General features: G+C 43.4%; 5 protein-coding genes across 19 annotated transcripts; 1 reads left to right on the top strand and 4 right to left on the bottom strand.

The window, feature by feature from the left end:
• Positions 1 to 678: 678 nt before the first annotated feature.
• Positions 679 to 74757, bottom strand: ATP7B (ATPase copper transporting beta). Of its 4 annotated transcripts, none has more exons than XM_070380356.1 (22): positions 74572 to 74757; positions 73867 to 73971; positions 36125 to 37295; positions 32002 to 32259; positions 29883 to 30046; positions 27780 to 27941; positions 25219 to 25295; positions 24322 to 24493; positions 23018 to 23251; positions 22217 to 22308; positions 18910 to 19037; positions 18654 to 18808; positions 18300 to 18434; positions 14770 to 14964; positions 12751 to 12933; positions 9429 to 9597; positions 7671 to 7814; positions 6789 to 6931; positions 5230 to 5433; positions 5017 to 5134; positions 3607 to 3709; positions 679 to 2859 (listed from the first exon to the last, which is right to left on the bottom strand). In XM_070380356.1, the coding sequence occupies exons 2-22, from the start codon at positions 73918 to 73920 to the stop codon at positions 2586 to 2588; spliced, it is 4335 nt and encodes a 1444-aa protein (XP_070236457.1). In that variant the 5' UTR covers positions 73921 to 73971; positions 74572 to 74757; the 3' UTR covers positions 679 to 2585. The 4 variants fall into 4 exon arrangements, with proteins under 4 accessions (XP_070236457.1, XP_070236455.1, XP_070236456.1 ...); XM_070380354.1 differs by having other exon boundaries at positions 74298 to 74757; XM_070380355.1 differs by having other exon boundaries at positions 74285 to 74757.
• A 120-nt stretch (positions 74758 to 74877) lies between these two features.
• ALG11 (ALG11 alpha-1,2-mannosyltransferase) lies at positions 74878 to 88601 on the top strand. Its single transcript, XM_005908954.3, has 4 exons — positions 74878 to 75012; positions 77953 to 78183; positions 80870 to 81801; positions 84253 to 88601. Exons 1-4 carry the CDS (start codon positions 74969 to 74971, stop codon positions 84543 to 84545), a joined length of 1500 nt encoding a protein of 499 aa, XP_005909016.2. The 5' UTR covers positions 74878 to 74968; the 3' UTR covers positions 84546 to 88601.
• A 132-nt stretch (positions 88602 to 88733) lies between these two features.
• Positions 88734 to 159214, bottom strand: NEK5 (NIMA related kinase 5). Of its 10 annotated transcripts, none has more exons than XM_070380359.1 (23): positions 159131 to 159214; positions 154962 to 155100; positions 148295 to 148391; positions 142543 to 142640; positions 136499 to 136582; positions 136340 to 136410; positions 135168 to 135254; positions 133004 to 133058; positions 131519 to 131719; positions 131359 to 131440; positions 120471 to 120604; positions 117879 to 118063; positions 117277 to 117343; positions 116337 to 116453; positions 114972 to 115058; positions 112333 to 112425; positions 109292 to 109372; positions 108997 to 109065; positions 105769 to 105895; positions 101232 to 101357; positions 99175 to 99312; positions 90781 to 90877; positions 88734 to 90086 (listed from the first exon to the last, which is right to left on the bottom strand). In XM_070380359.1, exons 2-23 carry the CDS (start codon positions 155076 to 155078, stop codon positions 89816 to 89818), a joined length of 2484 nt encoding a protein of 827 aa, XP_070236460.1. In that variant the 5' UTR covers positions 155079 to 155100; positions 159131 to 159214; the 3' UTR covers positions 88734 to 89815. The 10 variants fall into 10 exon arrangements, with proteins under 10 accessions (XP_070236460.1, XP_070236458.1, XP_070236459.1 ...); XM_070380357.1 differs by having other exon boundaries at positions 109292 to 109378; XM_070380358.1 differs by lacking the exon at positions 159131 to 159214 and adding an exon at positions 156148 to 156241 and having other exon boundaries at positions 109292 to 109378.
• A 3999-nt stretch (positions 159215 to 163213) lies between these two features.
• NEK3 (NIMA related kinase 3) lies at positions 163214 to 187492 on the bottom strand. 3 transcript variants are annotated; one of them, XM_070380368.1, is made up of 16 exons: positions 185262 to 185376; positions 183805 to 183975; positions 182831 to 182924; positions 182639 to 182736; positions 181038 to 181121; positions 180290 to 180357; positions 180109 to 180195; positions 177667 to 177721; positions 176044 to 176244; positions 175579 to 175651; positions 172233 to 172279; positions 168263 to 168365; positions 167454 to 167570; positions 167042 to 167176; positions 164714 to 164779; positions 163214 to 164218 (listed from the first exon to the last, which is right to left on the bottom strand). In XM_070380368.1, the coding sequence occupies exons 2-16, from the start codon at positions 183919 to 183921 to the stop codon at positions 164175 to 164177; spliced, it is 1389 nt and encodes a 462-aa protein (XP_070236469.1). In that variant the 5' UTR covers positions 183922 to 183975; positions 185262 to 185376; the 3' UTR covers positions 163214 to 164174. The 3 variants fall into 3 exon arrangements, with proteins under 3 accessions (XP_070236469.1, XP_070236470.1, XP_070236468.1); XM_070380369.1 differs by lacking the exon at positions 185262 to 185376 and adding an exon at positions 186884 to 187492 and having other exon boundaries at positions 163226 to 164218; positions 164653 to 164779; XM_070380367.1 differs by having other exon boundaries at positions 163226 to 164218; positions 164653 to 164779; positions 185262 to 185283.
• Positions 187493 to 193005: 5513 nt separating this feature from the next.
• Positions 193006 to 218925, bottom strand: CKAP2 (cytoskeleton associated protein 2). Its single transcript, XM_014479599.2, has 9 exons — positions 218769 to 218925; positions 217758 to 217842; positions 205225 to 205303; positions 204243 to 205102; positions 203359 to 203563; positions 201762 to 201932; positions 199756 to 199825; positions 194754 to 195006; positions 193006 to 194308 (listed from the first exon to the last, which is right to left on the bottom strand). The coding sequence occupies exons 1-9, from the start codon at positions 218836 to 218838 to the stop codon at positions 194053 to 194055; spliced, it is 2049 nt and encodes a 682-aa protein (XP_014335085.2). The 5' UTR covers positions 218839 to 218925; the 3' UTR covers positions 193006 to 194052.
• Between the last annotated feature and the right edge of the window lie 5268 nt (positions 218926 to 224193).

The raw sequence follows: 224193 nt of genomic DNA on the forward strand, positions 1-224193 counted from the left end.
AACCCACAACCGGTGTGTGTGAAGCTACTACTGTGTCAGTGACAACTGCACAACGTCTACTTCCCTCTTAAGGTGACCACACACCCGTTAGCCTGGGTAGTCCCAGTTTAGGCCAGTTTCCCTGGTGTAATTATTAGTAGCACCTCCTTTCACTCTTGAAAGTGTCCTGGTTTGGATGATGAATGACACCGTGGCTTCACCTCTAGGTATGGCTCACTCAGGACACCCCCACCCACCCCAGGATCTCTCCAGAGCCTTCCCAGCAGAGCGCTTTGTTCCAGACTTTTCTACCCCCCCCCACCTCACTCCTTCAGGCCCAAGGATCCCAAAACATCACCCTCCTGACGAAGATGTGTGCATCAGAGAACAGCCTTTTGTAGATAATCACCCTCAACCAGCATCTGATGGGGTAACGTAGTCCGTGTCTGAACCTGCGGCACTGACACTCTGAGGGAGTGCTTCCCTGAGCTCTCCCCACAGACCACAGAGGCAGGCACTGAGGGAGGGGCTTACACAGTGCTGGGATGGCCCAACATGGGGCTCTGGCCACCCCCCGCCCATCTCTGCCCCCAAAAAGGCACCAAGCAAAACCAGCACCTCAGTTCTCCCCAAAGATGGCGCCACACCAGCCCATACACACTTCCCTCTCACACAGAGCCGGGCACAGGCAGGTTTTTAAATGAATAAAAAAAATGAAATTTTATTCTAAATATAGCATGGAATGTTTTTGAAATAGGAATTCTTCTTTCCTGACCAAAAAAACGAACAACAACAAAACATTCCTGACACTTTTTGAACATCTAAAAGGTTATCTTCTGTACAATTATATAAATATCTCCATGTCCCTATACACATAACATTCAGGGTCCTAAAAGCTTTTTGAAAAATTGATTACAATTGGATTCTTTAGATGATTAGCCTCTTGGAGGGAAACAGGAAACATTCCCTGAGCAGCAGCTGGGAACAGAGAAAGGACACAACTGAGAACATAAGCAGGACAGGGCTGGGGAAGGAAGACTGGAAGCAAAACCACACCTCTACCCTGCACACGGATTTTAAAGGATAAGATGCTGCACAGACTCAATTATATGCAAATGGGAAGGAGCTATCTGAAGGCAATGTGACATGACCTAGCAGTCACATTTCAAGCCAGTTCAGTGAATACGTCACCTGGCAGCTTTGTTCTTCCAGGAACAAGGGACTTTTCCTTGTTGCTTCTTATCAAACAAAATATTGACGGTAGAGCCAAATTAAAGAAAAGACTTCAGGGCCCGTGGATGTGAATTCAGATTCCTGCTCTGGCATGCACACTGGCTGTGTGATCCTTGGTGGGATTTCTAGCCTCTCTGAGCCTGTTTCCCGCCTGTGAAATGTGGACAATATTCTATCTACTTCGCTAGTTCATTGTGAATATTAGAGGTAAGCGATAAAAAGTGCTTATATCCCCCTAAAAAATAACTGACAATAACTAACTAAAGTGTGTGTGATAAGGGCTTCCCCCTTGAAACTGAGAACAGACTCTACTCAGTCTAAGATTTGGCTAGTATTTGCAGACTCCCACAGGCTCTGCCAATCACCACCAAGCTCGGAGTCTACCATGGGCCCACTGCTGTTGCTCTGATTATCCTGCAACCATAAAGGTCACTGATGTTAGAAACAGTTCCCTTGGGAGTGGTGGGCACCCCCTTCCTAAGGCACCAGCTCCATGCGCAGGAGTTGAAGCTTGTGGAGGGCTGGGGTGTCCTCTTACTTGGGCTGCATGGCTCTGGGGAGCACAGACCTGAACCCCAGTCGCTGTGAGGCGACTGTCACACCACAGGCCATGCAACTGAAACCCTTGAAACCAGGCAAGCAGAATCTTGAGCCACGTGCCTCCCCCAGGACCCCACAGGAAGCCAAATTTCTCAAGCCTCAGGCTCTCAGACCCTCAGCCCAGCTAGGCAGCGACAGTCAGCAACCACACTGGATTGAGCGTGAGAAGCCGGGACTCTAGCGCGAAGCAGCTCGCGGGCAACCAAGACCTCTGGTCTCCGAGGAGAAGGGTGGCTCTCTGGTGGTCGTGTGGGCAGGGGTTCAGGCAGAAGCACAGGAGCCCCTTGGAGAGCAGCAGAGGGGAAGTGACGATATCAGCCCTGCCCTCAGATGACCGGGTGTCACACCCCCACCATCAAGGGCAGAGGAGGAAGAGAGGGCCCCAGCAGAAAACAAGGGGGCGCTTGAGGTACACGGTGGTCTCGGGTTCGCGATGCACGGGGGTGCTGTCAGAAACAGCCAGACCCCTAAGTTTTTATGAGCTCTGTGGAGGTGCGCAGCGAAGATGTTGGACCCGATAAGACTCGTCGTGTCACAAGTGCTAAGGCAGGGGATGCGAGGAGGGCTTGTCCCTCCTCTTCTTGAGGCCACAGCAAGGTGTCCGATGAGCCGAGCGTGAGCAAGCACGCCTTCTCCCGAGCCCATGGGACCCGGGGAATCGAGCCCCCCGGGTGCAGGGAAAGGGTGATCCAGAATATTCGCCCAGGCCTGGAGGGGCTCGGCCGCCTGCTGCTGCCGCTGCTGGCTGGGAGCCTCAGCCACGGGGGCGGCTTTCAGATGCCCTGCTCCTCGTCCCGGTCATTCAGGAGCAGAGACCACTTGTCGCCCCTGTCATCGGCCGCGCCACTGTGCCGGGACAGCTTGTCGGACTTGAGGGGGGACAGGGACACCTGGCTGACGTAGCTGACCTGGTCCCAGGCCGAGGCCCGCGGGGAGTCACGCCGGCGGTCGTCCATGCCGACGCGCACGCTGACCTGGGACGCGCTCAGAGGCTTCATGCTGCCGTGCGCCTGCGCCTCGTACCGCGCCAGGTCCGGCTTCCTGTAGCTGCAGGGCGGGGATCCAAGAGCGCCTGAGCCTGGACGCACAGCACCCCGCCCCCCCTTTTAATAAGCCCGATGAAGCCCCTTCATCGAGTCTTCTACTGACACGCAGTATCGAAGCCTCATGGGTTTTAAAGGAAAGGCCACTGAACTCCCAAGGCTCAGCTTTGCCTGATTTAGAAACTTCAATCCAGATGCCTGGTACATAGTATGGAGCATGCGTGCCAAGTTGCTTTAGTTGTGTCTGACTCTGCGACCCCAAGGACTGTAGCCCACCAGGCTCCCCAGTCCATGGGATTCTCCAGGCAAGAACACTGGAGAGGGTTGCCATGCCCTACTCCTGGGGATCTTCTCAACCCAGGGATCATACCCAGATCTCCTATGTCTCCTGCATTGGCAGGCGGTTCTTGACCATCAGAGCCACCTGGGAAGCCCCCTGGTACATAGTAGGCTGTTATTAACTCTTGTTAAATGAAAACATAAATAAGCATCTCTTGTATAAAAGAGAAAATGATAACAAACAGGATCCTATGACCAAATATTTACATAAACAGCCCTTGAGCAGGATAATTGGAACAAGCCACGCATGGTGACTGCTAAGCGGCAAACCACTGGCTCAAGGTGGAGGAATCATTTACATAAACACATGCTTGGCCACGCTCGGGGCCTCTGGCTGTGCCTGTGGCAGGTGTCTCCGGTGAGGGAGCGAGCCACACACCCGCCCCGGCCCAGGCCCGCCACGGGGACTCACCACTTGAGCTGCAGTGACGAGAGGACCACGGACACAGAGGAGGCCGCCATGGCCGCCGAGCCCATCCACGGCTGCAGCACAACGCCAATGGGTATGAAGACACCTGGCCGAGGGGAGGACGACACTCACGGCGTGGCCCAGGGCAGACAGCCAGGAGGGCCCAGCCTCACTGCCCACCTGATGCTGTCCTCCTCTGGGCAGCTCAGAAGCCTCCTGCTGGGTGCTGGCCACGGGCCCGTGGAGCTGAGACAGGCTGACTCAGAGCTGGGCGGTGGGGGCACCGTCGAAGGGACTGAGTCCCCAACCTGTCCAGACCTTCCTGGGACCATCCAGAGGTGGCATCACTGGTCTGGGGGAAGCTCCAGGGGACAGGGCACCTCAGGGACCCTTTGGGACAGCCATCCCGGGGCCCCTCGGAGGTGTGAGCATAGGGATAAGATGCCAATGACCACGGTCCCCATCTACATGGAAGGTCCTTCCTCGAGGATGTCAAAGCACTTGATAAGGGGTGATGAGACCAGGTTCTGAGATAGAGCCACAAGCATGGGAGGGGATGGGCTCCTGAGCCAGCTCTGGGGCAGGAAGTGCATCTACCAGAGCCAGGCTGTGGTGGAGACGCCGATCCACCGTGTGAGGCAGTGCTGACCACTCAGGCGCGACAGGGGCAGGTGCGGTGGGAAAGTCATGTTTCAGTATAGGTCTCGGGGCTTCCCTGGTGGCTCAGTGGTAAAGAACCTGCCAGCCAATGCAGGAGACATGGGCTTGATCCCTGATCTGGGAAGATCCCAATTGAAAAAAAAAAGAAAGAAAAGAAAAAAAAAGGTCTTGGCCCACATAGATGTTTTCCTTGCAGGAGGGTCTGGAACTTTTCCCTGTCTGGTGACACAAGATTCAGTGGGGGAGGGAGAGGTTAGGAAGCAGAAAACATCCATCACTTTCCATAACTATTCCTGAGTCAGGGTAAAACCTGGGCGGAATTAATTCTTAAGATAAAGTTCTAAAGCATTGGTCCCTGAGCCTAGCATGCAGCAGGTGCCCCATAACTGTTAAGAATGATGACTCTTCAGACTGTGTGTCTTAATAATGTTCTGGAAAACAAGGCCATGGTAAATAAGATCAAGCACCTTGGCCAGCTTTTCAGAGCGGCCTGAAGTGAATGGGGGCCTGGTTCCTCCCTGCAGTTTCTCATTCATCTTTCAAGCTCAGTTGTGTCCGACTCTTTGCGACTCCATGGACCATAGCATGCCAGGCCCCTCTGTCCATGGGGATTCTCCCAGCAAGAATACCGGAGTATTGACTGCCATGCCCTCTACCTTTAGATACTTACAAAGCAGAACATAAGCAAATTAACTCTTTCCAGAGGCTTCTGGCCGCAGCTGGGGTGGAGGGAACAGGGTGGTGAGGGCCTACCTGCCGCGACGGGGATCCCGATCAGGTTGTAGATCAGCGCCAGCACCAGGTTGAGCCGTATTCTCCAGACGGTCCTCCTGGAGAGGTGAATGCTGGCCACCACATCGAGCAGGTCATTCTGTGGGAGAGGACCACAGATGAGTGGTGGGTGGGGTGGGTGGGAGACCCATGACCCATGGGACAACAGGGACGGGGAGCCGCAGCCAAGCTCACCCTGATGAGGACGACGTCGGCCGCCTCGATGGCCACGTCAGTGCCCGTGCCGATGGCAATGCCCACGTCAGCCTGTGCCAGGGCTGGGGAGTCGTTCACGCCGTCACCCACCATGGCCACTCTCTTCCCCTGGTTCTGTAGCTCCTGGACCTTGGCCACCTTGTGAGAAGGCAGCACCTCCGCAAAGACTTTGTTGATGCCGACCTGGAAGGAAAGGGAAACAGCACTCGATAAAGAAGTAAGTACGCAATAACATCCGGTGTTGCCAGGGGGCAGCAGCAGGAGCAGAAACCCAGGAGCCACCCCACCCTACCCCACAGCAAGCCCTGCAGATTCCGGGGCACACAGCAAACAAGCACCCCCCACTCCCATCCCAGTGCCACCCCCACACCCCACCTTCCCAGTGCTCCTCTCCACATGCTGACCCGGTGACCTCTCCAAAGCAGCCGTCATTGGCACCTGCGGGTGGTGCCATGCTTCCTGCTTGGTCCTGCAAAGGGCTCTTCTCTTTCCCCAGCCTTGACCACCCCTGACTCAGGCCTCCCCTCCCCTGGAAGGTGTCCCTGTCTGCCAGGCTGAGGGTTAGGCTGGCAGCCCCCTGTACACAGTTTACACTCGCCTCTGGGTCACCCTCCCGACAGAACTGTGAGCTCCCGGGGGGCCATGCTCTCAATGCAGCTTAGTGAGTGCTTGCTGAATGCCCGAATGAGCTTTAACCAGGGAAAGTGGGTACTCTTAGAAGGACGGCTAAGACAGGTGCCACTGCTCCCCTCTAAGAACCAAGTCATTTTCAAAAGCAGACAGCTTTACCCACATTTCCCAAAGGGCTGGTATATAACTGCCAGGAGTCTGCACTGGAGCTGTCCCCACACAGCGGGCCAGGCAGGCAGGCAGTCATGCTGCCCTTGTGGTGCAAACTCAGAGCCAAGCACAGAGGGAGACCTGCTGGGACCCAGGAGCCAGCTGGTGTGGTGTGAGAAGAGCTGGGCGGCAAAACACTCCCTTAACATAAAGGCTGCAAGAGTGTTTATCGCAGCCCTAAAGCCGTGGTCTTTCTTCCTCACTGCAGAGTCTGGGAAGTAGAGAACACCATAACTGCTTCTCTGGGACTGCAGCGGGCCGTGCAGAAATGATAGCACCCAGGCTCCAGCGGATGTGGCCTTTGGGGCAGCAGCAAGGTGGTCCCCTGTGGGCTCGGAGCAGATCAGAGCACGTGGAGAGGAAAGCCCCGACGGAGAGAAAAGACCAGAGCAAAGCTGAGTGCTCCATGCACTGCTGCTGTTGTTGCTGAGTCGCTTAGTCGTGTGACCGACTCTTATGGCTCTATGGACTGTATCTCGCCAGGCTCCTCTGTCCATGGGATTCTCCAGGCAAGAATACTGGAGTGGGTTGCCATTTCCTTCTCCAGGGGACCTTCCCAACCCAAGGATCGAAGCTGCATCTTCTGCACTGGCAGGCCGACTCTCTACCACTGAGTCACCTTTCCTCCAACTGTTTCTGCCAGCTTAAAATCGCCTGTAATTTCCGAGCTGGGAGACACGCCAGCCCCTGGGCCGCACCTGGGTGGCGATGGCCCTGGCTGTCTTGCGGTTGTCCCCGGTGATGAGCACCACGTCCACGCCCATGCTCTTCAGCGTGTGCACGGCCAGGGCGGCCTCCTGCTTGACTGAGTCCGCAATGGCGATCATACCGCACAGCACACCTGCCAGAGACACCGTGGGTGAGCACGTGCCAGAGCCTGGGCAGCTGAGGAGCAAGGAAGACTCGGCAGCCAGGAACAGTGTCCCTAACACCATGTCACAGGCCAAAACAAAACGCCAGATCATACAACAGGATGCACAGTTTTGAATTTGCTTTTTAAACTTATATACATGTCCAGATGCACACAAAAGTCTGGAAGGACTATCAGAGAGTTGACAGAGGCTCCCTGAGGGGTGGGATAATGAGGGATATTCCATTTTTTCCCAAGTTCTTAGAATTTTCCACATTGTCTGTAAGGAACATCTATTGCTTTGTGGAGTGCCTGACTCATAATAACTCAGTAACTGTTAGCTGTTAAAACATGAGATATACAACAAATGCTCCTTAAAAAGTGACAAATGTCCAAACAGCTAGGAAATCCATCCCTCCTTTCTGTCTCTTCCTACAGAAAACACTTGTGTAGAGTTTTGTTTTTAATGACTCTAGAGACTGACACAGGAAGGTGTGCGAGAGCTGAGGCGTGATGGAGAAACGAGAGTGAATGTGTATAAGAGGCATTTTTAATTGAGTCAATTCCAGCTCTTGAGCTGAGGGGGCAGTGGGTTTAAAGGACTCGGGAGAAGGAGAAAATAGAACTAAAAATAACAGAGAGGAACTTTTTTTTTTTAAAGGAAGCCTCGATTTCTGCCTGACGTCTCCAGCTTCCCTCAAGAGCAGAGGGCAGGGGAGGGGGGCGGTACCATCGATGGCCACCAGGATGGCCGTCTGGCCCTTCGTCTCGTGGTCGGTCATGGCGTCTCGGACGTCGCTGGTAACGGTCAGGCCGTTGCGCCTCATCCATTCCCGGTTTCCGATCAGCACAGAGAAGGTCTGCGTGGCAGCATCTGCTCGAAAGAGGGTGCAGTTATTCCCACAGAGCCCAAGGTCACCGCGCTATGCTATGCTCTGCTAAGTCGCTTCAGTCATGTCTGATTCTGTGCGACCCCATAGACGGCAGCCCACCAGGCTCCCCCGTCCCTGGGATTCTCCAGGCAAGAACACTGGAGTGGGTTGCCATTTCCTTCTCCAATGGGTGAAAGAGAAAAGTGAAAGTGAAGTTGCTCAGTCATGTCCGACTCTTAGCGACCCCATGGACTGCAGCCTACCAGGCTCCTCTGTCCATAGATTTTCCAGGCAAGAGTACTGGAGTGGGGTGCCATTGCCACGGGATCCTTCTCGTAGCAAAATGTCCACTTGGTGGTTCTGGAAAAACCACAACCTGGAAAGCGCCTCTCGACACCAGCATTGAAGGACAGGGGGGAAACCAATTAGCATGCAGAACCGTGGTGTGAATTAAGGTGTGTGAAGGTGTTACAAACACATTAAATACCACGCAGTGTACCTACTGGCCTTTAGAGGTATCTGCTGCCGTTTCTACAGGGATTAGAGCAGTTAATTATGTGTTCGGCACCAAAAGCAAGAATTGACTAGACTCCTCTCTGGCTCAGTACAGATGATGCAAGGTGAACCAGCCAACCAGCAGCCCATGTGTGTGAAACACTGTGAGGCTCACCTCCTAAAAGGCCAGGCGAGCCCTGCACCTGTCACTTCAACTCAGACGACACTGACAGGCAGGTCCCTGGAAGGCAGAGGAAAGGTCATCAGGGGCTCTAAATGGCTAGAAGGTGGTTAACAATAAAATCTAAATCAAGATTTAACTACTAATATACTTAAAAGCAAAAACTCAACCTGGGTTTTTTTGGTTGGAGGCTTTGGTTCCACTCTTATGTTGATGGCTAGCAAGCCACTCTTTAAATAACCAAGGCCATTATTCAAAAAGCAGCTGCCCCTCCAGTGTCCGCTCTTCCTTAGGCAGACCATTTCCACCCTCTGTCCCTGACTGCTGCTACCTTTGTAAATATATCACATCCCATCAGAGCCAACCACGTGGCAGTTTCCTGGTTAGCAAGAACAAAAGGACTCCCATTGGTCTACCCTGTAGCTGATGAGAAGCAAGACTGGCCTGGGATAAGAAAGAGGAGACTTGAGATTAGGGGGCAGGTAAGCAAACTCCAACTCCTTGGAAAAGACCCTGATGCTGGGAAAGATTGAAGGCAGGAGGAGAAGGGGATGACAGAGGATGAGATGGTTGGATGGTATCACTGACTCAAAGGACATGAGTTTGAGCAAGCTCAGGGAGAGATGGTGAAGGACAGGGAGGCTGGCGTGCTGCGGTCCATGGGGTCGCAGAGTTGGACATGACTGAGCGACTGAACAACAACAAAAAGCAAACTCTGTGAATTTTAAGTCATACGCCACTTTTGTCTGCCATTAGCATCAAGCCACATCAGAGGACATGAGAGAAGCTGCAGGCTGCCCTGGGAGGCAGATGGGCAGCACACTGGGCCCTAGCCAACCCTCTCACAGGCAGGAACCTCGGGGTGAGCCTGGCGTGGCGCCCTCTGTGGTTGGACCCAACCCCCGGCAGACGGAGCGGTGGAGACCGAAACCAAGGATACCTGTTTCTGTGGGGTCGCTGCCGACTCTATTCAGGTGAGTGGTCAGTGGGCCTTGCAGGCGCTCGCCTTGGGCGAGGATGCTCTCCACGCTGCTGACTTTGCAGCTGATTCCACAGCCGGGCACTGCCTGGAAGTCCGTGCAGCACCCCAGGGTCTCCGTGCCGAGTTCCTGGGGGGCGCGGGGAGAGGAAGCAGAGAACAGGGGTGAGTTGAGAGGGAGTCAGGTCAGGGGTGGGATGAGGGCAGCGGGGAGAGCAGCAGCTGCTGGAAATTAAGGGAGGGACGGTGGGAGAACTTCCCAGAAAGGCAGAGAGAGAGACTCGAGCCAGCAGCTCTTTTTCTCTCATCTGACACAGATGCTTAAAACAGCCTTCACTCTGGCCACCTGATGTGAAGAGCCGACTCACTGGAAGAGAGCCTGATGCTGGGAAGACTGAAGGCAGGATAAGAAGGGGATGACAGAGGATGAGATGGTTGGATGGCATCACTGACCCAATGGACATGACTTGAGCAAGCTCCAGGAGTTGGTGATGGACAGGGGAGCCTGGCATGCTGCAGTCCATGGGGTTGCAAAGAGTTAGACACAACTGAGTGACTGAACAACAAATTCTCTCCTAGAGTCTGGATGCCTGGCATCCTGGACAAGATGTGGTCCAGAAAGGAGAAAGGCCGTGCACATCAAACACTTTCAATTAAAGGCTGGGGGTGGTGCGGGGAGCGAGCTCCGTCCCTGGCAAAGGTCATGAAGAAGGAGGCTTGGCATACGCAAAGGCGGGATCAAGCCTCAGGAGTCTCCCTGGAAATTCTCGAGCAATCTACCCCCAAAACCAGAGTCTGCCTACTTTCTGCTTTGTGCTTTCAGCTACACCTCTGACTTTACGGGGGGCTGTCCCCCACTACCTCTCTCTGAAAAAAGAGTTAGCTTACAGCTCCAGTTAATAATTCTTGGGTGTGACAGTGTTTCAGCCTACAAACTCCTTTGGAAGTCCTCTAGCCTGCCTGAATAGGTTTTTTCCGGCAACATGTGATTGTTCAGAGCCTCCCAACTTTGAGAGGCAGGAGATGTTCTAAACTGTCTAAACACAGATTCCTTTGAGTAGTTAAAAGATTGATTAGAAATTGTATTGGTGAAGGGTTTTTCACTTGTTGGGCCAATGTTTGCTGCTAAGTCTCCATATCCCTTACCTACTGTGTCCTTGGCGGTGTATTGATTGATATAATGGGTGTATAGAAATGTAAGCAGTTGCCTCAATGTTTGTAATCTTGGACCCTTGAGTTAATCTTTTTCTTGATTGAGCCCACCTCACCTTTGCCCTATAGGAATGCAACTTTCTCCAATGCTTTTTGGAGGCTGGCGCCTGACTTTAGAATAATCACCTTTAGAGAAAAATAAGTTTCTTAAAATGTTAACAGGCTTCCTGGCCAGAAGATGATGTAAATCACCTAAACTTTTGCATATGATAAGTTTGAAAGCCTGACTTCGATAAGGATCAGGAACTGCTGTCTTCGCATGCCTCTACCCCTTCCCCCATTATCCTCTATGCACAACTTAAGGTATAAAACTGCTTTGGAAAATAAAGTATGTCCTTTTGTTCACCGGAATTTGGTCTCCCCATGTCATTCTTTCTTTCACCTTCTGGCTGAATTTTTCCTCTGAGGCGGGGAAGCTTGTCAAGCCTACTAATTTTGCCTGGGCTTCTAAGATCCGACTGGGGAGGCCTTAGTGTCTCCTCTCCTTCGGGAGAACGGGAGGACGCCTGCGGCCTTCGTAGGTGACATTAATTCCCTGCTTTGGAATTTTATTCAGCCTCTTTTCTCCACTAAATTTCCTCACTGAGCTATCCTCATTCTATTACTCTTTATATCCTTAATTAACATTTAATTAAGCAATTGTCTCCTGATCTTCGCCTATGCCGTCTCTCCTTCGAATACCCTGGATCAGCCAGGGCTGGTCCCCGGCAGGGTGGCAAGGCTGAAGGTGCCAAAGTGGGGGAAGATTTTATTTTTGTGCTGAAAATAATTTCATAAAAACTACAGAATAGGTAAGTGGTAACTAACTCTTCTGAGGTAACTGCCCATGTACAGACCCTGGGGGGAAGGGGCAATGTGGCAGGAGAAAGGACCTGGGCTTATTCGGCTAACAGAACAGAAGGGATGCCTGGGGCGAGCTGAATCTTTCCTGAAACATCAGGAGATTGAGAGGGGAAACAGCCGAGCCCCACACAAAGGATGCAGCACGAGAGTTCTGGAAGACTCCCTGTCCAGCAAGAGTTGTCAGCTTTTCCTCAAAGCATCATGTCACCCTTCGACATTTACTGGTGATTGTACTGTCCAGACAGTTTACACGTTGTTCAGGGCGATATTCCAGCACATCCCTGGGGCCTCCGTGTTCAGATTGAAAACAGAGAACGCTCACCTGGCCCTTTCGTCTGGAGAGATCAGGGTGATGGCTTGCCACTGACTGTGCCAAAAACCCACAGGCCTCTGGTCACTTCTGCTGCTTCACCTCCATCCCAGGCGTCCCCTGTGGAGTGGACTTCTCCTGCTCTCGCCCCAACACCCCATCCATTTTTGTATCCCTTTGCACGAAATGCTCATAAAGGACTGAATCCGTATATCTGTCTTCCTCACTCGACCCTCAGCTCCCAGCAGGCAGAGTTTGCATCTTATTAATTAATTCTTACTGTCCTGAGCTCAGATGGTCAGGGAATGCCTAATGAATGGCCCCGCACACTGAACTGCTTTGTGATCATCTGGAAACATGACAGGGGACCTGCCGCTGTGAGCTGCGTGTACCTCCCCGTCACTAGCCTCACTCCTCTTGTCTTTACTCTTTAAAATTAAGTAACTCTCGCCAGGTGGGTGGAAAGTTGATCTGTGAACTTAGTTCCCGCTTCTCCGTTCCTTGGCCACTTCAGTTTGTGCTGTGTTGAGCTTGGCTTTGGTTTCGGTTTCAGTTTCGTTTGTTCGTCCCTGCTCAGTCACTGACTCTGCGACCCCATGGACTGTAGCCCACCAGGCTCCTCTGTCCATGGGATTCTCCAGGCAAGACTAGTGCAGTGGGTTGCCATTCCCTTCTTCAGGGGATCTTCCCAAGGATTGAACCTGCGTCTCTTGGATGGCAGGCAGATTCTTTACCATCTGAGCCAATCTCTTTAAGCACACATGCCAAGGCCCCCTGCCAGAAGCAGCTGGCTTGGGGGGCCAAGGGCAGCGAGGAAGAAAGGCGTGTGTGGAGGAAGGAGCTTCGAGTCTTTCGGGGCAGCTGGTGGGAGCGGGGAGCCGGGGGGAGCGAGGGCCCAGCTACGCCCAGTCCACCTACCTCTTTACAGTATCTGGTGACTGCCACGCCCAGGGGGTGCTCGCTGCTGGCCTCTGCAGTCCCCACCACAGCGAGCACCTTCCGCAGGGGCAGCGTGGCCATGTCCACGAGCAGGAGGACCCGTGAGACTTTGGGGACCCCGTGGGTAATGGTGCCGGTTTTGTCGAACATCACGGTCTTTATCTGCCAGAAACAACCCCATTTCAGTGACCAAACACAAATGGGGCTCTCAGAGCCCTCACAAGCTCAAGGCAGAACTTCTTCTGACCCACCCCAAGCAGGTAACAACACTCCTTCACGCCCCATGTAACAGAATCCTCTATGCCCATCCCAAGGGTTAACCTCTCCTGCTGCAAAAACTTAGCTCCCTCTCTGCCCAGTTCTCAAAAAACTCCACAGGAGCTTTCACTCTGATTAACGGGAAGCGGTATGGTCCACCCCAGACAGTAACATTGTGCAGACCTCTCCTGGTGTCATGTCAGGAGGGCAACCCTGGGGGCCTGCCCTTTTCCCTGTCCACCCTGTCTGCCAGGCCAAGCACAGTTTTCTCTGGCCTGCGTCAGTGCAAAAGCCTCCAGCTCCACGTTCAAGAAAGGAAGGGCATGTTCCCTGGCCATAATTACAAGTAACCACAGAGCCAGCCTGAGGGCCCGTCCCCCTCGGTCAGCAGCAGCCTTGCACTGGTCTCTACGGGTCTGGGCTTGGCCACACTCGGCTACTGTGCTTAGATGGCCCGAGTCCCCCAGTCCTCGGACCCTGGACAAGGTCGGCCCTTGCTGTGCTCAGACTGCATCCTGTAGGCTCGGTTGTCCCTCATTTAGCAAACAACAGACTCCCCTTCTTGTTTCTGACTTCAACACCATTAACGGGTCTTCCCTCAACCATTCTGGCCGGCTTTTATTCCAGCCCCCACTAGGCCACCAGGAGGATCTTCCCAGCCTGTGATCATGCAGGTGCTTGACCTCGCTTCACCCTGTTTTTTGGTTAAAACTGTGGATCCTGTTGCAGGACTAAATAAACCTGCAAGGCTCTTCAAGGCCCCTCTCTCCACCTCCTTCCTCCCTTCATCTCCTGTCAGTCTCTCACTCCATGACTGTCCTCATTTATTTATTCAGAAAATATCTGTGGGGTGATCTCCACGTGTCAGGCTCTGGGCAAGACACTGGGGACACAATGATGGGGAAACAGCCATGGTCTCCCATCCTATGGAGTCTGGGACCGGGCACCCCGACCTCCCGAGTCCCTTCCTTGTGCTGGTCCCATGGCCAGACACCCTTCCAGCGCCGTCAACGGCAGGTCCCAGACCTTCCCTGTCCACCTGTGTCAGCCCCGTCCCATCCAACACTCACACGTCTACGCTCAGGCCTCTCACACTGTCCTCACGCAGCTCACACTCTACACGGCACCTGCAGTTCACCTGCCCCAGGTCTGTCTGTCTCGCTAGACTGTAAAGTCCCTCAGAGCTGGGGCTCAGCCCGGGACCCACACACAGTAAACACTCAATAGATAGCGAAGAAATAAAGGGAGGACGGAAGGCTGGGGTTGCTGGCTGAAGGGAGATTCCTTATAGATACTGCCGCCCGCTTCTCCACCCCAAGGTCCCGGGACCCTCCCCGGAGCCCGACCACCTGGCCGTGAGCCTGGCTCTGCATGTCTGAGCTGCAGGCCCCCTGGCAAGGCCCCCGGGCCCCCGCTGCACTTCCTTCACCTGTAAAATGGACACAACCAGCCCCCGCCTCCGTGCTGTCACAGAGATTATTTATACAGCATTCAGTGCTTTAAGTGTGAACTGCTGCGGTTCCTACGTCATCCCCAGTGAGTCGTGGCTTCTGTTTTACTTAGTCAGCAGGGCTTAACGAGCCCTCTTTCAGGTTTTTCTCATTTTCAAACTCAAATTTGAATATGAAATTTAAACAAGTACTGTCTTCACTAGGACTAATTAAAAAAAAAAAAGTGCGCAGTTGTACAGCTACAAAATCACCCCACCCGAGACCTCGAAGGGAGCACGGGGGAACCGACCTTGTGGGCCATCTCCAGGGGCTTGCCTCCCTTGATGAGGATGCCGTTCTGGGCGGCTACCCCGGTGCCCACCATGACGGCCGTGGGCGTGGCCAGACCCAGCGAGCAGGGGCAGGCGATGCAGAGCACCGTGATGGACGTCTGGAACGCGAACCGCAGGACCACCTCTGCCTGGGAGATACCCTTGCTGGGGACCTGACGAGAGGGAAGAGATGGAGGCAGGGTGGGAGTCAGATGAGACATCACACAGAACTCTGATCACAAAAGAACGTCTCACTCTGTGATGACCTCTATGGGAACAGCATCTAAAGAAGAGTGGATATATGTATGTGTAACCGATTCACTTTGCTGTACAGTAGAACCTAGCACAACATTGTAAATCAACCATCTTCCAATAAAAATTCATTAAAAAAATAAAAAAGAACATCCCAGTGCAGTCGGGGCTCTGAGATGGCTGGATGGTGCTGGGCTCAGGACGCATGCTATTGCATGGTTCACGTTACTGCTCCACATCCCACCTTCCCAACCTGATCTTCAGGGAAAGGCATTATGAGAGGAGAGAATTACACAAAAATCCCCAACAGGGGAAGAACACAGACTCTGGGATTGGACCATGTAGGTCCATGTCACGGCCCTGACGGTGTGTCTAGGCTTCCTCAAAACGGAGATGATAATGCCCATCTCCCAGGTTTTTGTAAGGATTAAATGAGATAATACACAGCCCATGGGGCCACAAGAGTCGGACACGACTTAGCGACTAAACCACCACCACGTATAAATACATATAAATATAAATGTACATAAGGCCACACCTGTCATAGAAAGAGAAGCTTCTGAGAAATCATAACTATTATATTATCATTATTATTATAAAGCTTTAAAACATTATAAATTTCCAGGGAATTGACTCTAAGGTAATAGACACATGGGAACAGATACGAGGGTATTTCTCATAGTGTTTTTTCATAAAGGCAAAAAACTGGGAACAATCAATAGCGGATTGGTTAAATTGTACGTACGGCATGCATAATGGAATATTATGTGGATGTTAAAATGACGATGTACACATATACTTATTCACATGGAAAGATATCGGTAACATTGCTGATAAAAAAACAAGCACAAAATGGCATGTGTTAATTAGTGCAAAATTATCTGCCCATATCTCTACACAGCCCTTCAACAATCCTGCAAAGATGTTCACCAAAGTATAGGGGTTTGGAGCCATCTTTATTTTCTTCTATTTTTCACCACTGTTTCCTTTATAAATCCCAAACCCCCCCCCCCAAAAAAAAATACAGGTCTCCTTCCCAGTTACCTGGCGACACACATTGGTATGATTATCTGCAATCTAACATCTTGAGTGATCTCAGTTTATCTTTCAAAACAGCTAGTGGCTCTGGTGAACACCTGAGAGATGCTGGAGTCACTTAATTACAGTGAAAGGTGTGTTTTCTAAATGGAGGATACAGACCACCATCTCTTCAGCTTCGATCTAGTCTTTGAAAGGCGGGATTCTAAAATAAGATACATTAGTAAGGGTCGTTCAATTTCCACAGAAACAGTTTGATTTAGGTAGAAGGGCATGGTGTTTAACCCATTGTGTGATGCTTTAGAGGTAAAGATGGGTGCTTTTTTAAAGCCAGGGATTCTTGTCAAAATCACACCTCGCATTTTGAGGGAGGTGGGGTGCACTTCTGGAGGGGAACGTGAACCCTGTCCCTACAAACGATGTTCACAGAGCAGAGTAACAACAACGTCTTAAAGGAACATATAGTACCTCCGGTGCCAGCATCCTCCCTGATATCGCAGACAAAAACAAAAGAAGCGAAAGTAAGACAGAAAGGCAGGGATCAGCAGGAAGCCACCCATTCCAACTTGTTCAGGACTGAGTTTCCCACAGCCATGTGCCAACGAGATGCTTTCCCACAAAAGCCAGAATTTCTGGCGGTCACGTACCATAATAACCACTGGTAAGAAGTTCTAGGAATATAGTCTCAGGCTTCTCTTATAAGCACAGAAATCTTCTTAGATGTCAGAAAGTATCTAACTTGGACATCTTTCATTTTAAGCAAGGAAATGTGAGGGACGAAATAACAGCTAAGTGAATGACGTGCACCCAAGAATATATGATATGCCTCTATAGATAAAAATTTTTTAATATTCATTCTGTATTTACAGTTTCTTATTTTATGGCTCTAAGGCAAAATATATATTAGACTGGGCTAAGTCTGAGATATTTTAAAAAATAAGGGAAAGTGTTGTTTCACTCACTGGGCAGTTATCAAATGCTACTCCCAGTGGGCCATCAGCTTTTTCTATCAAGATTTCTCAAACTCAGCACTACTGACATCTGGGGCCAAATAATTCTTCATTGTGGGGGCCTGTCCTGTGCACTGTTGGCTGTTCAGCTGCATTCCTGGCCTCTATTTATTAAATGCCAGTAGCCCCCCTACCTTAGTCATGACAACCAAAAACATCTTCAGACACTGTCAACCAAAATCACCCCTAGTTGGGAATCACACATGTAAATAGTAATTTCCAAAGCAGAAAAAGTTTTTTTTTTTTTTTTTTTTGGCAGCGCCATGCAGCATACGAGACCTCAGTTCCCTGACCAGGGGGCGAACCCATGCCCCCTGCAGTGGAAGCGCTGAGTCTTAACCACTGAACCGCCAGGGAAGTCCTTGAAGCAGAAACTTTTAGTAATTGTTTGAAATTTGATAAAATTGTATTTCCGAAGACAGTATTCTTCTTCCACTTTTTAAACTCAAAAACATATATTCCATTGTTTCATATATAAGGCCTAATAATTATCAAAAAGCTATTAGCATTACTCGGGAAGCTGCAAGGTTAGATTTATATGGACACAGCCAGCCAAAAAGATATTTTTCTGAAAAATGGTTAAAGAATGCTGCTGCTAAGTCACTTCAGTCGTGTCCGACTCTGTGCAGCCCCATGGACTGCAGCCTTCCAGGCTCCTCGATCCATGGGATTTTCCAGGCAAGAGTACTGGAGTGGGGTGCCATTGCCTTCTCTGATGGTTAAAGAATATTATCATGCTATTGAAACTGCACGAAAACTCCGGGAGATGGTAAAGGACAGGGAAGCCTGGCGTGCCGTAGTCCATGGGGTTGCAAAGAGTCAGACACGATTGAGTGACTGAACAACAAAAACAGTAATTGAAATCGTGACTGATGTGACCTATCTTCTACGATGAGTGCTTCATAACCTCAAAAATGGCCAGCAGTGCAAAAATGCAAATGCTTTAAGCATTACAACCGAGAGCCAACGGTGTTTGAAATTATCAGAAGGTAAAAGGTGCCTTTAGTGAATAAAAAAAAACCTGCAGGAGTCGAGTGATTGATTGATTGTCCCACCCTGGCTGAGGTTGCACTGCCAATAAGTGAAGCAAACAAATAAGTTGTAATGGAGAATTAAAGCCCAATGAATCTAAGACATGAAAAAACAGTATTAATGGCAATTGATTATTTAAAACACAACAACCACACTACCCACAGCATTCAACTTACAGGAAAGTATTTCTGAACAACACCAAAATCGATAAAACCGATACCAATCCATACCACCAACGTCACAGTTGAAATGATGATGATAAATGGGACAAAATATCCACTAAACCGGTCAGCCAGTTGCTGAATGGGTGCCTAGGGAAATAAAACACCAAGATCGTGGGAAGTTACAATTTCTGAAGAAATATACCGGCCATGGGTGGACAAGGGCTGGGATTCCTAGCTCCCTCATTAACTATAGTTATTAGTCAATCTCTCTAACTCAATAAAATCTGTCTGATTCTGCGGGACTCTTGGAATAATTTCTAAAAGCAGGGAGCTGAAGTTATACTGCTTTTAAAATTCCTTCAGTACCTTGGACATCTGGGCCTCTTCCACTAGCTTCACAATCTGGGCCAAGGTCGTATCATTGCCCACGTGGGTGGCAGTGACGAGCACAGAGCCATGGGCGTTCATGGACCCGGCAATTACCATGCTTCCGGGCTTCTTGGTGACGGGCATGGCCTCTCCTAGAGGTGGGGAGGAGACCAACGTCACATGAGGAGCCCGATCAGTGTCCCCAGGGCCCAGGCAGGGCACTGACACCCACCCAAAGGGACCAAGTCCACACCTGTGATGAGGGACTCGTCGGCCATGGTGTTGCCTTCTAGGACTTTCCCGTCCACGGGAAACTTGCCCCCGGGGACCACCTTGATGATGTCACCTCGTTGCACCAGCTCCATGGGCACCTGCTCCTCCCTGCAACAGAACCCGCTCAGGTTACACTCGGGGTCGCGCGGGAAGCCTGCCCCCCTGGCATGTCACCCAGGTTGGGTTCTTGACACTCCGCCAGCTTTACTCCAAGCAGTGGTCATCACTTTATCTATTGTGTCCAGACTGAGTCAATACTGTGCAGCTGCTGAGTGCCAGGCACTGTCCTAGAGCTGGGGAGACAGCTGTGAGAAGGACAGCCAAGTCCCAACCCTTATGAAGTCAATTCTGTGGAGCAAACAGACTAGCAAGATAGTTGCAAGACTTCAACAAGTGCTATGCTGACAGCGAGCTGACTGCAGGGCTGTTTTCTGTGGTGGAGGAGGAGGAGGGAAGGGGACAGGCCTCATCTGAAGATGACATTCCAGCTGGATGACAAGAGGACCCAACTTACAAGGAAAGAAAAGTCAAGGGGGAGGGACTTCCCTGGTGGTCCAGTGGCTAAGACTCCACCCTCCCAATGCAGGGGGGCTGGGTTCGATCCCCGGTCAGGGAACTAGATCCCACATACTGCAACTAAGAGTTCACATGCTGCAACTTTAGATCCTGTGTGCAGCAACTAAGGCCTGGTAAAGAAAACAAAATTTAGGAGAAAAAGAACAGCTAACGCAAAGCCCTATGGAGGGATGGAAGGGGCCTTGGAGAAACAGGAAGGCTGCAGGCAGCACTAGACGGGTTTAAGTGAAACAGACAGAACCTGGACCACGTTGGGTCTTGCAGACCAAAGTGTGGGCTTTGGATGTAAGGTTTTTAGTGGGAAAGTGACACTGATTCACATTTTCAAGTCACGTCTCTGGCTGCTGCATGAGAACGGGCTGTAGGGGCAACAACAGAAGCTGAGAGAGGAGTCAGGCTGTGGCAGCCTCTCAAGTGAAAGATGCCTGGGCTGAAGGTGGGGGGGAGAGAGACCCAGGAGCTTTGGGGGCACAAGGTGTTAGAAGGACGTGCGGATGCGCTGGACGCCTAAGAAAAGCAAGCATGAGCTCTTAGTTTCAGGTTGAGCAGCTGGGTGGATGAGAAGGCGTTTAATGAGACGGAGATGCCTATGAGAAAGCAGCTACAGGAGGAGGGGAACAGGAAAGGAGAGGAGATGAGGTCTCTGGTCTCACACGGTAAGCCAGAGATGCTTGCCTGACTTCCACACAGATGTGGCCAGTCCGAAGAGTTGAGTTCAGTCCAGTCGCTCATTCGTGTCTGACTCTTTGCGACCCCATGGACTGCAGCATGCCAGGCCTCCCTGTCCATCACCAACTCTGGGAGCTTACTCAAACTCATGTCCGCTGAGTCAGAGAATAGGGGTGAGGAACTGGATTTGAGCTGAGATTAGAGGTCAAACCCGGAAGCTGTCAAAATACAGACAGAATCCAAAGTCTGAAATGGTAAGAGCTTCCCCAGGAGCATGGCTGGAAGAGAGACCTCAGCCCTGGGACACCCCATCTTAAGAGGCTGAGCAGGCGGAAGCGCGCACAGGAGGGGGCACCCACCCCACGGCATTGAATATGCGGATGTTGTGGCTGTTGACGCAACTATGTATAAAATTCATCACGCCCTACACTTGGGATTGGTGTTCTTCAGTGAAGGTAAGCGACAGCTTAATAGAAAAAGAAAAAGACAAAGTTTTAAAGGGACAGAAAGAAGGGGAAATGCTGACGAGAGGCTGACATGAGCATTAAATGAGACCAACGGTGGGATTTGGTTCATGGACATGATTTGATGTCTCTGGCAAAAGCGATTTCAGAAACCGGTGGAGGAACAAGGCAGGCTGGAGGGGGCTGAGAGACTGCAAGATGAGGAAACCAGACAGGAGCTGGAGGCGGCCTGCACAAGAAGTGCTGCGCCTCCCTGAAGCCAGAAGCGAGGCCACAGGCTAAAGGGGACGGTGGCGGGACCAGAGCGGTTTCTGGGATGCCAAGAAGGTCAAGAAATAACCATTAAAATGAGGCTGACCGCAGATATACAGAAGCCTTATTCTGTAAAAATGCCCAAGTTATGAAATATGATTTAAGAGTCAGTTTGTGTGTGTGTGTGCTTAGCTGCTCAGTCATGTCTGACTCTTGGTAACCCCATGGACTGTAGCCCGCCAGGCTCCTCCATCCAAGGAATTCTGGAAGAATACTGGAGCTGCTTACCATTTCCTCCTCCAGGGGATCTTGCAGGCCCAGGGATCGAACCCGCATCTCCTGCACTGGCAAACAGATTCTTTACCACTGTGCCACCAGGGGAGCCTGAGAGTCAGTATATGTAACTGTAAAGAACATGGGCTCTGGAACTAACAGTGTAGGTTCTGTCCTAATTCCTCTACTTAACACCTGTGTGACCCTGGGCCAGTTGCTTAGCCTCCCTGAACCTCAGTGTCCACATCTGTACAATAAAAGTACTAGGAGTTCCTTCCTCATAAGGCCTTTTTTTTTCCTCTTTTGGTTAAACACCAACATGTTAGTATAGCATCTGGCAAATAGTAAATGCTATTTAAGTCCCAGCAATAATGACAATAATCATTACTGTTTTTAATATCTGCCAACCTTATACATAGGGCTCCCCAGGTGGTGCTACTGATAAAGAACCTGTCTACCAATGCAGGAGATGTAAGAGACACAGGTTCGATCCCTGGTTTGATCCCTGGGTTGGAAAGATCCCCTGGAGGAGGGCATGGCAACCCACTCCAGTATTCTTGCCTGGAGAACCCCATGGACAGAGGGGCTTGGTGGGCTATAGTCCATAGGGTCACAAAGAGTCAGACACGACTGAAGTGACTTAGCAGTTAACCTTCTAAAGAAGAAAGACACTTCTCCCATTTTTATTCTTGGGCTAGTTGAACTCCTACCTCAGTATCAAGTCAAACTCATATCTCTCAGCCTGTCTAAATCCTCCAAATCTTGCGAGGCAGACCCAGCTCATGCACCACGCTCTGGGAAGCTCTGTTTGACCACCACTAGCCTTCTCCTAAGTTCCAGACAGACTGCCTGTACCTCTCACTTGGCGTCTAGCACGCATACACCCCCTTGAACCCTCGCTTATCTTAGTATGTAAACGCTCTGCCTGAAGTGGACTTACAGGAGGGATCTTTCTGTCGTGGCTGTGCGGCCCTCACAAGGTCCTGTACACCATGGGTGTACAGCACACACGCTGATATAAATTGATGAGGGACTTCTGACAGTGATGATTACCTGATGATCACGTTGTCTTCACCAAGGGTCACGACGGTGGCTTCCGTGGCTTGCAGAGACATGAGTTTGGCAAGCGCTTCTGAGGTTTTGCTCTAAGAAACAACCAGAATGTGAAGTATGAGCGAGAGTAAGCCGACCTGTGCAAACCCAGGCCATCACTCACAAGGCTGGTGTTAGAGAAGACCCTGCAAGGAAAGGCGCTCCCTTGACACAGCCCCTCCGCACATCTGCAGGCTTTCAGGATGGGTGTCACCCACTGCCCAGGGACAGAGAGCTGTGCTGCCACCACCCTGAGCGTACAGGGCCACCAAGTCCTGCGAATTACATTTCAGGTGGAAGAAACAATACCCATCTGCCCACCGACCATTTACTTTTAGGTTCACTCCGATTTTTTTAGGGCCCGAGTTCCATTCTTTTATAGGACACACTGACATCTGGAACAATGGTGGTAAGAACGGCATGACCCTGAGGTGGGAATGTGGATATCTAATCCAGGAAGCCACACGCTCGGTTATTTACCAAGAGACGATGCGACCTCTGACCCGAAAGCCAGGGTTCTTTCCACTGCATGCGGCGCCTGAACAAAGGCTTTTAATAATTAACCAGATTAGCTGGGATTTTAGAAGTAGCGACTGGTTTGGAGATTAGCGGCTGGGGTACCTAATTATATGTAGGTTTCATGTTTCTTCGAGTCGTGGCCTTGACGGCGTATCATGAGTAATTCTAACCACGGTGTTCAGATGAACTGAGGTTTGTGCTGCTGAGGAAAGAGCTCTGCCTTTAATCTGAGGCTGCAGTTACCTTCACCACGTGTTCCAGCCACCGCCCCAGGGCAATGAAGACGAAGAGCATGGGGGGCGTGTCAAAGAAGGTCACGGGGCTCCTCTCGGCCTTCTCGGCCACGGCCACCACCAGGATGACGAGGGAGTAGACATAGGCGACGCTCGTGGCCAGCACGATGAGCACGTCCATGTTGGCCATCCCGTGTCTCAGAGATTTGTAGGCCTGGACATAGAAGTACCAGCCGCCGAGGAACTGGAAGGTGGTGGGGGAGAGCGACAGTCATGTGGGGCCCCTCGGGACTGCAAATACTCTGGGCTCACCCACGACGCGGACATCCCTTTGCCCTCTGTAACTGACATGTATGAAATGTACTTCCTCACGCAGAGGACTTCTGGCCACAGGAGTGGATGCTCATGGGAGACCTTTAAGACCCAGAGGACTCGACCACGTAAATGTCCATGGATGGTGAAGACGGTGAAAGAGATCACAGTGCGTGCATACTGGGCACAGTGCTATGCGGTCCCTTCTGAAGAGACTGCTGATGGGAGAGACGTACACAGTGCGTGGCTGAGTGACAAAGCCAGTTATAGATCAGTGGGTCTAGTATAAGTCTATTTCAGCTGGAAAAAAAGGCCTATGTCTGTAGTAGTGAATACATACACACATGGACATATATGCATGTAAATATGTATTTTTCCTATACAGACGAGGATCTGGGGAAAAAAACAAATCCAGCTTACAAATACTTGCCTCCAGACAGTCCTAATTCATACGAATTAATTCTAATATTCTAGTACTAAGCCTAATATTAAGTCAGGAGTTTTATTTTATATTCCAAATGGAAGGCACGTCTCCACCAGAAACACAGCTAGTTCCTGGATGTGGTCCCCAAGGAAGACAAAACACAAGGGCTGTGCCTTTTAAATTATGATTCCCCGGGACTGCATCTCGGTCATTCAAGACAAGATATAGAAGAGCAGCAAGAGCTCCAGGGCGGTCCAGCTGCCACTTCTGACGGCGAATTCAGTGGGAAAAAAGCAAATGCGCTACCCTGGATCACCAAGCCTTGCCTCGAAAGGGCTGCTGTCCCGGGGGAGTTTGGTCACCTGTGAACTGCCCATGAAGCCAGGTCCTTTCTCGTTCCCCATGTCAGGCCCTTAGTGTCAGCCATAAGATAGAAACAGTCAGCAACGGGCTGGGTGGTGGGGAAACAGGCAATGAAGAGGCCCTTGGCTCAACCGACAGCATGCTAAGCGGACAGCACCTGCCAGCCACACGCAGGCATGCCGGGCGGGTGTGCCTCCCGCCAGCCCGATACGCACCTGGACAAAGGTGCACAAGATAAAGAAGATGAGATTCAGGATGGATAGTCCTGGGATGACGTTATGGTCCAGGACCGTCAACTGGGGCTCATGGCTGGGTATCAACATATAGATCATTAAACCCATGACGGGGATGCCAAACACCAGGCTGCACAGGAAAGAGTTCTTCCACCTGGAAAGCAACGCAGCAACACGGACACGTCAGGCTCCGCCTGCCCCCTGGCTTCCAGGCTGGTCCCCCCCCGAGGACTCGGTTTGAGACTTGCCTCTGCCCCATGTCTGGGACAGGCCACCAAGGGCTACAATGAGAGCAGCGCTCGCTCCCTACATTCGCCATCTGAGGGGACATCAAAGGTCTAAACCTCCCTGCACGGATGCTCCAGGGATGTTTAGATGTAGCCGTGGCCTGCTCGTGGCAGAAGTGGTACCTCCAATCTACAGGCGAGGCAACCAAGGCCCAGAAAAAGCTGAGCGTTCAGCCCCAAAGAGGCTGACCATCCTCAGACTATGGCCGCTACTGTTCTTTCTTTAAAACTCACACATTAAGTGCTATCCAATCTGTTAGCCATCAGCCATAGGTAGCTATTTAAATTAAAATTAAAGTGAAGTGGAATTAAAAATGTATTTGCTGAGTCACAGTGGCTGCATTTCATACTGGGCAATGCAGACATACAGCGTTTCTGTCATAGCAGAAGGTACTGTGGGACAGTATTGTTGTAAAGGGTTAACGTTATGAGGTAAAGGCGATTAATTCAGCAGAAGGTGCTGTAGGAGGTGGCGGTGGGATGAGGGGGCAGCTTGAGGGGGCCACAGGGACCCCGATTAGCACAGAATCAGGCAGGGGAGGTACAGGGAGAACTGGCCCCATAGGCAGAGCTACAGTTCTGGTCTACCTACTGCTTTATTTCCACCTTGTGGTCCAAGTGATGAGCATTGGGGATCCTCTGGGCCAGGGACGCACGAAAGCCAATTTCCTTGTTATCAAAAGGAGGAAACAAGAAAGAAGGCACTTGGTTAAAACAGGCACCAGGAGAAAGCACTTTACATCTTTGGAAATGAGGTTAACCTACAACTGCCTCTGAGGACTCATGACTTCTGTCCCCACATCGCCCTACAGATGCTGCCCACAGGGATGCCTGCTCCTTCTGTCGGCAAAGGCAACGGATGCTGGGAGGTGACTGAGCCTACCCAGAGCTGACGGATGCCGAGTTACAAGCTTGGGATTCGTGAGTGAAAGACTCCCCAGTATCAGTTGGGGAGTTGGTCCGTGGCCACTGCTCTCTGCAGGATGAAACTGAAGGTCAGAGGTCAAACCCCCGACCAAAGCCACAGCATCATCGGAAGTGCTGGATCCAGTCACAGGTCCCCCACCCCTCAGCACAGGCTCTCCCGCTGAGCAGACTGACGCCAACAGCATCTGTGGTTTTCTCAGGGATTATCTCTCCCAGTTCTTTGGCTGCCTCACTTCTCTCCTCCACCCTTCTCTGCCTTATTTGATCTGATCACTAGATTTCTGATTCCCTTTAAGAAATTACACAGAAAAAGCTGTCAGGAAATGTTCTGTCAGTCAGCGCAATAGAAAGAGGGGCCCCGGGGACTCTGATATTGAGATTGTACGCAAAAATGTGTTACAGTAGGAGAAACAGCACGTAAGGCCATCTAAAGACAAATCCTTCGCAACTAATGCCGGCCTAGTTACATCAGGAAATGATGCCCCAGAGATGCAGGAATGGGGGCCAGACACTGGCACTATTCCCCGAGTAAGAACAAGGAGGGAGCTACAGTGAGCTGGGTAGAGGCCAGTAGGGTGTTCTAAACAGGAAGTGGGGGAGACCTTCCCTGGTGGTCCAGTGGCTAAAACTCCAAGCTCCCAAAGCAGAGGGCCTGGGTTCAATCCCTGCTCAGGGAACTAGATCCCACATGCTACAACTAAGATTACACATGCTGCAGCTAAAAAAGGATCCCACATGCCACCACTAACACTCAGCGCTGCCAAATAAATTATCTTTTAAAATAAATAAAAAGAAACAGGAAGGGTACTGGAGATATGCTCCAAGCTCCACCTGGACACTGCCCATCATTACTGCATCCGTCAACTTCTCTCCCTCACCAGTGCCTTATCATCACTGTTCCATAAGACCTGCGGCATGGCAGAAACTGGATGCCCACTGAGCTTGGAGCTGGGAGACCTGGGTTTGAGTACCAGGTCTTGCAACCTTTAGCTGGGTGTGGGGGATCTAAGTCCCTGAACCTCTCTGGGGGGTCACTCTTCCTCATCTGATAAAGAAGCTGAGTTATCTACCTCTAAGATTAAGGCACTATATCAATAGCAGTAACAGTATTTGCATATCAAAGAGCTCTGCTAGGCCAGACAACAGACAATACCTCTCTTTCACACACACACACACACACACACACAAAGGAAAATTTAACACAACTCAAAGCCTGCTCTGAAATGTTTCATTTCATAAGCCACAGTCCCTGCTAAACTTCACCGTTAGTCGTTATGAGTTCATCTGGTTCAGTTTTGACTGTCTCGGCCCAGCCAGATCACCACTGACACTCTGATACAACACAGACCTAGGAGAGGATATGGAATGTCTATGGCAACGTGAGGAAGGAATGGAGTGGAGGTATATGAAACTGCGTTGACCAATTTTCCAAAGGAGAAATGACTGCAAAGAAGGCCCAAATGCAGGGAAACTCTTCCCAACACCAACAGTCCTTTCATCTGCAGATACTTGGCACAGATGTAAATAATATTAAAAATTACTATTAGTCCTTTTTTTTTTTTTTTTTGGCTGTGTTGCATGGCTTGTGGGATCTTAGTTCCTAGCCAGGGATCGAACCCAGCCAGGCCCTCCTCAGTGAAAGCGCAGCGTCCTACCCCTGGACTACCAGGGGATTCTCACAATTAGTCGACTTAACACCATGTACCAGGAATCCTGGTGATGCTGTTGTTTCTCGGGGACTACTTGAAATCAAAACAATAATGTCTTTTTCTTTTTCCTGTTGTTTAGTTGTTAAGTCGTGTCTGACTCTTGAGATCCCATGGACTGTTGCCTGTCAGGCTCCTCTGTCCATGGGATTTCCCAGGCAAGAATACTGGAGTGGGTTGCCTTTTCCTTCTCCAGGGGATCTTCCCCACCCAGGGATCAAACACACACCTCTTGCAACCCTGCATTAGCAGGTGGATTCTTGGCCAATGAGCCACCTGGGAAGCCCCCTTCACTGATTTTCAATCTCAGATTATCTGAGACTTACTAAACCCTTATAGTTTATTTTAAAATAAGTCACCTTATTTCCACGGGAAAATCTGAAGGATTTTATCAATATATTATACTAGCTGATTTTCTCCCTTTTTTTAAATTAGCTACATTTTGCTCATTTTCCTATGATGATTATAAATCACTGTTTTTAAAAACATGGGTGCAAAATTTTTTGGATGAATGACTCACCTCGATGAGTTTGACAATATCCCGCGGACCAATAATTTCAGGATCAAACTTCACGTGGGCTTTGCTGGTGGCGAGAGCCACAGAGGCGTAGGTGATGCCTTCTGTCCTCCTGAGTTTGGATTCTATGTTGTGAACACAGGAGGCGCAGGTCATCCCCGTGATCTGCAGCAAAGGATGACAAAGATCCCACTGACCTAGGGTCCAGAGGACTCCATCAATGGCATACAGGGAGCTGGTTAACAGGCAGCCACAAGAACTCTGTCCTCCTTCCCAACGTGCAAGCCCCCGAACCTCCAGTGCAAGATTTTAACCCCAGACATTCCCCAGAGGCTTCAGGATATATAACCAGTGCTCCTCCCCACCTCAGGTACAGGAGACCAATCACTAAGCAGATGGCAAGGACTGAGGCCTGGCTCCCAGCTCTGGTAACAATAGACTTTCACAGCCCTGTCCTGGTTATCCATTTCCACCACCCCAGGCTGCGTGCACCAGTGTGAGAAAGGAATTCCAAGTGAGTCAGCCATCTGTCATCTGCATCAAGTGAGCCAGACGACTAACTCTTCTGAGTATCACTTCCCTGGTGGCTCAGATGGTAAAAGTGTCTGCCTACAATGCAGGAAACCTGGGTTCCATCCCTGGGTCAGGAAGATCCCCTGGAGAAGGAAATGGCAACCCACTTCAGCACTCTTGCCTGGAAAATCCCATGGACAGAGGAGCCTGGTAGGCTACAGTCCATGGGGTCGCAAAGAGTCGGACAGGACTGAGTGATTTCACTTCTTCACTTCTGAGTGTCAGTGGTCAGCACTTCCCAAAAAACAAATTAAATACAGACATAAAATACCTGAGCATGTGATGACAATACAAGTATCGATACCGCTTAGTGTCTTAAAAAATAACACTGCAATTTAAAAAAACAAAACATTGTTCAAAAAAATGTTTTCATCTTCCCCACTGTCTTTTTTTTTTTTTTTGGCCACACCACACAGCACGTGGGATCTTAGTTCCCCGCTCAGGGATGGAACCCACACCGGCTGCATTGGACGCTTGGAGTCTTAACCATTGGACCACCAGGGAAGTCCCCTCAAATGACAGTCTTGTTCTAGACTTCCCATGCCGTAGTCTGTGCAGAGACGAGCACCTCTGGACCTGGAGATTTTCAGAGGAGCCCTGCTCCTATTGCCAGCCCTGATTCCGGCTGTAACCCAGCGAGTGCTACCGTGGGCCCCTCCGCACACACCGAGGCCCGGCCAGAGCGGAGGGCTTGCTCTACAATGAACACCACTTATCAGGGCCTCAAAGTGCCACTCATGTCCTCAGCACTTACTCTTCAAACATTTACTCACCACTAACAGCAGGGACTAAACACAGCAAAGAAGAAAGATGCAGTCACTTTGGTAAACAGCATTACTCAATGCTTGTGGATTCCTTCTAAGTCTCCCTTTATTTGTACAAAAGAAGCTTTGCACAGAAGTGCTTGTGAGCACACTACATGTGAAATAGGAGACCCATCTGTTGTCTTCCATGATTTGTTGACAAGTACAGCTGGCGACAGAGGGCAGACGGGAAAGCATGCCCCCACCTCGTCCCGCCCCCTCCAACAGCGCTGGGAGCAGCAACCACCACGGACAGCCTTCACCCCGGACCAAGTGCCCGGCCACACTCTAGTCACCAGACACCTTCCAGATATGTTCTGTGCCTCTGACCAAGCCCTCTTCCCCTGCGATGGCTGCTGGCTTCCTCGCCGACTCACATCCCATGGCCTGGACACCCCTCTGGCCTTTCAGCTTCCCTCCCGGCCTCACGGAACGTGTTCAGATTTGACTCCCTTGAACCACCAAGCTCAGGATAGTCGCTGGCTCTAATTCCTCTTCCTCTCCCACCACTGCCTCCTCCTCCTAAAACCCTGGATGCATCCCTATGACTCTGACACAGAGGGCATTCCTTCACAAAACAAACAGATCCTAGTTACTGGCTTCAAAGGAGAACCAGCGACGACAGGATATAAGCAAGATGGGCGAGCGTCCTGCTCACAGCCCCGGCTGCAGAGGCTGTCTTGGGCCTGCACCGCCCAGCCCCCTGCTCCAGCCCAGCCGCCGTGCTTACCATCAGCTCGAGGTCACCATCCGAGCCCGTGTAGTCTTCCATCACTGCTGCCTCAAAGCCCAGGTCCTGGATGAGCTTTGCTATCTCCAGGGGCTGGATGGCTTCCGGGTTGTACTTCACCTCTGCCTTTCCTGCCATCAGGGCAACCAGCACAGACAGGATCCCTGCAACCAGCGGGGCACAGCTGGAACCCTCCAGGCCAGGGCTCTGGGAGATGATGAGCTCAACACAAGCTAGCAGAGGAAGACCTCTGCCCCCAGAAGTTTCTAGAACAGTGGTGCTCACACTTGGCTGGGCGTGAGGATCACCTGGGGAGGAGCGCTAACAGTCACCATACCTGGCCCTTTGTATTAGGCACTCAGTCGTGTCTGACTCTTTGTGACCCCATGGCCCGTAGCCCTCCAGGCTCCTCTGTCCATGGGATTCTCCAGGCAAGAATACTAGAGTGTGTTGCCAGACCCTCCTCCAGGGAATCTTTCCCACCCAGGGATCAAACCATAGTCTCATTATGCCTCCTGCATTGCAGGCAAGTTAAAGCTCTCCTGGGGGTTCTAATGGACAGCCAAGCGTGAGAGCCACCATTCTAGAGCCACGCTCCTCACACATTAGTGGACATACAAATCACCCAAGGACCTGGTGAAAGCACAGACTCTGGCTCAGTGGGTCTGGGGTTCGCTCTGGGGGTCACCCCACTCCCAGGCTGAGCCATGCTGCCACCCCGGCAGGGGCAGCTTGAGTCAGGCCCTAGGAGACACTGGTGAGGACGTAAGCAGGGGACGGCGTCTGCAGCTGGCAACTACTGTTACACCAAGGAGGTACTTTTCCCCTCCACTTTCACACACAGGAGAAAAAAATAATTTTCAAAAGTGGTTTTCCTTACTCTTTTTCCATTTTCAATTGCTTTCAGGAATGTAAAAGAAATCCCATGGACTATCTTGCTACTGCTATTGTTCATTAATAGTTTAAGGGAGGGAGGTCCTGCCTTCCACTGAGTGAAAAAAATAAATAAAAAATAAAATACTATGTAATTTCATTTAAAAAAATTGTTTAAGGGGGGAAAAGAAAGCTCATTCACGTAAATGAAAGGAATGATGTGCTTTAAAAAACAATGTCATAAGGGATAAAATGAGGGATTCAGGTGAGGAAGAGAAACATGGGCCTGTGAACCACAGGGTAACTTCCAAGTGACCCACCCAAGGGTGACAGGGGAGCTCCAGGAACACCTCAGTTTGAGAACCATCCTCTAGAGCCTCAGGGAGCCGTAGGCTTGGTGAGCAGGAGTTCACAAGGAGCCGCAGGAAGACAGAAAGTGACCCCGGAGGCCAGCAGAGTCATGGTTCAGACATTCTCCAAACACAAAATTGGGACGGGATTTTTGTTCCACTTTCAGGCTTAAGAAACCAGATGGCCGATGTTGTTTAGAGGACAAAACTTCGGCGTTTTTACAACTGTTTATGATTTACAGGGACAACAGGGCAGAATATTTGAAACTGGAACTTCTCCACAAAATACAGGCTATTGATGATGTATTTGACAGTAAGAGGCTTTGGAAGGGAAAACCACAGACTGCTACCAAGACAAGCTAGGTGGGGAGGCCACTCATGACTGTACCTTGACCTCTAAACCGGGTTCCCCATGGCTAACTCACTCAGAGATCCATTTTATCTCAAACTAAATACTCCTTAAAGGGCAGAATGCCAACTGCTCCAGATGTTTCCAGAGAAACATCTATCCTCTAACATACAATGAACACGCCACCAGATTATCAGCGCGTACTAAGTCATGTCCAACTCTTTGTGACCCCATGGACTGTAGCCCGCCAGGCTCCTCTGTCTGTGGGATTCTCCAGGCAAGAATCCTGGAGTGGGTAGCCATTCCCTTTCTCCAGGGGAATCTTCCCAACCCAGGGATCGAACCCGCATATCCTGCATTGGCAAGTGGGTTCTTTACCACTGAGCCACCAGGGAAGCCCCACCAGATTATCAGGGCTCCTGATAAACGTGGTCAGTAGAGATGCCAAAGGGCGCACACACCACCCCACATTGCTAACCATGACGCCCAACAGTCTACTCGACCGCCTTGCAGCAGCATTCCAGGCTCTGCAGTGTGGACCTCTTACCAGGTTCTTTCTGCAGGTTCCTCTCTATGTTGGACACACAGGATGCACAGGTCATGCCTGAGATCTGTAGGAAGCACTTCTTTGGGGCCACCGTGGTGGAGGCCGGCAGGGACTTGGGCGACTGGCGGGGGATGTGGTTAGTATGGAGCTCCCCTGGCTGGGGAGTCCCTCCCTGCACAGGCACAGGTGCGCCAGCCGCCACGTGCCCCACGGCACTCCCAGAGCTGTGGTTGCCAATGTGGTTGCTGGAACAGTTTTCTAGGACAGAAGGTCAGAAAGCATTCAAATTAGAAATCATTCAAACTAGAAGAATGAATTAATTTTTTTCTGGAACAGGAGGGTCAAGCCTAACAATATTCAGGTCAAAGTTCATGGAGAAGATATGGGTAGGGTAGGGAACCAGAGATTTCATCACTGAATCTCTCTCTCCACAGTCAGATGGAGACACGATTCCACATGTAGGAAAACACACCACCAATACTGCAAGGATGGAATGTTCTGGGTAGACGAATGCTCTAATGGATGATGACAACGACAGCAGTGATAAGAACTCACCAGGCACCACCCCCCCCCCACCCCGCCCCGCCGTTAAGCACACATATGGCCTCCTTTAACTGTCAACGTAGCCTTGTGGCAAATACTGCTACTGATTCTATTTTACAGATGAAGAAATGAATTATAAGAAATTAAATACTTTGTCCCAAACCCCTCAGATATCAGGGAATCGAGCTTACACATCTGGACTGTCTTTTAACCACTATAGCATCCTGGTAAACAGAGGCCCACTCCCTCCCCTCTGAGAATCAAACTGCCCCAAACACCTTAATTGAGTTGCTGGCCCTTTCCTCATTTGTCTAAGTCCTCTATACATTCTGGGCAGGAGCCCTTTGTCAGCTGTACCCACTGTGAACATGGCCTGACAGTCTGTGGCTTGCTTTGTCACCCTCATCTAATGCTATCTCTTTTGATAAGAGAAGCCCTTGATGTGAATGAAGTCCAATGTACAGTCAACTAAACCAACTTCAGTGGTGATGCACTCTTTCCTCTGTTAATGGACATGTCTACCTCAACAATGAAAATATTCACGATGTTTTCTTCTAGCTCTGGCTTCTTCACTGAGCTCTGTTATCTTACATGAAGGTCTACATTCAGGTCACTGATATGCCTCACATTAACTTCTGTGTAGGTCTGAGGTGATGGTCAAGGGTAGTTTCTTTCTGCTTGGATTTCCAGTCATCCGGCTCCAATACTGAAAAGGCCATCCTTTCTCCGCCGAGTTCCACGGATCAGGGAGCAGACATTTGCCCACCACACATGTATAGATGGATGTAACTAAGCATCAACCAGATCAAGATACAGAACGATTTCATCGTTCTGAAAAGTTACACTTTTGCGATGACACGAAATACTCTTGAAGAGTGTGTAGAAAGGAATGCCATCATTTGACGATGAACTCTCATTATTTCAAAGTCCAGAGCTGCTATGATAGAAGCTCATTTTCTGGAAAGTCACACTTTCGTGATGACACAAAATACTCTTGAAGAGTACGTAGAAGAGAATGCCATCATTTGATGATTAACTCTCATTACTTCAAAGTCCACAGCCGCTACAATAGAAGCTCATTTTCTGGAAAGTGCTAAAACTACTTCCACTCACTTGGAGTGCAGGTGATGGACACTTTCAGCCCCTTCAGTGAAGACCCTCCAGTGCTCCAGCCTTAGAGCCCTCCAACCTTCTGGATGCAGACTATCACCTCACCTAGCACAGTTCTGCTCTCCTGGACCTTGTCCTTCAAAATGACTCCACCTCTGGATCTCAGGCTCTTAACATTCAACCTCCTACTCCTAATCCACCAATCCCTCCTGCTGCTCTCCATCATCACTGTCTGGATTCACTCGCCTTTCTATTCAAATACTGTGGTCAACAGTTTCACTAACATTCGTGCTATTCTCCAACACAGAGGTCTAACTCAACTAAATTCTAAGCTTCTGAAGACTGCTAAAGTTTAAATAAATGAACAGGAACTCAAGCCAGCCTATGCTACTGGGTCCTTTATGCCAACCCTGAGAGGGCATATACATTGATTTGGCTTTCTGGAAACCTACGTAACAGTATCATCAAAAATGGTACCCCTAACAGTTTGGTACTTAGTAGTGGCACAATAAATATTTGCGATGGAATGAAATAAGGCTGATATCCTATGACCCAGCAACTATGCTTTCAGATATTTATCACAAGGAAATGAGTCTGTGCAAGGAGAAGCAAATCATGTGGTTGGACGACTGTCCTCAAAGAACCCCTGGTCAATTCAGAACGACCGAAAAAAACACAAATAATGTATTTGTATAAAAATACAATTACAAATACAAAAAAAATACAAACCATTTACATGGTTCTAAAAGATAGTCATCATCACACTTACACACACACACACACACACAGAAGTTGCTCAGTCGTGTCCGACTCTTTGCAACCCCATGGATTGTAGCCCACCAGGCTCCTCGGTCCATGGGATTTTCCAGGCATGAATACTGGAGTTGGTTGCCGTTTCCTTCTCCAGCAGCACACTTACAGTTTATCCTAAATTAAGTCTGACAGGTAAAATACAGGACGCCTGGATAAAACTGGATTTCAGATAAACAAGGTTTGTTTTTTTTTTTTAGTATGTCTCAAATACTGCATGGGACATACTAATTCTAAAACATTCTTTATTGTTTATCTGAAATTCAAATGCAAACTAGGTGTCCCGGATTTTTATTTGCTAAATCTGGCACCCTAAGTACCTCTTGGGCTAAACGTAATTCTCATAATTGTGGCCAATCAAAACCCCTGTTTTCCCCCAGGTTTACTTTTTGTTGAGTTCAATTATTTTGGATTATGTAGTTCAAGGCAAATTTCTTTTTACTGCCATGAACTTGATTCCACTGTTGAAAGACTTTAAGCCTCACACAAACAGAGCAGATGGCCACTCCACACTGCATGTCTTACCTTCTGAGTACAGGATTTACTGTCCTGCTGTTTGCTTTACTGATTTTTGTTTAAAAACAAAACTCCTTCCTGAAACTTGGTACAAAGACAAAGCACAGGGTGGGGCACAGTTCCTCCTCATGACTCACACGCTCCCATCAGGGGTGTGTGTATAGGGATCTGAGCCCCCCTGAGCCCCCTGTCTAGGAAGGGCTCCTCCGGGGGGAGGTGAGTGGGAATGAGACATGAGGGGTGGTGGGGGAGGCGGTGGAAGGGTTTCTGCCATCTCCCATGGCTCAATCCCACCCTCTCCCTGCAGAGAAGCCTTCCTACCACCACCGAGCCCCCTACCTCACCAGCCTACCCCTGCGGCCCGGCATGGTTTCCCCTTCTCGCTACCACACGAGCTCTCCGGAGGGGCTACACCTCACTTCCCAGTGGCCCACAGCTCACACAGGCCTGGCGAGGGGCAGAAACACGATAGGTGCCAGGACACCGTGCAGGGCTCCGTGCAAGGGAAGTAGAGGGAAAAGCAGCAAGTGAGTGGCTGGTGGGTCAATGCGAGAGGGCTTGGGGACGGCCACCACCCAGGAAACGTTCTACTGACTGACGTGGGGTCAAGCCTGTGGGCACCTCACTTTGTGAAGGCTGTCTTGTCCCCCTCTTCTCACAGCCGTGGCTGGTGGTGGGGGAAAGGAACCATCGTCCCGCCCTTTCCTTCATTCCCACTTTCAACAGAGTGGGCTCCAGGGGCTAGGACCAAGGTCCTGTTGTCTTTATTATTCTGTTTTGTTCAGCAGAGAAATCTCCGAGCAAATGAGGATGGCTCCTTTGGAGAGAGAAGGGCCAGGTGTTCCCACAGTATGTTATTTACAAACAATACAGGATCAGCGTTCTCTTCAGAAAAGAAGCCAAAAGTGCAAGGAACTTAGCACTGAGTCCCAGCTACCTGAGAGGCAACACAGAAACACCTGGGAATTCTAGCTCCTCGATCCTGACAACTGGCCCACTGGCTTAAGTTGCAGAATTGTCAGCTCGGAGGACCTGGGAGGCAGGGAGTGTGGCTCCCCTGTCCAACTGTGCAGGGATCACGTCGTCATAAGACGAGAGAGAAAGGAGACGCCCCCAGGGAGCCCTGACACGCATCACCACATACCAGCCAGGATGGAGGCCTCGAATCCCATGTCCTCCACCGCAGCTCGCAGTTCTTCTGGGTGAGTTCGAGATGGATCGTAGAGAACCACTGCAGTCCCTTTGGCCAAAAAGACTGAGATCTGGTGCACACCCGCCCTCTGGGAGATCAGGCCTTCGATGGACTGGACGCAAGACTTGCAGGTCATGCCGGCGATGGCCAGCATCACGGTACAGGGCGCACTGGACGCCGGGGGGCTCCTGGAGTCTGGCCCACTCCCTTCCACCCCATTGGGAAGAGAGACTTTAAAGTTCCCAGGAGGCAGGGCCTCAATGGCTCTCTGCAGGGCCCCTGGGGAGACGAGAGAAGGGTCGTACTGGACTTGGGCAGTCCTGCTCTCCAGGGACACGTGAATACTCTGAACCCCGGGGAGCCGGCCGATATTGTCTTCAATGTTCAGGACACAAGACTTACAGTGCATTCCATCCACTCTCAGGTGCAGGGGGATCCCCTGGCCCCCCGGGGTCTCAGAGTTATTGTCATTCTGATTAACGGGAGCCGGAGGGGCTGCTGAGAGGGTGCTCTGGAGCCGCCTGACGTCTATGGGTCCTAGGCTCACGGGGGCCACCTTGTTCTTGATGACGGCTTCAAATCCCATGTCAGTTATGTGGTCCCTGAGGTCTTGGGGTTGGATAAGGTAAGGCTGGTAAGTGATGACTGCCTCCTGGTTGCTGAGCGAGACGCGGACCCTCAGGACGCCCTGCAGTTTCCCGATCTTGCCTTCTATGGAGCTGACACAGGACTGGCAGGTCATGCCCTCCACCCGAAGTTTGACCATGGCCTCTGAGGCAGGTGAGACCCTGGAGGGCCAGGAGGTGGCCTTTCCCTCAGCCACACTGGCCTGGAAGCCCATGTCTTCAATCTGATGGCAAATCTGCACCAGGCTTACCACTGAGGGCACGTACCTCACCTCAGCGCTGCCCTGCTCCAGGGAAACCTTAATGCTCACAATGCCTTTCAAACTGGAGACCCTGCCCTCGATGGACTTGACACACGACTGGCAGGTCATGCCCATGATGTTGATGGTGCCAGTGGCCGTGTGGGAGGGGCGCACGCCATCCAGGTCATCCTCGTAGCCATTGTTGTCAAAGGCAAAGCTCTGCTTCATCGCTGGCTGGGAGAGCTTAGACAGGATCTAAAAGAAAGAGAAGGAACATTTTTTATCCTTCAAGTGAAACGTTCTCTAAAATCTCCCAGCTTGTCTGGGCCCTGAGAAAATGGAAAACAATACTGCTGGTATCCAAACATCTCAAGAGGATAAGAACATCAAAAGATACTACTCATCAAATGAATGGGCTTCCCTGGTGGCTCAGTGATAGAGAGTCCACCCGCAATGCAGGAGATGCAGGTTCAATCCCTGGGTCGGGAAGATGCCCTGGAGAAGGAAATGGCAACCCACTCCAGTATTCTTGCCTGGAGAATCCCATGGACAGAGGAGCCTGGTGGGCTACAGTCCATGGGGCCGCAGAAGAGTCGGACACAACTAAGCTTCTAAACAACGACAACAACAAACGTCAAATGAAAGGATTCAGAGGGGTTCCTTCCAGCTATTTCTGTGATTCTGAACACAGAAGTCAAAAGCCCACCTTGGTGAAATGTTTTTCTACCATGGATGGAGTAAAGGTTTCCGCAGGAAAGGAGACCATGATGGGACTGACAGACACGGGACAGGCATGGCGAGTCTGAACACAGGCAGAGAGCCCTGAAGCGCACAAGTCCCTCAAGACCTTCCTGACTCCAGTCGACACCTGAAACCGCCCCACTAGGCTCAGTCCTTTTAGCTCCAATTTTGGAGGTCCTGCTAGAATGCAAATACACAGGATAGCCAACACCCTAATTCTGCCTCGCTTTCTAGGTGTGTCCGTCTCATTCTCTTAGCAGGGGTTAGATTTAACGACCACCAGGCACGGTTCCGGAGAAGGCAATGGCACCCCACTCCAGTACTCTTGCCTGGAAAATCCCACGGACGGAGGAGCCTGGTAAGCTGCAGTCCATGGGGTCGCTAAGAGTCGGGCACGACTGATCGACTTCACTTTCACTTTTCACTTTCCTGCATTGGAGAAGGAAATGGCAACCCACTCCAGTGTTCTTGCCTGGAGAATCCCAGGGACAGGGGAGCCTGGTGGGCTGCCGTCTATGGGGTCCCACAGAGTCGGACACGACTGAAGCAACTTAGCAGCAGCAGTAGCAGCAGCAGCAGCAGGCACATGTTCCGAGTACAGACCTCCCAGCCCATGGGGTCAGACCACGGTGCCTATGACCAAGGGTCATGAAGGATGCTCCTTGAGCTCAGCGGTGCCCAGGGCACCAAGAGGAGTGGGAGGGGGACAGCTGGAAGAACAGGAAGTCAGGCTGAACAAGTCAAGTCTCAGAGCTGCCTCCACAGAGGCCCTGCCCCACATGGACCACTGTGGTTATTACTCAAAATGACACGTGCTCCACCAAACTAAAAGGATTCATTTTTTTATTTGATCATGGCTCAAGTGTAATTTCCTGAACTCTTCTCATGATGTTGTGGCTTCAGCCATTCTATTCAGCAAAATTTCCTCTTCCTAAGATCCAAGCCTCACCACTCTCACAATTAGATATAGTTTTTCAGTTCAATTCAGTCACTCAGTCGTGTCTCTTTTCGACCCCATGAACCGCAGCACTCCAGGCCTCCCTGTCCATCACCAACTCCCAGAGTCTACCCAAACCCATGTCCATTGAGTTGGTGATGGCATCCAACCATCTCATACTCTGTCATCCCCTTCTCCTCCTGCCCTCAATCTTTCCCAGCATCAGGGTCTTTTCAAATGAGTCAGTTCTTCACATCAGTTGGCCAAAGTATTGGAGTTTCAGCTTCAACATCAGTCCTTCCAATGAACATCCAGGACTGATCTCCTTTAGGATGGACTGGTTGAATCTCCTTGCAGTCCAAGGAACTCTGAAGAGTCTTCTCCAACACCACACTTCAAAAGTATCTATTCTTAGGTGCTCAGCTTTCTTTATAGTCCAACTCTCACATCCATACATGACAACTGGAAAAACCATAGCCTTGACTAGACGAACCTTTGTTGGCAAAGTAATGTCTCTGCTTTTGAATATGCCGTCTAGATTGGTCATAGCTTTCCTTCCAAGGAGTAAGCGTCTTTTAATTTCATGGCTGCAATCACCATCTGCAGTGATTTTGGAGCCTAAAAAATGAAGTCTGACACTATTTCTACTGTTTCCCCATCTATTTCCCATGAAGTGATGGGACCGGACGCCATGATCTTAGTTTTCTGAATGTTGAGCTTTAAGCCAACTTTTTCACTCTCCTCTTTCACTTTCATCAAGAGACTCTTTAGTTCTTCTTCACTTTCTGCCATAAAGGTGGTGTCATCTGCATATCTGAAGTTATTGATAGTTCTCTCAGCAATCTTGATTCCAGCCTGTGCTTCTTCCAGCCCAGCGATTCTCATGATGTACTCTGCATAGAAGTTAAATAAGCAGGGTGACAATATACAGCCTTGACATACTCCTTTCCTATTTGGAACCAGTCTGTTGTTCCATGTCCAGTTCTAACTGTTGCTTCCTACCTGCATACAGATTTCTCAGGAGGCAGGTCAGGTGGTCTGGTATGCCCATTTCTTTTAGAATTGTCCACAGTTTATTGTGATCCACACAGTCAAAGGCTTTCGCACAGTCAATAAAGCAGAAATAGATGTTTTTCTGGAACTTTCTTGCTTGTTCAATGATCCAGCGGATGTTGGCAATTTGATCTCTGGTTCCTCTGCCTTTTCTAAAACCAGCTTGAACATCTGGAAGTTCACGGTTCACGTATTGCTGAAGCCTGGCTTGGAGAATTTTGAGCATCACTTTACTAGCGTTTGAGATGAGTGCAATTGTGTGGTAGTCTGAGCATTCTTTGGCATTGCCTTTCTTTGGGACTGGAATGAAAATTGACCTTTTCCAGTCCTGAGGCCACTGATGAGTACATACTGAGTGCAGCACTTTCACAGCATCATCTTTCAGGATTTGAAATAGCTCAACTGGAATTCCATCACCTCCACTAGCTTTGTTTGTAGTGATGCTTCCTAAGGCCCACTTGACTTCATATTCCAGGATGTCTGGCTCTAGGTGAGTGTGAGTGGTCACACCATTGTGATTATCTGCATCGTGAACATCTTTTTTGTACAGTTCTTCTGTGTATTCTTGCCACGTCTTCTTAATATCTTCTGCTTCTGTTAGGTCCATAGCATTTCTGTCCTTTATTGAGCCCATCTTTTCATGAAATGTTCCCTTGGTATCTCTAATATTCTTGAAGCAATCTCTAGTCTTTCCCATTCCATTGTTTTCCTCTATTTCTTTGCATTGATCACTGAGGAAGGCTTTCTTATCTCTTCTTGCTATTCTTTGGAACTCTGCATTCAAATGGGTATATCTTTCCTTTTCTCCTTTGCTTTTTGCTTCTCTTCTTTTCACTGCTATTTGTAAGGCCTCCTCAGACAGCCTTTTTTTTTTTTTTTTGCATTTCTTTATCAGTACTGCTTCAGACATTTGGGCATAGGATTTTATATATGGTACCTGATTATAAAAAAAAAAAGTATATGTCACTAGGCACCTATACAACCCTGCTCATCTTCAGTTGAATCTCCATTATGTGGACTGATCTTCTATGTCCCCGTGTATAAAATGCAGATCTTTTCAACTTCAGCTTTTGAGCAGCTTAACAAGATGAAAATTTAAATAACTTTTGAAACAGATTATGAATGTTTATTTGTATATCCACAGAGGAAATCATAAGCTAATTTGGGATTAATAATTACAAGGAATTGTTTTTTTTAAAAATATTTTTAAATAGAGAAAAGGGAATGATTAATTTATGAGTGTGCGCTAAGTTGCTTCAGTGTTGGATCCTCTTGATGCCATGGACTATAGCCTGACAGGCTCTTCTGTCCGTGGGATTCTCCAGGCAAGAATACTGGAGTGGGTTGCCATGCCCTCCTCCAGGGGATTTTCCCAACCCAGGGATCGAACCTGAGTCTCTTATGTCTCCTGGGTTGGCAGGAGGGTTCTTCACTGTTAGAATCTAGTGTTTCAGATATCCGTTACTACATGACAAACTGAACCTAGTGGCTTATGATGACCGCTCACAGTTTTAGAATCTAGTGTTTTGGATATCCGTTACTACATGACAAACTGAACCTAGTGGCTTATGATAACCGCTCACAGTTTTTTAGTTCAGACAGGTTTGGCAAGAAATGCTCATCTCTGCTCCATAGAGCATCATCTCAGGTGACCTGGATGGGGCTCGGAACTATCTTCCAAGAAGACAGTGCATTCATGACATAGCTGGCAAGTTGATGCTGGCTGCTGTTGGTAGGGACCTTGGTTCTCTTTCACGTAGCCTCTCTCCATGGCTAGGCTGGGCACCTCACAATTGAGGTTTTCTGGGTTCTGAGAGGGAGTGTCACAATAGTAAGCATTCCTAGAGAACAAGCACTTACCAAGCCTCTGCCTGCATCACACTTGTTAATCCACCATTGGCCAAAGCCAGTCACAAGGCCAAGCTCAGTCAATATAGGAGAGAATTACATAAGGGTTTACATACAAGTTTACATACGTGAGTCTGAGTGAACTCCAGGAGTTGGTGATGGACAGGGAGGCCTAGAGTGCTGTGATTCATGGGGTCGCAGAGTCGGACACGACTGAGCGACTGAACTGAACTGACTGAACTTACATACAAGGAGGTGGAGTTCACTGGGAAGGCCACCAAAATAAGTCCATCACAGCATGCTAGTGCGACTGAGAGGGAAAAAGAATACTACACACAGAGATGTTTATATATGTATGGAGTTATCTCTACAAGAATGTGCTGGCACTGAGTTTGTGGACTGGGCAGCTGAAGGGGTCAGGTAGCTGGGGTCAGGCGTAGGAAGAAAGAGTTACTTTACCCTGTGCAACTTACTGTACAATGTATAACATTACTGGATTCTAAAAAAATTGATTTAACAATTAAAATAATGTGAGCATAAAGGAGATCCAGAGCAGTGGCTTGATTGTAACTGCTGCTGCTGCTAAGTCGCTAAACTGGTATGAATCAAATCCTCATTTAACTGAATCAAAACCTCATTTAACTGAAAAAAGATGCAGCAAAAACTACAAAGATATTCACTTTAAAACAGTATTTTAGTAAAGCAGAAATCACCTCCTTATAATAAGACACAACTCTCAACCAGTCCGTTGGAAAAACAAATCCCTAATGGTTTACTACCCAATTTCTTTGTCTTGGTCCTAGGTCGATCTACAACTCACCAAACCCAAGCCACAAAGCTGGCTCTTAATCCCTGGATTATTGATCCTATTAATATGTTCCTCCTAAAGGAGTTTGCAGAAGTGTTGGAAGCCATTTGTTTGTAGCAAACAATTCTCAGAGGTCTCCCTTTTAAACACGCAGTCTTCTAAAGACAAGCAGTTATGGAAGACAAGATTTTGCAAATAACACAACTTTGTGAAACACCAGTGTACCTGTTGGTTTAGGGGCAACCTCACAACAGCTGTCAGGTGTTTGGATCATTTCTAAGTGAACACACAGACTGTATGTACTTTTAATTCCGTTCTTCGATGAAGACAATCTCTAGGGTGGGGGAAAACTCATCTACAGAGTTCAAACAAACACGTCTAGGTTGAAGGGTTCATCAGAAGCAACAGACATTGGAAAGTGGACACAGGGAACAGGTTGTGTCCAGGAAGAACCAGGTGGAACTTCCAATGTTTGCATCCCACTCAATCACAGACTCCTTGAGAATAAACACTGGGGACTTCTTCTGCAGGTCCAACACCAGGTTACCAGCTTTTGAATTTTCAATAAACTATCAGTACAATAGGCATCAGGATGAGAAGGGCCTGGAAATACCGGGAAGAGGGTAATTACACAGAGAAGAATCCAAAAGTGAATTTCCATTCTTTGCTACCTGTCTAGGCGCCTAGGTCCCATGGAATTTGCTGAGAGTACCAGGACTTTTCAAAGAAAGGCAGGGAAAGGAATATAAACAGTTTAGTCACTAAGATGGAGACAGGAAAGGAAAATAAGATCTTTGGATATACCATTCTAATATGAAGAAATTGGAAATGGGTGTGGCATGTTTTAAGCAAAGTGTTCAAAGCCAGACTGAAACTGCAGAGCCCAGAAATGACACACCCTGTTAAAAACGGCTGTGATCACAAATCAAAGGGCAAATACTATTACATGCACAAGGAAAGGACCACTAACCACTTCTGAGATCTCTTAATTACACCTGGTTCTCCAGCATCCTTAAGTAGGATACCACTTGCCAACATATCTTGAGACTTCTTTCACTCCGAAAGCTGTAGAACACCCTTAACAACTTATGAGGCAAAAATATTATTACATGCCTGCAACTTATCCAGTATATAACCTCCACCCATACAACTCTATACACCTGAACTTTCATGGAACTGAAAATACAGAAAGGTCCTGATTTTTTCCATACATACACAGACCCAATAGGTAGCAAATAGTTAATGAGTCTCAGTGTTACTTTATGAGGATGGCATTTTATATTCCTAACGCGCAAGATAATTCTGTAAGGAGATACTCTTATCAACATTTTACTGCTGAAACAGACTCAGAGGTTTATCCAACATCACAAATAACAGAGCTGGGATTTAAATCCAGCTCAAAGTCCAACAGGCTTTCTATTTTTTAAAGAAATCTTAAGGTTACTTTTTTCTTTTTCGCCATGTTAATTACAGGAAAAGATTACAATGCTGAAGAGCAAAATGAAAACAAAAGCAGCCATACTACTACAGGGGAGGAGAATTTGCCACCCTAAAACACATCTCTTCGGCATATTGTTTCAAGCTAGTTATTTTCGGGGTAATAGCCGACACTGAAAGAGCTCTGAAAACCAAATAAGAATTCCCTTTTTGTAAGAAACACTTATATTTGTACGGGAAATCTCCCTCTGTCCCCAGAAGAGAAGGCTGATCAAATCTCTAGAAACTCAATTGATCAGTGGAGAAGGAAGTGGTATAAATGTGTACCGTGATCACCCTTGTTTCCTTGTTTTTCCTGGTAACTTGCCCTGGCTCTCCCACTCTCAACACCTCTGCCTTTGTTTGAGGATGGTATTTGAGGTGAGGGCTTCGTTCATTTCAGTGAGTTACTTTTTCCTGGTCTCTCCCATGTATTCATGTTATTAAAATTTTGTTTGACTTCCTCCCATCAATCTGTCTCAGATCAATTTCATTCTTGGATGAGCCAGAAGAACGAGGAGGCTAGAGGAAAATTTCTTCCTCCCTGACACTACCTGTCAGGTAACAGTAGACTCCGTCGAGGTGAATGAACACAGTATGGAGGTGAGGCTGTGGCTGAGATCACTGGATGGCCTGGGCCTAAGCCTAAGCAGATATACACTAAGGCCTGCAACCCTTAGTATCTGCTTTATTCTTATCTGAGAATTCTTTAGGCATCACAGATTCACAGTGGAAGGAGGGTCAGGAGAGACTGACTCAAGAAAAGATCCCACCATAACCACTCCAGCTCTGGGGGATGGTGATAGACAGAGAAGACTGGCAGGCTCCAGTCCATGGGGTCGCAAAGGGTTGGACACGACTGAGTGACTCAACAACAACAAACCACTCCAGGCAAATAGGTGTCAAGTCTCTAAAACCCCCACTGAGAAAGAATCAATGTCCCCAGTGAAACCAGTATGTAAAAAAAAAAAAAAGTGGGTGGTGGGGTGGGGTAGGGGAATTCCCTGGTGGTCCATTGGTTAAGAATCCAGGCTTCCAACATGGGGGCCATGGGTTCGATCCCTGGTTGGGGAAACTAGGATTTCGCATATAACATGGTAGAGCCAAAAAAAAAAACTGTATGTACATAAATTTAGACAAATACATACTTAGGTATTAACACATAAAATTGAGGTTACCTATGGGTGAGTTATGACACTCTGATCTTTTTACTGTCTGTACATATTTCTAATTTTTAAAACTTAAATTAAAAAAAAAAGGTCCTACTTTTATACTAGAAAACAAATGTGGTTTTTCAGTTTCTTTAAGGCAAAGAAGAAAATGTCTTGCTAAACCATACTAATATAAGCAATGATAATATTATCATTGTGATAAAGATGACAGCAATGATGAACAGATGACATGTTTCAACATGGCTTTATCCTCTAAGCTTGCTTCCCTGGTGGCTCAGACTGTAAAGACTCTGCTTACAGAACAGGAGACCCGGGTTCAGTCCCTGGATTGGGAAGATCCCCTGGAGAACGGAATGGCAACCCACTCCAGTATTCTTGCCTGGAGAATCCATGGTCAGAGGAGGGTTACAGTCAGGTGGGGTCGCAAAGAGTCAGACACAACTAATCCTTTATCCTCTAAGGAACATGTTCACTCCATATGTTTAAATATCAGCCCTTCCCACGTGTTGTGAATTTTTTGAAGGGCTTGAACTCTGGGAGTTGGTGATGGACAGGAAGGCCTGGGGTGCTGCGATTCATGGGGTCGAAAAGAGTCGGACACGACTGAGTGACTGAACTGAACTGAACTGACAGCCTCAGGTAGGAGATTCGTCCTCATCTGAGCAAATCCAAGCCTCAGTTTTCTTAGCTGTGAAAGGAGGTAACAATAATATCCACTCCGGTTCTGCAAGGAGGTCTGAAAGCTAAGGACTGAAAGCTAAGGGAATGTAAAAGGCTAACATCATAATTGATTGAAAATGACTATGAAGACAAACAAGGCCTCATTGGATCTTCAAAAGCAGTCCAGGGAAGTAGGCAGGGAACTCATTATTTTCCACCATTTTACTGATAAGAACTAATCATTAAAACTCATGTACACATTCCCCCATCCCCACTCCAATCCCTTCAAACTGTCCTTTAACGCTATTTCACAAAGGTTCAGAAAGAGCTCCCAGTGAGAATTATTTACATTTTATCTACTGATAAAACAAACTCTGGGCATTTTACTTCAAACACCGCAGAGGTCAGTGTGCCTGGGCTGTGTGAGCTCCAGCTTGACCTCTGGCCTTAGGGCCACGGCCAGCCCTGGGGCTAACAGTGCACTTTCTGGGAAAATCCACACCAATGACCGTTTACTGTCAGTTTCTTTCTCTTGATCACAATGAGGAAAAAACTTTAACCCTTACCGAGAAACTGGGTGCACTATATATCTCACGGTGGTTTTGATTTGCATTTCTCGGAGGACCAGTGATGTTGATCACCTTTACATGCATCTGCTGCTATGTGTATGCCTTTGCAACAGTGTCTGTTAGAATGGTTATCATCAAAAAGGCAAGCGATAACACATGCTAGTGAAGATGTGGAGAAATAGGGAGCCCTTGTACACTGTTGGTAGGAATGCAAATTGTTAGCAATTATGATGGAAAACAGTATGGAAGTTCCTTCACGAATGGATCTTGAAAGCATTATTCTAAATCAGAGAGAGACAAATACTGTATGACCTCACTCATATGCAGAACCTACAGCAAAAAGAAAAAAAAAATCAGAAAAGAGGTCAAGTTTGTGGTTACTAGAGGCAGAGAGCTGGGGGGAGGAGGAATTGGATGAAGGTGGTCAAAAGATACAAACTATTAGTTATAAGATAAGTCCCAGGAATGCAATGTACAGCAGAATAGCTGTAGTTAACAGGGCTTCCCTGGTGGCTCAGACGGAAAAGAAAGGCTAACACTTCTGTATAGTACCTACAAAAGTTACTATGAGGGTAAATCCTGAGTTCTCATCACACAAAAAAAATTTTTTTCCCTTTTTTAAAAAAAAAAAAAAAATAGAGATGATGGATGTCACTAAACTTACTGTGGGTGTTTTTGTCACAATACAAGTCAAATCATTATGCTGTACACCTTAAACTTATACACAGCACTGTACATCAATTATGTCTCAATAAAACCGAAAGAAAAAAGAATGAGGAGGGAAAATAATAATAAAACACAAAAGTAAATAAGCTGTCACTTTTCACCCAACAGGCTGGCAAAAAATTTTTAAGTTTGACGATACAGTAAGAAAGAGAATAGGTAAAAAGAATTCTCAACTACTGGTGGTAGAAAAATAAATGTATGCAACCTTTTTGAGAGGAATTAAGCACTATTTGTCCAAATATTAAGTGCCCCTGTCCCAGTACTTCTGGGAATTTCATCATATAGACCCATAGGGCCATGAAAATGTCCATTTCTATACTCCATACTGAAAGGTGGCAACCATCTAAATATTCTTCTGTAGAGAACAGTTTATAAAGTGTCAATCCAAAAGAATTTTATGCAGTTTTTTTTTTAAAGGTGAATTTACATGTATTGCCATGGAAATCTATCCATGATAGATTAAAGGGGAGAAAAGTTGTAAAACTGTATAAGAGCATATACTATATCCTATTTTTCTAGAGAGGAAAAAAACCACACTCTTATACTTTGTTATTGATGTTTATATCCTTTAGATACTAATTTTAGGAAAAAAATTAAGAAAATACAACGACAAGTTCCCTAGAAAAGTGCATACCACTGTAGCACTGCTAACGATGATTCCATGACAATTTGTTAGTGACTTCTTTAAGTGACTGGATCACCCACTTCATCTATTTTTTTTCCCTTTATTTAGCTGGGATACACCTGTGCCAGCTGGGTCGTCTTGGTTTCCTGTAAGCAAGAAAAACAAAACAAAAAACCAGCCTGACCACCTCTCACCCAGCACAGAATCCTGTATGTTGGGACGTCCCTGGTAGTCCTGTGGTTAAGGCTTCACCTTCCAGTAAGGGGAGTGCAGATTCAATCCCTAATCGGGGAGCTAAAATCTCACATGACTTGTGACCAAAAAACCCAAAATATAAAACTGAAGCAATATTGTAACAAATTCAACACTTTAAAAAAAAATCCACAGGAAAAAAAAATCCTTAAAAACAAAAAGAATTCTGTAGGTTGCTTTCTAAAATGGTCAAGCCCACAACCCAACACCCTCATCACAGTCGTCAACCAGTTCAGTGTTTCCAACATCACTACTTCCTCCTGCCACAGAAATCCACTTCCGGTTCGTATATTCATTCACTCAAGAGTTCACTCCCCGTAAACTAATACACTGTCAGATATGGAAGAGAAAGACGAGCAACACAGCGGACAAGCTTGGCTACCGGCAAGGAGTAAGGAGGCTGGGCGGGCAGTTCTGAGTGCAAAGGGAAATTCCCACCACCCTCCAACTGGAATGAAGGCCAGAAGCCTGTACTTTCCACAGCTCCTCAATGGGGTTCTCAGGGCCAGGAGCCTGTTTCTTTGCAGGCCACTGTCCCGGGCCTGAGAAGAAACAAAGACCCGGGGAGGCCTGCGGACACAGGGCTAGCACAGCCAGGCCAGGGCGCCGAGACCGCCTTCTCCTTCTTGGTGCGCATGCTCCTGGAGGGGTGGGTGTGTGTGTAGTGGGGTAGGCACTCGAGAACCTCACCTCACACAGTCTGCTCACCCCAGCAAGAGGAGGCGCTAACATCTGTGAGGGCAGGGGTGGCCCCTCCAGGCTGAGTTCTGACCAGTTATGCCTTTGCAAAACACAGAAGAAACCGAGGGCTTGCTCAACAACATGCTTTCGTTTTACACTGTACAGAACGTACTCTATCTACATTTTACAAGAGACGTAAAAAGTACACAAATCCACTAACTACAAACACAATTTTGAAATGTTTTCTTCAGAGCAGCTACCTGCATCTTTTGTGAACCATGCACTGCCCGAATGGTTAACTTTTTGTTCACTCTATTAGCACTCTTCAATACTCAGAAGAAGATAGGGTTTTCAAACTCTATCTCATCCAGGACGTTAATACTTCCCTGTCCCAACAAAAAGCAAGGGGCCTGTCCTCAGACAGACCTGGGATTCAACCCTTCAGGCGGATTATCTAACCTCTTGATCTCAGCTTTCTGTCTGTTAAAAGAGGACGACGAAGACATAAGGTGACAAGTCCCTTCCAGTACACCAGGTACTGAATAAGTTATCTCAAGTAGATCCAGAGCTTGATTTATGACAGACTTTGAGTCAATACACTGTTAACAGCGAACGAGTACTCAACTGTAATTGACGTTTACTTTGGTTTTTAATCATCATAAACCACCTACTACAAATTTCCCCCATTTGGGGATAGTTAATTCAAATTATATTATGTATAAATATGTCCCATGGATAGAGGATCCTGGCGGGCTAGAGTCCAAGGGGTCACAAAAGAGTCAGGCATGACTTAGCGACTAAACAACAACAAATATACATGTTTATATATATATATCTGTATTTCCACAAAATATTAAGTATAAAAAATACAAGGTATGTCATGCTTTTGTACACATACACAAACTCACATATGTTCATATGTGTAGCGGCAAAATGGCTGAAGCATACAGCTGCTTTCAAGTCTTTATGGTTTTCTACATTCCACTGCTTCATGTTAAATTTGCTGTGCATAATAAACAGGTGTTAACTTTTATAATTAGAGCTTCAGGAAAAAAAAAAAAAAAAGCTGCAACTGTGCTCAGACACATTAACTGGCCAACACAGTTCCACCGGACGTTCAAAGTGCACCAAACACATCTCCAGAGTTAGGAATCCCACTGAAGATCATTTTGGTAGACACAATACCATTGTGAGTGTATACAGTCCTCGACAAGGTGCTTTCACAACCCAGGGAGGCAAGACTTCTCATCCCAGGAATCTGGAGCTGGAGAAGTCCAAGCTCACCTGCCAGATCCCACAGCCCAGTAAGGGTGCAGACCCACACCTGACTCTCGCAGCCACAGCCTCCAGCCTGGCCCTCCTGAAGGGCTCCCTGGTCAGGTTCTGGTTGTTTTCCCAGTCATATGAGGTTAGAAGTGGCCATCAAAAATCATTAGACTATTTCCCATTCAAATACCTCAGACATAGGTTGAATTTTATCAAGTAGTAGTCTGAACACTTTAAAGAAAAGCTCTTAAGCATTTTACAAAAAAAATTATATTTTCCTGTCTTACAACATTCAACTAGAAATATGAAAGTTGACTGTGTACTGCATAAATGGACGTTCATAAATCTTCAATGTACACAAATCTCTTTCATTTCAAAAATCTCAACTTACAATATCTCCTTTAGTTTTACAGACTTTTTAAACAACACCAGAAGAAACAAAGATAACTCCTAAAGGGGCAAAAGACATATGAAACCTTCCCTTTATGTCTACGTAGTAGTATTTTTTTCCCATCTACTCATAGCAATGAAAAGAACCCCACACAGACCACCTGTACCACCTGGAAATACCACTGAAGCACCATTTTTACAAAACATTAGTTACACTGCCCTGATTTTGAATGTGACCTGACGTTTGGGTTAACAAACCTTTCATTTAAGAGCAGGTTCACTTGGCAGCAACATTTTCAAAATGCTTATTTGGTTGAAACGTGAAGATTAACACAAGAACGTACACGTGTTAAAAATAAATAAAAAGAGAAAGATTCATTTTTGTCTGATTTGCATTTTGAGAAACCTGTTCACCACAGAGGCTTAAAAAATATCCTGAAAGTAAGAAGCAACAAAACCCAAGATTTATCCACCGTGGACTTAATCTCTGGAAAGTTCCCCTGGGCTCCTGGCTCACTCCATACCCCAGAGCCACTCCACTGGCCCCTCTGATGCAAGACAAGCAGGAAACCTCCATCTGTAACCTGGAACTTTTATAAGAAGCCCTCCTGGCTTGTCAGCCCTTCTGCAACACCACTCACCTGCTTGGAACTGATCTCTTCCGATCCATTCAAAACCTTCTGTGAAAATTCTCCTTCCTCTGATGGGGGAGGGCATTCCTCCTCTGAAATCACCGGCCTGCTGGAGCCCCCGGTCCCAGGGCTCCTCTTGAAGGACCACCGTTTGTGGACAGACAGCAGGGTCACCTGTGGGTCACCCAGAGTCGCCAGGGAGGATGGCTCGGGGTTCCCGGGCGTCTCGTCCCCAGCTCTCTCCATCGTCGCGTTCACGCCTTTACCTCGCAGTTCACCTTCTCTGGGCTATTTGATCGTGTCACGAGAAAATGCTCCAAAAGCATCCTCCTAACCAGCAGAGGGGAGGCACCTGCTGTGTCAAGATGGGCAGGTTCCCCTCTGCCCCTGGGCCAGCCCAGGAGCGGCTGCCAGCCACGCCTCGGGGAACTCGGGCAGGCTGCACACCACTGTATGTATATGTGCTCTTGTTTAAATACCGCACTCAACACAATTGGCATCCTCTTACTCATCACATTGCATTCGGCACCGGGGATCTTTGCACACGGCCCCATGCGCGCCCAGGGCTGCGTGTAGGGAGGCCCAGTGCCGGGAGTGATCTCCCTACACCCAGCCGTTTCCTCTTGGCCCCTTGAGCTCCCAGGAGTCCGGCCCGGAGGCAGGGGCGAAATATCACTTCCTTTTATTACCAAACTCAGAGCGCTTTCTTGGAATAACTTCAGCTGCCTCTTCCACCACTCAAGGGTGCAGCTCGCTAGGGAAGAAAAGTATTTTCCAGGCCACATGACTTGCATTTTCAAGAAGGTGTAAGAGAATTCCGTGCTTCCTGCAGCTTTGTTCTCCCTGGGACCAACAGCTTGGTTTCTGGACTAACTGACTGTAGGAACTCACCGGGAACAGGGCTCATCTGTATTTTATATGGGGCAGAACAGTCAGGAACTAAGACACAATTCAGACGTCTCAGGCTACCCGCCGTTCCTCAGGAGGATTAAGAGAAAGAAAGACATACGGGACAGTGGGGTAATCTGGGTGGCCTCCCGCTCTGTTGGGCGGCCCTGCTTCCCTTCCCACCCCTCACCCCCCACTCCCCCCGCCCAGAGACAGGAAGGAGGCAACCTCATTCCCCATGGGAGGAACAGCTCCACCAGCCACTAATCCTGGCAACACCTCCTGCAGCAAGTACGTGTGGAGTGTCCACGCTGAGGATGGATTCAAGTCAGTTTGGTAAAATTCTGGGTCCTGGCTTAATCCACTCCTTCTGCTGTATGTGCCCTCGGGAGGAAGAGGGGGTCACAGGGGCCGGCATCCCATGAGGGCATTTGGAAACACAACCCCATCGGCTCAAGGTCACTGAGGACTCTGCCTCTTTATGGGTTGCCTACAATCACCCCTCCTCCCCCGTTAAAACCGCCATCGCTGCCCCAGGAACTCCAGACCGAGATTCTTCCTCTGCTTCTGCTCTCGTTTAGTCCTCTGAGAAACTACTTGTTTGCTTCCATTTCTGAAACATTCTCAAGGCGGTCGATTCCCAGCTGTGTCTGGGTTGGCTTCTTATCTCCCATGTGCTCGAAAAAGCATCCAACTTGACCTCCAAGAAATGCCATTTAAATCAGAGCGCCAACGAGGAAGGCAAACAAGGGCCTCGGGCCCCAAAGCCACGCAGGAGTCTGTGCAGATGAGCCTGGTGGGTCTGTGATCGCTCAAATCCTGCTTCTTTACCTGTGGCTTCTGTGTTTCCGGATAGGATCTGTCAGGAGCCATATATGCCTGCCCACCCCTTCACATTTCTTCTACTGAGCACTGTAAATGGATTTCCATCTATCTCTTTGAGCACCAGATTTTAAAAGGTTTTTTTTTTTTTTTTACCATTTTGGGTGGAAATTCTCCCCAAAGGTCATTTATCTTTCTGTTATTTTTTTTTCAAATATGAGTTATTACTCATAGTTTAACTTGAACTTTTCCTTGGTGATATGGGACCATGATCTGCTTCTGTGCTGTAGCTATGAATGGTTGTCAGCCTTGTATGTCCCAAGTGCTTCTGAATAGTCCATCCTGTTAGCACCATGAGCTATGGGAAATCTGAAATACTTTACTGTAAAATCATTTTCCTTCTCCTAAATGGTCACTCAGACCTAGAACACAGCCAGAAAAAGAGGCTCGGCCAGATTGGGCTGCAAAGGTAGCAAGTTTAGACTTTGTCCTGTGGACGGTGGAGAACACCAGCTTTGAAGCAAAGGACTAACACGGTTACATTTTGAGATTTAGAAACAGTCTGGGCAGGCCTGAGAACTCAGAGGTAGGGGCAGGGATTACAGGGTTACAAGGAGCAGAGAAAATGAATAGCAGAGTGGGATTAACAGCAGAGGAGGCCCTCGGGCTCCATCATCAAGAGATCACAGCAGGTGACACAAGAGGGGACCTGATGACACCATTTCCAGTTTGGCAGAGAGGAGGGGGAACTAGGCGGGGCGGGGGAGGGCAATTCTGGGGATGGGAATGGTTGGATTCACCCTCATTCCCAGAGATTCTCAGGGACCGGTGAAACTGCAGGGACATGAGCCATGCTCCCAGCCTAGAGAATCAAATCCAAAATCCTCTTTCTGGTACCTTCCTCCTTCCTCACACCTGAGCCCTTGATCCACCCCCCTCCCCATCTAATCCTCCTTATCCTTTAAGTCCTGCCTCTCAGGGGAGTTGTCTCTGCCCAGCCTGGGGCTCTCCCTTATCTGAGTTCCAGTATCACTGAAGCCAACACCACAGACCTGGCAGGTATTACTGGGGAACCAGTCTGCTCCCAAAACTGAAATTGCTCTCAGCTAAATCAGTACTTAGCCAAGCATGCACTCAACACCAGGAAACATGTAAGCTCCTGGAAGGCAAGGTCCTCACGTCTCATCTGCCCACAGATGTAAGGAGGTGGTGAACAAACATCAGATGTTAAATAAATACTGAGCTGGACTGCGTGCTGCAGTCCTTGGGGTCGCAAAGAATCAGACCTGACTGAGCGACTGAGAGTCTTCCCTGGTGACTCAGATGGTAAAGCGTCTGCCTGCAATGCGGGAGACCCGGGTTCCATCCCTGGGTTGGGAAGATCTCCTGGAGAAGGAAACAGCAACCCACTCCAGTACTGACTGAACTGAACTGATGGCTGATTCATGTAGATGTGTGGCAGAAACCAACACAATATTGTAAAGCAATTACCCTTCAATTAAAAATAAATAAATTTAGTTATATTCAAGAATGCATCTTTTTTCTATATAAAAAGGAAAACCCCTTGGTGTCCAAACAAGCCTAGTTTTATGAGAGGCCTGGGCCCACAGGCAGATGGGCGGCTCGTGTTTCCCTGATCCTCTGGGACAAAGGACCCCGCTTGGAGGAGGTGCATCTGGCTTACCTATTTCAGCCCTCATCAAGATTACCAGCTCCACCTAGGGGAGGTTTCTCAGAAAGAACCCTGGGCCAGTCCTCCCAAGGCTGGCAGAGGAGCCAGGATCCCATGACGGGACAGGACAGAACCTGACACTAAGCTGCACACTGGGAATCAGTGGCCTGGAAGTTTCCCATACACGGCAGAGGCCAAACAGGAACACAGGAAGGTGAGTCGGCACCGCACATTTACGTGCTTCATGCAAAGGAAGACAGAGACACTTTCTGCCCTCGGGAGTTTATTAGCAAGTTAGGAGAGAAGACCAGAGCAGACGGCACTCAAGTAGAAAGAAACACTCCGACTTGAGCTGCTGGGGGTGCCTAAGGAGTACTTGCAAAGGGTGAGGTGTCGGCTCCTCACCCCCCCAACTCCCGGGGAACTGGCCATTCCCAGACTGAAACAGCACTGCGTGACTTTTATACTAGCTTATGTGCAAGACTTCCCAGGGAGTTCTTGGTGCTAAAGAACCCGCCTGCCAATACAGGAGATGCAGGTTCGATCCCTGGGTCAGGAAGATCCCCTGGAGGAGAGCATGGCAACCCACTCCAGTATTCTTGCCTGGAGAATCCCATGGACAGAGGAGCCTGGTGGTCTACGGACAGAAGAGTCTATGGGGTCCCAAAGAGTCAGACATGACTGAAGGGACTTAGCACATGAGCAGGATATGAAACGAAACCCACAACACACCACCTCAAAGCTCACTGGAGAGAGTGCTCTTCAACAAAACTGCATGTGGCTGAACAGCCCAGAGTGAAAAAAAATCACAGTAGTTCTATAAAGAGACTGGATGGAGCCCAAAAGAGAAACACTGAGATGATATCAAAGAGCCAAAGCCAACCTTTCAACTCCACAGTTAGTCACATGTACCTTCAACTTGCTTGGCTGCCCTCCTTATCTGGGGCCAACGCTGCTCACCTCTAAGGTCCCACTGACTCCAGGTCTGTCTCCTTGGAGCTGAACAAGGATGAGATACAACACACCAGGCTGCCTGGCCATGCTCTGATTCCTGACCACTAACCTGGAGAAGCCTTGGTGCCCCCAGCAGTCCAGCTCCATCTCCCTGATCTTCCCCCTCCTCTCTCTCCTCCCTGCTTCTTCTCAGACCTCCATCCCACCCCGCACCCTCCACCCCCAAGGATAAGCCCACTCCTGCTTCACAAAACAAAGGATCAGAAAAGAACTTGCAAACATCTCAACCACCCACCCACCTGATTAGAGCCTTCCCTCCAGTCAATGCTAAAGGAAATCAACCCTGAATATTCATTGGAAAGACTGATGCTGAAGCCAATCCTTTGGCCACCTGATGCAAAGAGTTGACTCTTTGGAAAAGACCTTGATGCTGGGAAAGATTGGGGCAGGAGCAGAAGGGGACGACAGAGGATGAGATGGTTGGATAGCATCACCAACTCAATGGAAATCAGTTTGAGCAAACTCAGGGAGACAGTGAAGAACAGGGAAGCCTGGTGTGCTGCAGTCCATGGGGTTGCAAAGAGCCGGACACAACTGAGCGACCAAACAACAAGTCTTCTCACTGTCCCCAAGGTTAGTCACCAGGTACCCACAGCTCCTGGTTTTCCTCCTACCCATTGGCGACTCCTCTGCAGAGTTCTTCCTAAGAGACTAGTCCTCAAACCTCTGAGGGCTGGAGTGGCTCCAAGCTCAGACCTTGGATCCCTTCCCTGTCTATACTACTTGGTGATTTCATTTAGCACAGTAGAAATACCACCTGTAGCCAGTAACTCCCAAACTACACACGTATGGACCTAAAAGCTTAACCAGTTTCTCCTGTTGGATATTTCATATGCACTCAAACATTAACTTGTCTAAAACTAAGCTGTCTAAACAGAAAAAAATGTCACCTGCCATTCCAGTTCAACAGGGATCAAGCCATCAGCCACTGCAGTTGCAAAGCCTCCCAAGAGAGCATACTAACGGGAATTCAGAATGGAGAAAAACAGGAAACATTCCGTGCTTTGGTCCTGAGCTAGTTAAGATGCATATCTAGGGGAAAATTTCAATGACTCCCTGTGTGCTAAGTCTCTTCAGCCATGTCCGGTTCTTTGTGATCCCATGGACTATAGCCCTCCAGGCTCCTCTGTCCAAGGGATTCTCCAAGCAAGAACACTGGGGTGAGTTGCCATGCCCTCCCCTCCAGGGAATCTTCCTGGCCCAGGGATGGAACCCGCATCTCTTACATCTCCTGCACTGGCAGGCAGATTCTTTACCATTAGCGCCACCTGGGAATTCTAGATTCATGCACCATCTCAGACAAGGGAAAGCGCTAAAATCATTAACTTGAAAAGTCTGTTCTTTGTGATATGCCATGATCTTTCTATGTTTGATTATCCATTTGTTTGTTTTTCCCTGCAAAAAATTCATACATGTACCCTGGCTTCTCCCTTGCCTCTTTGGAACAGTGTCTCAGAGCAATCTAGAGACTGGCTCCTAGTCTACGGAATTCAATATGGTCCCTGAATAACGCTGAAATTTGCTGCTCTTGTGGGTCACATTTTTTTTCGTTCTCATGCCCCCTCCCTGCTTCTTCCAGTCCTTTCCACCTTAGTAAAAGGCAACTCTTCCTTCCACTCACCCAGGAAAAACAATCTTGGATTCATCCTTGCTGAGAATCATCTCTTCCTTTCAAACTCACATATCCTGTTGATTCTATCTCAAATACATCCAGCATCCAGCCACTTCTCAACACCCCCATGACAACACGGTCCAGGCCACTAGCACATCTCACCTGCATTATTAATATAATCGTAGGGACCTTCTTGGTCTCTCCTCTTACCTCCTGAAGTCTATTCGCAAAACAAACGCCAGAGGAATCTTCTTAAAGGGGACATCAGAGGATGCTATGTTACTTCAGTCATGTCCAACTCTTTGCGACACTGTAGCCCACCAGACTCTTCTGTCCACGGGATTCTCCAGGCAAGAATAACAGAGTGGGTTGCCATTCCCTTGAGGTACCCCTAAAAGCCCTGCATGGGGTTTCCATGCATTTCCACGCATCCCACAAGAAAGGAGAAACCTAAAATCCTTATCGTCAGCCTATCCTCACACCCCTCTCTCCTCAGCCAAGACCAGAGTGGCTTGAGATGTGGCTGGTCCTGGAACAAAGCAAGGCCGGCTCCTGCCCAGGGCCTTTGTCCCTGACTGCTGCTCCCGGCTTACAAACGTGCTGTGCTGTGCTTGGTCGCGCAGTCGTGTCTGACTCTTTGCAACCCCATGGACTATGGCCTGCCAGGCTTCTCTGTCCATGAGATTCTCCAGGGAAGAATACTGGAGTGGGTTGCCATGCCCTCCTCCAGGGGATGTTCCCGACCCAGGGATCGAACCCACATCTCCCGCATTGCAGGCTGATTCTTTACCAGCTGAGCCACCAGGGAAGCCCAAGAATACTGGAGTGGGTAGCTTATCTCTTCTCCAGCGGATCTTCCCAACCCAGAAATTGAACCACGGTCTCCTGCACTGCAGGTGGATTCTTTACCAGCTCAGCTACCAGGGAAGCCCAACCCCAACAGCCTGCATCCAGATGACTCATGTCCTCACCTTCTAATGTCCCTGCTCAAAGGTCACCTTCTCAGGGGCTTCCCCAGTTCCCTTGGGTACAATTTCAAACATTCCCACTTCCTATGGTCCTTTCCTACTTATTTTTCTCCAGAGGACTCAACTACTGCCTGATATAACAACATGTATTTTACTGACTTGTTTACTTGTCTCCCTAGTTAGGATGTAAGTTTCACAAGGGTGGGAATTGTCTGTTTTCTTCACTCAGCACTGTATTCCCAGCACAAAAACAGTGCGTCTATTTTAAAGTTTCTTAGTAACTATTTGTTGAATGAATTACAGAGAGTACTAAAAACAGCTTACTTTATTTGCTTGCTACCAAACACCGACTGCTAACTTTCAGACAGTCAACATTCAGAAAGTGCCCCATGCAAAGCTGGCTCTCTCTTTCACTCACACATTCCTTTTCCCTCCAAGCCAGCAGTCTAAGCTCAGATGCTACTGTTAGAAAGAAATAACAAGTGCCCAATGCAGTCATTTGCCCCCGACTCCTGCAAATCAAGGCTTAATTGTAGTTTCAACCCCTCTCAAAAAGGTGACCTATAAAAGAGCCAATCTGAAATTTCCTAATCAAAATTAGTGAGGTCACCTGCAAGAAGGGGTTCCCTGCACAGGAACAGAGACAAAGAGATAGTGAAGTGAGAGAACTGATGTCCCTGCGGACGAAGCTGGGGGGAGAAGGGGAGGGTGGAATGAATGGGAGACTGGGACCAACAGATATATATGACCATGTGTAAAATAGGTAGGTAGTAGGAAGATGCCGTATAGCACAGGGAGCTCAGCTAGGTGCTCTGTGACAACCCAGAGCGGGTGGGCGTGGGAGCTGGGAAGAAGGCTCAAGAGGGAAGGGATATATGTATACATATAGCTGATTCACACTGTTGTACAGCAGAAACTAATACAACATTTTAAAACAATTATACTCTAGTTGAAAAAAAAAAGACTTCTCATTTTAGAGCAAATATTCTTATAGTTAAAAGATCCCTGCCCCTCAAAAGATGTCCTGCTGCTGCTAAGTCACTTCAGTCGTGTCCAACTCTGTGCGACCCCATAGACGGCAGCCCACCAGGCTCCCTGGTCCCTGGGATTCTCCAGGCAAGAACACTGGAGTGGGTTGCCATTTCCTTCTCCAATACGTGAAAGTGAAGTCGCTCAGTCGTGTCTGACCCTCAGCAACCCCATGGACTGCAGCCTTCCAGGTTCCTCCATCCATGGGATTTTCCAGGCAAGAGTACTAGAGTGGGGTGCCATTGCTTTCTCAAAGATGTCCTAGCCCCAAATAATCTCCCCTTTTTTGTGCTGATACCTTCACTGCCCACCCGTCCACCTGTAAGAGCCTTCCATTTATTTGTCTGCTCCTTGGAGTGTGCTGCCAGTGCCGGGTGAGAGGCCGCCTAACCCTCGTGCTCCTGCTCAGCTGCAGCTGACTCTCTGCGACCCCATGGACTATAGTCGCGCCAGGCTCCTCTGTCCATGGGATTCTCCAGGCAAGAATACTGGAGTGGGTTGCCATTTCCTTCTCCAGGGGATCTTCCCAACCCAGGGATTACACCCGAGTGTCTTGTGTCTCCTGCATGGGCAGGTGGGTTCTTTACCACTGCACCGCCTAGGAAGCCCAGTGCCAAGCAAGATGGACTTTAAAGCAGAGACTGTTATCAGAAACAAAGGGACCTTTTATAATGATAAAAGTCAATCTGCCAGGAAGATAGAAAAGTCATAAACATATGCTCTCTGATAAGAGAATACAAATACAGATGAACCAAGAACTGACAGAAATGGAAAGAAAGATAATTCAACAGTATCAGCTGGATACTTCAATTCCACTGTTAATAACAGACAAAAAAACTAGGCAGAAGATCAAGCAGAAAATATGTGATACTGTTGTCTTATAATAAGACATATGTATTTGGTCTCCATTCCCTTTCTGGCACAGAGGTCCTAAAACTCTTGGAATTTCCAGAGTGCTAGAAAAAATGATAAAGGTGTCTTTTGTCACAGCTAGAGAGGTGACTTCTAAAAGACCCAAGGATAGGGGCTGGTTGCCAGGGGAACCAAGAGATGATTCCAGGGTTCAAACATTTAGTCCCACCGAACACTCTGGGGAGGATAGAGTGTCTGGAGATCAAGTTCAACCACTGACAGCCAATGATTTAATCATTCATGCCTCCATAACAACCCCAGAGGACTGGTTTTCTAGACTTTCCAGGCTGGTGACCATGTGAAGACTTGGGGAGAATGGCGTGACCAGAGACCATGGAAGCTCTGTGGCCCTTCCCATATAACTTGCCGAATGCATCTTTGTCTTCCTGCAGTTCCTGAGTTGTACCCTTTTGTAACACACCGCTAATCTAGTAGATAAATGTGTCTGAGTTGTGGGCCCTCTTAGCAAATGAAACCCAAAGAAGCACAGGTGATGACCCGGACTTGTGACTGGTGTCTGAAGTGGAAGGACAAAGGGGCCCGTCTTGCAGGACTGAGTCCTTAACCCATGGCAGCTGATGCTCTCTCCAGATACACACTATCACAAATGCATTAAATTGTAGGACACCCACTGGTGCCCGAGAATTGTTTGGTGTAGGAGGAAAAAAACACACACTGAAATTGGTATCAGACTCACAAGAGAGAAAATATGAACAACTAACATATCTACAGAACCCTCCTCCCAACAACTGTATAATATTCATTCTTTTCAGGTACACATGAGCGTTCTCTAGGCTTCACCACATGCTAGGCCATAAAACAAACCTCAGTTCACTTAAAATAACAGAAGCAACACAAAGTATGATCTCTGACAACAATGGAATCAGAAATCAGTAACAGAAAGAATTTGGGGACATTTACAAATACATGGAAATCAAACAACACACTCCGAAATAACCAAAGGGTCACAGAAGAAATCAACAGGAGTTTAGGAAATACTTTGAGATAAATGAAAATGAAGACACAACACACGATAAGACAAAACTTATGGGATGCAGGTAAGGCAGTGCTTAGAGAGAAACTTACAGCTGTGAATTTCTCCATTAAGAAAAAAGGATCTCAAATCAATAATCCAAATTTCTGCCTAAGATACTGGAAAAGAAAGACGAAACCTAAAGCAAGCAGAAGGGAGGTGTATCAGTGTCCTATGAGGTAACAAAATACCATACACTGAGTATTAGAAATTTAATCTCTCACAGCTCTTGAGGCTAGAAGTCAAGATTTTCCTTTTTGGGGACCCTGAAGAAGAATCTCTTCCACATCCCTCTCCTACCTCCTGGTGGATGCTGGCAAGCTTTAGCATTTCTTGGTTTATGGAAGCATCCCTCCAATCTGTCTCTGTAACCACATGGCCTCCTCTTCTCTGTGTGTTCACATGGTGTCCTTATACCAACATCAGTGACTGGACTCAGGGCCCGTTATAATGCAGTAAGGGGGCCTCCCTGGTGGCTCAGATGGTAAAGAATCTGCCTGCAATGCAGGAGACATGGGTTCGATCCCAGGTTGGGAAGATATCCTGGAAAAGGAAATGGAAACCCACTGCAGTAGTTTTGCCTGGAGAATCCCATGGATAGAGGAACCTGGAGGGCTACAGTCTATAAGAGTCATAAAGAGTCAGACACGACTGAGTGACTAAGCACACACACACATAATGCAGTAGCACCTCATTTTAATTTAACTGATTAGATCTGCAGAAGATCCTATTTCCACGTAATATCACATTCACAGGTACCAGGACTCAAGACTTCAACATATCTATTAGAGAACACAATTCAACACACTCAAAAGAAAATAAAAAAGATTAGAGTGGAATAGCAAAAGACAGAATAGAGAAATAGAGGAAACTGTCAAAACCAAAAGCTGACTCTTTGAAAAGACCAACAAAATTGACAAACCTTTAGCTAGAATGATCTGTGAAAAAAAGGCAGAAGACGAAAATTATTAGAATTAGAAACGAAAGATGATTATTACTTATCTTACAGAAATAAAGATTTTAAAGGAACACCAAGAAACAACTTTTTGTTGTTGTTCAGTCACTAAGTCGTGTTCAACTCTTTGCAATCCCATGGACTGTGGCACGTGAGGCTCCTCTGTCCTTCACTATCTCCCAGAGTTTGCTCAAACTCATGTCCATTGAGTCAGTGATGCTATGTAACCATCTCTCTGTTGTCCCCTTCTTTTGCCCTCAATCTTTCCCAGCATCAGGGTCTTTTCAAATGAGTCAGCTCTTTGCATCAGGTGGCCAAAGGATGGGAGCTTCAGCATCAGTCCTTCCAATGACTGGTTGGATCCCTTGCAGTCCAAGGGATTCTCAAGAGTCTTCTCCAACACCACAGTTCAAAAGCATCAATTCTTTGGCACTCAGCCTTCTTTGTGGTTCAACTCTCACAACCATACATAACTACTGGAAAAACCATTGACTATATCGTCGGCAAAGTGCTGTCTCTACTTTTCAATACACTGTCTAGGTTTGTCATAGCTTTCCTTCCAAGAAGCAAGCATCTTTTAATTTCATGGCTGCAGTCACCATCCACAGTGATTTTGGAGCCCAAGAAATGAAAATCTGTCACTGCTTCTACTTTTTCCCCTTGTATTTGCCATGGAGTGATAAGACCAGATGCCATGATCTTAGTCTTTTTAATACTGAGTTTCAAGCCAGCTTTTTCACCAAGAACAACTAACTATATACCAACAAATTAGATACCTTAAATGAAACAGACAAATTCCTTAGAATACACAAACTACCAAAACTGACTCAAGAAATAGATACTCTGAACCGACCTGTAACAAGATACTCAATTAGTAATAATAAAAAATTTCCTCCAAAAGAAAGCTCAAGCTCAGACAGCTTCAACATTGAATTCTATCAAACATTTGTAAGAAGGGAGCACTTCTCAACTCATTCTGAGACCAGTATTACCCTGATATCAAAACCAGAAAAGACATGACAAGAAAACAAGAGAAACGAGAAAAACAATCTAGTATCTTTCATGAATATGGACACAAAATTCCTGTACGAAACAGTAGGTAACCAAATCCAGCAACACGTAAAAAAGGGCTACATGCCATGACCAAGTAGGATTTGTCCCAGGAATCCAAGTTTGGCTTAACATCCAAAAATGAATTAATGTAATACACCATTTGGAGCAGGAAATGGCAACCCGCTCCAGTATTCTTGCCTAGGAAGTTCCATGCACCAAGGAGCCTGGGGGGCTACAGTCCATGGGGTTGTAGAGTCAGACATGACTTAGTGACCAAACAACAATACATCATATCAACAGAATAAAAAGTAAAAGACACATGGTTACCTCAATAGACACTGAGAAAACATCTGACCAAATCCAAAATCTTTTCATATAAAAACACTCGAGAAATTAGGAGGTAGAGGGAATTTCCTCAACCTGATAAAGAGCGTGAAAAACCCACAGCTAACATCCTATTTCATGGTGAAAGGCTGAAAGCTTTCCCCCTAAGATCAGGAAGAAGACAAAGACTCCATCTATACAAAATGTTCACAATAGGAAAATCTATAGAGACAGAAAGTAGAGGTTGCTCAGGCACAGGGGTCTTGGGAAGATTGTGGGGGAGTAGGGGGGTGATAGCTAGCGTGGGTAGGATTTCTTTCTCAGGTGATGAAAATGTCCCCAAATTGATTGTGAAGATGTTTGCACATACCTGGGATTTTCATGGTATGTGAATCATATCTCAATCAAGCTTTTTTTTTTTAATGTAGTAGAGAGACCATTAAAATAAGAATTAGAGAGGATATGCCTTTGACATTCATGGAAGCCCAAACAAAAAAGATTTTGGGAGCGTGATGAGGCAACAGAAGTGGACAGACTGCAGAAACCTACAAAGCTCACCAAGTCTTTCAAGGAGAATGGATAAAATGTGCTACCTTCCCAACAGCACACTGCACCGCTGTGGATCTTAGAAACACAGTGTTCCTCTGAGACAAGCTAGCCCCAGAAAACTAAACACACTTTAATATCATTTTCACAAAGCTCAGAAACAACCAAAAAACTAAATAATATATAATTCAGGCATTCATATATGTGGTAAGACACACACACACACCCCCAAAAAGTTGGGTTACAACAAGCACAAAATTGAGGCTGGTAGTTACCTCTGTAGTGGGTATTTCTCCGGGTGACACAAGAAGACAAGGAGGATACAGCCGAGTTCCCTCAATGCCAAGAAGCCATGACATTGATAATTCTCCTGTTCTTGGGTCAGGTGTTCTCTGGTTTATTATGCTTTATAACTATCTACGTATGTGTGCATGTTTATATATCAACGTCATTTATATTCAATAAACTAATAATAATAAAGGGAAAGTGTTAAAGTGAGTGGAGGCGTGGAGACAAGCAAGTACAGAGGATTCTTCCTCAAAGGCTGAGAAGAGGAGAGACAGAAGTAGTACAACAGCCAGCGGGAGACACGAGGCCAGGAGACTTCAGGGTGAAGGCAGATGGACGGCTTTATAAGGCTGAAGGAGAAAAGCCTGCAGAGAGAGGGAAAGACTAGAGGCGAAGAGAAGACAAAGCAAGACCCGATCAGGCCAACAAAGGCTCCAGAACCAGCAGAGAGGAAGGGAGATGGGAGGACCTTGAAAGGAAGGCGGGCTTCCTGAGACGAGGGATGGGCAATGAAAACGGACTGGAGAGCTACACAAAATGTGGAGAGAAGGTGCAGAGAGACAGGCAGGAAGTCGAAGAAAATCACACGCGGTGGTGTCCATTTTCTCCAGGTAAGAAGTGAGGCCATTTGTTGAGAAGGGAAGACAGAGACTAAGCAGAGGGCTTGCTGCCGGTGGCGAAGGCTTGAAAGACTGACTCACAGGTTGACTAATGAGACGAAGGCATTTGCAGGCACCACCGAGATTAGAAACAAATTGTCAGGGGCAACGGCCACGCGGTTGCCTGAATTTCCGTGGCAATTCTGTGGCTCCGGTGAGGAGAAGAGAGGGCAGTTTGTATGCTGATGCTGGAGCAACAGGATGGAGGGACAAAAAAGTCCAGCATGCCAGTGAAAGAATTATTCAAATGAAACCAAGAGTCTGTTGGGACAGAGAAAGAGAGGCCAGAGACTCGATAATGGTAATAATAACAACAACAAACCCATTGATAGATAGCTTTTAAAATAGTTTTTAAAAAGTATATCTATAATGTTCACACCACTGGGTTTAGAGGGGAAAAAAATGAAGAAGACATTGGGATAAAATACGACAAAGATGTTAAATGCCAATTCTCTTCGAATTGCAAGAAGGTATGTTTTAATTCTAAAAACCAACAGCTAGTGCAACAAAAGCAAACAAAGGAAGTTTACGAACAGACTTATGACAGTCATCCTGTTAAAAAGAAACAACACACCCCTTAGGGAGTCACCTACGCTCAACCCCACATCAGCAAACAAGACATAATATGTAACCTAACTGCACCTTCAGTCTCTTCCGGGAACAGCATGACCTTCAACCAGTCACGTCTGCAACCAGCTGGGCAGCACTAGTCGAGTAATCTGCCTGACAGACCCCTGCTTTCCCCAATAGGAAGGCGACCTGACCTGAAACAATCGTCTCTTTGCTAGAATAACTTGCCCTGTCTCTCCTATGCCTATACATCCTCCACTTTGTGCAGCTCCTTGGAGCCCCTTTCTTTCTGTGAAGATAGGAGGCTGACTGATTCGTGAATAATTAAATAAAGCCAATTAGATCTTTTTTGTAATTAATTTATTTGTTCGGCTGCACCGAGTTTTGGTTGCAGCACGTGAACTCCTGTTTGCAGCATGTGGGGTCTAGTTCCCTGACAAGGGATGGAACCCGGGCCCTCTGTACTAGAAGCCCAGAATCTTAACCACTGGAACACCAGGGAATTCCCCACCAATTAGATCTTTACTCAGTTGAATTTTTTTTTTTTTAACAATCCTGAGAGTGGCAGGAAAAGAAGTAAGTTGCCCCTTTTGGTCTTTATTTTCCAGATTTTTGTTACAGAGGTAAATTACTTTTATAATAGCAATTTCCCAATGAATTTTAAATGTTTCTAATGCCCGATGCTGGGGGTGGCTTTTAGTTTGGGGAGGAACCAGGCTTTCAACAAAGCTGCTACAAGATTCAAGCACCATGGATTTCACAATTACTGGTGTTTTAAAACTCTTATTTGCAGGGTTAGTTACATCACAGTAAGAGTCACTCTCTGCTCTGCCCTCTACTTTTATCTCATCAACCTTTGATCTGCTCAGATTTTCTCCTTTAACCTAATTAAGAAAAAAAAAGTCACAAACATTCCAGAATTCCACTTGGCAGTGATTCCAACTCTACAGATAGAAATAACACTGCACATACTTCATCTCGGATATGTCCTCGCTATCTGTGCTATGCTATCAGTGAACAGCGCTCATGTCACTGACCCATCCCCATGCTTGCAATGGAGAAGAGAATGCATGTCAGATAAAAACACATTTATAAAGCCAGCACGCTCACACCCCTGTAATGTATTCCCCAGTTACTACAGTACCAAATGTGCTCTGTGTTGGGGCTGTCAAGATAACCACCGGCCTCTGACATTAGGACCCTCAGGAGTGTAGACTCCACAAAAAAAGGGACAAAACAGCCGTCTCCCAGTTCCTCTTTAGGCTCTTCAGCCACCTGCAGTCTGGATGGTGCAGGTCATTGTCCAAGGCCTCTAGCGAGGTTCCAACAGCTCCACTCCCTTGAGTGTCTCAAGACTGTTGTCCTATGCTCAAACTCTCCAATCTTGGGCGTAAAGTCCAAACTCCTGATCTGAAAAACCGGGCCTTCCATGATCACTTTCCAAGCCACTCACAGCCTCCCAAATGCATCCTTCCAGTCCTGTCCTTGGGCCTTTGTACATGCTAGTCTCCACCGGCAACATCCTTCCTTCCAGTCCACTGTGAGTCCGGCCAACGCCCACTCCTTCTCCAGGACCTCACCACTGCCTCTGGAGTGCTTTCTGCACCCCCCCCTCCCAGGAGAGGCGGTCACCCTTGTCTGTGCGACCTACCCTGTAAGGACAACTCTGCTCCAGCACCTATGACCGCCGGCTCCAAGAGCATGGGGCGGACCTCTGTTCATCTCTGCATCCCTCTGCTCGGCCCCCACAAGTGAACAGAAGGTGCTCCAGTGTTCGTGGACTGAAGGCCAATGGCCAGGTCACCGGCCACCTCCTATTCAGGAAGGGTCACTGCCGCCCCACGGGGAGGCCTCTGAAGAGAAGACCAGAGGAGGGGATCATGGTCTAATTCTTTCTTCAAGAGCCACTGTGGTGCACCTACTATATGCTGTGCAGAGTAGGGTTTTTTTTTTTTTTTTGGCTTTTAAGAAGTACATCTCTTTTTTTCCCTTCAATAAAACAGTATCTTTAAAGACAAACAGGATGACAAGTGATTTTTTTTAAACCCAAAGGATACATTAAAAATCAGGAAACAGTGTAAACATAAATATTTTCATCCAGTCATTGAAAATGTTTCAGCAAGCATGAATAAATGACCTTTAAGCTATCGTAATACAGTCCAAAAGGATAATTTCAGCAAAGGAAGGTTTATTGAGCTCCACACAGATAACAAAATTTATAGTTTGGAATTAGATATAGATGTTTTCACTTATAATCCAAATTGCTATATGACTTGGGTTGCACCGCTACCAAAAAGTGCCATGGAGTTCTGGAACAAAACTTCAGTTGGCAGTGGTTCTGGCTTTGTATCTCTGTGACTTTGCGAGAGTTCTTGAGTCTCGGGCCCTCATCAATAAAAGGAGGGGGCTGGGGCTTAGATGTTATCAAAGTCCTTCCTGCTCTAGAATTACTTCATTTTCAAGATTTATACAGAAAGTATTGTAAAAGCACAATTAGCCTAAAATTTTGGCATTTTCCTGTCCATATTTCCTCAAGGGATTCCTTGGCCCCTTTCTTAAAAATGACAAGCAGAACTTGTTAGTTACACTGTGGACTTTGGCCACAGCCAGACCTGGGATTGGTCTCATTTCTGTCACTCCCTGGCAGTGTGATGATCAACAAAGGACCATGCCTCTCTGGGCTCACTTTCTCATCAGTTAAATGTAGTCTTATCCCACAGGGTTGATAGGGGAATAAAAAGCTATTAATCACATAAAGAGCTCAGCACAGCACCTGACACTCAGTGAGTACAGAAGTGATATAAACCATATAAATTATTACAAACTTTATAAACTATATCAACTCTTTTACACAAACATTTGTCTTCTACAGGCACTGGAATGTCATTTAGACACTTCATTCTCTAATGAGTCAGGGGAGCTCCTTAAGGCAGTGGTAACCGGCTCTAAACTCTTGGCTGGTGAATTGTATCTCTGATTAGTAGGCATTTTATGCGTGTTAGTCACTCAGTCGTGTCTGATTCTTTGCAACCCCATGGACTATAGCCCTCAAGGCTCCTCTGTTCATGGAATTCTCCAGGCAAGAATACTGGAGTGGGTAGCCATTCCCTTCGCCAGGGGATCTTCCTGACCCAGGGATCGAACCTGGGTCTCCCACATTGCAGGCAGATTCTTTGCAGTCTGAGCCACCAGGGAAGCCCACTTAAGGTGGTGGTGGGTTAGTCACCAAGTCGTATCTGTCTCTTGTGACCCCACAGACTGTATCCTGCCAGGCTCCTCTGTACATGGGATCCTTCAGGCAAGAATACTGGAGTGGGTTGCCATTTCCTTCTCCACAGAGTAGTTTTTAAATGGTTATAACCTGGTATCTACTTTCAAGAAGCGCAGAGTTGCAAAGGAAAGCTCTGTTCAAAACTATATTGCAAAGAAAAGTTTGATCAAAGGCAATTGGTATATGACCAATTGCCAAGTAAGTTTGGAAGAAAATACATATCTGAGAAAGCAAGAAAGGCCAAGCTGGGACTCAATCCCAGATCTGCCCCTTACCAGCTGCAGGACTTCCAGAAAGCTACCTAACTTCTCTCTGTAAAGATGATGAACACTGACCTCGTGTTCTACCTTTTCCCCCACCTCCCTCTGCTCCAGCCACTCTGGCTTTCTTATCGCTCCTCAGACAATTCAGGTCACTCCTAACTTAGAAGCTTGACACCCCCTGGTTCTTCAACCTAGAACACTTTCCCCCAAATCTGAATCACTTGGGTCTCCGCGCAAATGCCATCTCCTCCAGGAAGAACTCCCCGATCACCTGCTTAAAAGAGGCCCTCCACTTCCATGTCATCCTAATGCCTCTCCCAAGATTCATGTACTTCACCACACTTCTCAGCATCAGAATAACATTATTTGTTTACTCTTCTCAGGAACATTCATGACTCATGGGTTTCCCTGGTGGTTCAGACAACAAAGAATCTGCCTACAATGTGGGGAGACTGGGTTCAATCCCCTGGAGAAGGAAATGGCAACCCATTCCAGTATTCTTGCCTGGAGAATTCAATGGGCAGAGCCTGGTGAGCTACAGTCCATGGGGTCGCAAACAGTCAGACACGACTGAGCAACTACACACACACACGACTCATGGGAACAGGTCAACATACCAGTGTTATCAGGAATTTGGAAGAAATTGATTTCAACCCTCAAGGATGACTTTGAGGGGTTCAAGACTTTAATGAGGAAAGTAACTGCAGATGTGGTGGAAAAGCAAGCGTGAGTGAGTGAGTGAAAGTCGCTCAGTCATGTCCGACTCTTTGAGACCCCATGGACTATATAGCCATGGAATTCTCCAGGCCAGAAGACTGGAGTGTGTAGCCTTTCCCTTCTCTAGGGAATCTTCCCAACACAGGGATTGAACCCGTCGCTCAGTAGTGTCTGACTCTTTGCGACCCCATGGACTATACAGCCATGGAATTCTCCAGGCCAGAAGACTGGAGTGTGTAGCCTTTCCCTTCTCTAGGGAATCCTCCCAACACAGGGATTGAACCCAGGTCTCCCGCATTGCAGGTGGATTCTTTACCAGCTGAGCCACAAGGGAAGCCCAAGAATACTGGAGTGGGTAGCCTATCCCTTCTCCAGCGGATCTTCCTGACCCAGGAATCGGACCAGGGTCTCCTGCATTGCAGGCGGATTCTTTACCAGGTGAGCTAGCAGGGAAAAACAAGCGAAGGAGAATTAAAGGGGAGCCTGAAGAAGTGACTAAATTGCTGCAATCTTATGATAAACTTTCATGGAAGAGCAGCTGCTTCTTATGGATGAACAAAGACTGTGGTTTGCTCATAGATGTAATCTACTCCCAGTATAGATGCTGTGAAGACCTGCTGAAATGACAAAAAAGGATTTAGAACGTTACATAAGCTTTATCAAATTAGTTGATCAAGTCGTGGCAGGGTTTGAGAGGACTGACTCCAGTTTTGAAAGAAGTTCTCCTGTGGGTAAAATGCTATCAAACAGAGAAATCGTTCATAAAGGAAGAGTCAATCAGTATGGCAAACTTCACTGTTGTCTTATTTTAAGAAATTGCCACAGCCACCCTCAACCTTCAGCAAACACCACCCTGATGGGTCAGCATCCATTAACGATGAGGTATTGACCAAAAAAAAAAAAAGCTCAGACTGAGAGTTGTGAGTTAAGTTTCATGTGGGCCTACAATGAGATAGCTCTGAGGAACTGCTGCACAGTGGGGGGAGTCAGCATATATATATGATTTTAGGGAAGGGGGATACATGCAGTTAAGCATACATCTTTTGAGACGGTTGCTTGCTGCCAGTCACATGGAGCAGAGGTCTCCACTAACGATTTGAGTGTTTTCCTAGGTATGAGAAGATCCAAGAAACTGGGCTCATAAAATCTCCTGAAAGTATCTAACTATCTGAAGGCCTGTTCTGCTAGTTTTCTGAGAGCACAGAGTACCTCATTCCTGATCTCTGCCCTGAACTCTTTGCAGAGTGTGCTGAAGGGCAATGGTTGCAGGGGCCGGTGATTTCATACTTGTAGAATCATGTGGCGAGTGACAATTCTCAGCTGGTAGTGGCAAGACCCTCCACTGGCAAAAAGGTTATGACTCATTGAAGGTTCAGATGATGGTTAGCATTTTTTAGCAATCAAGTTATTTTTAAATTAGGATGTGAACATTTTTTTAAACATAATGTTATTGTACACTTTGTTGTTGTTCAGTAGCTCAGTCGTGTCCGACTCTTTGTGACCCCATGAACGGCAGCACGCCAGGCCTCCCTGTCCCTCACCATCTCCCAGAGCTTGCTCAAACTCATGTCCATTGAGTCGGTGATGCCATCCAACCATCTCATTCTCTGCCATCCCCATTTCCTCCTGCCTTCAATCTTTTCCAGCATCAGGGTCTTTTCCAATGAGTCAGCTCTTTGCATCAGGTGGCCAAAGGATTGGTGCTTCAGCATCAGTTCTTCCAAAGAATATTCAGCACTGATTTTCTTTAGGATGGATTGGTTTGATCTCCTTGCAGTCCAAGGAATTCTCAAGAGTCTTCTCCAACACCACAGTTCAAAAGCATCAATTCTTCGGCGTTCAGCCTTCTTTACACATGACAGCATGGTATAAACATAACTTTTATATGTACTGGGAAACCAAACAAAGCCTGTTTGCTTTACTGTGGTGGTCTGGAACCGAAGCCACAGTATCTCTAAGGTATGCTTGTACTGAAACAAACTCAAATAAATGGTGAAGATGAGAAAATGCCTACATCACAAGGTTTTGTGAGGATTAAATAAGCGTGTACACAGAGGAATAGAAAGTGCTTCAACACAATGCTCAGCACATAGGAAGCTCAATAATGTTGGCTGGCAGCATTATCAGTGGAATCCAGAAGAGGGTGAGGCGTGACATGAACAGAGACAGTTACAGAGTTTCAAGAAGAGGCAGGTCTCGAGCTTGACCTGGAAAGATAAGGATTTTTTTTTACTGGACAGAGCGGTGAGGGCACCCTAAGAGTTTTAAGTCTCTTCTTCTCTACAAGTTGGCCCTCCCCACAGGTGCTCTCCCTGCTCCTCCATTAAATGCAGAGTCATCCCAGTAAGAATAAACTATTGAGCAGCCTCTCTCTGCCCATCCATAGTGCATTTTTCCTTCCTTTCTACACAACCAGGGCCTAGATGAATTTCACCCCAAAAGGGAGTGCAATAATGCTGTCTAATGAATTTCAGCCATCTGTAGGAAAGGCACAGTCTACTCTTCAGATCAGCAACCCTGGCCTAGGCGTCTATCCTGGGCTTCCCCGGTGGCTCAACAGTAAAGAATCTGCCTGCAATGCAGGAGATGCAGGAGACTTGAGTTCAATCCCTGGGTCAGGAAGATCCCCTGGAGGAGGAAATGGCAACCCACTCCAGTATTCCTGCCTAGAGAATCTCTTGGACAAGGGAGCCTAGTGTGGGGCTACAGTCCATAGGGTTGTAGAGAGTTGGAAACGACTGAAGTGACTAAGCACAGGTATCTATCCTAGAGAAATACTCAAAGGTCAGCATGAAAAATCACCTACAACAATGTCCACTACAGCATGATTTGTGAGAGAGAAAAAATAGAAGCAATCAGAATGTCTACCCATGGGAAAAGAAGAAATACACTATGGAGCATCCATACTGCGCAGAGGTGAAACTGAAAGGTTGCTATTGAATCACACGAAGACACTGGGATCCTTGGCCCCCGGACGAGAATTCAATCCAGGGCCAGAGACGAGGCTTGATCGCTCAGAGCTTTTGTATAATAAAGTTTTATTAAAGTATAAAGGAGATAGAGAAAGCTTCTGACATAGGCATCATAAGGGGGCAGAAAGAGTACCCCCTTGCTAGTGTTAGCAATGAAGTTATATACTCTCCAATGAATCCAAAGAATGTCTGGAGGTTATAAAGACCTCACCAGACCTACTCCCATAATTTACATTTTAAGATAACAGAATTAGCCAGGTTTAATTCAGAGACTGTCCTCAGGCAGGATATTGTCCTTTCTTCCTCCTTGAGAATTCCAGACCCCCTTCTCCTTGGGGACCCCTAGGCTCCTTATCAACCTGCCTAGGAAATGACTCTCTCAAAACTAAGTTACATGGACACTTATGTACTAACATGAAACAATCTCCAAAATATACTGTGAAACTGGAACACACACACACACTACATGATCTCCTTTAGGTAAAACACACACACACACACACACACACACACACACACACACACTATATGATCTCCTTTAGGTAAAACCTTCCCTGGTGGCTCAGATGGTGAAGAATCCTCCTGCAATGCCTGAGACCCAGGTTCAGATCCACGGGTGGGGAAGACCCCCTGGAGAAGGGAATGGCCACCTACTCCAGTATTCTCTCCTGGAAAATTCCATGGACAGAGGAGCCTGGCAGTCTACAGTCAGTCCATGGGGTCGCAAAGAACTGGACACAACTAAGCGATTAATACTAACAAATATTCTAAAACCACATACACAAGAACCTAAAGATTTCTCTGGAGATATAGATATGCATTAACATAACAGATATGTGAACACCACTGCATTTCCTTTTCCAAAACTGTGCCTGAGAAATGTTAAGTTTTCAGTAAGTATTTGCTGAATGAATGAAGACCTATGAACATGAGCAGAAAAACACTGGAAAATAGATTTGCTTTTCGTGCTAAATATTTGTGTCCTGTTTTTAAGAGACTACACTAAATTACTTGCATAATTTTAATGAACTCAAAATAGTTCTTCAAAAACAAACAATAACAACAAAACACCACCACAGGACGACCATGAAGGGGTCGATGCACCAATTCTTGAAGAACTTTTCAGGACAGCTAATTTACTCGAACTGGGCAATTAGGGATCTTACAAAACAAGTCAACTCTCACTTTACCTCTCCAGCATCAAACTCCTCAACATCCGACGAACAGAAAACTGTTGGGTTTTAAACTGTTACTGAAAACCAGTTAATAGCACGCCCTTTCTAAAGGGTGTTCTCTAACAAACCACGCGCCGAGGAGCCTCCCCCGCGCACACCACGCGCCAAGCGCAGCAAGGATGGTAGGTGAGCGCCGAAGGTCCTCCAGGCAGGTGTGCGCACACAGCACCCCGGGAAAGTAACTCACTCTCCGGCTGGCCTTTTCGCGATCTGTAATCGGTCTCTCCTCCTCTGGCTTCATCTCGCGGAGGAACTAATTTCTTCTGTGATTCAGCCCGGAGCCCAAGGTCACCTGGTCAGGGGACGAGAAGCGCGGTGTTAAAACCCAGGGAGAGGAGGAGCGCGCCGTGGGTGGCATCCTCGTGGTTCGGTTCTAACCCAATCCGGCACCTGCATTTCAGAGGAGCAATCTGCAGCTCGACCCCCACCGGCTAATTCAAACTTGCGCGCCACTCTGCCCCTGGCCCTGGGGGGCGCAGGGATGAGAGCCTGAGGGGAGGGTGGGCCGGAGACCCTCACCCACACCCGGAGACGGGCCTGTCTGTCGGTGCCCGAGTGTACTCCGCCGAGCTGAACCCAGGCGGGGCGAGCCCGTCCCCCCTCACCGATCTCCGCTACCTCCTGACCGGTGCGCTCTGGCCTCGGTCTGTCTTCAGCCTTGGGCGTGTGCCAAGGGAGAGAAGGAGCCAGGGCAAGCCGCGTAGACCCGGGCCGGAGATGCAGATCCCCAGGCTCGCCCACTGCCGGCCTGGAAGGTGCGGCGTGGCGGGGGTCACCGTGGCGGGGGTCACCGTCCGGTCCGCTCTGCGCAGCTCCCTCTGGGGCTCCGCGCCTGACTCCAGGGCGCCGCGGATCAGAAACGCTGCAGCTGCTGCGGTTGTGAACTCCGCACCTGGAAAATCGATCCCAGACGCGCAAGAGCCTCCCATTGGTTTCCGACCGGCGGCGGGGCTCTAGAATAGGGGCCGAGGCGCCTGAGCGGGGGCTTCGGTGGGGGAGGGGGCCGAGGGCGGGTGCACCGACTGTCCATCACAGGCCACGCCCTCCCCATGCCCAATTCCCCCTACGGCTCCACCCACGAGGGGGCCGGGACCCAGGACGCCACGCGGAAAACTTGTCCACTCCCTTGGAGATTCTGTTGGCTGGAGGGCCGTGGGAAGCTACTACCGGCAACCAATTGAGGTGCACAGTCGGCCCCGTGTGGGCGGGGGGAATGCCGCAAGGTTCCTCAGGAGCCAATAGAGAAGAGGAACGACGAAACGCTTCCTGAGTTCGAGGGTCGGCGGAAGATGGCGACTGCTGAAAGGGGTTGGTGCTTGTGTGAGTTATTGAGGTGAGGAGCGGGTGGTGTAGGCTCGCAGGCGTTTTCGGTACTGAAGTGCTACGTGTCTGCCCAGTGCGACTCATGTGTGCGGGCAGGGGCTTTCCTTGTCATGAATTTAAGCTATTGTCTCAAGGCCAGTGTGCATTCCCTTTGGGGTCTTGGTGGATACACGAGGTTGAGTTGAAGACCCGGTTTACCGCGTTTACTTTCACTGCCTCACTGCTCTCTGAGAGCTCGCTTTCCCTCTTTGCTTTAGCTTTTCCTTTCTTTTGTGTTCGCTCCAATTAGTCCGTCATAAATTATTCATATTCGTTCCTCATTTTCCTTTATGATTGAGCCACGAATTCATTCTCCATTCTATCATGCTCTTTTTGGTGAAGAAACCGGATCTTCTGTTGTCTTAGTTTGCCCTTTACACTTACCTTTTTAAAGTCTTGTGCTTAAATATGAATAAATATTTAATGACACATTTTAGTTATATTTAAGCAAATTCTAAGTGGGTAGTTTTGATGTACAAATACGGTAGGATGTTTGATAAATTTCTTAATAGAACCTGTATGTGTATCTTTGAAACTAACAGATTGAAAACATAAGAACTGGGTTAACTTTAGTGATTAATATGATTTTTTTCTGATTGTAAGTTGAATAGTTCGGTTTGAAAATCCTATCACATTTATTTTCCCACTTAAATCATTTGAAGAAAATGTCATGGAAATCTTTGGATTCTGTGAGTCAGCAACATTTTAAATTAAACAGCTTCTTGTCTTGTCCTGGGAAAGGAAAGCTAACTATTTAAGATAACATTGCTTTCATGAACTGATATTCCAAACGTTAAGTGGCCAGTCTTACCACTTTTGTCAAACTTTTGTCCATTCTTCCCAGCAGTGATTCTTAAATTGTGGTTCATTGTGGTTTGTAGGCACCTGAGAGTTCCTAAGACCCTTTGAGCGACTCCTCTAGGTAAAAATTATTTTCATATAATGTTGAGATATAATGTTTAGAGGACACAGTTTTTGTTTTGTTGACATTTGCACTGATAGTGCAAAAGTCTTGGTGGATAAAACCACTACTTAGCACAAATCAAGGCAGTGTTCTCAAACTGTACTACTAGTCATTGTGTTTTTCATCTCCATGCACTTGATAAAGCCAGTTTTTCTTTAAAATGTCCTTGATGAAGCAGTAAAAATTATTAATTTTGTTAAATCTAAACCCTTGAGTACATATCTTTCTAATATTCTATATGACAAAATGGATTGAACACATAAAGCACTTCTCCATACCAGAGTAAAATAGTTGTCTTAAGGATAACCTCCTGTATGACTGTCTACGTTGACATTCTTTTTAGATGTAGACATTCTTTTTAGAGGACACAGTTCTTATTTGGAAGAACAACTGACAGACAAACCATGATTCCTTTGACTCAGTATTTAGTAGGTATTTTCTGGAAAATGAAGGAATTGACTCTTGCTTCAAAGAAAACAAGTGACTGGGACTTCATGGCAGTCCAGTGGTTAGGACTCCGCACTTCCACTTTCTGGAAGTGTTCAGGGATCCCCCAAGCTGCATGGCAGCTAAGAAAAAAAAAACAGGTTCAGAAACATGTAGGGAAGCAGTGGTTTCAGGGTCGTGTAAACAGATCAGACATATCACTGAGAATAGAATTCAGTTCAGTTCAGTTCAGTTGCTCAGTCGTGTCCAACTCTTTGCGACTCCATGAATCGCAGCACGCCAGGCCTCCCTGTCCTTCACCAACTCCCGGAGTTCACTCAGACTCAACGTCCATCGAGTCAGTGATGCCATCCAGCCATCTCATCCTCTGTCGTCCCCTTCTCCTCCTGCCCCCAATCCCTCCCAGCATCAGAGTCTTTTCCAATGAGGCAACTCTTCGCATGAGGTGGCCAAAGCACTGGAGTTTCAGCTTTAACATCATTCCTTCCAAAGAATAGAATTGGAGACATCTAAATTTCCTCTTCCCTCAAAAATTGTTCTACTTGAGGTGAAGTGAGAGAAGAAAAATGATTTAGTATCTCACCAAACTTTGAACTGTGGAATATTCACCATTTGGAAGACATATTTCTTTGGATTACATGTTGTCATCTTGGAGTCAGATGCCATTCCCAGTCATATCTTGTTTAGGTTAATAATTAAATTTATTTTAATCCTTTAATAATTAGGAGAAAGGTGGATCAACATTGATTTTTACTGCTAATTAAAAAAAAAAGTACATTGACTTGCCAGCACTCTGTGGAATTAAAGGGGACTTGCACCTTTGACATTAGATATTCTGTAGCATTAGAATTTTAATAGCTGAGTATTTTGTTAGACTCACAAGCTATAAAACTTTGCTATTAATATATAAAACAGTTATGTGAAACTAGACTTCAATTTGTAGCCTCTCATTTTTTCCTATTATTTCTTGATTTATTTATTTTTAATTGAAGGATAGTTGCTTTACAATGTTGTATTGGTTTCTGCCATACATGAATCAGCCATCCATATACATATGTCCTCTCCCGCTTGAACCTCCCTTCTACTTCCCACCCCATCGCACCTCCTAGGTTGTCACAGAGCACCAGGTTGAGCTCCCTGGATCATACAGCAAATTCCCACTGGCTGTCTATTTTACATAGGTAACATATATGTTTCACTGCTGCTGCTGCTGCTAAGTCGCATCAGTCGTGTCCGACTCTGTGCAACCCCATAGATGGCAGCCCACCAGGCTCCCCCATCCCTGGGATTCTCCAGGCAAGAACACTGGAGTGGGTTGCCATTTCCGTCTCCAGTATATGTTTCACTGTTGTCTCAATTTGTCCCACCCTCTCCTTCCTGTGCTATGTCCACAAGTCTGTTCTGTATGTCTTTGTCTCTATTGCTGCCCTGCAAATAGGTTCATCAGGACCATTTTTTAATGACATGATATCCATTTTCACCATTCCCCTCTCGTTTCAGGTTTTTTTATTCATTACTCTTCCCCGGGCTATTTGTATGTGGAACTTTGTGTGTGTGTTTACTTATTATCCTTTGGGGAATCCGACTGCTGCTACAGAGAAAGAAAAAGTCAGTGTCATCTAGCAAAACTGGGAAAAATCAAACGGTGATTGCATTTTTCCATCCATACTGCAATGCTGGCGGAGGAGGAGAAAGAGTGTTATGGTGTGCCTTAAGGGCTCTACAGAAAAAGTAGGTATGCATCTTCCTTAGCTAATTTGGTATATTATTACTGGTTTTTAAAAAATTATTATTTTTAAAAAATCATTACCCAGAATGTGTTCTTTTCTAGTACCTCATTCCTAGCCAGGGATTCCTTTTTTAAATTGTTCTTTAGCAAGGAAACACTTCTTTCATATGCCGACCTATCTTAAAGATCCTATTGAAGGTGGTCTAGAGGTTGAGAATCTGCCTGCCAGTGCAGGGGTCACAGGTTCAACCCATGGTCTGGGAAGTTCTCACATGCTGTGGAGCAACTAAGCCCTGTGTGCCACAACTTACTGAGCCAGTGCTGTAGAGCCCCCACGCCGCAATTACTGAAGCCCACGTGCCTACAGCCTGTGTTCTCCAACAAGAGAAGCCGCTGCTACAAGAAGCCCACTCACCACAAGGAAGAATAGCCCCCCCAACTAGCCACAACTAGAGGAAGCCCGTGTGCAGCAACTAAGACCCAGTGGAACCAAAAATAAATGAATAAATAAATCTTTTTTTAATATCCCATTGAATTTTATCTTTACCATTGATACGATAAAGAAACAAAGTATCTGCACTTCTATGGCGTAATTTAGTGGGGATAACTGGTCACCTTGGGAGAGTATGTGGAGGAGATTGAATAATAAAGAGAAATTGACCAAATACTATGAAGTGTTTAATACTTTAAATCTGAATACTTTTAGTCAATTGTGATACACAGCAAATATTCTCTATGAAAGCATCTATTCTGATTTTCATATCATTACCAGTTGGATAGTCTTAAGTAAGGTACCATGTTATTTAATAGAAAGAATTTGGTTTTACACATCTTTTAATTTTTTAGGCTTCCTTGTCCCCACTCCAGTCCCACAAGAAAAAACATAGCAAAACACAGGTTCCATTATTGTTTCATCGTACAAGGAAGACTGTTATCTCTCCACGGTGACCCTACTTCCTGGCACACGCCCTTCATTCAGTTTCAAAGTCCTCATGAGTAATGCCCTCAGCTCTCTGTTTCTCAAATGCTAAGCCCCATCTTGGCTTCTTGCCACCATTTCTGTGTGTCCTCTGCCATCTCCCATAACTCCCTAAATGCAGATAATTTTCTTAAATCCTGTATTAATTCCCACCTCCTTGAAGCCTTCCCTGCTCTGGCCCATGCTCTTCTTTCCTTCTCAGGACAGTGTGCATTAGCCTTGTCTCTGGATTACTGAACTCATGAGAGCAGTGGTCCAGTGTCATGAGATTTGTACGCGTACTCCCCAGCGACCCCTATTACTCCTCCAACTCACTAACACAAAAACAAGTCCAAATAATGAGTACGACATGGAAGATACTTTTTCATCTTTCTCTTGCCACTTTTTGTCTCTCATCCCTCCCCAGCCCCCTCACATATACTTTGCTCCAGCCTACTGAACTCGGGGCACATACCTTTATAAGATTCCTTGCCTTTTCATCTAGTGTTCCTTTTTTTCCCGAAACAACCTGTTTCTCCTTGGTTAATTCCTACAAATCTTTCCTGACTTGACACGAGATCCAGGACACTGGATTTTCATTCAGTCTCCCCATTCTCTGTATGACTCAGAATAATTGTAAACACAACCAGAGTGTGGCCAAAGTGTTAAAATCACAAGAAGGTATTTTTCTATATTTTCATTATATATAATTGTGATGCAGGCTCAAGGCCCAGCTTTTAAAACCTTTGTGCATTTCTCAGATTAAAACCCTGAGTAAATGTTACATGGCGGCCTGGATGGGAGCAGAGTTTGGGGGAGAATGGATATATGTGTTTGTATGGCTGAGTCCCTTCACTGTTCACTTGGAACTGTCACAGCATTGTTAATTAGCTGTACCCAAGTACAAAATAAAAAGTTAAAAATAAAGAAATGATGAGACCAAAAAAAAAAAATCCCTGAGTAATGCTTTAGCGTTTATGATCCTATCTAAAGATACCTTTGTGCTGTGCAGTGCCCAGTTGCTCAGTCCTGTCTGACTTTGCAGCCTCATGGACTGTAGGCTCTTCTATCAGTGGGGATTCTCTAGGCAAGAATACTGCAGTGGGTTGCCATGCCCTCCTCAAAGATGCTTTTAGTGAATGTTAACTACCTTTCGTGAATGTTAACTCTTGTTTATGAATATTTTATTAATATTTCATTACCGGCTCAGTGGTAAAGAATCCTCTTGACAATGCAGGAGATGTGGGTTCTATTCCTGGTTCAGGAAGATCCCCTGGAGAAGGAAATGGCAACCTACTCCAGTATTCTTGCTTGGAAAATTTCATGGACAGGGGAGCCTGGCAGGCTATAGTCCTTGAGGTCGCAAAGAGTTGAACGTGACTGAGCACAGGCTAAATCATCATTTTAATACTGAGAAAGTTGTCAAAATAACATTTTTGAACATTTCTTAAGAATGAAAATGCCTCATTCATAAATCAGCTATTTTGTTGATGTCTGCTATATGCAAAACTCTTAGTAGAGGGAATAGCAAAGAACTAGAAGTTTCCTTTGGAAGACTAATGTTTTAATTATAGGGCAGTGAAAGACCCAGGTAGAGTGGAGTCATAAAATCAGTGGAAAACATTTTTTTTAGTCTGAAAATAAGAGTCTTTACAATCATGAGAAAAATGATGATCTACAATGCTTTGCTTGTTTGCACCTAAACGACTGAAATTCTTACCTTATTTTAGGTATCCAGAAGCACTTTATGTTGTTTACACTGGCGATGCCAACGTCAGTGGCCAACAGATACTGGAAGGCGCGTTCAGAAGATTTAACATCAGGTTAACTCGCCCAGTGAAGTTTGTTTTCTTAAGGAAGCGCTACCTTGTGGAAGATTCACTCTATCCTCATTTCACACTGCTGGGCCAAAGTCTGGGATCCATTTTCCTGGGCTGGGAAGCTCTGATGCAGTGTGTTCCCGATGTTTACATTGATTCAATGGGCTACGCTTTCACACTTCCTCTGTTTAAGTATCTAGGTGGTTGCCGAGTTGGAAGCTATGTTCATTACCCCACCATCAGCACTGACATGCTCTCCGTCGTGAAGAATCAGAATGTGGGATTTAACAATGCAGCCTTCATTACCAGGAATCCTTTTCTCAGCAAAGTAAAGCTCATCTACTACTATTTATTTGCTTTTATGTATGGGCTTGTTGGTTCTTGCAGTGACATCGTCATGGTCAATTCTTCTTGGACACTGAACCATATTCTGTCACTGTGGAAGGTTGGGAACTGCACTAATATTGTTTATCCACCTTGTGATGTGCAAACATTCTTGGATCTTCCCTTACATGAAGAGAAGGCAACCTCAGAACACTTACTGGTTTCGATTGGCCAGTTCAGGCCTGAAAAGAACCATCCTTTGCAGATCAGAGCCTTTGCTAAGTTGTTGAATAAGAAGGAGAGTGAATCTCTTCCTCCACTTAAACTTGTGCTCATTGGAGGTTGTCGTAACCAAGATGATGAACTCAGGGTAAACCAACTGAGAAGGCTTGCTGAGGACCTCGGAGTTCAAGAAGATGTGGAATTTAAAATAAACATTCCGTTTGATGAGTTAAAGAATTACTTGTCTGAAGCAACAGTTGGTCTGCATACTATGTGGAACGAGCATTTTGGGATTGGTGAGTTTGTGCTCTAAACAATTTGTGATGGTGTGATGAGATAACACATTTTTGGTGGTTTTGAAAAAATAATAGTACTCTGATTTCATCCAGTCCTCAGTCTCTTCCCGGAGTCCACCAAGTTTGTTTTCCTCATTTGAGACCCTGTAAAACATATTCCCTGGTGGCTCAGATGTTAAAGAATCTGCCCACAGTGCGGGAGACCTGGGTTTGATCCCTGGGTCAGAAAGATCTCCTGGAGAAGGGCATGGCAACCCACTCCAGTATTCTTGCCTGGAGAATTCCTTGGACCGAGGAGCCTTGTGGGCTACAGTCCATGGGGTCACAGAGTCACGTGACTGAGAGACTAACACAAAACATTTAACCAATGATAATATTTTTTGACCACTCACTCTATGGTGGTTACTTTCAAGGTCTTTACAAGTATTATCAGATTTAATCCTCTCTAGAACTTTACTGGATAGGTATTATGGTTATTTCCATCTTATCAATGGCACAGAGAGGGTTTAGAACTTGCCCAGTCCCACAGTAAAAGAAGAGGGCAGATTCTAATCCAGACAGCGCCTGCTCTTAACTCCCGCATTTCTCTCCACACTTCACCCCATCTGTGTGCTGGTTCAGATCCCTGGACCTCATCCTAGCCCCCCACCCAGGGCCCACATCAGGATCCCTGGGTGGGCGCAGGTGGAGATTTGGTAAAGCCCCTCAGGTGATCCTGTTGTGCTCCAGGAGCCAAGAACCCCTGTCCCCAGGTGGGCTCTTCCCAGTCACTTTGGATTCTTTTGTTGATTCTGATGGTTCTTTTATTCTTTTGGTTCTTTTATTCTTTGATGCTATCATTGGAATGGCCTCAGGTGTTGGGTTTGGACAGCCGTGTGATGGGTGGAGACTTTCACCCAGAGAGGCAGCTGAGAGCAGAGGCCCGTGAGGCAGTCTCCAGCGCGTGGAGTGGGAGTTGGCTGTGGGGCGTGTGAGTGTGTGTCCGGCAGCTGTAGCCTATGTGAGTCTGAGGGAAGGACAGGGGCCTGACCTGGGAACGCAGAGTGAGGAGCTGTCCAGTGAGTGACCGCAGCCCTGTGGCTGTGGCCGGGATGGCATAGGAGAGTCTGGAGAGTGAGAGGCTGCCCATAGTGTTACAGCGACAGGTCACAAGTTGGCAGAAGAGCGGCCAGCGAAGGAGAAGGAGGGGAAAGCCAGGCAGAAACCACAGGAGGAGAGGGTTGAGGGGAGAAGGAGAACAGCGAAGGGTTCAGTGCTGCTGAGATGCTGGGCGAGATGAAGACATGGTGGGCTTCACCATGGGTGAGAGCGGTGTCAGTGCAGCAGTGGGCAGAGGCCAGGGGGCGGTGAGGGAGCCCTGAGTGCTGGCAAGCCGGCAGAGCTGGTGAGCTCAGACCACGCTGGCCCCAAGCTGTCTGCAAAACAGAGACGGAAGGAGAGAGAGTGCCAGGGGAGGACGTGTGACCTGGAGAGAGGGGTGGGTGTGTGTGCACTTGCTCACAGGGGACTGTGCTTTTACGAGTTTGAACTAGCTTAAGTGCTGATAGGGGGCCAGTAGAGAGGGAGCAGTGGAAGTTTCTGGACAGAGTAAAACTGATTAGGTCAAAGTCTCTAAGACTTTGTCTAAGTACAGAGGAATGGTACCCAGCTTTGAACAGAGAATGGTGTAATTCATATTTTTCAAATGAGAGTTCAGATCAAATCATTAGCAGAAGATTCTGTTCTGTAGAGATTCACCAGTGTTGAAGAGAGTTATGGTGGTTCCATTTCTCTCCCATGTGGCTGGGATGATAGCAGCTCTGTACCCTCCTTTGAAGTAAGAAAGCAGTCACCTCAATCATTTGCTGAAGGGCTTAGTTCTCTCTAGAAACGGGTAAGAAAGGCAGGCCAGGTTTATGTCCTCAGCTATGTCATTGGCAGAGACTAACCAAAACTTTGATGTAGTTCAGTGCTGCTTTTGGGTGCACAGTTCTCTCAAATTTGCCAGAAATCCAAGCAGTAACATAAACCCCAGCCTTACTTAGAATGTGTCACTAAGATGGCTTACTTTTTTCCTTTTTTTCTCCTAGTGCTGTAATTTGAACTCTTAACATACTGGGGTTTTTTTTTAATCTTTTTTTAACCCCTTTTATCTTTTAATATCTATTATCTACCATCTTGCTAATAACGTTCTCCAGTCTTCTTTGTTTTATTATTTGCAGTAGTTTTTTTTTTAGACAATTCCTGTGTCTACTTGTCAGTTTTAATAAAGAACAAAGCAGCATTATTGTGAAGCCTTGAAAACTGAAAAACTTAGATTTTATTTTGCACCAGAGAAGTTAAATGAGTAAATTTGGAAAGACACAGACATTTAATTAAATTGCTCGAGTCTTGAAATTGTAAAGGATTCTGCTCATCCTTGTTATTATGAGCACATTCAGAGACTTAAAAGACTTGATTTCTGTTCCTCAGGAATTGTTGAGTGTATGGCAGCTGGCATGATTGTCCTCGCACACAATTCGGGGGGCCCGAAGCTTGACATCGTTGTTCCTCACCACGGCGAGAGGACTGGGTTCCTGGCTGAAAGTGAAGAGGGCTATGCTGAGACTATGGCCCATATTCTTTCCATGTCTGCAGAACAGAGGCTCCAAATCAGAAACAGTGCCCGTGCATCCGTAAGCAGATTCTCCGATCAGGAGTTTGAAGTGGCATTCCTATCGTCTGTGGAACGATTATTCCAAAAATGCCACACCTGTACAAATTAAAGATGTTTTGTATAAAATGGTTAGATACTTTCATATGTTAATACTTTTCTAAACTCATTCCTTGTTGTGATAAGGTTAGTCTTATCCTGACTCTTTTGAAAAGACCCTGATGCTGGGAAAGATTGAGGGCAGGAGGAGAAGGGGACGACAGAGGACGAGATGGTTGGATGGCATCACCGACTCAATGAACATGAGTTTGAGTAAACTCTGGGAGCTGGTGATGGACAGGGAGGCCTGGCGTGCTGCAGTCCATGGGGTCGCAAAGAGTCAGACACAACGGAGCAACTGAGCTGAATTGATCCTTATGCAAGGCCCTTGCTTATCCATAAGCAAGGCCCTCAGCAGTATGTACATATAGCCAAGGTATTTATTTCAATGGAAAAAGGCAAAGTTACCTAAATGGGAAAGGTAACCTTATATAGTTTAAATGTAAAAATTTTAGATTAGGGTTTGGGCTCAAATTCTGAAAGAAAATAAACAGTTTTAATTTTGGTATAATCCATTATTTTAAAAATTCTATTTGTCAGGTTACTTTAGAAATTGGGAAAGAAGATTTCCCTTTAGAAAAAACAGAAATGTTGAAAAAAAACAATGGATGACTAATAATTGATTAGTACTTTAGAATTGTTCTGATATGTTGGGAACATAAAAAAGTTCTGGTACATTTAAATTCAAACAATATTGTGGATAAACTTTTGAATACCTCTAATGATCCTCTTAAAAGAACAAAAATTTTCAGCAGGCTTAATCATGTTCTAAAAGCAGATAGTCAAAAGACAGGCTGACTGTGGTTGCTCTGTGGGTGTGCCTGGGCGTGTAAGTAACCCTTTCCATCACTAGGTACTTGTGAAAATAATTTTCTCTTTAGTGCTGTCAGTGTGTTTTTACAGCCCTCTCATTATCCCTTACCATTTTCACATCCCAGAGGCTAGAAGTCAGCTTTTTAAAGTCATTTAAGAGGTCTGAGTCAGAACATCTCAATAAGTTGTTTTTCAGATGGTGATGATGTAAGATGGGGAGCCATCCCCACGGTCTCTGTAATCAGCATCATGCATTGTAAGGTGACGAGGTGGCAGTTTGCATAGAGCACTGGACTAGCAGGGAGAGTAGCTGGACCTGACCTCAGCTTCATCATCTACAAACATCTGACCTTTTGCCGCAAAAGCTGCTTCCTAATTTTCCTGAGTCTCAGCTTCTTTCCCTGTAACCTGGAGATGTATTGGCTGTCCTCCTGCCTTTCATAATTGTAATGAAAACACAAAACACAGAAGGTATGTGAAAGTACTTTAAAAATTACAAAGTTACTTGAATTAAAGGTAACAATATGTGGTAAATGTCTTCTGTACTCCTATCTTTATCAGTGCATTATGACCCTAGGTAAATTCTTGTTACTAAGCCAGTAACTAGGAATCAGTAGAATTTAACAGGACTTCTATCCTGAATAACTGATAACTAGCATGGAAAAATGAATATATGTGTGTGCAGATATGGTTATTGAGAGCTACAACTTTCAGCATTTGCCCCACACACAGTCAGTTCCTTCTGGTTCAGTGAATTGACCTCCTTCACAGTCTGACACATCTTTGTCTTAGAGGCATGTGCAAGAGGTAAACTTTTCGTTTGCAGTCGCCTCTTGTCCATTCATGGAACCAGCCAGCTTCATTGTCTCCTCCCAGTTACATCGTTGATGTGTTGTCTGCTGGCCGTCTTATGTCATCAGACCAAAAAGCACCAAAACAGAGCCCAGGGATGGTGACGTACCAGAGTGGCCTTGTGCTGGAACTGGAGCTGGAAGGAGCCCTACAAATTCTCTAGTCTCGTTTCTCTTATTTTCAAATTTACAGACAGGAGCAAGGTGAAGAACTTCAGTTCCGTCCGCATCCCAGAGCTGGTTAACGACAAAATCAGGATTACCACTTGGATGCAAAAAGCTCAGTGCTTTTTCTTCCCTTATAGCTCTTCTTTGAGATAACATCCATGACCATTGCCCACTCAGCCTACCCATCTACCCAAGGAAAACCATGGGACTAAAGAGAAAATGGACAGAGCAAAAGTAGAGGATATAGTAAAGGAAGAAAGGATTCTGAAATTTCACAAAATATTATTTAAACTCATTTCTTCAAAATGATTTTCATTTATCACAAACATATCACTGAAACTATAATGTGCATATGTTAGTAGGTTCTCTCTCAGTGTTCCTAGCGCAGTATTAAACGTTTGTTTCTGAATACCTGATATGAAGAATGACAAAGCAGTGTATCAGCTACTGTCTGTGTGGGGAAACGGAGTGACTTTTAATTCCTATACGATGTTGCTTTTCAGTGGTCCAAACATGCTGTTTTGAACCCACAGCACTGGTGATTCACATTTCTAGTTGTGCATAATAAACTATATTAACATATTCTTTGTATAGTTATCTAGTTGTATCTTAAATATGATATAGATTTAATAGATACAAAATCTATCTGTATCTAAATATGATTGAAAGAAGTGGTTTTATTACTTTCTTTTCCCAGTATGGCACCTTTATAGTCTCCCAGTTCACATAGTCTCCCACCCCTCACATAGTCTCTCAGTTGTGAATTCTTTATTACCTACTGAAATGGCAGCCCACTCCAGTATTCTTGCCTGGAGAATCCCATGGATGGAGAGGAACCTGGCAGGCTACAGTCCATGGGGTTGCAAGAGTCAGACACAACTTAGCGAATAAACCACCACCACTATTTCCAGCTACCCATGCCAAGAATATTTTTTAAAGAAAAAAGTTTTTAAAGGCAAAACAAAAACTGTCTTGTCTCATGTACCCACAAGAAAAGTAGGTTGTGGGTTTAATAGATTTTTTTAATGAATATTTCAGACCTGTAAAATACTGCAGAGCTTCATACACTTTAATAATTTCCAGGATGATTTCCAAAGTCATATTCTAGACAAAATTACGCGATAGGGGCCAGTGTGATGATCAGTGCTTTCAGAATATTTGTGTATTTAATTATACACAATGTATATAGACTCCACAATGTACCCTAGACTCCAGAACTATGATATGAATAAGTGAAAGTGTGTCTGCTAAATCTGTCAATGGGTACAATGAAAAAGTTACTTTCCACACCACTGTATATGAAATACAGATAACTAATGAGAACCTACCGTATAGCACAGGGAACTCTACTCAGTACTCTACAATGACCTATATGGGAAAAAAATCTTAAAAAGAGTGGATTTATGTATAGGTATAGCTGATTGACTTTGCTGGACAGCAGAAAACATTGTAAAACAACTATAGTAAACAACATTGTAAAACAACTATAGTAAAAAAAAATTTTTAAGTTACATCCATTAAACCACAGCAAGAAGCTGTGCATATTTCTAGAGTCAAATTATGCCCTTATGATTTACCATTCATCTGCTGATTCTTACCCTCTTTCTTACCCTAATTACCCACCCTAATTAAGGCCGCCCTTGGCTTTAGAGAAGCATCAGTTCCAGTAGTCTACTGCTGTGTGCTCACTTGGATCACACATGACTATTACAAGACACTTAGAAGGGAAGTTAAGGGTTGATATACTTGGTATCATGTAAAGAATGATCAAGTTGATAGATTCATACATAGTTACTGAGACACATGAATTTTCTAACAGTTCTGAAGACAGGCAGGTCTGATCAATAGTTTCTCTGTTTTCTTGGTTCGGCAAGGTATCGATGTGCCATTTTAGTTTTACTTTCATTAAAGACCAGATATTACGGTCAGGAGTCTACCACTTAGCTATAACCACTCTGTTCTTCATAACAGCAGATACAATAAATCAGACTATCTACTAAGCTCCAGACATATGTTCAACACTGGGATTGTTATAATTAATACAAAAAAAAAGTTGAAGTCTAGGTTCCTGTCTCAAAGAGCTTACAGTCTTAATAAGAAATTGTATTAGTTTTTTCAATTAAACATTTCTGGCACTGGGCTAACCACTATATATAAAAAATACCATCATGAGAAATAAAGACCAGACATAGTCCCTGCTTTCCAGAAGTTTATACATTTGAAACTATTAGAAAATAATTCAATGAGACACTAAAATGATTATTTGGTACACAATTCCTCTCCTTGCTCAGTTACTTAATTCCATCAGTGTCAACATCAGCTTCAAAAAAGCATATTCAGTATACCCTAAGAAATGTCAGAAATCATGGTTTTATAAAATAACAGTTTATTTTAAATGAGTCTGTATATTAGTTTTCTATCACTAACAACAAATGACCACAAACTTAGTTAAAACAACAAAAATGTATTATAGTTCCATCAGTCAGAAGTCTAAAATGGATTTCAGTTCAGTTCAGTCTCTCAGTCGTGTCCGACTCTTTGCGACCCCATGAACTGCAGCATGCCAGGCCTCCCTGTCCATCACCAACTCCCGGACTTCACTCAAAAATCACGTCCATCGAGTTGGTGATGTCATCCAGCCACCTCATCCTCTGTCGTCCCCTTTTCCTCCTGCCCCCAATCCCTCCCAGCATCAGAGTCTTTTCCAACTCTTGGCATGAGGTGGCCAAAGTACTGGAGTTTCAGCTTTAGCATCATTCCTTCCAAAAGCACACCCAGGGCTGATCTCCTTTAGAATGGACTGGTTGGATCTCCTTGCAGTCCAAGGGACTCTCAAGAGTCTTCTCCAACACCACAGTTCAAAATTTAATGAGGCTAAAATCAAGGTGTTGGCAGGGCTGCATTCCTTTGGCAGGCTTTTAGGGTGAAAGCTTTTCCAGCGTCTAGAGAGGCTGCCTGCATTCCTTGGCATGAGGCCCCTTCCTCCATCTTCAAAGCTGGCAGGATAGAGCTGAACCCTCTCAGCTGCCACCTCTCTGGTTCGCTTTCTCTTCCACCTTCAGAGACTCTTGTGCTGACACTGAGCCCATCAGAATAATCCAAGATAACCTCCCTATTTAAGGTTAGCTGGTTAGGAATCTTAATTCCACCTGCAATGTTAATTTCCCTTTGCCAGGTAAAAATATATTCACATCTTTGGGTGTGCTTGGGGTGGGGAGAGTCACGTTACTATGCCGACCACATACATAATCTGAAAGATTTCTTAATAGGAATGTTAAAGTAAAAATAAGAATTTCTACATTCAAAAGTTAGTCCCACTGTCTAAATTGAGAGAAAAACTAATAAAGCCTTGGGATTACTGGAAAACCCTTACAATAAATGAATATTTATGACTTGTTCCCAAAGAGACACTATAACACATACAAACATCATTTAAGAAAAAGTTCAACGATCACAGTTGAATATTTTGACTGTTGGTTGATATTCCTTGATCTTCATCACCAATACAAATTTTGTCATCAGATGGAATAAAAATACTCTCCAAACCTTCATTTAATTCTGAATATTTCTGCATGCCTATCCCCTCTGTTTCTTCTAAGTTTCCAGCATCTTTAGAAGAACTAGAAACCTCTTCTCTTTTTTCTGCCTCATTGAAAGTAGCTAGTTTTTCCAGAGATTCTACTACTTCATTTCTCAATTCATCTTCAGATTCTTCAAAATTTCTGAAAAAATAAACAGTAAAAATATACCTTGTGGTATCAAAACACTGATGAAGACGTTAAAACGTGTCTCTTCTTAAGCCCCACTCCCCAACTGAGCAATATTAAAGTTGCTTTTTCACCCAGGTAATAAACTGTTTATCAGTTTGGTTTTTCTTAGGATGATTAACATCCAGTGTTGGGAGAATCAATATTTTGTTAAGCTGGAACTGTGTTCTACAACCTTTATGATATTTATTAATATCTATTAAACTCTTACGTTTAAAAGAAGAGGCAGGAAGAGAAAAAAGATAACGAAATGTCTGCCATATATTGAGCACTTCCTATATGCCAGTCACTGCCCTAAAGCACTTCACATGTACTGTGTTTCATCTACTAATAATACTTGAGGTAGACATTATCATCATCAATTTACAAAGAAGCTGGGCTCAAAGAGATTTTGAAAAGGTGCCCAGGGTCTCACAGCTACTACCCAGAGACCCACCCATTCTGAAAGGGTAGAAATTGGACACGACTGAGCAACTCACACGCGTGCGTGCACACACACACACACACACACACACACACACACACACACACACTGGTCTCAGCTGGGTCTTTGAGGCCATCTTTGATGCCTCGACAGCAGCATTTTAACTTTTTACCATTTTTACTATATTCTGTGCTTCATGTAGGCCTCTGTGAATGATCTACTTACGTATCATCGTCATCAGATCTTGGATCTGGTGGTTCTGCATCTATTTCAATGTCAGAGGCCACTTCCACCTTCCCCTTATCTTCTTTCAGTGGTCCGACTGTTAAATAAATGACAGAGATTAAAGCATCCCAGGCTGTACACCTCGTGAGGGGCATGCACCTAGAGTTCTATATTGAAATCAGCCACAATGGTAAAACCTTTGAATAATTCCATTAAAGCAGAGAATAAGATAACAATGGACAGCAACTATTCCACGTTGTACTGAAAGTAGTAGGCAACACAACAAGAGAAGAAAAAGGAAGTGAATGGAATAATGATCAGAGATGAAGAGACAAACTAACCCCACTTTCGGGGTAGAAGCTTTGTATAGAAAATTTAAGGAGATCTTGTAAAAATGTAAGACTTGCCAACATTTATGCTCAGTCATGTCTTTGCAGCCCCATGGACTGTAGCCCATCCAGCTCCTCTGCCCACAGAATTTTCCAGGCAAGAATACTGGAGTGGGTTGCCATTGCCTGCTCCAGGGCATCTCTCCGACCCAGGGATCAAACCCCTGTCTACTGCATCTCCTGCATGGGCAGGCAGATTCTTCACCACGAGCGCCACCTGGGAAGCCTGCTAACATTATTGGACCACGCTTCACTGTTTTTTTTGTTTTGTTTTGTTTTGTTTTACTTTGTATTGGTTTTGCCATACATCAACATGAATCTGCCACAGGTATACACGTGTTCCCATCCTGAACCCCCCTCCCTCCTCCCTCCCCATACCATCCCTCTGGTTCATCCCACTGCACCAGCCCCAAGGATCCTGTATCCTGCATCGAACCTGGACTGGCGATTCGTTTCATATATGATATTATACATGTTTCAATGCCATTCTCCCAGATCATCCCACCCTCTCCCTCTCCCACAGAGTCCAAAAGACTGTTCTATACATCTGTGTCTCTTTTGCTGTCTCATTACAGGGTTGTCGTTACCATCTTTCTAAATTCCATATATATGCGTTAGTATACTGTATTGGTGTTTTTCTTTCTGGCTTACTTCACTCTGTATAATAGGCTCCAGTTTCATCCACCTCATTAGAACTGATTCAAATGTATTCTTTTTAATGGCTGAGTAATACTCCATTGTGTATATGTACCACAGCTTTCTTATCCATTCAAATGCTGATGGACATCTAGGTTGCTTCCATGTCCTGGCTATTATAAACAGTGCTGCCATGAACATTGGGGTACACGTGTCTCTTTCCCTTCTGGTTTCCTCGGTGTGTATGCCCAGCAGTGGGATTGCTGGGTCATAAGGCAGTTCTATTTCCAGTTTTTTTTTTGTTTTTTTTTACACACAGCCTCGGGGACGCGGGTGCACATGTTTATACAGTTAGATAAGTTCAATCCTCGGTTGTTTGTGAGGGATAAAAGAGGGAGTGGGAAAAACATAAATAAAGAGTATGATGACATAACAAAGGTGAGAAGAAATAATTCTTACAAGTCAACCTTCTGGTCAAAGAACAGGGGGAAAAATAAGCATCGTGACTATATTTTTTCATAGGTTTTATGGTAGTTTTCAGATTTTTCAGAATTCTGTTGTCTTGCTTAAATTTCCTATATAAACGGCATCTTTACAAGGAGCCCAACTACATGCAGTAATAAGAAATGAGAGCATATGGTTTGTGAACAAAGTTGGAACTCTTTTTTTTTTCTTTTTAGTAGGGGATAGAATCTCACTGATGTTGGGTTTTTACTACATCTATCACAATACCAGGCAAAGAGATGGGAGAACAGTTAGTGCATAAAAATACCTAGAAGCATAAACTATTAGACTGGAGGAATGTTTCAAGATACTATAGGATAGTAAATGCCATACCCCTAGCTTCCAACCCCCACAACAGGCAATAAACCTTTGGACATTAATAAATTTACCGCAGACAAGAAGTGGTCTGCACTGAGCCCACACTGTCTAGAACAGGGAAACTCTGAACACAGGTTTCCTGGTTTCAGAGTCCACTTCTTTTCTACCATTTCCTCTCATTCCATTGGTCTTTTAAGAAATGCATGGTTTAGACAAACGTACTATACTTAAATTGAGTATCATGTGTGTTTTCTCCCTCTCTTCCTCTTTTTTTTTTTTTTTTTCTGTGTTCTGACAAGCTGCTTCTGAAGCATGTAAACCTCCTGGATCTTCTTTTTTTTTTTTTTTTTTTTGAACCTGGACTGGCATCTCGTTTCATACATGACATTTCACATGTTTCAATGCCATTCTCCCAAATCTTCCCACCCTCTCCCTCTCCCACAGAGTCCATAAGCCTGTTCTATACATCAGTGTCTCTTTTGCTGTCTCGTATACAGGGTTATCGTTAACCATCTTTCTAAATTCCATATATATGCGTTAGTATACTGTATTGGTGTTTTCCTTCTGGCTTACTTCACTCTGTATAATAGGCTCCAGTTTCATCCACCTCATTAGAACTGATTCAAATGTATTCTTTTTAATGGCTGAGTAATACTCCATTGTGTATATGTACCACAGCTTTCTTATCCATTCAAATGCTGATGGACATCTAGGTTGCTTCCATGTCCTGGCTATTATAAACAGTGCTGCCATGAACATTGGGGTACACGTGTCTCTTTCCCTTCTGGTTTCCTCGGTGTGTATGCCCAGCAGTGGGATTGCTGGGTCATAAGGCAGTTCTATTTCCAGTTTTTTAAGGAATCTCCACACTGTTCTCCATAGTGGCTATACTAGTTTGCATTCCCACCAACAGTGTAAGAAGGTTCCCTTTTCTCCACACCCTGTCCAGCATTTATTGCTTGTAGACTTTTGGATTGCAGCCATTCTGACTGGCGTGAAATGATACCTCATTGTGGTTTTGATTTGCATTTCTCTGATAATGAGTGATGTTGAACATCTTTTCATGTGTTTGTTAGCCATCTGTATATCTTCTTTGGAGAAATGTCTATTTAGTTCTTTGGCCCATTTTTTGATTGGTGTGTTTATTTTTCTGGAATTGAGCTGCAGGAGTTGCTTGTATATTTTTGAGATTAGTTGTATACACAGTATTCAGCTTATTGTTACAGTAAATCACTGATGTCTGCAGGGAAAACCCAAAGCACATACCCACAACTTTATCTTTTTTTTGGCGAGGGTGGAGGTGAGGGGGTGAATTCATTGTTGTTATTTAAAGTGTACTTTTGTTCCTCTTGGGGAAAAGATCAGACTGAAGATAGTAAAATATTTCATTTCTTTACAGGAACAAGCATCCCCTCAACAGCTCTAAGATTTCAATGATTATAAGGTACACTTATTTTATACACCAATAACAAAGAAAATGTTCCCAATAAAATGGCACAATGTTTTCTTAGCCCTTAAAATTTATATTTTATAAATATAAATTACTATAAGTAATTTTAGTCTTTTAGTCTTTCTTAAGCACACATCTGGAGAAGAGAATGGCAACCCACTCCAGTATTCTTGCCTGGAGAATCCCACACACAGAGGAGCCTGGCAGGCTATAGTCCTTGGGGGTGACAAAGAGTCGGACATGAGTGAGCAACTAACACTGTACTACTACTATATAAACACACACTTTTAACCTTATGTCACTCTGGTATATTCATAAAAATGAAAATATAAGGTGGAATTAAAAGCAGAGATATTTTTGTAAACTTTTACATGACAACCCATGTATACGCTCACAAGTTGAAATTTCACCACACAGTAATTAAATATTTACCTATTTTTAATGAACACTGCTGCTACGTCACCCCAGTCGTGTCCGACTCTGTGTGACTCCATAGACGTCAGCCCATGAGGCTCCCCCGTCCCTGGGATTCTCCAGGCAAGAACACTGGAGTGGGTTGCCATTTCCTTCTCCAATGCATGAAAGTGAAAAGTGAAAGTGAAGTCGCTCAGTCGTGTCTGACTCTTAGCAACCCCATGGACTGCAGCCTACCAGGCTCCTCCGTCCATGGGATTTTCCAGGCAAGAGTACTGGAGTGGGGTGCCATTGCCTTCTCCGTTTAATGAACACAGTTCATCCCAAATCATAGCTCGTATCACTTCCTAAAGTGCATTAAATAAATGAAGTAGATTCATATATCTCATTTATGAGTTAGTCTGGCTACTAAAACAGAATATTCTTCTTGGTATGGGAATCTGATAGTTTTATTTTTACTTTCCTGTCTCAAGAAGGCAGTTTTAGGAGGCTCTTATTTTTGTTTAACAGGATAGAAGAAAGAATGAAAGGCTAACTACAGAAATGTAAATCAGCTGTTATCAAGATGTGCAACTATGATGTTACCAAGGCAACTGTGTAGCCTGAAAACTGACGCAAGAAAAACAGAGGTTACCTTCCCACCAAGGATGCCCTTGGAGTGGCTAAACTATACACAAAATTACTGACCTGAATTAATTATGCACATGTTAAAAAAAAAATGCTTATCCTCCTTAAAACAGTGTAGTTTTTACTAGTAAGATTCATTTAAAAGGATTTTATAAAATCTTAACTATTTTAAATTTTCAAAATTAGGACATGGAGACATAGAGAACAGACTTGTGGTCCCAGTGGGGGAAGGAGAGGGAGGGATAAATTGAGAGAGAAGCACTGAAACATATATATTATCATATGTACAACAGCTAATGGGAAGTTGCTGCGTAGCACAGGGAGCTCAACCTGGTGCTCGGGTCAACCTAGACGGGTGGGATGGGTTGGGGGGTGGCAGGGAGGTTCAAGAAGGAGGGGATATATGTATCCTTTTATGTTGTGGTATGGCAGAAATCAACACAACCTTGTAAAGTAATTATCCTCCAATTAAAAACATAAATTAGGACTAATTAAACATGTACTTGATAATCTTTCACTTTTAAATGGAATTTAGAACAAGATGCATCAAAGGAGTTTATTTTCAAGAAACTGGATGTTTAAGCTAAAGATATGACAGAGGATATATGAATCGCAGTTAAATGTATGACAACGTATCCTTAAATGCCTTTATAAATTGTGTCTATTACACATGTAATCAAAGTTATTAGAATTTACACATGCAGACAGTCTTCATAAAGAGTCTACAGAACCATAAGAATAATTTTTAATGTAATTTCCTTATCCAGCTTGATAGCAATACGGCCATTGGCAAACCCATGCCTTTACATAAAGTGATAGTAAAAACTATGCTGTGGCTGTATTCTCATTCACAGAGACATGGTCACCTACTACGTTCTGGACACGGTAGCAGGCACCACGGATAGAGAGTCGGAGTCGGGTGGTGATCAAGACAAAGCCCTCAGAAGCTTACAGCCTAGCGAGGAAGAAAGCTATTAAACAGAAAATTAACGTGAACTTGATTTTTATGATCAGAGAATTAGTGTCTTGTGGGATACGAAGCAGGGAACCCAAACTCAGATGAATACAAAGGAGACATGCCCCGATGTTTTCTCAAGCACTTAAACCAGTGGTTACCTAAGACTTCCCTGCTGGCCCAGTGGTTAAGACTCTGTGCTCCCAATGCAGGGAACCCGGATCCAATCCCGCGTCAGGGAACTAGATCCTGCAAGATGGAACTAAAACCCAGCCAGACAAAAAAAAAAAAAAAAGATTTTAAAATATTAAAAAAAATAAAACAGTGGTTGCCTGTCAGTGGTGCACAGGCAGTAGTTTAGCTGAGATCCAGGTTTGTCATAGCAATCAATAAAAATTCAAATAAAATCACTACTACATCTTCTTATGGCCTGAATTTACACAATAAATATGATAAGGAAAAGTATTTCATGCACTTAACCAATATTTGAGTGTGCACGAATTTCAGTGTGACACCGAATGAATGTGAAACTGTCAGAGGTAGCTAACAGAAAAGTCAGAGAGACAGTAGACAAATTTGAGGAGTTACAGAAAGCTTAGTAGAATTTTTTGGATTATAGGGAAGCATGTCAATCAAGTTACAGGCTCTTGAACTCATTCATCCAAATTATTAACTTATTAAGAATCTTCTATATTCCAGACACTTTTGCCAGCTCTGTCTGGCAGTACAGGGAAAAGTATGGAGGGAAGGGTAACTGCTGATAAAACATCGCTACAGAAGTGAGCAGGGTCCATCAGAGAGGAATCTTAAGGGAGAATTTCTTTGGCAAAGGGAGGAAGGCTTGCATTCTAAACAGAAGGAAGAATAGTTGAAGAGAAGTGCCAGGGGCTCTGACGTTCTTTGGGAGGGGCCATTTGGTCTTAAAGGCGCTTAAAGTCTGCAGAATCTGGGTTTTATCTGGAGGGTGAGGGAGAATCTTTTGCAGGATTTAAAGCAGAGAAAAGACTTGGTCCTTTTTAGTATCAATATTATCTGGAAGGGATGCAGTGTGCATGTGCATGCTTAGTCACTCAGTTGTGGTAGACTCTTTATGACCCCATGCATGAATCATAGTCCACCAGGCTCCTCTGTCCATGAGATTTTTTCAGGCAAGAAAACTGGAGTGAGTTGCCATTTCCTTCTCCAGGGGATCTTCCTGACCCAGGGATACAACTCATGTCTGCTGCGTCTCCTGCATTGCAGGAGAATCCTTTACTGCTAAGTCACCAGAGAAATCCCAGGTGCAGAGGGATAGCTACAGAAATATGACCAGAGATAGGAAGTCAAGCTTGCTACTGGGACAGGAAAGATGAGGTGAGGCCAACCACAGAGTTAGAGGCTGAAAGACCAATGAGAAGTCCAGCCAGGGACTTCCCTGGTGGCCCAGTGGCTAAGCCTTCTGTGGTCCCAATGCAGGTGGCCCAGGTTTGATCCCAGCTCAGGGAACTAAATCCCACGTGCTGCAACTAAGAGCTTGCATGCTGTAGCTAAAGATTCTGCATGGCAAAATCAAGACCTGGTGCAGCCAAATAAAAAAACAAATATTAAAAGAAAAAGCACGGTTGGAGTGGGAGGGGGCGCCTACACCCTTAACAAGTTACAAAAGAAAATATCCATGCTTTGCTTTGAACGCCACCCTGAGAGGCAAGTTCCTATCTTGCCCCACTTGTTGGATCAATTACTCATATGTGCCTAATGTAAAGCTGTCCATGCAAAAATACAGTAAGTTCACGAATAAATTCATGTGGCATGCAAGATCATATGAAGAGTTTTCTATGATTCTTTCAAAGAATCGCAGGAGCAAATGCAAGACAAATCATCGCCACCAGCATGTCGCCATCACAGTGTCCTGAAAGATGGGCACCTCCATCCTCCCTGGTCTGGGACCCCAGCTTTGGCCTCCAGTCTAATCCAGGCCAGCCCAAAGCTTCCTCCCAACCCCCCAGCCTCCAGCCCCATCTTACAGACAATCCCTTTATCCCAGGATAGAAGGGGAGGAAGCTGACCAGCAATCAGACTGCAGCCTGTGATTTGAAGTTACTAGAAAGAAAGGAAGACAGAGAACCATTTTTTTCTCTCTCCCCACCCCCTCCACCCAAGCCTTGAGTTTTAAGTGTGGCAGCTGAGATAAGTCATAATATCGAAGGACTCCAACTACTCATGGACCCTGGCCCCTTCTACTGCTCCTAGATTTTAGTTATATTGTCTTTCTCAGCCTCTCAGGTGGGTGGATCTGCAAATCCTTCCCACCTGAAATGTTCCTTCAACAATAAAATGACGTCCATTCTTTAAGACTCACCTTTCACAGAGATTCCCCTTTTCCTGCACTTCACACACTGGCAGACTCACTCTTCAGAAACAGTCAGCTATGCCTCTTGCATTATTCTCAATATACTTTCCTGTTGTTCTTTCACTTTTTAAGTACTCATCAGCCTCCATTACTCTCAGGTTGGTACCCAGGCTCCCCTGCCCCCTCAGCCTCGCATCTCTGAAGCCCCAAAGCCCCGCCTGGGCAGGTGTTCTTTGTTTGATACCTGCCTGTCCCAGATGGCTTTTCTCCTGGCAGTTCACACCAGATCCTCACTGGGATGCAAATTCCCTCAACCTTTAGAAAACAACAACTTCTGAAGCCAACACAAGCACAATCTTGCTAAAAGTTAGAGGCAGAAAAAAAATCCCCAAAGCCAAAAAAACTATATTAAGATGTATTTTATTGCCCACTGCATGGTAATTTGAGTCTGCTGAATAGCTGTCAGATTAAATGGACTCTGTCAAGTAGAGCTAAGCCCTAGCTCATCATCTACAAAGCCACCTGCCCTTCCTACCTAATTTTCATCACTCATCAACTGATCCCGTTACAGAAAATGATTCCACTTTTTTCAGAAGTTCAAGTCTTTCATTAATGCATCTGGAACAGGCTTGGACAAAGTAAATCAGCTTCTGAAAAGGCTTTGACACCCTTTCAATTCTCTCTCCAGGCTATTCTTATCCCCGTCCTGCATTTACATGTCTGACAAAATTCTGCAGGGTGTTGGGGATATACTTAAAAGTAAGCTACATACCACATTGTCCATCGTTGGCAGAAAGCGAGCTGCTGGTTAGCTGTGCTGCTGCCAAAACACTCAGCAAAGTTCCCGGTGCTTCTCGCTGCCACCGTCTCCTGTTTTCTGGTCCGCCTTCAATCTCAATCACTCGGCCATCTGAAAAGGAGACTGGATTAGTGACAATAAAAATGCTTCTTCAGTGGAGCTTTTAAAATCACAGAATGCAAGAACCTTGGAGATAACCTAATCCCACCCATTTTATGAGTAAAGAAGCTAAGAAAAGTTCAGTGACAATATGACTGTCACAGAGCTATTGGGCAGGAGAGTCTTTTTTTGCTTTGGAAACTGGCTATTTTGGTATGTTGACATTTCTCTTCTATCGTTTATTTTAAATTCAGTTTCCCTTCTTATTGTTCCACTGGTTTAGGATGGATTAAATTGTATTATGTTTGCAAGCCCTTTTCTGTAAATTTAATGATATATTTTGTAAGAGTATAAATATGGGTCCATTCAAACACTTTTAATTACTAACCAGTAATATACTTACAGACTTCAACTTATAAGATGGACATAAATTTTAGCTCTCCCTCAGCCCCACGAGGGCTTCCCAGGTGATGCTAGAGATAAAGAACCTGCCTGCAATGTAGGAGATGTAAGCAAGCTTGATTCCTGGGTCAGGAAGATCCCCCGGAGGAGACAAAGGCAATCCACTCCAGTATTCTTGCCTAGAGAATCCCATAGATAGAGGAGCCTGGCAGGCTACAGTCCATAGGATCACAAAGAGTCAGACACCACTGAAGTGACTTAGCACACACGGCCCCACGTTATCAAGAACATATGAAATTAGCAATAAAAATCTCCACCACCTGTAAGATCACACCCAGGTATTGCAGGGACTCTCTGATGAGGAAAGACTATGCCAGAAGCTCAGATGTAAACAAAAGAATTTAGGTTGAAAATACCATCATATTCTAAACAGTCCCAACACTGAAATAGTACATTGGCTTACAAAGCAATTTAATGCGTATCTTTGCACTAACTCTCTAAATCTTGTGGGATAGCTAATATTTCAATTCTGATGTTACTGATGAAAAAAATGACCCTCCAAGACATTGCAAGAGAGTTATTGGGCTAGCACAGGAAAGCAAATGAAGCCACCTGCCCCTCCTTGCAAGGGAGGTGGGAGCCTGGATCTTTCCTCCCTTACATTCTCACAGCTACAGTGGTCAATTGTCTAGAATAATTAGTAGGCAAGTCTCTGCAGGGGTAGGAAGTGGAAGCGTTGGTTGTTCAGTCGTGTCTGGCTCTTTGCAGTCCCATGGACTGTAGCCCGCCAGGCTCCTCTGTCTGTGGGATTCTCCAGGCAAGAACACTGGAGTGGGTTGCTATTTCCTTCTCCAGGGGATCTTCCCAACCCCAGCATTAGACCTGGGTCTCCTGCATTGCAGGCAGATTCTTTACCATCTGAGCCACAAGCCTAATCTAAAACAGTATCTTTTGACAAGTATTTGATACAAATCTATAGGGGCTGAGGGTCGGACACGACTGAGCAACTTCACTTTCACTTTTCACTTTCCTGCATTGGAAAAGGAAATGGCAACCTACTCCAGTGTTCTTGCCTGGAGAATCCCAGGGACAGGGGAGCCTGGTGGGCTGCTGTCTGTGGGGTCGCAGAGTCAGACACGACTGAAGCAACTTAGCAGCAGCAGCAGCAGCATAGAGACTGTAGGGCTTCCCTGGTGGCTCAGATGGTAAAGCGTCTGCCCGCAAAGCAGGAGACCTGGGTTCAATCCCTGGGTTGGGAAGATCCCCTGGAGAAGGAAATGGCAACCCACTCCAGTATTCTTGCCTGGAGAATCGCATGGACAGAGGACCCTGGTAGGCTACAAGTCCATGGGGTTGCAAAGAGTTGGACACAACTGAGCAACTTTTCTTTCTTTCATTCTTATAGGGACTATACTGGAAAGTGAGAACTATCAGGTCAGAGTGAGCACTGGCATTTGGGGTGAACACAGCTGTGTCTGGGGCCTCTCTCTCCTCTTGCTGATGATTTAAGCCACTGATGTCAGCCTCACCCTCAGGCATGGTGGAGCAGGTGGAGGTGACGTCGGCCGAGGCCATCATTTGCAGCAGAGTCTGAGGAGCTCCTGGGGCCCACTGTCTCCTGTACTGTGCAGCAGTGGCATCCGGAATGCACAACTCTGGGCATAAGGAAATAACTCGTTCATCTCAAAGCAGCAAAGTGTGACTAATAGCACCAAATGGTTCTTAGGAAACCTGGAATCCATCAGCTGGCACATTCAAAAACAGAAGTCACCACCATCCTTCTAATACAGATTATTATGGACTGAATGTTTACACGCCCTCCCTCCCTCCCCGCCCCCCCCCACCAATTCAAATCTCCAAACCTCATGCCCAAGGTGATGATACTAGGAGGAGGGACTGCGGGGAGGTGATTAGGTCATGAGGGTGAAGCCTCATGAATATGAGTAATGCTCTTATGAAAGACACCCCAGAGAGCTCCCTCATCTTTTCCATTAAGGGTTGTTGTTCAGTCGGTGAGTCCTGTCAGCAACCCCATGGACTGCAGCAAATCAGGCTTCCCTGTCCTTCACTATCTCCTGGAGTTTGCTCAAATTCATGCCCACTGAGTTGGTGATGCCATCCAACCATCTCATCCTCTGTCGTCCCCTTCTCTTCCCGCCTTCAATCTTTCCCAGCATCAGGGTCTTTTCCAATGAATCAGCTCTTCGCATCAGGTGGTCAAAGTATAGGAGCTTCAGCTTCTGCGTCAGTCCTTCCAATGAATATTCAGGACTGATTTCCTTTAGGATTGACTGGTTTGTGAGGACACAGCAAAAAGATGGAATTAGGCCCCCACCAGACCCTGAATCTACCAGCATCATGATCTTGGGCTTTCCAGCCTCCAGAAGTATGTGAAATATTGAATAAATGTTGTTAATAAGCCATCAAGTTTATGGTATTTGTTACTTCAGGCCACTGAACTTTTAAGTTCTGAAGTTATAAACAGGTTTAAAATTGTTTCATTTTTATTATTAACATTTGATTAATTTAATGCCAAAGAAATATTAACAGCACTGAATGAACAAATTCTTGAGGCATTATGTGAACTGTAGTAGTTTCCACGGAAATGCAACTATTCCATTACCTTACTTTATTTTTTGGCCACACTGTGGCATTCGGGACCTTAGTTCCCCAACTAGGGGTTGAACCTGTGCTCCCTGCAGTAGAAGCCCATATTCTTAACCACTGGACCAGCAGCCAAGTCCCCTACCTTAATTTCAAAAGTAACATGGTTTTTAGAAAACTTGTTGCTATGTTTCATTATAGGAAATTTGGAGATCAGATAAAGAAGGAAACCAAAATTTCCACAATCCCACTGTCCAGAAGACGATTACAGTTGCAAATTTTCCTTCCTGCATTTTGTTTTTGCTTCATTTTGAAACAAAAAAATGGGCCAAATACTATATACCCTTTTATAATTTATTCTTTCCAATTAATAATATATCCTATCTGAATTATTAAATATTGCTCTATACCACTATTTTAAAGCAAACTGGGTATCCTGATTTATGAATACATTTTAACTTAATTCTTTTTTGCTGGATTTTTAGATTGCTAGAATTTTTTACTATGATAAACAACACTATAATGAACTCATTTTTTACATTTATGTCTATTTTCCCAGGTAAAATATTGAAAATGACAATTCTAGGGGCTAGTAATATTTGCTTTACCAAAGCCTTTCATTGTTAAAGTTGAATCTATTACTAATTTATTCTGTGATTTTTTTTTTCCTATGTATTTTGAAGAGCAAATTCTTCCCTATTTGAAAAATACTCACATTTTCTTTCACTTTATTTTCTAACATACAGCTTCACTTGTAACATATAAACCCTTTGATTTTAGCTTGTATCATTATCTAGAGTCTGATTTCACAATTTTCCCAAATTGTTAACCAATTAGTTCTAGAGCATTTATTTCTTTTATTTAATTCATTTATTTAATTCCCATTGACATGATGTGACTTTTATCATATGCTAAATTATGATACATACTAGAGTTTGTTTCTAAACTTTGTCTTTTTTCACTAATTTTTTAAAATTTTGCTGCTAGTATCATATTGTTTTAATCACTGTAATTTATATAATATAGTTTGATATTTGGAAGACAAGTACCACTCACTGCTCTTCTTTTCTAGATTTTTTTGGCTAGTTAAGAATCTCCAAGGGACTTCCCTGGTGGTTCAGTGGTTAAGAATCTGCCTTCCAATGCAAGGGACAGGGGTATGAGCCCTGTTCGAGGAATTAAGATCCCACATGCCATGAGGCAACTAAGCCCTCAAGCTGCAACTACTCAGCTCAGGCACTACATCTAAGATCCGACACAGCCATAAATAAATAAATATTTTTTTAAAGGATCTCCAAGATTCTGCAATCTGCCAAGATCTCTTTACACCAGAAAAAACTCCTACTGTGCTTTTGACTGAAATTACCAAAAATCCACATATTTATTTGGAATGAATATTTCTAATATATAACAGTATTGGTGGTGGTGTTCAGTTGTCCAGTTGTGTCCAACTCTTCTCTACATTTATTCAGTCTTTACCTCAGTAAAGTTTTATAGTTTCCTTCATTTGCTCTGCATGATTCTTGTGGAGCTTATTCCCAAGTTATAAGTACACACACATATACACTCACACACATATTTGCTATTGATACTGTCAATGAGATCTAAAGACCAACTGGGGAATATATTTGCAATAGGTATTTCAGGCAAAGGTTCTATTTAAATGAGTCTTATAAATTTAAAAAATGACATATTCAGTAGAAAAATAGATAAAGGATATGAGCACATAATTCACAAGAGAAAGACAGAGGTCAATAAACATATGGGAAATTGTTCAGCCTGCATAATAATCACAGCAACCCAGTTTAAATTGAGACCATTTTCAGTATCAAACTAATGATTAGTACTGGGGTTCAAAAAGCAGGTTCTGTGCCTCCTTTCACTGGTTCATGACAGTTCTATGATTGTGAAGGCAGACCAGGTGTCACTCATCTCTGAGGTCCCTTCCACCTAGCACAGTCTGGCAGAACCTGGGGATTCTCTGTAAGAAGCCTGCTGAATTGAATACAGATTTTTCCAGGTGGAAGAGAGGCAAAGTGTATTATTCTAGGAAGAGGAAACTGAGCTGAGTCAGGCTGTGTAAATGCTCACATAGCTGCAAGAGAAGATGCGGTTCCAACAGGCTGTGTGGATCCATCATCAGTGCAAAAAGAGAGGGGGGGGTGATCGAGCAGGATCAGGCCATGCAGCATAACATGTGTTACTTTGTGCCATGAACTGTATCCTATGAACATTATCAAAACAAAATTTGAGCAGGGAACTCTACTCATATTTCATTTTGATAATGCCTCATTTCCACGTGGAAAAAAAAAATCTTTATTCGATTCAGCACAGGGAACTCTGCTCAGTGCTCTGTGGTGACCTAAATGGTAAGGAAATCCAAAAAAGAGGGGATATACGTGTAGATAGAGCTGATTCACCTTGCTGCACAGTAGAAACGAACACACCATTGTAATGCAACAATACTCCAACAAAAATTAATTTTAAAAATTTGAGTAGGATAATAATATGACAAGATGACTATAGCAATATTTACAGAATGAAAGGGAAAGACTAGAGAAAAGAGGATGCATAGGAGAATAAGGCAGCTCTCCTATGAGTGAGGGGAAGGGAAGGGGAAAATTAGGGAAAGAGCATCTATTAAACTAAGCACCTAATATGTCCATTTTCACATTAGTCTTTGCAATAAGTCTGTGTGGCAAGCATTAGTATCCTCATTCCTAAGGGGAAACTGAGGTTCAGAGATTTTTTTGGCCACACAGCATAATGAGATCTTAGTTCCCCTACTAGGGATAGAACCCTGTAACCCCTGCATTGGGAGTGTGGAGTCTTAACCACTAGCCTACCAGGGAAGTGCCTGAGATTCAGAGATTTGAAGTAACATGTGAAAGGCTGCACAATCAAAAAGCAGCAATACTAGCTGGGATTGGAACTCTGTCTCCAAAGCCCATGCACTTCCTACAACATACACGGCTGAGACAGGACAGGGCAGAGAGAATGAAGGAGGAGGGAGACTCAGGACATCTCAAAGTAGAAACCACCCCAGGCACGACAGCAGGACCGTCAGCCTGGTGAGGGCGTCACCCAAAATAAAGACTCCCTGGGAAGAAAGCGCTCAGAAGATTGATCGTACACGCACTGAGTTTGAGATGACAATAGGACTCGTCCATGGAGCCATCCAGGAGATCCTGAGAAAGGCAGATGAGTGTGGAGCTGCTGGTGGAGGAGTGGAAGCTGAGGGAGCAGCTGAAACTGCCCCGGGAGCAGTGCGGAGCAGAGAGGAGGCGGGTCTCTGGGGCTGTGATCTCTGTGGCGGGTGGAGTCAGGCCAGATTCCCCCCAGCTCAGGGAGGGGTGGGGGGCAGGGGACAGTCAGGTCACTGGAGATGAGTGAGGAGAGCATACGAGATGGGTTGTCAATAAAACAGTACCTTCTCATCTGCAGCCTTCAAGGGACACATACCTGCTTCTGGGCAACAGAGTGTTTCAAATGCTTGGTCTGTATAATCTTCCTGCCCCTTCATACATTTATATTCCATGAACTTCATGCCATCCTCAGAGGTCAAAGTTTCATTCAGTATATCCACTGCCTAAAGCAATTCCACAGTGTTTCATGAGAAATAAGCCACATTTTGGGGGGAAAAGTTTAAAAATTATTCTGTATTCCCAGGAGTAGCATTTACCAAGACATGCAATGAGTATTCAGTATATGTTTATCACATGAATCAATAGGCTTTGAAAGCTGGAACTATGTTGGAACAAGGCAGAAACAGGAATGTGTCTGTCCATTTCTTCTCTTTGTCAACCGTGACGAGCACTGATCATGTGGCAACTAATTTGATGCAGACGTCCTGCCTTCTATCTTATCCCCCTACTGTTCCATGCTGCTGCTGCTGCTGCTAAGTCGCTTCAGTCGTGTCCAACTCTGTGCGACCCCATAGACGGCAGCCCACCAGGCTCCCCCATCCCTGGGGTTCTCCAGGCAAGAATACTGGAGTGGGTTGCCATTTCCTTCTCCAATGCATGAAGGTGAAAAGTGAAAAGTGCAGTCGCTCAGTTGTGTCCGACTCTTAGCGACCCCATGGACTTCAGCCTACCGGGCTCCTCCATCCATGGGATTTTCCAGGCAAGAGTACTGGAGTGGGGTGCCATGCTACGGGACTCTAAAGATGAGTTCATCCACGTCCTGCTTTAAGCTTTAACATTGCTAGTCAGGTCCCTAAAACTGCTCCTAACATTCCATTATTAATATTAAAATGATCACTCTGTTTCAAGCATATCAAAGCAAAGAAGAACACAGGATGAACAAATTGGTACATAAAACTTCTGGGACTCCATTCTTTTTTCTAGAAGGCCAACTTTGAAAATGTTAGTCACTCAGTCATGTCCGACTCTTTGCAATCCCATGGACAATAGCCTGTGAGGCTCCTCTGACCATGGGATTCTCCAGGCAAGAATACTGGACTGGGGTGCCACATCTCCTCCAGGCGATCTTCCCGACCCAGGGATCGAACCCTGGTTTCCTGCATTTCAAGTGGGTTCTTTACCGTCTGAGCCATCAGGGAAGCCAACTTTAGCACCTCATTTCACAGAAGCACTGGAGGGACCAGTCCTCAGCTTCCAACTCAGACCCTGGGTCCCCAGAGCTAACCCCTCTGGTACTCACAGCTCTGGGATACTTAGAGCCCTAGCGGTTAGAGGTGAGTGCTAACTACCAATACTCCACTTGCTGGGAGCCAGCACAGGAGTCCCCACCTATGACAAGGTCATGCAGGAGAGCTCTGATGGGCAAGGCGAGTCAGAGCTCGAGGGGTGCCCCCCTGGATCTGCCTGAGCGTGTACCCCAAAACCAGAATCTGTCTGTTTTACTATTTTATGACTTTACCAACTCCCCTGACATTAACAGGGGGCTATCCCCGACCACCTTTCTCTGAAGAAAATCAACTTAGAGCTCTAGTTAATAAGTCTCCTGGGCATAATGGGAATGTTTCAATTCAAACCCCTCTGATGACTTTCTAGCTTGCCTGACAGGTTTGTTCAGATTCCTGCAGCTACGCATGTGATTGTTCACAGCCCCCCAACCATGAGAGGCACGGGAAGCTTAAGATATTCTAACAATGCAGAGCTTCTCAGAGAGTTAAAATTGTTAGAATAGAACTAGTAGAGGATTTCTTTGTTGAGCTAATGCTTGCTGCCAAGTTTCCATATCCCTTACCTACTATGTCCCTGGGAGTGTATTGATCAATATAGTTGGTATATAGAAATGTAAGTAGTAGCTTTAATGTTTGTAACCTTGGACCCTTGAGTTAATTCTTTTCTTGTTATAGCCTACCACACTTTTGCCCTATAGGAATGCAACTTTATCTAATGCTTTCGGAGAGTGGCGCCAGACTTTAGAATAATCACCTGTAGAGAAAAATAAGTTTTCTGAAATAAGGGTCATAAAATGTTAACAGGTCTCCTGGCCAGAAGATGATGTAAATCACCTAAAGCTTTTGCATATGATAAGTTTGCAGAAAGAAAGCCTGGCTTCGATAAGGATCAAGGACTGCTGACCTTGCATGACTCTACCCCCACCCATTATCCTCTATGCACAACTTAAGGTATAAAAACTATTTTGGAAAATAAAGTGTGGGCCTTGCTCATCAGGCTTGGTCTCCCCGTGTCGTTCGTTCTTGCTTCCTTTTCTCTCCTTTTCTTCTCTATTTTTTCAGGCCAAAGTAATTGGAGCACGGGGGTCCTCTGAGACTACTTATTTGCCTGGGCTTCTAAGACCCACTCTAGAAGGCGCCCAAGGTGGGGCACCTTCAGCTATTCGAGAGGGCGCCTGCGGCCTCCATAGTCAGAGCAAGTTCGGTGCCACGAACTTTATTAGTCTCCCACGTAAACCAGTCAGGTCAAGCCTCTGTCTCTTTCTCCTTTTATCTATCCTTTAATCGCCAACGCCGTCCTCCCGAGGGAATCCCTGGTCCAACCGGGGCTGGACCCCAGTATCCACTGAAGTCTTTATGTAGCAAAATGCTGGTAAAATCTCAAAACTTACTGGAGCACAGAGGATTTTTAGGGCAGTGAAAATACTCTGTATGATTCTAAATACTCTGTATGATTCTATAATTTTATTCTAAAATAAAATAAATTGTGTATTTTTATTTTGTTTTTAAAACTTTTTATTTCATATTAGAGTATAGTTGATTAACAATGTTCTGTTAGTTTCAAATGCATAGCAAAGTGATTCAGTTATACATACAAATGTATCTATTCTTTTTCAATTTCTAACTAGGTTCTTACAGAATATTGAGCAGGGTTCCCTATGCTATACAGCAGGCTCTTGTTGGTTATTCAACTTAAATATACATGCTCATTTATTTTAGGTGAGTTTATTAGTTTTTGACTATATATTAATATTATGTCTTCTATTTTAATCTGGCTATAATTTAAAAGTTACTGTTAGAAGGAAAATACCTTTTTTATAATAGCAAAGTAAAATGGAATAATCCATTTATATGAATAATCTCAATTTTAAAAAGAACAGAAGGTTAAGTATTTTGGAAGACTTGTCTGAACACTACAGATCCTTCTAGGAAGCTTTTAGTAAATTTTCCCTACCCTCTATGGGAAAATTTCATGAAATGTGCTACTAAGACACTTATTCTCTCATCTCTACTAATAGAAATTTAACTTAATGGCATACCTCTTCCTCTTGGAGGGTGTTTTCATCAGAAATACATTCATTTAAATTAATTTCAAATTTTAGCCCTCTCTAGAAGAAAGCAAGAAAAAAATCTTAGTTTTATAATCTAATGAAAATCTTAAAATTACAACTCCCAATTTGACACTACAGATACTTAAAACCATTAGTCTAACATCACAAAATAAGGCAATTCCATAAAATAGTAGGGGGTGAAATCCTGTAGGCAACTGGATTACAAGGTGCAGAGACCCAGCCAGACTTTTAATACAAAAATTTAAGACAAAATGTTTATTACCTGAGCTTTATGTTTTTGTTCCGAACTTTTACTTTCCTTTATGTTCTGAGGTTTAATTTGTTTTAAGTCTCTCTCAATATCCTGAAACTTAGAGAAAAAATAAAATCTAGCATTTACTATTGATCAAACAATTACATTTTCACCATTGCCGAATTCACAGCAGGGTCTATTTACATTATTTGATTTCTTGAATGAATCTGATGGTTGTTTTGAGAATAAAAGCATGCATTTTGCAAAGGAAAGTTAATGATAGTCTACTAAAAGCTTGGCCACAAGGTCCATTAACTTGAAATATTAATGCATTTAACACCAGCATTGCAACTCTACGGGTGACAATATTTATCGCTTCAGTCCCATACAACCTAATCTAACTCAAGAATGTAATTTGGGGACTTCCCTGGTGATACAGTGGATAAGAATCCGCCTGCCAATGTAGGGGCCATGGGTTCGATCCCTGGTCTGGAAAGATTCCACATGCTTTGCAGCAACTAAGCCAAAGGGCCACAACTTCTGAGACCCGTGGCCCAGAGCCTGCGCTCTGCAACAAGAGAAGCCACCTCAATGAGAAGCCCACCCACCTCAATGAAGACTAGCTCCCGTTTGCCACCACTCGAGAAAGCATGCAAGCAGCAGTGAAGATTCAATGCAACTAAAAATAAATAAATAAAAATTTTAAGAAGAGTGTAATTTTGACCATAAGATCCTTTCCTTAAGAAGCTTATGATCTTAATCAGGAAAACAAAAAAGTGCACAGCTTGTGATACTACAAAGGAAGGAGGGGAGGGTCTAAAAATTGATGGGTAATTTAGAGGAGGAAGAGAAGACTGTAAAAGTACTGACAAGAATTTCCAAAGAATGGTCAAGAGGTGAACTTTAGACCCTGAGCTTTCTTGAGGTTCAGTCCTGGGCCCTCTGCCGTTCTCTTCCTCAGTACACGGATGGTGGTGGTTTAGTCATTCAGTTGTGTCTGACTCTTGCGACCCCATGGTCGGTAGCCCACCAGGCTACTCTGTCCATGGGATTCTCTAGCCAAGAATACCGGAGTGGGTTGCCATTTCCTTCTCCACAATACCCAGGGGTCTCATTTATTTCCAGGGATTTAAATGTGATCTTTATGCAATGCCTCTTAAACATGTCTTTAAGAGTTGTCTTGTAATTCAGCTGCCTACTTGGTACCATCCTCGCCTTAACATTCACCCCACAATCTCATATCAAGCGCCCACTGCGGACCAGACACTGCCCTGCACAATGGGATGGTGCAGAACGTGAACGTCCCTACTGACATACAGCTTACATTTTACTGGAGTAAAATAGGTAAATGAGTCAGCAAAGCAATGATGTCATTTCAGAATGTGTTAAGTGCCATAAGGAAAGGAGGTTAGAGTAATAGCCCAGAAAATGAGTAGAGGAGGACAGTAACGTAGGAAAAGCCTACCTGGCATTTGATGGGAGCCCTGGGATGGTGTTGGACCCTGGCTAAGGAAGGTCTGTGGAAAGCATGTTCCAGGTGGAGGGAACAGCGGGGCAGAGACCTGAAGCAGGGATGTGGTCTCTCAGATCTTCCTGACTCAACACAGCCAAAGCGGAGCTCCTGAGGGCCCACCCCCCGACATAGAAGCTTGCTCCCTACTCTTCCACATCTTGGTAAAATGTACTATTCCTTTCAAGCCAGAAATTTATGAGTCTCCATGTGTGTTTATATATATACATATGTATATATATTCCCCTGGAGAAAGGAATAGCAACCCACTCCAGCATTCCTGCCTGGAGGATCCCCCTGGACAGAGGAGCCTGGCGGGCTATAGTCCGTAGCGTTGCAAAGAGTTGGACACAACTAAACGACTAACACATACCTACACATAGATGTTAATTACTGCCTCGTCTGTGGACCACACCCTTTGCATGTACTTCACATCTATCAGTTTGAATTGTTATTGGTTGATTGCCCCAGAACTCTGGGAAGGGTGTTTTCCTGCCTTGCAATGTTACACACTCTGAAACAAGACTCTGACTTCTGTTATCTTACTTATATTTGTGAGGCTGGTTGTCTGATCTGACTGTGTAGTCTGATTGTCTCAATTGCATGAGAAGTGTCATATTGCTTTATTTCCCTTTGTGTGTGCATGCTAAGTCACTTCAGTTGTGTCCAACTCTTTGCGACCCTATGGACTGTAGCCCACCAGGCTCCTCTGTCCATGGGATTCTCCAGGCAAGCATACTGCAGTGGGTTGCTATGCCCACCTCCAAGGGATCTTCCCGACCCAGGGGTCAAACTCGTGTCAAACATATTAGACCCTGAAGCCCCATTCACCCCACTGGGTAGAAAATTCAACCTTAGTCCACTTTAGAGCTCTGAGCACCACCCCTTGTGGAAGTCCCCGGGTTTTCACAAAAAGAAACACTCAGGGAGGCTGTTCAGCCTTCACTTCACTCAACATGGCTTCCTCTCACCTGCCCTCAATCAGGCCTTTGGGGCACCTCATTGAAGATGAAGGGGAAAGACCTCCCAGAGGAAAAAAGAAAAGTCCTTTGTGAGCCATTTGATCATTCAGCTCTGCACAGTTCCCTATTAATACCAAAAAGGTAAGTTTGAAGATAAACTAACTGTGAGATTTATTGAGGGGTGTGTTTGAGATTCAGATTCAAACACCATCAGACAATAGAAATTTCTTCCACCCCGGAAGCAGTTCTCAAACGGCTGCACGAACTCACCAGCTAGCTCTTGATGACAAGATGCCTGGGTCCCACCCCAGACCATTTGGGATGGAGTCCAGGCATTTTAATTTTTTTTTTTGATTGCTCTGTTTTTTGTTTTTTTTTTTTTGTGGAGCAGCACCCCACACAATGTGCCAGATCTTAGTTCCCCAACCAGGGATGGAACCCACGCTCCTGCAGGAGTCTTAACAACTGGACCACCAGAGAGGGTCCTGATTGAGTTTTTTAAACTCTCCCCCGTGGTTCTACTGCACAAGGAGGGATGGGAACACAGGGCTGGAGCAGACTCACTGGGAAACACAGCATCGTCTAACAATAACCATCACCTGCACAGATGCTTCTTCCTCAGGTGCTTCATGGGGGATGGGCAGGCCGCTCTTCTTCACCAAGTAGGTTTTCCAGTTCATTTTTGAGTCCTCCTTCAACATAAATTATACACAATCCACAAGGTTGGTTCTGCGTCGGTTCTGAAGGCCACTTGCTGCCCCTCAGCTGCTAGACCTGAATGGGGTCTCGTGAGGACACTGGCCCAGGGAGGATCCGGGGGTGTGGCTGGAGAGAATGCCCTCATGGCCTCTGTCCTCTATGGCCGCCTTTCATTTCCCCCAAGGGCTTCTTTCCTGGCCTCTCTAGAAAAGTCTGCGTCCATCTTTCCTGCATGCAGGCTTCCCATCCCAGACCCGCCTTAAAAAACAGGGCTGAGGATAACACGAGGCTCTCCACCATTAACCAAACCACTGCTCTGGGCTTCCCAGGTGGCGCAAGTGGTCAAGAACCCACCTGCCACTGCAGGTAGAGGTGAGAGACGGGGGTTCGATCCCTGGGGTTGGGAAGATCCCCTGGAGGAGGGCATGGCAACCCACTCCAGTATTCTTGCCTGGAGAATCCCATGGACAAGAACCTGGAGGGTTACAATCCATAGGATCGCAAAGAATCAGACATGACTGAGCGACTTTGCACGCATGCACTGCTCTGGTGATAAGCATGTCCAGCCTGCCCCTCCCACGGCACCCTGGCCTGAAGCTTTGTGTGGTTCTTTCAGATGCCCTCCTCCTTAGCTCTGCCTCTCCAAACTCCACTCTGCTTCTCAGACCCATCTTCTGAGCCCCATCTCTCTTCTTCCAGAAAATTCTTCCACCAGCTCATCCCACTCATGTTCACTCACAGGGCTTAACCAGATTCAGTTATTCCAGCACTGCTTCACACATGCATGTCTTATCTTTCCAGCTGTTTATGGGTAGAAGTGTCTATGCTGGAAAGGGTACAGGTTTTAGAATCAGTTGCTTATTTGTGTTTTGTGTGTGTTAGTCATTCAGTCGTGTCCTGCATTGCAGGCGGATTCTTTACCGTCTGAGCCATCAGGGGGCGTTACACAGTCTGCCTTGTAATATCTAAGTGACTTGAACTTCTCTGTCATGGGAAGTAAAGAAGATGTGGATATCAAAGCTCTAGTTCAGAGCCCAGTACATACAACCGAATTGTACCTCTGCTCATTTCACCTATATTCATTTATATATATATGCCCTCAGAGATGGGGGAGAGGGAAAGATCAATTTCAGCAGTGTGGGCAGTTCTACAAAATAAGTGTGTAGTTCAAGTATGTGTGAGACAGGCTGTGTCCTCAATGGGACTCGGTACCCCCTGGCCTCTCATTGGAGGAGCATTCCAGGGTCCCGATGATGTTTCTAGTGTTTAAAAATGCATGTGTTTTTCATGCAATGTGGTCTCCAGACACAAGCCAGCCATCTCATCTGGAGTTCTACTGAAAAAACAACCACTTAAGAAATAGAAGAATGAATCTCCAATGTGGCTCCTTCAAAGGATATTTCAAGAATCATCTCAACTGTACTCAAATGTTGCCTCATATAGACTACCCCAGCATATGAGACTATTCCAGTGTGTGTGTGTGTGTGTGTGTGTGTGCATGCACGCGTGCTCAGTCATGTCTGACTCTGCAACCCGGTGAACTGTAGCCTGTCAGGCTCCTCTGTCCGTGGGATTCTCCAGGCAAGAATACTGGAGTGGATGGCCATTTCCTTCTCCAAAGGATCTTCCCGACCCAGGAATCAAATCCACGTCTCCTGCGTCTCCTGAATTGGCAGGTGGATTCTTTACCACTGAGCCACCTGGGATTCCAATGTAGCTAAATTCAGTAAATGCTCGTTGTTTTTCCTACCTCACAGGCATGAACTCACTTCCTGTCTCGAATCCAGTTCTGGAATAAAATACCTGCTTGGTCAATACTTATTGACTGACTCACAGGGAACACGATCAACCATATTTAATAGCAGGCTCTCTCCACTGAGACTCTCAGCCCCATCACCTTGTGCAGCCTCAGGTAAACCATAATTCAGTGGGGCTTCCATTACATCTGGCAGTTTTCCTATTTAAAAAAAAAGTTTGCCTGATAAAGTTTATCTTTTTGATGAGAAGATCATTACTCCCATGGGCCACAATTAATCAGCCTGTACTCTAGAGTCTGGGAACTGCAATTACTAAGTCCACACACACAGTTACTGAAGCCCACACGCCCTAGAGCCTGAGGTCTGCAGAGAAGCCCAAGCATGTAATAAAGAGGAGCCCCGGCCCGCCACAACTAGGAAAAACCCACACAGCAACAAAGACCCAGCATGGTCAAAAATAGTTAAATATCTAAAATTATTTTTTAAAAAGATCATTACTGTTAATATTTGCTCAGTTTAGTTAGCTCTGAATCAATAGAGCAACATTTTGTTTCCGTTTTTTAAACATTTATTTTGACGTGGGCCATTTTTAAAGTCTTTATTGAATTCGTTACAATATTGTTTCTATTTTATCTTTGGATTTTTGGCCATGAGGCATGTGGGATCTAAGTTCCCTGACCAGGGATCAAACCCACACCCCCTGCATTGGAAAGAGAAGTCTTAACCACTGGACTGCCAGGGCAGTCCCTCAACATTTCCTTTAGAAGAATGAATTTACCTACCTCCAGGTCACACCCCATCTTCTTTCTAATTTCCTTCATGTCATGGTGATACTGTTGGCGTATTTCCTCTAACTGCTTCCAATATTCCTGGAAAGCAATCCCAATTCCAAAATGTTAAATGTTTGCGGACAACTTGACAGAATACTCTCTAGAAAGCCTATGATTTTATTTTTATTTTATTTTTTATTTTTGGCCATGCCTCACGGCACGTGGGATCTTAGTTCCCCGACCAGGGATCGAACCCACACCCCCTGCATTGGAAGCATGGCGTGTTAACCACTGGACAGCCAGGGAAATCCCCAAGACAGCCTATGATTTTAGAAATGTGTGATATGTAGTAAGGGAAAAGTCGGTGCTCCCCAAAATGATAATCTGCCTTATACTTTGCCTGTGGTAAAGTGATCATATTTGGAGATGGTGTCATTGCAGGGGTGAATAGTTAAGCTAAGCTGTGGTCACAACTGGGGCAGAGTGGGTCCCTAATGCAGAGTGGGTCCTGCTGTCCTGTTAAGAAGATGGCCAGGGACTTCTCTGGCAGTCTAGTGGTTAACTCTCTGCACTTCTAATGCCGAGGACTTGGGTTTCACCCCTGGCCAGGGAACTAAGGGCCCCACGCCACATGGTGTGGCCAAATAATAATAATAATAAATAATATTTTAAAAAATAAGCAGACTCCTTTTAAAAAAAGAAGACGAAGATGGTCACACGAGGAGGATGCCACGTCCAGTGGCAGAGACTGAGTTGTGTCACTGCAAGTGAGGATATCTGAGCATCACGGACCAACTCCCAGAAGCCAGCGAAAGGCAGAGAGGGACTCCCCTCCAGAGTTCAGAGGGAGCATGGCCCTGCTGACATCTTGACTTTGGACTTCAAGCCTCCAGAACTGTGAGACAGTAAATTTCTGTCGCTTCAAACTGCCCAGTGTGTTGTAAGGCAGCCCGAGGGAACTAACACAAATTTCAAAAATGTTCAGGATGGACAGTTACTTGATCAATCCGAGGTAAAAAGCCCTATGAACTCAGCTACACTGCATTCTCTGAGAAGGTGGAATGCATGTCTTTGTCTCCCCTGAGCCCTCATTGTGGTGCATCACACCGTGTACCCAGCAAGGGTTTGTGTAGTGAGCTCTCTCGGGTGCACCATAGATGCTAAAAACAATAATACCCTGCGTGTGTGTGTGCTAAGATGCTTCAGTCATGCGACCCTATGGACTGTAGCCCCCCAGGCTCCTCTGTCCACGGGATTTTCCAAGCAAGAATATTAATACCAGAGTGGGTTGCCGTGCCCTCCTCAAAGCAACATGGTATTACGGTACACAAGACAACGAGAGAAATCCAGCGGTAGCCCTTGGAAGCAGTTTCTAACCTGTTCCTTCATTTCATTTCTCCTGAACTGCAGCCCCCAGAATCTAGGTCCTTCCGCATCGCTTCTTAGCTTTTGTCTCTGGTTGTCATTTGGCTCAGCAGAAGATGGACGAAGACCCTGTTATTGGAATAAAGTAGTTTATCAAGTGTATTTGCATTCTGGAAACACCTTATGACTTGACCTGCACTTCATCCTTTAAGCAATAATTATATTATCAATCTCACTATTTGATAATAATTATATTGAGTTTTTTTTTATAGTGAGCAGAATTTTCTTAGATTAAGCATGAAACTTTTAAAAAAGTAAATGAATAAAACCACTGGTATTGTTTATTCTAAGCAATCAGTATTTTACGCTAGCATGTAAGATGCCTAGATTTGTTTTCTGAACTGCTAAACTGTAACTGTGAAATCAAATATCTATAAAAGTTCAGCAACCCTTGGAGCTTGAGATTAGGTAGGGGAAGAGAACTAAAGCTTTTGAGCAGCTCAAAATAAGACCAATACAAATAGGATGTATATCCAGTTTCACTCAGCCCCAGAATTTTGACACTATACTTAAGGGTAAAGTTTAACTTTCATTTCAAATAAAATATGATAATCCCTTTTTTAAAATGTGTAGAATTCTAATAAACTAGAACCAAAGAAAAGCAGCACTCAAGGGGACCTCGAAGCCTATCTACAGCTTTTATAGAGAAAGATACTGAAGTTCAGAGAGGCTGCATGTTCTGCCTAACGTCACAGCAAGTGATGGAGCCAGGGAACGGACGAGGCTTCTCAGACCCTAGCTAAAGCCTATTCCCAATATTCTTCTTTAGCTGTTAAAAACTAGTCTTAATCTTCTATGTGGAATGAACTTTGACTTAAGGAACCATGAATATTTGTGAACAGAGAAAGCATTAGAAATCTCTGATGGCCTCTTATATTTGGTTTTTACTTACCAATTGCTTTTCCACTTTCAGCTTATATTGTTGAGCTTCACATTTCCTCTGAAGGTATTCAGCAAGCCTTAGGAAACAGAAACATTCAGCTTGAGTAGAAATTTTAACTTGTTATAGGCAGCAATTTGACAAGTAGATTTTCAGCTTCATAATGAGATTCACAAATCACCTGTGACATTCTGAGTTCAAAGTGAAAAGTGAGAGTCGCTCAGTCATGTCCAACACTTTGCAACCCCATGGACTATACAGCCATGGGATTCTCCAGGCCAGAATACTGGAGTGGGTAGCTGTTCCCTTCTCCAGCGGATCTTCCCAACCCAGGGATCGAACCCAGGTCTCCGGCATTACCAGAAAGAAGAAAACAACATGAAAAATTCAAGAGTATGAATCTGTGGCCACAGTCAAATGGCAACATGAGTAAGATTAGTTACATCAAACTTGAGATGAAAAAGTGTCAAGGGAACAGTGAATTAAGTATTTTAAACGTAGTCTGGAGATTCTTCCTGGATGCTTTAGGAGAATTTGGACAGACTTCAAAATAAATGCTGATATAGCAAGATATTATTCAGAGGACGAAAGTTTAAGTTAGACCATGACATTACCATTGACCTGGAGGTGGACTGTGGCTTTCTTCCTGATCATAACTCTCCTCATCTCTGGTATCTTTTTGAGGAACATGGTGGTAATTTGGTCCGTGCACTCTCTTCCTCAACAAGTCAAGTTGAGCATAAAAATGATCATAATGTCCACACACTGCAGCAAGTTTGGGCCTTTCTACCATTTTTACCTGAGGGATTAAAATGAAGAGAGATTTTTTTTTTAAATACAGGATTAAAATCTATAATAACTGATTGCTTGATAGTGACCATAGCTAAAACAAGGTATAGAAATTATCTTGTTGTTCTTGCTCTAGACTCGTTTTTCAGTAATCTTACAATATCCAAATCCTAGAATTGAAAAATGTTTTAGAAGCCAAAGTCCTGCAGCACCATAGTTAATAATTTTGCTCAGGTGTGAATATGAGTCACGTATACTTTATGGCTAGTGTATCAAAAATACTTAGCGAGCATCTATCCAACCCAAGATATGGAACTAAACTGTGTTATTATTTCCTATTTTTCATAAACTTATTTGTTGTTGTTCATATACACAGGAAGAGCCCCTGGAGGGGGAAATGGCAACTCACTCCAGTATTCTTGTCTGGAGAATCCCATGGACGGAGGAGCCTGGCAGGCTACAGTCCATGGGTTGCAAAGAGTTGGACACGACTGAGCACACACACAATATATATGTTAGATTAAATATAAAATTATAGATATTTGACCATCTTTAACTTACAAAGTGAAAGAGGAGAGTGAAAAAGTTGGCTTAAAGCTCAACATTCAGAAAACTAAGATCATGGCATCTGATCCCATCACTTCATGGGAAATAGATGGGGAAACAGTGGAAACAGTGTCAGACTTTATTTTGGGGGGCTCCAAAATCACTGCAGATGGTGATTGCAGCCATGAAATTAAAAGACACTTACTCCTTGGAAGGAAAGTTATGACCAACCTAGATAGCATATTCAAAAGCAGAGACATTACTTTGCCAACAAAGGTCCGTCTAGTCAAGGCTATGGTTTTTCCTGTGGTCATGTATGGATGTGAGAGTTGGACTGTGAAGAAGGCTGAGCACCGAAGAATTGATGCTTTTGAACTGTGGTGTTGGAGAAGACTCTTGAGAGTCCCTTGGACTGCAAGGAGATCCAACCAGTCCATTCTAAAGGAGATCAGTCCTGGGTGTTCTTTGGAAGGAATGATGCTAAAGCTGAAACTCCAATCCTTTGGCCGCCTCATGCGAAGAGCTGACTCATTGGAAAAGACTCTGATGCTGGGAGGGATTGGGGTCAGGAGGAGAAGGGGACAACAGAGGATGAGAAGGCTGGATGGCATCACCAACTCGATGGACATAAGTTTGGGTAAACTGGGAGTTGGTGATGGACAGAGAGGCCTGGTGTGCTGCGATTCATGGGGTCGCAAACAGTTGGACACAACTGAGCGACTGAACTGAACTGAACTTACAAAAATGGCACATTCACATAATCCTATTCAAATATTAAAGTAAATGTGTAAAATCTGGCTTATCGGTCTAAATACAAATTAAACATTTATTTTAATTTTAAAGTGTCAAGTCATTTTCTTAGTTTTACAATATTTACCTATGTACAACCCAAAAGAATGTACTACTAGTTAGTTGAAAAATGGCTAGAAATACAGAAAAGTATTGGAAGGCAAAAACAGCTTCTTTAGGATTTTCTCTAAAATCTCAAACAGTAATAACAACATCCAAGATGGTTCCTGTGGAGACCTCCCATTTCACTGCATTAGCAGAAGCTTTCAGAGGATTGAAGAACCAGCAATATGTTCTCCTAATATCATCCACCCATAAAACTTTCAGATGTTTTTTTTTTTTTTTTTTTGCCTCCTGCAGGTTTGCTACAGAGTATTCTAAATTACAACATACTTTCAAAATTCTTTAATAAAGTTAAGCCATATTCTATCAAATAAAGGGCAATAACTAAATAGTTTCAAAAATCTATCTGTACCCATATATTTGCTAAAGTGTCCAGATAGCAAGTAAACACTTAGGAAATGTACTTCAAATGGTCCTGTAATTATACCATGAGCCTTCTTTAAGAATATAATTCTTCAGTTAAAATACAACAGCCATTTTTATGTGCCAGAAGCATTTCACTAGCAAAAACTAAAAGATTCAACATTCTGATGAAATGGATTCAAATAACTGGCATAAAGAAACTCAGGGAAAAAATCAATGATTTTATAATAAAAATTCCTCAATTACATACAACATCAGAATTAGGAGTATGAATGCAGAAAGTTTTCTGCTGCTGTTCTACTCACTTGTCCTATATAGAAAAATCCTATTTATTTAAAGAAGTTAAAAGGAATTGAATTACAAAAAAAACTAATACATACCATACCTATAAGAAAATACAGCATTGTTAAATATATATATATAACAACTAGAAGTTGTCCCATGAACTACCACTGTAATGCTAATTACAGAATTTTATTATAAGTACAAAACTAGTGAACCCCCACATCATGACCTCATACCTCATGAACATGTGGAAGTAGTTCTGTAGAACAGACCATCTGCTAAAACAACAGGAATGCTTTAGCATGACTTACAGATATGGGTGTCTGGGCTCCAGCTGGTGATCTCCATTCATTTCTACATAATACGTCCTTCCTCTTATTTGGCACTGTTATCCTTGATCGTGGTAGGCACTTTCCCTGGAATCTCACGTTCTGTATTTTAGAATCTTATTTAACCAAAAGAAAACAACTTCATTAAAAAAAATTTTTTTATACTTGTGAGAGTATAAGCATATGGAGCATTTCATAACACACTTTAACCAGAAACATTTATGTTCACTTGAAACATGTTCACTTAAACCAGAAACATTTATACTCACAAAGAGAAGGGCTGACGGAAAATGACTACGCGTTTTCTTTGGATGGAGGAAATCATTCTTGCCAGGGTTCCTTTACATAGTTCTCTCTCTCTCCCTCTCTCTCTCTCTCTTTAGTCGCTCAGTCATGTCCGACTCTTGCGACCCCATGGACTGCAGCCCGCCAGGCCCCTCTGTCCATGGGATTCTCCAGACAAGAATACTGGAGTGGGTTGCCATTTCCTTCTCCATACATAGTTCTAGTAATATTTAATTATTTAATAGTCTACTATTTAACAATTTAGGAGTGAATATTAACATTTACAGAAACAATACGCATAACATGTTTAGTAGTTCAATCATTAACTAAATTAATTACAAGTAATTAAACGTAGTCATCAGAGCTTGGGTTATCAGGCCGCAGCGCTCAGGGCCCATTGTTATTGGAAATGGATGAGTGGGTCTTCTAACATGTTGGTATTTATCACATTCACCCATGTGTTCCTGTTTTCGCATCTGTCCTATATTAGAAATGTAGACAATACACTTTCTCTCATGCTCTACTTCTCTACTTTCTAAACATTCTCAATCTAGACCAATACATAATGATGTCAAATCAAATTAAACATAGCAGAATTATCCATTCACTTTCCCTTTATAACTTTCCTAAGTTTATAATCATTTCTCCATCACAGTGAGTAATATTTCCCTCTCACTGGTTCCTCCTCATTCTTGAAGCTGAGATATTTGGTTATGGCTAAAAATCCTGCCATTAAATTGAATAACTTAAATTGAAGAAAGTACAGAAAACCACTAGACCATTCAGGTATGACCTGAATCAAATCCCTTACGATTTTACAGTGGAAGTGACAAATAGATTCAAGGGATTAGACCTGATAGATAGAGTGCCTGAAGAACTATGGATGGAGGTTCATGACATTGTACAGGAGGCAGTGATCAAGACCGTCCCCAAGAAAAAGAAATGCAAAAAGGAAAAATGGTTTTCTGAGGAAGCCTTACAAATAGCTGAGAAGAGAAGCAAAAGGCAAAGGAGAAAAGGAAAGATACACCCATCTGAATGCAGAGTTCCAAAGAATAGCAAGGAGAGATAAGAAAGCCTTCCTCAGTGATCAATGCAAAATAGAGGAAAACAATAGAATGGGAAAGACTAGAGATCTCTTCAAGAAAATTAGAGATACCAAGGGAATATTTCATGCAAAGATGGGCTCGATAAAGGGCAGAAATGGTATGAACCTAACAGAAGCAGAAGATATTAAGAAGAGGTGGCAAGAATACACAGAAGAACTGTACAAAAAAGATCTTCATGACCCAGATAATCACAATGGTGTGATCACTCACCTAGAGACAGACATCCTGGAATGTGAAGTCAAGTGGGCCTTAGGAAGCATCACTAGGAACAAAGCTAGTGGAGGTGATGGAGTTCCAGTTGAGCTATTTCAAATCCTGAAAGATGATGCTGTGAAAGTGCTGCACTCAATATGCCAGCAAATTTGGAAAACTCAGCAGTGGCCACAGGACTGGAAAAGGTCAGTTTTCATTTCAATCCCAAAGAAAGGCAATGCCAAAGAATGCTCAAAATACCACACAATTGCATTCATCTCACACGCTAGCAAAGTAATGCTCAAAATTCTCCAAGCCAGGCTTCAACAGTACATGAACCAAGAACTTCCAGATGTTCAAGCTGGATTTAGAAAAGGCAGAGGAACCAGAGATCAAATTGCCAACATCCATTGGATCATCAAAAGAGCAAGAGTTCCAGAAAAACATCTACTTCTGCTTTATCGACTATGCCAAAGCCTTTGACTGTGTGGATCACAACAAACTGTGGAAAATTCTGAAAGAGATGGGCATACCAGACCACCTGACCTGCCTCCTGAGAAATCTGTATGCAGGTCAGGAAGCAACAGTTAGAACTCGACATGGAACAAGAGACTGGTTCCAAATCAGAAAAGGACCACGTCAAGGCTGTATATTGTCACCCTGCTTATCTAACTTCTTTTTTTTTTTTGAAAACAGTAACAGTAGATTTAATAATGTTCCCAAATTAAAAAAAAAAACAAACAACCCTTTGTACATGTAAATACTAAGTTTGAATTGTCATCTAAAAAATTCTCAAAAATATAGACTGTTATAGGCTTAAAAAACCCGTAATTTGTGGAATATAAATAGTGGCCCATTTATGTCATTTTAAAGGCACTTGTAGTCATTTTACCTGAAAAAGAGATGGGTACACAGATTTCCAAATGTTTTTTCATGTGTCTTAACTTCTAATGTGGTTTGTTGTAATAAGGGAAAAAATAGTGGCTCTCAAGCTATTCATCTCTCACATCCAATGTGTTCTTAATAGCAGGTTAAATGAGTGCAGATCATTCTAAAGCAAAGGAAGTCCACAAATTAGGTGTAGGATGTTTCTCCTATTACATATAAAACTGTCAACTCAATTCTTTTTTTTTTTTTTTCAATGCCATTCTCCCAAATCTTCCCACCCTCTCCCTCTCCCACAGAGTCCATAAGCCTGTTCTATACATCAGTGTCTCTTTTGCTGTCTCGTATACAGGGTTATCGTTACCATCTTTCTAAATTCCATATATATGCGTTAGTATACTGTATTGGTGTTTGTCCTTCTGGCTTACTTCACTCTGTATAATAGGCTCCAGTTTCATCCACCTCATTAGAACTGATTCAAATGTATTCTTTTTAATGGCTGAGTAATACTCCATTGTGTATATGTACCACAGCTTTCTTATCCATTCATCTGCTGATGGACATCTAGGTTGTTTCCATGTCCTGGCTATTATAAACAGTGCTGCCATGAACATTGGGGTACACGTGTCTCTTTCCCTTCTGGTTTCCTCAGTGTGTATGCCCAGCAGTGGGATTGCTGGATCATAAGGCAGTTCTATTTCCAGTTTTTTAAGGAATCTCCACACTGTTCTCCATAGTGGCTGTACTAGTTTGCATTCCCACCAACAGTGTAAGAGGGTTCCCTTTTCTCCACACCCTCTCCAGCATTTATTATTTGTAGACTTTTGGATTGCAGCCATTCTGACTGGTATGAAATGGTATCTCATAGTGGTTTTGATTTGCATTTCTCTGATAATGAGTGATGTTGAGCATCTTTTCATGTGTTTGTTAGCCATCTGTATGTCTTCTTTGGAGAAATGTCTATTTAGATCTTTGGCCCATTTTTTGATTGGGTCATTTATTTTTCTAGAGTTGAGCTGTGGGAGTTGCTTGTATATTTTTGAGATTAGTTGTTTGTCGGTTGCTTCATTTGCTATTATTTTCTCCCATTCTGAAGGCTGTCTTTTCACCTTGCTAATAGTTTCCTTTGATGTGCAGAAGCTTTTAAGTTTAATTAGGTCCCATTTGTTTATTTTGCTTTTATTTCCAATATTCTGGGAGGTGGGTCATAGAGGATCCTGCTGTGATGTATGTCAGAGAGTGTTTTGCCTATGTTCTCCTCTAGGAGTTTTATAGTTTCTGGTCTTATGTTGAGATCTTTAATCCATTTTGAGTTTATTTTTGTATATGGTGTTAGAAAGTGTTCTAGTTTCATTCTTTTACAAGTGGTTGACCAGATTTCCCAGCACCACTTGTTAAAGAGATTGTCTTTAATCCATTGTATATTCTTGCCTCCTTTGTCAAAGATAAGGTGTCCATATGTGCGTGGATTTATCTCTGGGCTTTCTATTTTGTTCCATTGATCTATATTTCTGTCTTTGTGCCAGTACCATACTGTCTTGATAACTGTGGCTTTGTAGTAGAGCCTGAAGTCAGGTAGGTTGATTCCTCCAGTTCCATTTTTCTTTCTCAAGATCGCTTTGGCTATTCGAGGTTTTTTGTATTTCCATACAAATTGTGAAATTATTTGTTCTAGCTCTGTGAAGAATACTGTTGGTAGCTTGATAGGGATTGCATTGAATCTATAAATTGCTTTGGGTAGTATACTCATTTTCACTATATTGATTCTTCCGATCCATGAACATGGTATATTTCTCCATCTATTAGTGTCCTCTTTGATTTCTTTCACCAGTGTTTTATAGTTTTCTATATACAGGTCTTTAGTTTCTTTAGGTAGATATATTCCTAAGTATTTTATTCTTTTTGTTGCAATGGTGAATGGGATTGTTTCCTTAATTTCTCTTTCTGTTTTCTCATTATTAGTGTATAGGAATGCAAGGGATTTCTGTGTGTTGATTTTATATCCTGCAACTTTACTATAATCATTGATTAGTTCTAGTAACTTTCTGGTGGAGTCTTTAGGGTTTTCTATGTAGAGGATCATGTCATCTGCAAATAGTGAGAGTTTTATTTCTTCTTTTCCAATTTGGATTCCTTTTATTTCTTTTTCTGCTCTGATTGCTGTGGCCAAAACTTCCAAAACTATGTTGAATAGTAATGGTGAAAGTGGGCACCCTTGTCTTGTTCCTGACTTTAGAGGAAATGCTTTCAATTTTTCACCATTGAGGATAATGTTTGCTGTGGGTTTGTCATATATAGCTTTTATTATGTTGAGGTATGTTCCTTCTATTCCTGCTTTCTGGAGAGTTTTTATCATAAATGGGTGTTGAATTTTGTCAAAGGCTTTCTCTGCATCTATTGAGATAATCATATGGTTTTTGTTTTTCAATTTGTTAATGTGGTGTGTTACATTGATTGATTTGCGGATATTGAAGAATCCTTGCATCCCTGGGATAAAGCCCACTTGGTCATGGTGTATGATCTTTTTAATGTGTTGTTGGATTCTGATTGCTAGAATTTTGTTTAGGATTTTTGCATCTATGTTCATCAGTGATATTGGCCTGTAGTTTTCTTTTTTTGTGGGATCTTTATCAGGTTTTGGTATTAGGGTGATGGTGGCCTCACAGAATGAGTTTGGAAGTTTACCTTCCTCTGCAATTTTCTGGAAGAGTTTGAGCAGGATAGGTGTGAGCTCTTCTCTAAATTTTTGGTAGAATTCAGCTGTGAAGCCGTCTGGACCTGGGCTTTTGTTTGCTGGAAGATTTTTGATTACAGTTTCAATTTCCGTGCTTGTGATGGGTCTGTTAAGGTTTTCTATTTCTTCCTGGTCCAGTTTTGGAAAGTTGTACTTTTCTAAGAATTTGTCCATTTCTTCCTCGTTGTCCATTTTATTGGCATATAATTGTTGATAATAGTCTCTTATGATCCTTTGTATTTCTGTGTTGTCTGTTGTGATCTCTCCATTTTCGTTTCTAATTTTATTGATTTGATTTTTCTCCTTTGTTTCTTGATGAGTCTGGCTAATGGTTTATCAATTTTATTTATCCTTTCAAAGAACCAGCTTTTGGCTTTGTTGATTTTTGCTATGGTCTCTTTTGTTTCTTTTGCATTTATTTCTGCTCTAATTTTTAAGATTTCTTTCCTTCTACTAACCCTGGGGTTCTTCATTTCTTCCTTTTCTAGTTGCTTTAGGTGTAGAGTTAGGTTATTTATTTGACTTTTTTCTTGTTTCTTGAGGTGTGCCTGTATTGCTATGAACTTTCCCCTTAGGACTGCTTTTACTGTGTCCCACAGGTTTTGGGTTGTTGTGTTTTCATTTTCATTCGTTTCTATGCAAATTTTGATTTCTTTTTATTTCTTCTGTGATTTGTTGGTTATTCAGCAGGGTGTTGTTCATCCTCCATATGTTGGAATTTTTAATAGTTTTTCTCCTGTAATTGAGATCTAATCTTACTGCATTGTGGTCAGAAAAGATGCTTGGAATGATTTCTATTTTTTTGAATTTACCAAGGCTAGGTTTATGGCCCAGGATGTGATCTATCCTGGAGAAGGTTCCATGCGCTTGAGAAAAGGTGAAGTTCATTGTTTTGGGATGAAATGTCCTATAGATATCAATTAGGTCTAACTGGTCTATTGTATCGTTTAAAGTTTGTGTTTCCTTGTTAATTTTCTGTTTAGTTGATCTATCCATAGGTGTGAGTGGGGTATTAAAGTCTCCCACTATTATTGTGTTATTGTTAATTTCTCCTTTCATACTTGTTAGCATTTGTCTTACATACTGTGGTGCTCCCGTGTTGGGTGCATATATATTTATAATTGTTATATCTTCTTCTTGGATTGATCCTTTGATCATTATGTAGTGACCTTCTTTGTCTCTTTTCACAGCCTTTGTTTTAAAGTCTATTTTATCTGATATGAGTATTGCTACTCCTGGTTTCTTTTGGTCCCTATTTGCATGGAAAATCTTTTTCCAGCCCTTCGCTTTCAGTCTGTATGTGTCCCCTGTTTTGAGGTGGGTCTCCTGTAGACAACATATGTAGGGGTCTTGTTTTTGTATCCATTCAGCCAGTCTTTGTCTTTTGGTTGGGGCATTCAACCCATTTATGTTTAAGGTAATTACTGATAAGTATGATCCTGTTGCCATTTACTTTATTGTTTGGGGTTCGAATTTATACACCATTTTTGTGTTTCCTGTCTAGAGAATATCCTTTAGTATTTGTTGGAGAGCTGGTTTGGTGGTGCAGAATTCTCTCAGCTTTTGCTTGTCTGAGAAGCTTTTGATTTCTCCTTCATACTTGAATGAAATCCTTGCTGGGTACAATAATCTGGGCTGTAGGTTATTTTCTTTCATCATTTTAAGTATGTCTTGCCATTCCCTCCTGGCTTGAAGAGTTTCTATTGAAAGATCAGCTGTTATCCTTATGGGAATTCCCTTGTGTGTTATTTGTTGTTTTTCCCTTGCTGCTTTTAATATTTGTTCTTTGTGTTTGATCTTTGTTAATTTGATTAATATGTGTCTTGGGGTGTTTCGCCTTGGGTTTATCCTGTTTGGCACTCTCTGGGTTTCTTGGACTTGGTGATTATTTCCTTCCCCAGTTTAGGGAAGTTTTCAACTATTATCTCCTCAAGTATTTTCTCATGGTCTTTCTTTTTGTCTTCTTCTTCTGGAACCCCTATGATTCAATGTTGTAGCGTTTAATATTGTCCTGGAGGTCTCTGAGATTGTCCTCATTTCTTTTAATTCGTTTTTCTTTTATTCTCTCTGATTCATTTATTTCTACCATTCTATCTTCTAATTCACTAATCCTATCTTCTGCCTCTGTTATTCTACTATTTATTTGCCTCCAGAGTGTTTTTAATTTCATTTATTGCATTATTCATTATATATTGACTCTTTTTATTTCTTCTAGGTCCTTGTTAAACCTTTCTTGCATCTTCTCAATCCTTGTCTCCAAGCTATTTATCTGTGATTCCATTTTAATTTCAAGATTTTGGATCAATTTCACTATCATTATTTGAATTCTTTATCAGGTAGATTCCCTATCTCTTCCTCTTTTGTTTGGTTTGGTGGGCATTTATCCTGTTCCTTTATCTGCTGGCTATTCCTCTGTCTCTTCATCTTGTTTAAATTGCTGAGTTTGGGGTGTCCTTTCTGTATTCTGGCAGTTTGTGGAGTTCTCTTTATTGTGGCTTTTCCTCGCTGTGTGTGGGTTTGTACAGGTGGCTTGTCAAGGTTTCCTGGTTAGGGGAAGCTTGTGTCGGTGTTCTGATGGGTGGAGCTGTATTTCTTCTCTTTGTTCAGTCGCTGTGGGGAGGGAGGGAGGGATGCTGCAAACAAATAACACTGACGTGCGCTCATGCAGTGCCTCAGCCACACTGGGTCTGCCCCCGCTCACGGCGCGTGTAGCCTCCCTGCCCACACTGCTCGGGCTCTAGGTTGTTCCGCTGGGAACAATCCGAGGCTGGCCCTGGGTTGCATGTACCTCCCAGGTCCAAGCCGCTCAGGTTCAGGCACTCGGGTAGTCCTCAGAGGCGCAGACTCAGTTGGGCCTGAGTTTTGTGCTCTTCCCAGGTCCGAGCAGCTCAAGTGATGAGGTGTTTGGCGAGCGCCAATGCTGCGACTTATCGCCTCCCCGCCACTCGGTTATCTGGGTGTAAAACCGGCGCACCTTCTCAGGCAGATGTTAACCGTCCAGACCCCCAAAAAGTTTTAGTTAGCAAAGAAGCCTGCTTACAGTTTTATAGATAATGTCTCTCTGGGGCTGCGATTGCCCCCTTCCGGCTCTGGCTGCCTGTCACCGGAGGGGGAAGGTCTGCAGCCGGCTATCTCTGTTCAATTCTTTGTTCCGTGCGCGGGCCTGGCGGTGTCTTAGGTTGGGGCTGGCTTTTCGCGTGGTAGATATCCCACAGTCTGGTTTGCTAGCCCAAATTATTTCGCTCAGATAGTGCTCAGGGTATTCAGGCCAGATTCTTACTCTAAGCGATGCAGCCCGCGCTGCGCCTCCCTGCCCAGCCCCCGCTTGCTAATGGTGCGTGCAGGCGTCTGCGCTGCTTCTCCGCTGGGGGAGTTACCGTAGGACTCGCAATCTTCGAGTTTTAATTGTTTATTTATTTCTTCTCCCCGTTATGTTGCCCTCTGTGCTTCCAAAGCTCGGCACAGATTCGCAGTGAGAAGGTTTCCTGGTGTTTGGAAACTTCTCTCTTTTAAGACTCCCTTCCGGGACGGAACTCCGTCCCTCCCTCTTTTTGTCTTTTTTTGTCTTTTATATTTTTTCCTACCTCCTTTCAAAGAGTTGGATTGCTTTTCTGGGTGCCTGATGTCCTCTGCTGGCATTCAGAAGTTGTTTTGTGGAATTTACTCGACGTTTAAATGCTCTTTTGATGAATTTGTGGGGGAGAGAGTGTTCTCCCCGTCCTACTCCTCCGCCATCTTGGCTCCTCCTTATTTAACTTCTTTGCAGAGTACATTATGAGAAACGCTGGGCTGGAAGAAGCACAACCTGGACTCAAGACTGCCTGGAGAAATATCAATAACCTCAGATATTCAGATGACACCACCCTTATGGCAGAAAGTGAAGAAGAACTAAAGAGCCTCTTGATGAAAGTGAAAGAGGAGAGTGAAAAAGTTGGCTTAAAGTTCAACATTCAGATAACTAAGATCATGGCAATCTGGTCCCATCACTTCATGGCAAATAGATGGAGAAACAGTGGAAACAGTGACAGACTTTATTTTGGGGGGCTCCAAAATCATCGCAGATGGTGACTGCAGCCATGAAATTAAAAGACGCTTGCTCCTTAGAAGAAAAGTTATAGCCAACCTAGACAGCAGAGACATTACTTTGCCAACAAAGATCTGTCTAGTTAAAGCTATGGCTTTTCCAGTAGTCATGTATGGATGGGAGAGTTGAACTATAAAGAAAGCTGAGTGCCAAAGAATTGATGCTTTTGAACTGAGGTGTTGGAGAAGACTCTTGAGAGTCCCGTGGACTGCAAGGAGATTCAACCAGTCCATCCTAAAGGAAATCAGTCCTGAATATTCATTGGAAGGACTGATGCTGAAGCTGAAAATCCAATACTTTGGCCACCTGATGCAAAGAACTGACTCATTTGAAAAGACCCTGATGCTGGAAAAGACTGAAGGCAGGAGGATGTTGTACAAGGGGATGACAGAGGATGAGATGGTTGAATGGCATCACCAACTCAATGGACATGAGTTTGAGTAAACGCTGGGAGTTGGTGATGGACAGGGAGGCCTGGCGTGCTGCAGCCCATGGACTTGCAGAGTCGGACATGACTGAGCAACTGAGTTGAATGGAATTGAAAAATCCTGCTGTTCTTATTTCACAATGTTAATTGAATTAGTAATTTTTCTCTTTAATGTCTGTCTCTCTTACACATACACACAAACACATACAGTATTTCATCAGCTGATTCCTGACACTATCACTGAAGCAGCTCCCCTATTTCTCATTACCATAAGGTATCACCTGCTTTCTTTGGGGATCACATAGTAACAATTCTCCTACTGTTACCAATTAGGTCCAAGATCCTAACTTCAGCTCAAACCAGCCTCTGCAAGAGAACTCTTAATCTCCAGTCCATTCTCTCTAGTTCAATAACACAAGCTTCATCTCATGATTCTGACTCTCTACCCCTTCCCTACACAAAAGTTAAGCTTGGATCCTGCCTCTTTGAGCATCTCTTTATCAGCAAATCCACTGCTTCATCAAGCTTTCCTGACTGATGAGAAGAGAGGAGATGAATTTTCCAGGTCATGAATGAGCTAGATGTACAGGCACGCCCACAGGTCACCACTCAACAAAAATTTTTCTCCTGTTTATAATGCTCGTGCATGCTAAGTAGCTTCAGTCGTGTCTGACTCTGCGACCCTATGAACTGTAGCCCATCAGGCTCCTCAGTCCATGGGATTCTCCAGGCAAGAATACTGGAGTGGGTTGCCCTGCCCTCCTCCAAGGGATCTACCTGACCCAGAGATCGAAACTTCATAGGCCGATTTGGGCAGATTTTCCAGTTGCAGCTAGTACAAGGCCTCATAAAGGTAGACTAGAATTGTCTGGGTTTAATATAAAGATGTGTTGTAGGTCTCAGGCATTGAGATTAATAAGAAATCATGCTATTGCTATAATAAATTCATCTCATGTCTCCTGCATTGACAGACGGGTTCTTTACCATGAGCGCCACCTGGGAAGTCCTGCTTATAGTGCTCCTATTTTTTAAATGTTCACATTCAATAAATCTGGAGGAATTTCCCTGCTAATGTTGTCAACCATATACTATAAATCACTGCGTGAGACACACACAATAAATATCTTTTGGTTGCACAGTTAAGTCCTTCTTACCAGGGGCCACCTTCCCAGCAGGTCGAGAAGCAGATGGTCTTGCTTTATGTAAAAGTAGGTGACTGAATTCTTCGTGAATGACCTAAAATATAACAGTGTATCAGGACTCACTAGCCACAAATCTCTGTCAAAATCCAAACAGAATCACCTCCAAACTCACCTCGGGAGTCAAGTATTTGGCAATAAGATTCTCTAAAAAGGGCCTTTTCAAAATGGAGTTGATGGATGGACGATCTCGGGGAGATACTTCAAAGAGCTGGGATAGTAAGAACTGTAGGTCACGGGAAAACCTGGGCGATATCGGAGGAACATGAGCTTGACAAATCTTCAGAACCAGCTGCTGTAAGTTGTTACCCTCAAACTGAAAGGACAAGCAATGGTGATACTAAATCAGAGAAAAATTCAATGCGAATATTTAAAGGAATACCAAGAGGCACTTCCCTGGTGGTCCAATGGTTAAGAACCTGTCCTGCAATGCAGGGAACATGGGTCTGCTCCCTGGCCGGGGCACTAAGATTCCACATGCCACGGAGGGACTGAGCCTGCCTGGGGCAGCTACTGAGCCCTCCTGCCACAACTAGAGAGTCTGTGCAATTGAAGATCCTGCAAGCCACAACTTAAGACTGGACACCATCAAATAAGTAAATAAATAAACACTGAAAATAAATAAATGTTAGAAAAGAGGAGGGAGTGAAGTGAAAGTCGCTCAGTCTGTGTCTGACTCTCTGCAACCCCATGGACTGTAGCCCACCAGGCTCCTCTGTCCATGGAACTCTCCAGGCAAGAATACTAGAGTGGGTAGCCTTTCCCTTCTCTAGGGGATCTTCCCAACCCAGGGACTGAACCCAGGTCTCCCGCATTGCAGGCAGATTCTTTACCAGCTGAGCCACAAGAGAAGCCCAAGAATACTGGAGTGGGTAGCCTATCCCTTCTCTAGCAGATCTTTCTGACCCAGGAATCAAACTGGGGTCTCCTGTACTGCAGGGGAAATTTTTTTTTACCAACTGAGCTATAAGACAAGGCATTTAAAATCTTTTTAATTTTTAAAAAGTAAAATAACTTTGAGAAACAAAACAGTGTTAAAAGGTTTCATTAAGAGTACCATGGTCCACCCTGAATTGTTTCCATCAACATGTAGCCAGTTATTCAATGAGCCATCATATTACTTAAAACAAGGGGTTTTTTAGTTTATTATCAAAATCTTTACTCGTTTCCCAAAACTAGAAGGTATACGAAATTATAAACAGGGAAAATATATACAATTCCACCACCCAGAGATATATTTTCTTCTAGCCGTTTAAAAAATACTACTTATTTTACAAAGTTGAGATCATACGATATGAAATTTTATATCTTGCTTTTTTAAATGACAGAGGAGCCTGGGGTCACAAAGAGTCGGACACGACTGAGTGACTAACACTTTTTTCAAGCTCTATGTACTATTCTCCAACTTGGATTTTGTACTTAATAATATAGCTTGGATATCATCCCATGTTGGTATATATGGAGCTATCATTCTTGTTAATATCTTGTTCATATAATTTTTAACAATCTAATGAAACCAAACAACCTTTTTCTTTCAGAGGTTATTTTAATTTATATACTTTTCAATAATTCAAGATAATCTGATGATTAATATACTTACAGGATGTCTGAGTGTGCAGAGCTCATATAAGACACAGCCAAGAGACCAAATATCCCTGGGAAAGATAAGAGTTTATATGCCAAGAAATATCGATAATTCTCAATTTAAACTTTTATCCTTACAGTCAACTATATTTGTGTATCTTTACAATTTTATATAGGGTGACCAGTTTTCACAAATGCTTTCAGTACATTATCAATTCTTACTCTTACTAAGACTAGAGAAAAAATTGTAGCTTGTCAGAGTCCCAGCAGAGAAAAGGTACACAAGCTTCGCTACAATCTGATGGCTAAATACTTACTTTAACTTCATGTGATGAGCTCAAAGAAAATGTGTGCGCGTATGGAATTTTGAGCAATTTGGAGGAGGGAGGAAGAACTCAAATGTGGGTTACTTGATTCAACAGGTAACATTTCGTTAATTTAGAAAGGAACGTTCTACTCGAGGCTATAGACAGAACCAAAGTTAGATTAAGTGATAAACAGAGTATCTGGTACTCAATGAACTTAAAATGTGTTAAAATTGGGCCTGTGCAGGTGTCCAATAAATGACCTTTGACCTCAGAGGGCCAAAAATAACCCCTCCTCAGATCATGCTAAACACTTCCATTTTTGAACATGCATCCTATGAAGATGCACTAAACAGCTATGTCTGCACAGAACACCAGTTACCTCACCCCTAATCCCCTTTCCTCATGCCTAAGACCATGCTGCATTGCAGGCAGATTCTTCACCACTGAGCCACCAGGGAAGCCTGCCTAAGACCATGATGCTTCTTCATCCCGTAAATATCTCAAATCCCTCGCCTTCGGGGAGGCAGATCTGAGACTTGTTCTCCAGTCTCATCTGGCTGCCTTTCTTCCTCTGCTGCAAACCTCAGTGTCTCAGCATTTGGCTTGCTGTGCATTACGTGAATTAACCCAGTTTGGTAATGATTTATTACTAGGAGCTTCCAATTATTCAAAGCATCAAATCAACATATTTAAATTTTGACTTAGATGCTTAAAAAGTAGTGCAAGGCAACAAAACAATGCTGCTGTGCTCTGCTCTCGAAAGCCTGCCCTTCCACCCTGGCGACACTAACTGCATTCCTGGTCAGCTTGAGGCCAACCCCCTTCTCTAGGTCAGAGGATATCTTCCAAAAATGCCCATTCTTCTACTATGTGGAGAAATGTTCACCACTCTTCTTTAGGGCTTTGCTTTTCATTTATCTCTTTCAAAGTCAGTCAAATATCTCTTGGGTACTTTTCTAAATAAATAGACAATGAACACCACAAAGGAACTTGGTCTTCCTGCAAAGCCAACTAGTTCAACTGGAAGACAGCCTTGAAAAGTGAAATGTTTTCCTTCTCCTTCCATGGAAGTAAAAACTATCTTGGCTTTATCTTTTATCACTGTGTATATTAACATTAAGGCTGCTTGTGAAGCTAGTGGTAAAGAACCCACCTGCAAATGCAAGAGATGTGGGTTCAATCCCTTCTCCAGGAAGATCCCCTGGAGAAGGGAATGGCAACCCACTCCAGCGTTCTTGCCTGGAGAATTTCATGGACAGAGGAGCCTGGCAGTCTACAGCCCAGGGGGTCACAAAGAGTTGAACATGACTGAGGGACAAACACTTTCACAAACTATATTAATATTACTCCTAAACAGTAGGCTCTAGTACCACAAATGTCAAAGCTTGTTGGTTTTTAAAGCTGGAAGATGCCTTAACAATTACCTGGCCAACACCACCTTTGTTGAAGAAAGGGGAACTGAGACCCACAGAGACTGACTGACTTGGTCGAGTTGCTGACAGAGTCAAGGTTAGGATTTCTGGCTCCTAAACCTGTGCTGGTGACCTGGAAGGTCACCAGACCTTCCGCCTGACCCATCTACAACACTTTCCCGCAATAGGCCCAACAGTGCTTAGAAAGCCTGATAATCGAACACAAAGATGGACATCACAGTGACCTCAACTTTCAATGTTATTCTATCACTTCTATCATCAGATGAAGAGACATATCTCTTTTCTAAATAAATTTGAAAGCTTTAGGAAACACTGAAGTGGTCAGACGCAGTCACAGCGATTCTCATTTCACAGGTGAGGAAAAGGAAATTATGAAGCACCATAAGAAAGAATCCATAAGATTTTACTGAGACTTTCAAACCAAAAGCCAGCAACTCACGTTTTATTGTTGTAGGGTTTATTCTGACAGATCTCTGGGGACAGGTAGTATGGTGTTCCAACGCAAGTTCTAGCAAGTTCCATGGTACTAGCAAAGTTATATTAAACAATAAAATAACATAGTGTATTACTGAAGTAAGAAAAGGCTTAAGACATACACATACATGTAAGAAAAATGTATAAAAAGTAACACAAAATTTGATGTATTCATATATTAAAATAAAGCATTATTATTAAAATATAGTGTATTAATAATGTAGTAATAAAATTAATTGATTTTAAGCTTATAATTCATTTCCCCCAAATCTACACAATAAAAAAAACTTATGGCTTAAAGACTGCACGAAAAGGTACCATTGTTATTTTGCAAACTCTCACATGTAAAAATTTCCCTCATTCCAATGACGAAAGTAATGCAATCTCATGATTTAAAATTTGGAAAACAGAAAAGGGAATAAAGAAGAAAAAAATTACCAAGAATCTTACTACCCTCAAACAACTAGTGCTAAAATTCTGATGTCTTTCCTTCTTGTCTTTTTTCCATGCATATTTTCCACATAGCTGTGATTATAGTGTATTTGAAATACAGAATTCTTGTTTTTAAAATTTTAAATTTAATACAACAAACTTTGTTCTCACATTATCAAAAAGTCTTCAAAATCATAAATGTCAGTGGCTAAACAATATTCAGGTACATGACTGTGCCAAGTTTTATAAAATTTAACTATTTCCCAATTTTTAGGCATTTAAACTATTCCAAATTTCAAATTATTCCCTTAGAACAAATTCTCAGAAATAGAACATTTAAAATCTCTTGGCATTTATTATCAACAAACTGTCTTTTGAAACATTTGCATCAATATACTCTCCTAAGCACGTGTTAATTTTCCTGTTTCACAAAATGCTCACTGACTTTACATACATTTCAGTCACATCTCATTTGATCAGCTTATATCACACTATACAGCATTGCTAACACTTCTGCTATGCCAAGATATGTCTCGCAAATTTTAATCTCAACGTACCATCTGAATACTTTAATATACTTATATAAACAATTATCCAAAATTATTGAGAAACCAAGCTCTTAATACCTTCTTAATTCTTGATACCTAAAAATACGTATTTTGGCTGTTATGAACAGAAGGAAAAATGATTTTTAAAAGTACTTACTTGTTCAAGACCCTTGCAATACCAAAGTCCCCAAGCTTTGCAACCATTCCGTTCTTGCTAAGAAAAATGTTCTGTAAGTGCAGAAAAGGCTATGTTGTTGGAGATATTTCAAGAAAATAAAAGATCTATTCTTCTTGATTCTGTCTCTGAGCCGTTTACCTGTGTTTTTATGTCCCTGTGTAAAACCTTCCTGTCGTGAATATGTTTCAGTCCTAGAGAAATCTGTACAAACCAACTCAGAATCTGTAGAGGGAACATAAAACAAAACTAGTGAGCAGTCTGCTGATCACTGAACTATCTTCAGTGATAGCATGCACAAAGAGAGAAATAATATATTTGTGTGTGGTTACACGAATGAAGTGAACAGATATACCATCATACCATCCTATGTTCTCCTTACAGCTGGAAAAACGGAAGTGTGAAAAGGCAATCCAAACATGTTGGTATGAAAAGGAACACTGCATACAGAAAAAGATAAACAGGGGACTCCCTGGTAGTCCAGGGGCTAAGACCGCACTCCCAGAATGCAGGGGGCTGAATTTTATTTCTTAGTTATGGTTTATTTCTTAGTTATAATTTTATTTTATCTTAGCTGACCATGAGCCTTTTTATTAAACTGATCTGCTGCTGCTAAGTCGCTTCAAATCAGATCAGATCAGATCAGTCGCTCAGTCGTGTCCGACTCTTTGCGACCCCATGAATCTCAGCACGCCAGGCCTCCCTGTCCAATACCAACTCCCGGAGTTCACTCAGACTCACGTCCATAGAGTCAGTGATGCCATCCAGCCATCTCATCCTCTGTCGTCCCCTTCTCCTCCTGCCCCCAATCCCTCCCAGCATCAGAGTCTTTTCCAATGAGTCAACTCTTCGCATGAGGTGGCCAAAGTACTGGAGTTTCAGCTTTAGCATCATTTCTTCCAAAGAAATCCCAGGACTGATCTCCTTCAGAATGGACAGGTTGGATCTCCTTGCAGTCCAAGGGACTCTCAAGAGTCTTCTCCAACACCACACTTCAAAAGCATCAATTCTTCGGAGCTCAGCTTTCTTCACAGTCCAACTCTCACATCCATACATGACCACAGGAAAAAAACATAGCTTTGACTAGATGAACCTTTGCTGGCAAAGTAATGTCTGCTTTTGAATATGCTATCTAGGTTGGTCATAACTTTCCTTCCAAGGAGTAAGCGTCTTTTAATTTCATGGCTGCAGTCACCATCTGCAGTGATTTTGGAGCCCAGAAAAATAAAGTCTGACACTGTTTCCACTGTTTCCCCATCTATTTCCCATGAAGTGATGGGACTGGATGCCATGATCTTCCTTTTCTGAATGTTGAGCTATAAGCCAACTTTTTCACTCTCCACTTTCACTTTCATCAGGAGGCTTTTGAGTTCCTCTTCACTTTCTGCCATAAGGGTAGTGTCTTCTGCATATCTGAGGTTATTGATAATCCTCCCGGCAATCTTGATTCCAGCTTGTGTTTCGTCCAGTCCAGCGTTTCTCATGATGTACTCTGCATATAAGTTAAATAAGCAGGGTGACAATATACAGCCTTGATGAACTCCTTTTCCTATTTGGAACCAGTCTGTTGTTCCATGTCCAGTTCTAACTGTTGCTTCCTGACCTGCATACAAATTTCTCAAGAGGTAGGTCAGGTGGTCTGGTATTCCCATCTCTTTCAGAATTTTCCACAGTTTATTGTGATCCACACAGTCAAAGGCTTTGGCATAGTCAAGAAAGCAGAAATAGATGTTTTTCTGGAACTCTCTTGCTTTTTCCATGATCCAGCGGATGTTGGCAATTTGATCTCTGGTTCCTCTGCCTTTTCTAAAACCAGCTTGAACATCAGGAAGTTCACGGTTCAAGTCACTTCAGTCATGTCTAACTCTTTGCCACCCCATGGACTGTAGCCCTGCAGGCTCCTCTGTCCATGGGCTTCTCAAGGAAAGAATACTAGAGTGAGTCACCATGCCCTTCTCCAGGGGATCTTCCTGACCCAGGGATTGAACCGAGAAGGTAGATTCTTCACCACTGAGCCACTGTAGACAGATTCCCAAGTGGTGCCGTGGTAAAGAATTTGCCTGCCCATTCAGGAGACGCAAGAGATGCAGGTTCGATCCCTGGGTCCGGAAGGTCCCCTGGAGTCGGAAAACACAATTAGGCATACATGCTTGCCTCAGACGCCTACAGAGATTTATTTAAACAATTCTAAACTTTCAATGGTTCCTTGTCCACCAAAACAGAGAGAGGAAAACAATTGAGGGAAAAAACTATATTCCAGATATGAAGATTCACTTGTAATTTTTTTTTTTTTTTGGCTGTGCTGTGCAGCATGTGGAATCTGAGTGCCCAGGGCATGTGTGTTAAGTCGCTTTAGTCGTGTCCGACTCTTTGCGATCCCATGGACTGGATCCCATGCCAGGATCCTTGTCCTGGGGGATTCTTCAGGCAAAAATACTGGAGTGGGCAACCATTCCTTTCTCCAGGGATCTTCCTAACCCAGGGATCGAATCCTGGTCTCCCACACTGCAGGCAGATTCTTTACTGTCTGAGCCACAAGGGAAGACCTTAGTTCGCCGACCAGGGATCAAACCCTTGTCCCCTGCACTGGACGTGCAGAGTCTTAACCACTGGACCACCAGGAAACTCTACCAGTTGTAATTTTAGTTCTTTCTCAACAACGGGAAATGTAATTCAAACTTATGTAGAGAAAAGTATTTTTATTAAATGTGGCAAAATAATACCCAGATAAGAAGAAAGGAGGGTTTCTACAACTATAGAATTTAATATATAATGTCAATGAGCATAGGGAGAATGCATGATTAAATGTACAGAGGTTAGGGATATTGATTCTTTAATCATTCATACATTCACGACATTGAACTTTAAATCAAAGAGGAGAGTATCTGGGCTGTTAAATGCTAAAAGAGAACAAAGAAACAAAGGGCTTGAAGAAAGCTGGCGGGCCACTCTTGTGTCCTGCTTGTGGCCGAGGCCTTTCCCTTCAATCACACAGGCCGGGAGTCCAGTTCTTCCCCGCTACAAACATCTGTCTCCTTCATGAATAAAAGTTCCAAGAGGGTATCAAAGGATGCTAAATGTACAGAAGAAAAATGTGTTTGTGCTCAGACAAAATCGGAATTGAGGCCATTACTCTTCACCTTTTCTCTTCTCTCTCTTAATAACCAATGAGACTAAATAGCCAAAAGAGCTAAAAAGAGCTTCTATCCTCCCCAGCAAAGTGGGAAATCTATTTTAAAACAGCATACTCACTGGTAAAAGGAAGAAGAGTGAAGCTATAAATACATCACATTTTAAGTGGCTAAGGAACATTCTCATTCACTTTTTTCTCAGCCATTAAGATCCATCTTAGGGGCATCCTACATGAGATTTTCCAAAAATAAGATACTGTCCTTTCTCAAGCAAAGTTCACTCTCAAACAGAGATTCAATTTAAGTTCAAATTCAAACATGTTCTCAGTTCAGTTCAGTCGCTCAGTCATGTCCAACTCTTTGCAACCCCATGAACTGCAGCACGCCAGGCCTCCCTGTCCAATACCAACTCCTGGAGTTCACTCAAACTCATGTCCATTGAGTCGGTGATGCCATCCAGCCATCTCATCCTCTGTCGTCCCCTTCTCCTCCTGCCCCCAATCCCTCCCAGCATCAGAGTCTTTTCCAATGAGTCAACTCTTCGCATGAGGTGGCCAAAGTATTGGAGTTTCAGCTTCAGCATCAGTCCTTCCAATGAACACCAGGACTGATCTTCTTTAGGATGGACTGGTTGGATCTCCTTGCAGTCCAAGGGACTCTCAAGAGTCTTCTCCAACACCACAGTTCAAAAGTATCAATTCTTCGGTGCTCAGCCTTCTTCACAGTCCAACTCTCACATCCATACATGACCACAGGAAAAACCATAGCCTTGACTAGACGGACCTTTGTTGGCAAAGTAATGTCTCTGCTTTTGAATATGCTATCTAGGTTGGTCATAACTTTCCTTCCAAGGAGTAAACATCTTTTAATTTCATGGCTGCAATCACCATCTGCAGTGATTTTGGAGTCCAAAAAGATAAAGTCTGACACTGTTTCCACTGTTTCCCCATCTATTTGCCATGAAGTGATGGGACCAGATGCCATGATCTTAGTTTTCAGAATGTTGAGCTTTAAGCCAACTTTTTCACTCTCCTCTTTCACTTTCATCAAGAGGCTTTTGAGTTCCTCTTCACTTTCTGCCATAAGGGTGGTGTCTTCTAAATATCTGAGGTTATTGATATTTCTCCTGGCAATCTTGATTCCAGCTTGTGCTTGCTCCAGCCCAGCGATTCTCATGATGCACTCTGCATAGAAGTTAAATAAACAGGGTGACAATATACAGCCTTGAAGTACTCCTTTTCCTATTTGGAACCAGTCTGTTGTTCCATGTCCAGTTCTAATTGTTGCTTCCTGATCTGCATATAGGTTTCTCAACAGGCAGGTCAGGTGGTCTGGTATTCCCATCTTTTGAAGAATTTTCCACAGTTTATTGTGATCCACACAGTCAAAGGCTTTGGCATAGTCAAGAAAGCAGAAGTAGATGTTTTTCTGGAACTCTCTGCTTTTTCCATGATCCAGCGGATGTTGGCAATTTGATCTCTGGTTCCTCTGCCTTTTCTAAAACCAGCTTGAACATCTGAAAGTTCACGGTTCATGTATTGCTGAAGCCTGGCTTGGAGAATTTTGAGCATTACTTTAGCGTGTGAGATGAGTGCAATTGTACGGTACTTGGAGCATTCTTTGGTATTGCCTTTCTTTGGGATTGGAATGAAAACTGACCTTTTCCAGTCCTGTGGCCACTGCTGAGTTTTCCAGATTTGCTGGCATATTGAGTGCAGCACTTTCACAGCATCATCTTTCAGGATTTGAAATAGCTAGCTCAACTGGAATTCCATCACCTCCACTAGCTTTGTTCCTAGTGATGCTTCCTAAGGCCCACTTGACTTCACATTCCAGGATGTCTGGCTCTAGGTGAGTGATCACACCATAGTAATTATCTGGGTTGTGAAGATCTTTTTTGTACACTTCTTCTGTGTATTCTTGCCACCTCTTCTTGACATCTTCTGCTTCTGTTAGGTCCATACCATTTCTGTCCTTTATCGAGCCCATCTTTGCATGAAATGTCCCCTTGGTATCTCTAATTTTCTTGAAGAGATCTCTAGTCTTTCCCATTCTGTTGTTTTCCTCTATTTCTTTGCATTGATCGCTGAGGAAGGCTTTCTTATCTCTCCTTGCTATTCTTTGGAACTCTGCATTCAGATGCTTATATCTTTCCTTTTCTCCTTTGCTTTTCCCTTTCTTCTTTTCACAGTTATTTGTAATGCCTCCTCAGACAGTCATTTTGCTTTTTTGCATTTCTTTTCCATGGGGATGGTCTTGATCCCTGTCTCCTGTACAATGTCATTAGGCTAGGTTAATTTCTCATTTAAATGCTTTCTTCCCTGCAGTCACCCTCTGGTTTTTCAGTCTTCTAACTTTACTGAGGCCTTCAATGGCTAAGTTGAAGATCTCTCTTGGTAAATGTCAGACTGCACTCTAAAGTATGTGGGTTATTTTCAAATATCTTTTGATATTGATTTCTAACATGATTCCACAGTGATAACAGACTCTGTATGATTTTAATACCTTTAGACCATGAAATTTCTTCACTCTGTTTTATGTCCCTGGATCTATTCCAGTGGTCTCGCTGTTAATGGTCTATGGTAACTTGAATAGAATTTGTATCCTACTATTGTGTGAAAATTGTATAAATCTTAATTATGTTAAATTGGTTCTTCGTGCTTTTTAGGTCTACCATATTCTTCCACTTTTATGTATATTCATTCTATACATTTTTGAGAGTTTGATACTGAAACTCCCACTAAAAATCTTAATGTATCTGTTTAAAAAAAAAATTGTATTAATAATATATAGAAGGACCATATGTAACTTTGCCCTGTATTTTCCAAGTCTCCTATAAATGTTTTATCATACTTTTCATAATTTAAAAGATAAGAAGAAAAAGAAAAAATAAATGAATATTGACATTGTAAAAAAAAAAATACCAAGCCATTATTTTTATAGTTCAAATTTCTCTTCCACCAATCATGCTTCATATAAACACAGTCTATTACTTATGAAATTATAAATTTAATCCCCAATATAAATGAACAGGGAAATTGGAAGAGTTTCTACCTGATCTTCACTAAATAACACTCCCCGTTGTCTTCTGATCCTTTTCATGAGATCCCCGCCATCACAGTACTCCATCACAATAAACAGTCTGTTGTTCTCTGTAAAAAAGGGCATCATTTGATGCTGCATAGGTTTCAAATATTTACTAATTACTTGCCTTTCAAGTTCTAGAAGGTGGAGAATGCAACAGAAAAATGCAGAATATAATAGCTAAAAACTGGCTGTAGAATCAAGATGGACTGGGCTCTAATCCCACTTCGCCACTTAAATTTCTTAGCTCTGTGACTCTGGGCAAGTTATTTTAATTTTTATGGGCTTCATTATCTCATCTGTCAGATGGTGATAATAATGTAGACACTCCTCTTGGGATCACCTCATCTTTGTTTACTTCAACTTTTAAATGAGTTAATCCATGTCACATATTTAGAATAATATCTGCACATAATGAGAGTTCAATAAATGTGAGCAACTATTTTTAATATGTCCCTGCAGGAGACCAGAAATGGGCTGTAACACAACAGCTGTGAATCTTTTTCAACACCACTAAAAGAATGATCAGACCCTTAAATTGAAGTATAAACTTCTATTTATACTGTTGAGTACTGGTGACACTCACTCTTTTTTTAATATTGTATTTATGTATTTGGCTGAGTCAGGTCTTACTGCAGCACTCGGAATTTCACTGTGGCCCATGGGCGCTCTAGTTGGGGCACATAAGCACTCAACCCTAGCAGTTGCGGTGCGCGGGCTTAGTTGCTCCACAGCACGTGGGATCTTGATTCCCCAACCAGGAATCGAACCTACATCCTCTGCATCACAATGTGGATTCTTAACCACTGGACCACCAGGGAAGTCCCAGTCAAATTTCTTTTAACTGACCTCTGCCTGACCTACACACTAGATTGCTGGGCACCATCCATGACTGTTGCTGCTCAAGGTTACCCTGGTGGCAACTAGACTCAACTATGCTCCCTCTGTCCTCACTGATTCTTACCAAGATCATTGCATGCATTCCCAAATCTATCTGAAAAGATCCTGATGCTGGGAAAGATTGAAGGTAGGAGGCGAAGGGGACGACAGAGGATGAGATGGTTGGATGGCATCACCGACTCAATGGATATGAGTTTGAGTGAACTCCGGGAGTTGGTGATGGGACAGGGAATCCTGGTGTGCTGCAGTCCGTGGGGTCGCAAAGAGTCGGACATGACTGAGCGACTGAACTGAACTGAACTGATACTTGTTATTATAATTTTTATATAAAGTGATGAGAGATGAATGGAAAAAGATGTGATTGTTTCCACAAGAACTACATTGAATGCCATGAAGTAAATGTGAGTAGCTTTAAAAAAAAAAACGTCATTAAGCTAAATGCTGGGTGGGACAAATGGAAAATAACTGGGAAGCTTTCAAAGGAATGTACACAGAGAGAGTATCTGTGAATTCTTACTCCACTCTAAAGACCAGAAACTGGAAATTATAAATTGCAGATGACGGGCACCTATAAAAGAAAGGATACTCAGAACTCCAGTAAGTGGATTCATAATCAAAGACAAGGCTTTGATCTTACATCAAAAGTCTGGCAAATGATCGTGCATTTACAGATTAAAATAAGTTTGTATGGTTTTCTGCTTCATCAGCTTTTTTCTTTACCAAACAACTATTAGATGGGTTCTTATTAGGTTAAGGACTTCTATTAACTTGCTTGTTTCTCCCACTAGTTTGTTCCCTGAGGAGAGACTCCACACTGGGATCTTTTGCATTCCCTGTACCTGGCACATGGAAGGAGCTTAATAAAGGAATCACACAAAATCAGACTTGCTACCAATTGTTAATCTTTCTAGCATTTTGCTCTGTAGTTATTTGAGTATCCACTAAATGTCAGACTCTTCTTGCCAAATTCTATCATTTGCTACCTCTTTCTTTCAAGTAGCTTAAATCAACTTTAAAGGGGTTATCAGGGACTTCCTGGATGATCCAGTGGTAAAGACTCTGAGCTTTCAATGCAAGGGGCCAGAGTTCAATCCCTGGTCAGGAAACTAGCGCCCAAACGCTGCAACTAAAAGCTCACATACTGCGATGAAGATCAAAGATCCTGCAGGCTACAACTAAGGCCCCATGAGGCCATATCAGTAAAATATATTCTTTAAAAAAAATTTTTAAAAACAAACTACATAATGTACTTATAGTTGTATTTACATTTATTGCCTGTCTAGCGCTAGTGGTAAAGAATCTGCCTGCCAATGCAGGAGACATAAGAGACACGGAGTCAATCCCTGGGTGGGGAAGATCCCCTGGAGGAGGAAGTGGCAACCCACTCCAGTATTCTTGTGGGAGAATCCCACAGACAGAGGAGCCTGGCAGGCTACAGTCCATAAGGTCACAAAGAGTCAGACACGACTGAAGCAACTGAGCACACAGCACCCCTCATTTTACCCCTGGAAATGTGAACACCACAGCTGAAGAGCGGGTAGAACTCTCAGATGACCCTAATGCACACACCCTGTGAACTCTCTCCCCTTGAGTGAGAATGGAACCTGTAAATGTGGGATATCACTCCATCATTATGTCACATTGCATAGCAAAGGGGATTTGCTGATATAATTACAGTTACTAAGCAGCTGACTTTGAGTTAATAGGAAAAGGAGATTACACACCTGGGCTTGACCTAATCACAAGAGCCACTTAAATCTGGATCTAGAAGTCAGAAACAGAGAGATGCCATGCTGGAGAGGGCCTGTTGCAGGGGCCACGTGACAGGGAGGGAGGCTGGTCTCTAGCAGAAGACGACCACCCCCAGTTAACAGTCTGCAAGAAAGCAGACGTCTCAGTCCTACAAGTGCAGTAAATGAAATCTCGCAACAACCTACATAAGCCTGGGAGAGTACTCTGGGCCTCGGGTGAGGGAGGTTGCAGACAGAGTCACCATCTTGATTTCAACTATGTGAGACCCTGTGCAGAGAATCCAGCTAAACCAGGCCCAGGCTTCTGGAAGAGCTAGAGAAATTGGGAGGTACCTATTTAAGCCACTAAATTCCTGTTCGCTGGTTATACAGCAACAGAAAAGAGCAGTGCGGGGATGTGGACCCATTTTGCTCACTGATTTACCCCCAAGACCCAGGCTGTGTTCAGCCTATTAGAGGTACTTGATAAATATTTACTGAAGGAATTTTAGTGGAATTAACTGAGCCTGATGGGGACTTCTCTGGTGGTCCAGAGGCTTACGACTCTGTGCTCCCAATGAAGGGGGCCCAGGTTCAATTCCTGGTCAGGGAGCTAGAACCCACATGCTTCAACCAAGAGTTCACATGCTGCAACTAAGACCTAGCACAGCCAGATAAATACATATTTAAGTATTTTTTTTAACTTAGCCTTAAGAAAATCTTACTGCATTCTCCTTATTTTCCTCATGCTGTTTCAAACTTATAAAAACTTCTACTTTCCATTGACAAACACGTAACGCACTAGAGCCGTGGCTCTTTTGTTTAGAGATGAGCTGTTGGAGGATAAACAAAGGCTTTCCCCACTCTCTACAGCCAGGTGTTACAAAGACGTCTGAGGCTTTCAGACAAGCTCAGTGTTTCGAGTTCCAACAATCTGCCAGGCAAAGCACAAAGGCATCACAATAGCTCTGGTTTTCCTAAACACAGAGGTGCTCTAGTTATGAAAAGGAAGAGGGGGTCATAAGAAAGTTTAGGTTTACAACATAAACAAAGTCAGCGAAGATTACTGATGCTGTAAAAAATGACCTCTCATTTGATAAGGGTATCCAGCATAAACCAGCCTCAAATGTCCAATTCACATGGTGTAAGGTCAGACTCCACTCTCCTAAATGGTCCAGGCAGCCCCAGTATTCATTCCACTAATGTGCCTGAGCACCTACTACGTGCCAGATGCTGAGGGGCAAGTGGTGAGCAAAAGAGTCCATTCTGTTTCCTGTCTCAAAGGGAGACAAATATTAGACCACTTCCTAATGGACACACTCACGGTACCGAAGTGCTGGCGAGATCCCGCAGAGGGGACTGCAGCTTGGACTGTGCTCTCAGAGAAGGCCTGACAATGAGTGGAGACTTACCAGACGGAGAGAGCCAACAAAAACCCACAGAGTGAGGGAAAGGAAGGCTGTCATCTGGTGTCTTTGTAGGAACCAATGAACAGGAATAGAGGGCACCGTACTCTGCGGCTGCCCCTTAAAGTTACTCGATACAACTCGGCTCCCCGTTCATGTGTACTGCCAACTCCCAAAGACCTCAGGAACGTCCTGAGCAGTCTTTTAGAGGCTGTACCCAGTTTTCATTTGTAAGAAACACAGAAAGCTATTTTGCATGCAGTGGTTTAATTTGTAAGAAACACAGTGCCCAGCAGAGCGCAAATGCTCAAAAAATAGCTTTTAAATTTTGTTGACTGGGGCTTCCCTGAAGCTCCAGTGATTAAGACACTGCGTTTTCACTGCAAGGGTGTGGGTTCAATCCCTGGTCAGGGAACTAAGGCCCCACATGCCACAATGAAGCCAAACACAAACTTACTGATTTTTATGAACACACCCCTGATGGTGCTTGAAGATACTAGGTAATATTCCTGCTCCATGAACTACTTCCAACCTCTGAATTCAAGTACACACTGCCCCACCCCTTACCCCACCCCGTGCTGGGTGCTGGCCGAACTGTGGGCTTATACAGCCCCGACGCAGCCTCAAAACACCTGACATGCTGCCTGTGTGTTTATGGTCTGTCTCTTCCCACTACAATGTAAGAGTCACAAAGGACAGGAATTTTTGTTTGTTTTCTTTATTCACGGATGTATTCCTGGTACCTAGAAAAATGCATACAGTAAGCACTCAGTAAATTTTTGTTAAGTGAATGAATGGTCTCTGACCATTGCTTTCTTTGTTTTTTTTTTAACCTCTGGAGTCGAATAATGGATGAAGGCAGAAGAAATGTGCTCAGGTGCACTGAGAGGAAGGCTTGCTTCCTTCAAGTTCCCCCTCTATTCCGGCCAGCAGCTTGGCTGCCTCTCTGAAAGAGGACTGCACTGCCCCATTTACTGGCCCTGGGCACACAAGGACTCTCAGAGTCAGCGCAGCCTCTGCCAGCACCACCCCGTTCTCAGGGTTGGCTGAGCGTCTGCTTTACACCCAGAATTTGAGCATATGGGGGAGGTAAGAAACATGCCACATGCTAGCAGGGCTCTGAGAGGGAGGACGCGGCGGGCTCTGTGTCCTGCCCTTTTGTTCAGAACAGCCTGCTTCCTATCTGAGCTGCTCCTTCAGCCGGGGCCCCAGCTTTAAATTCCCCATCAGGGAATTCCCTGGCGAGACCAGTGGTTAGAACTTGGTGCTTTCACTGAGGTGTCCCATAAGCTACATGGTATGGACAAAAAAAGTTCTTAATTTTTTAATTAAAACATAAAAAAGACCCCCCTCAACCACAGCCAACATGTAACATGAGTGAGACACAGATGGTATTCTTGTAGGCCTCTGGAAGTTCTTACTGGAGCAAAGCTAAGACAACCATTATTAACTATTTGAGGGAGTAAAAATTAAAGACAGGTGGGAAAACTTAAGGAAATTTAGGAAAATTGTCTACAAAAACTCAGCAGAGTATAAATCAAGATGATGAAAAATAAATTTAAGTAAATGGGACAATGAATCCAGTCACAGAAATTAATTTATACACAGTTCTCAGGATCCTATCTTATATGGATATCTACATGCCGACACCTGATTAAAATACTTTAAGAATATAAGAAGTCAAACCTTGAAATGAATTGAAGAAGGTTACAATGTTGGGATGTTTCATCTTTGCCAGAAGAATGACTTCTTTCTTGGAAGCTTCTTTTTCTTGGATGGGCATCTAAATTATATTAAGAGACAAAGTAGTCTATAAAGATAATTGCTTTCATGAATAGGCTTTCTGCTCACCGTCATCGAAAATTCTCCAGGATTTCACTGACTTTAATGGCATTTCTGAAACTGATCTCTCAATGCCAGGAAATGACCTTTCTAGAATTAAGAGTGTCCTGTATCTGGTCAACGGTTTGCCAATGACAATCAGTAACAAGAAAATAATTCTGGTAAAGTTCTGCTGTGTTACAAGCTCACTTGAATTGGTGTACTGTGTCAATTATTTAGTCATCTCAAGGAAAGTTATTTTAATATTTATCTTTCAGCAGCAAAAGAATTGGTTTAAAAAAATGCAATGTTCCAGCAGCAATCACAGCTGAGAAGAAACAAATGAAATCTAAAAAAATTAAATGTCACACATTACATAAATCAGACCAGTAAAGTTCTATTAAGATTACTACATTTTTCGTTTTCAAATAAAATTTGTCTCTTGTGACTTCATTTTAGATTTGATATATTTCCTTTTCTTTATTAAAAAACTAATTAATTTGCTTTTATTGTTACCTTTCCTTCCAGTTTTACTGATATAATGACATATAGCACTGTATACTTTTAAGGTATATCGCATAATGATTTGACTTACACACACCATGAAATAATTAGAACAATAAGTTTAGCAAACATCCATCATCGCATATACATACGAAAATTAAAGAAATAGAAAAACGACTTTTTTTACCTTGTGACGATAGTGCAGGATTTACTCTCTTAACAACTTTCATTTATAACAAACAGCAGTGTTAATTATATTTACCATGCCGTACATTACATCTGTAGTTCTTATTTATCTTATAACTGGAAGTTTGTACCTGCTGACCACCTTCATCCAATTCTCCCTCCCCATACCACAATTTTGATCTAATTGACCTAAAACACTATGTCAGTTTTCATCACATAACATAGTGATTTAAAATTTCTATGCATTTGAAAGTGATCTTCATTAGTTACCATCTGTCACTATATGAAGATATTGCATAGTTACGATGTTCCCCATGCTGGACATTTCATACACGTAACTCCTTTATTTTGCAGCTGGAGGTTTGCACCTCTTAATCTCCCTCACCTATTTCTCTCCTGCCCTCACTCCCTGATGTATATTCTTATTCTATTAATCATCTATGGGCAATATTTTTCAAATGTTTTGGTGCCAGTGCCAGTGGCCACATCTCATTTCTATCTTTTCTTCCTCATTCTTGATGCCTCATCATTTCTACACTGACTTCTGGTCCGGCTGTCCCACCTTCCGAGTCACTGGTCCTCTCCACTGTTCCGTCTGTAACGACCTTCAACATTTGGCTCACACATAATGTCGAGCTCCCCGATTTCTCATCCTCATTTAGATTTAACAATTTTTTTAAAAAAATTAACATTCTCAATCCAAGCTTTACTGTCTCCTAGTTATGTATCCCGGAGAGGGCAGTGGCACCCCACTCCAGAACTCTTGCCTGGAAAATCCCATGGACGGAGGAGCCTGGTGGCCTGCAGTCCATGGGGTTGCTAAGAGTCCAGAACGACTGAGAGACTTCACTTTCACTTTTCACTTTCATGCATTGGAGAAGGAAATGGCAACCCACTCCTGTATTCTTGCTTGGAGAATCCCAGGTACAGAGGAGCCTGGTGGGCTGCCGTCTGTGGGGTCGCACAGAGTCAGACACGACTGAAGCGACTTAGCAGCAGCAGCGGCAGCTATGTATCCTTCAGTAAATTACTTAAGTCTTCTGAGCTTCGGTATCTTTCTCCCCAATTTAAATTGCATAATTAGTACATATGAATTTCAAAATAAAAATAACTGAATTATGCCTATTGGATGAACAGATTTAGCTACTTAACTACGTTAATTTATAACTACTATTTTTTCAAAAGAATATTATAAACAAAATTGAAAGGAAAAGATAGGCATAGAACTGCACTTTTATAGTTAGGTAAAAATATTGGCAATATGTATGACAGATTTTTGTATTTATAACATTTAAGGAGTTCTGGCAAATAAAAAAAAAAGCAACTATGTATGCCAATAGAAATATGGGAAAATACATGACTAGACAACTCTCAAAAAAATAAAAGTTAAAAATGGCTCAGAAATAGAAAGATTCAACCTCACTCAGTAATCAGAAGAAAAAAGACTAAAACAAAATTTAATATAATGTTTCATCTGTGAAATTGGTGAAGACAAAAGCATGTTAATACCCATAGTTAACCAGAAAGCAGAAAATGGCACTCATATATTTCTTGGGTAAATATTTATATAAGATGATAAAAATCTTTCCAGGAAAACAACTTTTTAATGTCTAAAAGAGACTTTAAAATGCTCCTATCTTTAACTTATTAATGCTTCTAGAAATTTATCCAAAGAAAATAATCAGAAACGTATGTGCCCAAGTGTTCTCATACAAAAGCCTTCATTACAGTGCTTTACTATTAGGTTTTTTATTACTAGTTTTCAATTAACAATATATACTTATGGTTTGAAAAAACATTTTAAGTCAGATAGAAGTGAATAAGATGAAAGTTAAAACTTCCCTCTCTCCTTTGTATTGATTCCTTAAAAGTAATTGCTGTAAATTGTTAGACCTTTTTATTTAATGTACATGTAGATAAACATGAATACACAGTTTGCTTAAGAAAAGTAACTTCTTCTATATATTAAATGCTATTTAATCATAGCAAAAAAATCAAGCAATATAATTATCTGAAAATAGAAAAAGAGTTAGATAAATTATGGTACAATATTTTGAACCTAATGTCACACTATGCAGTCATCAACAATCCAGGGAAGAACAGTGTTACAGCAGAAAGAGCAGGGGAAGGGTTAGAAGGGTCTCAAGGAAACGGCAACCCACTCCAGTATCCATGCCTGGAAAATCCCATGGTGGGCTACAATCCATGGGGTCGCCAAGAGTCGGACACGACTGAGCGACGTGTGTGTGTGTGTGTGTGTGTGTGTGCTGGTCAGTAAGCAAATCACTTAGCCTCATTGAGCCCCACCCCTTTCACCTGAACAATGAGGACAGTGAGATCCACCTTTTAGGGTTGTTGTGAGGATTAAATAGATTCATATAAGTGAAACATCTGCGATAACATGGCTTGCACTAGGTGTCCACTACTACTGTACACATTTGATGTTACTGCGTGAGAACATTTTATTACATGAAAACATTGAAATGAGAAAATGTTTACAATATACTAAGGGTAAAAGGTGATATAAAAGAGTGTATCCAACATGACATCAATCATTCTAATATAGTCTAGTAACTTATAAGGTACGTTTATGCATTAAAAGTAGCCTAGAGAGAAGTTCACCATAATGTTAACAGTGATAAAGACAGTGGTTGTGATTTTTTATTTTCCTCTAAATAGTCTTATTTTTCCCTACAGTTTTTTCAAAATTTCTTCAATGAATATTTTAATATTCACAATAAAAAGGATACATTTTTGAAGGCAAGATATAAAAGAATATGCTTGATAATGGTAGGATGATAAGAGAAAATGAGTTCGTTTCATGGAGAGGTGCTGGAGAGCTGAGAAGACATGTAAATTTTTCTAGATAAGAATGAAAAACTATAATAGGGTAGAAAGGAAGAAGTAAGAAATATTAATTCTGTGACACAGATGTTGCCAGGCAAATTTGATAACACAAAGAGATACAGGAAAACAATGATAACAACAGCCTCCCTCATATAAATTCTACTTATTTACAGCATGGAGACTAGGGTCTTCATGAGTGAAAAAATTCAGTGCTCTATTAGAAATATATAAAGTCAGTTTGTTTAATTATATATATTAAAGAATGAGAGAGATGTTAAAAACGCATTAATATATATTTCTATAGAGGATTCACCTCCCACATGGCTTTTTCTTTACTTAGAATTTAAATGGTTTTATAATTTTTAACACTGGTGCTTTTGACACCAAAGAATTGATGCTTTTCAACTGTGGTGTTGGAGAAGATTCTTGAGAGTCCCTTGCACTGCAAGGAGATCCAAACAGTCAATCTTAAAGGAAATCAGTCCTGAATATTCCTTGGAAGGACTGACGCTGACACTGAAACTCCAATACTCTGGCCACCTGATGTAAAGAGCCGACTCATTTGAAAAGACCCTGATGCTGGGAAAGATTGAAGGCGGGAGGAGAAGGGGACAACAGAGGATGAGATGGTTGGATGGCATCACTGTCCATGAGGTCACAAAGAGTCGGACTCGACTGAGCAACTGAACTGAACTGATAATTTCTAAGACGCTTGCTCCTTGGAAGAAAAACTATGACAAATCTAGACAGCATATTAAAAAGCAGCGATTTTGCTGACAAAAGAATGTATAGTCAAAGCTATGGTTTTTTTCAGTAGTCATGTATGGATGTGAGAGTTGGACCATACAGAAGGCTGAGGGTCAAAGAATTGATGCTTTCGAACTGTAGTGCTGGAAAAGACTCTTGAGAGTCCCTTGGACTGCAAGGAGATCAAATTAGTCAATCCTAAAAGAAAAAACCCTGAATATTCATTGGAAGGACTGATGCTAAACCTGAAGCTCCAATACTTTGGCCACCTGAAAAGCCAACTCATTGGAAAAGATCCACTGAAGGCAAGAAGAGAAGGGGGCAACAGAGGATGAGATGGTTGGATGGCATCATCGACTTACTGAACATGAGTTTGAGCAAACTCCAGGATATAGTGAAGGACAGGGAAGCCTGGCGTGCTGCAGTTCATTGGGTCGCAAAGAGTCAGACACAACTGAGCAACTGAACAGCAACGACAAAGTATGTACCAGCTTAACAACAGAGCTAGAAGGCCTGCAAGTGTCTATGCATTGAATTATCAACCCAATAAGGATTTACTGAACCGCTGCTGGTGCGAAGCATTCTTAGCTGCTGTTTGGAATATCAAGATGAAAAAGACATGGATTCTGCCTACAAAGAGCATAATGTTTGGAGGAGAAGGTACAAAATAAACAGCTAAAGCACAGCAAAGTAGAACACATTCAGTATCATAACAGCATTATGAATAAAATCTATGGAGTTGACAAAGATTACTTAGAGTGGGAAAGTCCTGGAAACTCTCCTAGGGCTCAGCCCTGAACAAGTCAAGTCTTGTTGGGCGGGCAAAAACCTTCTTGGAAGAAAGAGCCCCTTGGACAAGCACAGAGGCTGGAGTGGGAGGGATCTGTATGTAGGAAAAAAGAAGAGGATGTGAAGAGGAGGTTGAAATGGAATTTGTGAACAAATCAGAGGACTGTCAAAACTAATCTGCAGAGTGAATTGATACAAAAGCACAAGGCAAAAATTACTCATAACCCCACATTCCACCTAGATAAAACTATCTAGTATGTTTCTTATACCTATGGGAATATATCTGTGGGAATATACATACCTATATACAGAGAGAATGCATATATTTTTACAAAAATTGCATCATTCTACACATGTTGTTCAGTCGCCCAGTCATGTCCGACTCTTTGTGACCCCATGGACTGCAGCACACTAGGCCTCCCTGTCCCTCACCATCTCCCAAAGTTTGCCCAAGTTCACGTCCATTGCATCGGTGATGCCATCCATTCATCTCGTCCTCTGATACCCTCTTCTCCTTCTACCCTCTATCTTTCCCAGCATCAGGGAGAGAATGAAGGCAGACGCCCTCTTTTCCAGTGATCCACTGTTCACATCAGGTGGCCATTCTACACATACTATTTTCTTAATTAGCAAAAGTTTCTAGGGAATTTAGCCAAAATAATTCCTCTTAAATTAAATATATTTAATTATTCTCCAAAAATACCAGATTAATAATAATATATGGTTTCCTTCCATTCCTTCAATGCATTTCATAAATATTTTTGAGCAATATTCTTGAGCAATATTATGTGCCGGCATGGTTCTGCATGCTGGAGGAGACAGATAAGAAATAAATGAACAGAGTAATCCCAGATCATTGTAAATGCTACTGAGAAAATAAACCAGGCTGCTGTAATAAGGAGTGATTAAAGTCAGGGAGTTGTCTTAGATAGGATGTTTGGGGAAGGTCTCCTTGTGGAGGTGACCTATATTAGGAGTGACAGAGGAGATGCGCCACCCTTATGCAAAATAGAGAAGTCAGAGCGAGGGAGGTGGGGCCTCCCATGCCATAGGATATTAAAAGATGTTATCACTGTAAGGAGTACCATAGTAGACAGGGTGATAACATTGTTTTTTCTTTTCTTTTGAAAAAAAAAAAAACATTTCAAACTCCCCTGTTGGTCCAGTGGTTAAGACTCCCTGCTTACACTGCAGGAGGCATGGGTTCAATTCCCGGTGGGGGAAATTATCCATCATGATCCCTCATGATGACAGTTGCAGCCAAAAAATAAAATTTTAAAATAAAAACAAGATCACTGGTTGCTGTCTGGACAATGGATTTAGAAGACTGAACAAACAAAAGTCAATTCACTCATACTTGTTAAAAAAAGAAAAAGATGTGTTTCCTTGACAAATTGGATTAAAAGCCAGCTGAATATAGCACTGAAAATGAACAGGAATTGCAACTTCTTAACTTTACCTTTTCAAAATTGATCTCTTTTATAACACAGTGCTCGCTATCCGATTTCCTTTGGGCCAAGTATGCTTTCCCAAAGGCACCTTCGCCAATGGCTTTAATCATGTCATATTGATCCATGGTCTCCAATACATGGAGTTACCTAAAATGAGAGCAATGGAGCTTTATTGAACATAAAGTCAGAAAATTGACCACTACAATGTAACAAAACTTGTTTTGCTAAAACTTTGATTCTAATTTTGCCAAGACTAACTCATCTAACTTTCCTTGTGGCTACAGGTAAAACGACCAAAGTGAGACGGAGCCTCTTAGCAGGCCCGGAGGTCAGACTTGGGCTACAGCTCTCCTTTGATACAACCTAGTGTGGTGATCTTGGGCAAGTTACTTAACTTCATAAAACCTCACTTTCCTAATTTCTAAAATGGAAATAACAATTCCTGTTTTTCAAGTTTATTCTGAGAAAGAAAACATAATATCCTGATCTTGGCACCTCTAGGAAGCACAGAGCTTCTGCTTGTGTGGTTTTACAGTTGCCTTTCTCAAAGGGGCAATGGCACCCCACTCCAGTACTCTTGTCTGGAAAATCCTATGGATGGAGGAGCCTGGTAGGCTGCAGTCCTTGGGGTCGCTAAGAGTCAGATATGACTGAGCGACTTCACTTTCACTTTTCACTTTCATGCATTGGAGAAGGAAATGGCAACCCACTCCAGTGTTCTTGCCTGGAGAATCCCAGGGACGGTGGAGCCTGGTGGGCTACCATCTATGGGGTCGCACAGAGTCGGACACGACTGAAGCGACTTAGCAGCAGCAGCAGCAGTTCTCAAAGGGGAAGCACTGTCCCCTACGGGACATTTTGGAAACTTCCAGAGTTTTTCCTGTTCCCAGAGATGGGAGAGGCAGATACTACCTCATTTTGAAGCCATTGGCTTCCCTGGTGGCTTAGACAGTAAAGAACCCGCCTGCAATGCAGGAGACCTGGGTTTGATCCCTGGGTTGGGAAGAGCCCCTGGAGAAGGGAAAGGCTACCCACTCCAGAATTCTGGCCTGGAGAATTCCATGGACAGAGGAGCCTGGCGAGCTACAGTCCATGGGGTCGCAAAGAGTCAGACCCAACTGAATGGCTAAGCAAAGCACAGCAAGGTCTGAGATAGGACTTCCCAGGTGGCTCAGTGATAAAGAATCCACCTACCAATGCAGGAGACACAGAAGATGTGGGTTCAATTCCTGGGTCGGGAGGATCCCCTGGAGTAGGAAATGGCAACACATTCCAGTAATCTTGCCTGGAAAATTCCAGGGACAGAGGAGGATATCGGGATACAGTCCACAGGGTCGCAAAGAGTCGGACACGACTGAGCACACACACACAAGGTCTGAGATACAAAGATTCTGTGATGCAAAGATTCTGTGATGCAAGGGATGGCCCTGCATAGTAAAGGATTATCCAGCAGCCTCACCACTTTAGAACGTCTCCGAACACATTCGTGTGCGTGGAAAAATCGGTTTATAATTGTCTGTGGCTACTACCAAACTATTTTACATCTAAATGCAAAATACGTTTAGTGCAATTTTAATTAATACTGAATTTTCAGGGAATGCAACTACGTGTCAATTGAGGCTTGATTGGACCTTGTTTTGCTCAGATATTTACCAAGAACTGTTCATCTTTTTGGAAAAATCATTCCTCCATTGGCCAGACTGCTCCTGGGAGCAGAGATCTAAAAGTTTGGGCTGTCCTTGTCAGGTGACTCCCTGCTACTTCACTACTTCTAGTGTAGTAGTACCAAGCAGTGACAGACTGAAATATAGACTTGATAATAAAGACAGGCACTATGGCATTTAGATTAATCTGATAAGATTCAGGATGGCAAGAGGACCCAAAAGCCCCATCCACGCCTGCTGGGTCAGTTATCTTCAGTTTTTAATATAAGGCCTGAAATTCCTTTTGCACTTAAGCTCCTTTGGTTTGGGTTTGTCATCCTCAGCCCAGGATCCTGGCTTCTTGAGAGGGGAAGGTGAATTCCCCCTGGGTAGTAAGTGGGGTGATCCCTTCTCCTCTACTAATCTCTTGGGAAACACTGTGATTATAACACAGACACACCCTCAATAGCCCGTGGGCAAAAAGATGGGCCAGTGATTCCCTTACAGTTTCTTTTCTTTTTTAAAAAATTTTATTTATTGTGGCTGTGCTGGGTCTTTGGTGCTGTGTGGGCTTTTCCCTAGTTGCAGAGAGCAGTGGCCACTCTACAGGGGCAGTGCACAAGCCTCTCATTACAGTGGCCTCTCTCATTGCAGAGCACAGGCTCCAGGGCATCTGAGCTTCAGTACTTGCAGTTCCCGGGGCTCTAGAGCACAGGCTCAGAGGTTCTGACTGATGGGTTTTGACTGCTCCCCAGCATGTGGGATCCTCCAGGGCCAAGGAGGTGAAATCGTTTACCTCCAATTAAGACTCAAACCCATGTGGCTGGGACTCAAACCCAGCCAAAACCCACAGTACCTGGTTTCAGGACCTAATGTAGCTCAGGTTCTTGATGCCTTATTGCTGAAAGAATTTAGTGAGAGACAAAGTAATAGGTAAGAAGTGGATTTATTCAGATTCAGAGAGAAGCACACTCCACAGAGCGTGGGCCATCACAGAGGACAAATGTGGCTGTGAAGTCTGGCATGGTTAGTTTTTACAGGTTGGGTAATTTCATATGCTAATAAGTGGGAGGATTATTCCAACTATTTTGGGGAAGGGGCAGAGATTTCCAGGATTGGGGCCATCACCCACTCCTTGGTCTTTTGACAGTGCCTTGGAACTGTCATGGCACCTCTGGGTGTATCATTTCACTTGCTGATTGAGGATCAAGGTCTAGTCTTGTCTGCCATCTTGGTTCCATTCGATTCTAAATGGTTTATGTTGTATCCTTGGGCTATGTCATTCTTTCAAAAGTTGTGCCCTGCTCCTTTCTCTCCTGTTTCAGACGGACCAATCCCTCTCCTGCGTTGGCAGGCCACTGAGCCACAGGGGAGCCCCATAGGGTTGTTTCTGAACTGTCTTTGGCAGGTCCTGGAGGCCCAGGACTTGGCTCTGATCACCTCCCACCTCTCTGAAAGCTGCCTGGTCTGTCACCCCTCTGCCAGCCTCCAGCCTTGGGGGCTTTGGGTGAACTGTTCCTTTTTCCCATTAGACTATGGTAGCCACTACTTAGGAGAAGGCAATGGCAACCCACTCCAGTACTCTTGCCTGGAGAATCCCATGGATGGAGGAGCCTGGTAGGCTGTGGTCCATGGGGTCCGGAAGAGTCTGACACGACTGAGCGACTTTGCTTTCACTTTTCACTTTCGGGCACTGGAGAAGGAAATGGCAACCCACTCCAGTGTTCTTGCCTGGAGAATCCCAGGGACGGTGGAGCCTGGTGGGCTGCCGTCTATGGGGTCGCACAGAGTCCGACACGACTGAAGCGACTTAGCAGCAGCAGCAGCAGCCACTACTTTCTTTGTGTCTCAGGAGGCAAAGATTCTGCCCGCAATGCCAGAAACCTGGGTTGATCCCTGATTGGGAAGATCCCCTGGAGAAGGGAATGGCAAGGAGCCTGGAGAGTTATAGTCCGTGGGGACTCACACACACACACACACACACACACACACACACACACACACGACTACAGTTAGGGCATCATGCTGATTTTCAAAAACTGAGTGAGCAGACAGGTTATGTTTCTGAGTAATCTGTGTCAGTGTAGGAAGAGGGGACGATTAGGGGTATAGAGTGGGAGCCAGCTCCGCAGCCAGGGGACGCTGGGGACACCTGAGGGCCCAGTGTTGAGGGAGGCGAACGCGGAATGGGAACTTAAAGCCACCAGCGTGGGAACTGAGCGACCGAGAGGCGCCCGCCCAGGAGGCACCAGCGGGTGGAAACCCGTAAGTTTCGGGGTGATGGGAAAATCTCGCTCCGTTAGGAACACTCCGGGTGGCGGCGGGCTGGAGGGCTGCAGACCTCCGAGGAGCCAGGAGCCAGGAGCCAGGAGCCCGGAGCGCCGCGCGTTGCCATGGAGACCGACGCGGCTCGGGACCGAGGCAGCTTCCCCAAAGAGCGCGCCTTCCCAGGCGGGGGCTCCACCCTTCCCCGGGCTCCCGGAGCCCTGGGGGGCAGCTCCGGGTCCAGACTGAGGGCGCCGCCTGTTGCTTACCTGCTTCGCGGAGCGAGATAAGCGTCCTGCGTGGAGCAGGGCTCCCCGGGCCGAGGCGCCTCCGGGCGGGCTGCAGGGGCGGAGCTGCGCGCGGGACGGGCGGGGCGCGGGGCGGGAGCGCCTACAAGGTCCACCCGGAAGAGGGCTGGGGGCCGGGGAATTTGCTCGGTTGCTTTAGGTCCGGACTCCTCTGCAAATACTCCGCAAGCATTCGGCTCCCGCTCGCTGAAGGTGTACCAGATGCTTTGCATATATTATCTCTATACTTTGCAATAACCGAGCAAGGAAGGTAGTTTTACAATTGAATTTTCCCCAGTTTTAGAATTGAGCGGGATTTGGAAAACTCAGCAGTGGCCACAGGACTGGAAAAGGTCAGTTTTCATTCCAATCCCAAAGAAAGGCAATGCCAAAGAATGCTCCAAGTACCGCACAATTGCACTCATCTCACACGCTAGCAAAGTAATGCTCAAAATTCTCCAAGTGAAGCTTCAATAGTATGTGAACCAAGAACTTCCAGATGTTCAAGGTGGATTTAGAAAAGCAGAGGAACCAGAGATCAAACTGCCAACATCCATTGGATCATTGAAAAAGCAAGAGAATTCCAGAAAAACATCTACTTATGCTTCACTGACTATGCTAAAGCCTTTGACTGTGTGAGTCACAGCAAACTGTGGGAAATTCTGAAAGAGATGGGAATACCAGACCACCTGACCTGCCTCCTGAGAATCTGTATGCAGGTCAGGAAGCAACAGTTAGAACTCGACATGGAACAACAGACTGATTCCAAATCAGGAAAGGAGTACGTCAAGCCTGTATATTGCCACCCTACTTATTTAACTCATATGCAGAGTACATCATGCAAAATGCTGGGCTGGATGAAGCACAAGCTGGAATCAAGATTGCCGGAAGAATTATCAATAACTTCATATATGCAGATGACACCACCCTTATGGCAGAAAGTGAAGAGGAACTAAAAAGCCTCTTGATGAAAGTGAAAGAGGAGAGTGAAAAAGTTGACTTAAAGCTCAACATTCAGAAAACAAAGATCATGGCATGTCGTCCCATCACTTCATGGCAAATAGATGGGGAAACAGTGGAAATAGTAACAGACTTTATTTTGGGGGGCTCCAAAATCATTGCAGATGGTGACTGCAGCCATGAAATTTAAAGACACTTACTCCTTGGAAGGAAAGTTATGACCAACCTAGACAGCATATTAAAAAGCAGAGACATTACTTTGCCAACAAAGGTCCGTCTAGCCAAAGCTATGGTTTTTCCAGTAGTCATGTATGGATGTGAGAGTTGGACTATAAAGAAAGCTGAGCACTGAAAAATTGATGCTTTTGAACTGTGGTGTTGGAGAAGACTCTTGAGAGTCCCTTGGACTGCAAAGAGATCCAACCAGTCCATCCTAAAGGAAATCAGTCCTGAATATTCATTGGAAAGAATGATGCTGACACTGAACATCCAATACTTTCGCCACCTGATAAGAAGAACTGAGTCAATGGAAAAGACCCTGATGCTGGGAAGGATTGAATGTGGGAGGAGAAGGGGATGACAGAGGATGAGATGGTTGGATGGCATCATGGCATCATCATGGACATGATTTTGAGCAAGCTCTGGGAGTTGTTTATGGACACAGAAGCCTGGCGTGCTGTAGTCCATAGGGTGGCAAAGAGTCAGACACGACTAAGCAACTGAACTGAACTGAACTGAATTTACCTTGATTTATGGACCTAACATTCCAGGTTCCTATGCAATACTGTTCTTTATAGCATCAGACTTTACTTCCATTACCAGTCATATCCACAACTGGGCATGGTTTTTGCTTTGGCTCAGGCTCTTCATTCTTTCTGGAGCTATTTCTCCAGTCTTCTCCAGTACCATATTGGGCACTGGATGACCTGGGGAGTTCATCTTTCAGTGTCACATCTTTTTGCCTTTTCATACTGTTCATAGGGTTCTCAAGCCAAGAATACTGAAATGGTTTGCCATTCCTTTCTCCAGTGGACCATGTTTTTTCAGAACTCTCCACCATGACCTGTCCATCTTGAGTGTTCCACATGGCATGGCTCATAGTTTCACTGAGTTAGTCAAGGCTGTGATCCATGTAATTAGTTTGGTTAGTTTTCTATGATTGTGATTTTCATTCTGTCTGTCTCTGGATAAGGGGCTTGTGGAAGCTTCTTGAAGGGAGGGACTGGCTGAGGGGCAATCTGGGTCTTGGTCTGATGGGCAGGGCCTTGCTCAGTAAATCTTTAATCCAATTTTCTATTGATGGGTGGGGCTGTATTCCCTCCTGTAGTTTGGCCTCCTTACCCCCAGTTAGGGTTAATGGTGACCTCCTTCAAAAGGACTCATGCCAGCAGCTCCCAGGTCTATTGTATTCAGTGCCCTTGGCCCTGCATCAGGTCACTGTTGACCCAAGCTTCCACTGGAATCTCCTGGAAACTCACAGGCAAGTCTGGCTGATAGTCTTCAAGATAGTGATTAAAAAAAAAAAAGAGCTAACAAGAGCTAACATAAGTCATTCTGGGAAATGGTGTTTTGACTAGAAAGTGTAAGGCTAAAGACAATAGGAGCAAGACATAAACTTTGTATTTTAGTTGGTAAATTGTTCTTTCCAGGGGTGAGGGTTAACAATTTGGAAACTGCTTTATATGCATACTGGAGTTGAACAACTAAGTAAGTGGATGGTGGATGGTACAAGCCAAGTTTCTCACTGTCAAAGAGAAGATACAGAAAGGGGAGTGGGGAAGGGAAGGGAAAGATTAGAATGACCCCAGTGGTATTGAATCAGAATCCAAGACATCAGTAAGAACAAACCCATATTGAGCTTAAAAAAAAAAATACAGATTGAGAGATACAGAAATCACCTCTGGATATGCGTGAAAGTGTTAGTTGCTGTGTCCAGCTCTTTGCGACCTCAAGGACTGTAGCCCACCAGGCTCCTCTGTCCATGGGATTCTCCAGACCAGAATACTGGAGTGGGTTGCCATTCCCTTCTCCAGTGGATCTTTCTAACCCAGGGATTGACCCTAGGTCTCCTGCATTGCAGGTGGATTGTTTACCTTCTGAGGCACCAGGGAAGCCTCAAGACAGGGAAATTAACCCAGGCTTCGGCGATAAGAGTGCCGAATCCTAACCACTAGACCACCAGAGACTGTCACGTACAGGGATGTATATACATGTATTTCCTAGCTCTGTCTGCTTAGAGGGACTAGAAGCAGTGACATCACACCCAGAACCCAGATCCTGGTTTCTAAACCCATGAAAGGAACCAGCGCTCCTCAGAGAAATGGCTGATTCTGGGGCTGAGGCAGAGAAGGTACTAGATGACCATCTTCTTGTAGTGCCAGAAAGTAAGGAGTTGCTCAAAACACAAAAAGGATGAGGGCATGTCAAAGGGACATAGGCGTCAACCTGAAATAATTCCTAATGGCCAAAGTTAGAACAAATCAAGCCACAAAGCAAATGACTTAGTATTGGATTATCCACCCTCTTCAGGAGGTGGGGCTTAATTCCTGTCAATGACACCCCACTCCAGTACTCCTGCCTGGAAAATCCCATGGACAGAGAAGCCTGGTGGGCTGCAGTCCATGGGGTCGCTAAGAGTCGGACACGACTGAGCAACTTCACTTTGACTTTTCACTTTCATGCATTGGAGAAGGAAATGGCAACCCACTCCAGTGTTCTTGCCTGGAGAATCCCAGGGACGGGGGAGCCTGGTGGGCTGCCGTCTATGGGGTCGCACAGAGTCGGACACGACTGAAGTGACTTAGCAGCACTTGAATATAGGCTGAACTTAGTGACTCACTCAGAGTGACCAGAACATGGAAATGGAACATTAGTAACTGACACTGGAGACCCTGGTAGACCAAGAACAGCTAAATGTCTGAGTACAAATAATGGAGGGGGGGTGGGGGTGAGGTCTATACCAGTTTTTGTACATTAAGATTAAAAAAATATATTTAACTCTTTAAAAGATAGATGTATCCCATATTTCAGCAGATCTTTATTAATGATCCTACTGTAGTCTCACAACTCTCTCCCACTATGTTGACTTGAACACTGTTCCGTACACCAGGCCAGGCTGATGCTATTCTCATAATTGCCTATGTGGGCCCCTGGAAAGAGTCAGTTTCTTTAGTAAAGTCTTCTCCCCTCACTAAAGCATCACAGCATGAAATGACACGCCCCAGAACACATGTGTCACGGTGACCCATGCATGTTGGGGTCCTGCCCCCTCCATGAGTTCCACAACACTCTGGCTTCCTGCTACTTCCTGTATGGACCCCTTACCTTTGGCCCCATTCCTTTCTTGTATACAGGACCACCAACTACTGGCCAGATCTGTACCTTACCCCACTCTTCCCATGGCTGATCCTCCGATCTGGGCTCTTTCGTACATCCTGTGAGAAGCTGTATTTAATGACAGCGGGTGATCACTGAAGATGATTGATGACTACCCAGAAATAGGTCTTATAGAAAAACACACATTTATGATGTTATAATTAAATATATTTAGATCCTCAAAAATTTTAGAAGATATAAAAAGAGCTACATAGTAATAAATCATAACAAGGTAATAAAGCAGAAATCATAACAATGCAAATAATGTTATGGGCTGTCGTGATGGTCTAAGGTCAGCACCCATATGAGGTAGGCATTGTTATCATCATTTTGTAGTTGAGGAAATTCAGTCTCAAAGAGGTTAAGTAATTTCTCAAAACCACGCAAGCAGTAGGTGGTAGCATTCAACATCTGTTCTGACTGCAAAGCCTAAACCTCAGACCCATTGTGCTATGCATTCTCCTCTGAATTCAAAAACCTAGATTTTGTTATACCCTATCTTACTAACCAGGAATAATTTTAAATATTCAGTTTCCCTCTGTTCACTCTGTTTCCAAAGGAAAATACGTATTCCATGAGTTAAGTATTATTCAAATATCAATTCCTCCTGTTAAACATCCCCTCCGGATGACTAATGAATATTCCGTTGGGCGTTATCCATCAGATACTCCTTGCCAGTCAGTTCGATGCTTCAGTTCTGACACCCAGTCGGCACTGTCGTCTTCCTCAAAGTCCCTGTGAAAAAACAATTTGGATATTAAGCTTCCATTTAAGAAGCACAGTAAATATTTGTTGATGGGATCAAAACAGAATACCACCATACCAATACTGACATTTTTGAAAAATGAACTTCATAATGAAACTGAACAGAGGAAAAAAAAAATGGTTAGCCTTCCAAAGGTTCACTTCTATCATTGTTTCTCTAAATGTTTCAATATAAAATCTTGTCTACTAAAAAATAAGTCCAAGCTGATTATAAACACACAGCTCAGTCAAGAATTCTATGAAAATACCGTAGCACATTACCTGTGCCAGATAGACGATCAAGATATAAACATTCATTTATGATGTAAAGTAACATAACCAGCTCCTACTAAACCAGGAATTATTAAGGTACAACTTAAATGAACACGCGCACACACTGCCAACTGTCTGGGTACTTCACATACGTATCCTCCTCATCCAGCCCAGGTTCAAGTCTCTCTGGATCCAAAATGACAGAATCCCAACCTCCATCAACATCGTCCGATGCTTCTGTTTCCTCAGACAGGGGGCCTTTCAAGAATCCTTCTGCGCCTTCAGAGGAATATTAACAGAAATTATGCCAAGTTAAGCTGTCTTTATTTATTTCATGCATATTTTTGCATTAAATTCCTCCAAAGGTTTGTTGGGTAATTGAGAGCACTGCCATGCTCTGAGGTTTTCTATGCATGTGTGTTCAGTCTCATCTGACTTGGTGACCCCATGGAGTGTAGCCTGCCAGGCTCCTCAGTCCATAGGATTTTCCAGGCAAGAATACTGAAGTGGGTTGCCATTTCCTCCTCCAGGGGATTTTCCCAACCCAGGGATCGAACCCAAGTCTCCTGCATTGATGGGTGGGTTCTTTACCACTGAGTCACCATGGAAGCCAGTTTATGAACCCATATTAAAGCATTAAAAGTTGTCTTTGGACAGCTGGATAACAGTTGTCTGTTTTTCCTTTGAGCTCTTCCCTCTCCCTCAAGTTTTCCTAATGGAGGGAAATAAAATTAGGGAGTTAAGGGCATATGCACACTATAAAAAAGTTTTTCCAGATGGTATTATAATTACTTTCAGGTTTTTGCTTATAAAACAATAACCTAAATGTGGGTTCAGTCTCTATAAAAATCCTTTCACAATAGAGCTGTGATGCCTTTTTTATATAGTAACTTTCCTAAAATGACAAAAACTTTATCATTGGACCAGAGACAAAATCTGGGACCTATACTGCTAAAATGAAAGTCAATCATTGGGAATTCCCTAAACATTCAGTGCTTAGGACTTTCCAGGGTCCAATCCCTAGTCAGGGAACTAAGAGTCCGCATGCCAACAAAATAAAATAAAAGTGCAATCATTAGCCTTGCTTAACACCTGCCTCCCAGGCACCCACCTCTCCTTGGGGCCCATAACTGTCTTCACACAGCTCTATCAGAACATGTGACACACAGCTTTACAATGCTCTGCTTGTTTGCTGGTCCCCCAAATTACAAATTCTCTCAGGGAAGGAATTATATTCTTTTTTTAAAAAAAATCTTAAATCTTAACTTAGTATATGTTGCTGCTGCTGCTGCTAAGTCGCTTCAGTCGTGTCCGACTCTGTGCGACCCCATAGATGGCAGCCCACCAGGCTCCCCTGTCCCTGGGATTCTCCAGGCAAGAACACTGGAGTGGGTTGCCATTTCCTTCTCCAATGCATGAAAGTGAAAAATGAAAGTGAAGTCACTCAGTCGTGTCCAACTCTTAGCGACCCCATGGTCTGCAGCCCACCAGGCTCCTCCATCCATGGGATTCTCCAGGCAAGAGTACTGGAGTGGGGTGCCATTGCCTTCTCCGTAGTATATGTTAGGCTCTCAATAAACACTGACCACATAAACAATAAAGTGAATCTGTTATAATACTTAGAGTTGAGACTTGCCACACCATGACATGCTCTACTTGGCACAATTTATCTTAGATCTTAAACCAAGCAAGATGGCTTTAGTAACTGCATTGTGAAAATTACACACACATGCACCCCCAACGTACACACCCTTAATATAGTCCTTTGGCCTAGATTCCTAAGGGTAGTATCATAAAATGTTACGCTGTATAACTGTAGTGAAAATGTCTGTTGAAACAATAAAAAAAAAAATTAAATCCTAATTGTTCACCTTTTTCTGTGTTCTATTCAATATAACAATTCAAGTACAGAACCAAAGAAATCTTGAAGTTCCTCAGTTTACCAGGATGGAGTCTGAACTGCAGAGCCAAGAAAGCAGGGTGTATTTGCATGATAAAAATGGACCACCCTCAAAGTGGCTACGTGATTATTAAAATAAGCAAACAGGGACTTCCCTGCGGTCCAGTGGCTAAGAATCCGTGTTTCCAATGCAGGGGGCCTGGGTTCGATCCCTGATGGGAGAACTAGATCCCACGTGCCACAACTAAGACTTGGCACAGCCAAATAAAATAAATAGAAATATTAAAACAAGCAAATGAGCAAACAGAAGGAACGAAGCACTATAGGAAATTTTAATTATGCATCAAACTGGCTAGAAAAGAGTCAAGGAAATCAGAAAAGACAATGCTCCGAAATATTTTATAACTTTAAGATCGAAGGGTTTCTGGGAGCGGGGAACAGGGAATCATCTAATGGGTACAGAGTCTCCGTTTTGGAAGAGTTCTGGAGATGGACCGTGGTGATGGCTGCACAGTGTGAATGTACTCCATGCTCCCGAACTGTATACTTAAAAACGGCTAAGATGGAAACTTCTATGTTACATATATAATTTTTCTTTTAAATCAAAGGGTTTACACAATTATGTAACAGACATGAATCACCTGGTCTATATATTGTGTATGTTTGAAAGGCCAAGCTGAGGTCAGCATTCTTAAGGATGTTCAACAGGGTTTCAGGGGTCTCCTTGAGCCACTGCTTACGGGTATTGTTTTCACTGTACTTTATTACAGAACCACCTAGTTGGGAAAAGACAAAAAAATTCGTGTCAAGTAAAAAAGATTTCCAGCATATAATATCTTCTAGATTATATTAAAGCCCATATTTCAAGCGAAACTAATTAACTCTCTACATAAATCTGTTTCACTTGCCTGTATAAGTGAAATACACGCACTCTCATGTGTGACGCCAAATACCCTTCAAAGGGTGACATTAAAAAAACATAACTCTAGCTCAATAAACAGCGATTAGAGAATGTTCTATGATAACATAATAGGATTCAATCTGACTACTCACCTCTGTCGTCTTCTGCCGTTGAACTGGAGGTGAGTATGGATGCGTTTTCCAAAGCTCTAAGAGCTGTACCGGGTACGTGTTTCTCCCACTGCCGCCTGAGAGGACCTGGTGACCTGGCTTTTAAAGTGTAAAGAAGAACTGCTGAGCATGTACTTCTACTTATTCATCAATATCCACACACAATTGTTCTAACAACACTACAGAAGCACTTCTTTTCTCCTTCAAATTCGGATCTAACACCCTTCCAAGGCTAAGTTCAGTTCAGTTGCTCAGTCGCGTCTGACTCTTAAGTAGTAAAGGGAATGAAAAAATCCAAATGGAAAGGTAAAGCTAATCATTAAAGTGAATTTAAACAAATATTATGTATATACTCACATATTACACAATATATAAGAATAAAGGCCCAAGAGGGCTTACAGGCACACACTGTATGCTGCGCTCTTTAAAACACTTGGCTGTACCCCACAGCATGTGGGACCTCCATTCCCTGACCAGGGATAGAACCTGCGTCACCTGCCTTAGACGTCTTAACCACTGGACCACCAGGTAAGTCCCTGTACGCTGTGCTTTTTATGGTAAAGAGCACGACAAACATTATTAATGCTTTTTTCTGAAGGCTCTTATTAATAAATACAATTTTATCTTTTAATAGGTAAATAAAATATCTCTGTAACATTAAATAAATTACTGGATAAGCAAATATAAATGTCTACTTGCTTATGATATCTTTGACCTAGTAAGGCAGAAACTGGTATTCCTTCTATATCCCGTTTCCCACCTATACAATGATTAGAATTTGAATAACTTACCTTTCTCCTCTCTGTTTACTCTCCTCAGTGCACTTTCAACCAAATTTTTATTAATGCTTTCTAAGTCAGTGTGGCTACACTTTCCACCTGGTTCCTCCCTTTGCTTTAAAAGAAATTTAAAATAAAGATTAAGATATTCTTGAATTACTACCAAAAAAAGGTAAACAAGTAGAGATAAACAACTACTTAAACTTTAAATAAAGACAAATGAATTAAACATTAACAACCACAGAACCTCATACACATATGTACATTAAGAGCTATAACATCATACATTATCTGTGTGTATATTAAAAACCATATATGTGCACATACATAGGCATACATATATGTATATTAAGTCATATACCTTAATAGCCATTAATATCAGTCATTGCAAATATGAAGAAGATATATAAAAATGACAAATATTTGAGAGGTCTTTATAGAAAAAACAAGCAATGAGAAATTTCAGTATGATTTGCTATATTGGGCTTCTCAGGATGGAAATACCAAAATGAAATATTTTATAAAGTTACTTTGGGGATTTGGCTCAGCAGTAAAGAATCTGCCTGCAATGCAGGAGATGCAGGTTCAATCCCTGGATCAGGAAGATCCCCTAATCCATGGATCAGGAAAATCCCCTGGAGGAGGGCATGGCAACCAACCCACTCCAGTATTCTTGCCTGGAGAATCCCACGGACAGAGGAGTTTGGCAGGCTACAGTCCACAGGATTGCAAAGAATTGGACATGACAGAGCGACTGAGCATGTATGTATACATAAAATTACTTTACAGATGGTCCTTGACTTATGATGGTCTAATTTATGATTTTTTTCACTTTATGATGGTGTGAAAATGATAAACACTCAGCAGAAGCTGTATGTCAAATTATGAATGTTGATCTTTTCCCAGGTTAGCAATACGCCATATGATACCCTCTTGTGATGCTGGGTGCTGGCAGAGAGCTGACGCTCCCACTCAGCCATGTGATCACAGAGTAAACAGTAAACAATACACTAACAGCCGTTCTGCACCCAGACAGCCTCTGGTTTCCACTTTCAGTTCATCATTCAATTCAGTTCATGCTGAATTCAAAATTCAACATGACTATCTCATGTTGACACGACATAGTCAGCACTTTATTATAAAATAGGCTTTGTGTTAGACGATTTTGCCCAACTAGAGGCTAATGGAAGTGTTCTGAGCACATGTAAGGTAGATTAAGCTAAGTTAGGAAGTTTGGTAGGTTAGGTGCATTAAATGCATTTTCAACCAGGGGGATGGGATTTCTACATTTGGATTGTGGTGCTGGTTATATGACCACATACAATCTCCAAAATTCATCAAATTGCATGCTAAAAATGAGTAACTTTTATTGCATATAAATTAAGCCTCAATAAAGCTGGAAATAAACAGATATTACGCAAATAAAAAAAACATAGGGACAGAATAGAGTCCATTTGTAGCAACATAATGGGGTATGGTGTTATTTATTTACAACCTAAAGGTTCATTCAAAAATTTACAAGTTTAATTACTAGTATATTCCATAAACAGAATTGCTTGTTGTTACTGCATCTTTTCCTTTGGGGGTTAAAAAAGGTGGGTCAAAATGATGAAGAAAGAAAAAATTATCAATAGGACATGAGTTATTGGGGTAGGTGTGGCAACTAGAAGTGGATTGGCTGTTACTATTCATGACTTAACTGCAGCTAACATGTAAAAGGGCACAGATGCTTAAGGCCAAACAAGACGAACAGGACCATGAAAACCAGGCTAAAAAATGTCCACTCAATTCATGGGATAATAGTGAGTGAAGTGAAAGTCACTCAGTCGTGTTGGACTCTTTGCGACCCCATGGACTATACAGTCCATGGAATTCTCCAGGCCAGAATACTGGAGTGGGTAGCTGTTCCCTTCTCCAGGGATCTTCCCAACCCAGGGATTAAACCCAGGTCTCCTGCATTGCAGGCGGATTCTTTACCAGCTGAGTCACAAAGGAAGCCCAAGAATACTGGAGTAGGTAGCCTATCCCTTCTCCAGCGGATCTCCCAACTCAGGAATCGAACCGGGGTCTCCTGCATTGCAGGAAGATTCTTTACTAACTGAGCTATCAGGGAGAATGGGGAGGCACTAAAAGGTTTTGAACAGAAAAATGTCAAGACCACATTGTTGTTGCTCAGTCACCAAGTCATGTACGACTCTACGTGACCACATGCACTGCAGCTGGCCAGGCTTCCCTGGCCCTCACCGTCTCTGAGTTTGCCCAAGTTTATGTCCATTGCATGGGTGATGCCATCCAACCATCTCATCCTGTTGCCTTCTTCTCTTTCTGCCTTCAATCCTTCCCAGATCACATTAGCGATCTACATATTATTTAGTCATAAAAAGGAAGGAAATTCTGATACAGGCCATAACATGCATGAACCTTAAAAATATTAAGCTAAGCAAAAGAGGCCAGACACAAAAGGACAAATATTGTGTGATTCCACTTATCTGAAATATCTAGAATAAGCAAATGTTTCTTTCACAGAGACAGAAAGCAGAAAAGAGGTAATCAGGGCCTGAGGTGGGAGTCAGGGTAGGGAGGAATGGATAGTTACTGTTCAATGGGTTGCTGTTTGGGATAATGAAAAAGTATTGTGAATGTAATTAATGTCATTAAATTCTATGCTTAAAATGGCTGAAATGAGAAATTGTATGTTATATATATATTACCACAAGGAAACCAACCAACCAAGGCTAAAACAAGACTTTCATGACTGTAAGCAGGGCTAAGTTGGTTCACATTGAGAGGGTAACAGGCAGGAAGGCCAGGGGTCTCCAAACAGAGGAAATAGCCTGCAAGTGTCAGACATTTTTATCTCCCTTAAGGGGCAGGAGGAAACAAACTATCCCATATTTTTTTCTTCTTTATACAAATTTAAAAGGAGGTTTCTCTTAAAATACTGTGTTGCCATAATGACACCTGGTTTCACCTGAAGTTAACTATTCTCAAACCTAGAGATAACCAATGCATTTCTCTTATGGAAATGCTTGTCTTAAGCTATGCTAATGTACTGTGCATTTACCCCAGACTGTCTTCAAGTCGGTTCCACCTCATGGCTCAGAACCTACTTGACAAACCAGTATGTTATACTCAGATATTGTTCCCCTAATCTATGTAAACAAAACTATTTGTACGGTAATCTGTTCTTCTACAAGATTCAAGTTAATCATTTTATGGCCCAGGATGAACCATTTGGTGCCAAGATTATCCCAAAATGCATCTTATGGGTGAGGGGCCTGGTGCCATTCTGAGTTTTAAGACATTCCTTTCTTTCATTAACAGACTGTTACTATATAACATCCAGCTGAAGACTAGCAGGGGGATACTCTTTCTGCCCCCTTCTGATGCCTATGTCAGAAGCTTTCTCTATCTCCTTTATACTTTAATAAAACTTTATTACACAAAAGCTCTGAGTGATCAAGCCTCATCTCTGGCCCTGGGTTGAATTCTTCTCCTCCAGAGACCAAGAATCCCGGTGTCTTTTCGTTCAGCAACAACTTTTCAACATCTAGATTGAAACCACTTATCATCAATGATTAGAAACGAAAAAACAAAATAAAATAAATGCTGGTCTAAAGTGGCTTGGTTGGCAACACAGAAAACAGCCGTCAATTATTTCACAGGCCCAAAGACAAAAAACCTCTGAACCCAGGGACCAGGCAACAGACTTCCAATATCTCATAGCACCCAATGATGCCAGGTATCCCAGTAGACAGTTTCAGAAATTTAACTTTTTTTTAAAGATTTTTTTTTTTGATGTGGACCGTTTTTAGTCTTTATTGAGTTTATTACAATTTTGCTTTTGTTTTCTGTTTTAGTTTTTTGGCCACAGGCATGTGGGATCTTTGTTCCCAGGCCAGGGATTAAACCCACATCCCTTGCATTAGAAGGCCCTGGACTGCCAGGAAAGTACCAGGAAATTTACCTTTAAAGCACTTACCACTGTGCTTGCTTCATTTTCCAAAGTTATTCTGGTTCTGCTGGGATCTGCTCAAAGAGAAAACAGAAGGTAAAAAGAAAACACAAAAAAGGCTTCTAATGTGATTTGCATAAAGCTTGAGAGACAAAAGGAAGTTTTTAAAGTCAAAGAACCGAAGCATGAGCCTGTATAGTGATATCAAGCTTTAATCACCTAGTAACACACCTCAGCTGTTAAAGAGATTATTTCTGCCGTTTTATTCTGACTGTGAACATCTGAAAGTTAAGACATCTCTAATTCATTTATGCCGACCCATTTAGGCATCAGGAGGTAAGACACTCTACATACTCGAAAGGTCCTTATCATCTTTAGCACAAGAGCTACCTGTCTGTGATTTTCCTGACAGCTATTATAGCAGGTGGAATAGCTAACCCTCCCAAAGCCAGCTGCTTATTCCCTGACGAGGAGCCAGCAGCAGTCAGGGAAAACCCCTGCAACCCACCCCTTGGGTGAGGAGGGCTCTTGCCTGATTTTCTGCTGCCAGAGCCTGGGGTCCGTGTTTCCCCATTTATTCAGCATTTTAAGCAATTGCTACTGAGCATCTATGATGATGGTACTGAGGCTACAACAGGGAGCACCTTGACACGCTCCCTACCCTCACCCAGCCTTCATTGTTCTGATGTCTGTCTACATTCTCGATGGAGATGCCACCCGACACGTGCTCTGGACATGGTGGCCCTCCCCACTGGCTTACTCTTTTTTTAGAAATTGTAAGACTACACTTTCCTATCTTGAAACTTTCCTTAGATTGTTTTTGGTGTTTCTGTTGCCCAGTATTTTAAAACTAATTTCCCACTCTCCTGGGATGTGAACCAAAGTTATGAAATGGTACATAAAATAAAATAAACACTAAAACAAACTGCTGAAGCAAAGGTAAGTGCCTACCTCTTACATAAAGGAGAAAAGTTCTTACAAAAGGAACATTTAAAATTTAACTTTAAGAAAACAGTATAGTTTAGAAAAGTTTCTGTTGAAACCAACAGGACATGGTAAATCAACTACACTTAAATTAAAAAAAAAAAACTTAAAAATAAATAAAAATGTTTCTTTTGTGGTATAGAACACTAAGATGCTGCTAAGTCACTTCAATCGTGTCTGACTCTGTGAGACCCCAGAGACGGCAGCCCACTAGGCTTCCCCGTCCCTGGGACTCTCCAGGCAAGAACACTGGAGTGGGTTGCCATTTCCTTCTCCAATGCATGAAAGTGAAAAGTGAAAGTGAAGTCGCTCAGTCATGTCTGACTCTTAGAGACCCTATGGACTGCAGCCTACCAAGCTCCTCCATCCATGGGATTTTCCAGGCAAGAGTACTGAACAGGCACTAATAATGGAGGTTTTAAAACACCTCCCTACAGTGGGTGACCTTTTACTCATCTTAATTCTTCTTTCTTATTCTGGTCATTGTTAGATTTCTTCAGATGGAAGATCTGAGTCACTGATGTCAAAGGAAAAGGAACAAAAATAACTTTGAAAAAAGAGATGACAACTTCCAAGACATAATAAATTACATGTGAAATTTGCTCAGAATTGACTATCAGCTCAGTTCAGTTCAGTCGATCAGGCATGTCCAACTCTTTGAGACCCCATGAATCACAGCACGCCAGGCCTCCCTGTCCATCACCAACTCCTGGAGTTCACCGAGACTCACGTCCATTGAGTCAGTGATGCCATCCAGCCATCTCATCCTCTGTCATCCCCTTCTCCTCCTGCCCCCAATCCCTCCCAGCATCAGGGTCTTTTCCAATGAGTCAACTCTTAGCATGAGGTGGCCAAAGTACTGGAGTTTGAGCTTTAGCATCATTCCTTCCAAAGAAATGCCAGGGCTGATCTCCTTCAGAATGGACAGGTTGGATCTCCTTGCAGTCCAAGGGACTCTCAAGAGTCTTCTCCAACATCACAGTTCAAAAGCATCAATTCTTTGGCACTCAGCTTTCTTCACAGTCCAACTCTCACATCCATACATGACCACTGGAAAAACCATAGCCTTGACTAGACAGACCTTTGTTGGCAAAGTAACGTCTCTGCTTTTCAATATGCTATCTAGGTTGGTCATAACTCTTCTTCCAAGGAGTAAGCGTCTTTTAATTTCATGGCTGCAATCACCATCTGCAGTGATTTTGGAGCCCAAAAAGATAAAGTCTGACACTGTTTCCCCATCTATTTCCCATGAAGTGATGGGACGACATGCCATGATCTTTGTTTTCTGAATGTTGAAATTTAAGCCAACTTTTTCACTCTCCTCTTTCACTTTCATCAAGAGGCTTTTTAGTTCCTCTTCACTTTCTGCCATAAGGGTGGTGTCATCTGCATAGCTGAGGTTATTGATATTTCTCCTGGCAATCTTGATTCCAGCTTGTGCTTCTTCCAGCACAGCGTTTCTCATGATGTACTCTGCATAGAAGTTAAATAAACAGGGTGACAATATACAGCCTTGATGTACTCCTTTTCCTATTTGGAACCAGTCTGTTGTTCCATGTCCAGTTCTAACTGTTGCTTCCTGACCTGCATATAGGTTTCTCAAGGTTTCTCAGGTGGTCTGGTATTCCCATCTCTTTCAGAATTTTCCACAGTTTATTGTGATCCACATAGTCAAAGGCTTTGGCATAGTCAATAAAGCAGAAATAGATGTTTTTCTGGAACTCTCTTGCTTTTTCTATGATCCAGCGGATGTTGGCAATTTGATCTCTGGTTCCTCTGCCTTTTCTAAATCCAGCTTGAATATTTGGAAATTCACGGTTCACGTTTTGCTGAAGCCTGGCTTGGAGAATTTTGAGCATTTCTTTACTAGCGTGTGAGATGAGTGCAATTGTGCGGTACTTGGAGCATTCTTTGGCATTGCCTTTCTTTGGGATTGGAATGAAAACTGACCTTTTCCAGTCCTGTGGCCACTGCTGAGTTTTCCAAATTTGCTAGCATATTGAGTGCAGCACTTTCACAGCATCATCATTCAGGATTTGAAATAGCTCAACTTTAGGGATAACATTTCCTGTTATATTTTCATGGTTAGATTCCTAGGTGAGCCCACAGAAACCTATCTGACCCAAAACAAACTAAATACAGGTCTAATAATGAAGCACAGAACAACCTTTACATCACTACAATCTTCAAACTAGGCTTCTTTTTTGATCCCTGGCAAACTAAATGTGTAAGATTCAGTATAGATTTATGTCTGAAGGAACAAGTAGAAAATTTTGATTTGAGGAGTATCTCTGAAAATCATCTCTAATAACTTGAAAATTATATTTTTTTCTTTTTGTTATACTATATTTTAAACGAACACTTAAAATAAGCTTTTCGAAATTCTTACCCTTTTTTCTTGGTGTACTATGCATAGATTTTTTGGTTTCTTCTAACACCTGTTCACCGTATTCTGTGATGATCTGAAAATTTAAAGCAGAGAGTTTAAAGACACAAAAGATGCTTTTCTTTAGATACCAACATAATGTCATTCAATTATCAATGTTCTTCCCCACAGTAATAAAGTTGAAAAGGAAAAATGCCATTTAAAAAATCCAAGTAATTTAGATAGACAGATAAACAGACATTTATATATGTCCAGGAAGATCTGGAGGGATAATGCAAATTATATCCATGATTATATTTGAGGAATAGCATTGTGAAAAGAAGAGGGAAAGGAAGCTTCAAGCTTTTAGTTTTTTTTAATACACATCTGCATTACTTGAATTGTTATGAGCACGTGTAACATGTAATTGTGTTTAAAAGAAAACAAACGCTTGAAAACTGTTCACAGTCAGTTCCACACACACCGTACCTCTGGGGGCAGGCACTTCTGGATAAGCCGAGCTAAAGAGCCTCTAGAGAGAAGCGTTGTAGCTGAAGGACGATGTGAGGGATTCTTTTTAAACATCTGCTTGATCAGATGCTGCAGCTCATAGGAATAATGGGATGGCAGTGGGTTCATGGACCCCTGACATATTTTAAGGATAAGACTTTTCCAACTATTTGCCTGAAACTAAAAAGCAAAATTGAACTGTAAAAGCAGATACAGGGAAAGAGAATGGAAATAAGAAAATAACAGCTGAACTGAATTCATATGAATTATTTTAATTAAAAAAAAATTTCTTTCTAGAGGTGTTGTTAAGGTACAATTCTAATTTTTTTTTTTTTTTTTGCTCATCATACTTTTCTTAGTACTTTAAAAATTGTATTTTATTGAAGTATAGTTGATTTACATGGTGTTAACTGCTGCTATATAGCAAAGTAATTCAGTTATACATGTGTATATATTCCTTTTTATTCTATTTTCCATTATGGCAAGCCACTCCAGTATTCTTTCCTGGAGAATCCCATGGACAGAGGAGCCTGGTGGGCTGCAGTCAACGGGGATGCACAGAGTCGGACGTGACTGAAGCAACTTAACACCAGCACCATTGTGGTTTTATCACAGGATACTGAATATAGTTCCCCATGCTATATAGTAGGACCTTGTTGTTTAATGCAAATGTAATAGTTTGCATCTGCTAGTCCCAAACTCCCCCACCCCTACCCCTGTACTATTCTAAAATCTTATGGTTGCTCAGGAAAAAGGTAAACATAAATAGTTAAAGATGCTCCCATCTTGAGGAAGTCTTACCATCAGTCCCCGCGTGGGTACTTTATTACTCAAATCAATGTTTTTGCAGATACACATTTTTAATATATTTTAAAAATCAAAGCATCAATAATACATATATATGGGCTTTTAAAAATTCAAATAACCCTAGGGCTGACAGTAACTGCAACGTTTCTTCACTTCCCTCCTCCTCAAAAATCCCCAGGTCTGCTCCCTGACAAAATGCACTTTAGACTTTTCCCATTTTAAACTTCTGCTGCAAAATCCTTTTTACCTTGCACATCACCAGGGTAGTTATTATGGTTTGACAAGTAATAGAGCGGGATATAAAATGACACACCAGAATAACATTTTAAAAGTTTTCACTGTATAATAAACATACTACAATTAACATCAGGTTTCAGCCTTAGCAACACTTATGTAAGAACATGATGGCATTCTGCCTTGGGGGTGTGCTGCTGCTAAGTCGCTTCAGTCATGTCTGACTCTGTGCAACCCCATAGATGGCAGCCCACCAGGCTCCCCCATCCCTGGGATTCTCTAGGCAAGAATACTGAAGTGGGTTGCCATTTCCTTCTCCAATGCATGAAAGTGAAAAGTGAAAGTGAAGTCGCTCAGTCGTGTCCAACTCTTAGCGACCCCATGGACTGCAGGCCACCGGGCTCCTCCGTCCATGGGATTTTCCAGGCAAGAGTACTGGAGTGGGGTGCCATTGCCTTCTCCAGCCTTGGGGGTGTATCACTCTACTAATACATACAAGTGAAGATACCAAAAAGGACTTAGACCAAATGCTGCCTTTTCCATGCTGCATGCCATACTTACTGGATGCTTAAGGGTACAGAGTTCATAGAGAATGCATCCCAAGGACCAGATGTCACTGGAAGCAAAAGAAGCAATGTAATGATGAGTGGGTTATGAGTTATCACACAAAAATATGTGTATTTTCCAATACCCCAAAATGAAAAATTACTCTACCTTTAATAAGAACAGATATCATAAGGACTTCTTAGTTACTGAAATAAAATATGTGGCAAGTTTGATCGAACACTTAGACCACTTACAGTGATGTTCACAGAAAAACTCCCTGCTCCCTAAACCCTGCCCCACCAAATCCAGTGGTTCAGGTATCACTTCAGTAGGACTTGGGGTAAGAGGAATATCTGCGGACTCAGATTACCATAGTTGGAAGAAGGGCTTTAGAAGTCATCCTGTACAGCCTCCAGACCATCTGGGCTCACCAGGCCTTTGGGCTCACCTCCTGATTGACAGCTCAGTATTCTCCCTGGCTGCCTCTAGGGGGCGTATTCTTATTCTTCCACGAAAGCTCTTCAGACCTCAGCAGAGTTCTATACTTTGCCCTATGCACCCACCCTTCTTCAAACTAAACACCTCCACTTTCCTCATCATTCTCACCACCTAGTTGTCATCCTCCAGACTTTTTCTAGATGATTGTCTTTTCACTTTAACAAGGTTTTTTTAAACCAATTATTTCCCCCAACTTTTAATTTTTCAAAGCTTGAAACCTACAGAAAATTTGTAAAGGCCCAAACGCTCCTTCCTAATATCCCCAGTCATTAGTATCTGCCTGCTGGCACCTCTTCTGTCTACATCTGAACCTCTTGAAAGAAAGGTTTCAGACGTCAAACACTTCACCCCTAAACGTGTCAGCACATACAGCCTAAAAGCAAGGACACTCTTCTGCATGAATACAGCACCATTATCACATCCAAGAAATCGAACCTTAATTCAATACTATTATCCAGTATTTTGTTCAAACTCAGGTTTCCCCAATTATCCCAGGAAGTTCCTTCATAGCTGTTCTGTCTCCAATTCAGTCAACTTCACCTTCAGTTCAGTTCAGTTGCTCAATGGTGTCCAACTCTGTGACCCCATGAATCGCAGCACGCCAGGCCTCCCTGTCCGTCACCAACTCCCGAAGTTCACTCAAACTCATGTCCATCGAGTCAGTGATGCCATCCAGCCATCTCATCTTCTGTCATCCCCTTCTCCTCCTGCCCTCAATCCCTCCCAGCATCAGAGTCTTTTCCAATGAGTCAACCCTTCGGGGCATTGTTGTCGTTTTTAGTTGCTAAGTTGTATCCGACTCTTCTGCAACCTCATGGACTGTAGCCGGCCAGGCTCCTCTATCCATGGGATTCTCCAGGCAAGCTGCCATTTCCTTCTCCAGGGGATCTTCACAACCCGGGGATCAAACCCATATTTCCTATATTGGCAGGTGGATTCTTTGCCACTGAGCCACCTGGGAAAGCCCATAGTATGGACTGCCATACCCTTTTTAGAAAGCAACTTGGCAGGAGGTAACAAAAGCCTTTAGGTGTTTCTACCTCGAGGCAGTCATGCCAAGAATGTGACACTTTTATGTATTAAAAGGCATAGTAATGCAGAGTCAGTAGTAATTTAGGACACTGAAAACTAGAACCATATCAAGAAGCCAACAACAGAGGAATGTGAAATAAATTTTGGAAGAGCCATATATTAAAATATTTTGCAATCATTAACAATAATCATGAAGAGTATAAATACAGGGTAAAATGAATATGATATAATGCAAGGTGAAAAAAATAGGATACTAAATTATATGGAGTATATAAACTAAGTTTAGGGAAAAAAGAGAATGGATGGGAAAAAAACCCAAAATGTTACTAGTAGTTTCTGTAAAACTGGGTGATCGCCATGTCCCTTCTTGTATATCTCTACATTTCCAACCCACCCACTGCCCATCCATTCCATCAATGAGCACATTTTACTTACATTCAGAAAAAATATTACATTTTAAATTATAAGGACTTCATACTATCTTCCCATGATCAATGAACCTATCAGTCAAGTGCTTATTATCTAGCCCTTTACATGTCAACTCAATGACATTTGGTTCCCAAATTTTGCTGCACGTAGGAATTATTTGGTGACCCTGGAAAATGTTTGCAACCTGGTTCCCACTCCCAGATATTCATATTTAACTGGTATGGCTATGGCCTAAGCTTCGGGATTTTTAAAGTTAATAGCAGCAAAGTAAGAGAAGCAGTAATATAATTCATACTATCCCCAGAAATGATTCACTTTTCTTTCAGCATTTACATGTAGCTCCTCTCAGCTCTGATGAAAACAGCTGGAAAATTTATGACTTTCACCTAGAGGCCTGGGAACTTCAATTCTACACTGCTTTAACAACTAAACTTCATCTGTAGGCTACGATACTATCAACAAACGGTCACCCCTTCACCAACTACATACGTCACTTACCTTTTATTGTTATAAGGCATGTTTTCCCAAATTTCTGGGGGCACATAATAAGGTGTTCCCACGTATGTACAAGCAAACGCCATGGGGCTAAAACCATAAAAAGGTACAGAACGATTACAGAGCATTTCTGAATAATGATGTTCCGGCAACAGTCACTACTACACAAGAGAGACATACATACCTCGAGAGAAGACGGGCAGATCCAAAATCACCCAGTTTTACTTTTCCGTCTTGGGTGAGGAAGATATTCTGCATTGAAAAAGAAGAGCTCAGATCACATCTGCCGTATTTCAAACATAAGGCAGAGAGCTCCAAGAGAAGCTGTCTTTCAAAGCCTGCTGATGGTGGAGATTATATGTAGAAATGCTGACAACCAAGTCCCCAAATGGAACACAAAACGACAAGATATCCTCTGGACAGCGACACTCCCCTGCTTGGGAATTCAGGATGACTGCTTAGAAATCTAACAGGTGAGCGTCACACCGTACCAGCAGACCCTGATCAACCAAGCAGGGAGCCTGATCAGGTAACTCCAGATGGCAGGCTCCAGTCTCAATCATTTTCCATCTGAGAATACATGGTCTTAGGAAGCAGTCTCTAAGAGAGCTGGAACATATTAACATACACTACTAAAGAGATTTACTGACCCATTTTCAGGTCGTACCTTACTGTGCTAGCATGAATATTATATTAAGAAATTTCTGGAGTTCCTTGGCAGTCCAGGGGTTAAGAATTGGTGCTTCTAATGCAGGGCGCATGGGCTCACTCCATGGTCGGGGAGCTAAGATACCATGTGCCTTGGGGTGCAGGCAAAAAAAGAAATATTTCTAAAGATTAAAATGCACCCAAAAGAAAATAGAATAAAACAGAAAAAGGATTGAAAGAAATAGTTTTCAATTTTTTTTAGGCCCCAAATGTATTCCATTTACCTTGGACTTGATGTCTCTGTGTAACACACGTTTCTTGTGAATGTGATTTACTCCAAGACACATCTGTGTAAACCAATGAAGTATCTGTAAAGAAAAAAAAGCATGCAAGAATGCAATAACTGGGGCACGGTAACCCCAAATTCCTAAGAATCATCTTTAGGCCTTAGCTGACCTGGGTTTTACATAATGTAAATACAGAACTAAAAATTACATAATTCAACTAAGATTCATTGCTGTCTTGAGAAATTGAGAAAAGCTATGAATCAATCCCAGTGTATCATCATCTCATGAATGATCCAAATAACTATTTATTTATTTATTTGGCCCTGCCATGCAGCTTGCAGGATCTTAGTTCTCTGACCAGGGATTGAACCAGGGTCCTCGGCAGTGAAAGGGTGGAGTACTAACCATCAGACAGCCAGGGAATTTCCAAGACTTTATTTTAATAAAACTCCCACTATATTTTTCTTGTATTTAACCAAATAAAAATATTTCTTAAATACACATATAAAAATAGTTCACCACTTAAAATGAATATGCTATAACTTTTTATAGTGTAATCATAACATCAGATTTCATTCACTTTTTCAGAATATGCAGATATTAACATTAAAATATTTCGTTATATTTCCAACAATCTTTGGAAGCCAAGGCTGGTCTCCTACAATGGAACCCATATTCTTAGCAAACCAACTTCGAAATAAAAAATATTTATACTAATATACTCTTAAAACATGTTATACCCTATATCAAACTTAGCCTCAGCAAAGCTGTTTATTTAAATATTTTCCTTGGTCAATTCATTCCAATAATATTTAATATGCAACTTTCCACTAAAAAGGCACTAAGCATTTAAAGAGAATATGCTAAACTGTAAAAGAAAAGAGACGAAGAATAGAGACTCTTGAAAAACAGAAATGCAGGTTTCATCCTTCAGATGATGGACAATTACAAAAGAAATCCATGTGCCTTCTAAAATTTCAATACAAAAAGTAAAAATTTTAAGTATCTAGTACACAATATGATGGGTAACACAACTGTGAAATTCTAAACATGGAAGTGGTTATTCTTTGATATTGCATAAGCCTATACCTACTTTACCTCTTAAAAACATCCCAGGCAGTCACATCCTGACAACACACTAAAGAACATCATGGATACACAAAGTCATTACTAACTAATGTGCTAGGCAACCACAGACAGCAATGTTTTTAACTTATTCAAATTTTACGAGAAAAGTTGCTTGAGGGAAACTTGGGGACTTCCCTGGCGGTTCAGTGGTTAAGACTCTGCTCCCACTGAACTAAGATCCTGTATGCTGCCTGGTGGGCTTCCCTGGTGGCTAAGCTGGTAAAGAATCCACCTGCAATGTGGGAAACCTGGGTTCAATCCCTGGGTTGGGAAGATTCCCCTGGAGAAGGGAACGGCTGCCCATTCCAGTATTCTGGCCTGGAGAATTCCATGGACTGTGTAGTCCATGGGGTTGAAAAGAGTTGGACACAACTGAGCAACTTTCACTTTCATTTTCATGCTGCCTGGTATGGCCAAAAAAAAAATTAAAACAAAACTTTGAGGGAAACTTACGTAAGTTAGTCTCTTACCGTATCTTCAGGAAACAACTTCCCTTTCTGATGTTTAATCTTCTGCATTAGGTCCCCTCCATCACAATATTCCATTACAATGTACAGATGTCCTTCAGCTGCAACAAATTAAAGACTCTTAGGAAAGTCTCAGCGGCCGTGAATTCTGAATGAAATTCAGAAATACATGTATCGGGGGAAATTCATATTTACCTTCAAATGATTCTTTAAAGGCAACAATATTGGGGTGTTTCATTTTGGCTAACAGAACTGCCTCTTTCCTAGAAATCCGTGTGTCAGACAAAGACTAGAAGAAGGTTTAAAGAAGTGTAAATGCAGTACTTCATTTAAAAACTGACAGTAAAACAGTATTATAGTAGTTTGTATGATATTTTAATGTGACACAATTGAAAGTGTGTCTCTTTCAATCAGACGTAATTTTATAGCACTGTTCAGATCGGTTCAGTCGCTCAGTCATGTCCGACTCTTTGCAAGCACTGTACTTGGATCCAACTTAAGTTTATCAAACCCCACGAGGAAACATGTGGGAATTTTTCAACTATGGCTATACGTATTTCGCCTGCTTAAGCTGACCTCTTATATCTTTACAAGTATAGAATGTAAACTAGTTTTAACATTAACCTAAGCATAGAGGGATTGGGGGCAGGAGGAGAAGGGGACGACAGAGGATGAGATGGCTGGATGGCATCATCGACTCAATGGACATGAGTTTGAGTGAACTCCAGGAGTTGGTGACGGACAGGGAGGCCTGGCGTGCTGCGATTCCTGGGGTCGCAAAGAGTCGGACACGACTGAGCGACTGAACTGAACTGAAGCATAAGCTGACTTATGCTTAGGGGCAGTATGCCATCAACCATAGGAGCTTCCTGGGTGGGCAATTCCCTGGAGGAGGGCATGGTAACCCACTCCAGTATTCTTGCCTGGAGAATCCCATGGACAGAGAAGCCTGGTGGGCTACGGTCCATAGGACCACAGAATCAGACACAACTGAAGCGACTGAACACGAGCAGAAGCACAGAAGATAGATCAAGACCTTGTAAAGCTAGTGAATAAACCTGTTAAATCTTTTGCACAAAAGAACGATCCCATGTTACATCTCAAGAACTTGCTTTCCGATACAAACAACATGTACACTTTCGACATGAGCTAACTACTTTAGCAGTGACCTTGGGAAGCCTTATTTCCTTCATGGCAAACATCCGATTACTGCTCTCCTGCTGAACCAAAAGGGCTCTGCCGAAGGAGCCCTCCCCGATGACTCTCAGGACCCTGTAGCCGTCCATGCTGGGCACTGCACAGCTGGGTCTGCTCCCACAGTCACCGCTGGCTCTCCCAACCTGCATTCAAAGTCAGAAACAACGGGGAATTAAATTCATTTTCAAAAGGCAGAATGAAGTCAAAGTAGCTCTATCCCCAGGACAGAACAGCCTGTTCCCTTTATGCATTCAACAGGTGGACATGGAGTATCCATGCCAGGTTTTATAATCCTGAACAAATCTCTCACGGCCCCAGCATCACTCACGTTACAAGTGAGACCACGAACCTCAAAAATGCAGGATAGTGGGTCTTACACGAAGAGCCATGCTGGCCTCTGGTAGAGGTATGCTGGGGAATTAGGAAGATGATACTCAGGCTGAAGCCTGAATGGAAGATATCTAGGCAAAGAGGAAGAGTGATGGAGGCAGGAGGGAATAGCCTATTTAAGAGCAAAAGAGATTGTTTCAATTCAAGGAACTGAAAGAGGGCAGTAAGGCAGGTAAGGCAGACTGGGCCTAGTAAGCCAAGCTCAGCTTGGTGGATTTTTATCCTGTAGTGATGAACGGGCTCTCTGAAGGGTTTAAACTGAGAGAGCAGATTTACATCTTAGAAAAATTACTCATGTTGGCTGCAGAGCAATGGACCAGACAGGGGAGAGGGGAGGAGGGCCAGAGCAGGACTCCTACCATAGAAAAGGCAGGAAGATGATGACGGAACGGAATACGGCGGTGACAATGGGGATGAAGGGGGCTTTCCTGGTGGCTCAGTGGTAAAGAATCTGCCTACCAATGCAAGAGACCTGGGTTCGATCCCTGGGTCAGGAAGATCCCCCAAAGAAGGGAATGGCAACCCACTCTAGTATTCTTGCTTGGGAAATCCCATGGACAGAGGAAGCTGGTGGGCTACAGTCCATGGGGTTGCAGAGTCTGGCACGACTGAGCACACACACACACGAAATGGGGATGAAGACAATAGGAAAGAAACATGTGAAAGAACTGGCAAGGTTTTGGGTAACGGATTTCTGGGAGACAAGTAGGGGGAAGGGGACTAAGGAGACTCTGGTTTCTGGTGTAAACCAGGCAAGTATTGATACCATTCTCTAAGAAAAAGGAAAGCCATGATGGTTGCATGCCTGTTTTTTTGGTTTGATTTTTCTGACCGTGGGAGTCTGGTAGGGTGTAGTGGGGAAAGATGTGGAGGAGACGTGCTTCTTTGGGGATATGCTGAGTTGGAGGTGCCTGGGACAAAGAAGACATGTTAAACAGAGTCCTTGAGCCTCAGTCTTCCTTTATATTTCCTGGGTGAAGCAGCTTCTAGATCTCCTAGTACATTAGAGAAGATGAATATAAAGTTCCTAACACTTTACCTGGTACACGCTGCTAAATCGCTTCAGTCGTGTCCGACTCTGGGCGACCCCAGAGACGGCAGCCACCAGGCTCCCCCGTCCCTGGGATTCTCCAGGCAAGAACACTGGAGTGGGTTGCCATTTCCTTCTCCAATGCATGAAAGTGAGACGTGAAAGTGAAGTCGCTCAGTCATGTCCGACTCTAGCGACCCCATGGACTGCAGCCCACCAGGCTCCTCCATCCATGGGAGTTTCCAGGCAAGAGTAGTGGAGTGGGGTGCCATTGCCTTCTCCTACCTGGTACATAGCGGGCCCTGAATAAATGGCAGCTATTGTTAGTATTTGGGGGCTTCCCAGCCGGCACCTAGTGATAAAGAATCACTGTCAATAAAGGTCACAGGAGACGCAGGTTCCATCCCTGGGTCCGGAAGGGCCCCTGGAGAAGGAAATGGCAACCTACTCCAGAATTCTGGAAAATCCCATAGGCAGAGGAATCTGGTGGGCTACAGTCCCTGGGGTCACAAAGAGTCAGACACGACTAAGCACACATTATCAGTTTTAAACCTTAGAAAGGTGATGCTTTTTCATTACCAAAACACACTGGAATGAACTTACTCAATTGTCACAAAACTTACTTGGAGTGTTTTATTTTCATAAAAATCATACCACAAAGATTTATGAGGTCCAGAGAGCACAGGCCGGTAAAGCAAAACCACAAACCAAAACCTTCAGTTCTCACTAGGAAACTCTAGAAGTATTTTCTCCATATAACGAAATCCAGTGCACGGTCTTCAAAAACAATTCCTTTCTAAGACAGTTAGGTCTCTCAGCATACGACCTGAAGGGAAAAAGTTCTTTGCCGCTCTTCTAAGAGACCCCTGGCATTACAAGCTTTGACAAGGAGATTTAGTTTTCCCATATATTTTGTTGTTGTTGTTGTTGACTTTGGGTCTTTATTCCATGAATGGACAATAAATAAGCAAGAGCAGCCTCTGACTTTTCTTAGTTGAACATTACATTTGGTCCTTGCTACCCACATTTGCCCCTGTTACTCAGTGATACACCCCTAAACTCATTAAGGGCTTCCCCAGTGGCGCAGCCAGCGGTAAAGAATCCGCCTGCAATGCAGGGGAGCGGGGTTCGATCCCTGGGTCGGGAAGATCCCCTAAAGGAGGAAATGGCAACCCACTCCAGTGTTCCTGCCTGGAGAATCCCATGGACAGAGGGGCCTGGCGGGCTACACAGTCCATGGGGTCGCAGAGTCCCACACGACTTAGCGACTAAACAACAAACTTATTTAAAAAACAAACAAACAAACAAACTGTACAGTATATGCTCTGAATGTGACAAAAAGCGTTCCTTCCCAAGACTACACCGATCAAAAGCTAATACAGTGATTTGCAAATGCAAACATAAGATGCAGTATAGAAGGTGTGCGCGGTCCGATTCTCACTGCCTTAGAAGCCGCTCCGCCTCGGAGCCCGGCCCGCGCTTCCCCCGCGACCCCCGGGCCTGGGTCCGCAATCCCCGAAGGGGATTGTCCCGCTTGCCCCCTCCCCGCGTGTGCACCGCCCTCTCCCAGCCCCACGCCCGCCCGCCGCTCTCGCGCCGGCGGAGGGGGTTGATCCGGCCGGACCGCTCACCCGCTTCCCCAGCGACCCGGGTCGGCTCCCGGGTCCCGAGCCGGGAGCGCTTCCGGAGGGCGGGCCAGCGGGTAGTCTCTCGGGTTGCTGGCGAAGGAAGAGTCCCGGGTCGGTCGGGCGGGCGGCGCTGTTCTCAGCGCAGCCGGGCCCACGAAGGGTGCGTGTTCAAAGAGGTGTTCCACGTCGTTCCAGAACAATGCCAGTAATATTGAGCAGAAGTGTCCTTCTCATAACCCAAGTTCTGTCTCCAGTTTAAGCCAACAGTGCATGTGGGTAAGTTTCATGGGCGCAGCACTCAAGTTCACCAGTTGTGTGTCAGAGACATTGCAATGATAGTCTCAAAAGTTGGCCGAGTTACAAAGTCTGAAGAGAGCCTGTTGTGTTCAGCAACAGAACGTCATAGGTGATCTTGAAGAAAGCAGTCTGGATGTGATGAGGGAGAAGATTACAATGGTTGAAGTGGGACTCTCGGAGGAATCAAGGAGCGTAGGATATTTTCAAGATACTTGGCCATAGGGATTGTCCATGTGGTCCAGTGGTTAGGACTCTGGGCTCCCAAAGCAGGGAGCCGGGATTTGATCCCTTGTCAGAGGAATAGATTCCACTTGGCGCCACTAAGACCTGGAGCGACCAAAAAACAAACAAACAAACAAAAAAAGATAGCCATAAAGAGAAGGAGAAAAGGGGATAACCATGGGGTAGGGGAAACCACAAGCTTATATACAAGTATTCTGTTAATGGGGAAATCGTAGTTATGTGTTGACGGATAATATAAACCAATGGAAAGGAAAGACAGGCTGAAAATGCTAGAGGCAGGGGAACCAGCAAGGTCTAGCTGAGATGAAGAGGTGGCTTCCAGAGCCCAGGTAGAGGATTAGCATTGGACTAGATGAGGAACAAACACGTTTGCTTTGGAGACCAGCAGAGGAAGTGAAAATGTGGATGGAGGTACATAATATTAGAGAAAAAGAAGGAGAAGGAATCATTTTCTCTATGAAATAGAAAATTGTCATCTATAGACTATGGAAATCTTGAAGCAGATTTTTTTAAGTCAGGTTTGTGTTTTTTTTTTAACTTATTTATTAGTTCTTATTTATTTTATTCAGTAAAATTCTGAGTGGTGAAGTTTTGAGTATTGTTTTCAGAACACAAGGTGAAGCTATTGTGGGCAAAGGTGATGGAGCAGCTAAGAGCTGATTCCAGTCCACAGTTATGTAGTTGTTTCCAGGAGTGAGCATTTTGAATCAACCTGAACCTGGGATTATGCAGTTAACAGATTAGGACTGGGCTTCCCCAGTGGCTCAGCGGTAAAGAAACTGTTTGCAATACAGGAGACCCAGGAGACGCAGGTTTTCAATCCTTGGGTCAGGAAGATTCCCCTGGAGAAGGGCATGGCGACCCACTCCAGTATTCTTGCCTGGAGAATCCCATGGACAGAGGAGCCTGGCGGGCTACAGTCCATGGGGTCGCAAAGACTTGGACACGACTGAAGCTACCGAGCACAAGCATATTAGGACTAGGGAGCTAAGGGTGCTGATATTAGGGTGACTGGCGTGACACACCTCGGGGTCTAGACCGAATATCCCTGTGAAGGAAGTGAAGTGGAGAACGGCATCATCCAGTCTGTAGGCTCTAGACATGCATGGCTCCTGAGCACATGAAAAGTACTGCTGGTGCAAATAGAAGTGTGCTGAAAGTGTAAAATACACACAGGATTTCAGAGTGCCCCAGCACTTAAGAAAATAAAGTCAGGTGGTGATGGCTGGCCACAGAATTCCTCCCCGCTGGTTGGGAACAAGGCAAGAGTTCTTTTTTTTTTTTTAAGGCAAGAGTTGTTGCCAGCCCATTCCTGTCAGCGTTCTACTGGGGGGATTTTAACTTGCTCACAAGAGAAAGAAAGAAAAGGCATAAATATTAGAATGAAAGAAATAATATTATCATTGCTCACAAATGATAAGATTATATGTGTGAAAAATAACCTACAAACATTAGTTACTAAATGAATTTGGTGAGATTAGTAGATGAAAGATAATGCTCAAAATATTATTGCATTTATTTATGCCAGTTTAGAAAAAAGTAAAATACCAAAGTGAAAGCGTCAGTTGCTCAGTTGTGCCTGACTCTTTGTGACCGCATCGCCTGTAGCCTGCCAGGCTCCTCTGTCCATAGAATTCTCCAGGCAAGAATACTGAAGTGGGTTGCCATTTCCTTCTCCAAGGGGATCTTCTAAACGCAGGGATCGAACCTGGGTCTCCTGAATTGCAAGCAGATTCTTTAACATCTGAGCCATCTGGGCCCAAAATTTAAAAAAAAAAGAGTAAAATATTCCATCGATCATTTTGTGTATTGATTAGTGAGCTTCCCTTGTGGCTCAGACTGTAAAGAATCTTCCTGCAATGCAGGAGACCTAGGTTCAATCCCTAGGTTGGGAAGATCCCCTGGAGAAGGGAACAGCTACCCACTCCATTATTCTTGCCTGGAGAATCCCATGGATAGAAGACCCTGGTGGGCTACAGCCCGTGGGATCACAAAGAGTTGAACATGACTGAGCGACTTCACTTCATATTGATTAATACTGAACTGATATTTTGAATAAAACATGATCAAATTTAATTGTATCTGGGTTTTTTTGTTTATCTTGTAAAAAATACTAGAGGGAATTCCTGGTGGTACAGTGGTTAGGGCTCTGTGCTCTCACTGCCAAGGGCTCAGATTTAATCTCTGGTTGGTAAACTAAGATCCCACAAGCTACTTGGTACAAACAAAAAATAAATGAAAATAGAAATCGGCCTAAATGGTCTCGATGATGAACTAGAAGGTTTGAATGAAGTCACAGAACCACCATGGAGGGAGCAAGGGAGACAGCTGGCAGGAGAGGAGTCATGAAGAGAAAGGGACCATAGTCTTAAGATTTCAGAGGTGGTGCCATTCTTTGGGACCCAAAATCCATGTAGGAATCTGTGTAGGAACTGCTGAAATGGGAGGTGCAGTTCATTGAAGAGAGAGGTGAGGTTCATCAGAGGGCATTACCAGGAGAGACGAGCTGGTTTGGGGTTTCTGTCAGTCTTGTTGACAGTTTGGACTGGATTCTTTGTTACGGGGGTGGGGGAGGGGTGGTTGCCTTGTGCTTTTTAGGTTGTTTACAGTATCTCTAGGACTTCCCTGGTGGCTGAGGTGGTAAAGAGTCTGCCTGCCATGCAGGACACCTGGGTTCGATCTCTGGGTCAGAAAGGTCCCCTGGAGAAGGGAATGGCACCCCACTCCAGTATTCTTGCCTGGAGAATCCCATGGACAGAGGAGCCTTGTGGGCTACAGTCCATGGAGTTGCAAAGTCAGACACGACTGAGTGACTGAGCATGCACTCAGGCAGTTGCAGGCACCACCTTCAGCTTTGCAGCAAATGGGTATACAATGAGCAAGTAGGAACCAATTACAGTCTAGTTTCTGTCCTGATAAGCCATGCAGTTACAACATTTTCAAAATATTAAACTGATATGATGTCTAATGACCTTTGAATCTCAAAGTTAATTTTCCTGAGTTCCTCATGAGATAATAGTTTCAAACTCCAGGACTTATTGAAAAAAAAAGATTGTCTTAATTTTATAAGCTCCACCCTGTGTATCAGGTGAGTTAGGTGATAGCATAGTTTCACTGGAAGCCATGTATTCAGAAATGAGGAAGGTTAGAAGGGCAGTTTCAAGCAAGCATGAAACTTCTGTACTTCTGAAACACTGACGAAAAGGAAGAGAATTGTTCAGACTTGAGGATCAGCTCCACTTGGTGTCAGCTGGGGTAGCTTGAAGGCTGGGAGTTACAGCCATCTGAGTGCTTGCTCACCCATGTCTGGCACTTGGGCCAGGGGGCTAGAGTGGCTGGCACTAAGCCTTCTGGCTCTGTGTGCTTAACTCTGGAGTTGAAAATCCCATCACCCATAATACCTGCTGTTCCGTAGTGCCTGGAGTTACATTTTTATTTTTCGGTTGGGATCCTTGTATTTTTAAATATAAGGGTATACTCTTTAGAGGTATTGTTGTTTTAGTCACTAAGTCATGTCGTCTTTGCAACCCCATGGACTGTAGCCCACCAGGCTCCTCTGTCCATGGGATTTCCCAGGCAAGAATATCGGAGTGGGTTGCCGTTTGCTTCTCCAGATCTTCCTGACCTAAGGATCTAACCCACATCTCCAGCATTGCAGGTGGATTCTTTCAGTCAGTTCAGTCGCTCAGTCATCCAACTCTTTGCGACCCCATGGACTGCAGCACACCAGGCTTCCCTGTCCATCACCAACTCCTGGAGTTTACTCACTCATGTCCATTGAGTCAGTGATGCCATCCAACCATCTCATCTTCTGTCATCCCCTTCTCCTCCCACCTTCAGTCTTCCCCAGCATCAGGGTCTTTTCCAATGAGTTAGTTCTTCACACTGGAAAACAGGTGGATTCTTTACCACTATGCCACCTGGGAAGTCCCTTTTGCGGTGTATTTTACATATAATAAAAAATACTCCCATCTTAAGTGTACACTTCAGTGAGTTTTGACAAAAGCATAACTGTGTAACTACCATTAAGGTATAGAACACTTCTATTTTCACACAACTTTCATCTTGTCCTTTTGCAGTCAGTCTCCTGTCTCAGCCTCTGGGATCAGGTAACTTATCTGCTTTATTAACATGCTTTATTCTATCTTTTCTAGAATTTCACATAAATGAAATCACATAGTATGTAATTTTTCTCACTTCTTTTACTACGTTTTTGAGATTCACCTATATTGCTGTGTTCAGTAGCTTCTTTTTCTTAATGTCCGTTTTCTTTTAATTTCCATCAAATGGATATAGCATACAATGTTTTCTGTTTTCTCAAGCACCAGTTGATGGGCTTTTGTTTTTTTCCAGTTTGGGCTAATATAAAACAATTATGAACAGCTTTGTGTACAGCCTTTGTGAGGGCATGTTTTCATTTCTCCAGATACTTGGGGATGGAACTGAGGGGTCTTACCCTTTCATTTTATAACACATTAAATCGCTACTAGATGGTGAGAGTAAACTTGAATTTCTGTATCCTGCACCTGAACATGACAAGCTTGTTGGCAAGATAGTTTCAATTCTTTCATTTCTTCTTCCACACCTCTCCTGTTGAAATCATTGGAGTATTTTCATAATGTTTTATAGTCTACAGTTAGATAGACTTCATTTTTTTTGATTTGGTGTACTTAATGATTTTTTAAAATTTCACGGGAGGAAAACCTTTAAGGAGACTTTCAGGTAAGATCATGAGTGGTCAACTGAATCTTCGAATGTTTGAAAATGCCCTCAAACTTGAATAATAACTTGGGCATAGCATTCTAGCTTCAGACTCCAGAGGAGAGATTTTGAATGTAGGTCTGTTGGGCTCCAAGGTTCATACACCATCCATCATATTCTTGGGAGATATTTAGCTTGGAACAAACCCAGATCAGATAGGTGTTAACTGTTCTTAAACTGAAAGAAAGTGAAAGTGAAGTCGCTCAGTCATGTCTGACTCTACGCGACCCCGTGGACTGTAGCCCACCAGGCTCCTCCGTCCATGGGATTGTCCAGGCAAGAATACTGGAGTGGGGTGCCATTTCCTTCTCCAGGGGATCTTCCTGACCCAGGAATCAAACCCAGGTCTCCCGCATTGTGAGCAGATGCTTTAACCTCTGAGCCACCAGGGAAGCCCCAACTTCTTAAGCATATGAAAAGAAGTTATATCTCTTAAGTGTTAGAATTATGACTATTTAGATAGATTTCCCCTCAGTTGAAGGAAAAAACCCACTCTACGAAACCTGTTCAAACAGAGAACAGTTTAGCTCTCTTTCACTGAGATATTATAAGCTATGTTACATGGCCTAACGAACCATACGGTATGGATTGTATAAAGGTGACAGTATAGGCCAGCAACATTTTGAAAATTTCTTTCAAAATGGCATGTTTTGCACCATTTATATAAAATATGAAAAAAGAATAAGGTAAAAGTTTTGATAAACAGATTAATTTTTCAAAAGGAAACACACCATTAAACACACACTTTTTTTATAAGTGTTCAAAAGCCTAAAGTCCAGTCTGACTGTAATGTATTTCAAAGGCAAGGGTTCAAACACTCACTGTGCTTAAACTGCATTTTATATTTGTTGAAAGAAATATCATTCCAATATTGTTATATAGATATTTTACTTTATTGTATACATATTAGATACATATTAGATTTAAAAGGAATAAAAATCCTACTCTCTAGAACATGAGACAGTAAATAGAACAAAGATTGGCACTATTATATAAATGGAATTCATGAACATAAATAAGTAGTGATTTTTAACTATATTTATATTATGCAGTTTTAAAACTGTCTAATCTTTTACAATGACCAAATCCTTACTTGAAACTGTAGAGTTGATAAAGGATATATGCCACTTAAGTATTAGTTTGGAGACTTACAAAACAGTTTTACTGGTGGTATTTATGTGTGAGAGGAGTCCTACTACTGTGTATGATTATCATGTTTTAGGAGACATGATTTAATGGTGAAGTTTTTATATTAACATTACAAGGAAGAAATCAGTTTTAAGTTATTAGTTATTTTAGAAATACTAAACTAGAATGACATTTATGAAATAGTATATATTCCTTCTCTAATTCCATTTTAATGGTCTATATAAACTGTTATCAAACGAAGCGATGGGGTTAAAATTTTTTTAGTATTTTAGATAGTCAAGTTAAAAAAGGAACTTAAGAAAGGAACTCAGATTTAAAGTTCCAAAGACCCATCAGCTTTGGCACGTTTTCTTTCTTACCACAAATCATTTTCCCTTAGAAATGGAGTAGTTAACTATCCTTCTTATGACCTTGGCTATAATAAAAAGAAAGCGGTTAAGAGACCACAGATGCAGCCACCGGCACTGATGGAGAGTGGCAGTGAGCAGGTAGGGACACAGGAGACCGCAGAACTGGGCGACAGAGTGAGCTAACTCGGTCTTAACAAATCAACTATCTCAGAGAAAAACTTGGTCTGTTGAGATCAACAAGGCAGGATTAACTTTCTGCCGTGAATACTTAGGTACTTGGCAACTCCTGACCTAAAGGACATACAAAACCACAACCAACCAACCAGCCAACCACTCTTGGAATATAATATAACTCCATTCCTTATTAGAACTTCACTCCTCTTCTGTTGGGTCAGGTTCAGAGAACATTCCGCACAGGGCTGTGTTGGGGCGGCACACGAAAGCATCAGTTTCACAGCCCAACTCTGTTAACTGTTCCAGTGAAGACACGCAAGGATAATGGTCTTTTAACATATCTGGCAATTTAGAGGTCTTCTCTTGAAGACGTCGAGAACGTCTAACTGGTGTTAGAAACTTTAGCTCTTTATATGCTGAATTTGTTTCATCAAACTGCATCTTCTTTTTTACACTAAAAAAGAAAGACCCACAAAATTATTCCCATTTTCACTTCATATTTTTATACTAAATATTTATCCATGTGACTTGTCCTACAGAAAGAGGGCCTGCCAGCTCCCTGAAGTCAGGAACTTTTTCATTTCTCCCTTTGTTGTTTGTTACAACTTGTACACACTAGATACTTGAATACTAGATACTTGAATACCTATAGAATTGGCTAATTGCTCAATTCCAAAACCCACTGTTATTAGTAATACCCAGAAATTAAAGTTTTTCTTTTTTAAAATGGTAATATTTAGGAAAAAGCAAAGCAAGTACAGGTGAAATGTTCCAATCCCATTTTGTTTGAAATCTTTCTATTAACAAATAGTTCTAATCGGGAGCTTAAAGATTTCAAAATACCACATGCATGATCCCTAAGCATAAAAACAAGAGCACATTACATTTTAAAAGTTTACCTTTGCAAGTATGGTGTAGTAGACACATTATATTTAATTAAGCAACCTGCCCTAGTGTTTGTACTTGGGGTTTTAACATCACTGGTTGGGTCTTTTACTTTGTCATCTTGCTCTTTTTCACAGTCTTGAAACACATTTCTAGGAGGCTTGTTTTCCATTTCCAGTTTTCCTGATTCTAGATCAACACCTGTATCATCAGTATGGGCTTCTTGGATTTTTTCTTCGGCTGCACTAGTCTCCTCAATATTTTCTCCTACAGAGAGATTTATAGATGAAGCTTTTGTTTGAATATAAAGAATAAATTTAGAAGACAAGTTTTATTTACAGTTAGCTGAATTTGCAAAATCAAAGAACCACACTGCCATCTTGTAACCATTTACTTTTTCTAAGCAGATACTAACAATTATTTACCAAATACCTAATATTTCCTATGTGTCAGGGATTACAGAAATGAATACCAAAAGGAAATCATCCACACCCTTTAAGAAGTTCACATTCTGTGGAAGAGACATGCTTTAAAATAATTATGTGAAAAATGCTATACAGGAGGTTAAAAAAACAAAGGGTCACGAGAACCCATACAAAGAAATAACTGAATTTGCTTGAGGACAGGGAGATGGCAAAGGAAGGCTTCACAAATGACATTTACATGGGGTCTTGAAAAATGAGTACAAGACAGAAGGAAGACAATCTTGGTATGAAGCTTAAAAATGATCTACTAAGACAAAATTAAAGGGCCAGTGTGCTTAGAATATATAAATTTTAAAAAATTGCGGGATAATTGACATATAATATTTGTTTCAAGTATACAACATAATGATTTGATATTTGTATATATCGTGAAATGACGACAATACATTGTGAAATGATAACATCTGTCCCCATACAGAGTTACAAATCTTTTTTTCTTGTGATGAGGACTTCTAAAGTTTACTCTCTCAACAACTTTCAAATATGCAATACAGTGTTATTACTTCAGATACCACACTGTACTTTGCATCCCCAGGACTTACTTATTTTATAACTGGTAGTTTATATCTTTTGACCTCCCTTCACCCATTTCAGTGGGTTAGGCTGTTCTTAGACCTTCCTCTGCCTTTGGTTTGTGATACGGTCATGGTGGAGAGATCTGACAGGATGTGGTCCACTGGAGAAGGGAATGGCAGACCACTTCAGTATTCTTGCCTTGAGAACCCCATGAACAGTATGAAAAGGCAAAATGATAGGATACTGAAAGAGGAACTCCCCAGGTCAGTAGGTGCCCATTATGCTACTGGAGATCAGTGGAGAAATAACTCCAGAAAGAATGAAGGGATGGAGCCAAAGCAAAAACAATACCCAGCTGTGGATGTGACTGGTGATAGAAGCAAGGTCCGATGCTGTAAAGAGCAATATTGCATAGGAACCTGGAATGTCAGGTCCATGAATCAAGGCAAATTGGAAGTTGTCAAACAAGAGATGGCAAGAGTGAATGTCGACATTCTAGGAATCAGCAAACTAAAATGGACTGGAATGGGTGAATTTAACTCAGATGACCATTATATCTACTACTGCGGGCCGGAATCCCTCAGAAGAAATGGAGTAGCCATCATGGTCAACAAAAGAGTCCAAAATGCAGTACCTGGATGCAATCTCAAAAACGACAGAATGATCTCTGTCCGTTTCCAAGGCAAACCATTCAGTATCACAATAATCCAAGTCTATGCCCCAACCAGTAACGCTGAAGAAGCTGAAGTTGAACGGTTCTATGAAGACCTACAAGACCTTTTAGAACTAACACCCAAAAAAGATGTCCTTTTCATTATAGGGGACTGGAATGCAAAAGTAAGAAGTCAAGAAACACCTGGAGTAACAGGCAAATTTGGCCTTGGAATACGGAATGAAGCAGGGCAAAGACTAATAGAGTTTTGCCAAGAAAATGCACTGGTCATAACAAACACCCTCTTCCAACAACACAAGAGAAGACTCTATACATGGACATCACCAGATGGTCAACACCGAAATCAGATTGATTATATTCTTTGCAGCCAAAGATGGAGAAGCTCTATACAGTCAGCAAAAACAAGACCAGGAGCTGACTGTGGCACAGACAATGAACTCCTTATTGCCAAATTCAGACTTAAATTGAAAAAGTAGGGAAAACCACTAGATCATTCAGGTATGACCTAAATCAAATTGCTTATGATTATACAGTGGAAGTGAAAAATAGATTTAAGGGCCTAGATTTGATACACAGAGTGCCTGATAAGCTATGGAATGAGGTTCGTGACATTGTACAGGAGACAGGGATCAAGACCATCCCCACGGAAAAGAAATGCAAAAAAGCAAAATGGCTGTCTAGGGAGGCCTTACAAATAGCTGTGAAAAGAAGAGAAGCAAAAAGCAAAGGAGAAAAGGAAAGATATAAGCATCTGAATGCAGAGTTCCAAAGAATAGCAAGAAGAAATAAGAAAGCCTTCTTCAGCAATCAATGCAAAGAAATAGAGGAAAACAACAGAATGGGAAAGACTAGAGATCTCTTCAAGAAAATTAGAGATACCAAGGGAACATTTCATGCAAAGATGGGCTCGATAAAGGACAGAAATGGTATGGACCTAACAGAAGCAGAAGATATTAAGAAGAGATGGCAAGAATACACAGAAGAACTGTACAAAAAAGAGCTTCATGACCCAGATAATCACGATTGTGTGATCACTGACCTAGAGCCAGACATCCTGGAATGTGAAGTCAAGTGGGCCTTAGAAAGCATCACTATGAACAAAGCTAGTGGAGGTGATGGAATTCCAGTTGAGCTATTCCAAATCCTGAAAGATGATGCTGTGAAAGTGCTGCACTCAATATACCAGCAAATCTGGAAAACTCAGCAGTGGCCACAGGACTGGAAAAGGTCAGTTTTCATTCCAATCCCAAAGAAAGGCAATGCCAAAGAATGCTCCAAGTACCGCACAATTGCACTCATCTCACACGCTAGTAAAGTAATGCTCAAAATTCTCCAAGCCAGGCTTTAGCAATACGTGAACCGTGAACTTCCTGATGTTCAAGCTGGTTTTAGAAAAGGCAGAGGAACCAGAGATCAAATTGCCAACATCCACCGGATCATGGAAAAAGCAAGAGAGTTCCAGAAAAACATCTATTTCTGCTTTATTGACTATGCCAAAGCCTTTGACTGTGTGGATCACAATAAACTGTGGGAAATTCTGAAAGAGATGGGAATACCAGACCACCTGATCTACCTCTTGAGAAACCTATATGCAGGTCAGGAAGCAACAGTTAGAACTGGACATGGAACAACAGACTGGTTCCAAATAGGAAAAGGAGTACGTCAAGGCAGTATATTGTCACCCTGCTTATTTAACTTCTATGCAGAGTACATCATGAGAAACGCTGGACTGGAAGAAGCACAAGCTGGAATCAAGATTGCCGGGAGAAATATCAATAACCTCAGATATGCAGATGACACCACCCTTATGGCAGAAAGTGAAGAGGAACTCAAAAGCCTCTTGATGAAAGTGAAAGAGGAGAGTGAAAAAGTTGGCTTAAAGCTCAACGTTCAGAAAATGAAGATCATGGCATCCGGTCCCATCACTTCATGGGAAATAGATGGGGAAACAGTGGAAACGGTGTCAGACTTTATTTTTTTGGGCTCCAAAATCACTGCAGATGGTGACTGCAGCCATGAAATTAAAAGACGCTTACTCCTTGGAAGCAAAGTTATGACCAACCTAGATAGCATATTCAAAAGCAGAGACATTACCTTGCCAACAAAGGTTTGTCTAGTCAAGGCTATGGTTTTTCCTGTGGTCATGTATGGATGTAAGAGTTGGATTGTAAAGAAGGCTGAGTGCTGAAGAATTGATGCTTTTGAACTGTGGGGTTGGAGAAGACTCTTGAGAGTCCCTTGGACTGCAAGGAGATCCAACCAGTCCATTCTGAAGGAGATCAACCCTAGGATTTCTTTGGAAGGACTGATGCTAAAGCTGAAACTCCAGTACTTTGGCCACCTCATGGGAAGAGTTGACTCATTGGAAAAGACTCTGATGCTGGGAGGGATTGGGGGTAGGAGGAGAAGGGGACAACAGAGGATGAGATGGCTGGATGGCATCACTGACTCGATGGACGTGAGTCTGGGTGAACTCCGGGAGTTGGTGATGGACAGGGAGGCCTGGCATGCTGAGATTCATGGGGTTGCAAAGAGTTGGACACAACTAAGCGACTGAACTGAACTGAGTCTTTCCTGGTTTTTCCTTCTGTCACCCTGATCATTCCCTCTTACGTGTGGTTGTATTAGTTGCTCAGTCGTGTCTGATTCTTTGCGACCCCACAGACTGTAGCTTGTCAGACTCCTCTGTCCATGGGATTCTCCAGACAAGAATACTGGAGTGAGTTGTCATTCCTTCTCCAGGGGATCTTCCTGACCCAAGGATCAAACCCAGGTCTCTGCACGGCAGGCAGATTCTTTACCATCTGAGCCACCAGGGAAGCCCATTCCCTCTTAAGCTCCTTCATGATGAGATCATATTCATTTCCTGTATGTCCCACTGGTACTTATTAACAGCAATCATAAATAGAAATATTCTCTGTTGAACTAAAAAATCTTTATAGAGGTCATTTAGTCAAAAAAGTGAAAGTCATGTCCAACTCTTTGCAACCCCATGGACTGTAACCTGCCAGGCTTCTGTCCATGGGATTCTCCAGGCAAGAATACTGGAGTGGGTTGCCATTCCCAACTCCAGGAGACCTTCCTGACCAAGACAGGAAAAGGAAAAGGCTTAGAGAGGTAAGGTAACTTTCACAGATACATGGTAACGATTGAACAAGATCTCCTAGTTAAGAATTATTTATACTACATAGAGTCAATGAATTTCAGAGGTAAGTCAACAGAAGTATGAGGAAAGAACCAACTTAAATATTAAAAAAAGTTTAAAAAGATAAAAATAATTCAGCAAAGAAATTTAAAATTAAATCACAATTTACCTGAAGGAAACAAAAGAAACTAACTTACCAAATTTAAGTTTTTCTTGACTCTTCCTTGTCAGAATGTCAACAATTGTATGTCGCATCTCTTCGATGGGCTTAATTTTATTTTAATCAAGAAAGCAGACCCATATAAGTTTTATATTCTCAGACATTAACTAGGTTATCCAAGTTGAAAATATTAAAACCAGTGATTACATATTTTAAAAGAAAGCAATGGTTCTTAGACCATTTTTCTCAGAATTCTTGCTACTCAAGTTGAAAAACATAACTGTCTTTTCCAAATAAAAATGAACTTAAAGAAAAGGAAGAAAGTGAAGTTGCTCAGTCGTGTCCGACTCTTTGTGACCCCATGGACTGTAGCCCACCAGGCTTCTCTGTCCATGGGATTCTCCAGGCAAGAACACTGGAGTGGGTTGCCATTTCCTTCTCCAGGGGATCTTCCGGACCCAGGGATTGAACCCAGGTCTCCCACATTGCAGGCAGATGCTTTACCCTCTGAGCCACCAGGGTTAAGGGATAGAATTTTATCAGTTTAAAAAATTTCTGTTAATTTTTCTTAAGCCTATGGTAACTATTACTGCTTGCTTGACAGAAACAAAATGAACGAACAAGTAGCAAATTAAGACTATTAATATCTATCAAAGAGCTGATTATATTTTTTACTCTAAATTTGTATTACTTTATTCCTTTTCTCCTACATTCCAGCCCATGGTTATATTTTTGTTTCACATGCTATTAAATGCATCTTTGAAGAGTTCAAGGTAGATTAGTCTAACATTTCATTTATTCAAAAATTCAGCAGCTCAGTAACCATGCATTAAACGTCATATAGTGTAAGTACTTACTACATTCCCTTGAAGCACAGTGCCTGCTAATGGAGTATATTCAAAGTATGGTACAAAAGGGAAGCTCAGGGTCACAGTCTTAATTCTTGAATTTGGTCCTAAAGGACTCACCCCTCAGGTGTTCAGTTTTCTTGTCCAGTTTTGATCCCTGTTCCCCAACTTCTGCTCTGGTCTCACTTCTCTTTACTGCTTTCTCTATGAATGCCTGGCTCTAGTTTTGCATCTTAGCTATACTGTCATAAGCACCATTAAGCAACGTCCCTTCTGGCTCAATGTAGTAGGGACCTAACATTCTCTTCCAGGTAAAGTTCGGTGGAATATAATTATCCTTCAGCAAAGTGCCTTACATATTTAGAGAGAATACCTGCTGAATATATGATATTTTAATTCAGGTGAAAGATCAGATAGTATTTGTTGGCTTTGCTGATACTAAAGGATATAGACCTTTCTTAAGGAAAGGCTGAAAAAGAAAAGTTTTTAAAAACTCTGTTTGTAAACAATTTCCAAGAATGCACTTCTGAGAAACTTAGCCAGAAGGAAATACATTTAGGAATATCTGCCCATAAAAACAAAAAAAACAACTAAATAAAAACTCAAGATATGACTTATTCTATAGCCCAGGGCTTTTTTGTAGCAGCACAATGGGAAGAGGTAACAGATACAATATTAAACCACTGCTAATAATGTCAGACAAATTAGTTTATTGCCATTTTCTATATGTGACTGGACCAAACATATGGCATGTAAATGTGAGTCCATAAAGATAGACTTGTAAAGTGAGAGTTCTCTGGTCAGAGAGCTTGCTAACATTTTAAAAGGTAATTTAATTCCATTTGCTTTCTATTAAATAAATACTTTTTAATACTGAAAATTCAGTCTTTCAGTAGATTTCTCCACTAGAGGATGTCCAAAATGACATGTTGTGGTAAACTATTTCTCATATCACATTTTAGGAAACACATATTTCAGCTTATATCCATTTTCTAAGGTCTGACTATCCCTAGTACATGAGCAAGCTTTAGAAGGGTGAGAAACAGCATCTATAATATGTAATTCTGTGGTCTTTAAACATTCATTATTGCCACATAAATAAGCAAAATTGTATCAAGTTATATGGTGATGTGTTCCAAAATAATTCTGAATTATTTACACTGAAATAATAATGACCCGTAAGTTATCATCTCACCTGAGCTCCTGACAGAATGGCCTTCTCATAGATTGCGATAATACTTTCAATAGGACTTGTGAGTGATTCAATATGTGCAAGGCATATCCAATATTTAACAAGCTTTTTGGCATCTGGAATATTTTTAATCAGGTCATTTAATGTAACTAATACTTCTTCTTTTGGACACCCCTAAAACAGCAAGAAATAAAGTGAGTGATGCTGTTTAGTCTACAAACTATGAACAATTAAGTAAGCCTACTACAATCAGGATCAGTGGTAAAGAGAAAAAAAGGGTGGTAGAAAATTATTCATAAAATAGTCACCATTGTTTTCCTTACTCCAAACTTATTCTGAATAGTTAGCAAGAAGTAGATCAGTCAAGAGTCAGAAAAATGAAACCCTAGTTGAGAAAAAATTAGTAAACAAAACGGCTAACACGCTGCTCAGTCTTCACGTTTGCCCTCGTGCGTGTAATGGAGTACATCTGTTGGTGTGTGCACGCATATACACTTTTCCCGCCTCTGCCTGGTCTCAGTTGTGGCTTGCAGGCTCTTCTCATTGCAGCAAGTGGGATCCAGTTCCCTGACCAGAGATGGAACCCAGGTTCTCTGCCATTGGGAGCGCAGAGTCCTAGCCACTGGACCACCAGGGGAGTCCCTATTTGTTATTACTTTACTTATAATTTTTTAACCTACCAAATGCTTATGGAACCAGCTCACTAGTTTTTTTTTTCCCCTAATTATCTTTGTCAGGTTTTAATAGTAAGATTAAAAAAATGAATCTGTAATGGCTTATGTAATTAACAGCTATATACAAGTAAGTAGTAGGGCAGAAAATTCCACAGTATCAATAAAAAACCCCAGTAGAGTAGATAGGAATAGAATCAGTTTCCCTGACCATAATTTTCACTGGCTGTCAGAACTACAAAAAGTTTAAAGATATTCATAAAGACTAGAGAAAAGGTTTTAAATCACACTCTGTATTCATCAGTCTTGCTGTGTTTAGACACTAGTGAGTGACCAAAGCAAGATTAAGGAGACATCAGGAGAAAAAAATACACACACACACACTCCAAAGTTGATTATCATACCCATAGGATTCTGGTCCAAATCATTAAATTCTACAGTTCAAGACCATGTTGGTTTAGATTAATGGGATTTGGTTTGCAAATATTTTAGTTAAATTTAATCTGTGATAATAATTTGTGTTGCTAGTCTTTGGTACAGTGTAGAATGAGTAGAAAAAATAATTTGTAAATACATTGATTGAATGTAAAAAACAGAAGTATCAGAGCAAATACCCAGCCCCAGCCTACTCTATAATAATATCTTAGAGAAATACAATATTTATAAACTCAATGGAAAAAAAATCTAAGTATCCCTTTGATTCATTTATAGGAACTCAATTAGAATGTAGCCCATTAAAGGCTAAAGAGAAACAATCTCACAATTAAGTCTCCATAACACCGCTGACACATTAATTGGTCATAAAAGACTGATGATATAATTTAATGAGATAACACTGATGAAGGTAATTTGTAAGCTATAAACTTAATTTGTAAGCTATTAAGTTATAAGCTATAAAGCTGTAAACAAATATAAGATAAAGACTCTACCTCATTAATCAGGTTCAGGCATTCAGAAAATGTCTTGTTTACTTTTTCAGTAAACAGTCGTTGCTCATCTTCTTCTGCCATGGTAGTCCAGAAGGATCCAACAGGTTGTTCATTTTGTGTTTCGGGCTCAGGCCGGGTAACTGCTGAGCTCGGAGGCCGTTTCAGAATTCTTCCTTTGCCAGCTTTCCACTCACTCAGACGAGCTCTACAGTCAGAAGCAGCATATAAACATTACTGTGACACTGAGGACAGAATTCTGTCAAACACAGCGAAAGCTGAACAACACTTCCAGTCTTTAATTCTACACTAGTGGCACATGTATGGTTCACCTGTTTGAAGATAAACAGGGAACATATCAATGTTAACTATATGCACAAAGACCTCAAGAATGCATTTTTAAATGGAGAGGTTATAAAACATTTCCCAATTTCATTAACCATTTTAACTCTGATTACATAAAACAACCTAATTAAACATGTTTTGGTTTGGTTTTAGTCGCTAAGTCATATCTGACTGTTTTGCGACCCCATGGACTGTAGCCCACTGGGCTCCTCTGTCCATGGGATTATCCGGGCAAGAATATTGGAGTGGGTTGCCATTTCCTTCTGCAGGGTTTCTTCCCGACCCAGGGATCAAACCTGTGTCTTCTGCATTGCAGGTGGATTCTTTACCACTGAGCCACCAGGGAAGCCCAATTAAACATACTCAAGCATATGTATACTTAGGATATACTGTTCCACAATATAAATAGGCTTAGACTGATCTACACATGAAGAGAATCCATGTACAAAAAACTTGAATACTCTAATATCAAGGAAATGATAAGCTGAATTCACAAATGAGACTCTACTGAAAATTGAGCTAATAAAATTACATCTACTTACTTTCTCTCCTCCGCAGTTTCTTTGGGCTGAGTCCATCTACTGTCAACAGCTGCTTTCACCGTAGTGTGGCTGCGCTGGCCAGCGCTTTTTGACTTTTCTATCAGTTTAGTGTTAGAAGATGAAGCAGGCCTGGCTACCATTCCAGCTGCCATGCTTTTTGATAGTGTCTTATCTCCTTTTATGTCCTGCGAAGAACTGGTCTTGATGTCAGACAAAACTGTATTTAACTCTTTCTCTCGAGGCCCTTTCCGAACTGTGACATTGGCAGACATCCTGCTGTTGCCGGGTTTCATGGCGTCCTGGGCTTTATTGTGCTGACTTCTAATAGGAGGTCGCACAAGGTGTCGGATCTGAGATGTAGTGCTCGCAAATTTAGTGGTAGACGTCATATGTGAGGCTCTATCACTTTTCACTGTTATGCTGCTGACGTCTCCAGGCTGAGGCTTTGTGGCTTTAGAGACAGTCGCTGGAAGTTTCTTGGTTGTTGCAGAACTCTCATCTTTGACTTGCAGTGGTTTTCTAAAGGAATTAATCTTAGACTGAACAATTTGGCCACGATATGCTCCAAGCACAGGTTTCTTGGGCACGTTAGCATCATGCTTTGGTTTTTCTGTAATCACTGGTTTTTTTTTACTGTTGTTTTTGAGGTGAAATGTTTGGCTTAATGTTCTATGTTGACTTTGGGGGTCATCTTTAACTGGTAACAATGGCAGAGTTTGATTATTATCCTCAGAATTAGGTGGATCCGTGGCTAGAGTTGAATTGGTTAATTCATTAGAAGGTTTTAAAGGAATACAGTTTTTTTCCACTGTTAAATTATTTTTGATCCCGGTAGGTCTACCAACATTCTCTTTATCAGCCTAAAAGAGTTATTTAAGACAAATCAGTATTTTAGAATTCCTTTCTTTCAGAAAGAGTTTAGGGAAAAAATACCTTCTTTAGGGATGAGGAAAAAGGGATGGAGAGCTACTCCATATCTTACCATTTTTGTCTTTATTTTCAGAACTTTTTTCCCTTCTTGGATCTGGCCTTCAGATGTCCTGACTCTCTGATCTCCATCACTTAAAAAAAAAAAAAAGAAAATCCACATGCTTTTAGATAATGCTTCCTTTTTTGGGGGAGGTATAAGATCATGTAACCACTCTCAGACTTGGTAGTTCTAAACTGAGACAAGAACTGAGCTGAGATTGACTTGTTCTAAGCAAAACTTTTCTTTATTGTAGGGTGATTTAAAGCGTAAACAACATGGCTAGGGAAAGTAAAGATATTTTCTTATAGGATCTTAAACCCTGCCATAATCTCATTCTAAACCATTCTCTAGTTGTTCAAACGAGTCTTCAAAAATCTTTGTTAAGCAACACTTTCTTTGGTTAGTTTTAAGTATCTGGTACCAGACTTTCCTTGAAAAAAATTATTTTGAAACAGCTCTCCCAAAAGAAAACCAAAAATTTTCAAACATACAATTTATTAATTAATGTGGATTTTAGTTTCTAGATGGCATTGCATTTAGACTATACATCCCAAGCAAAAGGTTCTTCAAGAATTAAACCTAGGAACAAGATGGCGGATGAGTAGGTGGACGTGGAGTCTCTCTCTCTCCATGGATACATCAGGAATACACCTTCAGACACAGAAGTGCATGCAGAACACCAGCTGAGAGCAGACAGGAGGACCTGACCAGCGTAAAAGAATATACAGACCCACGCAAAACTCAGTAGAATGAAGGAACTAGAGGGAAAAACAGGAGTGTTAGTTAGGACTGAGCCTGACCTAGGCGGGTGGGGGAACTGAAGCAGGGGTCTGATCCCCACACTGGGGCAACTGTCTGAGTCAGAGGAGAAACATTTAAGGCTGAGAGTGAAACAGCTGATCTGTGGCAGTCTAAATGGAATGAGACTCAGACAGTCCTTGCTGCAGCCATACATACCCCAGACAGGGCCGTAGATGCCCTGGAAGGCACAGCGGCTGGGAGCTGGAGTTTAGGGATTGTGGAGCAATCCCAGGGTGAGGGTTGCTGTTGACTGTAGAGAGATGGGTTGAGGGGATATGAGGGAGGAGACTATGGTGGGAAATGTCTGTGGAGGAAAGCCAGGCAGCCATGGAAGCAGGGCGACACTGCTGAGTCACATGTAGGGGGTGGAGCCATCACCATAGCCTCTCTCCCCCCACACACCAGAATCCACAGCAGAACAGAGAGGCTGGCCCATCAAACACCGGAGGCACTGAACTACAGACTAGGACCCCACCCAGGGTGCCCCTTTAAGTGCCTGGCGTACCGGTCTATAGAGTAGGGCCCCAGCCAGGGGGGCCCCTCTATGTGCCTGATGCACCAAACAACAGAGAAGGACCCCAGGCAAGGGAGCCCTCTAAGTGCCTGAAGGAGCGGAGCTATAGAGAAAGACTGGCCAAAGAGGCCTTCTGATTGCCAGCTACAAGAGGCTTGAGAAAAGACTCTGGTAGGGCCATAACTCCTGCAACAGAGGTAGTCCATGTCGCTGCACACTTGGCACCACCAGGGTCCCCACAAGTCAAGCAGCTGCGCCACCTTCACGCTCAACTCTTACGGGGGCAGAGCTGCCACAGGCAAAAAAAGCCTTGCGTCTTTGTGCACAGGGTTGCTTTGGTAGTGTCCAACTCTGCGACTCTGTAGACTGTGGCCTTCCAGGCTTCTCTGTCACGGAGGGGTTCTCCAGGCAAGAATACTGGAGTGTATTGGCCAGTGTGGGTGGCCATACCCTTCTAGAGCACGATATTCCCTGCTGCCCTCGCTGCCAACTCCCGAGTACCTGGTGCTGCCAGAACCCCTGTGACCCATGCACCACCTCCACACCTGGCCCTCACAGGGGCAAACCCAAGTCCTCCAGGGCAGCCTCAGGAGCAAACCCCAGTGGACGACCCACATGCAGAGGTGGAAATAAAACCACAATTAAAACCCAGGGGCAATGCGGCTAAGGAAGAAGGCCCAAAACCTCCCACCAGCTGTACAAGCGGCAGATTAAATCCACAGGATCAACTATGTAGACTCTATCTACGGAATATATAAAAGGTCATTAAGAGCTCCCACAAAAGAAAACGTACTAGTTCTGATAGCTGTGGGCATTGGAGGCAAAAACACAGAGGAGTAAGACCAGGTTAGAGTCTGAGCCCACAGCAGGTGCAGGGATCAGCGCAGTGTTGGAGGGCATCCTAGGGAGGCGAGGCGGACTGTGACTCCCAGCGAGAGAAAGGACTCTGACAGCAGTGACTCAAGAAAAACATTTATTATTCTTATGTTTTGACTTGTTCTGTAGATTCTTTTGTATTTCTTTTTTCTTTTCTTCCCCCTGTGTTATAGTTGTCGATTTTATTGGCACTATGAAATCTAATTAAGCTTTTGAGCTTTTTTTTTTCTTTTTCTTCTCAGTCACATTTTTTATTGCTGTGTAAACCTCTGCCTGTACATTGGGCTTTTGCAGTTCTGGGGAGTTTCCTTTTTTTTTTCTTTTCTCTTTTTAAAACTTCTTAAACCTATTATTATTTTTCCTACATTTATTCCTTTATTGGCTTTTCCTATTGTTTTTTCTTCTTGCAGTTAATCTTTAATGTATATAAATCTTCTTTATCTACCTCTGTTTAGCCTTGCATATCTATTCTTTCTTTTCCTCTCAACATATTTGTTAGTTTTATTTTCATTGCTTTATTCCCCAATTGGCACCTTGCTTTAGTTTTGTTTTCCAGTTTGTTCTTTAGATAGTTAGTTTTGTTCTGGTAGAGATAATTTTTGGTTTCCTTTGTCTGCCGGGTCAATCTGTTGTACTTTTTGTTGGACTGTTTTCATTTTGCTTATGGGTGTTTATGTGTATATTCAGCCACACTTTTTATTTTTATTATTGTTATAAACCTCTGCCTTTGCATTGGACTTTTGCAATTCTGTTGAGTTATGCTTTTTTTCTTTCTTTTTTTTTTTTTTTATAATTTTAACTTAAATTTTTTAAACCTATTATTTTTTTCTACATTTATTCCTTTGTTTGCCTTTCCTACTGTTCTTTCCTGTTGCAATTAATCTTTAATACATATAAATCTTCCGCATATACCTCTATTTAACTTTGCATACCTATTCTTTCTTTTCTTTCCTCTCAACATATTTGTTAGTTTTGTTTTCATTGCTTTATTACCCACTTGACACCTTGCTTTAGTTTTGGTTTCCAGTTTGTGCTTTACTTAGTTTTATTCTTAACTGGTAAATATAATTTTTTATTTCCTTTGTTCTCTGGGTCAATCTATTGTACTTTACTTTTGTTGGACTATTTTGACTTTGCTCATGGGTATACATGTATATTCCATTATTTTAATTATTATTTGACTGACTTTGTAACTGCCATTTGTCTGGAGTTCATCTTTGGTCCCTCGTTTTTGGATATTTGTTTTAATCTCACTTAATGCCATAACAAACCATTTGTAGAAGCTTTGATCCTGACCAGAGATCAAGCCTTGAGCCTTTAGAGTGGGAACACTGACCCCAAGACCCTAGACTACCAGAGAACTAACCTTCAGTTCAGTTCAGTCGCTCAGTCGTGTCTGACTCTTTGCGACCCCATGAATCACAGCACACCAGGCCTCCCTGTCCATCACCAACTCCTGGAGTTCACTCAGACTCATGTCCATCGAGTTGGTGATGCCATCCAGCCATCTCATCCTCTGTCGTACCCTTCTCCTCCTGCCCCCAATCCCTCCCAGCATCAGAGTCTTTTCCAATGAGTCAACTTTTCACACGAGGTGGCGAAAGTACTGGAGTTTCAGCTTTAGCATCATTCCTTCCAAAGAACACCCAGGGCTGATCTCCTTTCTTCAGTTCAGTTCAGTTCAGTCGCTCAGTCGTGTCCAACTCTAGTATCAGATAGTGAGAACTCACACAAAGGAAACCACTTGAATACAATTCCCGGCATCACCCAACCAACAGTAGCACACTGTGCAGGAGGCCTCATCTAAACAACAAACAAAACAAAAATACAAACCCAATCATCAGCAGACAGGATTACCACCTCACTCAGCCTTGCCCATCAGAGGAAAAACAAAGACTCAGCACAAATCTCACCCTATAAGAAGCTTACACAAACCACTGGACCAACCTTAGGAGGGCAGAAATCAAAAGGAAGAAAGAATTCAACCCTGAAGCCTGGGAAAAGGAGACCTCAAACACAATAAGTTAAAAAAAAATAATGAAAAGGCAGAGAAATACTACACAAATAAAAGAACAAACTAGAAACACATTAGTCCAAATAAATTAAGAGGAGATAGGCAAGCTACCTGAAAAAGAATTCAGAATAATGATAATAAAGATGATCAAAAAACAAAATGGAGAAAATGCAAAAATCAATTAACAAAGACCTAGAAGAATTAAAGAATAAACATACAAACAACACAATTAATGAAATTTAAAATACTCTAGAAGGAATAATAGCAGAAGAACGAATCAGTGAGCTAGAAGATAAAATGGTGGAAATAACTTCTGAAAAGAACTGATATTCTCAGAGACATCTGGGACAATATCAAACGTACCAACAATTCAAAGAATTATATGGGTCCCAGAAGAAGAGAAAAAGAAAGGGTATGAGAAAATTTTTGAAGAGATTATAGTTGAAAATTTCCCCAACATGGAAAAAGAAATAGTCAATCAAGTCCAAGAGGCATAAAGAGTCTCATACAGGATAAACCCAAGGAGGAATATGCCAAGACACTCACTAATTAAACTAACAAAGACTAAACACAAAGAAAGAATATTAAAAGCAGCAAGGGAGAAGCAACAAGTAACATACAAGGGAAACCCCATACATTTAACAGCTGATCTTTCAGCAGAAACTGTGCAGGCCAGAAGGGAATGGCAGGATATATTTAAAGTACTGAAAGGGAAAAAGAAAAATCTACAACCAAGATTACTGTATCTGGCAAAGATCTCATTCAAAATTGATGGAGAAATAAAAAGTTTCTCAGACAAGCAAAAGTTAAAGAATTCAGTACCACCAAACCAGCTTTACAACAAATGTTAAAGGGGCTTATGTAGTCAAGAAATACAAGAAAAAGAAAAAGATCTACAAAATCAACCCCAAACAATTAAGCAAATGGCAATAGGGACATATGTATCAATAATTACTTTAAATGTAAATGGATTAAATGCTCCAACCAAAAGACACAGACTGGCTGAATGGATACAAAAACAAGACCCATACAAATGCTGTCTACAAGAAACCCACTTCAGACCTAAAGACACATATAGACTGAAAGTGAGAGGATGGGAAAATATATTCCATGCAAATGGGAAGCAAAAGAAAGCTGGAGTAGCAATCCTCATATCAGACAAAACAGACTTTAAAATAAAGAAGATTACAAGAAATAAGGAAGGACACTGCATAATGATCAAAGGATCAATCCAAAAGGAAGACATAACAATTGTAAATATCTATGCACCCAACATAGGAGCACGTCAGTACATAAGACAAACACTAATAGACACAAAAGGAGAAATGGACAGTAACACAATAATAGTAGGAGACTTCCCACTCACACCAATGGAGAGATCATCAAAACAGAAAATTAATAAGAAAACAGAAGTCTTAAATGATACATAAGATGAGATGGATCTCATTAATATCTTCAGGACATTCCATCCAAATGCAGAAGAATACACCTTCTTCTCAAGTGCACATGCAACATTCTCCAGAATAGACCACGTTTTGGGTCACAAATCAAACCTCAATAAATTTAAGAAAACTGAAGTCGTAGCAAGCATCTTCTCCAATCACAATGCTATGAGACTAGATATCAATTACAAGAAAAAAACTGTAAGAAACACAAACACATGGAGCCTAAACAACACGTTTCTAAATAACCAACAGGTTCCTGAAGAAATCAAAAAATTTCTAGAAACAAATGACAATGAAAACACAAATCAAAACCTATGGGAGCAGCTTTTGCTGAAGTTCTAAGAGGGAAGTTTATAGCAATACAATCCTACCTCAAGAAACAAGAAAAACATTGAATAGACAACCTAACTTTACACCTAAAACAACTGGAAAAATAAGAACAAAAACCCCCAAAAATTAGTAGAAGGAAAGAAACATAAAGATCTGAGCAGAAATAAATGAAAAAGAAATGAAAGAAACAATAGTAAAGATTAATAAAACTAAAAGCTGGTTCTTTGAGAAAATAAACAAAATTGACAAACCTTTAGCCAGACTCATCAAGAAAAAAAGAGAAGAATCAAATCAACACATTAGAAATGAAAAAGGAGAGGTTAAAACAGACAATGCAGAAATACAAAGGATTATAAGAGACTATTATGAACAACAATATGGCAATAAAATGGATAACCTGGAAGAAATGGACAGATTCTTAGAAAAGTTCAATCTTCAGGACTGAACCAGGAAGAAATAGAAATTATGAACAACCCAATTACAAGCACTGAAATTGAGGCTGTGATAAAAAATCTTCCAAAAAACAAAAGCCCAGGATCAGATGGCTTCACAGGAGAATTCTATCAAACATTTTGAGACAAGCTAATGCCTATCCTTCCAAACTCTTGCAAAACATTGCAGAGGAAGGAACACTTCCAAACTCAATTCTATGAGGCCACCATCACCCTGAAAACCAAAACCAGACAAAGACAACGCAAAAAAAGAAAACTACAGGCCAATATCACTGATGAACACAGATGCACAAATCCGCAGCAAAACTTCAGCAAACAGAATTCAGCAACACATCAAAAAGCTCATACCCCATGAGCAAGTTGGGTTTATTCCAGGAATGCAAGGATTCTTCAATATACGCAAATCAAACAATGTGATATACCATATTAACAAACTGAAAGATAAAAACCATATGATAATCTCAATAGATGCAGAAAAAGCCTTTGAAAAAATTCAGCACCCATTTATGGTTAAAACTCTTCAAAAAAATGGGCATAGAAGGAACCTACCTCAACATAGTAAAGGCCATACATGATTAGCCTACAGCAAGCATTATTCTCAATGATGAAAAACTGAAAGCATTGCCCCTAAGATCAGGAACAAGACAAGGGTGTCCACTTTCACCACTATTATTGAACATAGTTTGGAAGTCCTAGCTACAGCAATCAGAGAAGAAAAAGAAATAAAAGGAATCCAGATCAGAAAAGAAGAAGTAAAGCTCTCACTGTTTACAGAAGACATGATACTATACATAGAAAACCCTAAAGATAGTATCAGAAAATTACTAGAGCTAATCAGTGAATTTAGCAAAGTTGCAGGATACAAAATCGATACAAAGAAGTGACTTGCATTTCTATATACTAACAGTGAAAAATCAGACAGAGAAATTAAGGAATCGATCCCAATCACCATTGCAACAAAAAGAATTAAATATCTAGGAATAAACTTACATAAGGAGACAAAAGAACTGTACACAGAAAATTATAAGACACTGATGAAAGAAATCCAAGATGACATAAGCAGATGGAGAGATACTCCATGTTCCTGGGTAGGAAGAATAAATATTGTGAAAATGACTATACTACCAAATGCAATCTACAGATTCAGTGTGATTCCTATCAAATTACCAATGGCATTTTCCACAGAACTAGAACAAAACATTTCACAATTCATATGGAAACACAAAAGACCCTGAATAGCTGAAGTAGTCTTGAGAAAGAAGAATGAAGCTGGAGGAATCAACCTTCCTGACTTCAGATTATACTACAAAGCTACAGTCATCAAGACTGTATGGGACTGGCACAAAAACAGAAATATAGACAAAATGGAACAAGATAGAAAGCCCAGAAATAAACCCATGCACCTGTGGGTACCTTATTTTTGACAAAGGAGGCAAGAATACACAGTGGGGAAAGACAACCTCTTCAGTAAATGGTGCTGGGAAAACTGGACAGCTACACGTCAAAGAATAAAATTAGAACACTTCCTAACACCATACACAAAGATAAACTCAAAATGGATTAAAGACCTAAATCCAAGACCAGAAACTATAAAACTTTTAGAGGAAAATGTAGAATACTTGATGACATAAATCAAAGCAAGATCCTCTATAACCCACCTCCTAGGGTAAAGGAAATAAAAACAAAAGTAAACAAGTGGGACCTCATTAAACTTAAAAGCTTTTGCACAGCAAAGGAAACTATAAGCAAGGTGAAAAGACAACCCTCAGAATGGGAGAAAATAAAAGTAAATGAAACAACTGACAAAGGATTAATTTCCAAAATATACAAGCAGCTCATATAACTCAATACCAGAAAAACAAACAACTCAATCAAAAAGTGGGAAAAAGACCTAAACAGACATTTCTCCAAAGAAGACATACAGATGGCTAATAGACACATGAAAAGATGCTCAACATCGCTCATTATTAGAGAAATGCAAATCAAAACCACAACCTCAGACCAGTCAGAATGGCCATCATCAAAAAGTCTACAAACAATAAATACTGGAAAGGGTGTGGAGAAAAGGGAATGCTCTTGCACTGTTGGTGGGAATGTAAATTGATACAGCCACTATGGAAGACAGTATGGAGACTCCTTAAAAAACTATGAATAAAACCACTATATGACCCAGCAATCCCACTCCTGGCATACACCCTGAGGCAACCAAAATTGAAAAAGACACATGTATCCCACTGTTCACTGCAGCACTATATACAATAGCTAGAACATGGTGGCAACCTAGATGTCTATCAACAGATGAATGGATAAAGAAGTTGTGGTACATATACACAATGGAATATTCAAAGTTCAGTTCAGTCGCTCAGTCGTGTCCAACTCTTTGCGATCCCATGAATCGCAGCACGCCAGGCCTCCCTGTCCATCACCAACTCCCGGAGTTCACTCAGACTCACGTCCATCGACTCAGTGATGCCATCCAGCCATCTCATCCTCTGTCGTCCCCTTCTCCTCCTGCCCCCAATCCCTCCCAGAATCAGAGTTTTCCAATGAGTCAACTCTTCGCATGAGGTGGCCAAAGTATTGGAGTTTCAGCTTCAGCATCAGTCCTTCCAATGAACACCCAGGACTGATCTCCTTCAGAATGGATCGGTTGGATCTCCTTGCAGTCCAAGGGACTCTCAAGAGTCTTCTCCAACAACACAGTTCAAAAGCATCAATTCTTCGGCGCTCAGCCTTTTTCACAGTCCAACTCTCACATCCATACATGACTACTGGAAAAACCATAGCGTTGACTAGACGGACCTTTGTTGGCAAAGTAATGTCTCTACTTTTCAATATGCTATCTAGGTTGGTTATAACTTTCCTTCCAAGGAGTAAGCATTTTTTAATTTCATGGCTGCAGTCACCATCTGCAGTGATTTTGGAGCCCCCCAAAATAAAGTCTGACACTGTTTCCACTGTTTCCCCATCATTACTTAGCCATAAAATGGAACGCATTTGAGTCAGTTCTGATAAGGTGGATGAACCTAGAACCTATTATACAGAGTGAAGTGAGTCAGAAAGAGAAAGATAAGTATCATATTCCAATGCACGTATACAGAATCTAGAAAAATGGTACTGAAGAATTTATTTACAGGGCAGCAACGGGACTTCCCTAGTGGCTCAGAGGCTAAAACGTCTGCCTGCAATGCGGGAGACCCGGGTTCAATCCCTGGGTTGGGAAGAGCCCCTGGAGAAGGAAATGGCAACCCACTCCAGTATTCTTGCCTGGAGAATCCCATGGACGGAGGAGCCTGGTGGGCTATAGTCCACGGGGTCGCAAAGAGTAGGACACAACTGACCGACTTCACTAACGGAGACATAGAGAATAGACTTATGGACACAGGGAGAGGAGAGGAGAAGAGAGGGTTAGATGTATGGAAAGAATAACATGGAAACTTATATTAGCATATGTAAACAGCCAATGGAAATTTGCTGTATGGCTCAGGAAACTCAAACAGGGGCTCTGTATCAACCTAGAGGGGTGGGATGCAGAGGGAGACGGGAGGGAGGTTTCAAAAGGTAAGGGATATATGTGTACCTATGGCTGATTCATGTTGAGGTCTGACAGAAAACAACAAAATTCTATAAAGCAATTACTCTTCAATTTAAAAAAAAAAAAGAAGAAGAATTAAACCCAAACTTCTTTTTACAGAGATAGGCTAGTTAGTACAGGCCATGAGACCCTCTTAGCAAGTGATTTCGTATTCTGTGAACAAAGTGGGGAAAAAAGGGTCAGTTGGACATGCCTTTGATTCTAAGTCAGATTTCAACTTCATAGATACAAAAATGTGAACAAAATGTATATTTTAGGGTCAACAGACTTTGAGAGCTCTATAGTTTAGAATGTTCTTCCCGTTGTGTATAAGAGTACTCTAAACCCCATAACCCAGTTGGATCCCTTATTTAAATAAGTACTTGAGAGTCACAGTCACATTTGAATTAATGTTCTTTCTCTGCTTTCCCTCTATTAATTTCATTCCACCTCAAAGTCTTAAATAAATACCATCTACACACTGACAACTTGCAAGTTTTTATCTCTAGTCCAATTCTCACCCCCGGAACTTCAGACACATCACTGTTTGGCATCTCCACTTAGATGTCTTCTTGCTACCTCAAACTTATCATGGTCAAACAGAGCTCTGGATTCTCCCACTCTTCCCTCACGCTTCCCATCTCAATATACAGGATCACCATCCACCCAGTTATTCAAATCAAAAGTCTAGGATCATCTTTTTGTCTTGAACAAAAAAATTGGGATTTGTAAAGAAAATGTTTATTCTAAAGTAAAGAAACTATATGCAAGTCAGGAAGAAACAGAACTGGACATGGAACCACAGACTGGTTCCAAATAGGAAAAGGAGTACGTCAAGGCAGTATATTGTCACCCTGCTTATTTAACTTCTATGCAGAGTCCATCATGAGAAACGCTAGGCTGGAAGAAACACAAGCTGGAATCAAGATTGCCAGGAAAAATATCAATAACCTCAGATATGCAGATGACACCACTCTTATGGCAGAAAGTGAAGAGGAACTAAAAAGCCTCTTGATGAAAGTGAAAGAGGAGAGTGAAAAAGTTGGCTTAAAGCTCAACATTCTGAAAACTAAGATCATGGCATCTGGTCCCATCACTTCATGGGAAATAGATGGGGAAACAGTGGAAACAGTGTCAGACTATTTTTCTGGGCTCCAAAATCACTGCAGATGGTGACTGCAGCCATGAAATTAAAAGACACTTACGCTTTGGAAGGAAAGTTATGACCAACCTAGATAGCATATTGAAAAGCAGAGACATTACTTTGCCAACAAAGGTCCGTCTAGTCAAGGCTATGGTTTTTCCAGTGGTCATGTATGGATGTGAGAGTTGGACTGTGAAGAAAGCTAAGCGCCGAAGAATTGATACTTTTGAACTGTGGTGTTGGAGAAGACTCTTGAGAGTCCCTTGGACTGCAAGGAGATCCAATCAGTCCATTCTAAAGGAGATCAGTCCTGGGTGTTCATTGGAAGGACTGATGCTGAAGCTGAAACTCCAATACTTTGGCCACCTCATGCGAAGAGTTGACTCATTGGAAAAGACTCTGATGCTGGGAGGGATTGGGGGCAGAAGTAGAAGGGGATGACAGAGGATGAGATGGCTAGATGGCATCACTGACTCGACGGACGTGAGTTTGAGTGAACTCCGGGAGTTGGTGATAGACAGGGAGGCCTGGCGTGCTGTGATTCATGGGGTCACAAAAAGTCGGACACGACTGAGCAACTGAACTGAAAGAAACTAATTAATGTAAAAAATATATATTTTTTAATTTTTATTTGGGAACAATGCCAAACTTATATAAAGTTGCAAAATTATAAATAATTTAAAGAATATGCATATATTCTTTACCCAGATTTGCCTGTTAACATTTTATCTCATTTGCAATATCATTTGCACTCTTCCTGAACGTATCTATGTGTAGAATATATACAACTTTTTACCTGAACCTTTCAAGTTAAGTTATATACATGATGGCTCTTTACCACTAAATGATTTGATGTTTATTTCCTAAAAACAGGAATTTTATATACTCACAGAACAGTTATCAAATTCATAAGTTTACTTTGATTTACCACCTTATTGTTCACAGTTGAAAACTGAGCTAATAATGTCCTTCACAGTATTTCCTTTTCCACTATCAAACACAGTATAAGGGTCAGGTATTGAACTTAGCTGTCATATCTCTTTAGCCTCCTTTAACCTGGATATTCAGGATCATCTCTGACTCTATTTTTTCTTTTATATCCCACAGCTAATCCATCACCAAGTCCTGCCAGCTCTATCTCCTAAATATAAGCAGAAGTTTCCACCCTGGAGAAGGGTATGAAGCATTCATCAAGACAAACTATATCAATAAATACAGTACCTATTATAAAGAAATGCAAATTAAAATACTGGATTAAATAAAATGTTATTAAAATTCATTTTCTTTAAAAAATGTGGCCACTAGAAAATTTTAAATTACACATGTGGCTCACATTACATCTTTACTGGACAGCTCTAATTTGACAAATGTGAATTGAAAAAAATTTGACCTCACCTGAGTAACATCTGATTTTCCTGTTTGCATGCAAAGGAAGTTTTTCTTTTTAACAGATGCTCCTTGAGTTTTTGTCTTCTTTGCTCTAAATAACAAAAGAGCTACAGGTCAGCATCAGCTACAATAACACCAAATAAAATACTGATTTAACTTCGAAAAATATTCTACTTGAGATCACATACTGTCTATAACCGAAAATTTCCCATTTCAATACTGCCTTTGAGAAATAATAATATTTTTAAATGACTGTTACTATACCTGGTCCCCATAACCACTCTGTACAAGAATAACATTCCCTACTGTCCGAAAGTGAAGTCTGGAGAGCATCACTGTCGACATACAGTTCCCGAAAGCCAAGTTTCAAGAGCTAAATGGTAGAGATGAGACACCTGACTCCAAGTTCTAATTTACCAGAAGTGGGTGAGAATTTGTTTTCCCATCCATAGGCCAAGAAACAGCTATTATTTCTGAAGACCCGGACAACCCGGACAACAGATTTCTCTGAACTCGAAGGGAACATGCGTTCAATCTGAAGCATCAAACGCGCACACCCTTCTCTGCAGAAAAGAACTCCCGACTCCGGAGGTGGGAGGGGCCTGCGCAGGCGCAGCTCACCCGGGCGGGCGCGGCCCCGCCCCCGCGGGCCCGGAGCCCTGCACACTCGCTCCTACCTCGCCCCCGGCTAAACGGATTCTCTCACCTGAGGCGCGTCTCCCCCCGCCAGCGTGTCTCGACCGCACGCAAGGCGTTCAATCCGTACACTAACACCACACAGCGGGCACCACTCCGATTGTCCCGTTCATAAACGCCGAGAACGCGGCCGCGAGAGGCCAAGCGCCCCGTGCGGGCTTCTCACACAACCGTACCGGGGTTGGGGGCGGGGGAAGCCGGTCTGCGGCCCCGCGGCCCTGACGGCCTTGCCCGAGCCATCCCGCGCCCGCGGGCGCCCCGGCCCCTCAGGCAAACGATCCACCGTCCGGCTCGCGCCACTCCCGCCACCGCGGGCCTCACCTCTGAATGCGGACTGGGTCCTCTGACTCGGGTTCAGCTGCAGGTCCTGGGGGATGGCTGGGGTGCTCATCACAGCTCGGGGAAGCAGGGTACGCGTCTCTGGCGTAAACTTCCTCGGGACGCCGCTGCTCTTCTCTGCCTCTGGGCGCGCGGGCTCTGCCTTAGACAGCGCGGCCGCCCATTGGTGCTCGGCGTGAATTGAACGAGCCAATGGGCATAGAGGGGCGGGGCCTGAGCTACGGTTGCAGAGGCGGGGCTTGCGACTCCTGACTTCGGTTAGGACCGCTCTGGACTGAGTCCATGGGTTTTCAAACTTAAACAGCGTGCTTGGGCTTGGGCTTGGACTTGGACTTGGTCATGTGAGAGGAGTCGGCCTGCTACGTCTCTGCTCAGTAGCAGATACATCTCTTCTTTAGACTCTCACACTGCATTGACGAAGGCAGAGGAGAAAAGTGTTGTCTGGTGTGTTTCAGTTCAGTTCAGTTCAGTCGCTCAGTCGTGTCCTCTTTGCGACCCCATGAACTGCAGCACTGGGATTTCTTTGGAAGGAATGATGCTAAAGCTGAAACTCCAGTACTTTGGCCACTTCATGCGAAGAGTTGACCCATTGGAAAAGACTCTGATGCTGGGAGGGATTGGGGGCAGGAGGAGAAGGGGACGACAGAGGATGAGATGGCTGACTTGATGGACGTGAGTCTGAGAGAACTCCGGGAGTTGGTGATGGACAGGGAGGCCTGGCCTGCTGTGATTCATGGGGTCGCAAAGAGTCGGACACGACTGAGCGACTGATCTGATCTGATCTGATCCTCATTTTAAACTTTTCTCTTCCTCTCCTCTTTTTCGCATCTGATAATTGTGTAGTACAGAGGAAAAAGTGAAAGAAAAGTGTTAGTCGTTCAGTTCAGTCGCTCAGTCTTGTCCGATTCTTTGCGACCCCATGAATCGCAGCACGCCAGGCCTCCCTGTCCATCACCAACTCCCGGAGTTCACTCAAACTCACGTCCATCAAGTCAGTGATGCCATCCAGCCATCTCATCCTCTGTCGTCCCCTTCTCCTCCTGCCCCCGATCCCTCCCAGCATCAGAGTCTTTTCCAATGAGTCAACTCTTCGCATGAGGTGGCCAAAGTATTGGAGTTTCAGCTTTAGCATCATTCCCTACAAAGAAATCCCAGGGCTGATCTCCTTCAGAATGGACTGGCTGGATCTCCTTGCAGTCCAAGGGACTCTCAAGAGTCTTCTCCAACACCACACTTCAAAAGCATCAATACTTCGGCGCTCAGCCTTCTTCACAGTCCAACTCTCACATCCATACATGACCACAGGAAAAACCATAGCGTTGACTAGACGAACCTTTGTTGGCAAAATAATGTCTCTGCTTTTGAATATGCTATCTAGGTTGGTCATAACTTTCCTTCCAAGGAGTAAGCGTCTTTTAATTTCATGGCTGCAATCACCATCTGCAGCGATTTTGGAGCCCAGAAAAATAAAGTCTGACACTGTTTCCACTGTTTCCCCATCTATTTCCCATGAAGTGATGGGACGACATGCCATGATCTTTGTTTTCTGAATGTTGAGCTTTAAGCCAACTTTTTCACTCTCCACTTTCACTTTCATCAAGAGGGTTTTGAGTTCCTCTTCACTTTCTGCCATAAGGGTGGTGTCATTTGCATATCTGAGGTTATTGATATTTTTCCTGGCAATCTTGATTCCAGCTTGTGTTTCTTCCAGCCTAGCGTTTCTCATGATGGACTCTGAATAGAAGTTAAATAAGCAGGGTGACAATATACAGCCTTGACATACTCCTTTTCCTATTTGGAACCAGTCTGTTGTTTCATGTCCAGTTCTAACTGTTGCTTCCTGACCTGCATATAGGTTTCTCAAGAGGCAGGTCAGGTGGTCTGGTGTGCCCATCTCTTTCAGAATTTTCCACAGTTTATTGTGATCCACACAGTCAAAGGCTTTGGCATAGTCAATAAAGCAGAAGTAGATGTTTTTCTGGAACTCTCTTACTTTTTCCATGATCCAGCGGATTTTGGCAATTTGATCTCTGGTTCCTCTGCCTTTTCTAAAACCAGCTTGAACATCTGGAAGTTCACAATTCACGTGTTGCCGAAGCCTGGCTTGGAGAATTTTGAGCATTACTTTACTAGCGTGTGAGATGAGTGCAATTGTGTGGTACTTGGAGCATTCTTTGGCATTGCCTTTCTTTGGGATTGGAATGAAAACTGACCTTTTCCAGTCCTGTGGCCACTGCTGAGTTTTCCAAATGTGCTGGCATATTGAGTGCAGCACTTTCACAGCATCGTCTTTCAGAATTTGAAAAAGCTCAACTGGAATCCCATCACCTCCACTAGCTTTGTTCATAGTGATGCTTTCTAAGGCCCACTTGACTTCACATTCCAGGATGTCTGACTCTAGGTCAGTGATCACATCATCGTTATTATCTGGGTCGTGAAGATCTTTTTTGTACAGTTCTTCTGTATATTCTTGCCACCTCTTCTTAATATCTTCTGCTTCTTTTAGGTCCATACCATTTCTGTCCTTAGTTAGTTTGGGATATTGTGTAGTTTTAATTTTTCTCGATGAAATATCCCATTTTTAGTGTAAATTTGCCTACACTTAAGGCCATCTTTGGGAGTACCAACAGTCAAACAGCACCATCACCAGCCCAAAGACATCACTGCTGTTTAGATATTACTGTGAGTATTGCTGATTATTTACTAAAGTTTCACCAGAGAGGTTGGGTCACCAGGGATTCCCATTAAGTGACAGAAAACAGTTTAACAAAACAGAACAGTTAAAAAGTGACTTGACCTTCCAAAGCATTATGGTAAATGAAAGAAGCTAGCCACAAAAGGTCACATACTTGGTATGATTCCATTTACATAAAATATCAGGAACAGATAAATCCATAGAGCCATAGGGCTTCCCTGGTGGCTCAGATGGTAAAGAATCTGCCTGCAATGCAGGAAACCAGGGTTTGATCCCTGGGTTGGGCAGATCCCCTGAAGAAGGAAATGGCTACCCACTCCAGTATTCTTGCCTGGAGAATTTCATGGATAGAGAAGCCTGGTGGGCTACTGTCCAGGGGTTCGCAAAGAGACATAACCCAGACTGGGGGCTGCCAAAAACTGGGGTCAGAGGAAAGTTAGGACAGACAACAGGTTAGGGGCTTTACTTTGAAGTCATGGAAACGTTTTGAGACTAAGTAGAAGGGCTGAAATTTTCAAGCTTTTATTCATGGCTCAGTCTTTCTGGTGATCAGCCCTCATTCAGGAACCATCCAGGAGCCCACCTGGAGTCATCTCATTAGAACAAGATATACTCCTACTGCTGTCATCACTATGGAATTTACTAGGGTTTCAGTTCTATGCCAGGTACCTGGGGCAGAGACCAATATGTATGTTCTATCTGACAATGGATGCATCTCAAAAACATGACATTATGTTTAAGAAGTCAGATACAAAGGACTACAGACCTTATAATTTTATTTATATGAAATGCTAGAAAAGGTAAGACAATAGTGATAAAAAGCAGATCAGTGATTCTTAGATGTCAGGAAGTATGTGTGGGGGGATCCGAATACAAAGGGATCCAAGGAAACTTTCTGTTGTGATGGTAATATTCTCTACATAATGTCTACACACACACACATACATATATATGTATTGGTAGTTAAAACTCATCAGATTGCATATTTAAAAACTGGTAAGTTTTATTGCATATAAATTATACCTAAATAAATACAAGAACCCAAAAGAGAGGAAGGAAGGAAGGAAATTGTGCTCAACTGCATTTTTGGACAAGCATCTCAATGTTGAATTGCATCAAATGTCTTTTATGATTCTTTGGTGATCATTTGATTTTCTTCTGTGATCTATCAGTGGGTTAAATTTTTTGTTTGTTAACTCTTCTTTAAGAACTTTTTATTTTGAAGTATAGACATTTAACAATTTTGTGATAGTTTCAGGTGAAGGGACTCAGCCATATATATGTGCTGTGTGTGCTCAGTCACTCGGTTGTGTCTGATTCTTTGGGGCCCCTGGGCTATAGCCCACCAGGCTCCTCTGTCCATGGGATTCTCCAGGCAAGAATACTGGAGTGGGTTGCCACTTCCTACTCCAGCGGATCTTCCCAACCCAGGGATCGAACCCGAGTCTCTGTGTCTCCTGCATTGGGAGGCGGGTTCTTTACCACTACCGCCACGTGGGAAGCCCCAGCCATATATATACACATATTCAATGGGTTAAATTTTGATAATAGTTTTCCTAATACTGAACTGTATTTGTTACTCCTTGGATAAACCGCACTTGAATTGCACTGTCACTCTTTTATTATTCTGTTTACTTATTTTTGCTATTAATATTTTAATATATACTTTTGCATTCATACTAATGTGACTGTTTTTTAATGTGGTATTTTTGTTGAGTTTTGGGATTAGTGTTTCTCTGGCTTCACAAACAGAATTTGAAAACTTTCCTTTTTTATGCTCTGGAAAACTTTAACTGCTAAAAGAATTATTTTTTTCTGTCAAGGTTTTAAAGAATTCACCTGTGAATCTGTTTGGACCTGAAGTGTTTTCTGGTTTTCTTTTTTTGGTAACTCTTTGATAACTTTCTTTGATAACTTTCTCAATTTTAGGCTTTAAAAATCCTTTTCTGGGGTTAATTTGAATGTTCACGGTGTCCCAGCACCCACTGCAATCAAGTTTTCACATTCATTTGCATAGGGCTCTGAAAATCATCTTTTATGAGACTCGCAGATGTTCAATCTGAGTTTGTGTCACTCTTAGGGTCTCCAGTAGCCGATGCTCACGTACAGCCTGGAAAAGAAATCGATGATTTCAGAGGCAGTCCTTTCCCATGTTGAAATTTCCAAGTAGGATAAAGCATTTTGTTGTAATGATCCAAACTGTATCTTCCAGAAACTCAGATCATATAATTTATCACTGGGAAGGGCATCAAGAAATGATCTGGACTCTGGGAATTCCCTGGCAGTCCAGTGGTTAGGACTCTGTGCGGCACTGCAGGGGCAGAGGTTCGATTCCCCATCAGGGACCTAAGATCCCACATGGCACAAGGCCAGGCCAAAAGAATAACAACAACAACAAAAACCAGCCCAACTCTCACGCAATCTCACTTCCTCTTCTGTTTTTGAGCAAAGAAACCAACCCATTTCTTTGCTTTCCTTGGCAGCAAAATTCCTCAAAAGGAACATCTATGCTCCCTGTCTATAAGTCCACTGCTCTTTTTCTCTTTTAAAATCAGATCATGAAGATTTTTTCTTCCACCACCCCATTGGACCACTCCTGCCAAGGCCACCAAAATGTCCACATGAGAAAAGCAGGGATCAGTCCCCCAGCACCTGCCCCATCAGCAGAATTGTCACAGCCCAGCTTTCCTCCTCACAGTACCCCCTCTTCTC

Source organism: Bos mutus, chromosome 12, assembly GCF_027580195.1.
Source record: "Bos mutus isolate GX-2022 chromosome 12, NWIPB_WYAK_1.1, whole genome shotgun sequence".
Classification (NCBI taxonomy): domain Eukaryota; kingdom Metazoa; phylum Chordata; class Mammalia; order Artiodactyla; family Bovidae; genus Bos; species Bos mutus.

Excerpts from the sequence above, each read along its gene's own strand:
- ALG11 (XM_005908954.3), top strand. The coding sequence starts at position 74,969 with ATGGCGACTGCTGAAAGGGGTTGGTGCTTGTGTGAGTTATTGAG. Across the intron at positions 75,013-77,952 it reads TGCTTGTGTGAGTTATTGAG|GTTTTTTTATTCATTACTCT; the intron begins GTGAGGAGCGGG and ends CTCTCGTTTCAG. Across the intron at positions 78,184-80,869 it reads TTAAGGGCTCTACAGAAAAA|GTATCCAGAAGCACTTTATG; the intron begins GTAGGTATGCAT and ends ACCTTATTTTAG.
- NEK5 (XM_070380357.1), bottom strand. The coding sequence starts at position 155,078 with ATGGATCAATATGACATGATTAAAGCCATTGGCGAAGGTGCCTTTGGG. Across the intron at positions 136,583-142,542 it reads TGTTATTTAGTGAAGATCAG|ATTCTGAGTTGGTTTGTACA; the intron begins GTAGAAACTCTT and ends TTCCCTCTACAG. Across the intron at positions 109,379-112,332 it reads AGGAAGAAGCATCTGTGCAG|TTTCAGGATATTGAGAGAGA; the intron begins GTGATGGTTATT and ends TTTTTCTCTAAG.
- NEK3 (XM_070380369.1), bottom strand. The coding sequence starts at position 183,921 with ATGGACGGCTACAGGGTCCTGAGAGTCATCGGGGAGGGCTCCTTCGGC. Across the intron at positions 172,280-175,578 it reads TAGTACACCAAGAAAAAAGG|ATCCCAGCAGAACCAGAATA; the intron begins GTAAGAATTTCG and ends CTCTTTGAGCAG. Across the intron at positions 164,219-164,652 it reads GGGCTGGATGAGGAGGATAC|GGACTTTGAGGAAGACGACA; the intron begins GTATGTGAAGTA and ends GTTTTTTCACAG.
- CKAP2 (XM_014479599.2), bottom strand. The coding sequence starts at position 218,838 with ATGAGCACCCCAGCCATCCCCCAGGACCTGCAGCTGAACCCGAGTCAG. Across the intron at positions 201,933-203,358 it reads GCCTGAACCTGATTAATGAG|GGGTGTCCAAAAGAAGAAGT; the intron begins GTAGAGTCTTTA and ends TTGCTGTTTTAG. Across the intron at positions 199,826-201,761 it reads CCATTCTGTCAGGAGCTCAG|CCCATCGAAGAGATGCGACA; the intron begins GTGAGATGATAA and ends AATAAAATTAAG.
- ATP7B (XM_005908953.3), bottom strand. The coding sequence starts at position 51,122 with ATGGAGAGAGCTGGGGACGAGACGCCCGGGAACCCCGAGCCATCCTCC. Across the intron at positions 37,296-50,885 it reads AAGAGATCAGTTCCAAGCAG|ATCCTGTCTAAGCTCTCCCA; the intron begins GTGAGTGGTGTT and ends TCTTTCTTTTAG. Across the intron at positions 32,260-36,124 it reads CGAGGCCTCCATCCTGGCTG|AAAACTGTTCCAGCAACCAC; the intron begins GTATGTGGTGAT and ends CTTCTGTCCTAG.